This window comes from Cibotium barometz, chromosome 35 (assembly GCF_041138505.1).
Source record: "Cibotium barometz isolate CiBa-2024 chromosome 35, ASM4113850v1, whole genome shotgun sequence".
In the NCBI taxonomy this organism is placed as follows: Eukaryota; Viridiplantae; Streptophyta; class Polypodiopsida; order Cyatheales; family Cibotiaceae; genus Cibotium; species Cibotium barometz.
This window is the reverse complement of record NC_141080.1, coordinates 45,219,888-45,508,245: the sequence shown is the minus strand read 5'-3', so window position 1 is coordinate 45,508,245 and position 288,358 is coordinate 45,219,888. Positions and strand designations below refer to the sequence as shown.

Below are 288,358 nucleotides of genomic sequence, written 5' to 3'. Positions count from 1 at the left end.
GGAGGCCATAAGATCGGCCATATGCCATCACGAGCATCTCTGCACCTGCCTTGGTAGCAGAGTAGGGGTTAGTGGGGAGCAGCTGGGATGCCTCATGATTGCCCACAATGGCATCCGCCTCGGTTTCACCATAGACTTCATCAGTGCTAACATGGATGAAGCGTCGGATGTTGCCAATGACCTTGCAAGCCTCTAACAGGACATGGGTACCATAGACATTGTTCTTGGTGAACTCAAAGCTGTTGCCAAAGGAGTTGTCCACATGGGTTTGGGCTGCGAAGTGCATGATGGTGTCAATGCCTTCAGTGATGAGAAGGTAATTCACCAGATCTGCACTGGTGATGTCGCCTTTGACGAATTTGAAGTTTTGGGATGGCTGGGATGGGATGAGGTTCTTGAGGTTGGAGCAGTAGTCGAGCTTGTCGAGAACCACAATTTTGTAGTGGGGATAGGTTCGTACCAGGCGGTTGGCGACATGGGAGGCTATGAAACCAGCTGCACCTGTGATTAGGATGTTCTTTGGGGTGTATGTGGTGGTGGAAGCCATGGAGCTCTGCAGCAAGATCAAAATGAAGGGTAGGTTTGCAGAAAAAACGTCAAAACGACCCTAAGTGGAACGCAAAGATGACCCAAATGATTGCAAGATAGTTGAAGAAGGGCCCAGATGAGTGATCTAAATGATGGAATGATAAGTCAGGGGAGAAGCAAAAGGACCCAAATGAGGGGCGAAGAGCTTCCTGCACACAAAGAAGCTCAAAGAGACCTACAGCAATAAGTAATCTCAAAGCTTATGCATTCGACAGTGGGAACTTATTGAAACCCCAAGGTCAGGAGCATTCAGATCTACCAAGAAATGGCGAGAAAAACGGTTTGGAATTGACGCAGCCGTGTAGAATGGGTGAAAATATTTAAAGCATGACTCATTGACTCCAAAACAAATGACACTTGAGTCTAAATTGTGAAGGGATTAAATTAATCGATTAATTAATCTAATGCCCTCACCTAAATGTTTTTTCTTTGGTTCATTAATTTGTCAGCACATGACTCATTGGCTCCAAAACAAATGACACTTTGAGTCTAAATTGTGAAAGGATTAAATTAATCGATTAATTAATCTAATGTTCTGGTGTACAGGGTACCAAAATGTTTTTTCTTGGGTTTATTAATTTGTCAGCGAAGTAACTATACAAGGTGACTTTGAAGGTGTTGTAAGGTGGAGACAACGATATGGTAAATAAGGTAATATTTTATAATTTTTTTTGCCAAGAATCTCGTATGATCTTTGTCAATTTCGTGCTATTTGACATGTGGCTTCTCTCCATGCTTCGAGAAAACTGTTTGCATGCTTTCTTATCCAGCGTTTTGGTCATTGTGCGCATGATGCTGCAAGGACTCTACACGTTGCTGTTGTGCATGTGCTAGTGGTAGTTTCCTTCCCGGGTGGTGATCCTTGAGTCCAAACAAGGAGGCTTTTGCCTAGGATTGGAGAAGAGTGATGAGGGGCAGGTGATACATACCATCCAGGTGGCCATGATCATAGCAAAGTGGGTCAGTTCTACAGAGGCAGCGGCGCGGGCTAGAGAGAGTAGAGGCACAACAACATGGTACAAGGAAGCTTGTGGGTGAGAGTGGTTGTGGAAAGTCTACGACGACAAGGGAAGGGGAGGGGAGGTGAGCACCCGAGTGAGGGCAGGTGAGTGCGAAGGGGCTACAAGGGGAGGCAAGCACCCAAGTGAGGGGCAGGTGAGTGCGAAGGGGTTGCAGGGTGAGGCAAGGGGAGGCCAGCACTGGTGTGAGGGGAGGCCACCGAGTCAGGCGAAGAGAGAGAGATAGGGGGGACACGCGGGGAGAGAGAGACGAGGAGGGGGTGTATTTTAATTATGTATTAATTAATGCCACATCAGTGGCATTAATTAAAACAACACGATAGTTGTGAATGTTCTGGTATGGTAGCAAGGATCAATTAACGCAGCTAATTAGTTAATATAATTTTGTGATATGGTAGCAAGGATTAATCAACGTGGCCTATTAATTAATCTATAATGTGGTAGCAGGGATTAAGTAGCCTAATTAATATGTTATGGTATGGTAACTAGGACGTATGCCAAGGTTTCCTTTGTATGACCCTAGAGAGTTTGGAAGGTTCCCGAACTTGTTCTCTCTACCAAGTGTAGAACATCAAACGGGCTTGGGCACTTTGAACTTCAAGTAATTTGACATTATTTAGGCTTATGCATCTCGAAAAAAGGGGGGAGGCGAGCACCTGTGTGGCGGTCTCTGCACACATACCTCTTTGTAAGGGGTTCCATTAGATGGGCACTAGAGATTGTGCGGGTTGTTAAGGTTGAGGAGTGGTGGCTTAGTCTGGTAAGTCTAATGGTTTCCTTTGCACCACTAATCGTGACACTGGAGTCCCTCCTCAGGTTTCCTTGGTACCAACACTACATCACAGGTGCCCTCACAAGGACCCTGCACCAACTCTCCCTAGTGCTCTAGGCACTCCGAATCTTGTGCTTAACCCCAAGGTCTATTCTTATAGTCTCATATGGTACAAGTGTGGATTTGACCTTGCTTATAAGGATTGTTCCAATAGAGTGACAATCGCCATGGTGGAAGAAGCATCATCCAGAGCCTAAGCATTCATACACTCTTCCTTAATGTTGCCATCACAAGGCTTAAAGCCATTACTAGGGTTGCAGCTAAGGGAACATCCCAAGGCTCCCAATAGGCACACTCCTACAACCCTTAAAAAAGGGAACATCCCAAGGCTCCCAATCGGCACACTGCTACAGCCCTTAAAAAAGGGACCCTATATATTATAAAAAGGGGGAAGATCTCCCCCACCTCTTCTAATGGATAGTGAGTCTCCCTTATTCATTTCCTCTTGACCCTAAATTTCATGGATATTTATAGATCCCCTAAGATACAAGTTGTGGAACAAAGATTTACTCTAGGACTAATTTACTCCACTCTTCTTCAGGATTTTTCCAAGTTGTGGCAATCTAGCATTCATACATCTGAGCTTTCTTTTGGAACCCATAGTGTTCTACTTCCAAGTTGTGGAAATCCATACTGTTCGTACTTCCGAGCTTACTTTTGGAATTTTCTTCTCCTTCTGAAGTCCTCCCCACTTCTGGAAAAACCCAAGGGCTTGTTTTTCTAGTGTATCTTTTTGGTGAAATTTGAAAATTTCCAATTGAATTTTGGTGTTACATTTATTTTTAAGGGAAGAAATCAAATATTAGCTATAGTCCCACTTTTGTCTACTTTTTTAGTGATAAATCTCAGCTACTTTTAAGCATCACTTTTGTCTACTTTTTAGTGATAAATCTCAGCTACTTTTAAGCATCACTTTTGTCTACTTTTAAGCATCACTTTTGTCTACTTTTTAGTGATAAATCTCAGCTACTTTTAAGCATCACTTTTGTCTACTTTTTAGTGATAAATCTCAGCTACTTTTAAGCATCACTTTTATTTTGGTTGATAAATCTCAGCTACTTTCAAGCATCACTTTTATTTTGGTTGATTAGGAAAAACATTTTTTAAATAGTATTGGCCTTCAAAAAGTGAGAAATAGTGGGCCTCGAACATGACAAGAAATACTTGACTGAGAGAATAAAAAAACGATCGATAACTTGCATACATTGCTACCTCAATATTGTAACTTGAAATTTCTCAAAAATCGGCTCCCATCTTTTTTCATAAGAATAGGATTGTGTCCTTAACATTTCATGCTAAGGATTGCATCCTTGGCATTTACAACTCTCTGTCCAATGAGATTCCTCTTCTAATAAGAAGGGGAGATCCATCATTATAGCAAGCACTAAGGCATTGTAAGGCCTCTGGAAAGAGCTATCTATTCTATGTAGTGATCAATTCTTATAGAGGCTTAGGCAAGATGAGAAAAAATATTGGTAAAGTACCATTGACTCATTTGTAAAGTTTCACTTTTAGAGGTAGTGTGGGTATTATCAACCTTCCCGAGAGGAGGGATGGGGTCTTTGGTAGCTTTGGAGGGTCTTTCATCAAAGCTAGCCAACCAAGAGTGGGTGCACAACTTGAGTTGCATGGATTCTATAGCTTCTTGCCTAACATCAATAAACTTAACATGAACATAATTAGTTATAGGGATGTTAGAAGAGAAGTTAGTTTTAGGGATGTTAGAAATAGGGGGTAGATCCCTTTCTCTCTTGTAACAATAACAAAACCCTCAATATAAGGTTGTACTTTTAAAAAGAGGGGGAGAAGTATAGCAAGATAAACCTTTCTTTCATTATTAATGAAAACCTCAGTATTGGTTGAACTTTTAGAAAGGGAGGAGCAATATTAGTGAGAGAAACCTTATTTTTATTAAAAATGATGTTTTTCCTAGGGTAATCCTTTAAGAAGAAATGGCCTTTGATTCCATGAAGAAAGCAAGGGTTAGGAAGGTTTAAATGGGGGGGGGAGGGCATCCCAAACTTGTGTCTATGATAATGTAATCTTGAAGAGGTTCTAAAAGGTTAATCTTAACAATGGAATTAGGGATGTAGTCTTAGGATGAGACCATAATTGCATCTAAATCCCAAATATCTACCCAATTGTTCACATAGAAGAGGAATTCAAGGGTAAAAGGGTAACCAAAAAAGCTAGAGTGATGGGTTAATTTCTAATGGACCATTGCCATCCAAGAGGACTTAGTGATGTGTGTGAACATACTAGGACTAGCCGGGACTAGCCGGGACACTTTTTTCCTCTTTAGGAGGTTTTTCCCCCATGATAGTATACTCTCATCTTGGGGTGTACTTATCATCTTTGTACCACACACATTCATTATCTATTTATCATCTCAGTGTGTGCTCCCTTGAGCCACTGTGTGTGTGTGTGTGTGTGTGTGTGTGTGCATGCGCACGCACGCGCATTTCTACAATCCTATTTCCAACATTTGGTATCAGAGCATATCTCCTCGCCCCTGTGCCCCTGTGCTGCTACCTACCCTTCACCCCGAGTCGCCTATCTTCTTGAATCAGATCAAGGATCCCTTCTGGGAGAACAAAGAGGACATGGAAGTAGTACTTTGTACTATAATTTTTTGATCAAATTTTTGTTTCGGGTGCGTTTGGGGGATGTTTGCGTGATTTTCAGTTCTACATTTTGGGGACCGAATTTGCACTGTTTTGTTGGATAAGGGAGAAGATGAGCTGCACACACACACACACACGCGCGCGCGCGCGCACGCAAAGTGACAGACAAGCTTAGAGAGCAAGAGAGACGAAGCTCGATGTTGGAAAGTACTCGATGATAATGATGAGAAATGATTGGAATACAAGAGTACTAATAGAAGCCCTAGCCCTAGGGTTGATGTGGCTAACACACAAGAGTGTGCTCACACGGGGAAAAAACCCTGCCACCATAGTATAGGGTAAAAAGTTCCCATGTGTAGGGTTGTTCACACCATAGACTTCCAAGATAATCAAGCTAACAAACCCCCTGAAGTGAGTGTGTTCACTGGGGAAAAAAACCCCTCCCAGCACAAGGTAAAAAGTTCCTGTGTGTAGGATTGTTCACACCATAGACTTTTAGGCTAATCAGGCTAACAAACCCCCCTGAAGTGAATGTGTACAGGGTGTAGCAAACTACTTTGGAAAGAGTTTTGGTAAGCCCATCTAATACATTAGCATGTGTAGGCACATAGGTCAAGGCAATCTCTCCTGCATGGAGCCTTTCCTAACATAAAAAACCCTCTTGAAGTGAATGGTGTGAATGTGTACATGGTGTAGTAGACTACTTTGGAAAGAGTTTTGGTAAGCCCATCTACTACATTAGCCTGTGTAGACACATAGGCCAAGGCAATCTCTCCTGCATGGAGCCTTTCCTAACATAACGATAATGCACTTGAATGTGCTGTGTCTGCATGATTGTATATGCGCTTTGACTATCAGTGAAAAAATGGTGATAGAAGACAATTGTCCAATACCAAGATTTTTTGATAGAATGGTGGTAGAAGACAAGTGTCCAATATCAAGATTTGCTGATAGACGACGGAGCCATACACATTCCACAATAGCTATGAATGTTGCGTACTCAGCTTCACAACCTGAAGTGGCTATTGTTGGAAACAGTTACCATTGTTGGACACCTTAGTGTTAGAACATCATGCCCAATAGCTATCAGTAGAGGCGGAAAGCCTAAAGAAAATGCATTTCTCCTTCATTGCGTGCCAATGCCAAAGCTGGGGCAATGCTAAAATTTGCTCAACTATGACACTCCATATTGAGTTTCCAGACAAGTACTACATATAGAATAAGGCATTCAACAGCTCACTGAGATAAAGGGCAACATCAAAAGCTCCATTGGAGGTAGTAGGACTCCCACCTCGATTGCTATGAACTAGATACTTAAAATTTGCAAAAGTCCAATGTCTAAACATCAAATACATGTAATGTCACGGGCAAATCGTCAAGGTTAATTTCTGCTAAATCTGTTGCTAAATCTGTTGAATCTCAATAGGAGAAGAAGGTTGAATGCATAAATGTAACCCAATGATCAGCTTCCAATGCATCAAGAAGTGAAGGTGGCTCCTCATGTAATGTGAAAGTAACAAGGGCGGAATTTGTAAAATAAGATGCATGACCGAGGTAGTGCACTGTCAAAATGGGAGATCATAATGGCTACATCGTCTTCGAGTAATGCATCACCATGGCATTAGAGGCAACTCGCTATTACCAAGAGATCACAATGGCTGCATCGTCTTCAAGCAACACATCACCATGGCATTAGAGCAATATGGGAAAGTTGGGCTGCTGAATTTGACTGAATGGCAGAGCAACAATAGAGGAGTAATTTGGAGCCAAAATAGGCTCAACTGAGTTAGCAAGAAACAGATAATGTGAGCATTGTGAACAACAGCAAGAGATAAGCTGTCAAGGTTCACTAAATGCTAATACATCTGAAAAATAACCTTTGTCAATGGACAAGATGACAAGGTGGAATCAGCTATGGAGTGGTCTAATATAACAAATCTGACAAGTGGGGGCAGCAAGGCATACATCCAACCAGACCATGAGAGTATAAGGCAACCTCTCAGCATGATGACAATGTAAAAAGGATGCGTAATTCCTTACAGATTGATGTAAAGGAACCTTGAATTATGCATAGTGACAAGGCAACCAAGATGAAGATAATGTAACAGTCTGATTCCATTAGTATCTATGTCAAATGAGCTACAAAGGTGAGGCGACTCAAACAAGGAGCTGGTTCAACATAAGTAATACATCTCAACAAGTAAAACATCATTGCATATAGGTATGTCTCCAAGACATAGCACAACTTCGGAGGTCAATTGCATGAGTGACCACAAACATCACCATCAGTAATACACATCATGTGCCCCCCCTCAAATGCAATAAGCCATAGAGACAACTTTGCTCAACAACTTCTATAAAGCATTAATCAGTTGAGGATAGGTCATCACCTGGATCAATGTCAAGCATAGCACCAACTGACAATCCTGATTCAGAGTACGGATCATCTCTAGGATCAAGTCATGCATAATAGCATCATGTAATTCTGCATCAGATGAACCAATAACTGATAATCCGAAATGTGACCACAATAGCCCCTCTTTCGATCGGTCGGCAATGTTAGGAGTTTGTGTGGGAGGTGCATAGGTGGCAACTCTTGAACCAAAAATTGACATTGTAACCACATAAGAGAGGTGTAGTTAGGGTGACCAAGATGAGTGACGCATAACCAAATCAACAATCTGTAGAGGTGGAATCGACAGAATCTTTAGGACAGAATTTGCTAACATGGAGTCAGTAAGTCAGAAACTGATGTGGCATCAGTAGATCAATAAGTCAAAAGTTGACGTGGCATTAGCAGGTCCGAAGCTAACGTAGAGTCAGCATGTCTGATGATGTGGAGTCAATAGTTTCGAAGGTGACATGGCATCAACAAATTCGAAGCTGACATGGAGTCAACAGGTCTGATGCTAACATGGAGTCAGTAGTTTTGAAGCTCACGTTTTGTTAGCAGATCCGAAGTTAATGTGGAGTCAGTGGGTTTTACGTTGACGTGGAGTTAGTAGTTCCAAAGGTGGCATGTCGTCAGTAGATCCAAAGCTGATGTGGAGTTCGTAGGTCTGATGCTGACGTGGCGCTAGCAGATTGGAGTCATCATATGTGTAATCTAACTCTGTTGAAAGTAAACCCGGCCAGACAAGTAATCTCGACAAATTGTTGAATGCTAATAGTTGAATATTGAAAGGTGACTGTTGAATTTGAAGATGCAATCGAATGCTAATAGCTGAAGATTGAAAGGTGACTGCTGAATTTGAAGATGCAATCAAATGCTGAACTCTGATGGCTAAAAGATGAATGCGAAGCGCTAAAATTTGATTAATGATTGTGAAGCCACAATTAATTGCTTAACATTGATGGTGGCTGAAAGCTCAATGCTAAGTGCTGAAAGCTGATTGTTGAATGCTCAAGCCGAATGGCTAAAATGTGGAATCTTGAAGCCAAATGGCTGAAAGCTTGAAGCCAAATGGTTGAATGGTTGAAAGCCAAAGGGTTGAATGCGGGAGCTGGAGAGCTAAACACTGAATGCCATAAGCCAAGTGTCGAATGCTCAAAGTTGAAGCTGAAATGGCTGAATAGCTAAATACTGAAGCTGAATGCTTTGATGCAAAATGCCCAGATCAAAATGGATAAATGAGGAAAGCCAAATGCTAAACGATTGATCGGGCCTACCATGAGTTGAAAGCTGAAGGTTCAATTACTGACTCAGCAAAACCGATGTAAGTAGCTGAATGATCGGTCAATGATCAAGTACAACTGAAGCTGAAGCTGAATGCTAAATGTTTAAGTGCTAATTGAGAAAAGCCAAAGGATGATTTGCTGACCATGCCAAGATGACGGAAGCAGCTTAATGGCTAATCAGGTAGAATCGACGGACACAGAAGTCCAATCTCGAAAAGGAGTGTTGAATGGTTGACTAGGTAGAATCGATGGACTTAGAATTCCAATGACAGTTGAATGCTAGTATTCAGATAGTAGCAATAACAATAGAAATAAGAAAACTCGATGGATACCAAAATCCAATGCCAAAAGCTTCTGAAAGCTTGAACTGAGTGTAGTGCCAGTGTGTGGGGTTGGCTAGAATGTATGGCAGCATAAGGAAAAGTTGACCAATGTACAGAGGAGGCAAAAACCCTAGATCTTTGGAAAATGAGAAGTGTAAGAGCTTACCCAAGCTTGTGGTGGCGGCGGTGAAGATGAATGGATGTACGGTGGTGTAGATGTAAGACACCAGTAATGTACACCAAGCTTCTCACCTCTTCAGAGACTAATGTGGCAAGGAGCTAATGGCTTTGTTGCCAAGCTCTGAAAAGCCAACAGGTGGCCATGCCAAATGAGGAGAGCATCAAGGCCAACGGTAGGAAGTCAAGGTGGGAGGAGGCATGAATATCGATGGGGCAGGTGTGACAGACAAATGCGCACAGACTCAAAAACCAAGATACTAAAATCGAGGCTATAAACCTTTTCTTTGATACCAGTGTTGGATGAGGGAGAAGATGCTTTGCACACTCATACATACACACACGCACATATAGTGATAAAAAAGCTTAGAGAGCGAGAGAGACGAAGCTCAATAAGTACTCAATGATAATGATAAGAAATGAATGGAATACAAGGGTACTAATAGAAGCCCTAGTCCTAGGGTTGATGTGGCTAACACACAAGAGTGTGTTCACACACAATAAAAAACCCTAGCCAGGGTAAAAAGTGTGTGGCTGTTCACACTAAGGACTTCTAGGCTAACCAGGCTAACATGTTCTTCATCGGATTTTGGAGTAGTATTGTCAGATCTACTATAGACGGGTGTGCAGATACACGAGAAAGCGTGAACAGAAACTCACCACACCGGATCTTGTCTACGAGCTACACTCTAGTGACATCGATCTCTACATCTTACGAGTAAGATTTCTACTCACTTTACTCTGCATTTCTTTTATACACCTTATAGGTATGCATTGTCAACAACCTTATTATAGCAGCCACCTTGGCTACATTAAAGGAGTACTTAACACTTTGTGGGTTGTGTGATTACTTGCTTGGGTATTATCAAAAATGGTAGACAGTGATGTGTTTTGGATGTTACCGTGTGAAGGAAAATCTTGACAGGACTGACTACCCATTATGGTCCTATATGATGCGCCATGTATTGGTAGCTAAAGGGCTATGGAATGTTATGGTTGATACTGAGAAATGTCCTAGTTCCTCTAATGAAGATGTTGTAGAAGGCACATCTACGATAGCATATCTCCTATGTAAGAACAAACAAAGTGGGATGGAAGAGATGTGCAGGAACATGTGTTGCTTGATTTGTCACTCAAGAGGAGTATCATTCCTGACATTCGGTCATTGCACTTGCATCATTGTACTAGGTACGTAATGCAGCACGTGTTTCTTATCTATGCAAGCAATTAGAGTCAAAGCATATGAATGAGGGAGACTCCATGGACAGTTTTCTTACAAAAATCAAGGATTTTAAGGAGCAATTGGCCAGTGTTGGATGAAGGATATCTTGACAGTTCATTGGTACCTACTGTCTTAAATGCATTGCCAAACTTATATTAAAGTTTTACTTCTACCATTAGACTCATGTTGATGAAAGGCAATCCAAATGCCTTGAAGTTTGAGGAGTCGGTTTCTATGCTCTTGCAAGAAGAGGAATCCAGGAAAAATAGATTTGTCATACGTACAAGAGATCAGGATTTTGCTTGCCAATCAACAAAGAGAAAAGTTAAATCCTTTCCTCAGGGGAGTTACAAGCCGAAATAAGTCATCGGGCAAGCTTGCAGACCTGGAAGGCGATAAGACAAAGAAAAAGGGAAAATGTAACTATTGCAGGAAACCTAGTCACTACATTAATGAGTGTAGGAAGCGGTTGGAGAAGGAGAAAAAGAAAGACTCATGTATGGTTGTAGGTTGATGCATCAGCATCTAATGCAGAAAACAAAGAATCTACAAACTATGCACATGATGATGGGGCTTTCATTGTGCAATGCAATGCATAAGGATGTACATGTTTGGTATTTTGACAGTGGTGCTAGTAAGCATATTACTTCTCATCATAGTTTGTTCTTATCACTTGAATTTACTCCATAGGGAAACACTATTACATGTCTAAACAACTCCTCAAATCATGTAAAAGGAGTTGGTAAAATTGTTCTCACTACTGCAAATGGTGGAACAATTGTGCTCTTAGATGTATTATATGTACCACGGTTCAAGAAGAACTTGTTATCCGTCTCTGCCATTACTAAGGCTTGCTTAGTGGTTCAATTTGTGGATGATAGATGTATTGTTCATGATCATAGTGATGGCAACACACAATTATTGCTTCTGGAACTTTTCCTCTCATGCCATTTTACAGGCTAGATGTATATGAAAGACCAAATCATGAGATGTATGTGCAGTCTCTGCCCACAAAGGTAATGGGTGATGCTAAGTGATGGCCTGCATGCTTTGGTCACTTAAACTTTAACAGTTTGCTACATTTGCATAAGCATGACATGGTGTCTAAGGTATCATATCTTTGTGAGGGCTATATTCTTAGAAAAATGCACCAGGCAGGTATCCACAAATTATAGCTTAGTGATGTATGTGGTCTTATAAGGACACCATCTATTGGAGGCTACCTCTATTTTGTCACATTCATTGATGATTATTCATCTTTGTGAGGGCTATATTCTTAGAAAAATGCACCAGGCAGGTATCCACAAATTATAGCTTAGTGATGTATGTGGTCTTATAAGGACACCATCTATTGGAGGCTACCTCTATTTTGTCACATTCATTGATGATTATTCATCTTTGTGAGGGCTATATTCTTAGAAAAAATACAGCAGGCAGCTATCCACAAATTATAGCTTATACATAATAGTGATGTATGTGGTCTTATAATAAGGACACCATCTATTGGAAGCTACCTCTATTTTGTCACATTCATTGATGATTATTCCAGACATACCTAGGTATATCCATTGAAACAAAAATCAGAGGTTTTTAAGTGCTTTAAGCACTTTGTTGCTATGGTTGAAAATGTTTCTAAATGTAAGATTAGTACCTTGCATATCGAGGGGGGGAGTTTATGTCTAAGGAGTTTCATGCATAAATGGTGGCTGGTGATCATGGGATAAAACACTGATTTACTATGCCCTATACACCTCAACAAAATAGTGTAGAACACAAAAATAGGTCTCTCATGGAGATGGCACGTTGTATGGTCAAAAGTCAAGAGTTACCTCATGGTTTCTAACTAGAAGTAGTCATGTATGCAACAAAAGTTCTGAGCAGGTGTCCTACAAGGCTTTGCATACAATTACGCCTTTTGAAGCTTGGAATGGTAGAAAGATCTATGCGGCTCAATTATGCATTTTTAGTTATCTTGCTTATGTACTTGTATGTAAGAAAATTCCTAGCGTACTTTCAGTATCTTAGCCACCATCAAGGCTATATTGATAATATGAGTGGAGGCCCTCTTGTACTCCTCTATTCTCTTAGATCTGTGAAATAGCTGCTACTACTGGCTCATTTGTGATTGCATCGATGGAGCTTTACCATCCAAGATGTGCTTCACCCATTTAGGATATGGCCCCTTATAAAGTGTGTAGGCCCTCTCCTCCACTTGATGCGATTGTTCTTCCAAACTAACAATTATCTTATTTACCTTAGGATCGTATAGTTGATAACTCTTTAACTCCAAATGTACCCTAAGAAGATACACATTTTGCTCTTAGAATCCCATTTGGTTATGGATGAGTCTGGAACATGCACATCCACACCCAAATTTTTTGAAATATATAAATGAGGGTTTCTTACATGAATAGGCTACTTGAGGTGTCATGCACTTCACTAACTTTGTGTAGCTCATGTTAAGGATATGAGCTATAGTGTTAACCCAAAAAGAATTCTGTAATCCTTTGCCTTTGAGCATACTCCACGCAATCTCTACCATGTGTGATTCTTACACTCTGCAACACTGTTTTGTTGTGGAGTATGAGCAATTGCCAAATCTCTCTTGATTCTATGATCCTTGTAGAAGGCATTAAATTCATTTGATGCGAATTCTACTCCTCAATTTGTTTAAAACTTCTTCAGACTCTTTCCTATCTCATTCTCTATCAAGTTATGCCACATTGTGAACTTTCCAAAAACTTCAGCCTTATCCCAAAAAAAATACACCCACATCTTCCTAGTCAAGTCATCGAGATCAGTAATAAGAAGTAGGAAGAACCACCCAATGATGGTTGGCATTTTACCATAGAGATATACATGTACAAGGTCTAAAGAAGCCTTTGCATGATTCTTGCGTTCTTGTGGAAATGCATGTCAATGTTGCTTGCCCATCATACAATCTTCCACACATATGACATCTTTGAAAAAGCTAGTATATGTACCACAATCCCAAACCTTTGTATATATTTCAAGACTATAAAGCTTAGTGCCCAAATCTCTTATGTCATAGCTTGCTTGTCCCCACATTAGCTCGAGCTATAAAAGTTGATAGCTCATACAATTTGTTGCACCAAACTCCTTTCCCAACGACATTGCTACTGGCGTCTGTCATGACTACACCAGCCTTATTGAAGAGAACCTTCAAGTCATAATCAGCTATGGCTTCCAATAGAGGTAATATATTCCTCTTGATATGTGAAACATAAAGGACATCAGATAACTTGTTAGTATCACCATTTCTAGAAACAAAAGAAATGGTACCTCAATCCATGGCTGAGCATTTGGCATTGTTTCTGACAATTACTAGGATGGACTTGTTGAAATATAGTGCCCACGTCATGTCATTTATGGGGGACATGTATGTGAAAGCAAGGTAGATGGAGCTTACGATGTTATGAAATTGGAATGGATGAAGGATAGGGTTATTAGGAGATTTGAATGGATGAATTTAAAAGGGATTCAATGGTCAAAAAGTAGGCACATGGAAAGTGCAAGGGTGCACAAGGCATGTGGGCATTTATGAACACATGAATAGCACAAGGGTGCATGGAGCATGTGGATAAGAGCTATAAATGGATGTATCAAACTCATTCTCTTAATGCAAAAATGTGAGTATGTGATTAGCACTAATTCATATCTTGTTTATCTTCATTAGTGTCAACATTATGCTCTAAGTATGTCTTCTTCCATCTTTCGTCCACCATAGAGCTCTTACCTTCTTTGGTTATGCAGTCATATTCTCTTCAAATACACTTTAATTAACATGGTATCAGAACCAATATCATCCCTTTCATCTCATTATCATTCCACAATATCATAATTACAAGATTAAATCCCTAATTAGCTCATCTTAACCATAAAAACTTGTGGCAGAAAACCACCCTATGGTGGAGGGAACAAAAGTCATGTATCTACTCATGCAAAAGGAACTTTGGGGAGTAGTAAATGGATATGAGCTTGAGGAAGGGAACAATGATGAAGTCAAAGAATGGATAAAAGAGGATAGAAAAGCCATGGCCATCATTAGACTAAGTCTTGGGGATAATATTATTCACCACATTAGCAACAAAGAGCATGCCAAAGAAGCTTAGGATGAGCTAGAGAAAGTATTTGAAGCTAGGGCAAAGAATTCAGAAATAAATATGAAAATATAGTTTTATGGGCTCGATATGTAGTTCAAAGACTCATTTGTGGAGCATGTAGGTAAGATGAAGAACATTATGATACAGCTTGTATAGGTATCAAGGCACCCATGGATGAGAAAGATGTAATTATGGTCCTAATCAAGAGCATGCCTCAACAGTTTTCTTTGATGGTGGTAACAACTTTTATTAATCTTCCAAATCTTACTCTTGAAAGTGTTGAATCCTCCTTGTTTAAAGAAGATAAGAAACTACAAGTACAAACAAGCAGTAGGGAAACTATATTCTTTAACAAATCCAATATTAAATGTAACCATTATGGAAGGATGGGGCATGTAATAGCCCAATGTCATCACATCAAAACAAGCCCAAGCTTGTATGTGATGAATGTGGCAAGGTAGGCCACCTTGAGAAGAACTGCTGGTCAAAGGAGAAGAAACAAAGAAACTTGATGGCGGAAGCAACTCATGAGGATGCTCCACAAGAACACCTTTTCTAGGTGAAATGATGTATGTAATATCATGTCTTATGTTGATGTCAACCTTGGCATTGGGCAACCCATGGTGGTGAAGATGTGCCCATATGTATGTGGATGTGATGATGTCTATGTTCATGTCCATAATGTCATGTCATATTGATGTAATCACCTCTAGCCACCAATGATGTAATCACCTCTAGCCACCAATGATGTAGTCTAAGTGAGGTATGTGTGTGTCTCCATTAACGGGGGGCAAATGTCATGTCTATGTATGTCACATTACCTTCTTGGGATGAGACTCGTTTGGGCACCAAGGGGGGTTGTTGAAATATGGTGCCCGTCATGTCATGTATGGGGCACATATATGTGAAAACAAGGTAGATGGAGCTTAGGATGTCATGTATGGGGCACATATATGTGAAAACAAGGTAGATGGAGCTTAGGATGTCATGAAATTGGAATGGATGAAGGATAAGGTTATTATGAGATGTGAATGGATGAATGTAAAAGGGAGTCAGGTCAAAAAGTAGGCACATGGAAAGTGCAAGGGTGCACAAGGCATGTGGGTATTTATAAACACATGGATGGCACAAGGGTGCATGGAGAATGTGGATGAAAGCTATAAATTGATGTATCAAACTCATTCTCTTAATGCAAAAATGTGAGTATATGATTAGCCCTAATTCATATCTTATTTATCTTCATTAGTGTCAACATTATGTATGTCTTGTTCCATCTTTCATCCACCATAGCTCTTACCTTCTTTGGTTATGCACTCATATTCTCTTCAAATCCAATTCAATTAACATGAATTCTCCATAGGCTTAATGGAGGTATACCAACCCTTTTTACTGGTCATATGTTAGGACTCGAGATGCTCCACTATCAATGATCCATGAACAATCGAGATTTTGAGGAGTGTTCAGCTTTTGCACATATTTCTTCTATTTGCCACCACAAACAACTCCATTTCTGCCTTCTTTTCATTTGCTTTCTTTAGTCTACATTCTTTGACCATGTGACCAGGCTTGTCTCGCAACACTTTGCCTTATATTTCTTCTTCCTTTTAGAAGCATTGGGGTTATTTCCTATTGCCTTTTTTGCATTTGCAGAGAGCGTTGCGTCGCTACCATTTCTAGCTTTAAAATGTATCTTCTCCTCCACTAACATTGCACCGAACTCCTCAAAAGTAAGAGACGGGTTGTGCACTTGTGTGTTCAACAAGGTCACCAAACTATCATACTTTGGGGGTAACACTTTGATGTATCTTTGTGCCAATTTTCAGTGGTCTTAGTGATCTCCACCGCCACCATCTGATCTTGTAGATTCTTTATCCACGATATGAACTACTCTATTGCTTCTTCATCAAAATGCCTTTTTGCTGCCAGTTTATTCTCAAGGTTTTGAATCCTTGTCTAATTCATCGTCCCATACTGGTTCTTTAGAAATTGCCACGCTTAAGAAGTTGTGATAGTATGCTGAATCAGGGTCATCACCAAATCATTGATGCTAGTAATGATGGCACATATAGTGTATCTACATTCCTTCGTCTCTTCGCCAAATTAGTGATGCTAGTAATGATGGCACATATAGCGTATCTACATTTCTTTGTCTTTACGCCAAATTGAGAACATGATCTGGCAGTATGGTATGTAGTGGATTTGATGGATCTAGAGTAGGACCCGACTTTGCATCAAGCCTTTTTTGGTGGTGGTTTCCCACAACTCATATGAATCAAAAATAGACATAATATTGAACTTCCAAAGAATGGACATAATCTTGAACTTCTAAAGAGTGTAATTGGTCCCATCCAACTTTCCATCACTAAAAGGTGGAGGGTAGGCACAATAGCTATGTTATTTATAGGTTGGGCCATCTCTCCAAATCTACCTTCAAATAGCAAACTACCAAAAACAAGCTTTGCCTAGAGCCTATGCTCTGATACCATGTAAGAATACATAGTAGGCAACAAAAGCTGGATCAACACAATACACAGCATTGAATGTGGAGAGTAAACAATATTACTGCTTGCAAAAAGTTGATTACAAATTGAGGTGTTTGCCCACCCGTGTGCTCCGAGTAAGGAGCTTTGATGGCAATCTAGATAGACTCTGGAATGAAGGATGTTTTGCTTACAAGAGTGCATAAACACAATGAACTCAATGATTATGGAGTTCCTAAATCCTCCCATATATAGTACCTCATATGGTAGGTTGATCGTTGGACCCTACCCACCATGACCACATGCATCTAACAGGATATATGTACTTTGAAGTATGAACTATGAATTATGAACTCCTTGTTGCAACCCGAGACAAGTGTGTCCTCGGTTCGCTCTCCAATGCCCACATAATGTGGTCACTTAGTCTGCACAAGCATGCATCATCCTACTTGGCAGAGTGCCATAAATCATCTCCTTATCATCATCTAGCCACCACCATCCACCATCCAGTGTCTAAACTAAGAACTGCCCTAGGTGCTCACAATACAACATCTACTCCTCATAAAGGGGGCCTTACAAAATAGAGCACAGCCATCACTCATAGAAACATCATGAGGGTGGAGCATTACTTTTTCAACACAATGGTATTCGTACCCCTTTGTAGTTGGGTGGTAACTCCAAGAAGATGAATCTTCTATAATACCCTACGTGCCCCTTTTTGTATGTCCAACAGTATTCTATGTCTATTCAAAGACAATTAGCTGTGTATACAAGGGTCAAGCATATAAGAATATGAATCTTCTATAATACTCTACATGTCCCCCATGAATCTCTGCACCCCTTTGTAGTTTGATGGTGGGGGTGGCGGTAACTAAGATCACAAAAGGATCTTGTTCTCATCTATGAAGATGCCATTCTTATAGAGATAATGTGTCCAAGAATGGTCACACCATGTTGAACCTAAAATTTGCATTTGAGTGGGATTTCAATGAGATATAATAGAGTTTCTATCTCTCAAAGACTCACCTGAGATGAGCAAGATGCTCTTTCCACTTTGAGCACACGTAATGATTTCTCCAAGATCTTCCTAAGGAGATCCTTGAAGATTGCACACATCAAGCATTAGAAGGTGGTGGGGGAATTAGTTAAGCCAAATGGCATGATGTGATAAGCATATGTATCCCACTCTATATGCGAATTGTTGAAAATAATAAGAGATATTGGGTAAATGTTGGGAGCAAGGTGGAATGCTATGTGGCCCTTTGAATTGAATGTATGAGTTGCATAAGCTATAGACCATGGCTCAAAGGCTCAAAGGAAGCCCAATGGTGGTTACCTTAAAAAATCTACACGACCTAACCTTTACTAGGGCATAGAATAGCAGCCTTAATTGAAGAGGAGAAAAGATGCAACGTCAAAGCGGGTGGATCTTCATCATCACATTATGAGTAGAAAGCATACTTCAAAAAGGATCGAGAGCCATAATGAAGTGAAACTTTTGTGATAAACTTGGCCACATAGAGAAAGAAATTTGGACCAAAAAGAAGACTCAAGTTAGCACTCAAACAAACATAATGATTAAAGAAGAACTAAATGAAGGGGCTTGTCAAGAAGGATGCCAATCATCAAAGCATCTCTTCTTATTGGAAGAGGGTACCAAAAATAAGACTCAAGATAGCACTCAAACAAACATAATTATTAAAGAAGAACTAAATGAAGGGGCTTCCCAAGAAGGATGCCAATCATCAAACCATCTCTTTCAATTGGAAGAGGGCATGTCTCCCACCTTATGTTTAACCCACTCATTGTATTCCTACCCTAAAACTTCAATCCCTAAGCCAACATTGTACCCTTTGAGGTACTTGTGATCGACCACTCTAGCAAATGACTGAGTACAGATCCAGTGTATGCACGGTGATAGTAGTTTATCACTTGAGGGGGTGTTGAAAATAGCAAGTGATATTGGGTAAATGTTAGGAGAAAGGGGGAGTGCTATGCTACTCTACATTAATTGTATGAGTTGCATAAGTCATTAGTTCAAAGGCTCAAAGGAAGCCCAAATGTGAACGTATAAGTGGAATGTCCAGCCCAAATGGAGGCCAAAAGGAGGTGTGCCTAGAACAAGGTGGGAAACAATCCCGAGTGAGTGCTCACCTTTAGGGAGAGATGTTGCTCAAATCTAGGTAGGATTAAGGGATCGATTATTTCAAATCAGGAGCCACAATTAGTGGCTAAAGGAGATGTACTCAAGACTATATAAAGGCACTCTTTCTAATGGATTATCATGTGTGCTTTTTACTAAACCTCTTGTCTTATCATTATGCTCTAGTTTTGTCATTAGTTTTAATCTCTTTCTTGCATTTCTATTATGTCAAGCTGGTCCATTTTTGCACATTGTAATCCTCTCTAGGCATGAACTTCAACTCAAATATTGTTTATTGTTATTTTATGCTATATGTTGTCTTGTACTCTCATCAGTTGGATCAATTGACACTTGGTTGTAGCCTGAGAAGCCATCCAAGAATCTATAAGCTTTTTCTCTCTAACAACTCTTTCCAATATCGGGTACATGTAAGGCAAGGGATATAATTTTTTTGAGGTTTACACACACTCTAAACTTTTCATTCTCCTTAAGAATGATCACTATCAGAGAACAACCACTTGGTGTGCTCAATCTCATACACAAATCCCATGTCGATGAGTTTGTCTAACTTGTCTTTGACCATTTGTCATACTTGTTGGGATTCATGTGGTAGACTCTCTATTTGGATGGTTTTGTGCCTTCATGTAGAGGAATGGTGTGTGTTTCACCACTTCTGAGGGAATTCCCTTCATTTCTATGTATTTCTAGGTGAAAACATCATGCAATGTATTGAGCAAGGCTATAATTCTCCTTCTTGCTTAGGGGTGAGATCTTTGGCAAGGCTATGATTCTCCTTCTTGCTTAGAGGTGAAGTCTTTGGCAAGGCTACAATTCTCCTTCTTTCTCAAGATTGAGGTCTTGGCAAATAATGGCTAAAGTTATTTTCCAGGACCACTGAGATCAACTTCTTTAACCTCAGGGTGAGTTCTTTAGGAAGCATGAGCTATTTGCCTAGGTTGACTCTTTGAGCCTTCTCGTTAAGTGTCCTCAACCAATGTTATAGGACCTATAGTACTTGGTAACTTAGCTTAGATGATCTTATTTTTAAGGCTCAACGAGATCTTTGAGTCTAGATTCCTTATCTACCTTAGCTTTGACTTGATTGAGCTTGTGTCTCTAGAGCAGCTCGATAGAGCTTGGTCTGCTCGGAGCTCGTGGGATCTTTGAAACCTTTATTAGCCACTATCTTGGCCTGAAGGTTGATCTTATTTAGATCTGCCTTCCACTATTTGGAGTAGGTTTCATGAGAATTCACAAACTTAACATAGCAAAGCCTCCCACTGTCTGGGAGTACATTTTATGAGAATCCATAGCCTTAACCTAGCGAAGCCTCGTCTCCATGGGTAGAAGATCGTCTCCATGGTGGGGAGAAGATACTTCTTAGGTTTTCTATTTTGTTTTATCCTTCTTGTTATGGTTGGGTGACTGTGCAATGCAAATGTTGATCCTTACATGGAGGAGTCCTCACTTAATGAATCACTAGCTACCCCTGGTTCAATTTCATTGTTTTCTCCCAAAAGGGATGCTGCATTAACCATGAATAGGGAAGTAGTTTCCATCCCGTCTAGTCTTGCAACCCTTATTCCATGCTTTTGTGGAAGTGTGTCCATGGTTGCCAAAACATGAACCCAATCCTTATAGTTGTCAGGCTTTTGTATGGCCTTACAAGGATCATGGTGCATGATCCTCTTTGAAAATCCATCACCACAAATGAGTGGTGGAGACTTACTCCAAAGATCTTAATATTTGCATCCTAATGGTTTGATTGCTCGTCAGCATGCTTGTCGATGCTTGTGCCTGTGAGCGGTGGGCTTCCCTAATAGTAATCCTTGGTGATTATTCTAACACCAACACCACCATCCAAGATCATAGACCATCGTTCCTTTATAAATGACATGTAACATGGTATTCATTTCATCACTTTCATAGTAGTGGCCCAACTTGTTCATGGGCACTTTTGGCTATTCTTTGGTTTTGGGTATGGAGGGAGAGTGCTCAATATGTCATTGCTCGTCCTCCTTGTCTTCAGGTTCAAGTTCAATTATGTGGGCTCTTAGAGGTTCAAGTTCAATTATGTGGGCTCTTAGATAGTGTGCATGATGAGTGGTGTGGAGACTTACTCCAAAGATCTTAATATTTGCATCCTAATGGTTTGATTGCTCGTCGGCATGCTTGTCGCTCGACGCTTGTGCCTATGAGCGATGGGCTTCCCTAATAGTAATCCTTGGTGATTATTCTAACACGAACACCACCATCCAAGATCACAGAGACCATCGTTCCTTTATAAATGACATGTAACATGGTATTCATTTCATCACTTTCATAGTAGTGGCCCAACTTGTTCATGGGCACTTTTGGCTATTCTTTGGTTTTGGGTATGGAGGGAGAGTGCTCAATATGTCATTGCTCATCCTCCTTGTCTTCAGGTTCAAGTTCAATTATGTGGGCTCTTAGATAGTTGGATAAGTCTCTCCAAAGTTGAGACTAATCTTAGACTTTTGAGGACAAGAAGGAGGCTTACTATGTCCTATGGGTGATATTTTCACTCACTTAGTTTGCAATCACTTGGAGGTGGGCTAGGACCTGCTAACATGTCCTTCTAACATGTAAGATTGTGCACTGATCCTTCCCTAGGAGACTGTGCCTTTGAAGGGGACAAAATAAAGTCATCTTGCCAATCACCTTAGAGAAAATATTGTGATGACTATGATGACCCATGGAAGGCCAACTTTTGCTTCCCATTGAGTCCTCCCACATTGCAACTAGCAATGTAGGGCATGGTTGAATTAGCTCAAGAGGCACAAGCTCTGAGGGCTAACTCTTTTTACATCTAATTGCACACATTCAGTCAAGGCCTTTGCTACACTTAGAACACTCATAGTCTTCATCATGATTGGATTTGGAATAGCGTTAAGGATATGCTCAGGTGGCGAGTGTGGTTCTGTTCAACCACATGCTCAAGAATAGGCTCTAATTCAGCTTGTACCTTCCTTACAAACTCTTGGGCTTGTTTTATGTGCTCTTTCTCCAATATAGGGTTAGGGTACTACTCTTTTTGTTTCTTTGGATAATAGCATGGGTTTTTTCTCTTTAGGAAGAGATGGTTTGAGCAGGAGGGAATCAACATTGTTTTCTCCAAGGATGTAGCTTTTGAAGCTCTTGTCCAAAGAACTTTTTATAGTCACGATGTTGTTGTCCTTTTATAGTCATTACATTACGGGTCTTCTAGTTCTAGTTCATTATCCTTTTTAGGGGCTAGTACAACCTTTGGGGCTTACACCTTCAGACTGTTTAGCTGCTTTCTTTAATGTTGAAGCTTGAGCTTCTGCTTGTTGTGGATGTTCCCTTGGTTGTTGTCCTTATCTCTTGTCTTGGAGCTTTGTGAGATGACCTTAAGGGGGGACTAGATGAATAAGTCATCCTTGTATTACACTCAACAAATTAAGGCTTATTGAAGTGGTTACTGATACTTCTGCCAATCCTTTTATCAGCATGGTCCAATCCCCACTTATAACATGTGCCTCCATAAGGAATGACATTGGGATTGGAGACAAGATTTGGAGTTCTACAGGATCCTTTGTGAGGACACTCCATAGTATACGGTGTGGGCCTTTGCATTGAAATCAATTCGGTGCAGAATCCTTGTGAGTGAAAAGATGCAGAGGGGAGGAGAGAGCCTCATCTCTTGCAAGAGTACACACACTCACACAAACCTTAGAAGAGAACACACAAGGTGAGAGGCTAAAAATTCTTCTTATTCTTCACACAACAAAAGAGGTCTACAAAGAAGATAAAGTGACTAACACATATAATAGAGTATATATAAGCGGTCCATAATGTGAACACGCTAAGAGGAGTAGGTAGATGTGGACTAGTTGGTGTAGTCCAGCTGTAGAATCTCTGGCGAAGATATGTCGGTGCGCTAGCTACCAAACCCACCAAAGTGATGTAAATGTCGAACGGTCATGCATGCTCCTCTCATGAGTGTCAACTCATGTTGATCTTGACATCTCAACACTCCCCCTCGAGCTTAACTCCATCTCATGAACTCCAAGCATATCTCGAAATCTACGGAGCTTCTCAGCTCTCCCAAGGCCTTCGTGAATCAACAAAGAAAAATACAAAAATGGCAAATTCGATTAAGATGTAAGCGAATCCAAGCTCAAGGTTGCTCATGTTATCGAATGAAAATTTCAAAAGCTTGCATGGTAATAAGTAGAGACACAAAATTATGCATGTCAAGAAATTTGATGGCACATGGACATCCACAAAAATGGAGCAATTGAATGTATCAATTATTATTAGCACATATTTCAAGGTTCATCTATTGTGGATGTTGATGTTTATGATGCTTAAAAAAATTTCTTAAATTGTGTGCATCCATTGTTGTTGACAATGAATCTGCTTTGAGATATGATCATTGTTAACCACTCTGGTTAACATCATTTTTCAAGCGTGGTTATGCTTCTTGTAATCTACCATTTTGTAACCGCACTAAGCGCTTATTGATAAAAAGATATATGGGATGACCGAGCTTATGGCTTGTGTAATTCCGATCATAGTGAACTAGATGTACATAGAGCTAGGAAGCCAATTTTGGACCCCCAATTGTAAATGGGTGGCCGTCCATTGTAAAAAGTGAGCTCATGTATATAAATGATTTTATGGAATATGAAAGGAGACAATCCCATTTGTCTCAATTGAGTCTTACTCTCTCTCTCTCTCTCTCTCTCTCTCTCTCTCTCTCTCTCACACACACACACACACACACACACACACACACACACACACATTCTCTTGAGCTTATGGTTACATTCTTGTGTGTGAATGCTTGCTTGCTTGATTGTTGTGTATGCATGGAGTGGATGGTGTTAGTCTAGCTTCTCTTCTCCTCTCCCTTCTCTTGTCTTTCTCTCAAGATCCCTCTTGCATGCACATTGGCATTGAGTGGAGGTAGAGATTTCCATAGCTCCCTTCTTCTTTTCTCATTATCTAGCTTGTGGATCTCCACTTGGGTGACATAAGTGGTGGTGGAGTGAGCCCCTAGCGACCTCACATAGGGGAGTTAACCCTCATTAGGGTTGGCTAAATGCAAGTCTCCGAATCAACCCTTACATGGCTTCATTCTCTTCTTCTCTCCCTCTCTTGCAAAGTAGTATTCTTTGGTTAACATCTTTGGCATTGTTGCTGTGGGGAAAAGCATTTAGCTTAGGGTCCTCCACACATTTCACTTGCTAGAGCCTTCATATTGCCCAGTTGGAGTGCAAATCCACACGGTTGTTGCATGTTGTATGTGTTTGTTTGCTTGTTTGTTGATTTTGGTCACTCTTACCATAGAGCAATGGAGATCAATGGAGCATTAGAGTGTTGAAGTCTTCATCGGATGTAGGAGACACAAGTACATGCTTGATCTTTCCTCTTGAGATTCATGCGATTTTTGATTTTGTTCACATTTGTTAAGTTTGTACAATTAGCTTAATCTTCTAATTAATCTCAATTAATTAGGTTTTCTTAGGCATTCTAGGCATTATTAGGTAGCTAAGGACTAGCTCTAGCCTCCTACAAAAACAAAAACTTAAAAAAACATCTGGGAAGCACTAGAATCATCAGAAATCTGAGGAGGAGAGTAGGCAAAATTTTCACTTTGGAAGGGTTTTTGAGAAGCATATGGCCATACCCTTCTCAGTGCCATGGCCGTGGCAACTTTGCCACATCCGTTCCTTTCTCCAGAGCAAATCTTTTCATATCTCCAGCATTAAATTGGGTAAAGGGCACTTAAAAAGGAATAATCTGCATTAATTAAGCATAAAGAGCATTAAACAAGGGGTACAACTGTACTGTTAGGGAATCTCAGTAGGGGGCTGATAGCACTTGCACCATTAAAAATCTCTCTAAACTAGAAGCGTATATCCGTACCATTTAAATTGTACGCCTGTACCATCTGGAGCATATGGCCATTTCTTCCCTGAAGCCATGTTCGTATAGCAACTTTTCCATGCTTGTTTCTTCTTCCCTGCCACCACAGCAAGCGTATGCCTGTGTCAACTTTGCCATGCCCATACCATCTGCTCTGCCATGCCCGTTCCTTCTGCTCTGCCATGCCCGTACTATTTAAAGTGTATGCTCATTCCTTCATTTTTCACAAGTGCACATCCATTCCTTCTTGTAGTCATGTTCGTGTCTTCCGGGAAGTGTATGCTAGTGTCATCTCAGCTACGCTCTTTCCTTCTGAACGGTACGCCTGTGTCCTTATCAAAGCATATGCTCATACCATCTTGAAAGCGTACGATCATACCATTCCCAAAAAAAAAAGAAAAATAGACTGTTCACACAGGGGGGTCCAACACTACTATTCCACACATTCATGCACCTACACTTGTAAAAATTGGTGCGAAACCATCCTCTATTCAATGATATAAACTTTGTTGATGCTCCCTCACTCATAAGATCAGACCCATCGATCAACACATCTTGGAGCCAAACGGTGCTAGTCTTTGACAGCACCAGTGAGAGTGAAGATCATCCCAGCACCACAGGACGAGTTACTCCTGACATAGAGACAGGAGGACTAGAGGCTCAGTGCATGGAAAGACTAACCCATTCACAAAGAACCTTACTTCTAGGCTCCAGAATTTTATCCTGGGAAGAAACATATAGTCAAACGAGCCACATCCCAGGGAGAGAGGTATGGAAAACCAACTTGAAAGAGATCCCACACCGCCTCCTCTAGACCCTCGAGCGGAGATAGGGCAAAGTGAAAGTAACCAAACCCAGACTCATCCACTTGTTTGGAGGGCCATGCTCATCTCAGGGATGACCAATTCATACCAAGCCCAGAGACCAATGCTACACCCAGGATAAGAACCAGCTCTCTAAGGGCCTGAGACGTCCTATCAGAGAGAAAGGGCCTACCCGGCCCTGTCATATCAGTCTGGGGCACCAATATACCAACAATACCCACCTCCGGGAAGGAGCATACCCAGGGTACCATATGGGGCCATATGAGGCACAACCCAATCCTCCCATGAGACAAGGACCCCCGATGGTCTACTATCCACCTGGCTCAGCTCCTCCACCTATTGTTCCCCAGCTAGCACCTGCTCTCCAACCATGGCAGGGCTAACCCCTGAAATTTTAGGGATAGCCATGGAAATAGGGAAGGGGTAGCTGTCAGCATCATGCCCCCAAAACCAACTCAGTATGCACAAGGGCCTAGAAAAGAGCGAAACAAACCCACTAACATCTCTAAACTGATCACTAAGTTCGATAGGACTAGAGGCCCCATACCGCACTTAGAGATGTTTAATCAAATATGCGAAGCCTTCGGCCATGTGGATGACCAAGTCAAGGTGAGTGCCTTTGGCCTCACCCTAGATGGCAAAGCAGGCCAATGGTTTAAGTCCTTAAAGACAGAAGGTAAGGTCACCTTCGAAGCCTTGAAAGAGGCCTTCAAGGTTGGATACTCCCGTCAAGGAACCAGATGGAGTCCCGTTGAGTAGTTCACAATGTCAAACAAAAGGATGGTGAAACCATCCTGGATTACATCAACAGGGTAAGATATCTCCACTCCCATTGTAGTGCTAGAGATAAGTTCTCCAACGAAAGGCTAATTGGGAGATTTTTGGAAGGCATAGATGATGTAGCCTTACATAATTATTTCTATGCCTTGGCCCATACCTCCTTCGAGCAATGTTGCAGGAGTGCTATAGACTTTGAGGATAAATTCAAGGGAACGCGTTCCGTAGAACTTCACAAGGTACATCTAAAGCCTCATTCAAAACAACCAGCACTAGATTTGAGGGATAAGCAAGGAGTCCACCTCAGGACAACAGGTCAAATAGCTGGCCGCTGCATTAATAATGCAGCAAATGACCCAACACTGGACAACCGGCCAAGCCCATGATCGAGTTGGTCAACCCAAAGAGGGAGCTAGTGTGGTGCCCAATTTGTCGATCTAACCATATTTGCACGGAGTATCCACATTTGTGACCCCATCCTACCCTCTACTACACATACTGCCAAAGATGGGGCACTCATAAAATCACAAATTGTTATCAGTAATAAAGGGTTGCTCAAGCCTGAGCCTTGCCTCAAGCCTTGTCAGGCAAACCCAAGGAAACTGCTGGCCTTGCTAGCACCTGCACTTCACAATGCACCTCAACCAGGCTAGGAAGTGGCCCAAAGAGGAATCCTTAGGGTACCATAGATGCCCCAATACTCCCACCTTAACCCCTATTACCAACAACCACGAGTCACACCTGTTCGTCAGCTAACCCTGACAGAAATTTTTAAAAAGGGGACGAGGGGGAAGTTGCTGAAGGACCCACTTACGAGCCTCTTAAGCGAAACAATCCACCCTCCCAGATTCTAAGCCGCTATGTGATGGAGGGCCACCAAATGTTCCTTATATATTTAGCTGCCCCAACTCCATGGGGACAAGACATGAGTACTATGGCTAAACGACCACCCATGCAATGTTACCATTGTGCAGGACCTCACTAAGTAGTTGAGTGTCCAATTAAAAAAGGGATGGCAAGTACATCCGTAGGCGCTTCGGCACTAACCCCTTTATGCATTGGGTGTGGGATAGACCACATGTATAAGGATTGTCCCCATTGAGAGCAGGGACATCATGAAAAGCTCGTGAAGCTAATCCTAGCATCAACATTAACTTGCTGAGTGTAAGAGATAGCCTTTTCAAGTTAAATAAATAAATAAATAAATGTATATATACACACACACAAAACCCACATACACACGCATGCTAAAATATATACATATAAATACATAAATAAATAAATAAATAAATACACACACACAAAACCCCCTAAATGCACGCATACTCTCTCTCTCTGTCTCTAAACACACATACACACACCCTTTCTCTTTTAGACACACACACACACACACACACACACACACACACAGTCTCTCTCTCATACACACCCTCTGTCCCTCCGTCCCTCCGTCCCTCCCTCTCTCTCTCTCTCTCTCACACACACACACTCTCTCTCTCTCTCTCTCTCTCTCTCTCTCTCTCTCTCTCTCTCTCTCTCTCTCGCAGAGAACCCTTTTTGACACTCTTTAACATTTAGAATGCCCAATCAATATTTATCTTTGAAAGAGATGGATCAGAGAATGTGGAGTGAAGCATTTTTCAGGTGTGCTAAAGTAGAGGTTTTTGACTTCTTTTGGAGCATCTTCAAACTCTTCATCGTCCCTCCGTCCCTCCGTCCCTCCGTCCCTCTCTCTCTCTCTCTCTCTCACACACACACACACACACACACACACTCTCTCTCTCTCTCTCTCTCTCTCTCTCTCTCTCTCTCTCTCTCTCTCTCTCTCTCTCTCTTGCAGAGAACCCTTTTTGACACTCTTTAACATTTAGAATTCCCAATCAATATTTATCTCTGAAAGAGATGGATCAGAGAATGTGGAGTGAAGCATTTTTCAGGTGTGCTAAAGTAGAGGTTTTTGACTTCTTTTGGAGCATCTTCAAACTCTTCATCTTCATTTTTAGCCACCACCAAGTTGGCATGATTCTTCTCTTGTTCCTTTGCCATTATTTTGAAGCGATAGTCTTTTGTGTGACCTAGCTTCTTGTTAGAAGGTACACTTGACAACTTTCCCTTTGTTCCTTCCCCTTTGTTTTGTGAAGAAACCCTTCTCTAAGTCAATGTTTTTAGAAAATTGATCTTGAAGTCATCTATTCTCATCAATGAGGATAGCCATCATGTTTTAATACGCTCTCTAGATACAAGAAGTTTGGATAGCACTTCTTTGAACCTTTCAATCTCTTCTAGCTTGGAGAAGAGTATTGACTTTTTGTCATCTTTGCCACCAACATTGGCTTTTAAGGCACCTAGTTGTTGCAAGAGGTGATCTTGAAGATAATGGTGCTCTTTTATTTTGATACTGTAGTATTTTTGTTTGAGAAAGACTTTAGAATTGTTAATTTTATTCCCCAATAGATTCTCAAACTTATCCCATAGCTCCTTTGATGTTTTATTAAAGTTGAGGTGATGTATATAAGATTGTTTGCCAATCCAAGAACTATATGTGCCAAAGATCTATCGTTATTATCATTTTAGGCTTGCATGATTGGCAATGTAAAGTAGCACATTCATGTTTTTCCTCTACTCCTTTGATGACATTCTAGAGCGCGTCCCGTATAGTAATAATCTAATCTTTGTTTTTGCCATGTGGGGAAGTTGTTCTTGCTCAATCTTCTACGGTGTCATCTCTGTTTGACTCCATCGTGTTTTATTTTAAAAAAGTGATGAAATAATAACTTCAATTAGATGAAATTTACCTCCTACTTGATTATGTAAGGGGAGGTGCTATGAAGAGCAAGACTGAACACAAAATAGTAGCCAAACCCTTTTTCCTTTTTTTCAAACTTTTCTTCATTCTTCCCTTTCTTGATTTTTCTTTGCTCTAAATATTTTCATTGTCATATTCACATATATATATATATATATATATATATATATATATATATATCACACACACACACACACACACACACATGTTTCATCACTTAATCACTTATGACCTACTTAATCTCAACTTTGCTTGTTTAATTGATTTCCACAAATCTTTTTATTTTTCTTAGTTATCTTCTTCCCTCTAACTACACTTCATCCTTACTAGCCATGCTCTAGGCCTCTCTTTGATCTCTAGGTGTACGAACCTATTGAACTCATCACACTCACCTTCTTAGTTCCCTCATTAGTCTTATTATTAACATTTCCTAACTTTAATATCCAACCCCTAACCACCAAAATTCTTTGCCCTACTTTTAGTTTCACTTTCTCTTATTTTCTTCATAGTCATTTTAACCCACTTACACAAACATGTGTCACTTTTCACTTTGTAAAACCCACTCTAATCATTTCCTCAAAGGCCTTCAAAACTGCACCCATAACTTATATCCTTTATTCTCTTAATCCTTAGTTTTCCAAAACCAAGTACACACACCTCCAATCTAAACCCCACAATGGGCACCCTATTTCATTCTTCAACCAATAGATTTTCATGTTTTTCCTCAAAGGAAACATGTTCCTCTTCATTGCATATAATTGTAATATGAGAGCATGATTCACAATATAATAAGATACATGATGAGAACCTGCTATGTCCTATTGGACAAAGGAGTAGCTAATTTTCTATTCGGCAAGGTTTGCACCAGCCATTTTGGCAAACTCTTAGATGCCTATATGGCTATCTTTCCTCATCCATTGGATCATCCACAATCGCATGGCATTCTATAAAGGTAGGAGTGTATTAAAGATATCATGTGAGTATACATTATGTTATTTTTTTACATAAAAGCATGGGTTGATTTTTCTTCATTTTTTATTTTTCATTTTTTCATAAAAGCATGTGTCATTTTTGAGGATCGAGTCGTACTCATCCTGCATGGCCTGCATCCCATGATCATTTTAATGTGCTTCCTCAAAGAAAGGGAAACAAGTTCCTCTCATTGCATATAATTACAATGAGAGCATGATCCACAATATAATAAGATGCATGTTGAGAACCTGCGCATGTTCTACTAGGCAAAGGAGTAGCTAATTTTCTATCCCGCAAGGTTTGCACTAGCCATTTTGGCATACTCTTAGTCACATGTATAACTGCCCTTTCCTCATCCAATGCATTATTCAAAATTGCCTCATCTCGATAGTCATTTTGGCATACTCTTAGTCACATGTATGACTGCCCTTTTCTCATCCAATGCATTATTCAAAATTGCATCATCTCGATAGTCTGATCTATGAACTAAAGTTCGAGTTTATTTTCAATTGGTATGGGCTGATTTGCAGCACCTTGTTGAGCATTCATTTGCTCCACATTTGGCTTCCTGGCATTGTACAAAGGTAGGAGTATATCAAAATGTCATGTGAGCATACATTTTGTTGTTTTTTTGCATAAAAGTGTGGGTTGAACTGAGTTCTCAACAAACACATCTCTCCTTATCATCCAGCTTGTTGTGTTGTTGCTAAGGCATAAGAACATAATCAAGACAACCAAAAACATGAAAATGAGCCACAGATGGCTTACTATCATTGCAAGCTTCATAAGGGGTAATTGTTTGCAAGCTTCATAAGGGGTAATTGTTTGCAAGGCATTGGTGGACCATATGTTTAGTACATAAGTATTGAAATATCAAGTGATGTGAGGTAAATGGTTGGAGTGAACGGGAGTGGTATGTGACCCTCAAATATTTGTAAGAGTTGCATAAGTCATAGAATATGGTTTAAAGGATCAAAGGGAGTCCAAAGTTTGAGAAATTTATGGAATGGCCAACCCACGTAGAGGCCAAAAGTAAGCACCTAGAAGAAGTGGGAAATGATGGCAAATGGGTGCTCACTTTAAGGGGAGAGATGGTGCTCAAATCTAAAAAAAGATTAGAAAATGCTTAATCAAGCTTATGAACCATGATTAATGTGGCTAATGAGGATATCCTCAAGTCTATAAAAAAAACACTCTATCTAATGGATCAAACATTTGACCTTTTGAGCTAAACCTCTTGCCTTGTCATTATCTTATCATTAGTGTTAATCTCTTTCTTGATTTCTAGTATGCTAAGATGATGAGCATAATTCAATTCTACACACCCAAATGAACTCTAGATGCAAATCTCAAGTATAAGTGGTATGCATAACCACCTACAACCAAAAACCATTAGGCAAATCTTGGCCTTTAACCATGTAACGTGGCATCTCCGTGGGAGATTTGTCCTTTCTCTCGGCCACACCATTTTGTTGAGGTCTGTAGGGCACTAAGCATTGATGTTTTTTGCCTCTTTCAGCCATATATGCAGCATGAAACATCTTTGACATATACTCCCCTCCTTGATGTGTGCGAAGGGTACCAACTTTACATATAGACACATTTTCAACCATAGAAACAAAGTGTCTAAAGCATGTAAAAACCTTTGACTTTGCTTTCAACGGCGGATACACCTAGGTGTGCTTGGAGTAGTCATCAATTAAAGTTCATAAAGTAGAGATATCTCCCAATGAATGTTGTCCCCTCCATTAGGAAAATTTGGACTTAAAAAAGAGCCCTCTAAGAAAAGCCATGTCATCACTTTTCTAGAAAATAGAGGCCATGGTGAACCCTATGTATCTTTCTCTATATGTGACATACCATTGGAAATCTCTTGAAAAGTAGATTCTAAATCTCTGACAAATTTGGAGTTAATATGCTCAGGTTATCCCTTTTGCACCAAAAGGTTGAAATTTTTAACCTTTTAGTGAAAAAGGGATAACTTGAGCGTATCAACTCCAAATTTGTCCGAAAGTGGTAGATTTTGAATTTACTTTTCAAGGGCTTTCCAACTGTATCACATGTGGGAATCAACCTTTTAGTGGGGAAGGAATAACTTGAGCGTATCAACTCCAAATTTATCCAAGGTGATAGATTTAGAATCTACTTTTCAAGGGCTTTCCAATGGTATGTCACATGTAAGGGTTTTGACATAAGATACATAAGGTTCACCATGGCCCCATTTTTTTAAAGAAATGTGATGATATAGCTCTTCTTAGAGGGCTCTTTTTGAGTCCAAATTTTTCCTAATGATAGGGCCATATACATCACTATGTATAAGCTATAATTTTTGGATAGTCCTTACTGATCCATCTTTTGAGAAAGATTCCCATTACATCTTTTCCAAAATATATCTCACATTAATGTTTTTCAAGGGCCTCAAGATTAAGCAACTTTGACACCATCTCTTGCCTTTTAAAACATAACAAACTACCAAAATTTAAGTGATCAAAGTGAGCATGGCATAGCTCCACGTTACTCATAGCATGTGTGACAGTAACTGAATAAGCATTATGTGCCAATCTCTCATGTATGTCCAACTTTTAATACTTGGGCACAAATAAAACTTCTGAGAGAGATTATCCCACCATTTATAGCAATAAGAACCACTTTACAAACTCCTTTCAATGGATATGAGGAGTTGTTTGCACATGTGATCGTGTCTCCTTGAGGAGAAAACTCGAGGAAGGAAAACAAATCACAGTGAGAAGTAATGTGCTTGTCAACACCACTATCAAAATAGCATACATGATGATATTCTCCTCCTTAAGGAGCAAACTTAACAAAGGAAAACAAATCATAGTGAGAAGTAATGTGCTTTTTAGCACCACTATCAAAATACCATACATGATGATATGTTACTCATATGTATACATCATGGATAAAAGGGTCATTATTGTAGTACACAATGAATGCCCAATCATCTTGTATATAGTTCGTTGACTCCTTTTCAACACTTGGTGCTAAAAAGGACTGATGGATCCAGTACAGCTATGCCACACTCTTTCTTCTTTTCCTTCTCCAACCTTTTTTTTTTTGCATTCATTGATATAATGGCCTCGCTTCCAATAAAAGTTATATTTTTCTTTCTACTCAAGATTATCACCGCTGTTCTCCACATTCTTTCTAGAAGACGGTTGATGCCTTTGTCTTATAGCTGCCCTAGAAAAGGTTTCGTATTTACCTTTTTAACTAGTAGCGAATGCTTGGTCTCTCGGAGAGGTAGCAACTCACACATAGATTCAACAAGCAAGGAGAAATAGAGAGAATCACGACACTCAAAGTAGATTAATAAAAATGAGTGATGTACAAGTGAAGTTACATGATAAGGTCACACACACACACACACACATGAGTATACATACACTCGAGGAAAAAAACCTTCCAAGGAGGAAAAAGTGCCTGGCTCATTATTAGCCTATGTCCACACAACACTACCATATAAATGGCTACAACTTTAGGATTTTCTTGAAAATATGTTATATTTTCATAGTATTTAAAACCCGTTATTGTTCTTTGAAATAAAGTATGTCATTGCATAAAGTAAATTTATGTCATATTAGAAATGTAAGCTAGATCTAAAGAGTGTTTAAAACCCATTATTGTTCTTTGAAATAAAGTATACGTCATTGCATAAAGTAAATTTGTGTCATATTGTAAATGTAAGCTGGATAAAAAGAGTTTTGTATGTTTTTTTGCATGTGTAAAATGTTCTTTTGACGAAGGTTATTTTGTCATTGCCAACAATCACAATATTGGCCATTGTTGGTATCGTGTTAATCTCACCATCATTGATAACTTTCCACACATAGTGTGTGTGTTGTGTACTTTAGCATATGCATGTAATATATCTTAAGCTTATATGGTTGGTGAATTCATGTATCAATTTGCTATCTTTACATTGGACTTAAATAAACTTTATGTCATGAAAGCTTTACTAGAATATCCAAACATTAACCCTTTTGATAAAACTGTGAAATGCGTATGATATAATGTGCAACTTTCAACTTATTCGCACCAAAGTTCCATAGCAAATTATAATATAAGCTTTCTTTATCTTGATCATGCAAAATGATGACAAAAAAATAATTTTACACTTCAAGGTATACTTTTAAATAAGGAAAGTTTAATGGAAGGGGATTTGGAATATGTTTTCATAAATAATCAATCATCACAAACCATCTTTTGGAGTTGAATATGAGACCCAATCTGTGCTCTTATCAATAAGACACATGCACACACACTCTCTCACACAAGTATCAACTTGGGCCAGTTAAGCTAGAATTTAAGCTATAGTAAATGGTGGATGAAATGATTTTTGAGAAAACTAAGAGGATATTCACACATACCTAGAATACAGCTAAAAATTAAAAATCCTATGATTTTACACATATACTTGACAAAATGTTTGACACCCCTAATATAAAGAAACATTTGCAAATTTAAAGTATGTAACTATAAAAGGCCACAATCATATTGGATCACACCACCTTTGTGAGAAGATCATCATGCTTTAACTTAAAATAGAAGATTAAACCTAATCAATGAGGATTGCCCTAACTTTTCAAACAAATCCTTGTTGTACTTTTGTAATAAACTATTTAATGTTTTTCATTTTATTGCTTACTAACATTAACAAGAAACTAAATATTAATAGTGGTGTTGTTTTCACTAAATAGAAATAAAATATATTCTTTTTACTTCAATGCACACCCACTTTAGAATAATTCCAATTGATTTTGGTATCATGTAAATAATAAATTTTGTCCACAAAATTACAAAGGATAGAAAAGGCTATGTATAGGATTACAATAGAACAATTAAAAACATATTGCATGGAAAACATTAAGGAGGCTATAATCCATCACACAAGGGAAGATAAATTGTTATCCAATTTTCTCTTCATCATCTTATTATCATATTATCATCAATAAGTGTCTTAAGAAGTCCCCCCCTCTCCTTCCCCTTCCCCACCCCTCGCCCTCTCTCTCTCTCTCTCTCTCTCTCTCTCTCCATATATATATAGTTTATGTAGCTATTTTGTTTGCATAGCTTTCTTCTTTTCCATGGTTCATTATTCATCATGGATACTTTGCACTATATTTGGTCTCACAAACCCTTGAGGTCTTTTGTAGACATTACTATAACTTTCTTTCTCTCTTTCTCTCTCTCTCTCTCTCTCTCTCTCTCTCTCTCTCTCTCTCTATATATATATATATATATATATATATATATATATATATATATATATGGTCTTACAAACCCTTGAGGTCTTTTGTAGACATTACTATAACTTTCTTTCTCTTTCTCTCTCTCTCTCTCTCTCTCTCTCTCTCTCTATATATATATATATATATATATATATATATATATATATATATATGTATTTATGTATGTATGTATGTATGTATGTGTACATGTATATGTGTGTTTGTGTGTTTGTGTGTGTGTGTGTGGGGGGGGGGGGGTGGGTGTACGATAGCCACTTCTCTTGATAAGAGAGGGTTTACTTTTCAGTATAATATGCACTCGGATTATCGTGCAAGATTGGATCACTTGTACCTCTCGCATACAGATCATGTTGACACTTTTCCATGTCGTGTGTGGATTGATTACTCTTTGAACCTTTCAGATCATGCGCCAGTTTGGTTGGGCTTGTACTTTGATATGCCTGTTGATGCTATTGATGCCTTATAGGTGACGCCTTATAGGCTGAAATGTATGAGAACAAAGACATTGCATGGTATCATTTTGTTGCCCATATGCAAATGATTATCAATGAATATGACAAATGGCATTTGGGGGATGAAAGACAATGTATATATCAACTAAAGAATATGCTGCATTTTTTGGAGGAGGCTAGTCATTCTCGCATGCTATCTCAGCAACAAGAGGAGGATCGTATTGTCTATGTAAAACATGCATTGGCTCTCAATGATCATTGAAAATTGCAAAAATGGCAAGTTAGATCATGCTAAAAACCCCTTTTGGATAAGGGTTATCCATCCAAAGCTTTCTTTGAAAGCTTGCATGCTTCCCGACAAAAACAATGTATATCTAGAGTGATGAAAGAAGATGGCAATTCGACATAGGACATATACCACCTTGAGCATGAATGTGTTCTGCATTTTCAGCATATTTTTGCAACACCGCCCTAGATGACTCCTAATATTCATAGGGCTAGGCATGAACTTATGTCTCGTGTTTCTAACATTGTGGATACGGATGAAGCAACTGATTTGGAGTCCATGTTTTCAAATGTGGAACTAAATAGGGCACTAAAGTTGCTTGGTAAATCGAAGACTCCAAGATGGGATGGATTAACTATGGAGTTCTTTTTGTAGTTTTGATCTATCTTGAAGAATCACTTTTGCGAGGCTTGGAATTCGAGCATCATGCCTTATGCTTGGCAGGAGGGGCTAAAAAGATTGGTGCGAAAAAAGGATTTGTATCAAAAACTTTGTGATTGGCGCCCTATTACCTTGATGCTAATGATCTATAAATTGATCACTAAGATGATCAGTAGTAGTTGACTCAAAAAGATTTTGAGTAGGGTTATTCATCCATCGCAATATGGTTTTGTGTCTTGTAGACAAATAACAGATAACATTGCTAATGTCTATGTTGGCATAGAGTATGCCAAATATACCAAGCAGGATGTGCTCTTATTGTAGGTTGGTATTACAAAGGCTTTTGATATAATCCAATGGGATTACATTGCAGAAGTTATGGCAAAGTTGGGTTTCGGTCCAAAAATGCTGAACATAATTTACTAGCTGTATCGAGATAACATTGCCATATGCATTTTGGGAAAAGGCTTATCCTCTCGATGGGTTTTTGGTAGATCTATTCGACAAGGCTGCCCTCTTTGTGCCTTTCTCTATTCTATTGCTACTCATCCTTTCTTGACATATATGGATAAGCTCACTGAGGTTGACAGATTACATGGGCACCGTCTCCCTAATGGTTGGCATTTGGTTGCTTAGGCATATGCTAATGACTCTTTTTTCCTCAGAATATGCAATCGGATCTGTAACACCTCATGAATGCTTTGCATATATTTGGATTGGTAGCATGTCTTTTTATCAATTTTAAAAAATCAAAACTGTTCCCTCTTAATGAAGTACAATGGCACAACATTCTATGGCCTAAGCAAATCATATCACCTACACATGTTAGACACTTCATGTTAGACACACTTCATGTTAGATTGAGAATAGTTCAATCGATTTTGATGGCATACATTCAATTTTTTCTCCCTCTTTTGGCATAGTCTAAAAACCAAATCTCTTCTTTTATGACAAAATGCATTGAGATATTTTGGCAAAATTCTCATTATAAGAAGGCCTTGCAACTCCTTACGTATGAGTTGATATGCTCGTTGAAAATGCATGGAGGGCTTAACATTCTGAATATCCATTATCATGTTTTAGCATGCAAAGCTACTTTGCTTTTGACTTTTATTGTGCAGCCCAACATTAGCAACCTTGGATGCTTATGACTGCAACTCTTTGCTTTTATGTGAATACAAATGCTTTGGCAAATGGCACCTAACTTGCTGGGAACTTTATCTGGTTGTGTGGAGGGTACGATTGCTCGATGCCCTTATGTCTCTTGTCTCCTTGCAAACTGGAAGCTTGTTTTGTAATATATTCAGTGTTCGAGTAGACCTCCTAAGATTGGAAATACTTTGAGACAAGAAAATATCTTTTGGGGCCGTGCATTCCCTACTCCTTTAGCTCCCGTTTCCCTCGGTGAGCTTACTTTCTTTCTATACAAGGCATTCCGATTTGCCAAGATGTTGTTGATACTGAAGAAAATGTTGTCCTTTCCTTGAGCTCAAAGCCATTGGCAGTTGGATATGCACTACTACAGACCTTTATGCCGCATGTCATAGGAATAATTGCATCCTTTTACTCCTCTTACAGTTATCCGGGATGGCGAAAGAATGGAGGATTGGATTTTACAAAGGGAAAATCCTTGACCTTATCCTAGATTCTCTTTCCCTTAGGTTTTGGCTACTTTGATCTATAGGCCAATTATTCCTTCGCCTTGGTTTGTCAATCGAGTGGATAAGATTTGGCTCCTCACTAAGACAACCCATTGGTGGAAACAAAATCTAAAGAGAATTTGGCATAGTAAAGTGCCACTCAAATCTAGATTGTTTTTATGGTGATGCTTGTTGGGAGCTCTCAATTGGACAACTTCTTGAAAAATGACACATAGTTGCACTAAAATGGCCTTCTTGCTGTTGCATAAAGGAAACAATGATGCATCTTCTTTGGTCTTGTCTCTGTAAACCAAAAGTTTCCTTTGCCAATTCACATTTTCTTCGACTCAGATTTCCAAGGTATTCCTTCTCTAAATTTTTTGGCTCTTTGGCAAGTGGGCTTCTACATTGGATCATGCACAACCCTTTCTAATATGGACAAGATATTGGGCTTTGTGGATAATATGGCATGCAAGAAATTAGTTGGTTTTTCATTCCGTAAGGATTGCATGCTATCCCTACAATCCTTGCGTCTGTCTTTGACTCCATCCACTTGGATTAGATTGATGATGGCCAGTTGGCCTTTTTTTTTCCAGTGCTTTTACCTTATGTGATTGCTCTTTAATAAGTTTTCCTCTTTTTTGAGGACTGCTTTATTAATACAGAGAAGCAATAGAATATAGCCTTTTACATAAAAAAAGTGTACATATACACACATACACATACACATACATATATACATACATACATACATATATATATATATATGTGTGTGTGTGTGTGTGTGTGTACATTTATATGTATGTGTATGTATATCACGTCATTTGGGACACATAAAATCTTGGCTTTACTCTTGTAAAAGGGTCTCACTTCTACCTAGAAGAAGGCGCCTATTTCCCATGCATTTAGGAGACCACCAATGTTGACTTGATGAGAGATTCTAGGAGAGCATCTAGAGAGAATGTAGTAGATGATTGAGTAAGGTCTTGACATCATTCATGACACATTTCATGCCTTGTACTCAATCTATTTAAGAGGCACATTATCATGAATGATACATGCCTAATTACTCCTCCATTGTTGTGATTAAGCTAATCCTAATGCTAATTATATGTGTATAGTACTCTTGATTTACTCATAATCTCTTTTCATTATGTTCAACCATGAGCTTTCTTGTTGTGTATGAGCCTCCATGATTTATCAACATTTGGTATCAAAGCCTTCTTGTCACTTTTCGAAGCTTCATCATTAGCTAATTAATCTCCTATATTAATCACAATTAAGTACTAATCAAGTCTTAGCTCTCTTTTCCCATTGAATCAAACCCATTTGTAGTGAAGCAGTGATTTCTCACTCCACAAGGCACCATTAGCCAAGCTATCAAGTGGAGATTCTTCTGACTCACAAGCACACACACAACTTGGAGGAATTGAAAAAGTCAAAGAATCGTCGACAAGAGCTACTGCAACAATCGCCAACATTTTTGGAAAAACACTAATATCAAAAGGAAGAAGGCATTAAAACCTAATTGGAGCTAGATCCGTGGATAATTCAACATAATAAACACGCTCATGGCATCATATTTAAGCAAAAATGTAACCAATTTGCGGTTTCTTGAGTTTGCAAACTTCAAATAGCTACCTTGGTAATTTCAAGATTAGAAAGTGGTTAAAGCACCTAATCACATGGTTATTTCTTTCATATTGAAGCTAACGCATTACTATTCATGCTTCTCAAAGGATTTGAGCTCCCTATAAGTCTATCTTGCTCGAATCATCACTCCAAGGTTTCTCTATTTTCTAGTTCATAACAGTAAGTCAATCTCATTAATCAAGGCCTAATCAATGCTAATCTCAATGTTTTGGTACAATTAATGGTTCCATCCTACCATTAGGAAGTTGATGCAAGCTCCTATAAACTCATTGTATTTTCCCCTTGTTTTGGTGTATCAATTGCTCACTCCAAAAATTAATCTTTTCCATCACCTAATCAGAATGCCCATTATTATGTGATAATTAACCAAAGAAGGAAAAGATTAGGCCGAAGAAGGGCCTCATTACTAGTATTATGATAAAGCCATGAATTTCTTTGAATTCCTATATACTCACATGTACTAGTATAGTCAAGGAAATTAAGCTCATTGCATTTATATTTGTATCAACCATTAAACATTGCTTGAGAGAGTCTTCTCAATAAGACCTTGCTATCCATCATCATGGCTACTTTAATACACATTAAAAGGTTTAATGGGATAGGCTTTCATACATGGCAAGTAAGGGTAAAATTCATTCTCATGAAAAAGAGATTATGAGCTATTGCAAATGGAAAAGAGGAAAAACCAAAGACAAGGGAGGCATAGATTACATGGTAAGCTAAAACTGAGAAGGTTTTTGCCATCATTGCTTTAGGACTTAGTGATAATTACAGTCATTATATCTTAGATGCAAGTCTTCTTTCAAGACATGGGAGACTATGGAAAAATTATTTGGGGCAAAAGGAAGCATTCAAAAATTAGTCAAAAAATTCAAATTTTCAAACTTGAAATGAAAGTATCTGACTTACTTCCAACTCATCTAAATCACATGAGGAGTCTATTGTCCTAACTAACAGCTCTCGGAGCACCAATAGATGATGAAGATGTAGTAGTTGTCTTATTAAAAAGTATGCCTGATGAAGAGTATGGACACTTGGTCTCTACTCTAACAAGTCTTCTGAAACCAAATTTAGAGGACATTGAAGCTGTACTCCTTGAGGAGTACAAGAAGAAGCAAGAGAAGACTAGTGCCTCGATTGGTGTCTATGAAAGAGCAAGAACAAGTTCTCCATCAACAAAAAACTTCATCAACAAGGAGAGCTTCACCAACTCAAAGGCAAAGAAGTCTTGTGGATTTTGTGATAAAGATAACCATATTGAGGAGAATTGTTTCTTAAAAAAAAAGGCTCAGAAGGGGTACCTTGTAACTCAAGAAGAGGAAGGGCATCAAGAAGTGCTCTCCGAGGAGGCCAACTGTATTGAAGCAGATTGGGCTTTTTGAGTAGCCTAAGGGGTTTTCCCCCACCATGTTGAAATCTCACCTTACAAAACATACCTATCTAACCTTGAAGCTTTGTAAACATCATTAGGTTCACTCACATGACTATCTAGCATTGTTATCATAACCAGTAAGACCCATGAGCATGGCATTGTAAACATAACCAATAAGTCTAATGAGCTCTACAAGTGTCATCATAGCTAGGGACAATGTAGCATTGTAAACATAACCAATAAGTCTAATGAGCCATGTAAGTGTCATCATCGCTAGGGGAGATGTAGCATTGTCATGAATAATTGGTTGAGGGAGGATTTGTTGGGATATGCACCCAATATTCATGCCCATATTCTAAGGTCATTTGCGACACAAAATCTTAGCTTTACTCTTGTAAAATAGCCTCATTTCTACCTAGAAGAAGGTGCCTATTTCTCATTAGACCACTAAGGTTGACTTTAATGAGAGATTCTAGGAGAACATCTCGAGAGAATGTAGGAGATTATTGAGGAGCACCTTGACATCATCCATGACACATTCAACCTATTTAAGAGGCACATTATCATGAATGATACACGCATGATTACTCCTCCATTGATGTTGTGATTATGCTAATCCTAATGCTAATTATGTGTATTTGACATAGTGCTCTTGATTTACTTAGAATCTCTTTTCATTATGCTCAACCATGAGATTTACTCAGAATCTCTTTTCATTATGTTCAACCATGAGCTTTCTTGTTCAGCATAGTGCTCTTGATTTACTCATAATCTCTTTCCATTATGTTCAACCATGGGCTTTCTTGTTGTTTATGAGGCTCCATGATTTATCAACGACAAGATATCTTACACATCTTCCAATCAATTGCCGTAGAAGTACCTTGGTCTATCCATAGCCTTGTCAATAGACATCTCAAAAAGGGCAACAATTTCAACTACCCCTCATCTTCACCAAAAAGGATGTATTGGACACTCATCCTAGAAGCTTGGCCTTGTAGACTCTTCGACATTGAGGGGAAAGGGGTTGAGTTGTCATTATCATTCTATAAGCACAATCCATGCACATACACAATCATTCATCTCCATTAATCACCCATCTAGACAATCCATGCACACATACACAATCATTCATCTCAGTTAATCACCCAAGGCCACAATTCATCACATGAAACCCAATTTATTAGGTATGTTCCAAGACATCCTTCTTAGCACAAGACATCTCAAAGCATTGAAAGTGTCATGAATTAAAAAGCACAACATTGAAAGCATGAATTTCGAAAAAGCACAAAGAGCTTCACGACTATCTCTTCAACAACAGACACATCGGAGGAATCAAGGTGCTTCTACAAACAACACTTAGGAAAGTACATATTTGGAGCTTTCATCAAAGCATTTATCATCATTTCTTAAAATTGAGGGTACATACATGACATTAACATGTTGCTATAGCTTTCTATAGCATCATTTCAAAATCCTAATTTCAAAAACCCTAATTTTTGGAAAACCTTGATTTATCTGTTAAAAGGGTAGACATTGACTTAGACATTACAAGAGCTAATCAGAACCCCTTCTCATATCATGGCCTCCCATCTATTCATTGAAAAATTTGATGAGAATAATTTTCATACTTGGTAGACTAAACTGAAATTTAGTCTCATGAGAGAGGCTTTATGGCTTTTCGTTGAGGGGGAGGACAAGATGTCTGAAGCAAAAGATGAAGCCCAAAGAGCTTGGAAACTCTAGGATCAAAAAGTCTTTGGCCTCATAGCCCTAGGCCTGTCCGACAACTTCATACACCATGTTGCTGATCTCCCGACTTCGAAAGAAGCCTATGAGATGCTCGATAAGCTCTTTGGAACACATGGAAAGAACTCTAAGGTCTCTTTGCAAATGGAGTTCTATGGCCTAATGATGTAATCACATGAGAACTTCAACGCTCATCTGAACAAGATGAAATCCCTAATGAACTAACTTGTTGCACTTAAAGCCAAGGTGCATGAAGACATGGCGATAGCTGTTCTTACCAAATCAATGTCAATGCCTGAAGATCCCTATGGAAACCTCATCACCACACTCAAAAATCTCCCAAACCTCACCCTAGAAGGAGTCATCACCTCCAAAGAAGAAGAAGAGAAGAAGTTCAAGAATAAGGCAATAGAGACAGCTCCTTCACAAAGAACTTCAAAGGTATGAAATGTTCCCTTTGTGGTAGGAACAATCATATAAAAAAAGACTGCTATTCAAAGAAGCAATGCAAATATTGTGGGAAAAACGACTACAATGAAAAGTATACTATCATAAAAAAGCAGATGCCAACATCATTGAGGAGAAAAGAGCTTTCCACAGAGGAAGCAAATTACTACCATGATGATTGGGCCTTTTAGTTATGTGTTGTGTTCAGTTGTGTTTTGTGAGTGACCTGATCCCATGTGTACTCTACCCTCGGCATGAGAAACTAGGCCATAAGCCTAAGATTTATCCCTGACACATTATGAGGTAATCCCATGAGGGGGAATCATTGGGAATCAAGGTCTTACCTGTGTGAACCCACTCCTAGAGTGAGGAAGTATGTGTGTGTGTGAACCAGGGGTATCAAAAAATACCTAGATATTTGGGTGTAAGTGACATAAGCAATGATGTCATAGGCAACCTTTGTAACCTATAAAGGTACTTGTACTTTCATTGAAATTATCAAAGCAAGGATCACATCAATTGAGTCATGCACTTTGTCCCTCTCTTGAGCATTGTTACATCTTCTCTCTCTCCCCAGTTCGTCTCTCTCTCTCTCTCTCTCTCCCTCTCATGGAGTTTCATCCTCTCTCTCTATATGGCTCTATATTGGAGTCGGAGCTGAGCCGATGGGCAGAGAGGCATGGTCATCGAGTACATGGATAGGCTGGCTTTAGGAGAGGATTTACTACCTTGGATCACATACTGACACTTTGGGCACTTATTGAAGAGGGCAGGGCACAGAAGAGAAGGATATATTGCTGCTTTGTGGACTTCCGCAAAGCCTTCGATACCATACCACGTGCCAGGCTTATGCACAGATTGCATGACATTGAGGTACCCGAGGATATGCAGTGGGGGATATATGCTTTGTATGAGTCTGTGAGACAGGCAGAGTCCAAGCTCCAGGCGGACTATGTGATAGGGTGACCAGCACCATAGGGGTGAAGCAGGGATGCCTGCTATCGCCCACCCTCTTTGGACTGTACATTGATGCGGTCTCTGATTATGTAGACAGGTTGGGAGGCCCAGGGGCATGCCTGGCAGGGGTGTTGATACCCATCTTGTTATATGCTGATGATATTGTTCTAATCTCAGACTCTCCGGAGGGATTACAGAGACACCTGGATGCATTATAGGCTTTCTGTGCAGATAGAGATTTGACAGTGAACCTTGGGAAAACCAAGGTTATGGTGTTTAACACCACACAGGCATGGGTGACGAGATCAGAGCCCTCAGTTCACTTTTCGAGGGGAGCCGGTTGAGTATGTCAGGTCATATGTCTACTTGGGAGTTACTTTCACAGGACCGCGTTTCTCTCTAAAGGAGGCAGTAGTAGCAGCTAGATTAGCTCGAGGGCACTTGAGAGGCAGTGTGCACACATACAATTTTAGGAGCCACGCACCAAACTGTGGCTATTTGATACGCTTGTCACACCGACCCTCCTGTACGGAGCTCCAATTTGGGGGCCAGCATACATCACAGATCTCAGAGAGGGACAGATGAGGGATGGAGGCAAATGGAGAGACCACTGATTATGATGATTGCCCGCATGATTCGGAGCAAATCATCAGTACCACATGAGATTGTTCGGGCTGAGCTGGATGCCACACCAGTAGTAACCAAGGCCCTATTCCAAGCAGTTACCTTTTTACAGCGGCTATGGGAGCTCCCTCAGCAGAGGTACTCCCAATTGGCATTGACCTCATCCATACAGTTGGCAGAGGATGGAGATACTCATTGCTGGTACGCTCAGATGAGATCATGGTTTGACCTACATGGTTTGCAGATAGAGGCACTACCACCCTTTCAGTATAGTCTGGATTGTCCATTTTTGGATCTCACCCGCTCAGAGCAAAACCGCGTGATTAGGATAGATATCATCAGAGTGGACACAGAGAGGACATGGACTAGCCCCCTTGAGCCCTTAGGCACGAAAATGGCTCATTACAAGAGCCATTTTCTACACCTCTCACCAGATGATTTTATCACCCGCCTGGCGTACATAGATGTACACCTATCACATGGGATACGTTGTGCCATTGGACAGATCCGGACCTCATCACACCATTTGCGGATTGAGACAGGGTGATATGTGCATCAGATCTTGGATGATCGCATTTGTCACCTATGTTACCAGGAGGTAGAGACAGAGGAACACTACATTTGCCGATGTACAGTCTATTATGAGATCCGAGGGAGATATCACTGCCTCTTCTGAGAGGGTTTTGGGCCGTTACGCAGGGTCATGGAGTTTGAGGATCAGAGATGCCTGGGATTGTTTCTACTTGAGCTCAGGAGACACAGAGAGACCCTCTTGGTAGACAGGAGGCCGAGCCATGATGCACCCCGAGGACCCTGACAGATTTCTTCGGCACCAGCACCAGCAACCCAGCCCACACACCTCTTGATACCTCCTCCATTGGGCCATTAGGGCACCGACCACGCTCCCAGGGAGTCACCACTAATAGAGCAGTTATCTTATGTCGTGCTCGTCGGCCACGCCCACCAGGATTCCGACCACGACATCCTCACCATCGCCAGATCAGAGCCATTATTGCTCGGCATCGGAGGCGCCTACCTCGCTTCTACGACCTTTCCATTCTAGACAGCCCCATGGCGGAGATACTTGATCTAAGGAGAGGGCAACACTTCAACTGATCAGCATACATGGATCTACTTGATATACATTTTTTAGTATTTTCCAGTATTTTCTACTCAGTATCATCTCAAAGTCTTATAGTTGTGTTCTTATAGCTGTAGGACAATCAGTTTATTGTACTTTTTAGTCTCATTTAGTTGTTCTCTTTGATGAGACACCAACTTCAGATGTACTCTTAGTTTTGGTCTCATAGGCCATTATGGCCTCTTAGAGACGTTAATATATCATTTCATTTCTCTCTCTCTCTCTCTCTCTCTCTCTCTCTGGTTGTAACTTTGGTCTCATAGGTCACTTTGGCCTTTTGAAGGCGTTAATATAACATTTCATAGGTCTCATAGGTCACTTTGGCCTTTTGAAGGCGTTAATATAACATTTCATTTCATTTCTCTCTCTCTCATGGAGTTTCATCCTCCTTAGCCTGGAGTGCAACTGCAGGAAACCTTCAAGAACATGATTAAAGAGAACATTTTCATCCTTCACAATATCCAAAATTACTGGTCGAGTGCCATGCAAGCTCCCTTATTTTAGAAAACTAAACAAAAAAAATTCGACCAACTTGAAATAATCTCATCTATACCACACGTGCAGTTTTGTGTCGGCTCTGTCAATATGATATCTGCTCAATCATAGAAGGTGAGGGTCAATCTGATTCCTCCTGCTCTGGTATCCACAAGGGATCGTAAAACTGAAGTTGCAATGTCCAGACAGTAGAAAAAGTTAGATTGCCTGGTGTGCTAAGAGATTTTCATATTTCATAAGCATGCAGGCATGGAAAGAAGAGTGAATTATAGCAACTCAAAACAACATAGCATTGGCTTACTATCTGCTTGGTAGCTTTTGGTTCCTCCAACTCTTCCACTTTTATGTGGATCCTCCTTGACCACTTGTACCAAATCCAGCCAAAGACAGCACCCATAAGAGCACCAACCACTGTGAAGGTTGTAACCAAAGAAATCTTGGCTACATCTGCACCACAAGGTTTCTGTTATTAGTACACAGACATCTCCTCTTCCCAAAATTCTTTCCTTAATATCTAATCCCAACTCGCTGTCAAAGAATGGCATTTTCAGCCCTTCTAAGGTTATCCTTGTGGAGCATTGGAGGTTCAAATCTTGCGCTTGCGGGGTGTCGCTTGTGTGGTTGGGGATGCTGGGTTTATCCCACAAGTGATTGGCATATAAATAGCCTTGGGGATCCCTAATCACCTTCATTCCCTGGGCCTGGTCCTTTTGAAAAGGGGGAGAAGGAGAGGGGAAGGAGGGGGGGGGGGGGTGTTGGTGAGGTGGGGAGAGAAGCAGGCTGATGGGATTCAGGACCTGGTCGGCGGCACCAGCTCCCCATGCTTACTCAGATGCAGAGACCTCCTGTGTTGAGCTGCCCACTGAATCGTGTAGTGAGCTGGCCTGCTTGGTTTTCCAGGATGGAGGATTAAGGCAGCCTCTCAATCTTACTGAATGAAGAGCAAATTAAGGAGCTTTCATTCCTTCGGATAAAACATTTTTATATCACATAAAATTAAGAAATCAGAGACATCAATGATATTTAGCAATGTTTTAAAAAACTGCTACCCAATGGAAGTAAAGCACTCTTAGCCATCCCTCTTGTCTAGTACCCACCCGAGACTTTCGAGCTGCCCTCACCATAGAGCTACAGCTGCTACCTGATTTTGGCTCATTCCAAACTCATTCCGTTTATGCTGAGTCTATCCTTTTTTCCTTGTGTCCTAAACTCTAAGCTATAAGCTTTAAGCCCTGTTATTTAAGTACTTCTCTGTTGCATTGCACTTTCAGCTCATGTATTCTACACACACAGTAGAGAAACTGCCCAAGCAAGTTAACATCAAAAAGCACACAAGCGAATCGCCAACATAAGTCCTAGATGTGTTGTTTGTGGAAACATCCCTAGATAATTTGAGCCATTAAGAAGTCCAGGAATCTGACGTTTGAATTAATTCTAGTAAAATAATTCACTTTATCAATCTGCACAATCCTCTGACTAGTGCCCCTTAGATGCTACATAAGTACCCCTCTCTAATCCTCCATGAGGCTTTAAACCTCTTCCAATATAACAGAGAGTTTCCCAGCCATCCCACTGAATATGCATAGCTGCCCTAAGAGGTCTACCATACTCATCCAAGATCAAGTCACTCTACATAATGGGCTGTCTGTTAGCCTCCTCAGCTGACTGCAGAGGTATGCGAATCAACAACGTCCTCATGCAATCCCAAGCCCGTTTTAGGGATCTAACCAAAGGGGAGGATGGGGGATGGTGCAGTGCCTCCGAGAAGATACAGCATAGACTGCATATCCAGTCACCTCCCCTAACGAGAGTACACCTTGTAACCTGCTCTTTGAGAAAGTCCTTCCATGGCTCAGTGACAGGAAGAAATCCTCTGACAATCATCTTACAAAGTAACACCTTACACTGTACCTCTGGATCTATGATGTTCAATCCCCCCTCTTGTGTGGGTAGGATAATCGTTTCCCAAGCAACTCTAGCCCTGGTGTGTACTGTGCTGTCTTTGAAATATGTGATATGAACACTTTGCAGTCGTGAGGGTCCAGAGTTAGGCATGAGTTAGATTCTAATTGCAGTTGACAAAGCAACTCTCTATGTAGCAATGGTCAAAAAGCTTGGTGCAAGGTGAGATCCAGTTTCCTACAAACCAGGGGAGATTCAAACAATATGGCATGTGAAATGACCACATTTAGTCAAAGATAGCCGTCCTTGGTTATGTGCTAAAAACAATGTGAAGGCCCTCCCTTAATTCTTTCAAGTAGTTTTGAACTATACTATAGAATGCAAAACATTCTTTTTCTGTTTGTGGGAAAGTATGCACACACACTGAAGATTTCAACTCACAGCACTTACCTGGTTTCCTGTACTTCAATTCAGAAGGCACAATGAAAATCTTCGCCGTGGCAAACAAAGGAACACTTAAATCACTTGAACAGTTCCCATAGCAGCCATAGTTGCCTTGGTCATTAACTGTAATCTGAAGTGTATCTCGAAAGTTCCTTTCCTGAAAGGAAGAAACATGCACATGTTAAGATTCTAGACCGGTGCCAATGGCCTTTAGCCTGAGTGGTTTTGCCGCTGGGCCTGCTAAACTCCAGGTCCCAGGTTCAACCTTGGCACATTAGCCTACAAGAAAACTCACAAAAAGAAGATACTAGACTGGTAATAAACCCATTGCTACTTCAATGGAAGAAATCACTTTCTTGTGGGAGCATTGAATTACAATACCTTCACAGGACCTATACTATACGTAAGTGTCCGAAGAGCAGAGTTGGCATCGGGTATGGAAGCATGAAACTTGATTCCTTGTCCGTTCATTTCAACTGTGCTGTTCACATCTACTATCTTGTCGAGATGTTTCCATTCATTGGAGCCTTGCCTACTCGCAGCTGTTACTGCTGGTAAGCTTGACAGAACGACTGCAAGTGTGCCTGAATTGACTTCAAGAGTAATCTCAGCCTCTAGCACTTCGTTGTCATCTACAAAATTTAAAGATTTTGTTAGGTGAAATCCTTTCCAATGTGATAATGACCTTTCCACTATAAATGGCAAAGCTAAAAAGATTGAAAACTTTTTGGGTTACCTCTTTTATCATATTGATCAAAATCCCCCACGGATATATTGTTTAGTTTGATCTCCACCAGTCTTTGAGATACTTCAATGGGATTGACATAAAAGTACTGGGGACCAATAACATAAGGAGGATTATTAACCGCTTTGATTGTTATATTCACCGTTCGGATATCACCAGCTCCTTTTTGGTCCACTACTGAGCAGATTAGAATATCATCTCCATTGTAATAATTTATTCTGCATGTCACATGCCTTCTCATTCCCCTCTCTCTCTCTCTCTCTCTCTCTCTCTCACACACACACACACACACACACACACGCACACACACACACATTTTTTAAAAGTGAAACCACTGCCTCATTAATAAAAGTAATGTTACATTCATAGTGAGACAGCTAAAACTCAAATCAGAAACAGTGGGAAAACACCTCGAACTGCAGAAAAGAGAGCTCTCCAAGATCAAAAGAATCTCTAAGAGATTGGTGAAGTGATCTATGGAAGAAGGAAAAAGGGTCAACATGAACAAAAGAAAAAAACAGCTGATTCCGGACATGGTAGATAGTCTATAGTGCCCAGAATCTCGTCCAATCCAGAGGTGACATCATCTCCTACATGAGGCTGGATTAATGTGTCTATGTGCCAAAAGAATCCCCACCAGAAAAACACCCATAATACACCTCCATAGAGACAATCGTTGCTTCAAGGGCAATTTGCTCCTCCATAATACATATCCATCCCAATGCCGTTTTCCACCAAGGCAAGGATTTAGACATCGTCCATAGATGATTCGCATGCTCATGAACCCAAGGGCGGGGGCAAAAAGAGCTTGTACACCCTAGAAACTGTGAGCTAAAAAGGAAGGGGTATATATCTAGGGAGCTGCCTGTCAAAAAGCCAGTCTTTGAGTCGGCCTTCTTCTTGAAGCACATGCACTGGTTGCAATGGTTGCATCATCTCCATAATGACCCTTCAAATCGACCTATGATGCAATCCCAAATGACAATATTTGACTGCTTGAGGGAACAAAAAAACCATACCATGCTCATCAATAACATCCTATATGTGGCGCAGTCCAAGGACGGAAAGGTTATAGGCCGGCCTTGGCAGGGATAATGCAAGAGGCACTTCAAACACCCTACTCCAATGAATGCTCTCCGGGCCAACCCCACCAATGTAGGAGACCAATCTTGAACGGAGCATTAGCATAAGGAGAACCCATGAATTTTCCATTGAAGTGTCCAAAAACTATATCATCATAATGGGTGACCCAAAGTCCATATGCTTCTGTACACATGGAGACACACATATTGCCCAACATGTGAGCCCATGGCTTGCTTTGTGCCAAAGATCAGGTAGAAGCATCACCTTCCTCATGAGGACATGATAATGGATATTGAGAATATTAAGTCCACCATGCATCTTTAGGCAAGCAAACCAATTCTTGCTTCATCAGACAAAGGGCTTTTCTATTCGCTTTTGTTTTCCACACGCATTCCAGGTATAGTAATAGGAAACGCCGTTCCCGGTGGTCTGGAACGGCGGAACGGTGTTTCCTATGCACAAGGAACATTGGAACATAGAGAAAGTGCACAAGGAACATTTTTTTTTTGTTATCTTGGAGAAAGTGCTGTTTGAAGGTACTTTAGTACCTTACCTAGTATATTAGGTACCTTTGGTACCTCAAAGATACCTTAACACAATATTAGCGGCCGTTGCATTCCCAACTGTCACATGAAACGGCCGTTCCAGAAACGGCAACAACCGTTTTGACTAATGCATTTTGGGCTGATGTGGGCCATCTTAATGTCGTTGTGAAGCCCATCATTCACATGTGAAGGATTGCGGACAACAAGCAACCTTGCATTGGCAAGGTTTATGAGGGCATGGACAAGATGATAGAGCACATTAGAGAGGCGGAGGGAAGGTAAAGAGGAGTTGAGAGCACTTTCCCAAACTCGATGGGATAACTATCATTCACCCTTGCATGCAGCTAGTTTTGCACTAGATCCAGAGTTTCAAGGGTGCAACCAAGAGACTGATGAGGAGGTCGTAGATGGCTGGGAGAAAGTATTGGGAAAATTGGTGCCAAATTCTTCCCAAAGGAGGTCTATCAAAGATCAATTATCAATTTAAAGAAGCAAGCAAGGAAGATTTGGTTCAGCAGATGCAAAGAGAGACAAATGCAGTGTGGATGCTGCTTTATGGTGTGGGAGGATTATGGAGCAGGGAATCCTGAGCTTCAGCATCTTGCCATTCGTAATTTGAGCCAAGGAGCTAGTTCCTCTCCTATTGAGCAATCGTGGAGTGTATTTATTTAGCCACATTGCCTCAAAGAAGCGGAACTGCCTTGCTACACAAAGAACTGGTGATTTGGTTTATGTCTGCAAATTTGTGACTACTTAGTCAGCTCTATAGTCCATAGGCAGAGGGTTTCGTTGATGCCCACCCTTCTTCAGATTCAAATAATGATGTAGTGCATATGGACATGGACCATAATGATGAGATTGGAAGCTCTTCTAGAGCAGTTGATGATGATTTAGTTGCTAATCTTGACATTTGATATGTTGTACTCCATCTTTTAGTTTTTTGTCATTTGACATTTGGGATTTGTTCATGCGCATTTTATCTTTGTAGCTTCTGCGCATTGCATCTCTCTTTGTCTTGTTTGAAGTTTCACTAGTTGCTTGTGGAATCTGGATATATTTTTCTGGAGTACTCAAGAGTCAAGTCTCATGATCAATCACAATAACTATGTATAATGTATGGGTCTCATGATCAATCACAATAACTATGTATAATGTATGGGTCTCAAGAGTCAAGCCTTGTGCTATGAACTCCCACTAGTCACAAGCTTGTACACCAGAAGCATGAGAGAGATGGGACGCCCATCCGGTAAACCTTCACAAAGCTGTTTTTTGGGGCAGCAATTTAAGTAAGCCTTCTTTGCACGAATATGGCAACTGTCTAATAGACGACCAATAATTAACCATTAAGAGGAGGATGGGCTGTTTTAGAACATCCCAAAATGTGTGAAAGAACACTGTAAGCCCATCCCATCGTGGGGACTTTCATTTACCTAGATTTTTGAGAGCATCATCTAGTTCTTCCTCAATAAAAGATGCATCCATACTAGCTGCCTCATGTGGTGTGACTATAGGCTGAACATACTACAAGAGTTCTTGACATGCATGAATACTTCCTCATAAGGGGGCTAGCAAACATGTCTGCAAAATAGTGATGACAAATATCGGCAAGTTGTGCTTTATTACATGTCCAAGTTCCATCAGATAGTTTCACTCTTGCAATAGAGTGTTTTTGTATGGATGTGTGCAGATTTTTAAAAGATGATTTGAAAGAACAGCCTTTGTCCAAAAGCGGCTTTGTTGAGCTCGAGTTTGCCACTTGTTCAACTTGCAAGCATCAATTTAGTCAAGACAATATTTGGCCTGTGCCATATTCTGGTCCTCATTAACTGTCAAAGGTTGCAATTGGCTAATTTCACTGTATTCTTGCAGGGCTGATTTTGCATGAGCCACCCACATCCTAGTTTCTCCCATATACCATCTACCACAATCCTGAATGACAGCCTGCATGCGCATCACAAAACCATACCAAGCAACATCCATATCCTCTCTCATGTGAAGCATAAGAGGATGGGTAGTACCATCTATAAAAAGTGAGCATGCGATAAATAACATCAGAGCATGCCTCGTGACGAGCAAGTCGGTAGGTAGAGAAGATGAGGTCGAAGATGAGCATGCCCCTTCTTGCTTGCTGTTTTGTTTATGCATACTGCTGTTTTTTCACCTCTCTCGTATGTAACCAAACCTGCTCACACGCATCCAGCACCTATGAGGATAGGGAGGCATTTGTGAGGAGAGAGCACAAGATCAAACTCAACCTGGTAGCATACACGCCCCAAAGGATGAATATCAATGATCTTTCCAGGCTCACCTACAAAAGGTCCCTGAGCTGCTGTCCGCTGCACACACGAAAAGGGGGCCGGGGTAGTGCGCAGAGGCAAGGAGGCAGAGGGCGATGGCGATGGAGGGCACATGCGCACACGAAGGGAGCTCCAACAGTTCAACTTGCTTCAGCATTTCTGGTGTTGAGTCCCTCTTGTTTTTAAGGAGTTCCAAAGGTTCACACTTTATGTCATTTTGCAAAAAACGAAAGCAAGTCCCTCTTGTTTTTAAGGATTTCTAAAGCTCCACACTTTGTCATTTTGCAATAAACCGAAGGGCAAAGCAAGTCACATTCATTCCAAAGGGTAGTTAAGAATACGAGAATGATGTTCTTCCATCTTCATTAGTTTGTAGCAATAAATTATATGGTAATGAGGTACAGTTCCACGACATTTCTCTCAACATTCTATTTAACTTGGGAACAGACAGTTCTAAAGGTTACCCTTGGTACACAAAAGCTCGTAATGCTTTGTTAACTGAGTTCACGACTCCAGAGAAGCTGAGTGTGTAATTGCCTCCATCAAACTTTGATTTGCCTCCTTTTACATCTTCCCAATTTTGTGACATTTGAGCTGAAGGATATAAATATCCATGTTGTACTTTTAGCTCCACCATGACAATTGCCGATGGATCTGAGTAGCTTAATTCAATTGCTTGCAAGGAGCTGTAAAGTGAAGTCAAATTTTGAACTTAGGTATTCATGGAGTCCAGAGGAGGATCATGCACAAAGATCAAGCCAGTTAATGGATTTGCAGAGAAGCAATGAGAGATATTCCCATTTTTTTACTTGGGACTATTTCCATGTAAAGGCCTTCCCTTGAACATTTAATGCAGTTACTTGTTGATTAGAAACGGTACCTGCCATCAAAAGCTCCTGTACCTGAGCGCTGCGTGCACCTGCGGCCTTTTCTGCCCGCCCCTCTCCTCTCCTGCTGCCCTCTCTGCCACTTTGCTGCCCCAGCCTCTGCTGCCCCTGCTTCTCTTCACTGCTGCCCCAGCTGCTCACGCTTCCCTGCTGCCTGCATTGCCCTTTCCACTGCTGCTCATGCTGCCCATCCTCCTCTTTTCCCACCTGTCCTCTGCATTCGCTTCCCCTGCTGCCTGCCGTTTCCTTCTTGCCTTCCGTGCTTCTCTCTCTCCTCCCCTGCTGCTTGCCCCGCTACCTGCCCTTTCCTTCTTGCCTTCCCTGATGTTTCTTCCAAGTGGACTTTGTTGATACTGAGGAAGTAGTCTCAGAAATACTTAAAGCCCATTCCCGTTGGCCCTGAGGAAGATGTTCTTCCTACGCTACACCAGCTATTTCGACTCTGTTGAAGAAAACTGGAACCGCTTTCCTCTTTCCCTCAGATTCCCAGGTGTTCCACACCAATGCTGGAGGCCATTGGGTAAGTTTTTGGGCTGGTCCTAGAGGTGCCCCTTATGCCTGCCGTGCCCACCTCTACCGCCTAGGTGGTCACTGCCTCAGTAGACACTGTCCCGATGGGTATGTGCTTGCTCGCGAGTGACAATGACCTTATTGAGGACTTTGTGTTGGAGATTGCAGGTAGACCTGACCACTGCCGGGTTTGTCACCACTAGGGGCACTTTGCCTGGGATTGCCCTATTAAAGCTATGGGTCATACTACATAGGAAACAGTGCGAATGGGCTTCTAAGGGACACCATTTGAGGCTCCGTCTCAGCCAGTGTTCCACCAGGAGTAGCAAGTCATCTCTCCTGGCCACGCTCATGGTGAGAACGCTGGGACACAGAATCATGCATCACCCACACACAATGTATTGCAGAATGATGATGTATTGCGTTAGAGATATGAGGCTTCTGAGTCATCTTCACAGAAGGACGATACAACAGGCCAGAATGACTGTCTTCCTTGTTGGGGTTGGATAGTAGGGTGTCCATGGCATGGGGGATCATGTAAATGCACAACAAGACACATCGCCCTCTAATGAGGCTTTGCAGGATGTACAGCATGATGTATCTAATCAGGATGCCTTGTAAGGCACTCATGTATTGTGCACGTATGCAGAGATTGTGCAGAATCATTACCCCCTCCTTCAACATTATGAGAGGCAAGCACAAACACCAGCGAAGTGTTTGCTTAGGTCCGGGGTCAAGACCACATATATATCAAGCAAGCATCCAAAAATATCTTCTCTACACATCGAATGAAACGCCTGAAGGGAGTGAGCTCGCGCTGCTGAACCTCTGTCGCCTCCTTCCTTGCCCCCGCCTCATGGTAAGTATCTAGGGGAGGATGCCCTCTCCCCTGCTTTTTTCATTATTTTTTGGGATGACATTGGAGCTGAGATCACATGGGCTCTCCAAGAGATGTGGGACACAGGTTCTATGCCTTCTTCTCTCACTGAGGGACTTATCTATCTTATCCCTAAGAGTGGAGATAAGACATTGATTGGCCATTGGAGACCTATCACCTTACTCGAGACTGCATATAAGATTCTTGCTAATGTAGTGAGCATTAGATTGCAACCAATTTTGCAAGATGTCATTCATGATACTCAGAATGGATTCTTACACGGAAGGAGCATCTTTGATAACATCTTCTCGTTTTGGGAGGCCGTGGAATGGGCCAAAGCGAGTAATCAGCCCTTAGCCATTCTGCTCTTGGAATTTTAGAAGGCCTATGATAGAGTGGACTGGGACTTCCTTGAGGGTACTCTTAGCCATATGGGTTTCTCTTAGAGATGGATCAAGGGAGTTTCATGCATGTATCGTGATGCCCACAGTAGTGTGCTCACTTGTCGTGATAGAGGTGATCTCTTTGCTTAGTAGGCAAGGTTTCCCTTTAGCCCCATTATTATATATAATAGTTGTAGAGGCCATGAGCATCTTCCTCTGCTCCACTGCTGGTATTTCTAGATTGAGGTTGCCTCTTCGTAGTCAAGAGGATTTGGTTGACTCTGAGTTAGCTGATGACACGGCCATGTTCTTGGAGGCCTCACACATATGCTTATGTTCCTTCTGGGTAGCAATGGAAGAGTTTTGTTTGGCAGTAGGGGCACTCTTTAATTGGCACAAATCTGTTGGCTTTTGGATTAGTGACTCACTGAGTGTTGCTTGGGGTGCAGAGCTTGGGTTTACTTGGATCAGTAGAGGATGCACTGCTAGATATTTGGGATGCCAGGTTGGGGTTGGTATTTCTCCTGCACCGCAGTTTGGTACTATACTTATGAGCATCCGGAAAAAGCTTCTTCATTGGAGCTCAAAGAGATTAGATTTAGCCTCTAGAGCTTTGGTGGCTGATCAAGTATTGCTTGCCTCAGCTTGGTTTATTACCTCTTGTTGGTGCTTCTCTCAAGCATGCATTGTGCGGAGATTGATCTGCAATTTCTTTTGGTCGGGTTTGGATGGCACCACAGACACTCGTGCCAAGGTATCTGGGCTCACAATTATTCAGCCCAGACGAGAGGGGGAGTTGAATATTATTGATCCGCATGTTCAGTGCAGAGTGTTGCTCTGTAAACTTGTGGTCAAAGGTTTCCTACCAGGCACTGAGCCTTGGAAGGACTTTTTCTTGTCTCAGATTTTTGGATAAACACCTCGTGTTGGGAGTGATTGGCTGGCCAGCACACGGTTTTTGTTCACAGAGGTTGATATCAGGACACCATCTTCTCCTCTTATTGCAACCATTGTCAAAGCATGGGACCATTTTTACGACAAAGGCTTCCTAGCTCTTTGCGTGAGGATGACCGACAACCTATTACGTGGAACGAGTTCATCAGGGATGAGGCCGGTTAGCCACATGGTGCATCTCGTTACATGCAGTGGTCAGGATGGGAGAGATGTGCATACACAGTTCTCGCATAGAAGACCTTTAAGAGTCTTCCGGTGGATCGGAGAGCTGCATCCATTCAGCATCTAAGGGGCTCTCGCATATGTATTGATCATATTGATGCAGCTATTCCGCATGAGTGGCTCTCTGGGACCATTCATGGAGTCTATCAATTAGAGTTGGTTGGGATTCTTTTCGAGGACAGGCATACCTTTGCAGGTCATTGCTCTCCCAAGCCAAGATGCTACAAATTGCATCATCTATTCGATCATGCTTGGAGGGAGATTGAGGAGATGTAGCATAGAGGGGATCATCCCAGATACTAGGCTTAGTCCAGTGACGATTGTTGGGCGTTCGGGGAAGCATTGGTTCATTCATCCTTCTCCTCAGATAGTGACTCACGGCTCTTGGTGTTTGTGCCTATATGGTGGCAGTCCTATCCGATATCTTCAGTGGGATCCACGAGAGTGGTAGTGGATTGATGCCTTCGATCCATTGAAAAGCCTTCCCTTGTTTCACGGTCTGGAACGCCAAGCTTCTCTTCACTCGACAGATACATAGAATCCCTATTCTCAAGCCTCATTGGGAGCTATGATATCTCTCCAGTGATACAACGCAGATATTGGCATAGGCTTCGGCATTCGTACAAAAGGAGCCAGATCTCTCATTTCTTTTGGTTATTTTTATATGGTGGTCTCCCCACCAATCAGTGGAGATCGGTTTTCACCTACCTACCCAAGATGTGCGGAAGATTCTGAGACTATACAACATTGTTTATGGGGATGCAACACTGCACAGTATATTTGGGGTTCTATAGCCCAACTTATGGGCAGATTTAGTAGCCGCGCCATGTGTGTCTTGGGGGGCAGTTGCTTGGCTCTCCCAGTTTGGCCCGCAACTTTTCTATGAGGGCAATGGTACAAACTCTGCTATTTTTATTCGTAGAGGTATTGCCCAGCATGGTTTATTGCAAGATGTCCCTCACTTTGATTATACACCCCCAAGACAGAGGATTGACACCAATTGGGAGATTGTTGCTAGCATTACAGCATGGCAGATCTCGAGAGCTAGATGCACGGAGGCTATTGAGGGTGTCCAAACTTTTGGGTCTCAGTGCATTAGTACTATATGGGGTTATATCATCCATACTCTCATGGCTACTTGGGCTCGTATTCATGGGTCCTCTCTTTCTGCACAGGCAAAGCGTGTTGAATTTATGCGGGAGTGGGACCATGGCATTTTCTTTTCCTCTAGTCCCACAGGTCTCTCATGGCATCATGATGCATCTCAGTGATGCTATTCTATTCTAGTTATAGCCGTGATTGTTGTATGTTTTTTCATACCTAATAGAAGTCTCTTTCCTGGAAAAAAAAACCACATCTATACCAGGAGGATTGTCTCATAGAATGTGTAGGGCCTTGGAGGGCTTCCCACTCACAGTAGAAGCGCCTCATGAAGGACCAGCTCCATCCTCCTATTATTGGTGGAACTATGGATTTACTCTTGTTACAGGAACACAAATTGGATAGGCACCAACTCGTAAAACTGGTAAAGATTCATTCGAGATTCACTAATTAATTGGTCCTTGGCAGATGGGACCACAAGAGGTGAATGCAGTTCTGTTGCAGCGTCACTCATGTCTCATGTTATTGCATATGGTGTTATCATTTCTGCTAGAGCGCAGTGGAGTATGGTCATGCACCAAGGTTAGAAATTGTGCATCTTGAATATTCATGCACCTAATGTGAGAGGTGAGAAGGTGGCGTTTTGGGAAACCACCATAGACCACCTTCCGTAGGTAGATCATTGGATAGTTACCCCCTTTTGGCAGTCGTCTCCTACTTGCCTCCCCGCCATCTCATACATGACCCCCTTTCATACTTTCAATTGCCCCTTTGCACCTCCTACTTGCCCCCTTAGATTCTACTACTCGCCCCGCCACCTACAGCTCGCCATCTTCTCTTCACGCTCGGCACGTCCACTTGCTAGCTTCACGCTAAACGCCACTGTCCCGAGCTCATGCCTGTCTTTCTCCATGGCCATTTTTCATACTTGTCAACTCCCTCCACATGGAAACTTTCATACTCACCGAACCAAGCCACTTTTTTCATACTCGCCTCCCCTGATTTCTCATGCTCGCCTCCTCTACTCAGCCACCCTAGCCAGGCACCCTGCTTGCCCCCACCACCCCCCAAGAGAACCCAACCTAGTCATACTCACCCGTTTTATCATCGCCATGGTCCCCCATGCTACTTTCCATAATCCCCTAGCCAAGCTTCATACTCGCTTTCCCGCCACATACTTTTTTTAAATCTTGGCCCACTTGCTCTGTATCTTCCTCGCCCCCTTGCTATGTAATACTCGCTTCGCTTCCGATTCCTGACTCCCCGCTCTACAAGTGCTTTCCATTCATCTCCAAGCACTCTTGTTCCGTACCACCATTCCATGACCAAGTTTTTACACCGTTGTGGAGCGTCCACGCCCTACACAAGCGGCCCCGACCACCTAGGTGCATCCTTCTACAACCGTACCTGCAACGACCACTCCGACCACCATTCCATCAGGACCTGGCTTCATGGTACAAGTGTCGCCTTCCACATCTGCTACTATGCCAGTGGTGGCCCACAGGTGAATATCCACCCACTTCTTCAGATTACTTTAAAGCTTCATCAATTAGAAAATAGGAGGAGAATGCAATGCTAATGATGGTTAAGTACTTAGATTATGAAGCATAAACAATCTCATCCATACACATACACAATGCTATTGTGATGAGTGAATAGATGCACTAAGCAAATGAAGGACTAAACATCATGAATAGGAATCATAAACAATGAGTAAAAAGATTACCTTAATGCAAGAGAAGATAGCCTTATGCCCACAAAGAATCCACCAAGTATATTGCCAACAAATAGTAACGTGGACTAAGCAATTACAAAGGCTCCTCTCATGACTTCACAATGAGTGTAGAGACCTCTTTATATAGGACTCCTAGAGGTAAGCGCTTAAGCTCCCTAGGATGTCTCCACCTTCCCTTGATTGTCTCACTTGACTCCACAATCAGGGGTGCTACCTACCATGCTTACACTGGTTAACCATGGTAATTGGAGACCTTATGACCTTAGAACTTCTATCCCTAAGGTGCACATAACATTTATCCACTAAGGACTAATACTAAAGGATGCTAGAGCACTAAAACCTCAACACCCTCTCTTGATCTACATTCATACCATCAAGAGGGTTACAATGACTGTCACACAGACTCTATGAAATGTAAGTAGCTCAAAGCTTTAGAAAAGTGTATCAGTGGCCACATTAGCCTCATGATGATTGCTCCCAGGTTGCTTGTCTTCTTTCTTCTTGTTCTCCTCATCCGGCTTCTTCTTGAAACACACTTTGGCTTCATGTTCCTTCTTCTTGCAATAATAGCAAGGCCTGAGTAACTTCTTCTCATCCATGATGAGAGCCAATTCCACTTGTATCTGTGATGTGGTCTTCAAGGATCAAGGATGAGGCAACTTATGCTAGGCTCATGTTCGTTTGGTTGGCGAAAGCAGACACACATTGCTCATACACATTAGGCATACTGGCAGGTAAGATAAAGACTGCTTCCACTTCATCAATGGTAATCCCAACTCCCTTGAGCTGATCTATTAAACTCCTAACATTGTTCACATGGTTAGCCCCTGCTCCTTGTCATCCATTTCAAGCCTGTATAGTTTCTTTCGAAGGAACATCCTTGTTGCTGCATTGACTTGGCCAAATATGGATCTGAGACGAGTCCAATGCTTCATGAGATCTTTTGGAGGAGATCACTCAATGAATCTGGTTATCTGCTAACCCACATAGGATAAATGATAATGCCTTTGAGTCGTTGCTCGTCCACTTAGTAAACCTGCCAGGATCCTTGGAAGGCATACATGAGATTGAGAGAGGGAAGAGCTTTGTATCATTCACATAGCCTTCTGTCACATAGAGGTTGTCACAAAGTTTCTCTACTCTCACTCTCTTGTACTGAAATAAGAGAATGATACAAAGCTCTTTCCTCTCTCAATCTCATGTATGCCATTCACACAAGTATGAGGAGAATGCCTATGCACCACATAAGGATGTTCACAAAGGTAATAATACTCACTAAGATGATAATAGTGCTCGCAACAATGGATGTGACTATACCTACTAAAAGTGTGAGCTTGATTAAATGCTTCAAATCATAGAAACATGGGACGGGGAACGGGACGGGGACGGGGCAAAAGGCCGTCCTGGGGACGGTGAAAAAAACGGCAATCTGAAAACGATTGTTTTTTTGCAATTTTTTTTAACACACTTGTTTTACACTTAGAAACCAAGACATTAAGGACAAAATTGCAACAAAAAGAGGAGAAATGCATAGTCGTATTAGCAAAAAACTATAATGGGGCGCCGATGGCGTGATAAACAAAAGTGAGTGTACAATCTAAACAAAAATGCCAAATGGCATAATGAAAGGCCCAAGGAGGGTGTCCACTCAAGGCAAAATGACTAAGTGCCAAGATACAAGATTGCTAGCAAAAAAGTGGGGCAAGAGTCGAGACTCGAGACTCTAGACTCAAGAGACTAGGCAAGAGGCTGAAAAGGGTGAAGATCAATCGTGACCTCCTCAGTGAAGTCCTCCATAGGCTGGTCCTCAAGTGGAGGGGGAGGGGGAGGTGGGGGGGACAATGCCTCGGGCACAACCTCAAGCTCCTCTAAAATCTCGGCCCTCTGCTGATCAGAGAGATGTGGGTCCTGCTGTGCCTGCTCCCATTCGATGAAAGGATCTGCCTTCTTTGTCAAGCCCTTGCAAAGCATTCGCAAGTTGGCACTAACAAATACCAAATCATTTGCACGCTGTACACCAAGGCGGTTCCTCTTCTTAGAGGCAATGTGGCTATAAACTGACCAAAGTTGCTCTAGGCAACTGCTATTGCAAGCCTGCGAGAGTACGCGCGCAGCAAATTCCTGCAACTTTGGAGTTTCCGCACCATAATCCTCCCACCAAAGTGCAGACCCTATCTTGAAGCGGTCTGCCTGTGCATCTGCCAAACCAAAAGCCCCCCGCTTCTCTCTATAAATCTGCAATTGGTCCTTGATTGTGCGGCGATCCTCCTCACTAGTGTAAAGGCGATCCAAGGTTTGTCGAAGGCCTTTGCTCACCTCTTTGTCCTTGTGTTGCCCTAAAAGGAGCAACCAAGCAAGCTAAAGTTGGAGACTTCTTTCAAGGCCATCGTCAACACTTGAAGTTCTGTTTTGAAGCTCAAGATCAACATCAAGTCCAATTGAGTACAACATTGAATGTTAAGGTATCATTTATTGGTTTTTTTTTTTTTTCTGAGTGAATATAGTGTAAAAGTTCACCCTGTCGGAGGCTTCCATTGCATCTTTGTGGGCATCTTCTCCAAGACCTTTGGAGTGGCTTTTATAGCCCAGCTTAGGGGAACTCGGTGCAACCCAACATCTGCAGAATGGTTCTGTCACCTGTCGCCTAGAACCTGAAAGATGGTTCAAGCCTCTATTGAGCAGAGAAGAAAGTTACTTTTGGAGGCTTTCTATGGCTCCAATCTACAACGCATTCGGCAGAATTCCTTAGGGCTTTTGTAATCCTGACTGTGGCGACTTGGCTCAACAAAAGATCTAACCAGAAACACTAGCTATGTTCGCATATTGGAGCATTCTATGCAAACGCGGTCTGTTGTGCCTTCTACAGATAACCAGGTGCTAATTAGAGCAATAATAACCCACAAATCATGTGGTAATCAGCGTAATCTCTAGTACCTTCCTCTAGCGCAGCTAATGGCCAACCTGTCCCACTAAATCAGCGCACAATTAGTAGAGAAATTGGCCTCCACTTAGGTCCCTACTTTCCTCCTCCATTTTAGGAGGAAAAGTTCAATTTTTTAAAATTTATCTTGGTGATTGAATGTTTATATGGTCTAAGGTTCAAGCACATTTGTTGTGATTATCCTTGGTATATTCACATCCAACTTGCACATCACATTAAGAGTGTATGTCTTTGTGACAACATCATTTTGTAACATGCTCTCAGTCTATAAAGAGCACACCACATCATTCTGAGTGAAGAGAGTAAAATCATGCCTAGGTTCATTCACACTCCAACCAAGGCACAACGCAAGGCACCCAAAGTTTCTCATAAAATTAAAAAGGCAAAGACACTACCCCACTACTACCATCTCGCACATACCTTAAATTCTAAGAACTTATGTGTACTCAAATGCATCTATTTGGGGAAGGTAAATTCTGACTTCGTAGTGTGGTTATCATTTTGTGTGAACTTGGATAGAGTCTCTATTTGTTGAACCTCTCTGTGTGACAGATCATACCATTATACAAGGATCCTGTTATACTGATAAAGGATCTCACTTATCACTATGTGTGATGATATAGTGTTGCATTATGTCTAGTTCATCAAGTCATCACTATGGACACTTCTTAGAGAATTCTGAGAAGTTTCATGGTTCAATATACCATACATGGAGTATCAAGATGCAAATGAGATTAGTAGATCGGGAACTCTGGGCCATAGTCAATGGCATAGAGAGAAAGCCTTCCAAGGATCCTGATAGTATCACTAAGTGGACGAGCAATGACTCAAAGGCATTATCATTTATCATCTGTGGGTTAGCAGATAACTAGATTCATCAAGTGAGCTCCTCCAAGAGCTCTCATGAAGCATGGACTTGTCTCAGATCCATATTTGGCCAGGTCAATGCAGCAACAAGGATGTTTCTTCGAAAGAAACTATACAAGCTTCAAATGGATGACAAGGAGACAATGGCTAACCATGTGAAGAATGTCAGGAGTTTAATAGATCAGCTCAATGGAGCTGGGGTTACCATTGGTGAAGAGGAAGTAGTCTTTATCTTACTTGCGAGTATGCCTGATGTCTATGAGCAATGTGTGTCTGCTCTAGCCAACCAAACCAACATAACCCTGGCATAAGTTGCCTCATCCTTGATCCTTGAAGAAACCAAGATGGAAGCCAAGAAGACTTCCAAGGAGTCCACATCATAGGTACAAGTGGAATTGGCTCTCATCATGGATGAGAAGAAGAAGTTTCTCAGGACTTGCTATTAATGCAATAAGGAGAGACATGAAGTAAAAGTGCGTTTCAAGAAGAAGTGGGATGAGTTTAATAGATCAGCTCAGTGGAGCTGGGGTTACCATTGATGAAGAGGAAGCAATCTTTATCTTACTTGCCGGTATGCCTGATGTCCATGAGCAATGTGTGTTTGCTCTAGCCAACCAAACCAACATGACCCTCGCATAAGTTGCCTCATCCTTGATCCTTGAAAAAACCAATATGGAAGCCAAGAAGACTTCCAAGGAGTCCACATCATAGGTACAAGAGGAATTGGCTCTCATCATGAATGAGAAGAAGAAGAAGAAGTTTCTCAGGACTTGCTATTACTGCAAGAAGAAGGAACATGAAGCCAAAGTGTGTTTCAAGAAGAAGCAGGATGAGGAGAACAAGAAGAAAGAAGACAAGCAACCTGGGAACAGTCATCATGAGGCCAATGTGCCCACTGATACACTTTTCTAAAGCGTTGAGCTACTTACATTTCTTGGAGTCTGTGTGACATTCATTATAACCCTCTTGACTACACACCCTGCGTGGTATGGATGTAGATCAAGAGAGGGTGTTGAGATTTTAGTGATCTAGCATCCATTAGTATTAGTCCTTAGTGGATAAATGTTATGTGCACCTTAGGGATAGAAGTTCTAAAGTTATAAGGTCTCCAATTACCATGGTTAACCAGTGTAGGCATAGTAGGTAGCACCCCTGATTGTGGAGTCACCTTATGGTGAGTCTAGTGAGACAATCACGGGAAGGTGGAAACATCCTAGAGAGCTTAAGCGCTTACCTCTAGGAATCCTATATAAAGAGATCTCTACACTCATTGTGAAGTGATGAGAGAAGCCTTTGTAATTGCTTAGTCCAAGTTACCATTTGTTGGCAATATACTTGGTGGATCCTTTGTGGGCATAAGGCTATCTTCTCTTGCATTAAGGTAATCTTTTTATTCATTGTTTATGATTCCTATTCATGATGTTTAGTCCTTCAGATCTTTAGTTTCTTATTATTACCATTGTATATACCATCTTTTCATGATGTCACTATTTTATCATTGTACCCATCATCTTTCATGATCTATTAAGTTCACAGTTTTTTTTGTCTTCCTCATTATGGATGGTGAGCACTCTAATGGTGGGCAACTGGTAGCCACACAAAGGGTGCCCACACCGTACTGGTCGGGCCGGACCATCTCAGGGTGTCACACTCGGTCACCGTCACACTGCCATAGTAGATTGCCCCAATACTACAGGAACCATCACGAAGCAGTGGGTGGGCTATCTAGACACAGAAGCGCACCACAAACAGATACATGGGAGGTGCACGCACCGGCATCGAAGGCACCACACTGACACTCCAACGGGCATCTACCAGAGATAGGAGATTCTACCGAAGGTCTGTCACTACATTGGCGTCTACCATAGATAAGAGATGCCACTGACTGCACCACATCTTGCAGGAATCATTTAAATGGCGCCTCTGCTCATCCTTGGGACATCCTTCATACCTCGAGTGTTGTAGTCACTCGACTATTTTAGCCTGTGTCTGGGTGCACATGGTACATTGAAGGGCATGTAGCGGTGTCTTGGAGTAATACAAGTGTTCTAGTATTCTAGTCATTATTGTCAATCTTGTCATTGTGTTATGCTCCATTCTAATCTGTCTACTCATGTGTGCGTTGCATTGTGAGCATTGAAGACTCTCGACATATTGTCCAAAGGAGAACCACCACTTTATTGTGCTGGGCAACCAACCCTGCTATAGTTTCTTTACTTATGCTATGCAAAACACCAGACATCTTCTCTTGGAACGCATTCAAAGCGTCTCTACTCTTAGACCTCATTAGGAGGCTTATGGTGTCACACTTGACATTGAGAAGGCTTTTTGGAGGAGGTTCTCGCATTCGTACAACAAGACACAGATATCCTCCTTCCTCTACTTTTGGTAATCTCGCCACCAAATTGTGGAGATCGGTTGTCTATGTTAGCCTAACATGCCCAAGATGTGCAGAAGCTTAAGAGACAGTCTCAAGGATGGTTCAACATATGCAATAGGGTTGTGTTGCATGTGCTACTCTCTCTCTCACCACCTAGCTGTCATCTCTACTACATATGGCCGCCACCCGCAGCTTCCCCCATCATACACACAATGCACACACAGATAGATATGGGAGCATGCCCCAGAATCGGTGGTATGATGATGAGTGCAAAGAGCTATATAGACACCTCCGTGCCCAGAGAGCATTGGGGACCATTACATAGAGACAGGCGAGCCGACAGATGAGGATCCTCACACGCCGTAAGAGGCGTGCATATGAGAAGGCACAGTACTGGGATATATACCACCTACTCATGAGCAGAGATGCAGCCACTGCATGGCGCAGGATGAGAGAGCCTCACCCTCGTACCCCGATTGAGGATCCACACACATGGCACACATATGCAAAGAGCCTCTACCATATCCCTCAGCATCCGCCCATACCACAGCCACAAAAATCTGTCCGCCAGTTACAGCATGGGAGATCGGCTGACCACACAGGTATACAGAGTGAGCATCTTATTTATGCAACTGACACACTGGGACCCTTTGCTGCTCACCTCTTTAATAGGGCACTAGTGGAGGGCCTACCAGCTGAGTGGACTATGCACACCATCGTGCCTCTCCACAAAGTGGGAGACATGCTAGACCCCAGCAACTAGAGGACTATCATGATTGGTCATACATTGGCCAAACTTTATGGCACAATGCTCGAGGCAGAGTTGAAAAAAAGAAAAAACAAAAACACATATATACAAAGAGAACCTCTTTCTCGGTTCCACCCCGGATAGCAGAGACCGTCGGCAGGTCCCACGCACACCTGAGGGGCAGGAGTGGTAGACCCTCACAAGTGGAGCTGCACGGCCCCTACACCAAATACAATATAACACTTCAAAGGGAAACCATGGTGAGCATTTATCCCCTGATCCCTAGTGGTAGAGGATAACCCGGAATAGGATCAGGATACCTACCTGGCGGACTCAACATCACACCCCTAATGGAACGAGAGTAGGGACCGCTTGGGGGGTTGTTGGGGGGTTCAACATGATTGAGGCTCTAAAGGAATGTAGCGGCAGCAATATAAACGCCAGTCACTCGAGCTCGGGGATCCACATGGGAGGAATTGTCTTGGGGTAAAGCTTATTGATCGCATGTATGGACTTTTATTTATGGACACTAACTCTATTTTATATATCGGATATTAGAGATCAACTCTAAATTTCCATCTATTTGAGATCCCAAAGTGTGCCTAAAAGGCATAAAAAACTACAAAATCACGCCGGGTGTGCATAAGTAGTACACACCTTCTCGCAGCTTCCTTCAATTTTTTAAAAAACTATTAATAATAAATCCCACCATTTAATCATGCCATTACCTTCCAATCATGTATGGAACTCCTTCAAAACACAAAAGTATATATGGATAGCTCGTGAACTTTGGAACTTCATATACATCTGCATAGCCAACATACGAGCAACTACTTGACACAAGACTCAAAAATAATATAAATTATGAACAGCCGATGTGTATCTTTTTCCAAGTGGGTACATATTTCTTCTGTAAATGTTTTATATTTCTTTATATGTATATATGTATATTTTATATATTTCATATAAAGATATATTTTATATTGATTTCATGTGTATATGAACCACGAATGATACCTTTTTCCAATTGGGTGCACACACCCAATTGAATTGATGTCAAGGTGGAGCCTATAAGGTATGTTAACCCTTATTTTTGGCATTTTATAAAAACTCAGCATGTGAAATTTCTTTAAGACTTAGAACATGGGTGAAGACGTCCTGAAACATATAATGAGATAGTGAGAGTCTCTCGCCGCTACAAGTAACAAAGAATCCCTCCCAAGAACCCTCTTTCAAGGATCGGAACGTCCCTCTCTTGTTTTATTGTATATGGGTTTGTCAACCATGTTAAAGTCGCCTCTAGTAGTCTACAAGCGAATATGCTGGCTAATCTGTTGATGAAAAAGAACAATTTCTTGGGTCAATGTAGGTGCATGAAAATTAAGGAAGCCAACCTTTATTTCACCAATCCAAAGAAGAATTTGAGGTCAATGCCCAAGCCAACAAGCCACCTAGAATTAATACAAGCCCCTTGAGGTCTGCCAACCATGACCGCCGCAATAGATTGCGGCTAGTGGCTCACCTCCTAGACAAAGTTTATGTCGAGAACCTCCCCCAAGCTTAAGGTGTAGACTGCCCCGTGTCAACCCTACCACGACAATAGACCTTGCAATTGTAGCTTGTCCAATTGCCCGGTGTCCAGCCGACCAGTGTCTAGCAAACAAGTGCTGGCCATCCAGCTGACAACTGCCAGCCGCATGACAACTTACAAGTGGCACCACAAGCTACTGAATCATTGATGGAAGTACCTACCTACCACCAACCTCTTCACAGCTACGTGCGGTCCACGGCATTTACTAGGTCTGTCTCTTACCTTGGAGGACCGCCACTTGCAAACCATTAGCAAGTGATTGGCACGTCCCTAATATTCACAATCATGGTAGGTTGCACCACAATCACACCCACGTTCAATGGTGGGCACTCTATAGGCCAAGTGGTGCACGTACTCACCGTGGTTGGGCCACTTGTATAAATGAGCAAACTTGGGATTGCCAAGGGAGGAATCAGTTTACAGAATGCAATTGTTCTTATTCTTGATTGTTTCTGTATTGTGTGTCTCTTTCCTTCAAGTGTGTTGTCTGCCCACCTCGTATGCCCCCACCCCGCACACGGCTTGTCCTCAGCTACAGATGTGGTGAATATGGTCACTACTACCAAAGCAAATGCCCCTTGCTTAAGAAGCACCACCTTGCCGCTACTGCCCAAGCTCCAAGGATCACTGTACTCGGGACTACACCACACAGAGGGCCAAAACTTCTACTTTTCCATCCACAGACATCACTTTTCCAACGACACACCTTGTCTCAGTGGCAGAAGGAGCACACCCCTTGTCACCACATCCAGTCCCCATCACTTCCCCTCCTTCCTTGGGAGTCTCCCTATGACCACCCACTCCAATTGTCAGTGACTGACCCCCCACCTGCACAGTGATCACTTGTGCCCAAAAGAAGGCTCTAGGCGCCACTTCAAGTGAGGATCTTCAGACTACACCACACAGGAGATTGCTAAACATCCCGGCTCACCATAAGCACCATCACCTGTCCCAAAGTCATCAACACACTCCCTTCTTCAAGGCTGCCATGCATTTCTACAAGCATACCAGGATCTTCAGACTACACCATGGCAGATTGCTATACATCCCGGCTCACCATCAGCACCGTCACCTGTCCCAAAGTCATCAATATTGTGGAGCATGCATTTCTACAAGCATACAAGGATCTTCAGACCACCACCACAGGAGACTGCTATACATCCCAGCTCACCACCAGCACCGGCACCTATCCCAAAGTCATCAACACCCTCAATCCACTCCCTTCTTCAAGGCTGCCGACTGGGTGTGCCCCTTCATAATCTCCTTCACTGGAGCGCCGAGGTCTGTTAACAACTTGCAGCACTCCTCACTCAATGGGAGGACAAAGTCCACCAGCTCCTCTAATAAGTGGTAGGTGACTAGGGGCACTTGCATGGGGATAGTCCCATTCACTGCCACTCTCACAAACTACCAAGAGCCCCTGCCTACATCAATGGCACGTCACTTTCCGGTGCAATCATAAACGGCACAGGAGTGGCATCAACTTGATGCCTGTGTTCAGCTCACTCCTCTGGGTCTAGTAGACGGAGAACCAGTGAAGATGGATGGTGATCAATTTGTTCCTGACTTTGTGGTCATCTGCCTTCCAGAGGTTCAAGGAGCATACTCCCTGTTAATTGGCCACCCGTGGCTATGCCATGTGGGTGTGTTGCAAGATTGGGTATCCAATAGATTGTGGATCCCCGAGGCTAATGGGCCACATGAGATGAAGCTAGTAGGAAGAACGGATCAAGGAATGCATGGTGGCAAAATCACTCCCATAGTGCGCTCACAGCAACCAGCCTCGATGAAGAGGAAGGCATCATGCCTTACACAGAGGATGCCGAATTGCTGGTGATAACGGGCATCTCTGCTTCACCCCTATTGTGCTGGTCACCATATCGGATAGTCCGCCTGGAGCTCCGACTCTACCTATCACAGACTCATACAAAGCATATATCCCGCACTGCATATCCTCAAGTACCTCAATGTCCGCATAGTAAAAAAGGTGTTGCTAGCCGGTCTAGCTCCTAGTGGAGGGGGGGTGGAGGGCTGTCCTGGTGCATCGTATAGCTCTCTAGCATAAGCATGCCATGCCTCAGGTGGAGTACTCGGAGTACCAGGCTGTCTGTCCTGAAACATCTTCCATGCCCTCTTGCTGTCCATCTCCAAGAAGAGTTGGTAGATCTCCTCCTCTAACTTAGCCAGGTAGGCTCGTTTCTTCCTTCCCACAAGGCGCCGAAAGATCATCCTGGCCTGTCTATGTGTGAGAGTCCCAATGGCAATCTCACGATGTAGTTGTGCCAGTGTCTCACGACACTCATCATCATACCAACTGTTTTGTGGGGCAGTGTTGCGCACGCAGGTTTTGGGGGGGGGGGGGGATCATAGTGCAGGGAAACGCATATGAGGCAGATGCATGTAGTACACCTGTCAATCCTCTCGTAATCTCGTCCAAAGGGCTATGCGGGTCTAAAGCAAACAAGCCATCAGATACTACATCTTGGTAAACCCCAACTGTCGCACGTGTAAACCGATATCTCAGGTACCTAGGTAGATGTTGAGATATCGAGCTCATCTAGTGAGGCGGTGGACACAGATGACCCGCCTAGGGGATAGGCCCCACACTTACACCACTGGCATGGTTGGTGAGATCATGGGTGATATGCGGCCAGTGGGATGACAGGCTGTGTGACAGCCATTCTAGAGACTGGCATAGTTATAGCACCAGCTGATTTTAGTTGGGTTCACACTATAGAGAACCCTAGTATGTATTTGGTTGAGTACCTCTTCATATTGTGTGTACTCTTATCTTTGTATATGGTGTGTTGAGGGTTGAGTAATGAAGAAGAAGATTTTCAGCCTCTCACCTTGTGTGTTCTCTTTTAGGGTTTTGTGAGTGTGTGTGCTTGCAAGAGCTCAAGCTCGCTTCTCCCCTGCATCTTTTCAGATGAGTGGCTGGCCCATCTCTCGGGGATCTACCTACTATTGTGAAACTCAAGTATGCATGATTGGTTGCTATGCCAATGGGCCAACTAGAAATCATGAAATCCCACACATCAGGTATCAATGAAGGAGATCCCATCAAGTAGTCCACTGTGCTCACTCCCCCTTTAGAGTTCCAGCATGTGAGAGCATCTGATCCCTGCCATTTGGATAGGCCACTGTATATGACCAGCCCATGTGCACTCCTGAGTGTGAAAAAATTCCTACCATAATTTGTAATCTCCCCCTCATCATGTGCTGATCTCTGCAACCCTACATCCTCTGCCATGATCTCCCGGTACATAGCCTCATGAGTATCGTACAGCTCTATTTGCTCTGTGCAGGTACGTACATTAAAGTCTCCCATGCTGGCAAACCTCATGATATCATCATATAGTGGCGTATAGGGAAACTCTCCTGATGGTGCAAACCTAGAGTTGGCTTGGGGAAAGTAGCATACCGCCACATATAGCTCGCGGAGCATACTCGGTTCCACATGTACCTCGCATCTGCACCTCTATGTACCACATGTATTTTGTCACGAAGCTCCTCCCTGAAAAGTATTGCCACCTCTGGTACCTCCCACTGCGCGTGGCTGAGGGTGGAACACTATTTCGCATCTATAACCCCGCACGTCCGGAAGCCTCTTGTTTGTGCACTGATGGGTCTCCATACATAGCAATATCACTGTGTCTGAAAGTATCCTCAAAGTATCCTGCATCTATTCTAAGGGCTCCATTGCAATTCCACACCATGAATCGCAAGGTCTCATAGGCCGCACACCGTCAAGCGGGCCTCCTATCCGTAATGATGACTCGGCCATCTCTGTATACCACCCCATTTCCCCTCTTTCCTTGCCTCAAGCACACGCGGCATGTGTTCCTTCCGGTGTGCTATCTGTGCCGATGTAAGGTCCTCATCCAAATAAATCTTTTCCCTCTTAAGGGCCATCCTTTTGGAGAGGAAGGACTTCTTCTCCAAGTCAGCAAACCTGAAGATCAATATCTTCACCCTGGTTTCATCTCTGCCTACTCGCAATGCTCCAACAATGGGTACATCACTGGCTCCAATTTTTGTTGCAAGAGCTTTTGCATCCTCTTGGGCATTCCTCTTGTCTTCCCAACCAACTACGTGTACATGTAAGGCACGTGCTCGTCTCTTGGCTTCCTCTTCCAATGTAGCATTCATAAACTCTAGTTTATTGGCAGGTGTATCCTTCTGCTCTTTACTACTTCAATCCATGGGCTTACTTCCTCAATTTGTTTCCTTGTGGCACTGGCAATTTAAGCCCATGAATGCATTTCCTTCTCATCTGCAACCACTTTTGCCTTACGTGATTCCAAAGTGTTTTCCATTTTTGTGACGTCTTTTTCATGGTCAGCCATACATGTCTTCAAGGTGCCTTCGTACGATGCAACCGTTGTGCCAATCTCCCGGAGCACGTCATCCTTTCATTTCTGCATCTCTTTTTTCATTTCCGTGTGCATCAAAGCTTGGGCTAATTCCATCTCAACCCATACTTGGGCTTGCATTTCTCCCTTGAATTGGGCATATATCTCTTCCTTAGGCATTTCGTATATCACTTTCTTTTGGGCATGCATTTGCTCAGTCCATTCCTTTTCAAGCTCCTGTCGCATGGTGCTCATCTTTGTCCTTATGTGCAGCTGTATCTCCTCATAAAGTGCCTCATCTCGTCGGGCCATCTTTGCAAGCCTTCATGAGCCAAGGGACATGATCCCTTCCCGCAGTCTTCTACAGTAGGGATTTGGTGCCTTCATGGGTGTGTGAAAGATGGTTTCACCATCCTGTTCTCCCTCTCAGGATTGAGACATGTTTTCAATCTAAGTGTGTCTGTTGCCGATCAAGTAGACCAAAACGCAGAAGCGCGCTAGGGCTACGCCTGAGGCGATGGCTATGGTGTGCTGCGCACCGACAACAGAGGTGGAAGGGAGGCGGAAACAACCACCTGCGCACAGTTGGGCAAGAGGGGGGAGGCCCGCGAGGGGGGGGGGCAGGGCAAGAGGGGCTGCGCACAGTTGGGGAACAAAGAGAGAAATGAAATGATTATATTAACGTCTCTAAGAGGCCATAGTGGCCTATGAGACCAAAACTGAGAGTACATCTGAAGTTGGTGTCTCATCAAAGAGAACAACTAAATGAGACTAAAAGGTACAATAAAGTGATTGTGCTACAGTTATAAGAACAGAACTGTAAGACTCCGAGATGATACTAAGTAGAAAATACTGGAAAATACTGAAAAATGTATATCAGGTAGACCCATGTATGCTGATCAATTGAAGTGTTACCCTCTCCTTTGATCAAGTATCTCCGTCATGGGGCTGTCTAGAATGGAGCGGTCGTAGGAGGGAGGTAGGCGCCTCTGATGCCGAGCAATAATGGCTCTGATCTGGCGATGGTGAGGATGCCGTGGTCGGGATCCTGGTGGGCGTGGCCGACGAGCACGACATAAGATAACTGCTCTATCAGTGGTGACTCCCTAGGAGCATGGTCGGCGCCCTGATGGCCCAATGGAGGAGGTATCAAGAGGTGTGTGGGCTGGGTTGCTGGTGCTGGTGCGTGCCAAAGAAATCTGTCAGGGTCCTCTGTCTAGGTACATCATGGCTAGGCCTCCTGTCCGCCAAGAGGGTCTCTCTGTGTCTCCTGAGCTCAAGTAGAAACAATCCCACGCATCTCTGATCCTTGGCCCAAAACCCTCTCGGAAGAGGCAGTGATATCTCCCTCGGATCTCATAATAGACTGTACATCAGCAAATGTAGTGTTCCTCTGTCTCTACCTCCTGGTAGCATAGCTGACAAATGCGGTCATCCAAGATTTGATGCACATATCGCCCTCTCTCAATCTACAGCTGGTGTGATGAGGTCCGGATCTGTCCAATGGCAAACGTATCCCATGTGATAGGTGTACATTCATGTACGCCAGGCGGGTGAAAAAATCATCCGGTGAGAGGTGCAGAAAATGGCTCTTGTAATGAGCCATTTTCGTGCCCAAGGGCTCAAGGGGGCTCCTCTCTGTGTCCACTCTGATGATATCCATCCTGATCACGCGGTTTTGCTCTGAGCGGGTGAGATCCAAAAATGGACAATCCAGAGTGTACTGAAAGGGTGGTAGTGCCTCTATCAACAAACCATGTAGGTCAAACCATGATCTCATCTAAACGTACCAACAATGAGTACCTCCATCCTCTGCCAACTATATGGATGAGGTCAATGCCAATCGGGAGTACCTCTGCTGAGGGAGCTCCCATAGCCGTTATGAAAAGGTAACTACCTGGAATAGGGCCTCGGTTACTACTGGTGGGGCACCCAGCTCAGCCCCAACAATCCCATGTGGTACTGATGATTTGCTCTGAATCATGCGGGCAATCATCATCATCACTGGTCTCTCAATTTGCCTCCATCCCTCATCTGTCCCTCTCTGAGATATGTGATGTATACTGGGCCCCCAAATTGGAGCTCCGTACAGGAGGGTCGGTGTGACAAGCGTATCAAATAGCCACAATTTGGTGCGTGGCTCCTGTAATTGTATGTGTGCACACTGCCTCTCAAGTGCCCCCAAGGCTACATGCCCTCGAGCTAATCTAGCTGCTGCTGTTGCCTCCTTCAAGGAGAAACGCGGTCTTGTGAAAGTAACTCCCAAGTAGACATATGACCTGACGTACTCTACCGGCTCCCCTCGGAAAGTGAACTCAGGCTTTGATCTCGTCACCCATGCCTGTGTGGTGTTAAACACCATAACCTTGGTTTTCCCAAGGTTCACTGTCAGATCTCTATCCGCACAGAAAGCCTGTAATGCATCCAAGTGTCTCTGTAATCCCTCCGGAGAGTCTAAGGTTAGAACAATATCATCAGAATATAACAAGATGGGAAAAAAACCCATGCTGGCAAACCTCATGATATCATCATATAGTGGTATATAGGACGACTCTCCTGATGGTGCAAACCTGGAGTGGGCTAGGGGAAAGTAGCATTCCGCCATATATAGCTTGCGAAGCCCCCCTCTGCATATTCAGACCCACATGTACCTCGCATCTGCATCTCTATGTACCACATGTATTTTGTCACGAAGCTCCTCCCTGTAAAGTATTGCCACTCCTCCAGATCCTCTGGTACCTCCCACTGTGTGTGGCTGAGGGCGGAAAATTGATTCCCATCTATAACTCCCGACGTCAGGAAGCCTCTTGTTTGTGCACTGATGGGTCTCCGTATACATTTCATGTCTACTAAAGACCCAATGGATATGCAGGCTAAGTTTCTCATTTCATGCTAACGAGCCTTTTTGGCACAAATGGGTGGTAGATGCAACAAGCACTTCTTCTCAGCACATGGGCGTACCCATAGTAGAGAATGTGTGAGATACTTGTACGACTCAAAGGGAAAGATTAGGACTGAGCCAGATACAATGACGAGTATTTCATCAGAATTTTAGGGAGTATTGCTTTCCACAAAGGCCCCCCTTTGCATAGAGATGTTGCACAAGAGAAAGTTTGGGAGTGCATGCCCGGACTCATCACAAATGATATGTGTATCTCATTGGATGAGCTGAACTGAGCATGCATTGCAGGCTCTTCAAACTGGAAATGCTCAGGGGAGATGGTCTCTCCCCATCCTTTTTTATACAGTTTTGGGACCACATTGGGGATGAGATCATTGTTGCTTTACAAGCAATGTGGGATACAGGTACGCCCCCCTTTCTCATGGAGGTTCTTATCCACCTTATCCCAAAAGGTGGGAATAAGACCAACATCAAGCAGTGGAAACCCATCACTTTACTTGATGTTGGCCTTATCCACCTTATCCCAAAATGGGGACATAAGACCAACATCAAGAAGTGGAAGCCCATCGTTTTACTTAGATCTACATATAAAATCTTACCTAAGGCATTGAGTATGCAGTTACCGGTTCTTCAAAGGGTTATTCATGACACACGCAATGGTTTCCTCCAAGGAAGGAGTATATATGATAACATCTTCTCATTTTGGGAAGCTGTAGAGCGGCTAAATCTAGCCAGCAACCCCTTGTCATCCTCTTACTGCACTTTCAAAAAGCATATGATAGAGTTGATTGGGACTTCTTGTTGGAAGGCACGATGGCGAGTATGGGGTTTTCATGGGACCTGATCAAAGGGGTCTCATGCTTGTATAGGGAGGCCCATAGCACAATTTTAGCATGCAAGGGACGTGGTGAGTGCTTTCAGATTTCCTGCTTGGTGCGGCACAGATTCCCCCAAGCTCCCTTACTATAACTCAAAGTAGTGGAGGCTATGAGCAGGTCCATTCGGGCTACCCCAGGAATCTCAGGCCTCAAATTGCCTCTACGAACATAGGAAGAGTTATTGGACTTGGAGCCAGCAGATGATACCATTATGTTTTTGGAAGCCTCACATGCATGTCTTTGTGCCTTCCAGACAGCCTTGGAGGCGCTTTGTTTGGCAGCAGGAGCTGCCATCAATTGGCACAAGTCAGTTGGATTTCGGATCAGTGATTCTCTGCAGGCAACACGGTGTTTTAATGTGGGGTTCACTTGGATTGAAGGAGAGATACTTAGGCTGCAAGGTTGGCAACTTGGATTCAAAGAGAGATATCATGGCTGCCAGGTTGGCATTGACATCTCCCTAACACAATACTTTGCGCATGTGCTCATAAACATTAAAAGAAAACTTCAGCATTGGAGTAGGAAGAAGCTTATAAACTCTAGTTTTGTCGTCTCTTGAACAGCTAACACTTTGCACATAGAGGCATTTCCTTTGGGAGCTAGTCCAACAATGTGGATATTGCCACAAGCGATGGAGAGTACCAAAACTAGACATACAAGACCCCTTAATTCGAAGAGCACCAATTCGCATGAAGAGGCAAACCGGGAGCCTCAAATGGCAGCAGATTATCAAAGAGGTTCTCAGAAAGGTCGTGAACACAGTTGCTGGTAATAGTTTCTGAAGAAGTGTGTTTATTTTTGCAAAATGAAGTATACCTGGAATTACAGTGACAGAGAAAGGGCTGCTGTGTATATCCTTCCCTTGGCTCTGTATGGATATGACATAGAAACCTGTTTGCGATAGAACATATGTTCCTTTGTAGTGACCGCTCGAAGTCCACGTAAATGGAATTGTTGTGTCAATACTTTCACCAGAAATTCTCATATAAAAAACTGAATAGTTCCCATTTTCACCTACATTGTCCGTGGCTAGGTTCTGAAATCTGTCTCGTGCCTCAAGAGTAATGTTTTGTGGATAATCAGCCACAGCTCTGAATAATCCCTCTCCATATGCAATACAAGAGGAAACATCAATAGGACCTGCATTTAGAAACACACAAAATCATTACCTTCCTGTTTGCTAAAAAAGGATGTCATGAAAACTCGACCCAATACAATCAAAACTCGACCCAATACAATCAGATAGACCTGGTGCTTCAGGAGATAATACAATCAGAAAATGTTCGTTGCAGCAGACATAGGACTGATGATCACAAGGTTCCGGCAAGTGGCACATGGTGCACTGTCTAAGGTTAACCACGTAAGGAACAAGGAGAACAAACAGTGGTGTTGCATGGGTGATTAGGAGAAATCTCAACCCAAGGGTTGGTGTTATCAAAGAGAATACGCATAAGAGGTAAATTTGGCTTCGTTCATTTTCTTATCCCTCACAAAGGCTCATTTTCATGATAGGCTTGAGTCTTGACCAAGATAACCCCTTTATGGAACTAGAAAAAGACACTATAGAACTCAGATGCAAGAGAAATGTATTGGTTGGTTTTCAGAGGCATGAATGCATGCACTGCTACTCTACAACTGAAATTACATGCATCAGCCTTGCCACGGAAGCCTACATAGATGTGGGCATCCCATAATGCTCACTAGAAGAGAAATAGGAAACATTGGTTCATTTGTCAGCAGGCATCCCATGCCGCATTGCCAAATAAAATGTCCAAGATCCACCAGTCAGTCATATCGCTTGTCCGTTTGACTATTTCAACCTTTAAATCCTTGCAAGCCAGCTGCTTGAGTATTCGAAGACCTTCTCCAATGTTTTCTGTTGCTAAAGAGAGAGGAGAGAAAGTTTGAGTGAGCTGCCCATACTTGGGCATTCAAGCCTTGGAGTAGATCATTCTTCAATGTTGTTACATGTTTTCAAGCTAAGACCTCATGTTTCAACTGAATAAAACCTCTCCACAAAGAAGGCAGCCGGAATCGTTAGGCAATGACCAAACCAGCCTGGTTAAGCTCTTTGGGATTGACATGGAAATGCAAACTTAGCGGACGGGCAGACCAAAACAACAAGCCACCACTGGGGCAAGTGGGTTTTCAACCTGCACATAGCATTATTGACCATCTAGTAACTTTGAAGTGCTCAAGAAAAAGAATGGACTCAAAAGTGACAGATTATGTTACAGCTTTGTAGACTTCAAAGCTCTTGACTTGAGTCCACAAGATAGCTTCTGGAAAAGGATGAATAAACGTCAATTAATGCTCACCACAGCATGCATATATCAATGTACCTTTGGCAAAACGATCATTAAATCTTAAATATTATTAGCATTGATACTGGCATGAAACATGGCTGCCCTCTCACACCTACTCTATTTAAACTGTCCATTGACAAACTTGAAACCATGGTGCTTGTCTGTCCTAAACAAGAGAATATATCTGGGCCATGGATTCTTCCTTTTTATGCTACCATAGTGTCACCATTTGGCCACCCAATTGGTCCACCCGTGCTTTCTTATCATGTATGTACATTGGACTGGTGTCCATGGCAATTGTTTTTGCCGGGGATTGATGCCACTCATGTGTTATTGTGGACTTGACTTTCCGTTGGGACTTGTGCCTCCGTGTACATCCCTAGAAATCCTTGGTGGATTGGTGTTCCATTGGGTCTGGTACCTCGTGTACTTGCTTGGAGCACGTCTATTTTGGTATACTCGCATGAACGGGGATTGTCCATACCAATGCTGCATTGCATAGCATCTTTATGTGCTTGCTTGCAATTGAGATTGCATGCTGTTTTCATGCTTGCTTGACCAATGTGTAAGGGGACGCCCGCCAACGAACCGTGCGTGTGAAACTGTTTGCTGACATGGTTATGTGGCATGTGACAGGTGGTAAGTATTGGTCATAAACTTGGCCTTAGGAGTTAGTACTAATTTATAAGTGAGTGTATACACACTTCATTAAGTTTTGGGCGACCAAAACTCACTTATAAATTATGACCAACCCGGTGTTCACACGCACTGATGTCCCGAGCTGGACATAACCCAATGTCCACCGCCCAGACCTTATCCCCTTTGTACAAAGGGAGTAACCAGCCATGTGTCCACTCTAGCTTGCTCCACAAAGCACCTGCCTGCCACCTACACTGGACAACTCACCACCTCTCTCCTCCTACTCTCTAGAGATTGGCGCCTCCTTCATGAGGGCTGTTGGGCTGCATTTACTGCACATTCTGCTTCCCAACCCCATTTCCAAGCTTGCTAAGGTGATTTTCAAGCTTCCAAGAGTGTTTCCGGATGCTAGTCACGCTCCTCCACACTCCCAATGACTGAAATTCAGAAAAACAGCTCTCTTTATTGCTGTAATTTCTGATCTTTTTGTTGAAAACCCTAATTTCAGCCCTGCTTTCTCAAGTTGAACCATAGGGGAAGCTTTCCCAAGGTTCTCTTCATCCTCTTGAAGACTTTTGTCGCCAGGAAATGCGACAAATCGAAGATCTCAACACTCCAAGGACCTCCATCGCGAAGACTTCCGCTGTCATGAACTCTACTTGCAATTGGTAAGCTTTAATGCTTAAATATGGAAGCAAGTAGCAGGAGGGAGGAACCGGATTACAAGATCACATACCCTGTGTAGTGTTCTCTTGTCCTACGTGCTCTCTTGCAGATTCTTGCTACCATGTGTTTGTGGAACAATAGAGAGCAGATGGTAGGGAACATGGGCACTTGAGAGGGTAGTGTGGATTGCAAGTCTACATCCACAACCACTTGTTTGCAATATTGTATTCATATGCATTGGTATGGAAATCTGGTCAAAAATGCCCATGACACTATGTACTTGATTCTACCAAGATCAATATAATTTATTTGAGGGAGGGGTCGGCCGTTCCGGCTCATTGTGTGTCTCTTGTCAATTCAGCAATTTACTTCTTGTATTTGAGCAAGTGTCCATCAAATCTTAGTGTATTTAAGTGTATTGATTAGCATTGTGTTCAACCAAGTTACATTGGTATCAGAGCATACGGTTCTCTTTCACTTCTATCGTGAGAGACGATCACCGTGAACACTAGCTATCTCTACACTTAGAACATTATGGACAGCCATACAATGAATGTTGGAGATGCTAACACAAGAGACAGGGACAATGAAATGCATGCTTCCAATGCTTTACAGAATAAGCAAACTCATATGGTGCACAATAGGGAACATGAATATGTGGGACAGCCATCCCGTGGCAAAGAGAAGATGCAGGAAGAAGAGTCCATAGTCTTGAGGGCTAAACTTACTCGTATGCAGGCTCTTCTCCATGCACAAGAAGAAGAAATGAATCTCTACCCCCGTGAGGATCCATTGGTACATGACCGTTTGAAGGCCAAGAAATCTGAATCTTATATGGATCATGTAATGGCAATGATTGCTCAAGAGTTGCACATGCAACCGAGGGATGCAGCACGTGCATACTTGGCTCGTACCGCGGATGCCTATGCAGAAAAGGCAACCATCCCACATGTCTTGCAATCCCCACAGGTGTCCGAACAAGAACTTATGTCTAAGAGGATGAATCTCCATGCTATGGGAGAGGAACAATTAGTGACTTCACGCCATGCAGGAATACCTTATGTAGCCCGTGAAGGATACAATGTTTATGGCAGTGGTCAAAATGTATGTCAAATGCCATTGCCGGCTGAAGATGTGCATACACAACACATGCAACATGGGCTACAATTTTCTGTTGGTGGAGGTATTCCGCGTATCTCTCATGCCACTCATGCCTTCGAGTGTGCTCGTGAGGGAGAAGCTATGGCTTAAAATGTATCAATGCATGTTGAGAGACCAGCCATGCCTCATGCTTACAGGGAACATGTATCTATGCCGTATGCATCACCTTTTCGTCCTAAAATGATGCTAGTCACAGGGGCTGTCCCAATGGACAAACATGGGGGAAAACATGTTGAGATGCAGGCACATGCATCGAAGTCTCGTGACTTTAAAGCCGGAGACAAATCTGTGATGTTTGACACACATCATGGGCAATATGATGCATCAAAGGCACTTGCTTTTATTGCCCAGTTTGATATTGCTTTCAGTGATGAGGATTTCACTCAAAAATCCATGATCCGACATGTAAGCATGTTCATGAAAGGCACTACTGCCCATTAGTGGCTCACTGAGAAGCTCTCACCGAATCCTGTTAGATAATGGCAAGAGTTCAAGGAGAGGTTTATGTTCAATTCTCGCCTCCCAATGCATTGAATGAGATAACAATGAAGTGGGATTGGGTGAAGCAAAATGAGGGGGAATCGGTAAATGCATATGTACAAAAGTTTTGGAAAGTGCTTTTGGAGGTGTCTCCGTTTATGCATGTCACTGAGGCAGAAAGGAAGAGAAGGTTTTAATCGGGATTGGAACCCGTGTACAAAGCGAGACTACAAATGTATCCTCGTCATACCTTACACCAACTAATCGTAGCCGCCACCGCCACCGAGCAATTGAAACTCAAATTGAGTCGATCCAATAAGACTAAACCCTCATTTCAAGGCAAAGAGAGGGCTGTCCAAAACCTGCAAAACAGCCACCTAAAAAGGACCAAAACCAAGATAAAAATGGTCCAAAGGCTGAAAATAACACTACCAAGAAGCGTCCCTTCAAACTGAGAGACTATGGTCTCACTCCGAAGCAGAAAAAGCAATATATGAGGGAGGGGAAATGCTTTATTTGTGGTAGTACCGAGCATATTGCAAAGGCATGCCCAAACAAGAAGCAGCGTGATAATGAAAATGCATCAAAACCTAATGTGCATATGGTTCCGGATGTGCAACGCAACACTTCACATGATAGCAAAGACAAGGTTGTATGTGAAGCTTGGGGACAGCTCAAGGATCAGCCCGCTTTGTTCATGTTTGATGATTGTGTATCTGAAAATTTCATATCCACATGGATGGCAGCTACTTTGAATATTGAAGTGCAGGACATGGGTCCTCAAATTGAAGCAGGGACTGCCTTTGTTGGTAGAGAAGTGCAGGTCCTGCCTATATTTGGCAAGTTGCGCATACACATTCAAGGGTATGTGGATCATGAGGATTTTCTTGTGGCGCCTTTGAATGGTTGTGATGTATTGCTTGGCAAGCATGGGCATACACGTATTGATTCATGCAAGGCTTACAAGACTAACCGGATCACCTCCATGCATAAAGGCCGAGAGCACGTAATTGATGCTGGTGAAGAGGGTGATACCATTCCCCTTGTATCTCATGTTCAAATTAAGAAAGTAATGAAAAAGAGTGTTTTTGCGTACTTAATTTTTGTACAAGATCACGTTGAGGAAAATAATGTACATGTAAACACTCTTAGTAATGATAGGCTCAAATTTTTGCAAGAGCACAATGATTGTTTTGCTGATGAGTTACCAAATGAGTTGCCACCTGTACGACCGGAAGATCATCGCATTGATCTTGTGCCGGGTAGCTCAAAACCTAATAGGCCAGCCTATCATGTAAGTGCATCCCAAAAGAGGAGATCATGAAGCAAGTGAATGAGCTTCTTGAGAAGGGTTTGGTTTAGCCAAGCTCTTACCCATATTGTTCACCCGTTCTCTTGGTTCAAAAGAAGGATGGATCCTTTCGTATGTGTGTGGATCATAGAACTTTGAATAAACTTACCATCAAGAATCGGTTTCCGATTCCACGCATAGATGACATCCTTGACAAGTTGGATGCATCGGCATGCTTTACCCGAATTGATCTCAAGAGTGGGTATCATCAAGTGCGTGTAGTGCCTAAGAATGTACACAAAACTGCTTTCAGGACAGCATTTGGACTTTATGAGTATCTTGTTATGCCTTTTGGTCTTACAAATGCCCTGGCTACATTCATTAGAATGATGGATCGCATATTCCGTGGGTAAAGGAAATTTACAGGTGTCTTCTTTGATGACATCGTAGTCTTCTCGAAGACCAAAGAAAAGCATAGAGCTCATTTGGCCATTGTTTTTGAAGAACTCCGTAAGCATAAACTCTTCATAAATGCAAAGAAGAGTGAGTTCTTCTTGTCAGAGATAGATTATCTTGAGCATATTGTGTCCAAAGATGGAGTCCGGATGGATCCTGCAAAGATTGATGCAATTCGGAATTGGCCCGAATTGAGTTCGGTGCAGAAGATCCGTAGTTTTCTTGGATTATGCTCTTACTACTACCGCAGGTTCATTCGGCACTTTGCATGGATTGCTTCTCCTTTGCATGATTTGACAAAGAAGAAGGCTGTGTTCAAATGGACTAATGTAGAGAGAGATGCATTCCTCAAATTGAAAGATGCAACTACTCATGGTCCAGTGTTGATCATTCCGGATTTGCAAAAGCCTTTTTATGTGCCGTGGCTTATGAGAGCTGTAGATTGCATGATACAGAGCTATCTCTTGGCATTTTTAAGAAAGAGCTCTTGGCTGTAATTCATGCACTTACTATATGGAAACATTACCTTCTTGGGTCTGATTTGGAAAGATATGGGATGACAGGGTGTAAGCCAATGAGTATACCTTTGGAGTAGAATCTGAAGCTGTAGGCTGAAATGGTTATGTGGCATGTGACAGGTGGTAAGTATTGGTCATAAACTTGGCCTTAGGAGTTAGCACTAATTTATAAGTGAGTGTGTACACACTTCATTAAGTTTTGGGCGACCAAAACTCACTTATAAATTATGACCAGCCCGGTGTTCACACACTGATGTCCCGAGCTGGACATAACCCAATGTCCACTGCCCAGACCTTATCCCCTTTGTACAAAGGGAGTAACCAGCCATGTGTCCACTCTAGCTTGCTCCACAAAGCACCTACCTGCCACCTACACTGGACAACTCACCACCTCTCTCCTCCTCCTCTCTCTAGAGATTGGCGCCTCCTTCATGAGGACTGTTGGGCTGCATTTTCTGCACATTCTCCTTCCCAACCCCATTTCCAAGCTTGCTAAGGTGATTTTCAAGCTTCCAAGAGTGTTTCCGGATGCTAATCACTCTCCTACACACTCCCAATGACTGAAATTCAGCAAAACAGCTCTCTTTATTGCTGTAATTTCTGATCTTTTTGCTGAAAACCCTAATTTCAGCCCTGCTTTCTCAAGTTGAACCATAGGGGAAGCTTTCCCAAGGTTCCCTACATCCTCTTCAAGACTTTTGTCGTGAAGAAATGCGACAAATCAAAGATCTCAACACTCCAAGGACTTCCATAGCGAAGACTTCCGTTGTCATCGACTCTACTTGCAATTGGTAAGCTTTAATGCTTAAATACGGAAGCAAGTAGCAGGAGGGAGGAACCGGATTACAAGATCACATACCCTGTGTAGTGTTCTCTTGTCCTACGTGCTCTCTTGCAGATTGTTGCTACCATGTGTTGGTGGAACAATAGAGAGCAGATGGTAGGGAACATGGGCACTTGAGAGGGTAGTGTGGATTGCAAGTTTACATCAACCACCACTTGTTTGCAATACTGTATTCATATGCATTGGTATGGAAATCTGGTCAGAAATGCCCATGACATTATGTACTTGATTATCCCAAGATCAATATACTTTATTTGAGAGAGGGGTCGGCCGTTCCGGCTCATTCTGTGTCTCTTGTCAATTCAGCAATTTACTTCTTGTATTTGAGCAAGTGTATATCAAATCCTAGTGTATATATCGATTAGCATTGTGTTCAACCACGTTACATAGTGTGTGTGGAGGATTTCCAGAAAGTAATCCACGGCGTGTAGGCAAGTTGATAGTTAATTGAACCCTTGAGCACAAGGTCTCCAGTTCAATCCCAGCATGCTGCAGCAGCTCGATGGAAACCTCCTTATGTAAGGGCTGTATTCTGCCTGTGAGCAGGTGTAGCACACTCTGTCCCCTAACCATCAAAATAGGGGTTGAAGCTCCAAGGCTAGTAGCAATTCTAACTGATTGGCAGGATCTTAACTTGAGAGGGAAGGATGCCGTGAAAGTAATGGCTGTCCTAGAACAGTTTTGTATGCGCAATGGGTCTATGGTCAGCATGTAGCAGACAAAACCAAGCTCATATAAACTTTTGTTTCTGAAAGGGAGACTTCTATTAAGTATGAAAAAATTTACAAAATGGAGATTTCACACCAAGCAAGGTGGAGATCTCAACCAATCACACCCTGTGCTGCCAATAGGGTTCCGAATGAGAGGATGTGAAAAAGATAGCAATGTTCCACTCTCATAATCTGGACGTGCTTCCTCTCCGCAGCCCTCGAAGATCCCTGGATTCTGGCCCAAGTAGCCATAATGGTGTGAATAATATCAATCCAAATCCTGCAAAGACACTAAGAAACAAGAACGGGAGTACCCTCAATGGCCTCAGTGCATCTAGCCTTCCAAATATTCCAGGCTGAGATGCTAGCAATAATCTCCCAAGAGCTATCTAACCTCTGTGCCGGAGGGACAAAGTGTGAAAGTGGCAAATCTTGAAGACAACATTTAATAACATCTTTTCTTTTTGGGAAGCTGTTGAGTGGGCAAAATCTAGTCAGCAGCCTCTTGCCATTCTTTTGCTTGATTTTGAAAAAGCTTATGACAGAGTGGATTGGGATTTTTAGGGCACTATGGCACACATGGGGTTTTCCCAAAACTCGATCAGAGGGGTGTCCTGCCTATACACGGAGGCTCATAGCACTGTTTTAGCTTGTGGGGGGCGCGGCGACCGTTTTCAGATTTCCTGTTTAGTGAGGCAGGGCTGTCCCCCTGCCCCTTTACTGTACCTTATTGTAGCTGAGGCTATGAGCAGGTTTCTTCGGGCTGCCCCTCGTGTTGTGGGTCTCAGGCTGCCTTCATGCACGGAGGAAGAGTTTTTGGACGGTGTTGTTCCTTGAGGCTTCACATGCTTGTTTATGTGCTTTCCGGACAGGCTTGGAGGCCTTTTGTTTGGCAGCAGGAGCTACTATCAATTGGCATAAGTCAGTTGGTTTTTGGATCAGTGATTCTCCTCTTGTAGATTGGGGTACAGATGTTGGTTTTACTTGGATTGAGAGAGGATGCTCTACTAGATACCTTGGTTGTCAGGTGTGATATGCAGCGGAAGTCTTTGTATTGGTTGATCCTGTCACACAATATGCTCACACCGTCTTCTGTATCCTGAGTTTCGTGAGTTTAGCAATCCATTTCATTTACTTCAAACTTTAAAGAGATGAGAGAGAGAGATAGGAGAACTGTACAAATGCTGCACTTCTGATGATGAGCCATCTTGTCACCATGCACTTAGTGCAGAGTGCATGTGACATTCCCTCCTGATTAGCTTGGCGGCAGGTTCATGGCTTCCAAGTAGTCCGCCAATAACTGGGGGTACTCCTGGAAGAACTCCTCGTCGAGCCATACGGCTTCGTGGGTGCCTCGATCTCGAAATTTCGTATAGAACTGACGAATCCGTCGACCGGAACCATGCTTCCATCGATGAAGAAGGATCTGCTCAGGCTCGATAACTTCTGCCTCGTCTACCACGTCTGGCTGCTGTTCATCTGAAACATCAAACACTTCTGGACCAACATATGGTTTTAGCCAAGAAACATGGAAAACATCATGCATTGTCCAACTGGCAGGCAACTTTAACTTCATTGAGACATCACTTATCTTCTTAACTATTGGAAAAGGGCCAAAACTACGGAATGAAAGCTTGGGACAACGTTTGCCCACTTGTTTCAATCTCTGCTTCATGATACGCAAATAGACCCAATCCCCTTCCTTGAAGTGGACATCTCGTCTAGATTTATTTGCCTGTCTGCTATATGCTTCCTGAGCTTTGGTCAAGCGGTCCTTAACTGACTCAATGATCTCGGAAAATGCTTCCGTGGTTTTATTAGCCTCTAAAGATGGAGACACCATTCTCGTCAAAAGAGAAGAAAAACGGCGACCAAAGGCTGCTTCATATGGAGTCCGTCCGACACTGGATGAATGCGTGTCGTTCAAGATAGCTTGGACCAACGGAAGATAGTGCTCCCATTTGGACTGCTAGTCATGACAGTATGACTTGAGGACATCAAAGGCCAACTGATTATAAATTTCTGTCTGGCCATCTGTCTGGGGATGGAATGCACTAGACAACTGCAACTTAGTTCCAAAGTTTTCAAATAATGCTCTTCAGAAATGCGAGGTAAACTTGGAATCTCTGTCTGATGTTATGGTACTAGGCAAACCACAAATTGGATACCAATGCTTGAGAAACAGACGGGCTACGTCCTCGGCTGTGGCCGTATACTTGCATGGGATGAGCATGCAGAACTTACTAAAGCGATCCACAATGGTAAAACACTGAGTGTTACGGGATCCAGTGGATGCTGGTAGAGGCCCTACAAAGTCCATAGATATGTCGATAAAAGGTCCGTCGGGGATAGGCAAAGGTTGAAGTAAACCTGCCTTCTTTGAATGGGGAACCTTGACTTTTTGACAAATCTTACAGGCTTGTACATGTGCATAGACATCACGCCTCATCTTTGGCCAATAAAAGGACCGTTCTAATTTCTCAAGGGTACTGTTGATACCCCTATGTCCTCCATTTAAGGAGTCATGGGCATCGTGGAGAAGACCAGAACGCTTTTCTCGAGTAACACAGAGACAGTTCTTGTAGAACAACCAACCGTTCTGTACTGAATAGTGGCCAGGCTCGGAAGTGAGGGCCAAACTATACTGAGTACCAAACTCAGGGGAGTCGACATATTGGTCTTTCATACTATCCAAGTCCTTCCCCGTGATTTCGAGAATGGTAGCTTCTTGGACTGCCTGGATGCTGGACTTTCGACTGAGAGCATCTGCTACTGGGTTATGCTTACCAGGGATGTATTCAATCATACCTCCAAACTGTTGGAAGATTTGACTCCACCTAGCCTGTCGATCACTCCACTGGGCACTTGGCATAGTCTGAAGCCACTTAAGTGCTTGGTGGTCTGTTTTCACTGTGAAAGCCTGTCCATAAAGAAAAGGCTTCCAATGTTTGAGCGCTGTGATCACACCCAAAAGCTCTTTGTCATATACCAAATAATTCTTTTCGGCGACATCCAACTTTCTACTGTAAAAAGCCACGGGTCTATTGTCCTGCTGGAGGACTGCACCTATGGCTACATTGCTGGCATCGGTGATGACCTCGAAAGGTTCGTCCCATGATGCTAACTTTAATACAGGTGCTTCTGAGGCAGCTTTCTGGAGTGCACGGAATGCATCAAGTGCCTTACCTGTAACTGAGACTTTCTGCTTGCGAGTCTTCACCCCCTTGAGCAAGTCGGTAAGAGGTGCTGCAAGGTTGGAAAACTGATGCACATGGGTACTATAGGCCTGACAAAGACCTACGAATGAACGGATTTCTTGGGCGGTCTTAGGAATATCCCAATCTAAGATCTCTTGAACCTTTGAGGGGTCCAGTCTAATCCCATCGGAACCGATGCTGTAGCCCAAATACTGAACTTCCTTAACACCAAAGATAGACTTTTTGGCGTTTATGTAGAGCTGATTATCTCGCAAAAGTTGCAAGACTTTCTCCACATCTTTCTCATGCTGCTCCGCAGTGGCTGAGAAGACTAGAATGTCATCAAGGAATATGAAGACACACTTCCCAATGTGGACTACGAAAATCCTAGACATCATCTTATTGAACGTTGCGGGTGCATTTGTAAGCCCAAAAGGCATGACTACGAACTCATAGTGACCACGCTCTGTCCTGAAAGCTGTTTTTGGAATGTCAGCTTCAAAAATGCGGACCTGATGGTAACCACTCTTGAGGTCGATCTTAGTGAAAAACTTAGCACCGTCTAAACGCTCCAAAATGTACTCTATCCTGGGCATAGGAAACTTATTCTTGATAGTGAGTTTGTTTAATGCCCTGTAGTCTACACAAAGGCGTGCAGACTTGTCCTTCTTTTGGACAAATAGGATAGGTGCAGCAAATGGGGAGGAAGAAGGCCGAATGAATCCGGCTCGGAGAAGCTCAGATAAGTGCTTTTCCAACTCGCCCTCTAAAGTCTTGGAAAGACGATAGGGAAACCTGCTAGGAGGATCTGAGCCAGGGACCAAATCAATGTGATGGTCCTCAAGGCGAGAGGGCGGGAGACTGGGCGGGAGATCGTCCCTAAGCATAATGTCCTGGTGTCTGGACAGGAGGTCTGCTAACTGAGGGACTGAAGATGTAATGGATGCTACTAATGAGGGAGGGTCTGCTTGAGCACGAATATAAAGCAGTGCTCCTTCTGCTCCCTTGCGGATAGCTCGTCGGGCCTGGAGATGCGAAATCAGTGGAATGCCAAGAATGCTTCTATCCCCACGAATCATGACAGGCTCAGGAAAACCTTTACAAATAGTAAAAGTGTCCTGCCCCCAATCGGGAATAGGCTCATACTGACGGAACCACTGAATTCCTAAGATCATGTCACACCCTAACAGAGGGGAGACGATGAAATCTCGTTGAAATGAGGCCTTCTGAACTTCAAAGGCAAACTGCTGTGCCTTCTGGGAAATGTGGGTGCGAAGACCAGGTGTAAACCCGTCCACATCCAGATGATATGGGACTAAAGTGCAGTTCAATTTATTAGCCAACTGGGGAGAGATGGCGTCTTCAGAACTACCCATATCGAAAAGGACTACAAACTGTCGGCCCTGGGCAGAGCCATAAGCTCGGATAAGGCTCTTCTGAGCAGCATCGCTCTCACCCTCCTGCTTAGCATCAAATACCACGGATGGTATAGGATGCATGGAAGGTAAAAGTTGAACTGCATTTGAGGTAGTAAGCGGGGCTGGAGGAGCTCGGGAGGCTGTGGCAACTGTGGCAGAAGGAGCTTTGGCAGCTTGTGCCGCTTGCCATTTGTGGCAATCCTTCTTACCATGCCCTATAATATGACAGAAAAAACATCTATTTTCTGATTGATACTTCTTTTGCTCCTCTGGAGGAAGATAACCTCCAGTAATGCCTGCTTTGGCCTTTTCATCACGGGTTTTCTTAGGTTCTTTATCCTTCTTACCCCCTGAACTGGAGCTATTACTGCTGTCCTTCTTCGCATCTTTAGAAGATGCGTTACCTTTCCCTGACTGTGCAGCTGATTGCTGCTGCTGGGGTTTGGTACTGGACTGAGATGTCTGCTTGGGCTTGCCCCCGTTGAGCTTCATTTCTTCATTCTGAGCGAGAGTCAGAGCCCGGTCATATGTACTTGGTTCAAAGTTACGAACTGTGAACCGAATGTTGGAGTCCAATCCACGAATGAATTGCTCCATCTTGGCCTGCTCAGATAACCCTAACTGCTGTGCTAAAGTAATAACCTTACCGGAAAACTGAAGCACTGGGGAACCGTTCTGTCTGAGTCCATAGAACTCGTCTTTCAGACCGGTCATGTACTGGGGCGGGAGAAATCTGGTCTTCAGGTCATGGACAAAGATGTCCCAGTCAAAGGCTGTGACACCTGTGGCCTGGTCTGTATGAATACTAGACCAATGCTGCCACCAAGTGACTGCCTCACCAGTGAGATGGGGAGCCGCTAAGTGGACTTTGTCTTGTGGGTCTGTGATCCTAGCTAATGGAAAATGAGCATTAAATTGATGAACAAATTGATTAACTGAAGAATGATCACACTTACCATCATACTTGCTGAAATTCGGTTGACTGCGAATGATGGTGGTTGAAGCTGCTGCGGGATGCTGGCTGGTGACACCTATGACTGGGGAGACTGAGGAGAGCTGCTGATACCTCGAGTGTATGGCCTCCTTTTCCCGTTGGTGTTCGAGTAACATACGTTCTCGATCAAGCTCACGTTGGTGTTCCCGAGCGGCGAGTTTAGCCTGACGCCGGTCTTCGTCGATCCTGCGTTGGGCTTCCTCATAGTCCCGTCTTTCTTCTTTTTCTCTTCTCCTTCGGGCCTCGTCCTCTCTCCTTTGTTGTTCCATCTGAAAGAAGAGGGAGATGTAGTCGGGTGCTGCTGGAGGTGTAGAAGGACGTGCTGCTGCTGCCTCCAAGAGTTGGAGACGCTCCATGAGTAGCTGGTTCTGAGCTCTAAGAAGAGCTATGGTGTCGGCTGTAGGCGGAAGAGCAAGGTCTCCTTCGGGGGAGACGTCTTCCGGCTGATGAGTACTCTCTCCTGTAGACATGATGCTGAAGTCGGTGGTCGTGCCGGAACGCAATCTAACCATCCGAGGATGCCCCCACGCTAGGATACGGTGTGTGTGGACTATCTGAATCTGATACCAATGTGATATGCAGCGGAAGTCTTTGTATTGGTTGATCCTGTCACACAATATGCTCACACCGTCTTCTGTATCCTGAGTTTCGTGAGTTTAGCAATCCATTTCATTTACTTCAAACTTTAAAGAGATGAGAGAGAGAGATAGGAGAACTGTACAAATGCTGCACTTCTGATGATGAGCCATCTTGTCACCATGCACTTAGTGCAGAGTGCATGTGACATCAGGTGGGCATTGACATCTCCCCTACACAACGGTTTGCTCCAGTGCTCTTAAGCATTAAAAGCAAACTTCATCATTGGAGTAGGAGGAAGCTCGACTTGGCCTCTAGAGCTTTGGTGGTTAACCAAGTTTTGCTAGCCACGACTTGGTTTATCGCTTCATGCTAGATTTTTCATAAGGGCTGCATTGGCCAGCTTTGTCGCCTTATTCGGAACTTTCTTTGGTCAGGGCTAGATGGAAATGCACGCACCAGGGCCAGAGTTGCTTGGGAAACCATTATCAGGCCTAAGCAGGAAGGGGGATTGAATATCATTGACCCTGAGGTGCAATGTAAGGCTTTGCTTTGTAAGCTTGTTGTTAGGGGCTTTCTTCCAGGCACTGAGCCGTGGTAGGACTTTCTCATGCAGCAGATCACGAAGTGTGTCCCTGTTCGCGGAGGTAACTGGGCTCTGAGCTCACGCTTTATTTTTTCGGATGCAGTTCACCGCTCCCCTTCATCCCCCCTGGTTAGGTCCCTCCTACAGGCCTGGGACTGCCTGAGGAGTTTTTTGGTACACATCCCCCCGCGTTCAGTGGAGGAAGCTAACCGGCAGCCCATTTTGTGGAATGATTTGATCTTAGATGTGCATGGTAGACCTCTTGGGGCAGCTATGCATGTTCTTTGGGCTCGCTGGGAGACCCTGTGCCCCACAGTGTTGGCTTGGAAGAGGTTTCAGAGCCTCACCGAGGTGCAAAAATTGGATTTCACGCAGCATTTGAGAGACTCTAGCCGGAGGATTGCACAGATTGATGCAGCCATTCCCAACCACTGGATTACTAGATCTTTCTTGGATGGCCGTCAGCATTCTTGGTTTGGGGTTTTTTTTGGGACAGGTGTTCCTCTTCACGTTATGGGTCTCCCCTTGCCTAGGGAGGATGATGTACCAGTCTTTTTTTCTGTACAGAATGGATGGCAGCTGGAGAGATGTGACGTAGAGGACCTTATTGAGGGCCCCCAGATTTGTCCATCCAGAGTTGTTGGCAGGTTAGGGAAGCACATCTTTGTTGACCCCCCCATCCCCAAGGATGATCACAGAGAGTGTTAGCCTTTGGTTGTATGGTGGATGCCCTATCAGACATTTGCATTGGGACCCCGGTGAGTGGGAGTGGAAGGATGCTTATAACCCTTTGAAAAGCATGCCTTTTTTCAGTTTTACGGTACGGAATGCCAGACATCTTATCTTGGGACACAATCAGAGTGTCCCTACTCTTAGACCCCATTGGGAATCTTGTGGCATTTCGACTGACATTCAGAGGGTGTTTTGGCGGAGATTGTGGCATTCTTATAGGAAGCCACAAATTTCCTCCTTTATCTGGGTTTCTCTTCATGGTGGTCTGGCCACCAATCAGTGGAGGTCTATTACCGGTGCTTGCCCGACATGCCCTAGATATGCAGGAGTTTCGGAGTCAGTTTACCATTGTTTATGGGAATGCAGGGAAGCACTGAGGGTTTGGTCTACGATTGCACACCTCTTTGGTAGGATTAAGAGGGATACTATCATTTCTTTTGGTTCTATCATTTGGTTGACACAATCTGGGCCTCAGCTCAGGTTCGAAGGGACTGACAGGAGCTTGGCCATTATGGTTAGGCAAGGAGTTGCTCGGCAGTGTTGACATATAAACTTGACCGAGCCTCTCCCCATTGTTCTCTACCACCCTCAAATCATATATGTGTGATGCCTAAAAAAACGTGCATTAGGAATTTGGGAACACGTAATCAGGCTCTCAGATCATGTTTGTCTCCCAAGAAGCACACTTCTGGTACATTAGTCACACCTATAGTAATTTATGGAGTGGAAGTGTGGGAGGATGGAGAGGGGCGGGTGAGGTGGGTGGAGGTTGTGCATAGTATCTTAGCATTTTCTTGGATGGATGTTGAAAAAAAATCAAAAGTAAATTCTAACAAATTCTTCAAAGTCAAACAACAAACTCCTCCTCCTTAAGTAGGGGAGCCTACCTAGCCAAGTCCTCAAAATGCCAAGACTAGTTGAATACAGTCAAACTCCAGCATGCATGTAGCACGGCAGGTTGCCCTGCACACTACATGGTGGCTTTTTTTTGGACAGTATGTCCAGAGTCCTTGATGCTCACCGTGCAACACAAAAAATACTACGCAACGGAACATAACACAAGGAGAGACGAGATTGTGGAAGGAACAAAAACACTTGCACTACTCAGAGAACACTGATACATATCCTTCACTCTACTGTGCACACTCAACAGAGGTCACAGTGAAGAGGACAACACATCTCCAGCTGATGATAGAACAAGGGGTACAAACCAGGTACAAAGTGGTATCAAGGATGGGCATGAGGATGTCCTCCAAGTGAGATAGGGCGTCCGGATAAGGATGTCGTCCAAGATGGGTCAAGGGCCATATATGCATGAGGTCGAGTCGGTGCCATCTCCTATCTTTGGTGGATGCCTTGGGTGGCAGCGTAGCCTTTGGTGGAATCTCCTATCTCTAGAGATGCAGTGGAGTGTCAGTCGGTGCCGTCAGTGCCATTGGAGCCTTCAATGCACCTCCTTGTGTTTGTTGTGGTGGTGCATCTCCACTTGATGATTCCAATGCTTGGTGCCTCCGTTGATTCACTGCCACAAAGTCACATTGCGGTGGACAGTCCACCATGTGGGCATCTTGGTGGACAGTCCATGTGGGCACCCTTGGTGGCTACAAGTCGCCCACGACTAGGAGTGCTCACAGTCCTTGGTGAGGAAGATAAAAGTAAGTTGCCTTGAGGTTGCATTATGCAAAGATGCAGGTATGCACTAATTACATTATGCCGATATACGGATTACAATGATGAAAAGAGTGCGGAGCACTGATTACATTATGCTGTGTACAATGATGAAAAGAGTGCAGACAAAAATAACATCATAAAAAGATGGTATATACAACTGAAAATGGCCATCATGAAATCGTGTATCTAAATACTGCCAAAAGAAGTGCTAGGTGTGCCAGAAAAAGTGCTAGCACCAATTGATGAAGAAGAAGAAGATTGTATTATCATCCACTGGGGGCCAAATATGACCCATGGGACCAACAAACTAGTACAAGACAAAAAAAAAAAAAGTCGCCTTCTGTTACTATGAAGGGTAAAACTGGCAAGCTAGTGTGTGGCATAATGTGACTCAAGCTCCTCTCTATGTTTGAAGAGTCGGGTGATGAATGCCCCCAAAACAGTGGGTGTGGCTGTAAGCAATACTTGTGGCAGCTGTGTGTGGCCTTCAAGGAGTTTGCTAAAACCGCCTCCAATATGTGTATATCGAGGACAAACCATGACCATATGTTCTTCTCTCTCCATGGCCTTCATGTCACAAAATTTGCAGATTCTTTCCTGCCTTGGCACCTACTGCCATGCTCCTCTTTCAATCTCGAGCTTGCGTGATCTTATCTGAAGTCATGCGATATTCCTGCGTGCATGGGGTGGCATTGGTGTGCTTATGCATGCTTTCAGTGTTGTCCTCTGCGGAAGATAGCATCACTTTTATGATTCTTTTGTGGCCTCTTGCTTGCCTGCCAAGGATTCTTGTGAAATCTATCATCATTCATACGTTTGATCTTGATTATGTATCGGAAAACCCTCTTCATTGCGTGACATTCAATTGGTTAACAGGCTGTCTCTAGGAGTAGTATTGAGTAAGGCATTGTAGCTTTGACACCCAGATGTCTTCTTAGGAAGGACTTTTGCATTTTCTCAATATCATCCCAAGTTGATTGTGAGATGCTTCCACCCCATACTTCGACCCCGTACAATACTGTTTGCAGCACATATGCATCAAATAACATTCGGCGTATGTGCCATCTTCTTGTATCACTGTGGCTGCAATATTTGCTCCACCTTGTATCAATTCTCCGTTGTATGCATTGGCACCATCTATAGTTGGCAGGTATGTTGATGCCAAAGTATTTGAAAGATGACACCATCTCTATTGGCTGCCCATTGTACACGATGCATGGGAGGGTGTTTGGTTGCTGTGTTTTGACCACCATTAGCTTAGTTTTGCTCACATTTACAGTCAGGCCGCTTTCCATACAAAAAGTATGTAGAGGGCGGACTCGGTAGCTTGGGCTCGTAAAGAGACCAGCTCCCAATTCTACTGCTCCACAAGATCACGTAATCCGACCACCTCGTCAATGCTGTGGGAAGATGAAAAGCAGAGGTGGGTGAGCTCGGACTCTATATCCTACAGGCGTTTCTCTAATGTGGAGACCTAAGCTTGGAAACTGCGGATGGTATTCGCAGCGTGGCGGGTGCGATCCCACTAACCGCAGCAATCACTAGATAGCTCAAAGATATAGTCGGTGAGATATGCCGAGTAGATGCGAAGATCCGCCGAGAGGTTGTCGAGACCCCGAACGATACGACGAGCTTGACGAGGGTGTGGTACTGAGAGCTACTCTGCGAGTCAGAAAATCAGAGGCGTGGAAGATCTCCCACAGAAATGTCTGGAGCACTATAGGAGAATGGGGAATCAGGAAGCTCGATGTGCTCCGTGTCCTCCTCCTGATCGACACGGAATATCACCTCATGTGGGGCTCTGAGAGTGGGAGCACGCAGGGATGGCCCTCCAGAGGCAATCGTAGAGGTGTCGGCAAGGATGGTGGCAGTCACCATCGAGGATGTCGCCTAAGCAGCTAAAGGAGCAGGAGATGCTGAGAAGGGGGAATCTCCAATGTAGAAGATGGTGTGGTGGAAAGGGTGGAAACACCTGCGGTTGAAGATGGGATGGTGGAGAGGGTGGAAACAGCTACTGGTGAAGATGGGATGGTGGAGAGGATGGAAGAAACTACTACTGGTGAAGATAAAGAGAAAAAGCCGAGGCAGAGGGTGGTGTTCAGCAGAATAAGGTAGGGCTGTTTATAGTGAGGTTAGGTGGAATGGGTGGCGGAGCAGGGGAACAGTGTGGCAACGAGCAGATGGAAGGAGATCACACGGCACTCTAGGCAGGATGCGGGATGCAGAAGAGGTGGACAAATGAGGTTGGCATGGCCGGGGAGAGGGAAGAGGCATGGGTGGCTGCTGTAGAAGATATGTGAGAAAGTAAGCAGAAGACCAAGTGAAGGAAGTGGTGTCGGGCCTGCTGAGTTGGGTACAAAAACGGCAGCAACAAGGTGGAGGGACTCATATAACAAATGATGGAATGGAAAAGCGTGACGAGTGCATAAACAGTAGAGGGCCTCCGTGTGATGGATGGAGAAGAAATGGCAGTGCCACAGTAGGGGTTTCACGAACTAGAAAAAAATAGTGAAATAAAACATAGAGGTGGATATTGAAGGAGCTAGGGAGTGAACAAGCAAGGCAATGGTGGCAACAGAAAGCTCAACTGGGGACATCCAGGATGCGAGCGTCAGAGCGGCGATAAAAAACCGAATGTTCGGAAGGCCCAAGGAGTAGTGCAATGTAAGCGGAGATGAGGCATTGCCCATTAGGCAGTAATGGAAAGGTACTGAGGAACGAGGCGCAGAGGGACGCATCAAGGTTAGGCAAGGGTGGGAAAGAAGTGAGACCCTGCAAACGCAAAGTGGCTAGCTGGGTGGACGTAAATAAGTGGGTAAACGCTGGGAGTTGGAATGGATGGGGATCAATGAAGTTGATGGTGAAAGGGGTGGTACGGGATGGAGTGGAAGAAGGTGGTAAGGTTGGGTGAAAATGGGAGAAGAAGAGGGAAGTTGGACAGGTGGTGGAGAAGAACAGGGAGGACGGAGCTGTTGGTGGCGTACATGTGGTGGATGGAGTGGGCTCGAAAGGGGCGGTACAGCCTCCTCATCCAAGGGCAAATACTCACTGGCAGAAGAACTCGATGAAGAGGAGGAATCTGACAAAATTAAAGAGGGGGTGGAAAAAATTGCCTCGGGGGCCACGGTAGAGGTAGGAAGCGGAGACTGTGGTGCAGAACTGGTGGAGGCGACCACAGAAATGTACCAGGATTCGCCACCACTGTAGAGTTTCCATCGATGGGATTCTCCACCGCTGTAGAGGTTCTATCGATGCCCATAACAGATGCTGACGCAAAAGCTTGGGCCGTGGAAGGGACGTGACGCAGGGCTGGAGGAAGCCAGCGATGGAGTAATGGAAGTCTCCGGTTGGCGAGGTAAATCGTCAGCCATGACTTCAAAAGAGAAAGGATGGGTAAACAAGGCAGAGGAGGAAATGAAGGACTCTGGGAATTTATATATATATATATATATATAATTATCATTATCATTATTATTATTAGCTTCCTTTTTTTGGGAAGATTGGCAACAAGGAAGAGGAGTCTGTTGACTCGGGCAGGGAGGAGCACATGGAATACACTAAGGGCGGGTAAAGTGAGGCAAAGAAGAGGCAAGGGAAAGCAGGGAGGGTTGAGGCGAGAATAAGGAAAGGGGAGCCGGTGAGGTTAAGCGACAAGAAGGGGCTGGGAAGAAAACCGTGGAGAGGCTGAAGCGGAGAAGCGATGGGGGAAAGGGCATGCCAGGAGGTATAGGGATGGAATAGGATGTGCTACGAGGAGCAAGGTGGTTGGGGGTAAGCCGCGAGGGAGAGAGGGGAGTCGAGGGGGAGGGGGAAGAGGTTTTCTTCAAAAGAGGTGAGGGTAGTTGAGGGCGAGCGAGGAGAGGCTGCCCGCGAAGGAGGGGGTGAGGGTAGTCAAGGGGAAGTGGGGAGAGGTTAACGCAAAGGAGGGCGTGAGGGTAGTCGAGGGGGAGGAGGGAGAGGCTGCCACGAAGGAGGGGGTGAGGGTAGTCGAGGGGGAGGGAGCAGAGGCTGCACCGAAGGAGGGGGTGAGGGTGAGGGGCCGCGAAAAGGGGGGGGGGGGGGGGGGGGTCCGTTGGAGAGGGGATGCCGACGAGGGGCAGATGTCTATGAAATAGGTGAGAGGGTGGAGGGTGTGCCGCTAGGGTGGAGAGATATAGAAGAGTCCACGAACGGGGAAGGGGGGGGCGATTTACTCGCGAGAAGCAAGGGGAGGTCGGAGGGTTATTGCTGCCGACATGCAAAAAGAAAGGGGTGAGGTTATGCCATAGAAGGGCACAGGGGTGGTGAGTTAGTTGCACGAAGAAGCCAATCGAGGCAGTGGTGGAAAGGGGTCGTGAGGGATAGGTGGATTGGGTGGTTTCAAGTTTGCGAGTGGGGGGAAGGAGAGCCGCGAAAGGGGTGAGGGGTAAGCGGTGTCCGTGACGTAAGGGAATTGAGATGGAATGAAGCCAAGACGTCTACCAAGGGGTGATGGGTGAGAGGCTTTGAGGACGTCCGAGAAGGAAAAAGGATGTCCGCAAGGGTTGATGGGTGAGGGCCATGAGGATGTCCGCCAAAGCACCAAGAGGGGGAGGGAAGAGTATTTCCAACAGAAGGGGATAAGGGAAGAGTATTTCCAACAGAAGGGGATGAGGACGTTTGTGAGGGGTGATGGGTGAGAGAGGACCGTGAGGGGTGATGGGTGAGAGAGGACCGTGAGGATGTCCACCGAGAGGGAGAGATCGCCAAGAGGGGAAGGGAAGAGTACGTCTGCCAGTAGGGGATGAGGACGTCCGTGAGGGGTGATGGGTGAGAGAGGGCCGTGAGCAGTGTTGCAATGAAACCCGTTTCATTCCATGTGAATGAAACGAAACGTTTCATAAATGTTTCATAGGAAAGAAACGTGTTTCTTTCATGATGCTTGGGAAACCTACGTTTTTTCAACGTATCCTATCCAGAGAGCACGTTTTTCGGAAAAAAAAACGTCTACAGGCGACTGGGAAATTGATTGAAGGAGCTCCTACCTTGCACAAATCAGCTCCTCCCGCACTTCCGAGGTTCCGTGCCTGCCAACTCTCAAGTTGGTTGTGCTGATTTGTGCTTTTTTTCTTCGATTTTCTAAAACACACAGATTTTGAAATTTGGGGGTTTTCATGCCAGGGTGCCAATCCAACCTGCTTTTGTCAAGATGCCTCGCAGTAAGGATGCCATGTGGGCCCATGTCACTCCCCTATCTAAATTTGGTGGTTCAGGCACACAAAAGTGGAAATGCAATTTTTGCGGGATTTGCTCAGGAGGGTCCATAATCCGTGTTAAGGCCCATTTCACAGGTTTAACCGGGGAAGGCATTGGTGCATGCAAACTTGTGCCTGCAAACATCAAAGCTAAGCTACAAGAATGGAAAAGACAGCAACTGACAGGACGCGGTTGTGGGCCTACGCTTGAGGATATTGGGGTTAGTGAGGATACATGTGAGGCATCAAAGAGAACACGGTTGGGTTCAAAGGAAGATGCACAGAGCCAAGAAGGATTTGGGGATGCTGGTAGTTCCACTCCCACGGCAACACGAACCCCTTTGCCCGCAACACCCAAAGACTCTCTAAATAGAGCAAGCATTCAAGCAAGCATGCAAAAGCAAGCAATTAGAGATGCAACTAGGGAACTCACTACGCTTTTCATCCAATGTGCTTTGTCTTTTCACATTGTGCGCACACCACAATGGAAAAAGGTCATGAGGGCAATCAGCGGCATTGCATGTGAGTGGGAGGGACCCTCCTACGAGACCTTGCGCACTAAAGAGCTCAGAAGAGAGCAACGAACAGTGGAGGAGGAGATGGAGCCATTAAAAGCCAGTTGCAGCAAGTATGGTTGCACATTGTTATGTGACGGGTGGTCAGATATACGCAAGAGGAATGTGTACAATATTTTGGTGTCCTCTTGCAAGGGCACTATGTTTTGCGTGCTTTTGGGACAGCGATGACGAGAGCATTTATATGGTCACACCTCCGCGAGGCTATCACGGAGATAGGCCCACAAAACATAGGGCAAGTGGTCACAGATAATGGTAGCAACTGTGTCTCTATGGGACGGATGCTAGAGGATGAGTGTCCACATATTGTATGGACTCCATGTGCATCCCATAGCCTAGACTTGCTCATTGAAGATCTTGCCAACATCAGGTGGATTGCCAACATCTTTGACACTGCGCTTGGTGAAGTTTGTTACCAAGAGGCCCAAGGTCTTGGCAATGTTTCGTGTCAATAGTGACCTTGAGCTTTTGAAGCCCACACAAACCAGGTTTGCATATATGTTCATTGTGGTTGAGAGGGTAGTGAGAGTCCGACAGGGACTCATGTGCACAGTGGTTAGTCGAGAGTGGATGAGGTGGGAGGACCATGAGCACCCGAAGGCAGTTGCTTTTGCACGCAGAGTGATGCAAGAACATTGGTGGAAGGAGGCAGAGAGTTTATTGAGAGCGCTCTTCAACCATTCTATAGTGTTCTTCGCATCACTGACATGGAGGGCAGCACTCTTGGACTCTTGTACGAGTTCATGGACCAGATTAGAGAGGCTCTTAACCGATGCACTCTCTTGACAGATGAGAGGTACTGAACCTCCAACTAGTTGCCTTCTTGTTGTAACTTGTAAGTTGTATCGTACTATGATCTATCGTAGCCTGTAGGAGTGAGCTAATAGCTTTGATCATTCATGGCTAATTTTCAGTATTGAGGACATTCGACGGGTTTGGAATGACCGGTGGGATTGGTTCCATAGACCAATTCACACGGTTGCCCACATATTGCACCCTCTCTGGCAAAGTGAGGCCCAGTATATTAATGAAGAGTTCGAAGATGGATGTCACGACCCTGTGTTTTTCTCTGGACAAGATGCAGGTGTGCACGGGGACATGGTGGACAGTGTGAATGGCATCAGGTTTGAGTCAAAAAGGAAGCCCATGTGTGGACAACCCCAAGTGTGAAGGGGGGCAAAGAGATTTTAACTTAAAAGGTTTCAAAGACCTTTAAGAATTATTATAAAGCCCTTCGTGAAAGAAAACGTGGCCCATATGCTATTTTGGGGCCACGTGTGCTTTTTGGGAAAAAGAGGGGCTGGCAGGCAAAAGGGGCGCCTATCTCTTGAGGAAGCATGTGCTTTTTGGGAGAAGTGGGCTGCAAGGAAGCATGGGGATGAACAGCACGTAGGCTTTCTCTCTCTCTTGCTAAGGGTCGACTGCAGCAAACACACATGTTTTTCTCTTGGAAAGGGTGGGCGGCTGGACTGCAGCTACACGCAGGAGATTTGGTTCATGGGAAAGCTGGCGACTGGTTGGGCTGCACGCTGAGGACACACAAGCTTTTCCCTCTTTGCCACAGGCTTGTGTACTGGTCGGGCAGCACACAGTCTCTCTCTCTTTCGATTAAAGAAGGCTGGCGGGCTGAGCTATTAAGGCACAGAAGCTACAGGCGCCAGTGAATAGTTCCTTAGGCATGCTTTTTGGAGATTAAAGGGCTGGCTGCTGTGCTGTGCTACAGAACAGAGACACAGGCCTCCTTTCTCTCTCTCTCTTTAGCTCTTGGAGGACAAGTTGGCTGCTGTGTGGCTGAATATTCAGGCGCCAGCAGGTTCTTTCTTTTCTCTCTCCTTTGCTTTTGGCAAGAAGATGGTTGTCAGTTGGGAAGTGTGAGTTGTGAGAAGGGAACACAAGGCTGGACAGCAGGTTCTCTCACAAGTATTCTCCCTTTTCCGGCTGCAAGACAAGAGGACAAGACAATTCGGGGCTTTTCCTCGTGTCTTTCTCTCTCTTGTGGAAAGCGACATAACGACTGTAAGTCTCTTTTTCTTTGTGAGCAAGTGGGACTGCAGGTGATGTCTTTCGGAGTCTCTCTTTTCACTGGCTCAAGACTGTTCCAGAGTGGTTCTCTCTAGCCCTTTGTGAGAGGAAGGGTTTGGCAGTTCAGAGGGTGGAAACAGGACTGTTTATGGGCTGTTTTTGTTTGGTTGCAAATTCAGCTATGTGCTTGGGTCTTTGGCTGCAAGTACAAGGTTATTTGGTAGTGTTTCTTGGCATGGGAGTGATGCAAGCTCGCATGGCTGCGTGCTCATGGAGCAGATTGTTTTCTCCCTGCTAGAAAGGAACAGTGGGACCTACAGTTATGGGCATCTCTATGTTGCCAGATGTTTCATGAGGGAACAGGTAACTAGATGTATGGAAACAGGACAGAAGTTTCAAAGGGAAACGGGCCTAAGGGTTTCATGTGGAAACAAGTCGTAGGTTTTCTCGAAGAGACATGTTTTTGGGTTTCTCCAGGAGATAGGTCACATGCAGGCAGAAGGTACAGGAATGGACACATGTTTGGTACAGCCTTGCTACTGATTGGACAGGGGACAGGGAATCCATGACAGAGATGGATATACCCTTGGAAGGTAGAGAGGGTTTGTACAGGTGTGTCAACTGTATGGTATGCTGTGCTGTGATACGAGTACTCTTTTGAGAGACAGTTTGGGAGTTTGTGTTGTGATGCAGAAGCACTGGATGTGTCAGGGTGTGATGCTGTTCATAGTGTGAGAGGCTATGGATGGTTGTGGCAACCTTGATCATGGGAGAAAGCTTCTGTATGCAGACTCAATGTGAGAGAGTCTTTCGATGTGAACAATGGCTGGACTTGTTTGTGGATGCCGAGTGGACAAGAAGCCAGATGCGGGTTCTTTGCAGGCTTCAAGGGTTCTACTGTGACGGCTGTGTTTCCAGCCTTATATTGTAATCAAAGCTCTTATAATCAATTAAAGAAATACCGCAAGGGGCGCCACTGCGATTTGGGGCCAATCGGTGTCCGTGTACTGTTTGCAGGAGCACTCTAGCTCCCCCTGTTTGTTTTCCTTTTCTAGGTCCTCAATGGTGTTGAAGTGTTTTATGTGCGAGTGTTTGTTTCACCGCCCTTTTGCTTTCTGAAGGCCGGTTTTCATGGTTCCGTTGCCGGGACACATCGTCGACTTTCTCAAGGAGGCGAGTCCGTGGTTGCTTTGGTTGGGACAATCGCCAACTTTCCTAAGGGGGCGAGCTCGTGGTTGTCTCATGAGAGTCACATCAAAAGCTTCAACATGAGGAAAGTGAAGAGGAAGTGCAGGACACAGTACAGGATTTTGTGTCTTTGCCTATATGAGCTGAAGAGCAAGAGCTGAAGATGAAGTTCAGGAGAAAAGACACTAAGGACAATAAGCAGTTGAAGTGTTATGGTGCAGGAGATGCGTTGAAGGCTATGGCTTTCGACAGTTTGTCACCGGTGGTATCTTCATAGAGGCTTCATGGGTTCGGAAGACAGTTTCTTTCTATGTTTAGCAGTGGTGATCTACTATGCTTCATCGAGGACTTGTGCTTACCACTTGGGTGGAGTGCAAGCAGGTTTTGGGTGCATGAGGATGTATTAGACGAGGCTCAGATGGAGGTGGAGGAACTTGACGAGGTTCTTATTCCTGAGCATATACTGGCACATAAGGAAAGAAAGGTACAGGATAAAGTTTCCCGTTGCTATCTTGTGAAGTTCAAGAGCTGTTCACTGATGGATACGAAGTGGATGGAGGAGGTTCATTGATGGATGCGAAGTGGATGGAGGAGGGTGACTTAGCAGATTCACCTCAGGAGTTGCAGCTTTATCTTGATGCCTATGAGTTGGAGTCGACTCTTGTTACGGCTCATTCAGGTTCAGCAGAGCATCGGTCTGGAGCATTGCCTGATGCTCATGAGGGGGGTAGCACCTCCGCTCCCTTGTTACAGACAGGCTCATTTGTCATCTAGGAGTCGCTTGGTGACATCTTTGTATTCACCCGAAGGTACTGAGGCTGACAGTACATCTGCTTATGGGACTTCTATGATCTTGTGTTCTAGACACATGAGATGATGGTTGAGTATGGTTCACAGTCGCGCGCACCTGGAACTCTAACTGCAACTATGGATAACTCTATGGAGGGCATAAGTCTTGCGAGCAGTCCTAGAGTTGGTTTGGTTCATGGATATATGGATCGAACTCTGTTTGTGCATGTATGCATTCACTTTGTGAGGTAGAGGTATTTTTGTATTCTGGTGCCATTGGATCCAGGTATCATTGAGAATACATTGGGAAATACTCTGCATTGTGTCATGTGCTGCATGTATGTTGGTATGATACATCAAGTGCTTTATTATGTTCATGGATGCACCATTGGGTGTAACTCCTGCGGGATGGCCATGAGACATATGTGGAAAGTACTTAGTGGATGTAGTGTTTGGATGCATTGAGTGCTTGCATATGCTCATGTTGTACCATCAGTCGTGGGTCCTGCGGGATGCCCATGGGCGTAAGGCTTGCGAGCAGCCCTTAGACTGTTACTTTGGAGTAGGTAGAGCATTTTGAGGAGCATATTGTTTGCGAATGCATATATGTGTCATTGCATATGTGTGCCATATGTAGAATGATGCATGGTTTTGTTTTTGGCTAACACCGTTAACGTGTTTCCATTTGGTTTTAGACTTTTGCTGTAGGTTCTGAAGGAACAAGCAAGAGAACAGTGTGGCTTATTGTGCAGGATGATTGTTTTTATCACCCAGATGCATTGGAAGGCCATTGTTTTTGCCATACGGGGTGTCTTCGCTCATAAGATGCTTTACTGTGCCATTGAGTGCAATCGAGGACGCTTGCCATTTTTCAAGAGGGGGGTATGTCACGACCCTGTGTTTTTCTCTGGACAAGATGCAGGTGTGCACGGGGACATGGTGGACAGTGTGAATGGCATCAGGTTTGAGTCAAAAAGGAAGCCCATGTGTGGACAACCCCAAGTGTGAAGGGGGGCAAAGAGATTTTAACTTAAAAGGTTTCAAAGACCTGTAAGAATTATTATAAAGCCCTTCGTGAAAGAAAACGTGGCCCATATGCTATTTTGGGGCCATGTGTGCTTTTTGGGCAAAAGAGGGGCTGGCAGGCAAAAGGGGCGCCTATCTCTTGAGGAAGCATGTGCTTTTTGGGAGAAGTGGGCTGCAAGGAAGCATGGGGATGAACAGCACATAGGCTTTCTCTGTCTCTTGCTAAGGGTCGACTGCAGCAAACACACGTGTTTTTCTCTTGGAAAAGGTGGGCGGCTGGACTGCAGCTACACGCAGGAGATTTGGTTCATGGGAAAGCTGGCGACTGGTTGGGCTGCACGCTGAGGACACACAAGCTTTTCCCTCTTTGCCACAGGCTTGTGTACTGGTCGGGCAGCACACAGTCTCTCTCTCTTTCGATTTAGGAAGGCTGGCGGGCTGAGCTATTAAGGCACAGAAGCTACAGGCGCCAGTGAATAGTTCCTTAGGCATGCTTTTTGGAGATTAAAGGGCTGGCTGCTGTGCTGTGCTACAGAACAGAGACACAGGCCTCCTTTCTCTCTCTCTCTTTAGCTCTTGGAGGACAAGTTGGCTGCTGTGTGGCTGAATATTCAGGCGCCAGCAGGTTCTTTCTTTTCTCTCTCCTTTGCTTTTGGCAAGAAGATGGTTGTCAGTTGGGAAGTGTGAGTTGTGAGAAGGGAACACAAGGCTGGACAGCAGGTTCTCTCACAAGTATTCTCCCTCTTCCGGCTGCAAGACAAGAGGACAAGACAATTCGGGGCTTTTCCTCGTGTCTTTCTCTCTCTTGTGGAAAGCGACATAACGACTGTAAGTCTCTTTTTCTTTGTGAGCAAGTGGGACTGCAGGTGATGTCTTTCGGAGTCTCTCTTTTCACTGGCTCAAGACTGTTCCAGAGTGGTTCTCTCTAGCCCTTTGTGAGAGGAAGGGTTTGGCAGTTCAGAGGGTGGAAACAGGACTGTTTATGGGCTGTTTTTGTTTGGTTGCAAATTCAGCTATGTGCTTGGGTCTTTGGCTGCAAGTACAAGGTTATTTGGTAGTGTTTCTTGGCATGGGAGTGATGCAAGCTCGCATGGCTGCGTGCTCATGGAGCAGATTGTTTTCTTCCTGCTAGAAAGGAACAGTGGGACCTACAGTTATGGGCATCTCTATGTTGCCAGATGTTTCATGAGGGAACAGGTAACTAGATGTATGGAAACAGGACAGAAGTTTCAAAGGGAAACGGGCCTAAGGGTTTCATGTGGAAACAAGTCGTAGGTTTTCTCGAAGAGACATGTTTTTGGGTTTCTCCAGGAGATAGGTCACATGCAGGCAGAAGGTACAGGAATGGACACATGTTTGGTACAGCCTTGCTACTGATTGGACAGGGGACAGGGAATCCATGACAGAGATGGATATACCCTTGGAAGGTAGAGAGGGTTTGTACAGGTGTGTCAACTGTATGGTATGCTGTGCTGTGATACGAGTACTCTTTTGAGAGACAGTTTGGGAGTTTGTGTTGTGATGCAGAAGCACTGGATGTGTCAGGGTGTGATGCTGTTCATAGTGTGAGAGGCTATGGATGGTTGTGGCAGCCTTGATCATGGGAGAAAGCTTCTGTATGCAGACTCAATGTGAGAGAGTCTTTCGATGTGAACAATGGCTGGACTTGTTTGTGGATGCCGAGTGGACAAGAAGCCAGATGCGGGTTCTTTGCAGGCTTCAAGGGTTCTACTGTGACGGCTGTGTTTCCAGCCTTATATTGTAATCAAAGCTCTTATAATCAATTAAAGAAATACCGCAAGGGGCGCCACTGCGATTTGGGGCCAATCGGTGTCCGTGTACTGTTTGCAGGAGCACTCTAGCTCCCCCTGTTTGTTTTCCTTTTCTAGGTCCTCAATGGTGTTGAAGTGTTTTATGTGTGAGTGTTTGTTTATGTCACAAATCCCTATATTCTAGGGACATGCGGATGCGTGTCAGGCCTAGAAACATGCGGATGCATGTATGTATTATACCTGGGCATGTGTATGGATCATATGAGTGGATGCATATGAGTCCAAGGACATGGCAGGACATTTGTGGACTTTCGGGCGGTGCCCGTGTGGATTCCGGCCATGCACACATGGTGTGTTATGATGGCAGGCGGAATATTTTCAAGTACAAGAATGATGATAGGTGGTTCTCCAAGTTTACATGTGCACAATGCATAAATGATGCATGCCATAACTTTATTTTACTTTGTGTGACATTGTCTTGCTGCCTGGACAATGCTTGTTATTTTGGCTTGTGAAGTCCGAGGGACCGGGGACGCCCGGGCACCTTGTGGACACGTGTGTGCACTCCTGCTTGGGCCTAAAACTGTGGGCTTATGGGTTTTGCAGGTGGTAAGTGCGTCCACACTCAATTTACAGCTTATTTCATTTACTACTAAAGTTTATTGGTTTGCAGGTCCACACTCATTAATAAGTGGCCGGACAACTTATAATGCGTTCGCATTTGGTTGGACCAAAATTAATGAAGTCCGGACAGCTTATGGCCATTTCCCATTTGGTTGGACCTAAACTTATACAAACAGGACAAATGGAGCACTATGGGCTGGACACCTACCTGGACACCTTATGGGGACACTTGTCAGCCTGTATGTGTACCCACCAAGCACCATAGGTGGCACTGGAGAAAGGCGCCTCCTTCAAGAGACCATTTGGGCTGTTTTATTCATAACTCAACACATTGGAGAGCTGGTTGAAGCTTTTGGAGTTGCTACAGGGCTGGTTGCTTGCTTCCCGGACTCACACAAGCTTGGATAATGATCCCCACACTCTTCTAAAGGGCTGGTTAGTAAATTTCAGACCTGTATTTTCTGGTTATTGCGAGTTTTGGGCTGGTTACAGGTGTCCAAAGTCAACTTGGACAATACAGGACAGCTCTAGGGACCTCCACAGGGCTATAGGACCCTTTACAGGTGGATTTCTCGCGATGGAAAGTTGCTGTTTTGGACTGGTTATTGCATAAAACAGGCCGGACAGCAATGGAATATGTGAGCATGGATGTGTCTCAAGGATTCCTGGTGTAACAGGTGTTTAGGGCAAGCATTGGGAACACTTGCTCGCGGAGAACACAGGTTTCTGGATCAGTTTCTCGCGTGGAAACAGGGCCTAAAGATCCATTTACATCCTGTGCAGGGCGGAGTACCTGTGAGGATTGTGATACTCTTGTGCAGGGCGGATGTACCTGTGAAGAGGCTCGTGCAGGGCGGATGTACCTGTGTGTAGGGCGGATGTACCTACAGATTCTCTTGTTTGAGATGTATTCATACATGATGTATCTGGAAGAATCAGGTGCAGGCTGGTGGTGAATCCCCAGGCACCCATAATCTTGTACTTTGCAGACTCTTTTGGTAATATAACCTAAAGGGGGGGGGGGTCAGCCTATCATCGGCCCCTTTATGTGGTGTACTGTCATTTTCAGCTTTGTGGTTGTAATGCTCAAGTGTTAAGTGCTCAGAATCTTGTTCACATTTATACGATTCCAATACACGCGTCCGCCTCCCGTTACAGTTTCACCGCCCTTTTGCTTTCTGAAGGCCGGTTTACAATGGATGGCAAGATTACATTCAGAAATGGACAGAAGGAGACGTGGAGCTCACGAGACGCTTGGAGGATGAGCGGCTAGTGTATCAGAATGCCAACCACGCATTTGGTAGACAGACTACATGCATGCGAGAGAGACAGCTTCAGCCAGTCTCATGGTGGGAGAAGTATGGGGTTAGTAGCCCTCACTTGGTGAGTACAACTCTAAAAGACAAGTCTCTTATTTACATAATACATTGATCAATGATGATTATACATAGACTTTAGTACCCTAGGGCCTGTACTTACAAAGTTTTTGTACTTTACTGGCAAAAACGCCTCGCCATTCGAGTCCTCTCACAGGATTGCAGTTCGGGTCCTGCTAAGAGGAACTGGACCACATGGGCCCTCTTCCATACAAAGAAGAGGAGCAGGTTGTCTACTGCTCAGTTGGAGCGGTTGGTGTATGGCCATTGCAATCTCCGCCTAATTGAGCAGTTGGGCAAGCCGATAGAGCCTCGTCAGGTCAATGTCGAAAAAATCGACATTGAGAAGATGAAAGATGTCCCAGAGATTCCTCACGAGGAGCGCGACATATATGCTATGTTGTATGAGGAGTTGATGGCACCTGATCATGGCACACGAGCATCTACAGTAGCATTATCAGGAGGTGCTAGTACTAGTGCAACAGCTGAGACGAGTGCGGCAGTTGAGCCAGCATCATCCTCTTCTGAGGGTGACATTGAGTCTACCGAGGAGAGTACTGATGAGGACATCGAGGATGTTGAGGATTGAGTGCCCAGTTGGCAGTGCCCACACTCCATAATGAGGACTCTAGTCTTTGAGTGCTATCAAGCTCCTCTAGTTTACTATTTGTCATCATTCATGCATGATTGCATCTTTCATGCTTCAGCATGCTTTACTTTGTGTATTTGAGACTTCGGTTTACTTTTTTTGTATCAGCTCAGGATTCAAACTTTTTGTGATCACTTTGAGTGCCATTATTGAGTAGTTGCCATTATTGATGATGAAATCCAAATCTTGATTCTTGATGTTGCCAATTTATTTATGCCAATTGGTCAGTGACTCAGTTGGGTGCCCACTGTAACTGGGTCAACCAGATTCTTTAGTTTTAGCTTGTAAACATGTTTTAATGTGTAAATGATGCATGTTTAATATTGTTTTGCAGGGAAGGCAACATATTTTTAACATATTATAAACCTGTATATAAATTTTGAGGCTTGTATCCCCCCTTTTTGTATGAAACGTTTTTGAAACTTCTGGAAAATGAATGAAATGTTTCTGAAACACGTTTCAGGAAACGCCTGGCAACTATGGCCGAATGGATGCCTGCAAAGAGAGAGATAGCATGAAGACGGGAAGGAAAGATTGTGTCTGCCAGGAGGGGGTGAGGATGTCCGTGAGGGGTGAAGTGGCGAGGATATCCGTGGGGGAGTTGGTGAGAAGGATGTGTTGGGTAGGAGGGCAGCTAGCTTGCACACACACTCACACACACAACCTCAAGCACAGAGAAACGTGAGAGTGTTGGAAAAGATGTACTCAATAATGATATAAAATGAAAGTACAAGTGAGTACTAAAAAGCCTAGGGCTAAGTGCCCAACACACATAAGTGTGTTCACACGGGGAAAAAACCTATCCAGTCGCAGGGAAAAAGTGCCCGTGAGTAAGCTGGGTTCACACCTGAACTAGCCGGGAGTGGACATGACCAACGAAACCCCCTCAAGTGAACGGTGTGAACGGGTAGCAGGGTGATATAGCTGTGAATGCTGCCCTACACTATACTCCACAGTAATAGTGATCAAGAGAGATCACGATGGCAAAGATGAACTGCAGTGCCAATGGGAAAAGCAAGCACTGTATGACGGGGAAAAGGAGAATCCCCAATGTCATAATCCTAATGCTAGAGCACAGTAGTACATAAACGCATCACCTTAAATGCATGGCAAAGATCATGTGGACATCAACTACATCAAATCAAGAGGCATCGCATAACACCCCCCTGAAGGCAAGCATCCAAATGCCAAGCTGAACTGCATGTAATCCACATCAATGACAACAAGAGAGCAAAGCATAGCTCTGTAACTGCACCAGTGATAAGCATAAGAAGTGGTAGCAGATATACGCATGTGTAAAGGCAACAGGATCCAGAAGTCATGCCTGTGAGACATGCAATGTAAGCTGCAAGATAGAAACTCATCAATGGAGGATCCGATGAGGAAAAAATCAGCAATGGTAGGGCTGATAAAAGTAAAAATTCAACAATGGGAAAAGCTGAAAATCGGGAGAAAAAGTAGGGGCTCGAGGCGGGCACCAGCCAATGCTATGAGAGGATGGGTAAACTCTCAGCGATGCCATGATCAGTGGCATGTATGGCAAGTGTAAAGATGCATAATCCCACAATGAATAATATACATTGGACATGTCAAAACCATGAGGGCAAGCCAACACTGGCCAAGTGTGTAAAAGGCATTCCCAGTAAACATCACATGTGAGAAAGTGACAATGTCAACACTATAGAAACAATCCCGTTGCAAGGGAAAACAACATAACAGGCATCTCCAGTAGACATCACATAAGAGAAAGCATCTAGCATAGACAAGCATAAGGTTCAACAACTATAAGTGACCATGAGGCATCACCAACTGCATGTGGGCAAGTAAGATCCCCCCCTGAAATGCATCTGCTAGACAATGCATACCACGAAGTACTGACTATAGTGCATAGTCATCAAAAGCAACGGCATCAAAAAACATCTCTGCAGGTGATGAAGATGTAAGGGTCAAGGTTGATACATGTGTAGCCAAATTGGCCTAATCTCCACCTGTGAAAGAAGATGCTAGCTTCTTCTTTTTTTCACTCTCAATACGCTTCCCGCATTCCTCTATGTGGTGCCCTGTTTTCCTGCAATAATTACAACGCTTTTTCTTTTCAGGCTTGTCCTCTGTCTTGGGAGCATCCAATGGGCTAGGTTTAGGCCCAAATCGATTCCCATGAAAGGGTGCAGCCATTGCTGACTCAGGAGACATCATGTTGTTCTTGTTGAAACAAGATTTCTCTTCACTGAGCAAGAGAGTCACAAGGTTGTCAAAAGTGACCGCATTAGGTGCATTGGTAGTCAAGAACCGTAGAGTGGTGCCACATGTCTGATAAGAGTCAGGCTATTTCCAAAACTATCTGAACAAGATACCCATCTGTCAAGACCTCATCAATGTTAATGAGCTGCTCTCGTAGGTCCTTCACATGCGTAAGGTATTGATCGATAGTATCACCTTCAAGCATGCGGTCAGTCTCAAGCTTGCCCCGAAGGTAAGCTACACGAGCCTCATTGTGACCTGAATACAATGTCACCAAGGTATCCCAAGCACCCTTTGCAATGGTGCAGGAACGAATGTGCGGAATGATATGCTCGCGGCATGAAAGAGCAATCAACTCGTGGGCCTAAGCATCCCAAGTACGCTGCTGCTAAGTAGGAGGAGGGACGAGGAAGTGGACCTACGGGAGGGTGAGCAGGAATCACTTCACCTTCCGCTGGAGGAGGTGCAAGAGGACGCTCCTCAGTGCCATCCACATATAGCCATACAATCTTGGCAACCAATACATGACGCATCATATAAGCCCACATAGAGTAGTTATCCCCATTGAGCTTGTCCTCTTGAGATAGCATTCCAAAGAGGTCATTATTACTATTGGCCATGATAACACAACAAATCTGTCACAAGTCACCACGAGTAGGCAATGCCCAGCAAAACCGTAAGAATGCGGGAGATAAATAGCAAGATAATCAATGGACTGAAAGGGAACTCCACCACGACAAATACATATGCATGTCCCAAATCTGCAAGTGTACTGCACGATGATGCAAATCTGTCAAAGTGTCCAAAACGGCATACATATACTGCAGCAAACCACAAATGTATACATGTGCCATGAAAAACACGATCAGCTGATACCTGTAAAAGCTGCAAGTGCTCAAATCCTTGCAAAATCAAAGGCAAATTGATCGAATGCTACAAACATGGGCTCAATGTAGAAAAGCCCCAATTTTTAGGCAACCAATTAGACCAAAACTAAACCGGATCTGCACCTGTAAATTTACTAAAGCAATTGTCACCTGTACCAAATACTGGAATGCCCAAAAAATCGGGGAAAATGCCCCAATGCCAAGTAAATGTGCCTGTAACACCCAAAATGCCTGCAAATAGTGCCAATTTCTGCAAAATCCCCAAATTTCTAGTGCAATTATGCACCAAATCTGCTGAAATCAATGCCAATGTGTGCCAATGTTGCAATTGCAGGCTCAATGGTGAAAACCCCCAAAATTAATGCAACTAATTTGCTAATTTTCTAGCAATTTCTGAATTTTTGAAAAAATTGCAAAAAAATCAATAAAAATTTATTGAACTTGCAGTGGGCGCCTTCAAGCGCACTAGGTTGGCGCAAAGCAAGGCTCAACGTGAGAATTCGGGCACCACTGGAATACGAAGGTAGTTGCCAAGCGCTGCCTTGCTGGCTGGCTTCGAAATCTGAAGGCAAACAGTGGGGCAAGGGCAGTAGGTCGACGCAGGTACAAACGGGCAATCAACAGGCGGCGGTGTCGGCTATACGGTGTAGCTGGTACAGTCGGGCGAAGCAAGGGCAATACAACGGCGCAAGGAGAACAGGGCAGCGCAGAACGAACTAGGCGGCGCAGGGGCAGCGAGTACAGTCGGCACAAGGTACAGGGTGGTGCTGGGCAGAGGACAGGCGGCACCAGATCTGGGGCAAGGCAACGCAGATTTGGGGCGGGACAGGGCGGTGCAAATCTGGGGCAGGGTGAAGTAGATCTGGGGCGGCGCCGGTACAATCGACGGGCAGGGCGACGACAGCGGCAGCGGTGCAAGTATAGTCGGTGGCAGCTCTGGTACAGGGCGGCCCTGCGCACGTACAGCGGCAGATCTGTACGTAGCAGAGAGAGAGTACGGGCAGATCTGTACGCAGCAGAGAGTACACACAGATCTAGAGAGAGTGCACGAGCAAGAGAGAAAAGGTGCGTGTCTAAAGTGTGCAATAGGCTGAAGCAAAAAGCTGAAGGGTAGCAAGGGGCAAACCCTAACCCTAGCAGCACCCTGCTCTGATACCAATGTTGGGTAGGAGGGCAACAAGCCTGCACACACACACACACACACACACACACACGACGAAACGTGAGAGTGCTGGAAAAGATGTACTCAATAATGATATAAAATGAAAGTAAAAGTGAATACTAAAAAGCCTAGGGCTAAGTGCCCAACACACATTAAGTGTGTTCACACGGGGGAAAAACCTGTGTCCAGTCACAGGGAAAAAGTGCCCGTGAGTAAGCTGGGTTCACACCTGAACTAGCCGAGAGTGGACGTGACCAACAGGATGTCCACCAGGAAAGATGACGTGGCAAGGATGTCCGTGGGGGTAGTTGGTGAAGAGGATGTCCACCAGGAAAGGTGAAGTGGCAAGGATGTCCGCTAGTGAGGATGTCCCTGGCCAGGATGTACGGTGACGAGGATGTCCCGTGACGAGGTTGTCCCATGGCGAGGACGAAAGGGTGAGACAAGGAGAAGGCGGTAGAGCTCGGTGATTAGTTGATTGCGCCACGGGGTGGAAGTGGACCGCCCGGATGACCTCCCAAAATTGGAGCAGGTTGTCCTCACGGATGGGGAAAGGAGCAGTTGGTGTATGAGTGGGGGAATGAGGGTTGATGGACGAACCAAAGGGGTTTGTGAGTGAACCGGTTTTCTTTTTCTTTTTCTTTTTTGGAAGAAGGGGTTGAGCTATGGGGAAGAAAAGGCTGCAAGCTATGGGGAAGAAAAGGCTGCAAGGGGGATGGCGGGGTGATAAGCTTTGACCCTGGAGCCATTGACTAGGGGAAGAAGTAGATCGTCCAAGGTGCCGAGTTGCACGGCTCCGTGAGGAAGAATTTGGTGAATGAAGTATGGTCCTTCCCAAGCCGGGACGAGCTTCTTTGTCCGTTTCAAATAACCGGCTTGGTACACCCAGACCAGTTGGCCGTCCTAAAACTGGGGCCTCCTGAGAGAGCGGTCATGCCATGCTTTCCTTCTGTTTTGTTCCACCTCCAAAGCCTGGCTGGTCAAGGCCCGTGTTTCGTCCAGCATGGTTAGGCGGAGCACTGATGCACTGTGGGTGGTGTCCTCCTAGCAGAAGGTTCCTACCCCAGACAACACACGAGCAGGCTCCTAAACTCTCGGGGGAGGATGGATAACACACTATGGTGTGCTAGATTGGATGCCTCATATACCCTTTAAGGATTAGCTTGTTAATGAAGCATTTATCATGTGGGGGGAACAGTTATTGACTTTTTGGGAAAGGTAAACTGAGAACTACCACTAAACTTTGCACATGAGCCTCACAAACAAACTCTAATTTGCAGAAAATAGTCGTAGGGCACCGTACTTTGACAAAGCCCTGCCACTATATGCAATCCCAGACAGTTGGTGCCAACAGATTCATCTTTCATCATTTGCAATGACAAACAAAGCGATGGTATGGAAGCACTGAGTTCAAGAGCACACGCACAGTATGCTCCATAGTGGTGGAGGAGATTTCCCAGCTTTTACTAGTATTCACAAACACTTCCCTCACACGGTGGTGTTCAATCACAGTCTAAATCTTAATGTATTAATATATCAAATTCTGTATTCATAGGGCACGGGCACATTATTTACTTTGTGAATAACCAAGCTTAAAACCAAAAAGCATATACCAGGAGTCACAGTAAATCGATAAGGATTGTTTTTTATTGGGGTGCCAAAAAGGTTAACCAATAAAACATAAGCTCCTGACACAGAGATTTCAAATGCAGCTGTAAATGTTCCATTCCCATGATCTTCAAACGAGTAATTGAGAGACTTGTCTGACACTCTTGGTTTTACATCCAGCGCAAAATTGAGTTTAAAATGTGGAATAAAGTATTCTCCATTTGTATCACGAGATAGGATGAGCACTGTTACTTTCTCTCCGGCTGAGGTTACCACAGGATGTAGTTCTGCAACACAGTTTTCAGGTCGGATACCCCCTGTGTATTTCAAATACATCAGAAATACATGACCTTGTATCATCAGCATTTTTTTTGCATATATTTGTCTTAAAAAAACTTAAAGCATTTGCAAAATCGTCTTCTTCACCTACTGAATCTAGTATAATGTACAACACTTGTTAGGATCACATACCTGGAAACCCCAATAGGGTTTATGATAACCCACATCAAATCCAATATCGATGACTGGATAGATTATGGCTAGCGACTCTCCTCCCAGCCATAGTCTCTCTTCTGAAACCACCCCCCGAGACCGAGGCCGTGAGTCAACCAGGCCCTGATAGCATGCCCTAGCATTCCATACCACCACACCGCCGCTTTCAGCTGCCCTTGGCACTAAGGTCTCCAGTCTTGGTAGACACCTCCACGACCAGAATTCCTAAAAATAACCATAAGTGAGCCCAAACACGCTTATATAATAATTGCCAGGCTGTTATTGGCCCCCTCCTTTAATTATAAAGCTTTTAGCCATTAGAAGCCTCTAGTTCACTTCGTATGGACTCTAGGCAAATGCACACCTCTGACCTCATCCTTGCTAGCCTTAGCCTCCTACGCGAGTCCTATCAATGCCTATGCCCAGCTAAGCCCTAACCCTAACCCTTGGTTGGCATATCCACTCAACTGGACGAAACACGTTTTTATGTTACTATGCCCCAAACTAAAGATGACATTTCTTACTAGTAGTCACTAGCTGACTCTGAGCTACAAAGTTGTCGGTGCCTCCCATTTGCACTGTTACAAAAACTAGGGTACACGCCTATACGGTCATGAGTGAACCGAATCTAACCCATACATTAGTACTAAATCGTACCAACTTTCTTGCATAGACCTTTGCATCATACCCACTAATCATACAACCTATCAATAGCTCTTTCTCAAAGCCATGCTGCTTATACCATGTGATACATGCATCAACGGGGGAGGAAAGTTCTCTAGCACAACCCAATATCCAAGAAAGCAACAGGTGTACATGGGACATGATCTCACTCCAACACAGGTGGAACACCGGCGTGAGCCGATGGTGACTGTTCATGAGGCCCACAGATCAGGCAAGTGGGCTATCTACAGAGATGGTAGGGTCATTATCACTGAGCGCCGTCCCAAATAGGGACGCGGGGTCTATGAGACCAAACACCTGAGGTTGGCAGTATGGAACTGCAATGGCATGTTGTGGTCAAATCCAGGAGGCTTGAGCGAGATTCTCACAGGTAGGGATGTCATTTTTTATACAAAGACTCATCAGAGCCCTGAGAGGGGCTTACCATACATAGCCGGGTATGAGTGGGAGTCAGCTTTCCGAGGCAAGACCTGCACATCAGGAGCAGTCCGGAAGGACGAGGATGCACGGTATCTTTGGGTGCAGCTACAGCTTAGCAGTGTAACAGAGTCATCCACATTGTTGTGTGTTATTTTGCACCACGCCACTCCCCTTATGCCGCACAGCATGGCCAGACACCGTACTTACCATTATATGGGGATATCATGGAGTTCTCACAGCTGGGGGAAGTCCTGCTCGGGGATTTCAACGCCAGGCCAGGAAGTCAACAGGTCCCACTACTCAATCTAGACGACCCTATCAGACTACAAGAGCTGGACATCACTGACACAGGGCTGCAGCGATCATCACAGGACCGTGAGGAGGTCACAATGTATGGGAGATATTTCTTAGAGCTGGGAGCTGCACATGGTCTTGTTATCTATAACAGGATGTCCCGATGGCCCTCCTCCAGCGCCCTCACCTCCTTCCCTCACTCAGGAGGTACTAGCACCGTTGACTACCTTATGGGATCTCCGGCTTTGGCACACCTTCTACCCGACTTCTCCATCCCGCCACCCCCTTTTGAAGCTCACCATGCCTACCTCTCTTTCACTCTTACCTGCACACCACCCGTCCCCCCACCACCACCCCCCATCTCACATTACACGCACATCCTTTTTGATCACAAGCTTGACCTTGTTTACTCCAACCACAACTACCGCCAACTCTAGGATGTGGAACCTTACTGTCCCCCTATCCACCCTCACAGCACATCTCACCACTATACTCCACACATTTGCTACCACTTTCATCTTTGCACACGGCAGTCTACCGCTAGGCCACCTTGTGGTTCCATGCCCCTGACCTGTTGGTATGATGACGAATGCCAAGCCACACGCTCCCATCTTAAGTATGAGGTACGGATTGGGCAAATCACGAAGCGCCAAGCGCAACGGATTTCTCAATGGCTCACCCAACGCAAGAAACATGAGTTCTATGCTCGGAAAGAGGATGACTTATACCGACTTTTCTTAGGGCCGAACTGCAAAGAGGCCTGGAGGAAACTCCGAGAACATCGCCCTCCCAAACCTATCACTTGCCCGGACACATGGCACTCCTATGCACGCTCCCTCTATCATATCCCCCATTAGCCACCCACACCCCCACCACCAGATCCCTGTCCCACCACCTCCACCTTCTTCACAAAGGGCATGGTCTTTAAGGCCATTCGTAGACTACGCAATGGGTGAGCCCAGGATCATGAGGGACTCACTGCCAAGTACATCTCGCATGCCGATGATACCTTGGCGCCCCTACTAGCCTACATGTTCAATAGAGCCCTTTGTGAAGGATTTCCACGCTCTTGGTCCACCAGCACCATCACCCCCATCCTCAAAGCCGGAGATCCACTTGATCCTAATAATTAAAGGACGATCATGATTGGCCACACATTGGCCAAACTCTACGGATCAGTGCTAGAGGTGGAGCTCAGTTCATTTGCAGAGAGCCAGGGATGCAGAGCCTCAGGACAGGCTCGCTTTCGGAGGAGCTACTCTACCCTTGACCACATCTTCACCCTCCGCGCCATCATCGAGGAGGGTAGGGCACGACAGTGAAACAGGGCTGCCCTCTTATCACCCACTCTTTTCGGCCTCTACATTGATGAGATATCGAGCTTCATTGATGGATTAGGCGGGGCTGGTCCCACACTGGCAGGCATATTGATCCCCATATTACTTTATGCAGATGACATCGTCGTCCTCTCAAACTCAGCCGAAGGGCTTCAAAGACAGTTGGATACCTTGCATGACTTTTGCACTCAGCGGGACCTCTCTGTTAACCTTCGTAAAACCAAGGTAATGGTCTTCAATACCTCTTGCCCCTTCACATCCAGATTGTGCTTCACATATAGAGGGGATCCTGCAGAGATTGTCTCATCCTATGTCTACCTTGGTGTCACTTTCAATGGCCCACGCGTTACCATGGTTCCCACACCACATGCCAGAGTGACGCGGGCATATGCAGCCTTCAGCTTACTTGAGCGGCAGTGCTTCTAGACACATTTCCAAGAGCCCAGGATGAAGGGCTGGTTTGCGGATAGAGGGACTACCACCCTTTCAGTACAGTCTAGATTGTCCATTTTTGGATCTCACCCGCTCAGAGCAAAACCGCGTGATCAGGATGGATATCATCAGAGTGGACACAGAGAGGACATGGACTAGCCCCCTTGAGCCCTTGGGCACGAAAATGGCTCATTACAAGAGCCGTTTTCTACACCTCTTAGCGGATGATTTTATCACCCGCCCGGCGTACATGGATGTACACCTATCACATGGGATACGTTGTGCCATTGGACAGATCCGGACCTCATCACACCAGCTACGGATTGAGACAGGGCGATATGTGCATCAGATCTTGGATGACCGCATTTGTCAGCTATGCTACCAGGAGGTAGAGACAGAGGAACACTACATTTGCCAATGTACAGTCTATTATGAGATCCGAGGGAGATATCACTGCCTCTTCTGAGAGGGTTTTGGGCCGTTACGCAAGGTCATGGAGTTTGAGGATCAAAGATGCCTGGGATTGTTTCTACTTGAGCTCAGGAGACACAGAGAGACCCTCTTGGCAGACAGGAGGCCGAGCCATGATGTACCTAGACAAAGGACCCTGACAGATTTCTTCGGCACCGGCACCAGCACCAGCAACCCAGCCCACACACCTCCTCATACCTCCTCCATTGGGCCATCAGGGCGCCGACCACACTCCCAGGGAGTCATCACTAATAGAGCAGTTATCTTATGTCGTGCTCGTCGGCCACGCCCACTAGGATCCCGACCACGGCATCCTCAACATCGCCAGATCCGAGCCATTATTGCTCGGCATCGGAGGCGCCTACCTCGCTTCTATGACCTCTCCATTCTAGACAACCCCATGGCGGAGATACTTGATCTAAGGAGAGGGCAACACTTCAACTGATCAGCATACATGGATCTACCTGATATACATTTTTCATTATTTTCCAGTATTTTCTACTCAGTATCATCTCGGAGTCTTACAGTTCTGTTCTTATAACTGTAGGACAATCAATTCATTGTACTTTTTAGTCTCATTTAGTTGTTCTCTTTGATGAGACACCGGCTTCAGATGTACTCTCAATTTTGGTCTCATAGGCCATTATGGCCTCTTAGAGACGTTAATATATCATTTCATTTCTCTCTTTTTCTTCTAGAGCTCCATAGACACAAGGAGTCCTTAGTGAGATCCAGATCAGCTCTACTTTCTCAAGGACCAGCAGAGAGAGCTCGCACCAACTTCTTTCATACCAGCACTCCGAGGGCCGATCCACCCATCATACCCAGACCACAGGCTAGTGTAGGAGCTCAGTCGAGAGGTGTGACACTTGATAGAGCCACTGAGTTATGCAGAGCTCGACGCCCTAGACCCCATGGCCCTCGCCCACGGCCACGCCACCACAGGAAGATCCAGGCCATCATCTCCCATCATCGCAGGACCTTCTCGCGCCAGCTCAATTGTACCACCTTGAGCACCATGTCACAGCGTCCCATGAGGGATGTATTAGGGTGATATGTGAGCTCTCTGCTCATGTACCTAGATCAGATTTTAGAGTTCTAGATTTTTTTTGTGATCTTTCTTTATTACTATTTTGTACCCAGGATGATGTACCTCATGGATATGATGTAACCTTTTGGTCTCATAGGTCATTTTGGCCTTTTAAAGATGTTAATACAACTCTCTCTCTCTCTCTCTCTCTCTCTCTCTCTCTCTCTACACGAAGACGATCTAGGAACATGCCCCAGAACAGCTGGTATGATGAGGAGTGCAGAGAGATGAGGATCAGATTACAGAGAGAGGTGCTCATGGGTGTTACCACTCATAGACAGTCACGGATTACCTTCCGGCGCCTAGTGCGACGGAAGAAGAGAGCTTATCTTGCTCAGTTAGAGAGGGATTTGTATCAGTTATTTACGAGTCAGGACTCAGGCGAGGCATGGAGACTATTCCATGAGCATTCACCATCACCAGCCATTACCTCCACAGAGATTTGGGGTGAGTATGCAGCATCTCTGTACACAGCACCAGGACAGCCACCCCTGCCAGACCCATCGGAGCCATGCCCAAAGACGTGTGCTTTCTTTACTGCTGCTGAGATGGTAAGGAAAACTATTTCGTTTCAGTTAATTTTTCCATGGCTCAATATATCCATGGTATCATTGTATCACTTTTGCCCTCATAGACCCTTGGGGTCTTTTGTAGATGTTAATATTACTTTCTTTTACTCCTTTTTTTAAAGAACGAGATTGCACAACGCAAGATGAGAGAACAATAAGCAGAACTTGTTTTTGTTCACGTTAATGGTACAAAAGTTTAGCTCAATGCTTCCTTATAAAGTTGCTCATGAATGCTTACATTAAGAGCATAAACGATGGGCAACCTACGTCCCAATGTGCTAAAATATCAGCTCACATTGACCCCATTTTTACCTGGGCAGTAGAGAATTAATTTAGGTTTCTTTGCTTCTAAATATTAATCAAATCCGAGCCACCAAAGCTCTGGAGGCTAAAGAAGAAAGAAAGAAATACGGCTGAACTGAGTATGCTTGCGCTGCTGCCCCGCTACCCCCCCTTCTTCTCCCGCTTCAGCCCCTTCTGCTCCCGCTGCTCCCCTTTCTTTGCTCCTACCCTTTCTTCTACTCCCGCTGCCCCCCCTTCTTCTCCCGCCTCTTCCCCTTCTGCTCCCACTGCCCCCTGTTCTGCTCCCAATTTTGCCTTTCCCATCTCTGCCCCTCCTGCTCCCGCTACCCCCCTTCTGCTCCCACCCTTGCTGCCCCCGCCTACATTCGCCATGCTGCACCCGCTTGTCCCCTACCTCCATCCCCACCTCCTCTCCTGCCCTGCTTCCGACCCCTGCCTCTTTCTCCCCCCACCGCCCCTTTCCTTCAGCAACAATCTTTTATTTGGATTCGAGTCGGCTGCCCACTGTTGATTGCCTCTATGGCTTCTTCCACATCCAATCTTTTGTCACCCCCACAGGCCGGGACAATCATTAATTTTTCACAAGACGAGCTCACCTCTCTTCAGCATGACATTGACATTGAGGTCCAGACCACCCTTGTTGCGAGGGTTTATGGCTGCCACCCCTCTCGTTCGCAGGCCCGTGAACAGCTTCTAGCAGCTTTCCCTTCGAAGCTGATTGTGCACTTCCAAGATACTCGTTTGCTTGGTCGAGGCTTCTTCCAGGTGGACTTTCATTCTCCAGAAGCTACTTTCTCATGTTTCTGCTGGCAGCCCCTTTGCTCTTGGCCCTAGAAAGATTTCCTTCTTTCAATACCACGCTGGCTTTGATACAGTGGCGGAGGATCAGTGCCTTACCCCGGTCTCACTACGGTTCCCTGCTCTTCCTCGGTCTTATTGGAAGCTAAAAGCTTCCATAGGGGCATCCTTTGGCCAAGTTCTAGAGGTACCGTCCCTTCCGGTCTCTCCCGCGTCAGCTTTAGTTGTTGTTACGCCACCTCTGATGGTGTGCCCAGGTCCTTGATGGTGTGCCCAGGTCCTTGTGCCTGTTCCTAATCCATCGATTACTAACCCTTTAAACGCACCTCTAGTGGAGCACCCCAACCCTTATGCAGCTCTTGCCTTACAAGATTTTGATCCTTCTTTGGAGGATGACACTCTGCAGGCACAGGATTTGGATCCCTCATACGAGGATGCTGCATTACAGTTACAGGATGCTTGCACCCTTGAGGATAATGTTGCGCATTTGTATTGTCATGATATCTCTCCAATTTTGAGGACCACCCATGAGTTTTCCTCGGAGTGGGAACGAGAGGTATGGTTTACATGATCAAATTTTCCCTCCCTTACCTATGCGAGACGTACTTCCATCTCTAAAGGGGGTCCTTCGCCGACCATGTGGTCTGGTCGTTCCTACTCTGAGTCCTTATGAGAATTGTCTCATGGAACATTCAGGGTCTTGGGGGTTTTTTCCATGTCGACGGAAACAAATTGTCAAAACTCAGCTTCATTGTGCAGTTACAAGTGCACCTATGGATGTATTGCTCTTGCAAGAGCATAAACTGCATGCTAGCCAGTGTGGGAGATCACGCAAGCTTCTCTCAGGACACAGCTTTTGGTCACCAACTATTGGTACCAAAGGTGGTGTGAGTATCTCTATTTCAGCTTTAATCTTCCCTTGCATCATTGGACATGCTGTCATTTTGTCTGCGAGAGCGCACTGGATCCTTGTTATGCAGGGTATTACACGCATTGGTATTCTCAACCTCTATGCTCCTAACCATAGAGGTGAGAGGATTGTCTTTTGGAAATCTCTCACTACAGTGATGCCTCTTGCCGACCATTGGATTACAGTGATGCCTCTTACTAAGGGGCTTATCTATCTTATCCCTAAGAGTGGGGATAAGACAATGATTGGCCAATAGAGACCTATCACCTTACTTGGGACTACATATCAGATTCTTACTAAGGCAGTGAGCATCAAATTGCAGCCAATTTTGCAAGATGTCTCATGATACTCAAAATAGATTTACATGGAAGGAGCATCTTTGATAACATTTTCTCGTTTTGGGAGGCCGTGGAATGGGCCAAAGCAAGCAATCAGCTCTCAGCTATTATGCTCTTGGATTTTGAGAAGGCCTATGATAGAGTGGATTGGCACTTCCTTGAGGGTACTCTTAACCATATGGGTTTCTCTCAGAGATGGATCAAGCAAGTTGCATGCATGTATCGTGATGCCCACACAATAGCGTGCTCGCTTGCGGTGATAGAGGAGAGCGGTTTCAGATTTCTCGCTCAGTACGGGAGGGTGGCCCTTTAGCCCCATTATAATATATCATAGTTGCAGAGGCCATGAGCATCTTCCTCCACTCCACTGCTGGTATTTTTGGATTGAGGTTTCCTCTTCGTAGTCAAGAGGAGCTAGTTGTCTCTGAGTTAGCTGATGACACAGCCATGTTCTTGGATGCCTCACACATATGCTTATGTTCCTTCCGGGTAGCACTAGAAGAGTTTTGTTTGGCAACAAGTGCACTCATTAATTGGAACAAATCTGTTGGTTTTTGGATTATTGACTCACCGAGAGTTGCTTGGCGTGCAAAGCTTGGTTTTACTTGAATCAGTAGAGGATGCACTGCTAGATATTTGGGATGTCGGGTTGGGGTTGATATTTCTCTTGCACAGCAGTTTGCTCCGGTACTTATGAGTATTCACAAGAAGTTTCTTCATTGGAGCTCCAGGAGATTAGATTTAGCCTCCAGAGCTTTGGTGGCTTATCAGGTATTGTTTGCCTCATCTTGGTTTATTGCCTCTTGTTGGTGCTTATCTCGTGCATGCATTGGTCAATTGTGGAGATTGATCCGCAATTTTCTTTGGTCGGGTTTGGATGGCACCACAGACACTCGTGCTTGGGTAGCTTGGCTTACACTTATTCAGCCAAGACGAGGGGGGGGGGGGGGGGGGGGGGGCTGAATATTATTCATCCGGATGTTCAGTGCAGGACGTTGCTCTGCAAACTTGTGGTCAGAAGTTTCCTATCAGGCGCAGTGAGCCTTGGAAGGATTTTTCCTTGTCTCAGATTTCCGGATGTACACCCCATGTTGGGAGAGATTGGCTGCCCAGCACACAGTTTTTATTCACAGAGGCTGATATCAAGGCACCATCTTCCCCTCTTATTGCAGCCATTGTCAGAGCATGGAGAATCATGAGACCATTTTTGCAACAAAGGCTTCCTAGGTCTTGGGATGAGGCTTACCGACAACCTATTATGTGGAACGAGTTCATCAGGGATGAGGCCGGTCGGTCACTTGGTGCATCTCATTACATGCAATGCTCAGGAAGACCTTTAAAAGTGCATACACAGTTCTTGCTTGGAAGACCTTTAAAAGTCTTCCACAGGATAGGAGAGCTGCATCCATTCAGCATCTTAGGGGCTCTCGCATACGTATTGATCAGATTGATGCAGCTATTCCGCATGAGTGGCTTTCTGGGACCTTTCATATAGACTATCATCCAAGTCTGCTGGGAGTCGTTTCGAGGATAGGCATACCTCTACAGTTCATTGCTCTCTTGGGCCAGGAGGCTACAAATTGCATCGTTTATTCCATCATGCCTGGAGGGAGATTGAGGAGATATAGCATGGAGGGAATCATCCCAGATACTAGGCTTAGTCCAGCGAGGATTGTTGGTCTTTCGGGGAAGCATTGGTTCTTTGACCCTTCTCCTCACACAGTCACGCATGGCTCTTGGTGTTTGTGGCTCTGTGGTGGCAATCCTATCAGATATCGTGAGCGGGATCCAAGAGAGTGGGAGTGGATTGATGCCTTTGATCCATTGAAAAGCCTTCCCTTTTTCAATTTCACGGTCTGGAATGCCAGGCTTCTCCTCACTCGACAGATGCATAGGATCCCTACTCTCAGGCCTCATTGGGAGAGTTATGACATCTCTCCAGCAATACAGTGCAGATATTGGCATAGGCTTTGGCATTCATACAGAGGGAGTCAGATCTCTCATTTCTTTTGGTTATTTTTACATAGTGGTCTTCCCACCAATCAGAGAGGAGATCAGTTTTCGATGTAGCACCTACTTGCTCGAGACATGCGACAAAATCTGAGACTGTACAGAATTGTTTATGGGGATGCAGCACTACATAGGAGATTTGGGATTCTATAGCCCAACTTATGGGAAATTGAGTGGCTGCGCCATGCATATGACTTGGGGGGCAGTTGCTTGTTGGCTATCGCAATCCGGTCCGCAGCTTTTTTATGAGGAAAGTGATACACACTTTTCTATTTTCATTCGTAGAGGTACTGCATAGCATGGTTTATTGGAGGATGTCCCTCACTCTGATTATACACCCCCCAGACAGAGGATTGACACCAGTTGGGACATTGTTGCCACTATTACAGCATGGCAGATCTGGAGAGCTAGATGCACGGAGGCTATTGAGGATGTCTAGATCTTTGGGTCTTAGTGCATTAGTACTATATGGGTTGATATCATTCATACTCTCATGGCTACTTGGGCTCGTCTTCAGGGGTCCTCTCGATCCGCATAGGCAAAGCGCGTTATATTTATGCAAGAGTGGGACCATGGAATTTTCTTTTCCTCTAGTCCCACAGGTCTCTCATGGCATCATGATGCTCCTCAGTGGTTGCAATCACAGTACATATTGGGGTGATTCTATTCTATTCCAGCTCATAGCTGTGATTGTTGTATGCCTTTTTCATACTTAATAGAAGTCTCTCTTGAAAAATATATATATATATATATATAAATCAAATCCAAGGGTTCAAAACTGTGGTACTTACGCAAGCTATTTAGAGACACAATAATGGTAAAGTGAACAAGATAATGAAGGTCTACAATCGGATTTATCAATTCACAATTGTAAGGCCCTTGCACCCATTCTAACCCAACTTTTCAACTGAGCTATTTGCAGGGGCTTCCCCACAAATTGGATAAGAAGAATGCCATCATACACATTCACATTGCATGGGACTCACTAACTTTAAAGACTACGGGACTCAGGTTGCAATCTCATGCGGAATCATATGGTATACTTCAGTGACCATAGGTGTTGAAGCCGAGCAAGTTTTCAGCGAGACCACTCCACACTCAACCATTCCTTGACACTCATGGCAATCATCGAGAAGGTGAAACGCAAAAGAGCGAACTCCAGTGTTCCTTTGAGGATACTCGTAAAGCCTTTGATACAGTTCCACGTGCCAGACTAGTCAGTAAAGATGGATGGGAATGGAGGATGAGGTCATTTGGGCTACATTCAAACTCTACAAAAGGTTCCTTGGCCCAATGACACAGTCAAGCCTGTTAGAGCCAGTAATTAGCATGATCCAAGTGAAAGCTGCTCTTTCTCCCCACACTATTCAAGCTTCATAAAGTGAGGTGACAGTTCTCATCCATACCCTCAAGGCAATAGTCTCTTCTATTTATATGATGTTGCACTGCATCCATAGACAGCAGAAAGGTTGCAGAAGCATTGCATTCCTTTACAAGAAAAGAGACTTGGAAAGACCAAGATCTAAATCTTCTAGATATGGGGCGCTGCAAGGTCACTTTCATATTTGACACCTTTAAGAAGAATTGGGTATACGGGAAGATGACCATGCCACCGTATCTGACAGTAGGAACCCTGGTTACTAAGTTAAAACAAATCACTTTCCTTGGGACTGCTTTGCAAAGCTTGATCAGCTTGAGACTGCTGCCTCTCTTGCAGAGGATCGCATCCATGCCACTCTGGATGGTTCTATGCAAGAGAGATCACACAAAGGCATTTATGCTCACTCTAATAGATAACTAATCCTTTAAAGTTAACTTCCTCATGGTGTCAAAGAGGCATTTCCAAACAATAGAAGGTGCGATAACCCAACACTGATACTTACAAGTATCACTTGTGATAAGTACGTTGAATGGACTTCCGTTGAAGTGCTTGTAGCCGTACTTTGCAGAAATCTCATATAATCCTGGTTGTTGCACCTTATATGAAGCTCTATATTGGCCCACGTCAGTATAAACAAAATTCTGAACTGATGTATTGGCCTGAGGTGATATAGAAATATTTAAAAGGTTTTCTTTCACACTGCTGGGATTGCCATACGAATCAAACAAATAAGCCAAAATGCTATTGAAAATATCCACGGTCACCAGGAGCGACAATCCAAACCCTGTTACTTCAGATTGGGACAAGTTCACTGAGCCTGTAAACCATTAGAAAACCCTCATTACATGCCCAAGAATCAAACTGCACGTGCTTCAGAATGAAAAAATCAAGGTAGCTTCTCAACAAGGATCCTTGGCCCAATAGCTATTGAAAATATCCACAGTGACCAGGTGCGACAATCCAAACCCTGTTACTTCAGATTGGGACAAGTTCACTGAGCCTGTAAACCATCAGAAAACCCTAATTACATGCCCAAGAATCAAACTGTAAGTGCTTCAGAATGAAAAAATCAAGATAGTTTCTCAGCGAGGATCCTTGCCCCAATAGCTATCGCACTTCACTGCCCACAAGACATGGGCTCAAACGCCGACACCATACCCATGGTTTCTCGGTGGGTCCTTCCCCCAATAGCTATCACACTTCACTGTCCATGACACAACATGGGCTCAAACGCGGACACCATACCCATACACACATACATGTACAGACACAAAAACACGTGTGTGTGTGTGTGTGTGTGTGTGTGTGTGTGTGTGTGTGTGGTTATAGAGAGAGAAGAGAGAGAGGCAACCTGCTTGATTGCTTGCCTACAACCTGCTCGACTCTGCTCACCTGCGATCTGCTCGACTGCTCGCCTGCAACCAGCTCATCTGCTCGCCTGCGACCTGCTCGACTCTGTTTGCCTGCGCCTACGACCTACACGTCTTGCGACTTGCTTCTTGCGACCTGCGTGTCTTCTTCTTCAGACCTGTGACTTCTGTCCTGCACGTCTACTTCTTGCAACCCTTTGATTTTTGCCTTTCATTTCTCTTCTCTGTACATCCCCTTCTGAGAGTGTGAGTGTGTGTGTGTGTGTGTGTGTGTGTGTGTGAGAGAGAGAGAGGGTCTGTGTACAATGAAGCTCAGAATGGAATCCTATGCGCAGAAGCTTCTTGGTGGTTCCTCTGAAGTTCTCCATGTTTATGGTAGATCTAAGAAGATGAAAGCTTCAGGTGTCTCAACATCAGACCTTAGCAATCATTCCTATGATGATTCAGCTGTGCAGCATTTTGCAAACACTTTACACGAAGGTTTCTCAAAGATTAGCGTGCATGGGCAGATAATCCGCTACCATCTTTCATAGTCAATATTCCTAGCAAGGCTTTGATTGCTCCAGTTCTAGATTTGGCCGAGAAGGCGTTTGTTTTGTTCTTCCCGGGTCGTATACCAGCTGCGCCTGATGTTGGTTCATGGCTCAAAGCTATGTTACAGGGTAATTATGTGCGTGGATGCTACATAGTTGATCGTGGGTTTTACGAGGTCATCTTCACTCAACCATAGTACAAGCAGATGCTTCTTGAAAAATCAACTCTTTTTTTGGGTGGCCGATTGGTGCATGTGTAGCCATGGTCACCTACGAAGGACTAACGTCTTATTCCCCATAAATGTCCAGTATGGGTGGAGGTGCCAGACATCCCGCTTTACTATGAACCGGCTCTGCCTTATGTTGGTCAGAACTTGGGGAAGGTGGTTTGTCCACTGAGAGCTTCGAGAAATGCACATCGTTTCTGCGTTCTATGGAACATTGATGTGCCAACGCCACCCAGTGTCACCATCAATGTTGACATGAATGGCATGGTTCCACAACAGGCTCATTTTACCCTCAAATGGGGGAGATTTGTTGGTTCTTGTTTCTCTTGTGGGAAATTTGGTCATGTGCAATCTAAATGTCCTAGAGGACTGTTCCCCGCACCGGTCAATGTTGTATCTCCTTCAGGAAAGCCTGTTGTTGCTATTGTCAACAATGTTCAACCACCAAAAGTGCTAAAGCCCTCTAAAGTGCAACTTGTCCATGGTCAGGACAAGGGCAAAGCCAAGGTGAATAATGCACCATCAGTGTCCAAGGATAAAGATAAGGAAGCTCAAGAATTGAATGCCTCGTAAACACCTAAAAAAGTCATTAAACCTCGACCAGTAGTCCAAAGGAATTGGACTGAAAATGTTTCTAAAAATGGGTCAGACAATTCTGCCTCTTTCTCGGATGTGGTTAGAGGAGTTGCTAGTATAGGCAAAATGTGGACAGCTGTATTGCATGGGCAATCAATTCACATGTATGATGGTATTGATGCTGATGCTCCTGCCAATCGGTTTTCCCTAAATGAGATGCAAAATGATGCCCCTACAGAATTGTCCCGCCCTCGTGAAGAGGGATTGGTAGATGTTCAGATGGCCACCTGATTTTCATGCTTGTTTTCATCAACATCTCTGCTGTAAATATGTATATACCAATCAAGTGTGTTTCCTATAGTGTGTGTGGTCTTTGTGACGCCAATAAATGGAGGCTTGTTTGGGATTATGTGAATAAAACCAAACTGCATATCGTTTGTCTTCAAGAGCACAATCAGATTGCTTTTGCTGGTAGACAAGGTTTCTTTGCAGGCTACCATATATTCTATGCTGGACAAGGTTTGTTTTCGAATGTTGTTATGCTACTGAGACATGAGCTGCAGGCAATTATGGCCTTCAATGATCCCGTTGGTAGATGGTTGGTCATACAATGTATGCTAAATGGTGAGATTTACGAACTTACATCCTTATACGCCTCGCAAAACTCTATGAAACGGGCAATCATGTGGAGGTCACTGGTTGCTTATCCGTGGATTGCAAACGCCTTTTTGTGTGGGGACTTCAATAATTCTCCGGCCTTTGGTGATAGCATTTCTCACCATATGCACATGACTGCTACTGAAAGACATGATTGGGCAAATGCAATGGCCTTCATGAATGCCAGCAAGTTGCAACTTGTGGAAGTACCTAATGCCTCGGTCTTCTGGCTTTACATATAAGCATAATGCATTCGATTACTCGGCTAGATTAGACTGATGGTATATGCTTAATGCCACTCAATTTGATGCTTTCACCTGTAACATGTCCATTGATTCTCTCTCCTTACCTTTGTTGCTGGAGTTTTCCTCCCAGCTGTTATCCATTAGGAGCTCCTAGTACCGTACTTTTCCTCATAGTTGTTTCAGTTTCAGTTAGTTGTTTAGTTGTTTTTAGCTTTCCTTACACAGACATTGTATCAGATCCACCAATTGTTGTAACCTTTTTGGTCTCATAGGTCATTTTGGCCTTCTGAAGACGTTAATATATCATTTCATTTCATTTCTCCGTCTATCGGATCACTATCCATTGTGTATGAATATGTATTTTGGAATGAATGTTAATGATCGGCCACTGCCATGCAAAAGACTCTTGCTAGTGAATAATGCTTATCTTTCGCATGATGATTTCAGTTGTATGTTTGTTGCAACGATTGAGCCTTTACAAATGCATGATATGGTAGATAGTGATATGGCATGGCGACGTTTGGTCACCTGCATGCAGTATATCATGAGAGATTATGGATGTCATTTTATGAGTGTACAAAGACAATTAGTGGCTGATGCACAGCACACTTTGCAAGTTTTATCAGTAGGGAGTCATACTCGAGGGCTTGCTCCTCATGAGATTGATACCTTGACAAGAGATCAACTTTTTATTCAAAGGAAATTGCTTAAATGGCAAGTTCGAGCTAGACAAAAGTCTCTAATGGATAAAGGTTGATGTTCCAAGGCCTTTTTCAAAAGCCTTCACACTTCACCACGAAGAATGCATTCTCTCCATAGGCTGAAGAAATCTGATGGTCATTGGACTCAAGACTCTCTTGAACTACAAAATGAAGTCCATAATCACTTTCAAGGCCTCTTTGCTACGCCCAGTTCACCAAATCAGCCCAAGTCATGGATGCTCAAAATGCCATGCTTGATCTTGTTAATCCAATTAAGACTACTTGCCAAGCACAACAAATGGAGTTTTCTTTTACCATGGAGGAATTGGATTTTGCACTGCGTTCTCTCGGTAAATGGAAATCTCCAGGCTGGGATGGTCTCAATGTGGAATTCTTTGTGGCTTATTGGGATCTCTTAAAAAATCAACTGTTATTTATGATCAATCGGTCTTGGGCTACTGGCCCTCTCCCTTCATGCTGGAAGGAAGGCCTGCTACGTCTGTTGCCTAAGAAGCAATTATGTGACCGCTTATTAGACTGCCACCCGATCACACTCATGCCTATGATCTACAAATTGGTAGCCAAAATGATTGTGAACTGCATCAAAGATGTTCTTTGTGATGGTTTGCATCCGAGGGAATATGGCTTTGTGCCACGCCGACAAATCATGGATAACATTGCAAATGCTTATGTGGGTATTGAGTATGCTAAATATACAAACCAAGATATGCTTATCATGCAAATTGATATTGAAAAGGCTTTTGATACAATCCATTGGGATTTTGTAGCCTTGGTCATGGAAAGGATGGGGTTTGGCAATGAAATGAAGAATGTCATATCTACTAGCTTTATGAGGATGGCGAAGCACAGTGCATCATCGAGAATGGTCTATCTATGCCCTGGAAGATGGGTTGTTCTGTTAGACAGGGCTGTCCACTTAGTGCTCTTCTTTATGCTATTGCAACGCACCCAATGCTATTATACATAGGTTTTACCGACCACAACCCAACTCTTGGACGCCCGCTCGCTGAAGCTCCCCGCCTCACCCTGCTCTGCGCACCCTCGCTCCCCCCCCCTCCTCGCGCCTGTTTTTCCTTCCGCCCCCCGCTTGCTTCCCTCTGCTCGCTGCTGCGCCCCCCCTCTCCTTCCTCACTGCTGCGCCGCCCCCCCCTCCTTCCTCGCCGCTGCGCCCCCCTCTTCGCCATTTCGCCACCCCCCCCCCCGCTGCCGCCTGTTCGCCATCACCCCCCCGCTGCCGCCTGTTCCCCCCCGCTGCCGCCTGTTCGCCATCCCCCCCCCGCTGCCGCCTGTTCGTCATCCCCCCCCCCGCTGCCGCCTGGTCGCCCCCCCGCCTCTCCGCCTGCTCTCGCCGCCTCCATTCAGCAGCGCCCCGCCTCCCTCCTTCTCGCATTGTCGCCGCCCCCCCCCCCCCCTCTGGGCCTCTCCTCTTTTCGCCGCCCCCCCCTTCCCTCTTTTGTCGTGCTGCTCTTCACCCCTTGGGGGTTTTTGTTTTTTTTCCTCTTCGTCTTCCGTCCTTCCGCCTCTTGGTGTGCAGCCCGCTTCTTGCAGGTTTTCCGCTTTCGCCTCGCCTCCGCTTGAGCTTCAGACTCTGATGGAGACTCCTCCCGCCTCGTCTCAGAGGGACTCTTCCGCAGCCCCCTCGCCCGCCACCGAGGTCCTCCCCATCAGGCTTTCTCTTTCGCCGGAAGAGGAAGCGAGCCTCACCGCAGAGGTGGAACGCCTTCAGGCTCACTCCACCATCTGCCGTATAGTCGGCACTCGCCCCAGCAGAGGGGAGATCAGGGATCTACTTCAGGCTCGCCTTCTTGCAGATGTGGGCAAGATCCTTGATGTACAGCTCTTGGGCCCGGGACATTATCAGATCGAGTTCGAGGCCGCCCAGAGCGTTGCCAAGGTCCTTGCCATGAGTCCTCTGGATATCAGGGGTGCTCGGGCTTTCTTCAGGCCTTGGCAGCATGGATTTGACCCAGCTGCGGCGGAGCAGGGAGAGCGCCTCTTCCATATTACAGTTTGTTTCCCTGGTCTCCGCCGGGAGTATCTTCCGCTCCTCTCCAGGCTCGGAGCACTGGTGGGCTCGGTTCTTGAGACGGGCCCCTCAGCAGCTTCAGTGGTGGCCAGAGCAGCTGGGCTACCTTCGGTCAGAGTGTTAGTATCTGACATCTCCTCCCTTCCTAAGGTCATTCAGCTACCTAGGATAGGGGGGGGGGTGGATAGATCAGAGAGTGGAGTTCTCGGGGCTCCCGAACCAGTGCTTCATTTGCAGGCAGGTCAGTCATTTGGCCAAGGCCTGCCCTCGCAGGAGACCTCGGCCCTCACCACAGCAGCAGGCCACGGATGGCCCGCCCACAGATTCGGCTCGGCAGGCTGCCTCAGGGACACCTGCTCAGGCCACAGAGACCTCGGAGTGGCAGCCTGGACAGGGGCGCCGTCGAGGGAGACAGCCACAGCAGCACGCCCAGGTACCGCTGCAGCAGCAGCCACAGTCCCAGCCTCACTGGGTTCCCGTGAGGAACAGATTTGCTCCCCTTCAGGAGGAGACCCCTGCAGCGACCGAGGACCAGGAGATGCCAGCTCCCCCTCCTTCACCTCCCCCACACCCATCCCCTCCCACCGCCTCGCTTCCACCATCGCCTCCTCCCGCCCCCGCTCCGGTCTCGGCAGCGGCTCCCTCTCCTCCTCCCTCGCCTCCCCCTCCTCCCCCTCCGCCCGCCTCGCCTTCCCGGGAGGTCCTGGCAGCTCCCTGGCGCTCACCTGCAGTCCGGAGGGCGCTGAGCACTGACCTCGCTCGAGCATCACAGAGGAGACCTATGCCGATTAGGGCCTCACGGATTTCATCTATTCGTAGTCGGCTGAGTCGCCTCGGCATTCGACAGCGCTCGGCGGCGTTTGATTATACCTTCACACGGCTTTTTGGAGCAGAGGGCCCCCATGAGCCAGCACCCATCCGAGTGCATGTAGTGATACCTCCGGCCCGCGGGGAGGAGGCACTAGACTCAGCAGTGGCCTTCTCGTTCCCTCTATGTGGACCTTGTGACCGGGAGTGGACTCTAGAGCTCGCTCTCAGCACGTTGAAGACTCAGGCAGTTGAGTTTTCTCATCACATGAGCGATTTGGAGGTTACAGATGTGCTAGGCCGACTTTGGGAGTTGGCTCATTTTGTCTTGGATCCCGGGGGTGTGGATACATCCGGGATTCGGCATTTGGTCGTGCGCATAGTTGCAGATTTGGCGCGCGACCCAGGATATGTGAGCATTCACGAGGTTACTATGTCAGAGCAGGAGGCAGTCGCCATGGGTCACAGCCACTGGCGCCTGATCCGGGATTCTTGCAGTACACCGGGTGGGCAGACTCGCAGCCGTTCGGATGGGGACTACTCTCCATCCAAGCCGCTTGCGAAGGCCCGCCGTACGGCTGAGACAGCATCCACCTCAGTAGGACATCCATGAGGATCATCTCATGGAATGTACAGGGCCTTGGCGGAGCACACTTTATACGCTATCGAGGCTGCTTGAGGCAGGAGCTACAGAGATGTCTGGTTGGTGGCAGCATTGACATTCTGATGATGCAGGAGCACCACTTGGGTGAGAGCAGGATCCGGAGATATGGTTCGGTGATGCCTGGTAGATGGGACACTTTCTGGTCTGCAGGGTTTGGTCCGTTGGGTGGACAGGGAGGAGTATGCATGGTTATTGCAGATGCATGGCGGCAGGCCATTGTGGACCGAGGGATCATTGTGCCTGGTAGAGCACAGTATGTCATTCTGAGGATGCATGATGAGCTATTGGGTGTGCTCAACATCTATGCGCCCAATCATGCTAGTGCCAGAGCAGAGTTCTGGACTCAGGTTACAGATGCATTGCCAGAGGCCGCACATTGGTGTGTTGGGGGAGACTTCAACATGCTTGAGGACCCGGCAGATAGGGCGGGAGGCAGTCATGTTACAGTGCACGGCACGGAGCTTGCAGCTTGGGACCGGTTTTGTATGACACTGAGGATCACTGATGCATGGCAGCATGGGGCTTTCTCCCGGTCTCAGGACAGTCTTAGTTTCTCTCGGTCGGATCGCCGGCAGGGAGGGACTAATCTATCTCGGATTGATCGCTTTTATGTGGGCGATTGGTTGGGGGAGCGAGGGGGCTCCGTCGGCATTCTTGCTGGCACCTCATTTTCAGATCATGCGCCAGTTATACTGACTTTGGAGGAGGGGACACGGGAGCCCAGCTTGCAGTTGAGGATCCCAGAGAGGGTACTTGCAGACCCCAGTCTCGCTGAGGACATTGAGAGGATCTGGCATGATAGTCAGTGCTCTGACCAGGATGCAGCGGGCCAGTGTGCCCAGGGACTCATTGATCTTAGCTCTTTTCTACACGCTGCAGCTTTGACACGACTGGGAGAGATTCGCGAGCGGGAGCAACGGCTGAGACGCAGCCTTGCTTCGCTACAGCGCCTTCAGGAGCAGCAGCCTGCATGTGAGTGGGTGGCGTCCCAGCTGAGCCAGGCACGCCAGGAGGTTAGAGAGGCAGAGGAGCAGAGACATGAGTTTTACTATCGTCGTCAGGCCTCTCAATGGACGCAGCTTGGTGATAGAGTGACTGGGGAGTTTTTTGAGATCACTGGACCCCGTCATGCGCGAGCAGGGGTTCGCCAGCTTGCTAGACCGGATGGATCGATAGCTACTGAGCTCGGGGAGATCAGAGCCATTGCCACTGCTTTTTATCGTGACTTGCTTTCAGCGGAGCCAGCCACTGAGGATCGAGATGTATGCAGACAGACTGTGTGGGCCCATGTGCAGAGGAGGGTCACAGACCATATGCGCACAGTTCTAGGTGCGCCTCTGTCAGAGATTGAGCTTGCCGAGGCCTTGAGGGTCCTGCCGCGACATAGTTGCCCAGGGGAGGACGGACTGACGCCGGCCTTTTTTATGCGCTATTGGGACCTTTTGGGGCCAGGCCTCCGCAGGGGCTTTCAGCATGTTTTGGACACTGGGGTGATGCCGCAGAGCTTTTCAGAGGGCTTGATCTATCTTATCCCCAAGGGGGAGGGAGTATCGGATGACATTCGGCATTGGAGGCCTATTACGATCCTCAATACTGTTTACAAGGTCTTGGCAAAGGCCTTGAGTTTGAGGATCCAGCCCTTCCTGGGGGAGTTGATTCATGCTACTCAGACAGGATTTGTCAAGGAGCGCAGTATCCTTGACAACATCTTTACTTTCTGGGAGGCGACGGCCCGAGCTAGGTTTCTTGGCGAGGACTTGGTCGTGATGCTTCTCGATTTTGAGAAGGCATACGATAGAGTTGATTGGGGATTCTTAGAGGGCACTATGCTACGCCTGGGCTTTGAGCCAGGATGGATCAGAGGGGTGGCAGCTTTGTATTCCACAGCTCGCAGCCAGGTGCTGATTGCAGGAGGTCGGGGGTCGAGTTTTGAGCTGACCAGATCAGTCCGTCAGGGGTGTCCTCTCGCCCCTTTCCTTTTTCTCTTCTTTGCGGAGGCTATGAGTATGTATTTGACGGCAGAGGAGGTTGGTTTGAGAGGACTTCAGCTCCCAGTCCGGGGGGAGGATTTGCTTGATGCTGAGTTTGCAGACGACACGGGCTTATTTTTGCATGGCCAAGAGGCCAATCTTATTCGGGCAGAGCAGTCGCTCCAGGTTTTTAGTGCAGCTTCGGGAGCATTGATCAATTGGCGCAAGACAGTGGCCTTTTGGATCAGTAGTGCTCCCACTCCGGCATGGAGTCCGGACCCCGGTTTTAGATGGATTCCTCCGGCACAGCAGTGCGGTATTTGGGATGCCAGATTGGCCTCGATTTGTCACCTGAGCAGCAGATTGCCCCGCTTCTTCTGAGCATTCGGAAGAAGCTATTGTATTGGAGTACAGCTCGACTATCCTTGGCTGGGAGGGTGGTGGTGGCAAATCAGGTGCTGTTAGCGACTATGTGGTACATTACGTCTTGCTGGATTTTTTCGAGCTCTTGCATCAGCCAGGTACAGAGGCTGATCAGGAACTTTCTGTGGTCTGGGCGGGACGGTCAGCCAGCTCGGGCAAAGGTTGCATGGGCAGTTATTACACTCCCGCTGGCTCAGGGCGGTTTGGGCATTATAGATCCAGTCGATCAGAGTAGAGCCTTATTGGGGAAGCTTATTGTTCGGGGGTTGCTTCCAGGCGCTGAGCCTTGGAAAGAGCTCCTCTTGCAGCGATTGCAGGCCCGGGCGCCTCCTGCAGGGGGTACTTGGGCACCAGAGATTCGCTGGATATTCATAGAGATGAGGAGGACAGGCCTCAGTAGAGGATGGGAGGACAGATTTGCTTTGAGTATCCTGAGAGCTTGGGAGCTGCTGAGACCGGGGCTCTCTCAGCGGCCTCCGTCTTGTGTTGAGGAGCGGGCCAGGCAGCCGCTCATCTGGAGCCCAGCGGTTCGTACAGAGCAGGGTCATATGCTGGGTTCTCGGCCTCGTCTAGCCTGGGGACCTTTAGCGGCAGGCCCAGCTCGTAGTTTTGGAGACTGGCAGGCTTTCTGCAGTCTACCAGAGGAGACCCAGGTGGAGAGGCTGAGTCACTTCAGAGGGGGGTTGATTATGAGGGATGATATTCAGGAGGCACTTTCAGAGGAGTGGTTCACACCTCTCGAGCCAGTGGCCCCACGGTGGATGGGTGCCTTCACACAGTTGGAGATCCTGATTGCTGTCAGAGCTAGCACTGAGGATGGCAGATGCCTCTATTATGAGATTCAGGATGAGGGCCGACTCCAGAGAGTGGAGGTGGAGTCGCCTTTGGTTGCAGAGTGCACCTTTCAGAGGATTCGGGTAGTGGCTGCCGCTTCTCGGAAGTGGCATATTGACCCCGACCCTGCTGACGTGCTCCCGGATTGGCGTATATGGGCATATGCAGCGCGCCCCTTGGCCCGGCTACAGTGGGACCCCGGAGAGTACGAGTGGCATGATCCTTATGCATCCCTTGAGGCCACAGAGATCACATTTTTCCAGTATACTGTTCGGCTGGGACGGCATATTTTGACGGCGAGGAGGACGGTTTCTCCAGCGGCAGCGGGGCATTGGCGATTGCAGGGACTATCACAGGAGTTCCTGGAGGATTTCTGGGCTCGACTCTGGGCTAGTCGACAGGCCCGCAGGATCTCGGCTTTTCAGTGGCTGGTCGCCCACAGGGGCTCAGCAGTTGGCACTTGGCTTGTTTATAGCGGTCTTCCGGCGGCCTGCGTCCGATGCGGCCACCCTATGGAGACACAGAGACATTGCCTTTGGGACTGCCCTCAGGCACAGCAGATTTGGCTGCGGATGCTGCGTATTCTAGCCCCCCTCTCTCCAGAGGGTATGTTTACGTGGGGTGCCGCTGCTTGGTCGACTTTGTCAGGGCCTGCTATGGGCTATGAGATGGAGCAGGGCAGTCAGGCCATCAGATTTATTAGGGGCCAGCCTCGCCTGGTTCCGGCACCGGATTTCTCGTCCGACAGCTGGACACAGGAGAGGGATTTACGATGGGAGCTCCTCAGCAGCCTCACCATCTGGTTCACCTGGAGGGCCCGGTGCTTCACGGCCTTTGAGGGGAGATTAGAGCCACCAGCAGAGACTGTTCGGGGGATTTGGCAGGAGTTGATCCACACCCTGCGAGGACAGTACGACCGCATCCGGGGAGACTCGGATGAGGCGATTTTACGGCGCCAGGCCTTTCATACCACTTGGCGCTGCGGCCCGTTCTACACCCTACACACGGGATCCCCCCGTTGGCACTACAGGCCACCTGTTTGGCTCTTCCCCCCCCCCATTGTATGATTTAGCCGCTCAGTCCTTTAGACTGATGCTTGTATTTTGCAGCACCTAGGGAGAGTCTCCCGGGCTGCCATGATGTATTCACTGCTCTTCTCTCTGTTAGGAGCAGGAGAGATCTCTTTTGTAGCCCTACGGGCGTTTTTTTACATAACTAATGAAAGGATCTTTTCTCGGAAAAAAAAAATGCTATTATACATAGATAAGCTGGTAGAGAATGGCATGGCATCACCATACCTGGAGGAAGAGATTTTGTCAGTCAAGCGTATGTCGATGAATCCTTCCCCAAAAACACACCAACATATCTTCAAAATATCATAAATGCCTTGCATCTATATGGATTGGCTGTTGGCCTTTTTGTGAATTTTCAGAAATCCAAGCTCTTGCCCCTGAACTACTATGACCGGCATAGTGTTCTATGGCCACGACAGATTTTCCCACCCACAGAAATTGTAAGACACTTGGGATATCCTATTGGTTGGCATGTTTCCCTTAAGCAAGAAAAGCAATGGGTGCTCTAGAAACTCAAACAGAAACTCGACTACTGGAAGCTATCTACGTGGCCCTTGCATGTGCATCTGAGAATTATACAATGCATTCTCATTGCGTATGTTCAGTTTCACTTGCCATTATTGCCTTGGACAAAATCAGATTTCGATGTGTTCATGTCAAAGGCCTTAGATTGTCTTTGGCGCACAAGTATGGATCGAAAACCTCTCCGACTTCTCAAAAAGGAATTGGTTTGCACTCCAAAGATGCATGGTCGACTCAACATACTTGATATTCATCTGCATCTCATTTCACGAAAAAGCACCCTTATATTGGAATTTCTACGTCAATGACAACCTTGGGCCATCATACTTTCTCACTTAGTGACAGTCATGCAAACCAAAGCTTTTGGGCATTGGTCTATTTCTTATAAAGAGATAGTTTTTGGAAAGTTAAGAGGACGAATCCCAGGTTGCCCATATGTAACCGGGTTGATTCAAGATTGGCAAGTAATTCTGGAACACCTACATTGGAATGGGCGGCAGCAATCACTCGGCAATTCCTTGCACCTCGAGAACATTCATTGGAGCAGGGTGTTTCAAGAGCCTATGGCTGCTGTAGAGCCTCGCAAATCTTATTTCCTTCATGCACATGGATTGTACAGCATAGATGATGTGGTTGATATGCATGGCATGCTACTTTCCTTCCCTGAAGTGAGGCAACGACTTGGATTGGGTATGCATCATAGACAGATTTGGAATACACAGGTGGAATTGCTTGCCCCATTAGAGCTTTTCCTCCTCTTGAAACCCAAGAGAGACTAGATGATTGGTCATTTGTTCCAGGGAGGCCTCAACTCCGCCCTTTTCCTATGCCTTTGCTTTCTGCTGCGAAAGCATATCACTTGTTACAGCCCCCCCATATTCAACAACATGGCAATCGCTTATGGCATCTAAATAAGCCTCAAAGGTGGTGGTGTGCTGTGCTCTCACGTATTTGGAAAAGTAATCTCCCTCTTAAGCAAAAGGTCTTTCTATGGAGCCGGAACCAATTCATGTTCGGACAACATATGTCACACACCTCCTCCTTCAAGCTCTATTTGCGACAGACACGATACTGTTGTTATGCAAGCCAGAATGTTGATTTGCAAACTTTCTCACTTTTCTTTGATTGTTTCTGAGGAACTTTAGTATGGGTCCTTTTGGGACTCGCCTTTGTACAATGCATATTCCTTCGTGGGTTTTCACCTCATACTGAGGTTTCCCACTAGTAACATATCATTACTATAAAAAAAGTGTGTGTGAATGTATATTCTCTTCTTTTTTAATGAGACAGTGGTTTCACTATATATATAAAAAGTGTGTGTGTGTGTGTGTGTGTGTGTGTGTGTGTGTAAGTGTGTCTCTATATGTGTGAGAAGTCTACCTGCGCAGCGCCGCTTGCTTTCAGCCACCCTTTGCTGCTTCTGCAGTGCCGGTAACCGTGCCCCCCTTCTTAGCTTTTGCAACGCGGGTTATCCTATGTCCTTCGCAGCTTCTGCAACGACAGGTGCTAATCACCCTTTGCTGCAAAGTTTCTCCAGCGCCGCCTACTTGAAACTTGCCGCCTTCTCTCGCTCTTCTCCACGCTTTCCTTCGTTGTTTATAGCTCCTCGCGTTATATCTCCTGTGATACTTCTTTTTTCTTTCGAGTGTGATTGCACGTGTGTGTGTGTGTGTGTGTGTGCGCGCGCGCGCGCGCGTGTGTGCGCCCGCTTTTTTGGTCTTTCTTCCTCTTTTTGTACTTCCTCCCCACCCCCCCCCCTCCCCCCTCCTTTTTTTTTCCTTTCTGCTCTACCTCCCTCTCTTCTTGTATCTTTTGCCAATGTTTCTCCTGCCTCTTCATTCATGGCCCAATCTATAGCTACTTACCATAGATGGGAATTGTCTGTTGATCCCAAACGCAGACAATTGCATTCTGATTCGCATCCTTTTCATTGTAAAAATCCCGAACTGTAGTAATTTTGCAACACTCTTCAAGAAGGCTTTCCTGATATCCGACAAGCATGGGATGCACCTGTGCCGGATTTTTGTTTCAAAATCCTTGGTCATGTGCTCTTCGATCCTGTAACGAGACTATCTCAGAAAGCGATAATTCTTTTTTTACCTTGGTAAAATGTCAACTGAAGCAGATGTTGGTCAATGGATAAAAGCCATGCTTGGCGGATGTATTGTGGAAGGGGTTTACTCTGCGGCAAGGGGTTTTTATGAGGTAATTCTCATTGAATCAAATCATAAACAAATGTTGCTGGAAAATTCACCTTTGTTCTTTAGACAACAGATGCATGTTTACCCTCGGTCGCCTACCAGGGACTATCAAAATTTTACTAAACAAAGGTGCTATGTATGGGTGGAAGTGGTGAATCTTCCGGTTTATATACACCTTGCATTGCCTTTTTTGGCTGAATCGCTGGGTAAGGTTGTATGCCCTCCCGGATCTTTTGGCAGTGTAAACAGATTTTATATCCTTTGGGATACAGATAAACAAACCCTTGATAGGGTAGCAATGGATGTTGAAATGGAAGGGATCCCGACACAAGAAGTTTTCTTCAAGCTTAAATGGGTAAAATTTTGCAAGTTCTTGCTTACTTCTAAAAAGTTTGGACATATGAAATCAAAATGTCCATCGATTTTATTGCGGTTGTTTGTTGCGGCCATGCCTTCTCCTCAAATTGTTCCTATGCCATCAGTACAAACTCAAAAGAGGAAGAATGTAAATCATTCACAGCATGCAAGTTTGGATAAAGGAAAAGCAAAAGTTGCCTCGACAGGCTCTCATGCAATGAATGTGAAAGATAAAGACAAATCTGATTATGATGCATGACAGGCTCCCAAAATAATAATGTCCCTAGATAGAGACCTTGCTCTCTCGTAACCCCCGTGCCTAGCACTTCAGGCTAGTACCAGATCCAAAATCCAAATCTAATGAATTCAAGTCCAATGAATCCAAGTTCAAATCCCAATCCGGATACAAGTCCAGATCCAAGTCGAGTTGCTAATCCAGATCCAAGTCCAAATCCAAGTAAACAAGGTACACAACAAACAAGCCACCATGATAAAGCCTACGGAGACCAACTGAACGTCTTGTTGCCCAATACAACAACTGTCGATACTGGCGGCATTTTAAAGTGGCGATGGTGGTGTTGTCGGGTAGCACACAAGTTCTCCGATGGCAGCACAGTTGGCAGTTTTGTTGGTGGCAACCGAACGACTGTAGGCTCGTCCTGGCTCACAGATGCTGAACAGTAACTAGTAAGTGGAGTAGGCGGCACACGATAGGTAGTGGCGGGCACAAATGCGCGGCAACATGCACTAGTAGTTCAAGTGGCTAAACGGCTGCGCAGCTAGGTGCAAACGCACGCGGTGCTGATGTTGGTGCACAGGTAGCGCTGGTAGTGCTTAGGGGCTAGTGGCACAATCCAACAATAGATGATGGTGTTGGCAAGCGCCTGGAACAGGCAAGCAGCGTCAGTAGCAGCCGGCAAAAGGCAACGCTACTATAGGCGGTTCTAAACAGCAGCATAGCAATGCTGGCTGCATGCTAGTGCTGACGTTGGCGCATTGGAAACCGGTGGTGGCGGCTGATAGCAGCAACGCCGATGGGTGATTCAGGCGGTGGGCAGATCTTGGCCGGCGGCGCACTCTGCTAATGATGCCAACAATGATGGTTCTCCTACCTCCATGTCCAAGTTGATAAAGTAGATGATGACGAGCGCCACTCTTCAACAATGATGAGAAGAGAGAAACTCATGCTTCTTTTATGCCTTCGGGAAGCCTTGCTTTTTGCCAAAAAGCTTAGCCAAGCTTTTGCTTTTCATTTTTCACTTGGCTTTCCATTTTTTCTTTTAATAATAAAATACTTATTCATATAAGACCAACTTTAATTTAAGTTCTTGTGCTTTGCTTTTCTAGCTTCAGGGCCTGCTTTTTGGCCTAGGGCTGTTTTTTGAAAAAGCGGCTTTTAGCGTTTTGGTCCGGCTCAGTCTCCTCTTGCCACCGGTGCTCTTGAATCGCAATCAACCTAGTTCGACTTTCTGCTTTTCTTTAGAGATTCTCAACATCTCCAGCAAGGTCAGCTGTTGTGTCATCTACAAACTCTTAAGTCCAACAGCTCCTCCTGCTTGCAGAGGGGTAGGCGCAATCCCTGAAGTCCGGTCTCTTGGGCAGAGAGAAAACTACTCATGGCCTTGGCGACAACTAGGAAGAGGTACGGTGCCAGAGGACAGCAATGTCCAGCCAAGCAGATAAGGGGAATCTGTCGCATCAAGCACCCTGAATGAGAACCTAGCTGTGTGATGCTAAGTTAAGTCTTGAGACTCCACAAATCCACTCCATGGGGAGTCCCATCCAGCTCATTGTGCCCTCCAGAAAGCTCCAATCCACCCTGTCATAAGCTTCCTCAAAGTCTAGGAGTAGCACAATGAGTCCTGTTGCCGCATCCTGGCTGAAGCTGTCGCCTCCCGAAAGGTAAAGATGTTGTCCAAAATGCTCCGATCCTGAACAAAACCAATTTGAGTGTCGTGGATCAAGTCTGGGAGAGAAGGCTGAAGTCGCTTGCTGATGGCCCTGGCCAAGATCTTATAGGCTATCCCTAGGAGGGTGATGGGTCTCCACTCCTGGATCTCCAATCTATCACCACCCTCCTTGGGAATCAAATGTATCAAGCCCTCTCAGATCCTCTCTGGCATGGTACCTATGAGCATAATCTCATTGAAGGCAACGCAAAGGCCACCTTCCATGAGGTCCCAATGGGGAAGAAAGAAAGAGACAGGAAGCTTGTCCATCCCCGAGCATTTGCCTCTGGGTAGTGCCGCCTCCGCCAGCTCCTTTCAAGTGAAAGGAGTCAATAAGAAAGACCGAAGGGAGGGGGGAACCACCTCTCTCACGTGCCGCCAGACTCTCTCGCGTGGGTCCATCACTTGAGGGGATAATGGGGCACTAGTGAGAAGAGATCGCAAGAATTCCGTGGTGGTAATGGGTCTCACATGTGGGGGATCATAAACAATAGCTCCATCCTGGCCACGAAGCCTGCGAATACCATCTCCCTCCTGTGGGGGCCAGATATCTCAAAGGAATCTCCTGTAACTCTGTCACCGGCCTCAGTCCAGAATGAAGCCCTGGCATGGTATCTTAACTCCACCCTCCTCTCCTCAATGGACTGAATCTCCGTGCGGGCGGCAGCAAGCCGACTCTCTATCCACGTGCTGTCTGGGAAACTCTCCTGAAGACGCTGTAAAGAGGCTAGGCCCCTCCTCAGACTCCTCTCTTGGTCCCGAAATCCCTCCAATCTACTCTGGGCTGCCTCCTGTAAGAAAACATTGATCTCCTCTAGGCCACCACACCCCTTCTCATATGGGATAAATCACACACGCTACAACCTGCTTTCACACCACCACTCCATTACAATGGGCATCCGACCCCTCTACCAGTGCACTGGGTGTTAAGAGTACACCGTCCTGGTCAAAAAACATGAATACGAGCACATAATTCCCATACATGTGTATAACCATGAACCACCACAATCCAAAACAAGAATTCACCATCTCGATGAATCACCATGAATACAAAGCATCAACTACTCACACATGTGCATACCACCTAAGCTTCCGCTAACCCAATTACAAAGCAACCATAAACATATGAGAAGGTGGAGTCAGGCTTGCATCACCACACACCAAACCATATCCTCCCTAGTGCACCAAGCGCGGGTCGAAGCCTCCGCCCCCTTGGCTCCGACTCAATTGCACCACACACCGAGTGGCACCTACAACCTTCTCATACGTAGATGTTTGACTCTGGAGTTAAAGTCCAACCATACAACCGACAATGCCATACACATGAGTAAAGAGGCTACAAAATGTGAGCATGGAGCACACCCTGCATGATGAGAATGTGGTGTCATCCAAAAGACATCCAATAATTATGTGCTCCCCACCACTGAATCAACAATGGCAGGTGTGTAGCAAAACCATTCAATAGCTGGCTTATGCTACTGGAATGAAAATGGAGAAGCAATCCCAACTTGCCACCCAAGACACCACTGTTGTAGTTGACTTATATTTCTTAACCGTGATAAGGCCTGTTGTAAGATAGGAGATGACACCCTTCTGAAGTTCACCTGCACTTTGTGTATCGACAACGGCTGGTGCCTAGGTAGCCATCGGAGTAGCATCAACACCATATGAGTGGAGCAGGTGCTATATAAGCCGCATTTCCTACATTGAGAGAGGCGGAGGGTGCCCACATTTTTGGGTCTCGGTGTATTAGCACTATATGGGGTGATATCATCCATACTCTCATGGCTACTTGGGCTCATATTCAGGGGTCCTCTCGTTCCACGCAGGCAAAGCGCATTGTATTTATGCGGAAGTGGGACCATGGCATTTTCTTTTCCTCTAGTCCCAGAGGTCTCTCATGGCATCATGATGCTCCTTGGTGGTTGAAATCACCTTACATATTGGGGTGATTCTATTCTATTCCGGCTTATAGTCGTGATTGTTGTATGCTTTTTTTCATACTTAATAGAAGTCTTTCCTGGAAAAAAAAAAAAAAGAAAGGGTAGCAAAGCTGAGCAAGGGAAGGAACTACTGCATTAAGAGGACTGAGGGGAGCAGGGGGAAGGAACGAGGAGCTACATAGCAGGCTGAGGGCGAGGCGATAAGTGGGAGGAAGGTGGTAGGGATGAAGGAGGCCATGGTGCCCAAGGTGGCAAACGGCACTGAGATGGCATGATAAGTGATAGGGTGGTGGTAAGAAGATAGCCGAGATAGAAGATAAGCCACAGGCCAAAGCTAAGTGACATGCAAGAAAAGGGTCGGTGTGGAAGACGAAGTTCAAATTTTTGCCACACCACCATGTTGTGCGCCTGATTTGTGGGGACGGTGTGACCATTTGGCAGAGAGCGCCAATGCGACAGAGAGCCAAGCCTTATGACGGACAACAGTGAACTGTCAAGCACTGATATTTGAGCTGTTGTGTGGCTAAAGCTACCAGAATTAGCATGCGTGATGGGATGGGAAACAGCCCTGTGATGATAGCACTTGTTGACATCCATTTGGTAGCATCGACAGAGGCTGCAAGAGGGCGGCCAGGAGAAGAAGGCGACGGAGAGTTGATAGGTAGCACGTCGACGGTCAGGGAGACACATGAAGTGGGAAAGATCGAGTAAGTGGAAAGGTGGCCCGCCGTGTGAAGGGGCGCCCATTGAACCTTCGATGAAGGTGGACCGTTTTGGAAGAGCGCATGCCAGCCACTCCCCGCGATCAAAGAGTACCACAGCAGCCTTCGAGCACTACTCGCCTAGCCAGTCGGCAAGTTCAAGTGTTGTAGAGAGTAAGAGGCAATGATGGAGGAACCAAGCCGATGAAGAAGCTAGAGGCTGCTGGCAAGCACTTGAGCTAGCTAAGTGATATAAGCAATGTAAGCAAAGAATTGAGGGGAAGAAAAAAGAATAGGGGAGCTGTGGGGAGAGGGAGCGATGGAAGCTCGACCCCGGTCCCGTCGGGCGTGCCAAATTCTACTACATCTATACCAGGTTTGATTGCCTAAGGTCTAACAGACTGAACTGAAAGCAAACAAGCTAAATGAATAACACTTACGTACACAAGAACTCCATTGCACTAGAACCAAGTGATGATGTTTCCATTAGGAAAACCCTCTTTTATACAACTTTTGAAGCCATTCACACCCCTTCGCATATGGGATAACTCACACACGCTACAACCTGTTTTCACACAACCACTCCATTACACTGGGCATCCAACCCCTCTACAATTATGTGTCCTCCAATGATCTCAAAGGTCCAACCGATAATATACATGGTTGATCTTCTTGGTAACCTCAAAAGGTCCATATACAATCATTCCCTGAATTTCACAATCCAAAGATAAAATCCATAGCAATACTCTCCCATAGAACATTCACTAGGTGCAATAATCCTCCTTGCTTGTGTCGATCAAACTTGACCTTCTGACAACCTAAACATTCTAGAACATATAGCTTAATGTCCTTTCTGTTAGGCCAATAGAAGTAGCTTCCTAGAAACTTGCGTTGTAGTCACTTTTGGCCTTAAAATCCCTTGTCTCACATAAACGGGTTTGAGTCATAAGAAAATCCTTTTTGATGACATAAGAATTGTAAGCCCAACAAATGTGCAGTGACAAATTCAACCACGTGTCCAAGAGATATAAATAGAGAGAGAGAGGGGGGGAGAGAGAAATGGGAATAGGGGTTTCACACAGTACACCATGTTGAGCTGGGAACACGCCCAAGCCCCTTTTTAGGAGTTTATTTCAGGAACAATCCATGGGGTCTTCCAAGCCAGGACCATTACAACAAATGAATACAATGTCAAACAAGCGAGCCGATGTCGAGGTCGGGTTGAAGTCGGTGTCGAGGCACAAGATCTCTGATACCTGAGCTCTCCCGCTAGGGAGACCCACAAGAGTCTTACACCGGGCTAGTACCAATATCCAATATCTGAATCAAGCCTTTCTTGCTCACAAACATCTCACAAGGAACTCGAGGAAGAGATGTTGAGAGTGGTGCTCGGCTGTCCAAGGTTCTTTCACCAAAAGGAAAGTGGCGGCGGTACTTCAATTCGTGGCAGCCCTCCAAAGAAGGCAGACAGGTGGTACAGGCGATGCTATTAGAGGTGAGAGGCGGCAACGTAGGAGCACACGACGGCGAAAAATTGGCGAACAGGTGGCGGAAATGCCTGCTCTAGGGGGCGGCGGCGCCGATAGCGGTAGGGGCTCTGGGGTGGTGGAAACACCGCCTGAAGCGGCTCTCTCTCAGCCGGCGAATGTGGGTTGTAGGCGGCAGTGGCGGTTCTGCGACGGTGGAGGAGGGTGGCGCTAGGAGATAGGGGAAAAGATGATGATGATAATCTCCAAGGTGGCTCTTCTTCAAAATCTTTTCAAGTTCTTTTATGGATCTCCAAGAGGGTGCAAGCTTCTTATATACTTGACGGGGGTGCCTGCTTTTGCCATGCTTTGCTTTTGCTTTTCCTCTTTTAAATATTATTAATAATAGCCAAAGTTCTTGATTTGTGACTTTCCAGCTTCAAGGCCTTGCTTTTTGGCCCTGGAGCTGCTTTTTAGAAAAGCAGCTTCTAGCTTTTTGATCAAGTTCGATGTCCTCTTTCCAATGGTGCCCTCAGCTCTCGGTCAACATAGTTTGACTTTTTGCTTTTGACCAAGACTAGTGCTTTTTCATGTGCCAATCAAAGGATCCCTATTCCCATGTGTCCATCAACCTGTCCAAGTGTCCGGGCATGAGTTCCATCATGTTAGAAGAGCTTGGAGGGCCAAATAGTTACATTCCCTCCCTCTTATATCATAGTTGTCCTCAATTCTGGGGTGCAAATATTTCATGTGATCGTGGTACTAGCCCCATTTGGTGCTCTTGTGCATCTAGTCTTTCCTCATATATGTGGTGCCTTCTGCTCATCTAGCAACATCTTTATGCCTTTTCTTTGACCGATGTCCTTGTTTTTTATGGTACATGTTCTTCATAACCTTTCACATGTGTTAGATATAATAAATGTATACACACCTTCTACAAAAACTAGACACAAGCTAGTCAACACACAAGTATGCATCATTCACGTCTACTGGATATTCCAAGTACTGGTCAGGTAGTTTGTAGCACAGTGGACTATCCCATGCCATAAATCCAAACATTGTCATACATCAAAAATAGCACACAAAGTCAAAGATATTCAAACATACATTAGTATGCAATGCACAAGTAATGATCCTCCTGATCATGTCTGGTTTCATCAAAACCGTGCTGAGCAGTCTAGCCACTAGGATCGCTCAGACTATCCTCAAGGCATCTGGTCACTAGGACCGCCCGAGCATTCTTCCATAGTCATCTCAACCATCTGGTCACATTGACCGCCCGACTATGAGATCCAATACAATCATCTGGGCCATCTGGTCGAAATGACCACCCGACTGCGAAATCCAATACAGTCATGTGGGCCATCTGGTCGCAGTGACCAACTAACTGTGAAATCCAATACAGTCATGTGGGCCATCTAGTCGCAATGACCGCATGACTGCGAAGTCCAATATATCTGGCATCGTATGGGTCATCTGGCATCGTTGCCTCCCATATACAAATCTAGTTTGGCCATCGTTGCCTCGCATATACAAACCTTGCTCCTTGGGCTTTCGTGCATCATTGCCACCCAAACTAGAGCATGTCCAAATAACCATTATAAGCAAGGTAATGATCAATTCCAGTCAAATAAATATATACAATGAAGAGGGCTAGAGGTACAATCCCTCCCTCTTAAATCTTTCTTGATGACAAAAAAAAGTCACAAAAATATGTTCCGATACAATCCTAGAGATCCTCATCTAAGACTCTCACAAGCCACAACATGGCCCTCATGGTACAAGACTGCTCCAATGCAATCTTCTTTTGACGAACTTCCTTGCATGATGTCAATCTGATGATCTTTTGGTCTCTTTAGCATCTTGCTCTAGCAGGTTGGGACAATTTGCAGCCAAGTGTCCCTTCTTTCCACATTGGAAACACTTCCCTTCTTTGGCATATTCCTCGAGTTGCTTAAGGGACAATCTTCTTCGAAAGAGTGGGGGTTTGACCCCACGCCCATTCTTCTTCTCTTGAGACTCGGTTCTTGATGGGGATCGGTCTTTAGACTGCTTCCTTTGAGATGGATCCCGATTTTGTCTTGCCGTCCATCCAAGGCATGTACAACGCCTCGGCTTGCAAAGCTTTGTCTTCAGCTTCTTCCAATGTTTTCGGTCCCGCCATGTAAACTGCTTGCATCAGCTTAGGTTGCAATCCATTCACAAACTTTTGCATCTCCATTAGTGGTGGAATGGGAGTATATGAAGTTAACTTCAAAGAAACTGCTGAAAAATTGTTAAGGTAAGATGCCACATTTCCACCAACTTTCTGCTTTACCTCATTCCATTCCTTCTGCACATCAGCTTCAAAGTTTGCCGGTAGAAACTTCTTGTTGAACAAGGTCTTGAAGTCGATCCACGTCTTCGGCGCGGTCCCTTCTTGTACTACTTTTAGCCACCAATTTAAGGTGGCATTCTTCAAATGCATACGAACCATGCGAAGTTTTGACTTTTCGGAGTAGTCATCACCTCCAAAAGCAGCATCAAATTGCTTTACAAAGGATAAAGCTTTTAGGGTATCCCGCTTTCCATAAAAGGCATCAACCTTGACGCTCTTCTCTCCCGGCTTGAAGTCCATTTTGCCGGTTGAGGAAGGCTCCTTTGCCTTCCTTTCTTTTACCCCTCTGCCATGCTTCAGGTGCACAGATCAATTGGCACAAGTCGTGTGGTTTTTGGGTAGGCTCAGCACCCACCCCGACTTGGCGACCAGTTGAGGCTTTCCACTGGATCCCGAGGGGCACTCTAGTCCGATACCTCGGTTGCCAGGTTGGCATTGATATCTCTCCCGAGCAGCAACTCGCTCCGCTTCTTTTGAGTATTCGGAAGAAGCTTTTATACTGGAGCTCAGCGAGGCTATCCCTAGCAGGCAGAGTGGTGGTCGTGAACCAGCTACTGCTTGCCACCATGTGGTACATTACCTCATGATGGGCCTTTTCTCGGGCTTGTATTAGCCAGGTACAGCGTTTGATCCGGAACTTCTTGTGGGCCAGAAGTGATGGGAGGCCAAGGTGACATGGAGGGTGATCATTCAGCCATGTAGCAGAGGGAGGCTTGGCCTCATTGATTCAACTATACAGAGCCATGCCCTACTGGGCAAGTTGATTGTCAAAGGACTCCTACCCAATGGTGAGCCTTGGAAGGATTTCCTCTTGGCCCGGATTTCAGCCCGCACTCCGAGCCTTGGAGGCCCGTGGCCGCAGTGTACTAGATGGATCTTCACATAGATGCGAGCCCGTGATTTTAGTCCTGCCTTTGAGAACAGATTCGCAGCCGACTACTTCGTGCTTGGGATCATTTCAGGCTAGCCCTCAGACAGATATTTCCAGTGGCCTCAGAGGAGCAGCTTCAGCAGCCTTTAATATGGAACCCCCTGATCCGTTTACCCACTGGCCACATGCTAGGGGCCCGACCACACATATCCTGGGGCGCCTTGAGCATGGGACCAGCCAGGTCTCTTGGAGATTGGGTTGCACACATGCAATTACCTCAGGAGGAGCAAGAGAGAGGCCTAACAAGGATCCGGGGTAGAGACAGACTCAGCCTTGACATTGACTCGGCTATTCCTCCGGAGTGGCTGACTCCTATCCCAGACCCGACCCCCCCAATATGGCTAGGCGAGTTCACCAGACACGATATCCTCGTGGCGGTCCATGGAGGAGATGAGGACAGTGGTCTCCTCACTTTTTCTATTCGATTACACGGGAGATTAGAGAGATCAGAGCACCCCTTCGAGGATTTCAGATGCTACACCCTACAGAAGTGAGGGTGATTGCTTTTCGGGCACAAACATGGCACATAGATCCAACACCTGCCAAGGTGGCCATTAAGAGATATTCTGGCGGTTATGGATTTGGGAGTGCCGACCTCTCACACAGTTGCAGTGGGAACCTAGAGAGTGGACATAGCATGATCCCACTGATTCGGTGGAGACTCTGGATGCCCCTTTCTTTGCATATACAGCGCGGCTCGGCCGCAGGATCCAAATGCCAGAGATAGATGGCACACTGGCAGCAGCAGCACACTAGCAGTCTCAGGGCCTATCACAGCGCTTCCTTTCAAATTTCTCGAAGAGGCTTTAGGACACCTTTCAGCCGAGGAAGATCGCTCTCTTCCTTTGGCTGACGACACACAGCAGTCTAGCGGTGGGTACTTGGCTGCCAGTCGGAGGTCGGTCAGCAAATTGCCCGAAGTGCGGCCACCCCAAGGAGTCTCAGTGACAATGCCTTTGGGATTTCCCGAAGGCTCAGAGCAGCGGCTTCTCGGCATCTTCGCTATGGACAAGCCATCGACCCGGATCATCACTTGGGGAGCTGTCGCTTGGGCCACTGGGGCTAGAGTGGTCAGGACTTACGACGAGAATGGGGGAGGACTTGCCCTTGAGGTCTCCCACCATCGTATTGCAGTAGTACTAGTCACAGCCCCACCGGCAGGTATCTGGCAACCAGGCTCATGCCAGCGATGGGAGATTTGCAATAGCATAGCAACCTGGCACATCTGGCGTGCTAGATGTAGCAAGGCCATCGATAGCACATAGATCCAACACTTGCCAAGGTGGCCATGGAGAGATTCTGGCGGTTATGGATTTGGGAGTGCCGACCTCTCACACGGTTGCAGTGGGACCCTGGAGAGTGGACATAGCATGATCCCACAAATCGGGTGGAGACTCTAGATGCCCCTTTCTTTGCATATACAGCGCGACTCCGCAGCAGGATCCAGATGCCGGAGATAGATGGCACACTGGCAGCAGCAGCACACTAGCAATCTCAGGGCCTATCACAGCGCTTCCTTTCAAATTTCTGGAAGAGGCTTTAGGACACCTTTCAGCCAAGGAAGATCACTCTCTTCCTTTGGCTGACGACACACAGCAGTCTAGCGGTGGGTACTTGGCTGCCAGTCGGAGGTCGGTCAGCAAATTGCCCGAAGTGCGGCCACCCCAAGGAGTCTCAATGACAATGCCTTTGGGATTTCCCGAAGGCTCAGAAGATTTGGCAGCGGCTTCTCGGCATCTTCGCTATGGACAGGGCATCGACCCGCATCATCACTTGGCGAGCTATTGCTTGGGCCACTGGGGCTAGAGTGGTCAGGACTTACGAGGATGGGGGAGGACTTGCCCTTCAGGTCTCCCACCATCGTATCGCAGTAGTACTAGTCACAGCCCCACCGGCATGTATCTCGCAACCAGGCTCATGCCAGCGATGGGAGATTTGCAGTCGCATAGAAGCCTGGCACATCTAGCGTGCTAGATGTAGCAAGGCCATCGATAGCACATAGATCCAACACCTGCCAAGGTGGCCATGGAGAGATTCTAGCGGTTATGGATTTGGGAGTGCTGACCTCTCACACGGTTGCAGTGGGACCCTGGAGAGTGGACATAGCATTATCCCACAGATCAGGTGGAGACTCTCGATGCCCCTTTCTTTGCATATACAGCGCAGCTCGGCCGCAGGATCCAGATGCCGGAGATAGATGGCACACTGGCAGCAGCAGCACACTAGCAGTCTCAGGGCCTATCACAGCGCTTCCTTTCAAATTTCTGGAAGAGGCTTTAGGACAGCTTTCAGCCGAGGAAGATCACTCTCTTCCTTTGGCTGACGACACACAGCAGTCTGGCGGTGGGTACTTGGCTGCCAGTCGGAGGTTGGTCAGCAAAATTGCCCAAAGTGCGGCCATCCCAAGGAGTCTCAGTGACAATGCCTTTGGGATTGGACCTTCAGGTCTCTCACCATCGTATTGCAGTAGTACTAGTCACAGCCCCATCGGCAGGTATCTGGCAACCACGCTCATGCTAGCGATGGGAGATTTGCAGTAGCATAGCAGCCTGGCAAATCTGGCGTGCTAGATGTAGCAAGGCCATCGAGGGTACCCATACTCCGCCGGCTGAGACCATCGGGAGCATATGGCTTGACATCATTCGCACCCTCCACGGTCGGTGGGGGAAGTTGCAGGGAGGTTCTAACCGCATGCGGAAGCGGCAAGAAGCCTTCTTGAGACTTTGGAGGCCTAGTCCTTTCCTCACAGATAGAGGCGGTGACCCCATTTGGCATTACAAACCACCCGTGTGGTTGTTTCCTCCCTCTCCCCCAATATGAGATAGCCTTCTCCTCATAGAGCGGCCAGCTGGAGGAGAAGCATCTCTTTCCCTTTTCATCACTTGTTTCCCGCCCTTATATGTGGCGAGTTTGTATTTAGCCCTTCGTGGTTGTACTTAGCCCTTTGCAGCGGTTTTTTCTTTAACTAATTGAAGGATCTTTTTCTCAAAAAGAAAAAAAAAAGTTACAATGCTTCAAAGGATTCTGTTTTGACTTTGGTCTACAAAGATCCCACGGCTTTCTTTATCAAAACATGCAATGGTCTAGCATCCACTGCAATCCTCTTGATGAACTTCTTGACATGATGTCATTCTGATGATCCTCCAGTCTCTTTGGCTTCTTGCTCTAGCAGGTTGGGACGATTTGCAGGAAAGTGTCGCTTCTTTCCACATTGGAAACACTTCTCTTCTTTGGCATATTCCTCAAGTTGCTTGAAGGACAATCTTCTTCGAAAGAGTGGAGGTTTGTCCTCACTCATATACTTCTTCTCTTGGGGCTCCAGTCGGTTGCTGTAGGGCTGGTCGGATGCTGGCCGAATGGAGGTCTAACCTGGCCGACCCAATCACTTAAGGCTCAAAGGGCTGGTCAACTACTTGTCAAGGGTTTGGATACCCTTTGCAAGGCTAGCCCACCTTGGGCTGCATTCGAGGATGGCCCCTTCTATGTGAGATGATCCTAACAATGCCTAATAATGCATCTAGGCTATGGCTAACAACTACCTGCTCCTGTATGATGAATTCTCAATGGGTTTAGAGGACTGACAATTGACTGACCTCTAAGGCTCAGAGACTGACCTACGTAGCTCGCGCGCCTGACTGTCCCTGAGGTCTCACAATGGGGTCACAGCATATGACAAATATTCCTAAAAAAGGTGCTACTTCTATACAAATGCTACACGAATGATCATTCCAGTGCAAGGTGCATGTGACATTCCCTCCAGCTTAACTTGGCGGCAGGTTCAAGGCTTTCAAGCAGTCTGCCAACAACTGGGGGTACTCCTGAAAAGAACTCTTCATCGCCAAACTCCTTCATCGGTTCGACGGTCTTTAAACTTCATGAAAATTATCGTATTCTTCGACCGATACCATGCTTCCATCTGTGGAGGAGAATTTGCTCTAGCTCTATGACTTCAGCTTCGTCTATCATATCTGGTTATTGCTCTTCTGATATATCCTGCAATGCTAGACCTACACATGGCTTCAATCAAGAAACATGAAACACATTGTGCATAGTCCAACTTTCTGGCAATTTTAACTTTAAAGAGACATCACTTAACTTTTGAACGGCTGGAAATGGGCCGAAACTTCATAATGATAGTTTGGAACAACGCTTGCCCACTTGCTTTAGCTGTTGTTTCATGATGCAGAGATATACCCAATCCCCTTCCTTGAAGTTGACATCTCGCCTAGATTTGTTGGCTTTCCGGGTATATGCTTCCTGAGCTTTGGCAAGGCACTCCTTAACTCACTATATACTTTAGCAATATTATCCATAATTTGTCTTCTTGTTGTGGATGCAAACCATGGAAAAGTAGACCACCAATACAATTTGCAAGCATTTTAGACACACACATACACACATGCACACACACACACATATATATGTGTCAGTGTGTACATACATACATACATACATACATACATACATACATACATATATATATATATATATATATATATATAAGTCCAGGCCCCAGGGTGCCTCTAGGAGGTCGAGGAGGTGCATCAGGGAATGGCTAGTCGTGTGGGGTGGATATGGGCACATGTACCTCTCTGGATCAGTGGCTGGTGGTGCCATCCTTTATTGTTGAAGAAGCTATGAATGGGTCGCTGAATATATACAAACAATGTACATACAAACATATTTATTTATTTTTTTTTTAATTTATACTTATATATTTATTTATTGCTGCTATGGGCAAGAAGCCCCAGATCAGCTTGCTACTTAGAAATTTCCATTTGCATTTAGAATAAAGAAAGCTTGGGAGGACGAAAACCTGCAATCACTGTGACTTCAAAGGGGCTTCCTGGTATTGAGAGCTGAGTTGTTGGAGTCTGTCCAATAATCTTTAGAGAGTATATTTGAGCTACTGCTGTGCTATAGCTAATGACAAAAACACCAGAATCATTCCTAGAGACTTGTGATGCTGATGTGATATTGGGAGTGAAAAAAACAGATATTGTGGAATTGCCTCCACGATTGACATTGTTATAATCATCGTATGGTATAATGACGAAACTCAAAGGTTGTCCAGCATATCCTCCTCGCAAACCAGAACCAAAAGCCTTGCACTTTGGCAATGAAACAGGTCCTACACAAACATCATCCGAAAACAAAAGCCCACTTCAGCTGTGGGGGATCACGCACACGCATTACCCTATTAAGAGAGGGTTACTTACCGATAATGCACTCCATCATGCATGTTTGCCATCTGGAAGCATATGACTGACCTTGTGCTGAGAAGCCATTGTTCTGCCTACCATGTTACCTGGAACTGTGATGCTAGGGAAGAACGAAGTAGGTTTTGAGCCACACTCCACTTGATAATTCATTGATACAAATCGCATCCCAGCTATACCCCCTTCTCAAGACACTGGTGTCTAATCTCTCTTCCAATGTACCTTTCAGTAAAGTTTCCAAGATCCGATCATGAAGTGCCATATTCATATCTCTGCAGCCTTATAGATCTTGCAGTGTGATTTAGCTGTGCATTGCTGTCTCCATTTCTTCTTGCAGCTTCAGCAGCACAACCTTCCTTTCTTTTCTTTTCTTTTTTATCTTTCTTCTTTCCCAAAAAAAGATCTTTCTACTAGTTAAAAAGAAAAGTCCACCCGAGGGGGACTACAACCCTCATCAAGGGTCAATAGTTCTACAAATCCATCCCACTAATTTGCGGACTCCTGAATGTCTTATCGAGGTATAATAAAGTTAAAGTTGCATGCAATCCCGCAACAACATCCGGCACACAAACAGTGTAACCTCGGAAGAATAAATCAACCTGAGAAATCAACTGATATCAACATCAATGATACATCTTCTGAGAACAGATCTAAGGAAATAAATAATCTAGGTCAAGATTAGGCTCCATAATGCTCAAAAGAAGTCTCTACTAAGCAGGGGGAAGAGCTAGGCTTGCAAATGGTTCGATTTGACTCAAGAATTTGCTAAGCAGCTTTTCAGATTGTATGGTCTGCATTGTGACATAGTGAGTAACAAGGACTCCATCTAGTAGCTAGTTTTCCAAAGTTTGGAGACTAGTCCCAATTTGAGTTTCTCTGTTCATCCTCTGTCTGGTGGGCAAACAGAAAGGGCGAATTAGATTTTGGAGGATATGCTTCGTATGTCTCTACGCAATGATTTGATTGAGAGAGGTATATCCCGATGGTCGAGTTTGCCCATGATAGTACTAAGCATTTGGCTAATGGTTACAATCCGTTTATGCTCATGTACAGATATCAACCTGATACCCTTGTGGTGTGGACATCTATACACATAATTCCAAGTGTTTCTACAATGATCTGAGCACCAGTAAGCCATATAATAGCTGCACTGGCAGGTGATACATAAGGATATGTGGAGCAGGCAGATCTTGGCCACCACCACACTTACATGTGTGGGTACTAACCCTTTTTCTTAAATTTGCAGGAATGGTTTTAAGGACTCCTTTCTTGATTATTTTTTTTTAAGGTATTTGCTCCTGAATCCAAGGGTCAGTATTTGAATATTTTGGCACAAAAGAACATGAATAATCACATGCAAAAAACTCTAGCAACACAAAACATGCCTTTAGACCAAAAATTTATAACATCTTAACTTCAGAAAGAATTCAAAACAAATCTTCCAGTTTCAAACGAATAATGGTACACTTTTCTTTCTTGAACACAAAAATACTGAGCATTGTAGGTTACCTGCATGAACATATTTCTGCCCTTCATACAAAAGCACAGACATAAGCCTTACAAGTAAAGTATATTCCGCAGCTACATAGGTTTCATAGGTAACTACAAATGTACCAGGGTATCCTTGGACAAGAGATGTATTGACTGCCAAAGCTAGAGAGTTTTTACTGAAAATAGTGACATTAAGAAGGCTTATATCAGATAAGATAGGGTTCCCAACTCGATCTCGTGCTTTTATCAAAAAGCTAGAAAAATCACCAGCATTAGAGTCATTTAGACCATTCCCTGTAAATGTGCTCTTTTCTCTATCAGGCAACCCTATCAAAAAAAGGGGGAAAAAAAAGAAAAAAACCAATCAAGTTCCTTTATGTTTGTGGTGGACACCAGAAAAAGACAAAGCGCGGAGGGAGGAGTTGGGGAGGGGGGGGGGGGGGGGGGGAGGATTTGTTTTTACTAACATCTAACAAAAGACCGCAATGGAAAATGAGCCAATAGTAGTTCATCCATATACATTCCAGCTGCACAGTAGAGCCAGCCGACCTTGGAGTTGAGTTACTAGAGAGAGCGAGCAGAGGAAGGAGAAGGAGAAGAGGAAGAAGGAGAAGCCTGAATTGGGGGAAAGGAGAAGAATTTGTGGCAAAGGGGAGTTCCCAAGGCGGAAGGGGGAAAGGAACCCCTTCGTGAACAAGGGCGAAATCAAGGAGGTGAGGAGAGAGAGAGAGACATCATGGAATGGAAAATAAAATAGAAAGAAAACATAAACATAGCTATCTCATTGGGGTGATACAAACTGTCCATGGAAACTCATCATGGAATATTAAGAACATAGAAAGAGAGAGAAAGAAAGAAAGAAAGAAAGCTGTATTAACGTCTACTAGAGGCCGAACTCATCCTATGACACAAATCAATGTACAACTGTCAATGTCTTCTGGATGTACAGAAAAAAAAAGGACAAAATGAACATCAAATAAACTATGAAAGTACTGAGCTAGTGGGGGGGTGTGATGGATGGAGCACTACTGCTAGAGGCTCAGTATGCAACCTATATGCGTAGGGTATACAAGAATGCAATGCAGATCTTTCTAGCTCCAACCAGTACCATAATGGGGGTGTAATATGTGATACATAGGCGATGGCAAGGCAAAAATACCTCGGAGCATGATCTCCGGGTGTGAGTCTAAGTGAGCTAGCCGCTCCTGGATATGGTGCTGATGTCGAGCCCGTATCTCTGTGATCTCCCTCTGATGTAGTCTAGGAGTCTGGTAGCCTGGAGCTTTCGGTCTCCATCTGGCTCGGACATCCGCGGGGCGCATTGAAGTGTAACCCCCTCTTGTGTCAGGGTAGGCACTTGGATAGATCTCTAGAAGAAATCAGTGAGCTGGAGCTGTCGCCCACCTCTCCCTGCGGTATGAGTCCGTATCAATGTCTCTCTGTGGCGCTATGTCTCTAACAAGAACTAGCCAAATTTGCGTTGGTCTGCGGACTCCATGATCTCGCGGAGTGAGGGATGTCCACTGAAGATGGTGGTGTATCTCTCTCTAATGACACTATATGCTCTGCATCTGCATACATAATGTTCCTCACTCTCAACCTCCTCCTGGCATAGTCTACATATCCTCTCTCCTCTGGGGATCCGTGCTGCCCTACCTACCTCAATCTCAAGCTGGTGTGATGACACTCTGAGCTGGCCAATCGCCACTTGGGCACTGTGAGGCATGTACACATCCATGTATCCAGGTCTATGTATGAATCCATTCCGCTGAGATACGCATAAACTGATCTGTGTAGTGTAGCATCTTCAGTGGTAGAGGCTGCTGACTGGGTGTAATCCAAGTCTCTTGAGTGTATCGCTGCCATAAATCCTGCCGAAGGACTCTGTTCCTCTCACTGTGAGAGAGTTGGATGTGTGGTGCATGTATATCATACTGGAAAGGTGGCAGGTGATCTATGTTGAGACCATGCTAAGTGAGCCACTGTATCATCTGTGAATACCATGATCTCCTATCTCCACTCTCTACGAGCTGCCTGCATGCCTCAAAAGCTCTATGTGAGAGTCGATCTGATGGCATATCTCTGATCCTCTGTATGAAGCAGATCGTCTGGAAGAGGGCCTCTACTAGCATAGGAGGTGCAGCAAACTCCGTCCGGACAATGTCATGTGAGACGGAGGGTTTGTTGCGGATCATCCGTGAGAGCAATCTAAGGCCTCTCTATCTGAGACCATGTGGAGGTGGCGAGCCCAGGTGCCCATTCTGTTGCAGCATACATCAAAGCAAGGGTGACTAGTGTGTCAAACAACCACCCCACTTGTCTCTGTAGCATGGCCAGAGCTACATACCCTCGTGTGAGTCTATCCCTGGCTGCCTGTGCGATAGTAAATCTTACTGGCGGAGTCGTAAATGTAATCCCCAGGTACACATATGAGTCTACCACCTCTACCTATCCTCCTGCTAGTGTGAAGATGGCCTCTCGTCGAACCGGCCCTGAGGTGTGGAAAATCATGGCCTTGATGGGGTCTAGCATGTCTCCCGCTTTGTGGAGAGGCAAGATGGTGTGCATAGTCCACTCAGCTGGTAGGCCCTCCACTAGTGCCCTATTAAAGAGGTGAGCAACAAAGGGTCCCAGTGTGTCAGCTGCATAAATAGGATGCTCACTCTGTATACCTGTGTGGTCAGCCGATCTCCCATGCTGTAACCGGCGGACAGCTCTCTCTACCATCGAGGCGGTAAAGAAAGTAGAGGTGGGGGACTCCTATGGTTATGGTATGGGCGGCTGCTGAGGGATATGGTAGAGGCTCTTTGCATATGTGTGCCATGTGTGTGGATCCTCAATCGGGGTACGAGGGCGAGGCTCTCTCATCCTGCGCCATGCAGTGGCTACATCTCTGCTCATGAGTAGGTGGTATATATCCCAGTACTGTGCTTCCTCATATGCACGCCTCTTACGGCGTATGAGGGTCCTCATCTGCCGGCTCGCCTGTCTCTGTGTAATGGTCCCGAGTGCTCTCTGCGCACGGAGGTGTCTATATAGCTCTCTGCACTCATCATCATATCACCAATTCTGGGGCATGCTCCCAGATCTATCTGTGTGTGCAATGTGTGTATGATGGGGGAAGCTGCGGGTGGCGGCCGTATGTAGTAGAGATGACAGTTGGGTGGTGAGTGTCTAGAGGTGATAGGGGATCCATCTGGAATAGCCCGTCATATACATGATGCTCATATATGTCTGCCAAGTCATGGGTGAAGTAGAAAGTTGTATGCGATGCCTGTGTGGGCTGTGTGGGTGCTGGTGTGGAGCTCGCCAGTGACAATAAGAAGTACGTGTGATCCGCACCAATAGGACAGGGGGGGATGGTGAAAGATGTCACTGCCTATGTGGTGTCCATGGACCCCATGATGTGGTCCACTGTGCTACCCCCCTGATCGTGGAAAGCATGTCAGTACTCCTAAATCCTACCATCCTAATATAAATAACGAGATGGTGTCGCACTCCCAGCTCAAGTAAGTGATGACCATATCTAGTGTTATCCGGCCCCATGTCCTCTGACACCCTACAAGCTCCCGTGTCCTCCACCTCTAGTGCGTGCATCACCTCGGGTTGCTCGAAATCATAAATGTCACACTGTCGGCTTTGTGTCCGTGCATTGAAGTCCCCCATAAGGAGGACTTCCCCCAAGTTGGAGTAGTGTATGATCTCATATGAAAGGGCTGCATACGGTGACTCTCCCAATGGCCCTGTGTCCTCCTCCTCCCCTCTACTCTCCTCCTCTGCTGTCATGGCATATCTCGATCCTCTAGGAGAGAAGTAGCATAGAGCAATGTATAACACCCTGTCTGCTGAGAGCTGCAGTCTACTCCACATGTATCTAGCCTCCTGGTCACGTGCTACCACCTATAGGCACTCCTGTAGCTCTTGCTTGAAGAGTACCGCTATACCTCCAGATCCTCTCGATGTGCTCTGCCATGTGGTCCCCCTGTATGTAAACTCCCACTGATAGCCCTCTACTTTGGGTAGCCCCCTCTCTGGGCTCTGGTGCGTCTCTGTAAGTAGTATGATGTCCCGTCCATCCATGACCTCCTCCATCCTCCCAGGATGTGTCCAAAGTGCTCCATTGCAGTACCAAACTGCTATGTGTATTTGTGAATCTGGATCCTCCATAACCGATGTCCCATAGGCCACCTGGTGCTAATCGGTGGCCTTGCCATCGATGATGACACGGCCATCGCGATAGAATGCTCTCTTGCCCTATTTTAGGGCCTGTAGGACTCTCGGCATGCATGTTTTCCTGTGTTCTATCTGCATCCTTGTAAGGTCGTCATCCAAATAGATGGGATCTCCCTGTAATCCTCGTAGAATCACCCTCTTCCTCATGAAGGTGACTCTCTCCGTCTCTCCTGCAAACTGTAGGATGAGGGCTCGCTTGCGTGTTGAGTCTTTCCCAGCTCTCCATGCTTTGGTGAAGGGGAGAGGGTCCTCTTCCATATAGCCGAGCTTCATGCATAGAAGCTGTCCATCTTTCTCGGGAGTGGAGTCGGGTGTCTCGGCTATACCTGTGACTCGAATGTTGAGGCGGCGGGCATGCCTCATCTTCTCATCCTCAATGGTGGGGTATTGCCTATAGTAGTCTTCCCCTGCATAAAAGGTATGCAATGGTATCAGGTCTGAGCCTTGGAAGGATTTTTCTTGTCTCAGATTTCCAGATGTACACCCCATGTTGGGAGAGATTGGTTGCCCAACACACGGTTTTTGTTCACAGAGGGTGATATTAGGGCACCATCTTCTCCTCTTATTGCAGCCATTGTCAGAGCATGGAGAATCATGAGACCATTTTTGCAAGAAAGGCTTCCTAGGTCTTTGGATGAGGCTGACCGACAACCTATTATGTGGAACGAGTTCATCACGGATGAGGCCGGTCGGCCACTTGGTGCATCTCCTTACATGCAGTGGTCAGGATGGGAGAGATGTGCATACACAGTTTTTGCTTGGAAGACCTTTAAGAGTCTTCTGGAGGATCGAAAAGCTGCATCCATTCAGCATCTTAGGGGCTCTCGCATACGTATTGATCAAATTGTTGCAGCTATTCCGCATGAGTGGCTTTCTAGGACCTTTCATATAGACTATCATCCAAGTTTGCTGGGAGTCATTTCGAGGATAGGCATACCTCTACAGTTCATTGCTCTCCTGGGCCAGGAGACTACAAATTGCATCGTTTATTCCATCATGCCTAGAGGGAGATTGAGGAGATGTAGCATGGAGGGGATCATCCCAGATACTAGGCTTAGTCTAGTGAGGATTGTTGGTCATTCGGGGAAGCATTGGTTCATTGACCCTTCTCCTCAGATAGTGACTCATGGCTCTTGGTGTTTGTGGCTATATGGTGGTAGTCCTATCAGATATCTTCAGTGGGATCCAGGAGAGTGGGAGTGGATTGATGCTTTCGATCCATTGAAAAGCCTTCCCTTTGTTTCACGGTCCGGAATGCCAGGCTTCTCCTCACTCGACAGATGCATAGGATCCCTACTCACAGGCCTCATTGGGAGAGTTATGATATCTCTCCAGTGATACAGTGGAGATATTGGCATAGGCTTTGGCATTCATACAAAAGGAGCCAGATCTCTCATTTCTTTTGGTTATTTTTACATGGTGGTCTCCCCACCAATCGGTGGAGATCGGTTTTCAGTGCAACACCTACTTGCCCTAGATGTGCGGCAGACTTAGGGACTGCACAGCATTGTTTGGGTGTTATTTATGAGTTCAAAATAGAGATAATTTGATCAACATGTTTAGTGATATATACAATGAAATGAAATAAAATCCTACATACTAAACTTCGAATGTAATAGTCACCAAAAGCAAACTAGAGGTTTTAGGTGTGAGGAGCGGTAGAGCCATTTTGCCTTGTAGATGAGGGTCCACTAGCAGCTGCACTCTGACTCTAGCTGGGATTGGAAACAGGTGTGGCCATGAGGCCCCCAAAACCAAACTGCAAAGTCTGTCGCACGACCTGAAACTGAGCGGCCTGCTCCCTAAGAGAGGGAAGCTGTGCAAGATCCATCCACCGTAGCAAGGTGTGACCTAGCAAACTGAAGCTCCATCTCCAGCGTGGCAACATGATGCTGGGATGCGGTAAGAGAAGATCGGAGAGTGGTAACTTCTGCATGAAGTTGCGTAATAGTAGTAGTAGCCTGTGTCATCTCCTCATGAAGCCGGGTCACTTCCTGAGAGCATAGTTGCTGGATGGTGGTTGGTGCGGCGCAGCTCTCCATGTAACCCGGACCATTCCTCTGATAGTAGGATGAAATAATTTGTGATGTACTCAAAGTAGATGCGTGCCTCAAGGGACACACTGTCGAAGTTGCGCAGCAGCGGGCACAGGCAGCACGCGGAAGATCCAAGATGTGCGGAAGCCTGGTGAAGGGTAGCACATCCCAAAAGGGATCAGGAGTAGCGTCTGTGAAAGGAGATTCTTGGGGATCCCGAGATGTGGAGGATGCTCCAGAATCCGAAGAAGATGCCAATGGTGAGGATGGAGATGAAGATGGTGGGTGTGAAGCAAGGCCGAGAGAGGTATTCATCCCAATAGGTGCAAGAGAAGCATCACTGACCTGTGGGCTCAATTGAAGGGTGTGCTCCAAGTCAAGAAGGAATAGAAGAGGAAAAGAGTCCTATGCTGAAGTGATGGGTGCAGGACCAGTAGGTGGGGAGAGTGGTGAGGTAGTGAGACCGGCAAAAGTCAATGTAGTGAGATTGGCAAGTAGATAAGCCGCATTCCTCTCTTGAGGTGAAACCATTGGTGTGGTCACCCAAAATGCATAGATGGTGGATGAAGCTGTGGATGAACTGAATGGGGCAAAGGTTACCAAGATACTTGTGGACGAAGGGGCATATCGGTGACATTGGCGAGGACGCTGGGGCTGGTCTCTATGGACATGCGCATGAGCTCGCTGGCACCGAGCAGGTGGGGGCGGAAGGGGCACAGGATGAATGCTTAATACTTGGTGCAGAATATAAGTTAAGAAGCGGACACTAGGCCAAGCAAAGTTGGAGATGGATGGAAGCTGGTGACGGGCACGGAATCTACGGCATCTATTGCAAATTGCCTCGTAGATGAAGTGGCCAAAGGGGTATGGTCTGGCCATGCATAAGCAGTAGAAGGCCTCTGTGGCAAAGGAAGAAGTAAGTGGGCGAGGGTGTGTGGGTAAGTCGCGGAATAGAAAGAAGTAATGAAAAAGGGCGAAGAGGGACAAGTGGCGAGGAGAAGCTCTATCACCTGTAATAAGAGAAAGAGTAGAGGCGGTCAATTCAATGGCAGGAATGCCAATGATGAGGATGTTGGACTGGCACCTATGAACGGAAGGGTTAGGGGGGCCAACCATATCGGAAATAGCTATGGCAAAGAGACGACGAGTGAGGTTATTGGCAAGATCAAAGTGAGGGAAATTGCAGATGAGAGAGGTGCACAAGGTGGGAATCGGCAGGAGGAAGTTGGATGGTAGCCCATCAGGCCGAGTGTGGTGAGCTCAGAGGGGGGGAAGAGGGAATGGAGAGGGGGAATGGGTTAGGCTCATGGAAGTTAATATAAAAAGTGTATTGATTAGAGTTGCGGTAGGGGGCGATTTGGAAAGGGGTGATGAGAATATTGGAAGGAGGGGGGGTAGCCTGTGGCAAGTGGTTTGGTGGTTCAGGTTCCTCATCCGATGGCACATAGGTTGGGTCGTTCATGTCAGACCCAAGTGAGTAGGGGGAGCCGTCAGGGGTGGTGGTGGAAGGAGAGGATAAATCAATGTTATCCACCGGAACGTCGTCATCCGTGGCAATGGCAATGAGGTTCTCTGCCCTCGGCCATGTGTAGCGGAAGAGGTAGACATGTTCCGGTTCTAGGTGAGGCTGTAGTGGACGGCCCTGGGTTGGCCCAGTCCGAAGAGGGTGGTGAAGTGCAGATTTCAGGCCGGAGCTGCAAGGTATCCACATTTGAAACTGGTGGAGATGTCAAACCAAGAGGGAGTGTGGTAGTGACAAGGCGTTGAAATGTGGCTGGTGTGTTGCACAAGCCGAATGGCATCTTATTCTAGAAGTATGTGCCCCATTGTGTAACAAAGGTTGTTTTAGCCCCGTCAGCCGAATGGATTGCCACTTGGTTGTAGCCACTAAACCCATCCATGAAGTTGTAGACATTGTGACCGGCCACATCCTCCAAAACCCAGCCCATGAAAGGGAGAGGAAACCCATCTTTGATGGTGGCTTTATTGAGAGAACGGAAATCAACACCTACCTGAATCTTATTTGTTTTCTTTTTGGGCGTGATGACCATTGAAGAGAGCCACTCTAAGTGTTCCGCTGGAGACATTATTTTGGCAGATTCCATTTTTTCCAACTCCACTTTGATTGCCTCTACATATTTTGGATTGAGCTTGTAAGCGCGGCCCCTTAACTCGCTTGGTACCCTCTTGGAGGGAAATGGTGAGAACCCCAATGTCTGTTGGCACACCATCTGTAACTTGGTTGAACACAATGCTAATCAATACACTTAAATACACTAAGATTTGATGGACACTTGCTCAAATACAAATTGCTGAATTGACAAGAGACACACAATGAGCCGGAACGGTCGACCCCTCCCTCAAATGAAGTATATTGATCTTGGGAGAATCAAGTACATAGTGTCATGGGCATTTCTGACCAGATTTCCATACCAATGCATATGAATACAGTATTGCAAACAAGTGGTTGTCGATGTAGACTTGCAATCCACACTACTCTCTCAAGTGCCCATGTTCCCTACCATCTACTCTCTATTGTTCCACCAACACACGGTAGCAACAATCTACAAGAGAGCACGTAGGACAAGAGAACACTACACACGGTATGTGATCTTGTAATCCGGTTCCTCCCTCCTGCTACTTGCTTCCATATTTAAGCATAAAAGCTTACCAAATGCAAGTAGAGTCGATGACAGCAGAAGTCTTCGCGATAGAAGTCCTTGGAGTGTTGAGATCTTCGATTTGTCACATTTCTTCGCGACAAAAATCTTCAAGAAGATGAAGGGAACCTTGGGAAAGCTTCCCCTATGGTTCAACTTGAGAAAGGAGGGCTGAAATTAGGGTTTTCAGCAAAAAGACAAGAAATTACAGCAATAAAGAGAGCTGTTTTGCTGAATTTCAGTCATTGGGAGTGTGTAGGAGAGTGATTAGCATCCGGAAACACCTTGGAAGCTTGAAAATCACCTTAGCAAGCTTGGAAAGGGAGTTGGGAAGGAGAATGTGCAGAAAATGCAGCCCAACAGCCCTCATGAAGGAGGTGCCAATCTCTAAAGAGAGGAGGAGGAGAGAGGTGGTGAGTTGTCCTGTGTAGGTGGCAGGCAGGTGCTTTGTGGAGCAAGCTAGAGTGGACATATGGTTGGTTAGTCCCTTTGTACAAAGGGGATAAGGTCTAGGCGGTGGACATTGGGTTATGTCCACCTCGGGACATCAGTGTGTGTGAACACCGGGCTGGTCATAATTTATAAGTGAGTTTTGGTCGCCCAAAACTTAATGAAGTGTGTACACACTCACTTATAAATTAGTGCTAACTCCTAGGGCCAAGTTTATGACCAATACTTACCACCTATCACATGCCACATAACCATGTCAGCAGACAGTTTCACACGCACGGTTCGCGGGCGGGCACCCCCTTACCCAGAACTACACATTGGTCAAGCAAGCATGAAGACAGCACGCAATTTCAATTGCAAGCAAGCACATAAAGATGCTATGCAATGCAGCATTGGTATGGACAATCCCCGTTCATGAGACTATACCAAAATAGACGTGCTCCAGGCAAGTACACAAGGTACCAGACCCAATGGAACACCAATTCCACCAAGCATTTCCGGGCATGTACACGGAGGCACAAGTCCCAACGGAAAGCCAAGTCCACAGTATCACATGAGTGGCATCAATCCCCAACATAAACAACTGCCATGGCCACCAGTCCACTGTACATACATGATAAGAAAGCACGGGTGGACCAATTGGATGGCCAAATGGAGACATCCCCCCCGGCTTCTAAACAGTTGTCCGCAACTGAAAAGCATCCAAATATGTCTGAAGCACATGCGGGCAATCTCTGAAGAACTCTTCATCTACCCATTTAGCATCAATGGGAAGATAGTTCTTAAACTTCACAAGGTAATGCCTCACAACTTTGCCTGCAGAAGCTTGCGTTCCTTGTGATACACAATCTGCTCTGACTGCAAGATCTCCTCAAGCTCATCCACTTCTGGTGGATTCTCAATGACCGTCTCACTGGGCTCCGGCCCTACATACTTGCGACTCACACGAAAAGCATTGTGTATGTGCCAATGACTAGGTAATGCCAATCTGAAAGCCACTTCATTGATCTTCTCGATCACTCGAAAAGGCCCATAGTACCTGGTTGCAAGCTTAGGATATGCACCCTCTTTGCTAGGCCTCTTTGCAAGTCTTGCTTTCTCAAATTTCAGCAATACCCAATCATTCTTTTTAACATCCAATTGCCTTCTATGCTTGTCACCAGCCTTTTTATGCTTGTCTTGTGACCTTGCAATGGCTGTCCGCACCTGAGCAAAAGCAACTTTCCAAGTCTCTTGCATACTCATCAGCTGCAAATATCTCACCTTTGTGCGAAGGATTGGTGGCAAAACCACCTTACCATAAACAATCTCAAATGGGGCCTTTCCCCCGTAGATGCATGCACCGTGTTGTTGTATGCAAATTCCACAAGCGGTAAGTACTTCTCCCAAGAAGACTTCTGATCCGCCACATAACATTTCAAGACATCCAACACGGCTGAATTTGCAGCCTCACTTTGCCCATCCGTTTAAGGATAATAAGCTGATGAGAAGTCCAATTTGGTGCCCATATTATCAAATAAGGCCCGCCAGCGGCCAAAAGAGACTTGTAGTCCTAGGATCTCTATCCCCCACAATGGACTTCGGCATTCCATGATGCTTGAACACTTGTGCAAGATATATTTTAACCATATGCCCAGCTTTGATGATCTTTTTGACCGGCAAGAAGTGAGCTTGCTTGCTAAACCTGTCCACAATTGTCCAAATTGCATCATTACCCTGTTGGGTCCGTGGCAAGTCCATAATGAAATCCATTGTAATACTTTCCCATGGCTGCGTGGGAATAGGCAATGGCTGAAGCAAACCTGGTGCTTTTTGCCTATCAAATTTCACCTTTTGACAGGTGATACATGCACGTACATGTGCCTCTATGTCCTTCCGCATACCTGGCCAAAAGAAATACCGCTCAATCATGTGCGTAGTAGGCATTATGCCTCTATGACCAGCATATGGAGGAGCATGGCACTCATCCAAAACCTTTTGCCTCATGTCTAACACCACATAGGCAATTATCTTTCATGAGATAACCCTCTTTAATCACATATGAGGCATGTGCATGACCAGCCATCAAATCAGTCCAAATAGTGGCAAAATCAGCATCCGTATAATGCAAATCACGCATGGTAGACAAGTCCCCATGAGAGGCAACCGAGATAGCTGCTACATACGGCTTTCGTAACAATGCATCAGCCACTACATTCTTCTTTCCCGGGGTGTGCAAGATTTGAAAATGAAACATAGAGAGGAAATTGGCCATCCTCATATGCTCTGACAGCTTAGTTTGGGTAAGAAAATACCTCAAACTTTGGTGATCTGTCTTCACAGTGAAATCAGCCCCAAGAAGGTAATATTTCCATATAGTAAGTGCATGAATTACAGCCAAGAGCTCTTTCTCATAAATGCCAAGAGATAGCTCTGCATCATGCAATCCACGGCTCTCATAAGCCACGGCATGTCCCTCTTCATTAAGGACAGCTCCTATGCAATTTCCAGATGCATCACATTCCACACAAAAAGGCATTTGCAAATCCAGAATGATCAACACTGGACCATGAGTAGTTTCATCTTTCAAATTGAGGAATGCATCCCTCTCTGCATTAGTCCATTTGAACACGGCCTTCTTCTTTATCAAATCATGCAAAGGAGAAGCAATCCATGCAAAGTGCCGAATGAACCTGCGGTAGTAAGAGCATAATCCAAGAAAACTACGGATCTCATGCACCGAACTCAATTCGGGCCAATTCCAAATTGCATCAATCTTTGCAGGATCCATCCGCACTCCATCTTTGGACACTATCTCTGACAAGAAAAACTCACTCTTCTTTGCATTTATGAAGAGTTTATGCTTACGGAGTTCTTCAAAAACAATGGCCAAATGAGCTCTATGCTCTTCTTCGGTCTTCGAGAAGACTAGGATGTCATCAAAGAAGACACCTGTAAATTTCCTGTACCCACGAAATATGCAATCCATCATTCTATTGAATGTAGCCGGGGCATTTGTAAGACCAAAAGGCATAACAAGATACTCATAAAGCCCAAATGTTGTCTTGAAAGCAGTTTTGTGTACATCCTCAGGGACTACACGCACTTGATGATACCCACTCTTGAGATCGATTCGGCTAAAGCATGCCGATCCATCCAACTTGTCAAGGATGTCATCTATGCGTGGAATTGGAAACCGATTCTTGATGGTAAGCTTATTCAAAGCTCTATAATCCACACACATACGAAAGGATCCATCCTTCTTTTGAACCAAGAGGATAGGTGAACAATATGGGGAAGAGCTTGGCTGAACCAAACCCTTCTCAAGAAGCTCATTCACCTCCTTCATGATCTCCTCTTTTTGGGATGCACTTACACGATAGGCTGGCCTATTAGGTGGTGAGCTACCTGGCACGAGATCAATGCGATGATGTTCCGGTTGTACAGGTGGCAACTCATTTGGTAACTCATCAGCAAAACAATCATTGTGCTCTTGCAAAAATTTCAGCCTATCATTACTAAGAGTGTTTACATGTACATTATTTTCCTCAACATGATCTCGCACAAAAATCAAGTACGCAAAAACACTCTTTTTCATTACTTTCTTGATTTGTACATGAGATACAAGGGGAATGGTATCACCCTCTTCACCAGCATCAATTACATGCTCTCAGCCTTTATGCATGAAGATGATCCTGTTGGTCTTGTAAGCCTTGCACGGATCAATACGTGTATGCCAAGGCTTTCCAAGCAATACATCACAACCATTCAAAGGTGCCACAAGAAAATCCTCATGATCCACATACCTTGAATATGTATGCGCAACTTGCCAAAAAAAGGCATGAACTGCACTTCTCTACCAACAAAGGCAGCCCCTGCTTCAATTTGAGGACCCATGTCCTCCATTTCAATACCCAAAGCAGCTGCCATCTGTGTGGATATTTAAATTTTCATATGCACAATCATCAAACATGAACAAAGCGGGCTGATCCTTGAGCTATCCCCAAGCTTTACATACAACCCTGTCTTTGCTATCATGTGAAGTGTTTGCCCTACATATCCGGAACCATATGCACATTAGGCTTTGATGCATTTGCATTGTCACGCTTCTTCTTGTTTGGGCATGCCTTTGCAATATGCTCGGTGCTACTACAAGTAAAGCATTTCTCCTCACTCATATATTACTTTTTCTGCTCCGAAGTGAGACCATAGTCTCTCAGTTTGAAGGGACGCTTCTTGGTAGTGTTGTTTTCAGCCTTTGGACCATTTTTATCTTGGTTTTGGTCCTTTTTAGGTGGCTGTCCATCATTTTGCAGGTTTTGGATAGCCCTCTCTTTGCCTTGAAATGAGGGTTTAGCCTTATTGGATCAACTCAAATTTGAGTTCCAATTGCTCGGTGGCGGTGGGGGCTGCGATTAGTTGGTGCAAGGTATGACCAAGATACATTTGTAGTCCCGCTTTATACACGGGTTGCAATCCCGATTGAAACCTTCTCTTCCTTTCCGCCTCGGTGACATGCATAAATGGAGACATCTCCAAAAGCACTTTCCAAAACTTTTGTACATATGCATTTACCGATTCCCCCTCATTTTGCTTCACCCAATCCCACTTCATTGTTATCTCATTCAATGCATTGGGAGGCAAGAATTGAGCATAGAACCTCTCCTTTAACTCTTCCCATGATCTAACAAGATTCGGTGAGAGCTTCTCCGTGAGCCACCAATAGCACATAAAGATGCTATGCAATGCAGCATTGGTATGGACAATCCCCGTTCATGAGACTATACCAAAATAGACGCGCTCCAGGCAAGTACACGAGGTACCAGACCCAATGGAACACCAATTCCACCAAGCATTTCCGGGCATTTACACGGAAGCACAAGTCCCAATGGAAAGCCAAGTCCACAGTATCACATGAGTGGCATCAATCCCCAACATAAACAACTACCATGGACACCAGTCCAATGTACATACATGATAAGAAAGCACGGGTGGACCAATTGGGTGGCCAAATGGTGACCCCATCTAGATCTTTGTAGGTCCAGGTGAACACATCTTTGAAGGAATGAAAAAAAGAGGTGGCTTGGTCCAAGAGGGTGGGGTGATCCCACACCCATGATGCTAGCAGGATGGGATGAGAATCTTCTAAAGTGCCAAGATTATATTCCCTAACTAGATCTTGGCACGTTGTAATGGGGAGAGGTTCACTTGTATCGGCAGCTTTGTAGAGGGCAGTTGGGTCATGAGCAGGGTGTGGTCAAGTGGAAAATCCCCATACTACTTTTTCCAGGAAGTTGGGAGCTCCTCAGGATGGATGACAGACTCCATGAGGGAATCATCAGTTTGTTGTCGGTGTGGGCGAGTGGGATGGAAAGTAGCACTATCGGCCTTGGTGGGTTGGGTGGCAGGTGGTTGAGTAAACTTCTTGCTCCAACGCCGGTCTGTAATGGGCTCTCCCAAGCCAACCACTTCAAATTGTTTTGATGGTTCCAAGGAAGAAGGAAGGTCTGAGAATTCCACCATGTAGCATGTGAGCTCCTGGGCAGCTTCCAAGCAGTCCAATAACTCAGAGTCCTCACCATAAGGTACTATACCTTCTTCGGGTTCAATGAGGGTTGGGATGGATAATGTGGATGTGATTGTGATCCCTTGAACGCCTTGGTCTGGTCCCTCCTCAAACTTGAATTCTGTGGAGCCCTACTGTTGAGGAAGGTATAACTTATCTCTCCCCCAATCATGCAGCACACCGGCACCTCTTAACCAAGGTCTGCCAATGAGTAAGGAGTAAGCACCTTTAACAGTTGGAAGCCTGATAACCACAAAATCAAGTAAGAAGGTAGTATCCTGAATTTGTACTGCGACTCGTTCCACCAACCCAAGGGGTTGCACTTCACGCTCGTCCGCCATGTGGACACAAAAGTTGGCCGGCGAGTGATCTGAAGTTCCACTACTATTGCACCAGAGATAGAGGTGTACCACAGTGAGCCGAGGACTCCGGTAATCTCGGAGAGAGGTACTGGATGAACCAACTCCCATGCACCTTGCGATCTACTTACCTTTGTCTTGCCTTTGCCCACCACTATGAGATTCTACTGAGGCTTCTTGTTCCATTTGGTGGAGAAGTGATCCCAATTGCTGTCTAGCAATATGGCTGATGCCCAGCAATTGGCACATGGACACCCCAACTTGGGTTTTTTGAAGGAGAGTCCTCATGGAGAAAGCTGATGTAGTGGTGCCGGGCAAAAGTGGGACTCTTGGTGCAGGTGTATCTACCATTGGGGAACCCTCTTGTAACTCTTTGAAGGCTTCCAAAAATCCGTGATCCACCAAGATATGATGAATAGGCGAAGAGGTTTCTTCTTGTTCTTCGACTAATGGTTCTATGCTCCCCATGGCCTTGGATTGAGCACGGGTGACAACTGCAGTGTGGTGAGGTGCTGAGTTGGTGTTGAGGAGAGTGGTGAAGGGGTTATACCCAAGGAAGAAGATGGGATGGGGAGCGTGTGTGGTGCTTCATTTGCTACTGAGATTAGATGGGCAGCAGGTGGGGTTGGAAACATGAAGTCGGTGGAGGTTAATGCCCTCTTCTTGTGTCTTTTGAAGCTTCAACGCTTCCAGCTCCCTTTTGAGGATAGCCACTGGATCTTCCAGAGTGAGGTTACAGCACTTGAGGTTGAGCCTTCAAACATTTGCCTAGCATTTTCTAGCTGGGAAGCTAGCTCTTGAAACTCCAGCAAGGTAGTCGCCGGCTTACTCTCCCGGATCTTTTGTTGGGTGGTCCGAGGCAAGGCTCGTAACACCCATAGTCGCACCATGAAATCACCAGGGTAGGCCAGCAGACGGGCCACCAACACTGTGGTTCTTGTCATGAGTTCAGATATTGTCTCTCCAAGACGTAATTGTAGAGTTCCCAGTCCTTGGAGAATGCGGTCCTCATAGTTGCCCGGCCTAAAGGTTTGGACAAAGGTGTCCCTCAAAGTGGCCGAGTCTGCAAAATGATCAGCTGGGAATTGGCTGAGCCATTTATCTGCAGAACTTTCAAGTGTGAATGGAAAGAAAGCCACATAGGCATCTTCCTTGTCCAAGCCTCTTCTCCTGCACATAGAGAGGAAACGTCGCACATGGTCATCTACTTCTTCTGAAGCAGAGCCTTTGAAGATGGGAAGTCTTACATTTACCAAGCCCAACACTGTGGAGAGAGGTTTCAGTTGGGGTTTCCCTTGGTTGTTGCCCGGGTTGTTACCTTGGTCACCTTGGTTGTTGCCAAGATGAGGGTTACCAAGGTTTGCAGTAGGGAGGACTCTTGATTGGACTGGCCGTACAGAGAACGTGTATTGTGCATGCAGACACTATACTGTCATGGACTCAACAAGAACTCCTGAAACAGTAGAGTTCCCCAACAGGATCGCCAAATTTTTAGTGTACTTGTAGCACACCTCTTTGCCCGGGCACACCTAAGACAGTGTACACCACAGTGAACACAGGTCCCCTCTAGGACAGTATGCCCTCAGGAGTCGAAATGTGTTAGTGACAAGGCGTTGAAAGATGGCATTCAGCTTGTGCAACACACCGGCCACATTTCAACGCCTTGTCACTTCACCATCAAGTGGCCCTGCCATCACTGCGGAGCGTGGTGTTCATCAAGTGAGCACAAGAGACAAGTGGTGCATCGTTGTAGTGTCAGTGCAAGTGGTGTAAGTGGTGCGCTGGCCCAGGTGTCAATGCAATGAGCTGGACCCGTCCAAGGTAGCTGGCACTTTTGTCCAATCCAAAAGTGAAGGACCAAGGTGGCCGCAAGAATGGGCAGCCAGGGTGGCATCTGTATGCCACCTTGGACCGGACAAAAGTGCTAGCTACCTTGGACCAGTCCAGCTCATTGCATTGACACCTTGGCCAGCGCACCACTTGCACTGACACTACAACGATGCACCACTTGTCTCTTTTGCTCGCTTGATGAACACCACGCTCCGCACTGATGGTTGGCAGGGCCACTTGATGGTCACCCTTGGACTAGTCCAAAGGCCAAGCAACATTGTACAAAGGGACATGGGATTGTGTGATGGGGATCATTCTAGCAATACTAGTCTCGTCTATTTTCATGTTTTGGTGTTCTCGCCACTCTCACTGCTCTTGCTCATCTATGTTCTTGTTCATTTGTGTTCTTGCTCATATCTGTGTGTTCTTTGTGCTAGCGAGCTATGTGTGCGCCCCTTAGCTCACGTCTCTCCTAGCTTGTGACAACTCCTGAGGGCATACTGTCCTAGAGAGGACCCTGTGTTCACTGTGGTGTACACTGTCTTAGGCGTGCTCGGGCAAAGAGGTGTGCTACAAATTGGACACAAAATTGAGTATGAGCTCATCGACCTTGAGTCTGATGGACAAACATAGCATGTGAATCAAACCTTGGAGGACATGCTGCATGCATATGTCTCTGTGAGATAGTTTGATTGGGAAGAGTATCTTAGTTAGTAGAGTTTGCTTACAATAGTGCTAAGCATTCTACTACTAAGATGAGCCCCTATATGCTGATATATATATATATACCTAGATGAAACCAGGAACATGCCCAAATTCACCTTTTAGGAACGTGCATGTTATATACTCATGGTAGTCAACCCACAAGACTATATAACTATCAACTCCATTATGCATAGTATGGACTAGATACTACGACATCCCCACTAACGCCATCAGTGCCCAATAGTGGGTGTAGAACTCTGTATCAAGATATGCTCTCTCTCTCTCTCTCTCTCTCTCTCTCTCTCTCTCTCTCTCACACACACACACACATAAGAGCATATATTCACACAAAGGCCTTCGTATTGAGTTTCTCGTTATCAACCTAGAGCCACGTGGATGATTGACTTAGAGAAAGTCCGAGTTGGGGCTACGGTTGACTTCTTGAAACAACAACAAGAGATGTTGCAGTTTGCAAGAGAGCATAAAGGGTGTGCATGATAAAGCGCAATTTTATGCTAACCAAAAGTGATGAACTAGAATCGTGGAAGAAGGCCGATGGGTTTACTTGAGAATCCCAAAAGACGCTTAGGTAAATACAGACTTGAAAAGTTTTTCTACCTCTGAAGCATCACCTACTTATAAACAAGCTTACATTCCTAGTACCATGGAGTCTTAAGGGTGAAATTACAGTTCAACATTTTCTCCTAGTCAGAACACTACCTCTCGGCTCCTATAGTTGGGTCCATATAGCTGGTCTTTATAAACAAATGGCATCAGAGAGACTAAGCCAATGCCTCAGGTCACACACACATCGTCGGTGGACCAAACCTTCTAACTCTGGACGGACTTCATTCCTTCATATGAGTGGCCTCCTGATTAGTGCATCGTCGGTGGACCAAACCTTGCCATGAGTTGCCACAGAAAATTTCTCTTGAACTCTGGACGGACTTCATTCCTTCATATGAGTGGCCTCCTGATTAGTGTATCCAGACTCCATCATAATGGCTAAAAATAGCCTGAGTCTATGCCTTTGTTCTTATACTTCATGAAACTTGACAAAGAAATGCAATACAAAACGAGTCTAACAAATCACTAGAAGGACAGACAAATGTACCCAAGGATGGCTTCTCCTCAATAGAAGGACAGAAAAATGTACACACATGATGGTTCTTTACACGCATTTCCCTGCCCAGTATGGATAACAGGCAACCTGATAACATGCAGGGGCTGGCTCAGCAGTACTGCCCTTCCTATCCCAAAGTTTGCCCACCCATCATGAGCTGATGCATAAAGCAACACAACTCATGGAAACTGAGATGAGTAGCGCTTATTACTAACCTGTTACATAAGAAAATGAAAAAGGAGATCCCAGTATGTTCATTGAAACATTTCCAACTTGGAGCAAGTAATCTCCAGCCTCTTGTAAGGAGAATGTTAGCCTCCGCTTCTCAACAGTTGAATTAGTAAGTGATACAATAAGCATGTCACGCACAATAATAGGTGTGGGACTCCCTGTCTTGTAGACTTGTGCCGAAAAATTACAACTACATGGATGTGTAGTATTCCTTGAAACTTCATTTCCGAACATATCTCTAGGCGTGATCATAAATTCCGCCATGTTATTAACTTCAAAAGTGCTCCTATCATTTTGCCATCCTCCAAGAGAATTGAGTGTTGAAACGGTTCCTACAAATTAAGTTTCAACATAATACAAAGACTATCAGCAGTCATCAAGCAAGTTAATGAGATGTGCCCAAAACATTAAATCCTGTAGCCTAGGTTATACATTAAAGAATGGCTGTAAAAGGTAGTCCCTAACCTGACTCAATATATACTTGAAAAGGGCTTCCGGGAATGGGATATGTGGCATTGAGTACCCCTGCTAAAATCGTTATGGAATAGGGAGTCAAGGGAGCTTTTGTAATCCGGTACTTCATCCTTACCGAGAGGTTGGTTCTAGATATATCATGTGAGGCTAACATGTTAGGTGAAAATGTGATCAACACCTTAGCTTCTCCATTTGGATTTGAATTGTTAAGAGCATCATAAAAGGAAATTACAAATTCAAGGTAGCTTCCAGCTACACCTCTTCCTATCCCAGAGCCCAAAACTTTCGTGTTTGGCAAATACAAAGGTCCTGATACATTGTCATAAAACATTTTGTTAATGCCCAAGCTACATCACAAACGAAGATAAAACATAGAGACAAAAGAATTACTAAAAAATGAATGCATTTTTAGAGTTCTGGTATTTTAAACACTCGAGGGCAAGCCCGTGCACACACTGTTGTGTGCAAAAGACCTGGGGGACTATATTTTGCACTACTGAAATTTGAAAATTCAAAAGTAGGTTTGGAGAATTTAAGATTTTGTGTAGTTTAAGTTATACATACCTTCAAAAAAAAAAAAAAATCCACCCATGAAGCCATTTGGCTAGAATTCTTCCTCGACTATCCACAGTTATTGGCAGACTACCTCAAAGCCATGAACTTGCCACCAAGCTAAGCTGGAGGGAATGTCACGTGCACCCATGCATTGTGGTACACGGTGACAAAATGGCTCATCAACAGTGCAAGAATCATGTACAGATGTAGTACCTTCTTAGGATATTTTGTCGTATGCCGTGACCCCTTTGTGAGCCCCAGTCCGGGACATGTCACGCACAAGCTACATAGGTCAGTCTCCAAGCCATAGAGGTCTATCAGGTCAGTCCTCTTAACCCACTTTGGAGAATTCAACACGTGATCATTATGTAGGTGCATGTAGATGTCAGCCTTAGGAGTATAAGTCATTAAAAGCATTAGTTGCACTCATATAGCACGGGCCAGCCCTAAGGCCAGCCCCAAGGATGGGGCAGCCTTGGAAGGGGTAGGTAATACCCCTAGCCACCCCCTATGCACCAATCGGCTGCCCTTATGGGCCTGGGCAGCAGTCGGCCAGCAGCCAGAACCAGCCCACGCTTTTCAGCATTAAATGCTGATTAATACAGGTCATGGTAGAAATAAACAAGCTGACAGCCTTCTGACAACCGACCAGCATACCCTTGGACATATAAAAGGTGCCTCAGCCCTCAGTTCATAAATCATCAAAAATCAAATCAAGACTCAAGCAAAACAGTCCAGCATGTGTGCTTAGGCCTCCCGCCCTTGCATACTGCTCAACATTCTTGTGCTTTCAGCCCAAGGTAAAGGAAGCTCAGCCTCTTCAAAAGTTCTCGGCACACCAACCCTCAGTCTCAGGCCGGTGTATCCTCTTCGAAGATAGCTTCACAATCGCCTACAGCTAATGCACAGTTCTGCCCAGTGTTTGGTCACTTTGTCCTTGCGTTTGGCAGTCAATCAGTCAGTTTGTCCGCTCAGTCTTGTGGACACAGTTCAAATTGTATTCAGTTCTCCAAAGGCTCACTAAACTCAGGTTTAAAGAAGGCCTTGTTGTTTCACACGGTCCTAGCTTGGCGTATGCTACATTGGTATCAAAGCTTGGGACATGATTCAATCAAGCAACCTAGGGTGAGAGCATCCTGTGGACGGTAAAGCTGAGATCGAGAAAAACCACTCGCCCACCCATCATGGCATCAAGCTCCGAAGACATCACTAAAGAAGAAGAACCATTCGAAGAAACGCTTCCGCAAAAAGAAGACAAAGACAACCAAAAGTTAAAGGAGCAGATAAGGCAACACCAGATTCAACTAGAAAGAGTCCAAATGAAAAAAAAACTCGTAGAATTACAAGCAACCTTGGCCCAGCAAGAGACACCCAAAGAACAAAGTTCCTCGATGGAACAGTGGAAGAGCAAGACCGTTGTGAGAAGCATTTTGGTGATGTATGCATGAGGGATCAAAGAAAAGTCCATAGTAGGTGTGAATATGAGAAGAAGTAGCTATAGGTAGTCTTTGAATCCTACTAGTCTGGTGCTTGATGGTAGTTGATTGAGTGCATGTAGAGAGTGATGAGAATGAGCTATGGTTGAGGATGTCCATGATAATGGTACATGGTCATATGCATCTGACACTGTAACTCGCGGTGAGTGCCCGGGGGACTAGGGCCTTTGACACACTTGTTGATACCATCAATGCATATTAAAACATTTAAACATGGCCACAGCCTTAACATATATCCATCATCACTTTGCATGAAACATAAAAGCTAGACAAAACATCCACAAATGCTGAAAATGGAGCTTGCACGTGTGACACCGCATAGCTGCTCGAATGGGCCGACCCCCCCACCTCCCCCCCCTTAGAGTATTTTATTACCCAAGGAGAATAAAATCATGTACAAGCTTTAAGGGCCTTACTCTCCCCACGAGAGATGCCGGATTATCCATATACAAATGCCATAACACAGCCCAACACGAGGCAACCAAGCCAGAACACAGGCTGTAGAAATGCTGAACCAACAATATAATCCATATACCTCCGTGTAGGTACTGATTCTTTCCCAAAAACCACGGGTCTTCATGCAATAGAGTTGGTACAGCAAGTACAACTCTCCATTCAGCCGGTACAGCAGGTACAATGGCTGGTACAGTAGGTACAGTGGCTGGTACAACCAGTGCAGTGGCTAGTATAGTAGGTACAGCAGGTACGAATGCTGTTACAGCAGGTACAATGGCTGGTACAGCAAGTACAAAAGCTGATACAGTCGGTACAATGGCTGGTACAGCAAGTACAACAAGTACAAGGACTGATACAGCCAGTACAGTGGTTGGTACAGCAAGTACAAGGACTGGTACAACAAGTACAATGGCTAGAAATCATAATAAATGATTAGATACCCTTGCCTTCAATATTTCTTCGCAATGGAAGCCTCCAAAACAATCCCCACAACAACTTGTATTCTTCATGGACAGCCTTCAAGAGAGAGAGAGAGAGAAAGAGAGTAGCCATCATTACGGCAGCCTGTAACGGTGGTAGAGGCTAGTGTGCAGTCAGAGAGCCTTTATAAATGAAGAGAGAGGGCTCCATTTTATAGATTTGGGCCTCCCATGAGCTAAAATGGCAAGAGAAGGCTACAATGACAAGTGGAGAGCCACACAATAGCTGGAGTGACAAGTGTGAGACCACTTGTCTCACTTTGATCCACTTTCTGACAAGTGTGAGGCCACTTGTCTCACTTTGATCCACTTTCTTTGCCACAAGTCATAATCTAAGAGATGGGTTCTCCCATAATCTTTACCTCTAAAAATATCCCAACTAGTAGACATTCTGTCATAGGCACTTTGCCAACTCTTGGTATCTGCTCAATTCTAGATGTAATGACACGAACAGAATTTCCATCGGAGTCAGGCCAAAAATAGCAACTCTCATAAATTTTAGGAGTGTGGTCCTTTGTATTCTAGGATAATCCCCCATTCCCAAAGCTTGTACTTTCCAAATATGGAGTCCACCAGACCCCTTTCATACTGGGAAATGTCGAGGCTGGTGACAGACACCCACATGGAAACCTGTTCACATGGCAACAGAGGTCTATTGGGGATACGAGTCTAAGAGAAGATGGCTATGAATGGTCATAGGATGGTCATGATGTGAAGATATTAGGAGATGTATGAATGCATGTAAGATAAGTGTTAGGAATGTCCCATAGTTGATCATGTACATAATGATGTTGCACGGCCATGTATGTCCAATATCCATGTATAGGTGCTAATCCACTTGGCATTAGGAGGATGTACCACCAGCCGGGGAACAGCCCAAAAGAAGTGTTAGTTAGGAAAGGTAGTTTTTGAGTTGCCAATTCGGGAATGCATGGTTCTCAGCAGGAGGAAGTAGAGGGGGAAAAAAAACGACGAGGAGCAGCAAGGGATTGAAAATTGGAGAGTACCATCAAACTAGAACAGAAGTGAATTGAAGAGGGGTTATTTGTATCAAAAGATGTGAGAGAAATTGCAGGAGAATTTGAATAATTGGGCCAAGGGGTACTTTAAGCCAGAGCAGAGTAGACTGTATAGGTGAAGGACTACATGAATTGGAGGGTCTGAGCACTTATAGGACTGCCTCTGTTGGAACTTGGCTCTTCCCCAAGGTTCCCTGGTGGTTGAAGCTGGTGTCAGCTGTGGGCTGAGAGATTCTTGCTGAGAATGCATCACAGAGAGCTTCCTCTTCCTCACTTGATTCAATCTGTTCAACATTAAAAGCATAACTTTTGTCATCGTTTTTGTCTTTCCTCTAAGGGTTCAATTGAGGAAAAATTGTTGTTGATCTGTCAGTAACAAAGTACAACTTGGTTGTTTAGAACACCTTGTATTTGAGGTATTAATGTTTGAGCGGGTAGTGTCTACTGTGAACTCTGAATGTTGGGTTTGTGTGTATAATGATCAAAGGGAGTGAATACTTGATTATACAGGTTTAATTTAAGGGCTTAAATGGGTTTCAGAGATTAAGCAGGGATTGCTAGCATGATTTGGATCCCTGAATTGTACAAATCGTTTGAGAGAGATCATCAATGAATAGGTGGTTCTTGACTGGGTGGTCTTAGGTTTGAGTTGGATAGAATCAATTGGGGGACATAGCAACAAATAGGTCTTGTGTGTTAAATGTTTTGGATCCAAGTGTCATAAGGAACATAGAAGGTGGACTTCTCTGAGCTGCCAGGAAGGGAGCTAACTTGGGACAGATTTGATGCAGAGAGGACTGCGTACAGGATCAGAGATTGTCCAGTTGGGGAACAATTAGTCTTGGTTGTTCTGAGACTGGAAAGGAGAGAGGAACTACAACTCCTGGGAGACAAGTGAGGAACACTTGACTGGATCAACCATCTCAGCAACATAACACTTTGGATCTGAGTAGGGGGATGGTATAGGATGAAAGGTGATCAAGGAATGGACGATTAGGATGGTGTTCTTCTGCGGATTGAAGAGGGTGAGAGCCTAGGGGTTGAAAGGATCAGTGAGGGGTAGGTGCTTGGATCTAACACCGCAGGAGGATAACCCTAGATGTTTTGGATATGTTTTGATTAACAAGGACTCATGGGAGATCATTAGGATTGGCAGGTGCTTTGGAGTTGATGATCTGGAATCCCCCAGTTCTGGTCTCAATATATCTTACACTTGGGTGGTGTCTAGTGGTGTTATAGAGGCCATCACTCAGAGCTCTCACACCGTGAAGCAAGACTAGCCGAACAGCTGGCAGAGAAAGCCAAACGCAAGGCTAAAGAGGAGCGACTACGGGCAAAGCTCGAAGCGAAGGCGAACCATGAGCGACAGGCCCCAGAAGACACAGTTCCAACAGACACTCCGGATTCTAGTAAATTCTTTCCACCCTTCTCAGTCCTCCACAACCCCAGCCACAGCCTCAACAACAGTTATCCATGCCTCACCGAACTTCACCAAGTACCACGGCAAGTGCGACCATTCAGTTGTGACCCAATTCATTCACCAGTTTGTTGCCCATTTTCCACTCTCCAAGATCACAAACACCCAAGATAAAGTCCATCTAGCGGCCCCACACCTCACAGATTCTTCCACTGGCTTACCAGACTATGATTGGGACACCTTCATGTCCGATCTGAAGACCAAGTTTCTACCTCTGCAATACATGACAAATCTTGAAGAACCCTAAAAGGTTCCCTTGTGCTCACCTACTCCAACAAAGTGATCACATCAGCTCAACAAATGGGGAAGTCCAAGGAGGAGAAATTTAAGCAGCTCATTGGGGGATTGGATCCAAACATTCGGTTCCCTGTTCGAAATTTTGAACCCCAGACTTATGATAGGGCTTTGACTCTTGCGCATAACCATGAGATGATGCTCAATGGAGGCAAGCCCAAGACCGCTCCAGTCAACCCCAAACCTCGGCAAGCAGACGCAGACCACCCAACAGAACCAGGCATCTAACCAACGGTCAAGTAAGGGGACTCCCAACAACAAAGACCAAAAGAAGAAGGGGAAGAATAGCTCTTCTACTCGGAAGGAGCGATAAGATGGACCTAAGAAGACCCCTAAAGAAAAGATCAAGGAGGGCCTTACCAAAGGATTCTTACAGTCAGATGAGGAGCGGTACTTCAAAGAGAACCATTGTTTTTTCTGCCACCACACAGGACATGCAAAGAAGGATTGTACCAAATGGCAAGCGGAAGAAGGCAAACAACCAGCCCTACAATGGCTACCACCGTAGCTATACCACCCCCTCCACCCCTGCCCTCAACCACCAATGTTATTCAACTCTTGCCCGCTTTGAATGCGGTACCCACAGTGGTATTCATTGATAAGCAGAAGGGTGGAGTTGAGGAGCTTCAGAAAGGTCTTATCACAGCTTATGGCACAACGAAGGGGCAACAATTTGTTGTTATCTTCGACATCGGCAGAGATGCCATCTCTCTGCAGATGGCAACCAAGATGAAATGTGCCCTAGTGCCTTATCATTTGGACGTAGACGGGTTCACTCCTGGCCTACGTACCCATATCACCCAGAAAGCTCAACAGTCTGCCTTCACAATCCAGAGGCTCAGTTTTAGAGAGATTTCACTATCTCACCCCTCCTCGCATGTGACATGGTCCTTGAGATTCAGTGGTTCTGCTAGTATGCACCCATTCCTGATTGGAGGTAGGACACCTTCACGATCGTTGAAGGTTCGCCTGAGCCTGCTATCACGATCGTTGAAGGTTTGCCTGAGCCTGAGCCTGCTATCATTCGGGAGGATCGAGGGTATTCCGCTCATTTCCCACATCCAGGCCAGGCCAGTAGAGCTATTAGAAAGGGAGCTGAGTGTGCAATGATCTATGTCCGCCCACAGCAAATATCGGCATCCACCACGACTCCATTAGAACCACAGATGACAGGACTCCTCCAACGATTTCAGGACATCATGTTGAGGGATGATCTTCCACCCAAACCCTCACCTCTCGTCCTGAAGACCATTGTATCGATTTGGTACCTAGAGCTAAGCAACCCAATAAGTTTCCGTATCGTCTTTCCAAGGCGTTGGAAGCTCAATTGGAGACGCAACTAGCGTAGTTGCTTAGGTCTAGTTTCATCAAGCCTTCATCATCTCCATTTGTTGCATTGATTCTTTTTGTGCAGAAGAAAGATAAGACCGCACATCTCTATGTGGATTAGCGACCTTGAACAAGTTGACAATCAAGAACAAGTTTCCCATGCCAAGGATAGAGTACATTCTTGAAAGACTCAACGGTGCTAAGTACTTCACCAAGATTGACCACAAAAGTGGCTATCATCTAGTCAGAATCTTCGAAGCCGATATCCCAAAGACGGCCTTTCGAACAGACCGAGATTATTACGAGTTGGTGATCGTGCCTTTTGGTTCGACCAGTGCACCGGCAACATTCAACAAGATGATGTCTCGAGTCTTCGCCGTACTCATCGGTATACGTCTATTCAATTTTTTGGATGACATTCTTATTTTTCTACCACTACACAACAACACGAGAAGGATGTGTAGAAGGTCTTGCATATTTTGCAAGACAACGAACTCAATGCAAAGAAGAGCATTTTTGGAGTTCAGGAAGTCCAGTACTTGGGCTACGCGACCCATTTCGACGGAATTCGCCTTGACTCTCAGAAGATAAAGGCAATCCTCGATTGGCACGTTCCAAAGATAGCCCAAGAGATACGATCCTTCGTGGGCCTTTGCCAAGCATATAGCTCGCATATGGATTGGTTTTCTAACCTTGCAGCACCATTGACAGATTTTCTCAAGGGGGTGAAAACTAGAAGACAAAAGGTTTCAGTCACATGTAAGGCTTTAGAGGCATTCTTTGCTCTGCAAAAGGCGGCTTCCGAAGCACCAGTCCTTAAACTCACATCATGAGATGATGCCTTCGAGGTGATCACCGATGCCAGTAATCTCGCCATTGGAGCAATTTTGCAACAAGAAGGAAGTCCCGTGGCGTAAGTTGAATGATACAAAAAATTATTATTATGTATATGACAAAGAGTTACTAGGGGTTATCACAGCCTTGAAACAGTGGAAACCTTTTCTTTATGGAAGGGAATTTACTATGAAGACAAACCACCAGGCCTTGAAGTGCTGCTGACTTCTAATGATTTATGGATGAATGATGACTTGATGAATAACTAAATAAAGACTGAATGTTTATATATGTCCCTGAGGTGCTGGTTGGCCAACTGACCTGCTGTCGGCCAATATTGGACATGGAATATTCACAGAAAAAGGCATTCAATGATGTGCTTTGCTCTCTGCCTTGCCCACACCTGGCTGACCTTTACTGATGCTAAACCGCCTACTGCCTAAGTCTCTCTGCTGGCTGCCGACACAAGTTTGTTGGCTGCCAACAGAGGTCCCAAGCCCTCTTGGTGATGAAGATGATATGCTGGTGCAGATGATGATGATGATGATGATGATGATGATGATGATGATGATGCGATGAAGACAATCCTGATGATGATGATTCTAATGCTAAGCAGGATCTTCTTGTGTATATAGAGCAGAGTTACACGCCTACATCTCTCTCTCTCTTGTGCTGTTTTTCTGCCTGCGTTTTTTGCTCGTGTTCCCAGATTTGGTCATCATCTCCGCTGCTTATTCTGACATGGTATCAGAGCCTAGGCTCTAGATAGGTCTTGGGATTTGTGTGAGCAAGAGGGGGACTGTTTTGTGGCTGATTGGTGGACTGTTTTGGGCTGATCGGGAAGAGGAGAAGCAAGAGGAAGGCGGGCTGATTTGCTGGACAGCCACTTTGCAGGTTTTAGTTCTTCTTTGTTCCCACCCACCCACCCTTTTCAGAGTGCATCCCCGCAATGGCAGATCTGTTTGAGATGGCCGAGAGACATGTGAAGATCCCGACACTCCCCACGTTCCCGGTGGACCGTCAGTTGGACGGGAGCAACTACGGCATATGGAAGGTGGTGATGATGGAATCCGTTCTGGAGTCTTACGACCTCGCCGATTTCGTCGTTGTTGGTGTTCCACGGCCGGAAGTAGAGGAAGGGGAGTTACCGTCAACCCGAAAGGACCGGGAGGCCCAGACACAGATGTGGGATCGTGTCAACGCCAGGGTCCGTTCGTTTATTTTCCTCAACTACACACCACAGGTAATCAATCATGTAAAGCATATGACGCTGGCCAGAGGTATATGGCAGCATTTGGCCTCACTTTACAACAGGGTATCGCCCATGAAGAGGATTTCCTTGGAAGTACAGATGCGGGTTATGAGCCCTGCAAAGTCGTCGACGATGCGGGAGCATATTAACAAGCTGCAGGCTCTTCAGCAGGAAGTTCTTCAGGCTGGGAAGGAGATATCGTCAGAGGACATGGCCATCACGTTGCTGTCACATTTGCCCTCTTCGTACTCAGCATTTTACTCCTCTTTGATTACCAGTGGCAGGCTCAGCACCATCACGTGGGAGGAGCTTGTGCCCACGGTCCTGGACCAGGAGGAACGATTCACGAACCCTCCTCAGGGTGGAGGTTCATAGGCCTTAACTGGCCAACAGTCGAAAGGCCGTAACTCGGGCAAAGGGAAGGCTTCATCGGAGAAGTCTTCTGAGAAGAAGTCCGACGCTGACCGTGAGAAACTGAAGGCAGAGAGGACCTGTAATGATTGTGGCGAGAAAGGCCACTATTGGAGGCAGTGTCCCAAGCGGAAGACCGAGAAGGGTGAAGATTCCTCAGTAGCAATCATGAAGACTCCGGCTTTTGTGCACCTGGAGGTGATGGACACCGATGCTTCATTTTCTTCAGGCATGGAGGAGATTGGAGGACTCTCCGCAACGGATACTCGGGAGTGGATTCTCGATAGTGGTGCTTCCAGGCACATGACTCCTTCCCGTTCCGGTTTACAGGATCTCTGCAGGCTTTCTGGTCACATTCTTACTGGTGATACATCCACTATCCCAGTTCACAGTGAGGGCAGGATGGAGATAGTTCCCGATGGCAGAGGGGGGAAGCATTCCTCCCAGGTGTTGTATGTTCCGGCACTTGGTTTTCATCTGTTGTCAGTGCATCAGGTTTGCAAGACTGGCATACGGGTGGAGTTTGATGAGCATTTTGTTGCTCTCCGGGATAAAGCAACAGGCCAAGTGGTTTGGGAAGGCGGAGTGGAGAATGGAGTTTACAGGCTTTCAGCACTCTCTCTCCCAGGTCCTCAGGTTTGTGATGAGTGGCAGTCTGGTAATGGCCACTTAAGTGTGGATACGCTGCAGGTGCGGGCTTTCCGAGACCAGGTGGTGGATAGCTTGCCAGTAGATGGCAGCAGTTGGCAGGAACTTTCCAGTACTGATGTTGGTGGTTCTTGTGTTCGTGAGTCAGAGGAAACTGAACAGGTCACTTATGCTCTAATGTCTCGTAGTGTTCGGGACATAGAACTTCCAGTAGTTGAGGATGTTCTTTCCACGGGGACCTTTCGGAAAGCCAGGCAGGTGGCAGGTGCTCACTTGCAGAAGGAGGTGGTTTCACCAGGCTTTGTGGTTCCAGATTCAGAGGGGGTGGTTGATAGGTTTCATCAGGTTTCCAGGACTTGTTTGTGCACCGTAACAGGTGTTGATCCTTGTGAGCAGTGTGATGTCTCTGTGACTCAGAAGCTGTATGGTTCATTGATCTGGTTGATGGACACCAGATTGGACGGGAGCTTCCTGATGAGACGGTTGAGCTCATGGTTGCAGATGTCTCTTTGGGAGGCAGGATTGCGTTTCCTGTGGTTTCTGCGGCATGCGAAGGATCATGGACTCTTGTACACAGAGGGGGGATTGTTGGATGGAGTCCGACTCCACGGTTGGAGTGACTCGGTTTGGGGAGGAGATTCGGACACAAGGGGATCTACTTAAGGCCCAGGAGCAGTTTTATGGAGCAGGAGGAGGTTACATTGCAGGTTTGGGCTTCCACTGGAGGAACCCATGGTCATCCAGAGGCACTTTGTTCGTGAACAGATCGTTGCTGATGACATCTTGCTAGAGTTCTGTTCGACGGAGGATAGTACGGTGGACCTCTTCACGAAGTCGCTCTCTCAGGATTTGCTCAGGCGGCACCCCAGCTCCCAGTGGTTGGTTACACAGCCAGGAGCTGAGAGGGGGTGTTAGAAGTCATCTCCTGTCTAGATTTATACACCACGGCCTTTGTTGTGGGTGTGCCCGCCCTTATCAGGTGTTTTATCATTTTTCCTCACTCCCCGCATTTTTCCCCTATTTTTTTCCATTTTTCTGAGGCTTGGGAGGGCTGCCAGATGATGCCAGGAGCACCCCAGTGCTGGCCGACTGGATGTTCATCAGTCGTGGGCTTCAGGGCTACTGGCCGACTGGTTTTCATCAGTCGTGGGCATCTGTATGCTGGCCGACTGCATTTATGCAGTCGTGGGACCTTTTCATCAGTCGTGGGCACTCTTTCTGCTGGCCGACTGCCCTCTATGGGATGTATATATAGGACCCCAGCCCCCATACCTTATTTGTATCATATTCGGGATCTTCTTGTGTATATAGAGCAGAGTTACACGCCTACATCTCTCTCTCTCTTGTGTTGTTTTTCTGCCTGCGTTTTTTGCTCTTGTGTTCCCAGATTTGGTCATCATCTCCGCTGCATATTCTGACAGGGGGGAGGGGGGGGGGGGGGGGGAGCTTTCAGTGGGTAATTTGGGACCCCATTTGGTGTCATCTTGAATACATCTTTCAGATTCATGTATGCTGTTTAAAGGATTGCTAAAGGCTCACTGAACTCGCGTTTAAAGAAGGCCTCTTTGTTTCACACGGTCCTAGCTGGTGTATGCTAAATGAAGGCACACGGGTGAATACGGGAGACGACCCGGTGCGCGATAAAGTAAGGGAGGTAGAGGCTAATGGAACAAGTGCACAGTGCTACCACTAGTCCGGGGTAGGATAGAACCACTAGTCCAAGGTAGGGACAGAATACAAAATTAAGAGAGGAGAGGGAGGGCACCATAAAAACACTGATTTTTGCGATGAAATAGATCTCCAAAATGCGCCGCCAAGGGAGCAGAGGAGAAAAAAACGCAAGTTCAAAACTCTTCTTGATGACCCGTGGAAGCACAAGATCTCTGATACCATGTGAGAATATGTGAATGTGAAGCAGAAGCAAATTGAGATCACACGAGAGAGTAGACAGCCAAGAGAGATCCAACACTTGAGCTAGAGACTGAAATATTGAATGTATTGAATGAATAAACTAAGGTACAATGGCCATGTATACATCTCATGTAGAGCAGTTGGCCAGTAGCACTAGAGCACAAATGTCCACAACAGATAAAAATGCCTAAAATAAGCCTACGAAATATGTGAAAAAATCCCTTAAAATATCATATAAATATCTGGGTAAAAAGGGGATAAAATGGAGTAAAAGAGAGATGGAGATGCCATTGCCATGTCCAACATTCTTGGGGGAAGGAGAAGGGGGGGGCGGGGGGGGGGGGGGGGGGGGGGGAAGGGGGCGGTGAAGAAGCCTGGATGAGCTAGTTAATAGGAAAAGCCTGGTGATGGATGGCAACTTGGGGACTGGAGAGATGAGAGAGGTCATGCTTATTTTAGCCTTCAGTATAAGGAGACCTTAGCTAGACTTGATAGAGTGTATTTTGGTGACCAGGCATCCAACATTCCTCACACTTGGGAATGGGAAGACCTTAGTTAGAACAAAGAGGCCTTCCCAAAAGGTTGCTGATGGTTAACAACTCGTTGTTAAAGGATCAGATTTTTGTAGAGCTCACAGATAAAGCCATCCAGAAACTAGAAAGGAGGGAAGGATGGCAGAAGCAATGGACTGCTTTTGCTTGGGATATGCAAGATGTGATAGACATGTTGGAAAAAAAAGGGCTGAGGAGAGAAGAGGGAAGCAACAGGAAGTGAGGTTGAGCTGAGACTTGTTAACGAGGAAACAACTGGAGGGAGTCTTAAATAAGGAAGACTGTCTCAAGTTAGAGGAATGCAAAAGGAAGATGGAGATCTGGGAATCTAATGATGCTTAGAGAGAAAGGATTATTTCCAGGAAACTGGCTTTATCAGCTTCACATTGCCCCTCTAAATTCTTCTTTAGATCCCTAATAGACAAGCAAGTGAGAGATTCTATTGGTCTTGTGAAAGATCAAGATGGGGCCATTCAAGTGATAGAAGGTGTCACGACCCTGTGTTTTTCTCTGGACAATATGCAGGTGTGCACGGGGACATGGTGGACAGTGTGAATGGCATCAGGTGGGAGTGAAAATGGAAGGCCATGTGTGGGAAAACCCCAAGTGTGAAGGGGGCAAAGAGACTTTAATTAAAAAGGTTTTATAACCTTTGGTGGCTAAAAATTAATGTCATAAAGGTTTTCAAACCTTTGGAGGCCTCTAGGTAATATTTAGAGGCTATTCTACTTTTGGGAAAAAGTGCGCCTCTTTCTCTCTCTGGCTTTTGGGGAGAGGTCGTAGAAGTTGGTTGTGTGGAGGAGAAGAGAAAACAGGCTGGTTGGCTGCGTGGAGGGTAGCGGTACCGTACAATAGCTGTGAAAAGGCTTGTACAGATTGGTACGGGTGCTGCAGGTTCAGGCGCCTACTGTGCAGATGCAGATCTGTACGAACAGGTACATGCAGGCGGATAAGGACAGTTCTGTCCAGCAGGTACAGGCGGGTCTGAGCAGCTGAATCGCTTTGGCTTGTTGGAAAGGGCAGCAGGCAGGCTGTGCTTCAGAAGTTGTAGGCGCAGTTGAATATCTCCACCGGCATGCTTTTGGGAGAGTAACGGGCTGGCTGCTGTGCTGTGCTTCAGAACAGAGACACACGCCTTCCTTCTCTCTCTCTCTCTAGCTCTTGGAAGATGCGCTTCTTCCCCTCCCTTGCTTGCTATGAAACGCCCAATAGCACTGGTGCTTTTTGGAGGGGGCGTGTCTTTGCAGAAGACAGGGGGCTGGTTTCTCTGGACATAAAGGTGGACAGAGGCTAGTTTTTCATGAACATAGACATCATGATGATGGTGTTCAACTGATGGAACTTTCAGCTTCTCTATGCTTTGGTTCGGGACTGTTTTGGGACTGTTTATGGGCTGTTTTTGTTTGGCTGCAAATTCAGCTATGTGCTTGGGTTTTTGGCTGCGAGTACAGGTCAATTGGTTATGTTTCTTGGCATGGGAGTGATGCAAGCTCGCATGGCTGCGTGCTCATGGAGCAAATTGTTTTCTTCCTGCTAGAAAGGAACAGTGGGACCTACAGTTATGGGCATCTCTATGTTGCCAGATGTTTCATGAGGGAACAGGTAACTTGATGTATGCTGTTGTTGGCACTGTTGTTGAATGGTGCTATGAATGGTTCTGTATGGAAACAGGACAGAAGTTTCAAAGGGAAACAGGCCTAAGGGTTTCATGTGGAAACAGGTCGTAGGTTTCTCGAGGAAACATGTTTTTGGGTTTCTCCAAGAGATAGGTCACATGCAGGCAGAAGGTACCGGAATGGACACATGTTTGGTACAGCCTTGCTACTAATTGGACAGGGGACAGGGAATCCATGACAGAGATGGATTTACCCTTGGAAGGTAGAGAGGGTTGGTACAGGTGTGTCGACTGTATGGTATGCTGTGCTGTGATACGAGTTCTCTTTTGAGAGACAGTTTGGGAGTCTGTGTTGTGACGCAGAAGCACTGGATGTGTCAGGGTGTGATGCTGTTCATAGTGTGAGAGGCTATGGATGGTTGTGGCAGCCTTGATCATGGGAGAAAGCTTCTGTATGCAGACTCAATGTGAGAGAGTTTTTCGATGTGAACAATGGCTGAACTTGTTTGTGGATGCCGAGTGGACAAGAAGCCATGATGCAGGTTCTTTGCAGGCTTCAAGGGTTCTACTGTGACGGCTGAGTTCCCAGCCTTATTTTGTAATCAAAGCTCTTTTAATCAATTAAAGAAATACCGCAAGGGGCGCCACTGCGATTTGGGGCCAATCGGTGTCCGTGCACTATTTGCAGGAGCACTCTAGCTCCCCCTGTTTGTTTTCCTTTTCTAGGTCCTCAATGGTGTTGGAGTGTTTTATGTGCAAATGTTTGTTTTCACCGCCCTTTGCTTTCTGAAGGCCGGTTTACAGAAGGGGTAGCCTAAAGGGTGTCCTCTGACCAAGCTAGAGACCAATTGAACAAGAGGAATGTCTGGCTGCTTTGAAATTAATGGGAAAAGACAAAACCCCAAGGTGGGATGGGGCCAAGGCTTTTAGAGAAGGGGAACTGGATAAGGGAATCAAAGATGGGATCATTAAGCTGATTCCTAAGCAACCTGCATGTAACTCTTTTGGTCATTGGAAACCCATCACCTTGCCCAATGTTATATATAAAAGCTTGGCCAAGGTTATTGCCATCAAAATCTCTCCTCTTCCTCTTCTTCTTCTTCTTCACGACTATGTGAGTAAGAGAGAGTTTGGTTTCATAAAGGGTAGATCTATTTATGACAATATTATAAATGTTATGGTTGGGAAGGAATTGGCTGCAGAGCAGAAGTGTATCATGATACAACTCAACCTTGAAAAGGCCTTATAAAGTTCACTGGTCCTTTGTTAGCAAGGTGATGCAGAAGTTGGGATTTGGGAGACTGGTTTCTCAATGTGTTCACATTAGGAAGACATGCTTGCTCTCAACTTATGATCAATGGATCCCTCGTTGGTTGGTTCCCACTAATGAGATCTATGAGGAAAGGTTTCCCTCTTGCTCCTTTGCTGTTTTTTGTGGCCACTCACCCTCTGATCCTTGCCTTAGGGAAGGCAGCTCAAGTTGGAACAATTACTGGGCTAAAAAAGTGGGAGAGCATGGTCACCTGGTTATTCAATGCTTTGCAGATGACCCTCTGCTTTTCCTTAAGGCTGACAGTAGAGATTCCAAGGTAACTTACAGCTTGATCACCCTATGTGGTGGTCACATTTGTTCAAATCCTGTCTAGCTGAAGTTGACAAAAAAACTGCTAGAAGATTTAACAATAAAGACATTTCTCATCTAAAGGACTCGTGGAATTTTAGAGTGGCAGTCTCGAGGGATCTTGAACAAATTAAAGAGGAGTATAGCGTGAGTAATAGGAATTCGAGTCTAATAAGAATGGTTCTGACAAGGTTGGAAAGGGCCCAGGTGTCTACTTCCTTTAATGGTGAGCAGGTGCGGAGACAAAAATGGGATACTCTTTGGGGCTTGCAAATCCCACTCAAGTATATTGTGTTCTTGTGGAAATGTATGATGGGTGTCTGCCTACTAATGAGAAACTATGCGGTAGAAGATGGTGGGATAAAGATGCCCCAGATGCTTGATTGCAAAGGGAAACATATAGCACTTACTTAGGGAATGCCCTGCACTAAGAGAGGTATGGACCAAAAAGAACAGATGTATTTCTCAGGTGATTAAATCCAGAGTATCCTGGTCTCACTGGGTTTTAGGAGGCAAGAAGGTTGGCCCTGCTGAGGAGTCTCAAACTCTTTTTGGTATAATGAGGTTCACAATGTTGTGGAAGTATGGTGCTCACGGAATGACCTCGTGTATGGGGAAAGAGGGAAACAGTGATGCTAACTGGTTACTGATGTTGTGCAAAGTTGCTTGTCAATCATGTGTATACTAATAGGAAAAATGATATTGGTTATCAGGCATTATTAGCAGGTTTGACAAGAGCTAGATGAAGAGTGTTCATGCACCAGATTCTAACTGTTGATGTTTGCAGGGCTTTGGTTCATTGATGTGGATGAGAAAGCTATGCATGATGACTGGCTCATGGCCTTGGGGGTGGAGCCTGATGGAAAACTGCTAATCACATTCAAGTGTAAGAAATGGAAATATGCTGAGCACACTTCACTGGGTATTAGTGTTATAGATATGGTCAAAGCTGGTAAGGACTTGGGTGTGGCCATGGACTGGGCTTCTCCTTCTTTGGGAGACAATTTTGTGCAGAATATCTCATCTGATGACTAGTGTGTTGCTGAAAGTCTGGAAAGCCTGTAGATGGTCCCTTCCCTTTTTTTGTTAGCTATCTTGTATGGTTTGTTGTAATTTATAAGGAAGAGAGTCTCTTCCTGGGCTATGTAAATGCCAATGCAAGCTCTTTGTTAAGAGATGACTGATAACATAATATAAATATATAGTTATTTTTATTTTTATTTTAAAGAATGACCATATTAACATCTGCGGAAGTCTGAAGGGCCTATGAGACCAAAAATGATACATATGATCCATGAGTAACCTGGATGTCAAAAACACATGAAAATGGGAAAAGTCAGCCAAAGAAACAAGGCCCGCATACTATGTGAGACTTGTATATACAATGAAATTACCCTATGTCACCCTCCACATGCATGGTGTATACAGCATCAATGTCAACCTCATGTGGCAGTATATCTTCTCTATGGAACCAAAATGACCCAGATCTGGAGCTGGTGGGTAGAGGGTTTGACTCTCTGGGAGCAAGAGCATCTGGCTCTTACTGTGCTCTCTCTCATGACTCCAAGCCTACCTGGTGCCAAGGGATGGCAAGGTTGGATATGGCACCCATAGCCTGTCTCCTCTCCATGCTGCTGTTGGGGTTGTCGCAGTCATCTGGTGAGGGCCAAATAAATCTGTAACAGAGGTCTGAGTAGTCTCATACTGATCCTGCCTCCCTGAGTGTGCCCTCATCAATGCCTCTCACTGACAACAAAGCTCCAGAAGGGATAGACCCAGACATCCGTGATCCCTAAAAGTGCATCAGCCGTGAGAGGGAACCAAACATGCATAGTTTGCATATCCTCTCCTTCCGGAGGATGCCTTCAGTTCTCTCTGACTCAATCTGAAGGCGGTGAGAAGGCACCCTCAGTAAACCAATGGCAATTCTCATAGCATGAGATATGTCTCTAGAGATTCGAGTTTCTCGATGAACCCATCCTCCATAACCCTCAAAAAAGTGCTCTGTAGAGCTAGAGTTTCATGGGGAGCTCTAGGGGCGTCCACCATGTCTGATTCATGTGGAGTCGGGTAACGTCCAGTCTGATAATGCAATTAATCTCTTTCCACAAGAGATCCAAGGAAGGGGATCCATACTGTGTACACAAAGGGGGGGAAGCAATCCATCTGGAGGCCATGCATATCAAACCATGTAGTAACCTGCGAGTACCAAGACCTGCTACGCCCATCCTGTGCAAGCTGTCTGGAGGACTTTAATGATAACCTCAAGACGTGGTCTCAGTCCAAAGTGTATAAGTGAGATATGTAGGTGAAAGTCTGAAATATTGCATCAAGAGCCAATGGTAAGAAAGAGAGAGATGTTTGTTAACAATACCATTGATTAGCAGTTCTTCAGTATCTCGAGTAGAAACAGAGAGAAAGATCAATAAGCACGGCATAACTTTCAAACATGAAGTACCTGGGAGAACAGTCTTGTATAAAGCAGGGCCTGAATTCAAAGTGATACCTCGCCACCTTATTGCCACAGCATACTGCCCAGCAACCTTTGCAATGAAAGACACGTTGAAAAAGCCTTTCATACTGGGGTTGGATGTTATGTTTTTAGGTAACTCTGATGGATCTCCAAACCTTAATATTGATACCGCAATTGAGGTGTTAGATGCCCCAGTAGGATTCCTGTGATTGTCACGTAACTGGACCGAAAAAATTGAAACATCTCCAGCTGTCGAATTATCTAGCCCCTTGCCATCAATAATAGTCATAGATGGGTCAACATCTCCTGCCATAAAGTACAACATAACACATAAATAGACACATATCATACTGTAATATGGTGCCGAGGGGAGATTCACGAAAATGCACCAAGGCCATGGTATGCAATGTCCCTTATGCAGCATAGAGAGCATGACCTGCAAAGGCGCCTATGTGAAATCCCTTCTTTTCATACTTGGTGCAACTAGGACAACAAATCCCGACTCACACCAACAGTCACATTCCATGCAGACAGTAGTACTGACTATAGATGCCGTGATAGACCAGACCTTCCCATAACTAGGAGATGCCTTTGAAGCCATTTCCACCCAATTTCCACCCAGAAGGTCACACTTTCCCTATGGCTGACAGTGCATTGTGGCCTTGTCATGGGATCTTGGATAGTCACAATGGGTAGAACAACAACATGCCGTAGGTACATGGCAGCATGGAAACCTCGCAGCACTACTTTTGAAACTACCCAGCAGCCCCATAGGTATGGCACCAGGTGCCACATTTTATCACAAAGGACCACTACCCAGCACCCTTTTTAGTGCATGGGGAGCAGTAGCATGGCCCATCGAGTCAGGCCTCACTCTACACTACAAGGAGGATGGCATTGCCATGGCACTACACCTGGACCTACCATGGTTCATATTCCCAAGGCTTGATGGATGTGATTGTTGGTGGGGAACTACCTGGTGCCACACTTCGGGACTCTAGAAGATGTTGAACACCTCACAGCTTGGCATGTCTCACGGGGCACACAAGATGACTCTAGAGAAGACTCCCACCCACCAAATGGAATCCATTAATACCATCTGGACCAATCTTTTCACACCCTCTGCAGCACACCCAGTATCTGTGGAAACGGAAAGCTTTTCCCTGCATCCAGCCTGAATCCCTTCTTGTCCGAGGGTGCACATATCCACAGGCCCCTAGTATGGATATTTGCCCACCCTCTAACATGCAATCTCCCTCCTAAAGAGGCCAGCCATGCAGGAAGCCTCTTTGTTCACCTTCATGCCTCAACAGAGTTCTTATCAGTTTTATCTTATTTATTGTCTTTATACACCTTATTCTGAAGCTTTAAGGAAGAGAGGAAGCAGAACAACAAATAAATATTCTGTTATGGTTACCTGCAATGTAATAAAATTGAAAAGGAGATCCTGCCAAATGATCCACCCCCTTGCCAATGGCCAAAACATACTGACCCACATGGTTTAAGGAAAATGAAATCACAAAACTTTGAGACGCATTTTGTATGTGGTCAATTCGCATGTCTGGAGTTGACAAAGAAATGCCGGAACTTTCATACACTCGTATAGAAACATTGTAAATACTTATATCAGTCTCATTCAGAATGTTCCCCGCTAAATCTTTCAGTGTCAGATAAAACCTGGCTACTCCAGGTGGCTGGAATTCATTGATATCATCCTCCCACTCACCTAAACTGTGTCTTAGAGAAAGTGGGCCTGCACAAGCCGTTTAATAGTTAATAGAAAACAATCAACTAAACTAAACATGGACATCTTAGATTCTGATTTGCCTGTGTCCTAAAAACAAGCAGAAACTCAACCTGAAAGGAAACAGGTCTGTAGCCTGTGGTAGGAAATGAGGGCTCCCATGGCAAAAACCCAAGTTCGAAACTCTCCCCTACGTACACCTGTGGTGTGTACTATAACTATGACTGCGCACACATGCGTGCGCGCGTGTGAGTGCGAATGCGCACACCCATGCGCGTATGTGGGTGCATGTGCACACATGCTTGTGTGTGTACACCCATGCATGAACGCTTGCATGTCCCCTGCACGCACATTGTGTGGGTAGATCAGTGTTCCAATGAAATGCGTTTCATTCCATGTGAATGAAACGAAACGTTTCATAGGAAAGAAACGCGTTTCTTTCATGATGCCTGGGAAACCTACGTTTTTTCAACGTATTCTATCTAGAGAGCACGTTTTTCGAAAAAACGTCTATAGGTGACTGGGAAATTGATTGAAGGAGCTCCTGCTTTGCACAAATCAGCTCCTACCAGCTCCTCCCGCACTTCTGAGGTTCCATGCCCGCCAACTCTCAGGTTGGTTGTGCTGATTTGTGCTTTTTTTATTCGATTTTGTTAAAAAAAACACAGATTTTGAAATTTGGGGGTTTTCATGCCAGGGTGCCAATCCAGCCCTACTTTTGTCAAGATGCCTCGCAGTAAGGATGCCATGTGGGCCCATGTCACTCCCCTATCTACATATGCTGGTTCAGGCACACAAAAGTGGAAATGCAATTTTTGCGGGATTTGCTCAGGAGGGTCCATAATCCGTGTTAAGGCCCATTTCACAGGTTTAACCGGGGAAGGCATTGGTGCATGCAAACTTGTGCCTGCAAACATCAAAGCTGAACTACAAGAATGGAAAAGACAGCAACTGACAGGATGCAGCTGTGGGCCTGTGCTTGAGGATATTGGGGCTAGTGAGGATACATGTGAGGCATCAAAGAGAAACGGGTGGTCAGATATACGCAAGAGGAATGTGTACAATATTTTGGTGTCCTCTTGCAAGGGCACTATGTTTTTGCTTGCCATTGATGCATCTATGCCTGGGACAGTGGTGACAGGAGCATTTATATGATCACACCTCCGCGAGGCTATCATGAAGACAGGCCCACAAAACATAGTGCAAGTGGTCACAGATAATGGTAGCAACTGTGTCTCTATGGGATGGATGCTAGAGGATGAGTTTCCACAGATTGTATGGACTCCATGTGCATCCCATAGCCTAGACTTGCTCATTGAAGATCCTGCCAAGATTAGGTGGATTGCTGACATCTTTGACACTGCGCGTAGCTTGGTGAAGTTTGTCACCAAGAGGCCCAAGGTCTTGGCAATGTTTCGTGCCAATAGTGACCTTGAGCTTTTGAAGCCCTCACAAACCAGGTTTGCATATATGTTCATTGTGGTTGAGAGGGTAGTGAAAGTCCGACAGGGACTCATGCGCACAGTGGTTAGTCAAGAGTGGATGAGCTGGGAGGACCATGAGCACCCGCAGGCAGTTGCTTTTGCACGTAGAGTGATGCAAGAAGATTGGTGGAAGGAGGCAGAGGCTTTATTGCGAGCTCTTCAACCATTCTATAGTGTTCTTCGCATCACTGACATGGAGGGCAGCACTCTTGGGCTCTTGTACGAGTTCATGGACCAGATTGGAGAGGCTCTTAACCAATGCACTCTCTTGACAGATGAGAGGTACTGAACTTCCAACTAGTTGCCTTCTTGTTGTAACTTGTAAGTTGTATCGTACTATGATCTATCGTAGCCTGTAGGAGTGAGCTAATAGCTTTGATCATTCATGGCTAATTTTCAGTGTTGAGGACATTCGACGGGTTTGGAATGACCGGTGGGATTGGTTCCATAGACCAATCCACACGGTTGCCCACATATTGCACCCTCTCTGGCGTAGTGAGGCCCAATATATTAATGAAGAGTTTGAAGATGGATGGCAAGATTACATTCAGAAATGGACAGAAGGAGACGTGGAGCTCATGAGACGCTTGGAGGATGAGCGACTAGTGTATCGGAATGCCAGCCACGCATTTGGTAGACAGACTGCATGCATGCGAGAGAGACAGCTTCAGCCAGTCTCATGGTGGGAGAAGTATGGGGTTAGTAGCCCTCACTTGGTGAGTACAACTCTAAAAGACAAGTCTCTTATTTACATAATACATTGATCAATGATGATTATACTTAGACTTTAGTACCTGGGACCTGTACTCACAAAGTTTCTGTACTTTAATGGCAAAAACGCCTCGCCATTCGAGTCCTCTCACAGGATTGCAGTTCGGGTCCTGCTGAGAGGAACTGGAGCACATGGGCCCTCTTCCACACAAAGAAGAGGAGCAGGTTGTCTACTGCTCAGTTGGAGCGGTTGGTGTATTGCCATTGCAATCTCCGCCTAATTGAGCAGTCGGGCAATCCGATAGAGCCTCGTCAGGTCAATGTCGAAAAAATCGACATTGAGAAGATGAAAGATGTCCCAGAGATTCCTCACGAGGAGCGCGACATATATGCTATGTTGTATGAGGAGTTGATGGCACCTACTCATAGCACACGGGCATCTACAATAGCATTATCAGGAGGTGCTAGTACTAGTGCAGCAGCTGAGACGAGTGCGGCAGTTGAGCCAGCATCATCCTCTTCTGAGGGTGACATTGAGTCTACCGAGGAGAGTAGTGATGAGGACATCGAGGATGTTGAGGATTGAGTGCCCAGTTGGCAGTGCCCACACTCCATATTGAGGACTCTAGTCTTTGAGTGCTATCAAGCTCCTCTAGTTTACTATTTGTCATCATTCATGCATGATTGCATCTTTCAGGCTTCAGCATGCTTTACTTTGTGTATTTCAGACTTCAGTTTACTTTTTTTGTATCAGCTCAGGATTCAAACTTTTTGTGATCACTTTGAGTGCCATTATTGAGTAGTTGCCATTATTGATGATGAAATCCAGATCTTGATTCTTGATGTTACCAATTTATTTATGCCAATTGGTCAGTGACTCAATTGGGTGCCCACTACTGTAACTGTAACTGTAACTGGGTCACCCAGATTCTTTAGTTTTAGCTTGTAAACATGTTTTAATGTGTAAATGATGCATGTTTAATATTGTTTTGCAGGGAAGGCAACATATTTTTAACATATTATAAACCTGTATATAAATTTTGAGGCCTGTACCCCCCCTTTTTGTATGAAACGTTTTTGAAACTTCTGGAAAATGAATGAAACGTTTATGAAACACGTCTCATGAAACGCCTGGCAACCATGGGGTAGATGTGGGTGTACGTGTGCATTGCATGCATGTGTGCATGCACATGCACACGTGTGGAGGATGGTGGTTAGTTTTGGGGGGGGGGGGGGAGGAGTATCAAAAAATAACTTCTTTTGAAGAAGCTCCAACTTTATCTTTTCTTGTCACAATGTGTCTTCAAATTTCAAAACCTCAAAGACGTGAGAGACGAGCAGGGTATAGACCACAAGATCTCTTCAAGACACAGAGTGCGTGCAGTCTCAAATAGTCTCAAATACATAGAGCTCATTAAACTGATTGAGGCATAAGTAAGACCCAAATCAACAGAGGCACTAGTGTGACTTATCAGACCAACATCAATCTTAAATAAGTTCTGCTATAATCAGAAGTATCCAATAAAAAAATTGCAATCCAATTTTTCACCTGGATCCACAGTAAAGAACATTGGTGAATTAGATATATTCCCATCAGCTGTTCCCACTTGTAAAAAAAACTGCCCTAAAAGTTTTGGCCAGAAAGCAATCAACCAGCACCCTTTGATGTCATCCGGCACAATACTTATATTTAAATCCTGTCCAGACTCCTTCGTGGGCAAAGCGGCCGGGATTAATTGTACAAAAAACTCATTTTCCTCATTTTTCCTATTTGTGGCATTTATTGTATTATTAAAAGAATCCCTCGTCCACATGAACAAAGAAGCCATAATCCCTGCTTTCAGTGCACTTGTATTCCTCTCCCAAAAAGCATATGAATTAGCCAAAGAAATAGGACCTGTTTTTCCAAAATGATGATTATCAGTTTTATATATAAATATATGTGTTATATATATATAAGCAGTATTTTCTAAATAGTGTTTATATATATATATAAGCAGTATTTAGAAAATATTGATAGCTATAAACTTGATAAGAAATACATTGAATAAATATCGATTCAACAATAGTATTTGAGCAATATTATAAAAAAGTGTAAAGATTCATTTTCTTGCTAAGTTATGATACCAAAATAATCTTGTTCTCTTACCAGGAATCACTGCAAATGAAAAAGGTGATGAAGGCAGGCTTCGCGTGCCATCTCCAACAAACAACGAAAAGTGCCCTATTACTTTCGGATCCAACTTGATGTAATGGTATCCAACATCTGGTTTTGCCACCTGAGACACCTTGATTGTGGTCTCCTCATCATTAAGAGAGGTGTCAATGACCTCCGTTGTATAAGTCACACTTTGATTGAATACACCAGTTGCATGACTGATATTGTTGCCAAAAGCATCCATCTGCAAGATTCTCAACGTTGCTGTACTCCCTGCTTTGAAGGTATTTGTGCCATCCTCCCACTCAGCTAAACAATCCGGTATAGACAGTGAGGCTGTCATAAAAAAGGCACATGGAAGCGCACATCAATACGACAACGTTTAAGCATTCCACAACATAAAAGCATCACCACAGATAGAGAAGGATGCCAAATGCATGTGTCATGCTAAGACTGCTCCTTAGGGTTAGGGTTTAGCATAAGAATCAGCCCATCCTAATCTATAAAAGGACCAAAAAGGCTATCACTATGAGTTAGGGTGCCCAAAAGAACCAACGATAGTCTGCCCACCAAGGTGGTCTGGCCCACAAAGTGTGGATGCAATCAATGCAAACCACATATCATGAACTGATACAAAATAAACAGAAAGGTCCTCAATAGCCCTGTGTTTTGGAAGGCGTTAATTTAAGAAATATAAATGCATAATAATATTTATTTCTTTATTAATATATTTTTCTAATAAAATTTGAAATTTAAACAATTTGTAAAAATATAGTTTATATATAATTTACTAATAAATATTTTATTAATTATTAATCAGCTTATTAATGAAAAACTAATTATGGATATTTCTTCGTTTATCTGTATTAATAAAGGAAACGATTATTAACATATAAATCTTTAAATTATTTCATGATAAGGCAGTACTTATTGCATTAGCATATCTTACTGCTCCTGCTTCACACATTATTTTTTAGAGCGGACTCTTAGCAAAAGTGTACGGCTTAGACCCACCTTTTACAAAGGCACCCAATTGCAACAAAAAACGATGGGGAACTCTTACCTGCCGAGACTGAGAAAGGAATTGGTGAGTTTGAGATGAATTCTTTCATGGTTCCTACTGTCAAGTAAAAACTACCAGCCGCTTTGGTAATCAATTTGATCAACATGTAGCCCTCCTCTGACCCGCGCTTCACGCTTATAGGTATGTTTGAGGTCTTCATTCCAGAGCTTGTTTGAACACCAACAATAAAGGGGAATGAAGTATTAAATTCATTGCCGTATTTGTCGGTTACAATTACATTCAGTACAGCTGTCATTCCTGCTTCAAATTGATTTACATTATCAAGCCATTGGCCTTTGCAGGCAGGTACTGATATAGGACCTGTATCCTCATCCTCCAAAATAATGGCAAAAAGTAATCCATAAGAACTACTTTTGGTGATCTCAAAACTCTCTTTAGCCTAACAACCATTGCCATTGAGCTTAAATCTAGATAAACAAGTATATACCTGCGTTGACGGAGAAAAGAAATGGAGAATCGTTTATAGCTCTCATGCCTTTCCCAATTCGCAGATAATAATTCCCTGCTAGAGTAGGATTGAAACGTATAGTCTGAATTCCTGTTACAAAATCTACCGAATTGGCCACTTTCAAGAAAATAGCCCCCCCCCACTGTCTTACAATAGTAACATTGAGATTTACGGTATCACTTCTTCCATTCTCCAGACCTACAATGTTACCATCTGAATCTCTCTGGGTCACAAAAAACTTGGCTTCATCACCTGCACCAAATTCTTGGGTGTCCTTCCAGGCACCTGTGCATGATGACACATTGATTGGACCTGAGACAAAAGATTTCTCAGACTGTTTTAAGGTTAAGTTGTGACCAATACTAAGAAATGTTCAATGTTTACAAGCACCATCCCTCTGGCAAGCTTTTATAATATTTACCAGGAAGAACTTTGAAAAGGAATGGTGATCCACTTATTTGTTCCTGAGGGCTGCCCACATAGATATAAAATTCACCAGCTAATGTTGGGGTAAATGAGATCGATTGGACTCCATCATCTTCCAGTTTGACATAAAACTGCAAAGGCACATTGACTCCAGATGCCCGTGTGGTTACCCTTATGACAAAGCTGAATGGTTTGCCACCATAGGCATTACCACTTGAATCCTTTTGTGAGACTTTAAGAGTTGCTGTATTGCTTGCTGTAAACGGGCTGAAAGAACCAGGCCAAAGTGCAGTGCAACTCTTTATTGAGATAGGACCTGCACACGTCATAAGGTTACAAAATATTTCTGCACCCAAAATTCTATTTGCTTTTAAGGTCCATCAACAGTTAGTTGCACATTCAGACTTGCAAAGAAAGATTGCCAACATGCAGCTCATGGGCTTCTTCACCTGCTATGACAACAAAAGGAAATGGCGAGCCTCGAATATTAGCAGCACCATTCCCAACCTGTAGCCAGAATTTGCCTGCTTTGGTGGGGTACCAATAAGCATAACCAGTACCATCACGGGATTTGTCGCATTCATACTTAACAACTTCAGATGCTATTGCTACTCTGGCTTTCCGGTCGCTTGTCACATATCCAGTGAACTCAAAACAGTCCACTTCTAAAACAGTATTACTTGACACGGGGTTACCGTAAGCATCTTTTTGAGTGACTTTTAGCATGGCTTTCTCCCCAATACTAAATGAGTTTGTTACAGACGTCCAATCCGCAGTGGTTAATGACACCGAAACCGTTCCTGTACCCGTGATCTTGTGATGTTAGCTCTTTGTAGATGCTTTGCAGAGAAGAGAAAGTTCAGGTCTTAAACGCTTTGACCCCTCTAAGGTTTGATATAGTTGATGCACTTTTGTATACACTAAAGCCAAGATTAGAATTTGAAGAGTGATGCAGAACGGGGCTTACCTGCCAGAAGAGTTGTCCATACAATGCTTTCCATGATAGGGCCCCCAGCAGACAAGATGTAAGTGTAAAATGGTTGTAAGCTTGCTTGAGAGTTGGAGTACCAGCAATATCCCTTATATACACCCCAAGAAAAAGACGTGGAATCAACCTTACATGTCGCAACCTCTATCGGCTCAGTAACTTGGTTCATGATGCCATCAAGCTTCAATAACTTTGGATGTCCACTGTTTCGCGCCAAAAAAACAGGTTCGGTATTTTGGTAAACCTTGCATGTACTACATGTCGCACATTCAGCTGCATAGCTGTAATCGCAAAATGCGTTCTCGAGCCGATTACACCTTGGATGCTTTCCACAGTCACAGTCAGTGGTGAAAGCAACCATTTCAAAATATAGCTTCTGTCCTTCAGTGACCACCATCGCACCATTGATCTCATCCTGCCACTTGAACTTTGTGCACCAGATGCTCGGTCCCTGGTTTGAGTAAAGGACCATGTTACCGCAGCCTGCCCAGAACAGACGCACGTACATGCGCAGTCGCGCGCAAGGCGAGTGAACATTACCATTCAAAGGGTATTAAAAAACAGGTCTATTTAGCTGATATCATCACTTGTAAGTATACATACTTGTAAAATGAATATTTAACATACATTTCCGCCCACCGGCATTGTGGTGGGTTGGTTAAGGGAGAATGCCAGGAACATAGAGGTCCTGGGTTCAATCCCTTCCCACCACCACCACACCCGTGAGGTGCAAAGCCTAGATGGAATTTCCTTCAATACCCTCTCCTGCAATGCAACACTTTCAGGCTAAACACATGAAAAGAAAAAAAAAAGTCACGTACATTAGAAGCTGATAAAGGATACACATCCTCTGAGCTTTTCTATGGTTAAAGCAAGGGCTAACAAGCTCTAAATAGCAATAATATGGAGATGGTAGAGATCATGCTTACAAGGTAATGGTAGAAAACTCATTCCAAACAGCCATGGAATAAGCCATGGTATACGGAGGGTTTGCCATAGCAAAGCAATTCTGCATGCAAGCCCGGAAGCATTTTCACATGGCATTGGGTTGACTTCAGTTTATGATTTGCTTAAGAACTCACGACTCCATGGATAAGGCTAGCTTCTCTCCTGTAATTTTGCCAAATGATCGCCCTTCGTCGTTATGTTTTGCTCTTGGCCAAGAATTCATCCACCAAAGGCTATGGCTTCTCTTCCGGCAGGTTCTGTCAGGCGGCAAAAAGCCTCCAACCGCATGCCTGCCAATGAGGCCCTCCTAGACGAGCTTTCTCAAGTGGTAACTAGAGAGCGCTTTGATCTCTCCAAACGCTGGTATGTCCACCACAGGAGATTGATATGGAGGAAGCATGAGATCATCCTCGCCTTGTACTTGCTCCCCTGCAAACGTCTTCCATTAGGTTCTGCGTGCAGTTGCTTGCCTGCGCTGGTGAGTGGCGCTCTTTCGTGAACCTTCAATTTCTTTTAAGTTGCATTTTGAGTTAGCACTAGTGGGCCCATCCCGTGTTGGTGTCGTGGGGTTAAAATGGAGTTCGAGAGTCCCACGTTGTTTGTGTGCTCGAATCTTCCCTGTCCGGGGTTAGAATGGAGTTCGAGAGTCCCCAGGTTGTGTGCGCAAATCTCCCATGTCCGAGCGATGGCGCTTGTGTGTATGGGTGATATCATGTTTATTTTCTACTTTCCAACTAAGATCCCCACCCAAAAAAAAAAAACCCAATAGTGGTATCTACCAAAATTCCAATGATTGTTGCATAATATATTCATGTTACAAAACTTCCACTTGAGAAAAACTTTGGAATTATCGATCCCCATACATCTTTGGCTGGCTTGTCCACGTTAGGATGAATGACGCTGTCAGCAGCTAGCCGATGTGTGTGAGTGCCATGTCGTTCTTATCCTACCAAACTTGCATTGCTAGGTGTGCCTTTTCTTCTGTTGGATTGTCTACCAAGCCTTTGACCACATTCCAAACCCCATCATGCATCAGCAGAATTCTGATCTTGGTTTGCCATATACAGAAGTTGGCTCCAAAGAACCTCTCAAAAGTGGTGTTGCTTCTGATCATATCCATGGTGTTTGTAGGGAGTGTTTGATGTTTCTTCCCCAAATTTGGAAAAGGCCCAAATTTTCATCATTGTCAAAGCTTCAATTGGGCTAATTTTGCCTCAATTTTGGAAAGGCCCCAATTCTTCGGGTTGTTTGCAGGCTTCAATATGTAGAGGACTAAAATTAAAAAAGGCCCCAAATTTTTTATGCATGTAGAGGGCAGACTTGGTGGAGCGACAGTGGCGACTTCCGAGGAACCTGCATAAACTGACTCACCAACCCAACAACATAGCTCAAATCTGGCCTGGTGATCGTCATGTAGATCAAGCTTCCTACTATGCGCATATACATAGTAGGATCCTCCAAAATCTCTCCTGAATCTGCACTCAACTTGCCATTCTGATCCAATGGCACTGAGATAGGCTTACAGCTTGTCATACCATACTTGGACAACATGTCCAAGCCATACTGTCTCTGCAGTAATCCAATACCATGTGGTGACCTAATCACCTCAATGCCCAAGAAATATCTGAGCTCCCCCAAATCCTTCATCTCAAACTTCTGTCTAAGCAAGATCTTTACATTAAAGATCTCTGCATCATGGTCCCCCGTAATGATCAGGTCATCTACATAGATGACAACAAGCACAACCCCTCTATCACTCTGTCTCACATACTGCGAGAAATCTGCATTGGCTACATGAAAGCCAATAGTGACAAGATATTCAGAAATCTTGTCAGACCATGCTCTTGGTGCTTGTTTTAAGCCATACAAGGCTTTCTTCAACCTACAAACATGCTCGAGGTGACTCACATCCTCATAACCAGGTGGCTGCAACATAACCAGGTGGCTACAACATATACACCTCTTCTTGCAAATCCCCATGCAACAATGCATTCTTTACATCCATCTGATGTAAAGACCATTGCTTTGACCTTAGCCACTGCTATCACAACTCTCACTATTGCCATCTTGGCAACTGGGCTGAAAGTTTCCTCATAATCAATGCCATATGTATGCACATATCCTTTGGCTACCAATCTAGCCTTGTACCTGCTTATGCTTCCATCACTATTATGTTTTACTTTGTACACCCACTTGCATCCAATGGCTTTCTTGCCTTCAAGCAATTGCACTAAATCCCAAGTCTCATTTCCATATAGTGCATCCATCTCCTCATCCATAGCTTTCTCCCAACACACATTTCCAACAGCCTCATCAATGCATGTGGGCTCTACAACCTGCACAACTTTTGCCATGTATGCATAGTGATGTGCCACATAACCATCATAGGTAAACCTCTACACAGGATTCTTCACTCTCCCAGATCTTGGCAGCTTTGCATTCATGGCTTCCATAGCCTTCTTTACACCAGGTGTTCTCATAGCTGGTATCCCAAGATCCTCATCAAGGCTTATCTATGAGCCACTAGACTCTCCATCAACATGAGAATGCCCTACAGAAATGTCAAGCATACTAAGGGGCTGAACCACTTTCTCTTTGCCTTTATGTGATATACTAATCACATTTGCAGGAGTAGTATTATGATGCAGCCTGCCACTGCAGCCTCCCATAGACATGGTCTTCATAGTAGGACCCCATACATCTGAATGCACAACATCTAGTGCATTTCTGCTAAGATTTCTGTCACGTGGACATACATGCTTTGTTTGCTTTCCAAATTGGCATGCTTCACATATTTTCACATACCTTCAACTTTAAACTTTGGCAGCCCTGTCACAATTCCTTTAGTCTGCATAGACTTCATTCTCTACACATTCACATGTCCAATTCTTTTATGCCAAATGTCTGTGTCTGCAACAATTCCTGAACCATTTGCAACCATCGCAGCACTCACTTCAGGCATGTTTACATTCAATGTAAACATTCTACCCACATTGTTGCCTTTTGCAACCAACCTGCAAGTCTTCAACATAACAACCATCAGGGTTAAACCGAACCTGCAAACCCTGCTCAATCATCTGACCAACTGAAACCAGATTCTTTGTTATATTCAGAACATGAAGTACATCTGTAAGGTACTTCACCTGCATAGACAATGGCACATTTCCAGCATGGGCAATTGGATGAGCAGTGTCATCCATTGTTTCCACAAAACTTGGTCTTTCAAGGTTTTTCACCTCCTTGAACCACTCCCCATGACTCGTCATGTGGTTCGAAGCACTTGAATCAACATACCATACATCATCTTTATATGCTGCTTCAACATTTTCAGACATGGCATTAACGACATGCTACATAACAAACAACCTTTCATTATCCTCATTGTTTCTACTCGAGGATGCATAGTTGTTTTGCTGCAATTTCCCATTTTGCATGTCAGCTTGCTTCTTATGACAATCTGCCCTGCACATGTCCCAGGCTTACCACAATAAAAGCATCCACGTGTATCATTATACTACCTTTGCCAATTTCCACGACCTCTTTGACACCCCCTGCCTCTGAATTGGCCTCTTCCACCTGCGTGTTGTTGTTGTTGTGAATTTTGGAACTGTTGTTGTTGTTGCTGCACTGGCCATAATTCTGATTACTTGTTCGGCCACCTCCTTGGCCGCGTCCACGGCCTCCTTTACCTCGTCCTCTTCCTGAACTTGTGTAGAAGGCTTGTTGCTCCCGAAACTGTTTTTGTTTTGTGAAGACTATTGGTCTTCACCAAGCTCTTCTCTTCTATAATCGTCAACATAGACACCAAATATGTGAAATTGGGAATGTTTTCCCGAGTCTGAATAGACGTCTTGAACGCCTTGTATTGTGGCCCGAGACCACGTAGACAGACTTCCACCTTATCATCATCATCTACTAAAACGCCAATAGATGCAAGGGATTCCATAATACCCTTGATCTTCAATGCAAAGTCATTCACAGACATACTCTTTTTCTCCACAGTATGAAGTTCATTCTTCAAGTGTATCTTTCGTGCCTTGGTATTCGTTTCATAGAGATTTACTAAGGTGTTCCATGCCTCCTTGGGGGACTTGGCATCCTGTATGTGCCCAATCATGATGTCTTGTATACTGATAGAGAGCCGATACATAACTTTTCTGGCTGCTTGGTTCCAATCCTTGAACTCTTTCACATCTGCAGCAGTCGGATTGATCTCTGGTATCTCTAGTGCCTCTTCATGCTCACCTTCTATGTAGTCCCAGTAACCCTTTCCAACCTGAATCTCCAAGCATGGAAGTTATTCTTGTCAAGCTTCTCATCAGCAACAATCTGGTTTATGCCGTCATTTGACATCTTGCCAGTCACACAAATTTACCAGAAACAGCACTCTAGTTTGTCCTACACAAACTGCTGTATTTTTTGCAGTGGTACTGTACTACACTCAAATGTCACAACCAGTGACCTCAATGTGCATACATACACCCAATAGCAACTGTTGATCTCCTTGCAACACACACAATGTCTGCACAACCAATCTGTCTTCTTGCAATTCTTAAAATAGAGTTCAATAGAATCGACGACTTACCCGCGGTGCTCGTAATCGCCTGCTTTTTGAAAAACGGAGGTCCTAACGCACCCGAAATGCGTTTTTGGCTCGAAAAATACAAGATCAGTACAGTTGCCCTCCTATAGTTTCACTCCTGCGAAGAAAGCTCCTCAATCAAAGATCATTTGCCAGTGCCTCCTGTAGAGCTCTCGACAAGGGTGTAGTCACCAACACAAATAGGGAAGAGTAGATGAAGCTTTTACCCTTGTACCGCTTCCTATGCTTCTCTTGCTTGCAGCTCAAGCCCTTAGCATGAACCAGGCTCTGATACCATGAAAAGATGCATGGGAGAAGAGAGCTTGAGCTCTTGCAAGCACACACAGTCACAAAACCCTAAGAAGAACACACAAGGTGAGAGGCTAAAAATCTTCTTCTTCTTCACACAACACTCAACACACCATATTCAAAGATAAGAATACACACAATATAAAAAGGTACTCAACAAAATACATACTAGGGTTCTCTATAGTGTGAACCTAACTGAATGAGCTAGCGCTATAACTATGCTAGTCTCTAGAATGGCTATCACAGAGCCTGTCATCCCACTGGCCGCATATCACCCATGATCTCACCAACCATGCCAGTGGTTGAAGTGTGGGGCCTATCCCCCAGGCGGGTCATCAGTGTCCATCGCCTCACTAGATGAGCTCGATATCTCAACAATCAGCATCTGTGTACCCATGTAGCTGTATCTCTATGCTTGCTTCATAGAAAAGTCCACAATAAACTGTGGACTTTATGTACCTAAGAATCTATCTAGCCACATCCAATTGTGGCTTCTTGGAGGCCTACATAAATTGACTTACAAGTCTAACAACATAGCTCAAATCTGGCCTAGTAATGGTCATGTAAATCAAACTACCCACTATGCGCTTGTACATAGTGGGGTCCTCTAAAACTCACCTATATCTATAGAAAGCTTTGGGTTCTACTCCAGTGGCACTGAAATAGGCTTAGAGCCTGTTATACCACACTTGGACAACAAGTCTAAGTCATACGGCCTTTGTAACAACAAAATTCCATAAGGTGATCTCACCACCTCTATATCCAAGAAATACCACAACTCACCCAAATCCTTCATCTCAAACTTGTGCTTCAAAAACTTTACGGCATCATGTATTTTAACATCACTATCACCAATGATAATCAAGTTATCCACATAAATGACTAACAGCATGATCCTTCTATTTGTCTTTTTCACATAAAGTGAAAAAACTATACATTGGATATCTGAAATCCAATGGTAATAAGATACTCCTTGATCTTTTTTGACCATACTCTAGGTTCCTGATTCAAGCCATACAAGGCTTTGTGTAACTTGCACACAAAATCTAGGTGTACATCATTCTCATAACCTTATGTGTATACTTCTTCTTGGAAATCACTATCATGCAAGAAAGCATTCTTTATATCCAGCTGATGTAATGACCAACCCTTTGTTGCAACCATAGCAATGACAACTCTCACGGTTGTGATTCTCACAACCGAGCTGTGCTGAATATCTCCTCATAGTAGTCAATGCCATAGGTTTGTGCATAGCCCTTGGCAAAACCAATCTTGCGTTATACCTTCTCATTGATCCATCTGAGTTATGCTTGACCTTATTCACCCACTTACATCCAATTGCCTTCTTTTTATTAGGTTAAGACACTAACTCCCATGTTGTATTTATATCCAATGCTGCCATCTCCTCATATTGCATAGCCCTTGGCAAAACCTATCCTGCCTTATACCTTCTCATTGATCCATTTGAGTTATGCTTGACCTTATACAACCACTTACATCCAATTGCCTTCTTTTTCTTAGGCAAAAGCACTAACTCACATGTTATATTTACATCCAATGTTGCCATCTCCTCATATGTGGTATCTTTCCATTTTTTATTTCCAAGTGCCTACTCAAAACAAGTAGGCTCCAACTCCTGTATTGCTTTAACCATGTAAGCATAATGATGGGCTATATACCCATCATATCTTAACCTATTAATAGGTTATCTAATCCTCATAGACCTGTGTACATCTAGATCATTGTTAGATGTCCTAAAAACAACCCTGGTTCTCCTTACACTAGGAGTAACCACTAATGGAATGTGCCAAGCTTCTCATCAAGGCTCTTCTTAGAGCCACTAGAGTCACCATCCACATATGAGTGATTTGCAAATGAGGCACAAAATGTTGATCTATCTGTATGATGCATCTTTACCTACATCCTCAACCTGCATGTTTACCTACATCCTCAACCTGCCTGACAATGGATTAACACTAGATCCACTGTTGGAGGACTCTCCACCAGGTCCACTAAGCACCTATGAAAGAAATATTGAATAGAACATAAACATGCACAGTGTAGAAAGAAAACGTACCTCTGCACAAGCTCGCAAGAGGCTGCATTACATTAGGGTAACATCATTACTTCTTACATCTACATCTTCTGTTGTCTTTATTGGTGCATATACTGGCTGCTTATCTCATCAAAGAGAACATCTCTGCTTACTCACGTCTCATAAGTGGTAGGGTTATAACATCTATAATATTTTATGCTCCAAATCATAACTGATGAAGATGCATTTCTCTACCTTTGGATCTAACTTTTTTCTTACTTCATTATTAGCAATCCTTTTCCATGTGACCTAGTTTTCCATACTCTATGCTATTTTATTTCTTTACCAACCACCTCGGCCTCTCTGGTTTCCCGCGTCTCTAGAGTGGCCTCTTCCACTTGTATGAGATTGATTTTCTTGTTATTATTGCTGCTGTTAGTTTTGATTTCCAAACTAACCACCACCACCTCATCCTTTAGATGACAACCTACCTCTACCTCTAATTGTATCTGAGTAGAAGGCTTGTTTGTTTGTATTTTCAAAGGATGAACCTCTCCCAATATTTATCTCTTCATAAATAAGGAGAGCAATCAATTCTTGAAAATTTTAAAAAAATCTCTTAAACTCCAATGGAAGTCTAAAATTGATTGTATTCTTTTCCAAGACCATTCAAGGTCATGGATAACATATCATCATCACATATTATCATCATCTATTGGTGATCCAATAGACCCAAGGGCATCTACAAGCCCTTTAATCTTTATTGAGTAATCATTTATACTCTGTTTTCCTTTGATCACATTATGTAGCTCTTGCTTTAGCTGCACTTCCAAGCTTGGGTGTTTGTGTTGTATATCTTCACCAAGATGTCCCAAGCCATAGGTGTTTTTGCATCATGTATATGCACAATCATAGAATCTGTCACACTGATAACAATAGACAACCAATATAACACCTAACTCTTTTATGTCATGCTGAGGGGTGGGATTTTCTCTGGCTCCTTTTCATTAACTATGATAAACTCCTAATATCATTTCCCCATAAGAAAATTGGTCATCCTAAACTTCCATGCTTGGAAGTTATTCTTGTCTAGCGTCTTACTCACAAATTATGATAAACTATCAGACATCTTTACTTGTAGTAACTTATGAAACAATGCTTGCATTTACAAATCTACAATCGGTGGTACTGTAAACCTATTGTAACTATATGTGAACTAGTCACATGAACATACAACACCTATAACACTTAGATTCTCTACATAAAGTATCCTCTAGAACCAAACTTTTGTTATAACTTTGCACCAAACTAGAAATTGGGCATAAAGACTCCAAATCGACATTTCACAAAGTGCTTACGAAAAACTTATAAAACTAAAACAAGACACACTGCAATGCGTAAAAACATAGTTAACATAGTTAACTACACATAATAAGGTCTTCTTTTTTCACCTAGGAGGATGCCTCAATCTAAGATAATAACTTCCCTATCTGCCCGTAGCTCTCACAACTACCAAAGGTGTTGCTCCAAAATTAAAGAGGAAAAGAAATAAAAATGCCCTTACTACCCATATACCACTTCTTTACGTACCTTGTTCTTTCCTCCTCAGCTCTCACACAAGCTTGAGCTCTGATACCATAAAGAGAATGTAGGAGAGAGGGAGGGCTTGAGTTCGTGCAAGTAAACACACACACAAGAGAGATGGATGGCTGATTTTCTTCTATCTTCTTGTCTTCTCTACAACCATTAACATAAAGAGATAAGAGTACATACTATAAGGGAAAGTACTCTCCTACTATAACATACAGTGGTTGGTCTCCATAGTGTGAACTTGACTATATAAGTTGGCGCTATAACTATGCCATACTCTAGTAATCCAAATTTGGCTGTTACACATGTGCACTTAGGCATATCAACCATGATCCACCAACCATGCAAGTGGTATAAGTGTGGAGGCTATCACCCAGGCAGGTCATCAATGTCTGCAACACTGCTTGAGCTCAATATCTCAACAGCGTCAACATCGATGATCTCACTCCTTGAGGAATATAATTTCAAATGTCAAATAACCTCACCAAACAAACTAGAATCCTCATCATTGACATTCAAGTCCAACATAGCTAAACCCTCATCTATTGAGACCTCTCTGCTCATCATTGACATTCAAGTCTAATATAGTTAAACCCTCATTTACCTCTCTGCTATGACAACCTTGAAATCATTCAAACCCGATCTCATCTACTGAAACCTCTTTGTTGTGAAAACCTTGAAATTATCCAAACCCAATCTCTCTCTAGGCGCTAGAATCCAACAACAATCAAAGTCTAAATAATAATGGGTGCCCAAATATGCTATATGAGAACAATCCTAAGAAACCATCAGTAAGAGCTAACATGTGTGGTGAAATGGGAATTCTTAGCCTAGGGATACTTTAAAGGTGCCCATGTATTTGGCTACCTAAATCTCAAGCTCATAATTCATTCAATAAGTCCAACCACCACATCAAGAAAAGATAACCAATTATTAAAACTAAACCTTGGAGATGGGTGTTGTTAGCTTTGATGGAAGCGAAGCTACAAACACTCACTTACTCAATGTTCACACAGATTAAAGAGAGAGAGTGTGTGTAAAAGTCTAGTTCACTTAGAGTAATAGCTCAATGTACAATACAAAGTAGAAAAATGAACAGCAACCCTAAACTAAGGATGAGGTTGCTTGTATACTAACTGGCCCTGAGGTGATCGTTCACACCTAGATGGCCATGGGGGCAAACCCAGTGGGACAAAAGTTCCCATGGCATAAGTATATGCCCTCATAGTATAATACTACCAAATATCTAACAAACCCCTCTGTAGTACAAAAGTGCCCATGGCATAAGTACATGACCTCACAGTTTAGTACTACCAAATATCTAGCAAACCCCCTATAGTATAAAAGTGCACATGGCATAAGTACATGACGTCATAGTGTATTACTTCCAAATATCTAACAAACTCTCCTGTAGTACAAATGTGAGGTTTACAAACATTGAAAATTAGTCTCTGAAAGGGAAGAATCCCAAAGCTTTATAGAAGGCCTCAAGATTTTCACGTGATATGGATTCAGTGAAAAGATTTGCCACATTATCATGTGTATTATAATAGAATAGATTGATCTTTCCTACATGAAGTCTCTCTCTGATAATGCACTTCAATGTGCTTAATCCTAGCATCAAATATAGGATTCTTAGCAATTGTCATTGTGCTATACAGTAAGAATAGGAGTAGGGGTGTCTAAAGGGACATAAAGATCCTTCGTTAATCTTCTCAACCATACACATTCAACTGTCACAAATGATGTTGCCTATATTCAGCTTCAAAGGACGTGGTTGGTTACCACAATTTATTGTTTCTTTCTTAGCTAAGATATGCACAAAGTGCCAAGAAAGAAACAAGTTTTAGATATGGACTATTGTGTATCGTAATCGCTTGCCCAATCCGAATCACTGAAGGCCTATAACAGTTGTAAATCAACCCCTTGGCATAAAACAATCCAAGATCTTGAGTACCTTGGGCAATGCATGAACTTTGAAATTTGTCACACCATTCTAGATGTTTGGCCATTAGTGCCTTGGCAATGTATGAACTTTGAAAGTTGTGACACACCATACTAGATGTCTGGCCATGAGTTACACATATAGATTAGGCATCCAACAACTTAATCATAAATGGTTATGTCGAATGGTTCATCGGCATCCTGCAGACTAAGTTTTATACCGAGTTCCATTGGTGTAGAAATCGATTTGCAACTTTCTACATTAAACCTCTTGAGAAATGCCTTGATGTTCTTTAACTACTTAATGATTATATCATCATCTTGCTGTATAAATTACATACCCAAATACTAGTGCAAAAGACCAAGATCTGACATCTCAAAATTTGATGTAAGATCAGCCGTGAAGCTGTAAACGAAATCCTTATCTACATAGAGAATAACAATAAGTAAATCTTGCTTGTACTTTTTCACATAAAAAGTTCTTTCCGTATGACTATTTTGAAATCCCTGTCAAATACGCATGATTTTTTTTAATACCAAGCATACCTTTTGTTCTTAACCAGGTTGGGCATAACCAGCTAGTTGACTTATATAAACTTCTTCCTGTAAGTCACCATTCAAAAATAATGTTCTAATGTCGATTTGGTGCACTTTTCATCCATGATAGGATGCTAAAGCGATAACAAAATAGATAGTGGTCATACGAAAAGTGGCAGCAAAAGTTTCATCATAATCAATCCCATTCTGTTGAGCATAACCTTTTGTAACAAGTATGCCTTAAATATGTTATGTCAATAGATTCATTTGCCTTTCTCTTGACTTTGAAAACCCACTTAGTACCAATATCTTTCTTTGCCAAGTGGTAGATCTACTAAATCCAAAGCACCAATTTTTTGAACGGAATGAATTTCATCTTGCATGGATGTCACCCAATTTGGATCTTCTTGAGCCTCTTTAAAAGACTCGAGTTCACCTACATCATGTAGAGAACTAAGAAATACAAATTTAGCAATATATGCTAAAGAGGTGGTTCAAGCACCAGATGTAGTTCTATTCTTCAAAGAAGCATACAATTTGCTATCCTGTAAGGTGCTTCTAACCCATTTAGGCATAACCCTAGGTTCATGTATTACTGATCTTTCAACATTTAGTGCATCTTCCAGCTGATCTAAAGTTGATGCATCAATTTCTTAACCATTCCCTCTTGCATTAAACAAGGATCAGTGGGCAAAATCTATTAAGAATAAAGAGATACTGACACATGCAATAAACCATTAATCGTCTTGAGAATTTGCATAGGCATGCCTATTGAATCCATCAATGCATAGATATAATCCTCTGTAAAAATATCTATACTAAAAACAATAATCTTCTTAGTGAGAGGATTGTAGAGATGATAACCTTTACTTTTGGCACTGTATCTGATAAAAATGCATTGCTTTCATCTAAAACTTGTGTGGAAGCTGCCGACCTCTAATCATGCATCTAACCATCTCCATGAGAGATCGGTTGAATCTATTAGCAACATCATTTTGATGATATTGGGGTTGAATCTATTAGCAACATCATTTTGATGATAAAGGGGTTGTACACTGATGCTTAATGCTTTTAGTGCCACAAAAATCTTTGAATGCATTGGATATATACGTCCCCCCTCTATCTGAATAAAGAGTTTGAATTTTAAACCTAGTTTCATTTTCAACCATAGCACCAAAGTGTTGAAAATGAGAAAATACCTCTAATTTAGCTTTCATAGAGTAAGACCAGCTAAATTTATTATAATCATCAATGAATGTTACAAAAGATATATTTTCTCCCAACAAAGAAGTAGTCCTCACTAGACCACACACATCAATGTGTATAAATTTTTGATCAGCTTGATTTGATGTGCATTCTTTAATAAAGGTTAGCAACAAGCAAGTTTATCTTGGTGGTGGATCAAGGTGAGGAAGATCCTCTAACATCCCATGTTATTTTGCAAAAGCATTAAACCACCAATAGAAGTGTGGCCATACCTAGCATGCCACAACTGGGTATCTTCCATTGCATTAGAAGTGTTTGCCCATCAGACAAGCAACATTGCATTTGTTATATATGTCCAATTTGTGCAAATTGCCTATCGTTTTAATGATCCAGTAAAAGCACAATTTGTTTATCTTATTTTGTGTCATGGTGGATAATGCATTTATCATCTACAAATTCAGCATTGTCCCTCTTACTAGAGTGGGCATAGAAAGCATATTTTTGTGAATACTTGGAACAAAGAGTACTTTTTTAAAGAAAAAGATCCTCAACACTAATAGTATTGAGAACAATCTCACCAATACCTTTGATAGGATAAGAGGCATTATTGATGCACATAACAATGTGGCCAATTTGTGCATTATCCAAATTCTTGATGTGCTTAGAAACACCACTATTAAGAAACCAACTGTCAGCAAGAGACAATTGCATTGAGACATGCATCCTCTTTAAGGTTACAATTACAAATAGCCATAAGTGAGTAGTCAGCAAGAGACAATTGCATTGAGACATGCATCCTCTTTAAGGTTACAATTACAAATAGCCATAAGTGAGTAGTCAGCAAGAGACAATTGCATTGAGAAACCAACTGTCAGCAAGAGACAATTGCATTGAGACATGCATCCTCTTTAAGGTTACAATCACAAATAGCCATAAGTGAGTAGTCAGCAAGAGACAATTGCATTGAGACATGCATCCTCTTTAAGGTTACAATTACAAATAGCCATAAGTGAGTAATCTTGATGGACAATAACATTAGATGAGTTCTCTTTCTTAGAACTCTTATTATCAGAGGTAGAAGTGCTGGAACCCTTATTCTTTTTATTTTCTTTGTTTTGAAGTTTAAAGCAATTTTCAATGGCACGGTTGGAGGAAGAGTTGTTGGAACCCTTATTTGATTCATTCTTCTTCTTTCTTTATTCTGATATTTAAAGCAGTTTTCAATTGCACGGTCGGGCTTTTTGCAATACTATGGCAAAAGTAAACTTCTTTGGCTATTCACAATCACCCTTAGCCTTAGAAGTTTTATTAGAATTGTTCTTGCACTAAAATTTCTTACCCTTATCCTTGGTTGCTAAAGCTTGATCACTACCAGAACTTTTAGAAACATTCTTTCTAGACTATTCCTCTTATAATAGCAAGCTTATAGACCTATGGTATGTAAGAGGGGTTGCATTGCCTCTCAATGAAAGACGGAAGGAAGTATTGAAACGCAGATAAGATTTAGGTAAAGAATTAAGGGTGATGTTAATCATATTATTTTCACGAATAACTTCATCAATATTGAGAAGTTATTCTATTAAGTCCTGTAGTTTTGTTAAAAGTTCATTCATGGACCCCTTTTCTTCCATATTCATTGTCAAGTTACCTTCTCATATAGGCAATCCTTGTATAATTTTTAGCATGATACATAGCTTCAAGAGTGTTCCAAGAAAGCATGGATGTTCTACTGCTGACAAGGCAATCAATGCCAAAGCTTGAGCATTGTGAGAATCCTATCTTCTTTGGTCAGCAATAATTTGAGAAAGTTGTTGTTGGATCTATTGGCCTTAACCCCTTTGAGAAGTAGTAGGAGAAATTATGCTAGGGGGGTCGTCACTACCACAATGACATGACCCCCATAAGCCCTTTAATAAGGACATTTCTAACCATAAGACTCCATAAGGACTAATTCAACCCATGTAATTTATTCTCTTTAGAAAGTATACCAAACAAATCATTTAGAGAGTTATTGATCATACTTTATTGCTAGAGAATTGAAGAAGGAAAGATGCTGGGATAAAACTTCAATTAAAGTTAGTTATTGCTATTGAACTCATTGGAGAGCAATTGAAAAATATAAGTTGAATCATTAATTTGAGGCTTTGATCGAATGATTGGGATAAAGAATCAGACCGTGAGAGGAATCTCTGCAGTAGAAATGATTGGACTCTTGGATCATTGATTGGAAAAGGTGAAATTGGACGATTATAGAAATGAATGATTGAAGAGGTACAATTAGGCGATTAGAAAAAATCATGGATCAGATGATTAGAAAATCATCGATTGGAAGATAAAAAAATCAACGATCGAATGATTGAAAAAGTTGAATTGGACTCTCAGCATCATGTATATGTAGGAGTATAGCATCCGAGATACATATAGAAAGGTAATGCAAAACTTTGTATGCTCTTTCTGACCATTGCTTATGAGCTATAACCTGTTGCTGTGTAGGTTGTCAGGGTAGTTTTGGCTCTGGCTCTGCACCTGTAATAAGATTCCAAAAACCTTTTCCCTTCAGAAAACTTTTAATCCTGTACTTCCATGCCTGGAAGTTCTTCCTATCCAAATTTTCACCCACAATTTGTACTGGATTGTCTGACATATTTGCTCAATGCAAATGCACCTTCTGCATACGTCCAAATCTATAAATGAGCCTTCATTTACGAGATTAGAAAATCTAAGTGATTTCTCTATGTAGCACTTGGTGAACTAGTGTAATCAGATGATTGGAAAAACTAGTGTAATCAGATGATTGGAAAAACTTACAAATGATTGGATTGCAGATCAAACGAAATGACTAAAGAGGTCGACAATTGAGGTTGTCGATTATTTAAGCTAATGATTGTAAAAGCCAAACGATTAAACTATTTACGATTGCTCAGAGATTAACAACAATTGCTTAGGTCGGCAATTGGAAAATCATAGGACGATTGTAGATTTTATCTACCACACGTTGCACTGTGGTGAAGTGGCGATACTGCTACAGCTTTTTTGACAGACATACAAATTGAAGTGAGCCACTTAACAAATGGAGCCATCTAATGTTGTCGCTTGTTTGAGCTGCACTGCCTACATGATTGGACTATAGCTATAGAGCACATTGTAGTCCAACTGAGCTCAACACTACAGAGAAATGAAATCTATAGGAGAGAAAAAGTTGTGTAGCGTTCTTTAATGGAAGATTCAATGAACCAATTGAAACAAGCTATTGAAATATTGAACACAAGCTATGGAAGCTTGCACACAGTATAGAGAAAATAAAAAATTAAAGCTATGTGTTAGCTTTGATGGAGCAAAGTTGCAAACACTGACTTACTCAATGTTCACATATTAAAGAGAATACGAGAGAGAGAGAGAGAGAGAGAGAGAGAGAGAGAGAGAGAGAGAGAGAGAGAGAGAGAGAGAGAGAGAGAGAGAGAGAGAGTGTAGAAGGCTAATACACTTGGAGAAATAGCTCAAGGTACAATGAAGTTAAAAAATGAACATTAATCCTAAACCAAGGATGCATAAGTACATGACCTCACAATGTAGTAATATCCAACATGTGTCAACTTTCTTCAAGCTCAAGGTTTCTACCAAGGGAACCAACAAAACTTGGATATTCAAACAAGAATGAAAGCTATACAAAGTTTTCAATAAAATTATACAAGTGCTAGTCTAAGAAAACATAAGTAGCTAGATTTTAAACAAGGATGAAAGCCATATGAAGTTGTCAATGAAATTATACTAGTGTCAATGAAATTATACTAGTGTCAGTGTAGGAAAACGTAAGCAGCTAGCTTTTAAAAATAAACCCTATTTGAGATCCACGAGACCATTTGCTCAAAAAAGATAAGTTACTACAAAAACCTCTCAATGAAATTATATAAGTGCCAATCCTAGAAAACATAACTAGCTTTTAAAAATAAACCCTACTTGAGATCCATAAGACTACTTGCTCAAAAAAGGCAAGTTACCTTAAAAATCTCTCAACTATGGGGTAAAACATGTAAAAAACACTTGCTCCAAGAAGGTAAAGAGCCCATTATAGAAACACAAGAAGGTAAAGAGCCCATTATAGAAACACAAGAATCCGTGACCCAAGAAAGGTATGGTAACACAATAACCTATATGGGACCATCCTCTATATCATAATAAAATGAGTTAGTGGGTGAAATTCTCAACTCTACAAGAAGGGAAATGCAAAAATTAACATGGGAAAACCACAAGAAAATGGTAAAAAAGCCATAAACACAAGATTCCCCCAAAATAACAAGTAAAATATAGTGGAGAAATGGACATAAGTGCAAAAGGTACCAATCTTTAAGAATAATAGTGGAGAAATGGACATAAGTGCAAAAGGTACCAATCTTTAAGAATAATAGTGAATGTGGACCCCATCTAAGTAAATTCAACATGTGTACAACAAGTACCAATCTATAAGGATGATACTAAATGGAACCTATCTAAGTAAATTTCAATATGTGTATGCATGAACCTTGCACAAGCAACATGTATGCATGAACAACCTTGCACAAACAACATGTATGCATGAACCTTGCACAAGCAGCATGTATGAGGACCTACTATATCTCAAAAAAGCAAAAACCATGACCCAAAATTTTCATGTCTAAAAGTGTGTTTTCTTGTACAACATACAAATATAATGGTATGTGGACCATATCAAATGGTCCAATGTATGTGTCCAATTGTATGTGTTTGAGCTTCATTAAATGGTCCAAGCTAAATGGGATGACATATAATTTCAATTGTCCAACATATGAATTAAAAGGTTTGGTATATAACATATCAATGATACACGAATAAATAAAAAATCAAATAATTGATTTGCATCTTCTTAAATTGATACATCATACAATTTTAACTTATACATATATGACTGGTAAGTCGATGCACAACTATCGTTCCATTTATATGAGTACAACTAGAAAAAGGCATGTCTCATCTCATTCTATAGAGTATGCTTCACAATTATAACAAAAGTATCATTATATTTCTAGCTTTATCTCATCTCATTCCATTTATATGAGTACAACTATAAAAAGGCATGTCCCATCTTATTTTCTAGCATATGCTTCACAATTGTCACAAAACTCTCATTAAATTTCTAGCTTTGTCTCATCTCATTATATAGTGTATGATTTTACACAATTATAACAAAACTCTCATTAAATTTCTAGCTTTGTCTCATCTCATTCTATAGTGTATGATTTTACACAATTATAACAAAACTCACATAAAATTTCTAGCTTCAAAATTCAATAGCTCTCACAAATCCTATTTGTGCCTCCTATTTGTGCATCCTATTCACTCACAATTTACTTAAAAATTATACTTTTGTAAAAACAATTTGGGAAGATACTTTTGGATATGTTAACCCCACATATTTCAACCATAATTTTACATGAATCACCTGCTAATTAGATGCTTCTCATCATCACAACATTCTTTCTCTTGCATCATGTCATCCACATCATATGAATATTGATCTATCTTTAATCAAAGTTTAAAGACCTATAGATGCTTCTCGTCATCACAACATTCTTTCTCTTGCATCATATCATCCACATCATATTAACATTGGTCTATTTTTAATCAAAGTTTAAACACCTATTACTCCTTGATTAGAAACCTTGCCTAAGAGCTTCATGTGAATCTGTGAATCAAATTTTTTTTCACTTTTTTCTATTACTTGAGTATCCTATGAATTATATCCAATCACATAAGCTTTAATTTTGATATTAGCCTCTCTAGATTTTTCTGTGTGTTAGTGGTAGCATTTACCTCCCTTGTTGAAACATGAAATGTGAATTATATCTAGATCACATTAGCTTTAACTTTGATACTAGCATTTTCTCCTATGAATTATATCCAAATCACATAAGGTTTAATTTTGATATTAGTCTCTCTAGATTTTTTTGTGTCAGTGGTAGAATTTACCTTGTCCCTTGTTGAAATGTGAACTATATCCAAATCACATAATATTTAACTTTGATATTCTAGATTTTTCTATGTGTGTTCTATGGTAGGATTTACCTTCTCCCTTTTAAAAATGTGTCATGGGGTGCTTGGTCAATAAGTTGATAATGCAACTTCTCATTATGGATGCAACTAGCCTGTCGCCCAAATCCTCACTCTCCCTCATCACATTGGAGAGTTGTATAGCCAATGGTGTGTGTAGCTCTGCCTGATCTGCCTTGATGGAGGCAAGACAAGATCACAATACTCAATGCAGAAGGAGAAGAAACTCATGCAAGAGAGAACCCTAGTTCATTCACATCCAAGCAAGCTTCCATCTAGCTGAGAAGTAGTCATGCGTATTCTATTACAAGTTCATTCTCATCCAGCAAGCTCCTATCTAGCTAAGTATAAAACAACAAAATACATATAAGAGAAGTAGAGGGGAGAGGGAGAAGAGAGCTCACATATGTTCTATGCTAGAAAATTATTTGCTAATAGAAAATCGTGTTCTATTTTGTAAGGCCCCTTTTCTAGCATAGAACATATGAGTTGTGGGAAACCACCTGCCCTCCACCTTTTGGTGATGGTGGGAAGTTGGATGGGACAAATTACACTCTCTTATAGTTCAAGATTAGGTCATTCTTGATTTCTATGAAATGTGGAAAATTACAAGTGGGGTTGATTCAATGCCAGGTCCTACTCCAAAGCTAGTAGATCCACTATAGACCATACTGCTAGATCTTATTCTCACTCTCACATGGAGGCAGAGGAATATAGATACACTATATGTTATCGTCATCAGAGCATCAATGATTCGGCGATGACCCTAATTCAATATACACCACAACTTTTAAAGCATGGAAAGTTCTAAAGAACCAATATGAGAGTAGCAATCAAACAAGGATTAAAAACCTTGAGAATTAGCTTGCAGAGTAGAAAGGCATTCTGATGGAGAAGCAGCACAACAATTCATATTGTGAAGAATCTACAAGATCAGATGGCAGTGGTGGAGATCACTAACACCAGTGAAAGAACTGGCATGAGTGTTGCCTCCCAAGTAGGATCGTACGGTGACCTCTCTGAACATGCAAATGCATAACTCACCTCTTACCTTTGAGGAGTTTATCGCAATGCTGATGGAGGAGGAGATGTGTTTCAAAGACAAAGATGGTAAATGGCGTGGCATTCTCCATAAATGTAAAGAACAAAGGCAAGGGGAAGGGTTCCAGTAACCCCAATTCTTTTGAAAAGAAGAATAAATCTAAAGCAAGTGTTTCTATTAGACAAGCATGGTCGTGTGGTTAAAACATGTAGATTGAAGGAAGCAAATGAGAAGAGAGGAACTTTGAAGCCTTGGAAAGAGTCCGAAATAGTGTTGAAGAGGAATTGGAGCTATTTCTGGAAATAAAAGAAATTTATACAAAAGCAAAACATTCCTCAGCATCCAATAGTTCATGGATCATTGGACAGTGGAGCATCCTGACATATGACTAGTCAAAAGGATTGGTGTACCTCCCTCAAGCATGTGGGGGAGTCCATCTTGGTGTACGGTGGGGAAGAACACTAAATGCCCCAACCATGGGTTCAGGTACCAATTCTTTTATTTCTAGCAATGGTGATTCTAAGAAGTTGTTTAATATCCTTTATATGCCAAACATCAAGAGGCTTGTGTCCATAGATGATACCATGACTTGAAGGTTCTCTTCAATAAGGCTAGTGTGATCATCAAGCTATGGCATGAGAGATTTGGGTACTTGAGCTTTGTAGTCTTAAAGAGATGCAAAGGTCTAGAATTGTGGCACATCTACCAGCATTTTTAAAGATGTTAGATGTGTGTGACGCTTATATGATGGGAAAGCAAGAATCGGGCAAAGGCTCCTCTCTAGAGCTTGTCCATGCAACTAGTACATGCAAATCTCTGTGTGTGGTAAAATGCTAACCACTGCATTGGGTGGTTCTTTCTTGTTAACTGATCATCATCAATGACTTTAGTAGGAAGATGTGGGTGTATTTTCTTTGAGATAAGACTGAAGCTTTGGAAAGTTCAAAATATGACATAACTTGGTAGAGAATGAGACAAAAAGAGGTTGAAGAAGTTTCCAATCAGATAGAGGAGAGAAATCACATCAAGTGAGTTTAATGCCTACTGTAAGGAGCATGATATCTTTTTGGGTTGAGGTAGTTAACACTATAATGCATATTCTTAATAGGAGTTACACAAAGGCAGTGAAAGGCATGACACCTCAAGAAGCTTATTTAGGTAAGAAACCATTAGTTTTAGATTTCATGATATTTGATTGTGATTGTTTTGTGCATGTTCTAGAAACAAGTGTGGGATTCTAAGAGCAGAGAGTGTATCTTCTTAGGGTACAATATAGAGTCAAAGGTTTATCAACTATATGACTTGGAGATAAAGAAGATAATTATCTAAGCCAGATGTGGTTTTTGAGGAACAACCTCATTAGCAGGTGGAGTAGAGGGCTCCATCCACACTATCCTTCAATGAAGACCAGTGATAATACCAAATTTGTAAGAGGTGGATTCATCAGATGATGAAGAAGAGAAGCCTACAACACCTCATAAGGGGCCATATCCTAAATGGGTAAAGAAGCTCTTGGATGGGAAAACTCTATTGGAAGAGCTAGATATTTGTAGACCTAAGAGAATAAAGGAGCAAAAGAGGGCCTTTGCTCACATTATTGTCAATATGGCCTTGATGGGGCTGAGATAATGAAATGGCATAAGGCAGCCAGCTTAGAGGAAGTATTAGTAGATCCAAAGTGGATGGGGGCACCGGAGTCAGAGTTTGTCTCAATTTTGAGAAACCACACTTGGGATCTTTTGGACCATGAAAACTAAAGGTTATTAGCACCAAGTGGGTTTGGAAGGCCAAGTACAAGTTTGACACTACATTGGGCAAGCCTTCTGTGGTGGTGGGCCAAGGGTTTTGCATAGGTTGAATTGTTTGTGTGTGATAATCAAAGTTACATGGCTATCACCAAGAACTCATAATTTCATGCTTACATGAAGCACATTGAGACATAATATCATTATGTGTGTGAGCTAATGATGGATGGAGAGGTGGAGCTTGTCTATGTCAATGATAGAGAATTGTGTAGACATTTTCACAAAGGCTCTAAGGAGAGATTTTATGCTGTCATCTTCATCGACTAGGCACTTTAGACCAAAGAGGTAGTTCACCTCTATACGGAACATTGAAGGGGGGTGTTTGAAAAGCATTTTCTCAATGCTTCACCCTTGTGTTATTTCTATGGGTGACGAATGTGATCTATTTTGTAAGGCCCCCTTTATGAGGAGTAGCCATTATGGTGAGCACCTGGGCACCTAGTAGTTCCCAGTTTATGAGGAGTATCTGTTGTGAGCACCTAGGCACTCGACAATTCCCAATTTAGACACTAGATAGCAGCAGTGATGAGCAGCCAAGTGTGGCTAAATGGTTAGGAGAAGGCTTATGTAGACTTGGCACTCTGCCAAGTAAGATGCATGCTTATGCAAGTGATGTGACCACATTTGTGTGGCTAGATGGTTAGGAAACAGCTTATGTAGACTTGGCACTCTGCCAAGTAGGATGCATGCTCGTGCGCAGGCTATGTGACCGCATTAGTGAGTGATGAACAACAAACCAAGGACACATTGTTCTCATATAGGGCACGCTTGAGGGTCTAGATGGTCTCACATGGTCATGGGATTTACACAAAATCCTTACAATTTTGGTTGTAGTCTAATATGGTCCTAGTCAAATGATGTGGTCGATTGGTCATTTTAGACCAAGTTGTGGGTTGGCACGTCTATGCCAAACCTGGGTATATATATACTAAATTGGTAGCATTAGTTCATCATCGAGCTCGTTGTGTTTAAGAACTCTTATAATCAAGACATCCTCCATCTAGATTCTGTTTAGATTGCCATCAAAAAGCTCCTTACCCAAAGCACATGGGTGAGCGTCACATCGGTTTGCAATAAAGTTTTTGCAACAAGAAGTAATATTGTTTACTCGGAGCACACATAGATGCCACATTAGTTTGTAATCAAGTTTTTGCAAGCAGTAATATTGTTTTCTCTCCATTTCTTTCTATACAATTCAGTGCCTTTTATTGTGTTGATATAGCTTCTGAAAAGATGCATGCGACGAGAAGAGAGCTTGAGCTCTTGCAAGCACACACACACTCACAAAACCCTAAAAGAAGAGAACACACAAGGTGAGAGGCTAAAAATCTTCTTCTTCTTTACTCAACACTCAACACACCATATACAAAGATAAGAGTACACACGATATGAAAAGATACTCAACCATACTAGGGTTCTCTATAGTGTGAACCCAACTAAATGAGCTGGCACTATAACTATGTCAGTCTCTAGAATGGCTGTCACATAGCCTGTCATCCCACTAGCCACATATCACCCATGATCTCACCAACCATGCAAGTGGTGTAAGTGTGGGGCCTATCCCCCAGGCGGGTCATTAGTGTCCACTACCTCACGAGATGAGCTCGATATCTCAACACTCCCCCTCGAGCTCAACTCCATCTCATGTACACCAAGCGAAGCCCTGAATCTCTAGAGCTTCTCTGTACCCAATGCTTTGGTGAAGATGTCAGCGGCCTGATCCTGTGTGTGCTGACATAAACAAGGTCAATGTCTCCTGCCAAAACCTTCTCTCTGACAAAATGGTAGTGGACCTTTATATGCTTTATGCGAGCATGAAAAACTGGGTTCTTGGCCAACTGTATACTACTAATGTTGTCACAGAAAATGACAACTTGTCTATCCACTAATAGATCCAAATTTGCAAGTAGCTTTCTCAACCAAGCTACCTCACATGCTGCCATAGCAGCACCTCTGTACTCGACCTCTGTACTAGATAGAGCAACCGTAGGCTGCTTCTTACTGCTCCAAGTCACAACAGCACTCCCCAAAGAAAACATGAAGCCACTAGTAGATCTTCTATTTGAGATACTACGAGCCCAATCAGCATCTGTGTTCCCATGTACACATATTTTTGTCCCAGTTTCATAAAATAGTCCACAATGCAAAGTAGACCTCACATACCTCAGTATGCATCTCAATGCATCCAAATGTGGCTTCCGAGGAACCTGCATAAACTGACTCACCAACCCAACAGCATAGCTCAAATTTGGCCTGGTGATCGTCGTCATGTAGATCAAGCTTCCTACTATGCACCTATACATAGTAGGATCCTCCAAAATCTCTCCTAAATCTGCACTCAACTTGCCATTATGATCCAATGGCACTGAGATAGGCTTACAGTCTATCATACCATACTTGGACATGTTCAAGCCATATTGTCTCTACAGTAATCAAATACCATGTGGTGACCTAATCACCTCAATGCCCAAGAAATATATGAGCTCCCCCAGATCCTTCATCTCAAACTTCTGTCTAAGCAAGATCTTTACATCAAAGATCTCTGCATCATGGTCCCCTGTAATGATCAAGTCATCTACATAGATGACAACAAGCACAACCCCTCTATCATCACTGTCTCACATACAGCGAGAAATCTGCATTGGCTACATGAAAGCTAATAAAGATAAAATATTTAGAAATCTTGTCAGACCATGCTCTTGGTGCTTGTTTTAAGCCATACAAGGCTTTCTTCAACCTCCTGCAAACATGCTCAGGGTGACTCACATCCTCATAACTAGGCTGCTGCAACATATACACCTCTTCCTGCAAATCCCCATGCAAGAATGCATTCTTTACATCCATTTGATGTAAGTCTAGACTATTGCTTTGACACAGCCACTGCTATCACAACTCTGATTGCTGCCATCTTGGAAACTGAGTTAAAAGTTTCCTCATAATCAATGCCATATGTCTGCGCATATCCTTTGGCTATCAATCTAGCCTTGTACATGCTTATGCTTCCATCACTATTATGTTTTACTTTGTACACCCACTTGCATCCAACTCTTTTCTTGCCTTCAGGCAATTGCACTAAATCCCAAGTCTCATTTCTATATAGCCCATCCATCTCCTCATCTATAGCTTTCTCCCAACACACATTTCCAATAGCCTCATCAATGCATGTGGGCTCTATAACCTACTGCAAGACTTTTGCCATGTATGCATAGTGATGTGCATCATAACCATCATAGGTACACACAGGATTCTTCACTCTCTCAAATCTTCGCAGCTTTGCATTCATGGCTTCCATAGCCTTCTTTACATAGCCTTCATGGCTTCCATAGCCTTCTTTACACCAGGTGTTCTCATAGAGCTAGTATCCCAAGATCCTCATCAAGGCTCATCTCTGAGCCACTAGACTCTCCATCAACATGAGAATGCCCTGCAGAAATGGTCAGGCATACTAGGGGGCTCAACCACTTTCTCTTTGCCTTTATGTGATGTACTAATCACATTTGTAGGACTGGTATTATGATGCAACCTGCCACTCCATGGTCTATCAACAACTGAACCACTAGATGAGGACTCTCCTGGTCCACTCAAAGATTGTGATTGTTGACTTGCATTCTGTGTGCAACCACATTTTCACTCACATCAGCCCCATTAGCTTCTTTTTCAACAGCAGCATACGAGCTGCTCATCTCATCAAAAACAACATCCCTGCTTACCCTCAACTCACGTGTAGCAGGGTTATAACACCTGTATCCCTTTTGCTCAAGGGAATACCCAATAAACACCGATTTTCAACTTTTGGATCCAGCTTAGTTCTTAGCTCATCTGGCACATGCACATATCCAATGCATCCAAAGACTTTCAAATGAGACAAATCAGGTTTTCTGCTAGTAAACCTCTCCTTTGGAGTTACATCATGTATGGCTGCACAGTTGGAGTCTTGTTCATGATGTAAACTGCTGTAGAAACAGCCTCAGTCCAATAGCTATGCGGCATATTCTTCTCTCCCATCAATACTCGTGCAATCTCAGCAATGTGCCTGTTTTTCCGCTCAGCAACTCCATTTTGCTACGGAGTGTATCTGCATGTAAACTGTCTCTGAATACCATTCTTCTTCAAAAATTCAGAGAACTCATTGGAGAAGTACTTTCTCCCTCCATCTGGCCTTAGGCACTTTACATATTTCCCTGTTTGCTTTTCAACCATAACTCTAAAATTCTGAAAACGAGTGAACACCTCACCCTTCTCCTTCATGAAGTAGACCCACACTTTCTTTGTGTGTTTTGTGGTCTTCACCCAAGCTCTTCTCTTCTATAATCAACATAGACACCAAATCTGTGAAATTGGGAATGTTTTCCCGAGTCTGAATAGACGTCTTGAACACCTTGTATTGTGGCCCGAGACCACGTAGATAACTTCCACCTTATCATCATCATCTACTGAAATGCCAATAGATGCAAGGGATTCCACAATGCCCTTGATCTTCAATGCATAGTCATTCACAGACATACTCTTTTTCTCCACAGTATGAAGTTCATTCTTCAATTGTATCTTTCGTGCCTTGGTATTCGTTTCATAGAGTTTTACCAAGGTGTCCCATGCCTCCTTGGGAGACTTGGCATCCTGTATGTGCCCAATCATGGTGTCTTATATACTAATAGAGCCAATACATAACTTTTCTGGCTCTCCTTGGTTCCAATCCTTGAACTCTTTCACATCTGCAGTAGTCGGATTGATCTCCGATATCTCCGATGCCTCTTCATGCTCACCTTCTATGTAGTCCCAGTAACCCTTTCCCATCAGGAAATTTATCAGCTTGGACCTCCAAGCATGGAAGTTGTTCTTATCAAGCTTCTCAATCAGCAACAATCTAGTTTATGCCTTCATTTGACATCTTGCCAGATACACAAATTTACCAAAAACTGCACTCTGGTTTGTCCTGCACGAACTGCTGTATTTTCTGTTAGCAGTACTGTACTACACTCAAATGTCACAACCAGTGACCTCAATGTGCATACATACACCCAATGGTAACTGTTTGACCTCCTTGCATCACACACAATGTCTACACAACCAATCTGTCTTCCTGCAGTTCTTAAAACAGAGTTCTACAGAGAATCGATGACTTACCCGCAGTGCTCGAAATCGCCTGCTTTTTGAAAAACGGAGGTCGTAACGTGCCCAAAACGCGTTTTTGATCCGATAGGACAGTATAGTTGCACTATAGCTTTACTCCCGTGAAGAAAGCTCCTCAATCAGAGATCGTTTGTCGATGCCTCCCCTGTAGAGCTCTTGAGACAAGGGTGTAGTCGCCAACACAAATAGGGAAGAGTAGATGAAGCTCTTACCCTCATACCGCTTCCTGTGCTTCTCTTGCTTGCACCTCAGTCCTTAGCATGAACTAGGCTCTGATACCATGAAAAGATGCAGGGGAGAAGAGAGCTTGAGCTCTTGCAAGCACACACACTCACTCACAAAACCTTAAAAGAGAACATACAAGGTGAGAGGCTGAAAATCTTCTTCTTCTTTACTCAACACTTAACACACCATATACAAAGATAAGAGTACACACGATATGAAAAGGTACTCAACCAAATACATACTAGGATTCTCTATAGTGTGAACCCAACTAAATGAGCTGGCACTATAACTATGCCAGTCTATACATACTAGGGTTCTCTATAGTGTGAACCCAACTAAATGAGCTGGCGTTATAACTATGCCAGTCTCTAGAATGGCTGTCACATAGCCTGTCATCCCACTGGCCGCATATCACCCATGATCTCACCAACCATGACAGTGGTGTAAGTGTGGGGCCTATCCCCCGGTCGTCACTGTGTCCACCACCTCACGAGATGAGCTCGATATCTCAACAGCTTCTACTATTGTGTATTCTTACATTCTATTGCAAAAGGGGAATAACTATCAATTGCTTAATGTTAAAATTGTTAGTGTTCACACTTGGGTGGTAATTTATTTTCTAGCCTAAAGCAAGTATTAATATACATGAAGTCCATGACTTCCCCTATTTGGAATTAAGCACAAGTTAAGGTTGCTTTATATGTTCCATGGTTTCCCTACAAAAGATAAGCTTTATTATAAAAAGATAGCACAACACCTCATAAAAGTGTGAGGCCTTCTTAATCGAAGTGGTTAAATACCCCCCTTCCTAAAGGTGGTCACATACTAAACCAGACATGTTGAATATTCTGTTGGTCATCTCATGGAAGGATATTTACAATAGCAATTTGCGTAATATGAAGTGATCAAAGGATTTATGCTTGGCTCAATCATTTTACGGCACCTTCTCAAGTGTGGGGATAATCAATTAGAAGTGGCAAGGGGTGATAATGCTAGATGCACTTTGGCGTAATACAGAAGTTTTTTATCCTTAGCTATCACATCTTTGTTTAAGTCTTTTAGGCTTGTCAAAATAAGGAAAGTTATAAAATGGGTCATTTTTCTTAAGCTGTAGAAATTTCCTCCATGATCACCATCTCTTGATGGGCATGAACATGGGGTTGGTGATGTAGGGGGCAGCAACGTATTCCTCCCACATTTTTAGATTCAATAGCCATTATGATTGTAGGCCCATGTATTCTTGTGGCTTGTGGTACCAACAAGGGTCAGGTACTCCAAGCCACCTCTAGTGTTGCTTTTAGTGTGCTTGGGGTGTTCTACCTTCCACTCAACATATATAACTTTAACATGTACTTATTTACAAGCTCGACTTTTGTTACATGTGTCTATATAGTCTCCAAGTAATTACCCTGGGACATAAGGTCCTAAGAGTTAGGTGGATAGTAGGTTAATTAAATGTTCATGGACTACCTTTCCATTGTCTTTAGACTCTACATGCTCATCATCATTCACCGTGAGCTTCTCCTCAATGAGATTAATTTGGCCCTTCTTCAAGTGCTTCTAACACCAAGGGGTGGTTGATCTTGCTAATTAACTGGTTGTGGGATGTAAACTTCTTCACTAGGTTGAAAGAGGGTGGGGCTTGTGATTTGGTGGGGGCTATTAAAGGGGCTTCGGGGTGGATATTTGAGGGGAGAGAAAAGAGGAGGTAGTGGGGACTAAAGTGGGGGGTGAGCTCAAAGGAGGTGGGGATGAGCTCAAAGGAGGTAGTGGGGACTAAGTGGGGGGTGAGCTGAAAGGAGGTGGGGATGGTGGTGAGGGTGTGTCTTTGTTTTGCTGCCACCAGAAGAATGTGGGGGAGAGGGTGAGCTTGAGCTCCTTTTCAAGCAAACTTCTTCTCACACGAGAAGAATGTATGGGAGAGGGTGAGCTTGAGCTCCTTACAAGCAAACTTCTTCACACACACATGCGTAGACAAGTACGCAAGAGAGATGGATGGTTGAATTTTCATGTATCTTCTTTCTTCTCTTCTTTCTTCTATACAACCATAACATAAATATAAGAGTATTTCGAGCCTTTCGACCACTCAATGGGACTTTTCTCTCATGCCTCACGGATCCTAAACTCCAATCCAAACCCAATATACCATGGGAAACGTGCAATGCATTAGTGAGGCAACTCTCACTTGCCTCTACTCGTTTCCTTGAATCAGGGACTCCTCATGGTAGCTATGTCAATGGAAGCACGCCAAAGTAGCTCAACAAAGCCACCACCATCACGCCTCAAGGGTAGCCACTTATCTCTCTCACTCCCTCCCGTACACACACACACACTCACACAAGCATTGAAGGCAAGAGCGATAGGCAAGGTTTGAGAAAAAATAGAGCACTATCTTCACTTGAGAGCATACAAGAATGAGGATTTAGAGTTACAACAAAGCCACCACCATCACGCCTCAAGGGTAGCCACTTATCTCTCTCCCTCCCTCCCGTACACACACACACACTCACACAAGCATTGAAGGCAAGAGAGATAGGCAAGGTTTGAGAAAAAATAGAGCACTATCTTCACTTGAGAGCATACGAGAATGAGGATTTAGAGTTACAATTTGACCTTTATCCTTGGCTCATAGTGTTCACACTTGGCCGGCCAATGCTAAAAATGAGGTCCTAGTGCATTTAAGATTGCCTACACTAGCGCAAACACCTTGTCCTAGTAGCTAGTAACTACACTAGTGCAAACACCTTGTCCTAGCTCGTAACTACAACCTTATTATCCCATGGCGCGCCTTTCATATAGAAGCAACAATCACAAATGTAAAATAATCCATTACAAGATAACTATCAATTCTCTAATGCCTAGGGCAATGAATGTCGAAATATGTGGTGGCCAACCATGGTGTCATAGAAGTCTTCAACAGTACTTAGCATGCCCCCCTTCCTGAAGTAGATTCCGTCCTCGAAACATGTGGTTGAGGAAGGTTTGAGGTCACGGGAGGAAAGCAATGCGAGGCTTTGGATGATCTGCTTGGCAACAATAATAACAAGTAAGATGTTCTTTGAGTAACAAGTAGAAGTTAACAAGGAAATAGCTGAACAAGCAGTTATGAAATCGGGGATAAGACTGGTTAAGCTTCCCAAAGATGCTACAAAGATGAAGATTAATGCGAATCTAACTTGGAAATAGTTACAATTCTACGATTTATGAATTGAGTTCAAAAAATATGCCTATGGTTATGACCACAATCTTTAACACAATGACGCACATACAAACCATCTAAAGATATATGTTAGCTTTGGAAGTAAAACTACTTGTTATTAGACGATTACTTCTATAACAAGTTTTTTTTTTCTTCTTCTTCTTCTTCTTCTTCTTCTTCTTCTTTTTTTTGCTTCTTTTGTGAAATGAACAGTGTGATAAACTACCACCTCGTGGAGACTAAAGCAATGGCTCAATGACTTTCGCTAAGGATATCAAGAACTGCTAAGAGCCTCCAATGACGATGGTTTTTTAGTGAAGCAAAGACCGCCCTATGAGAAATCAAGGCATCAATCCTATAGTACCATTGTTAGTTTTCCCAAAGACCCACCAATATTCCACATGGCGATGGCTATCTTCTTGGTCATGTTTTTTTATTATTTTTATTTTTTTATTTTTGTGTTTTTTTATATTGTAACCATCTTTTTCACTCACACATTATCTAGAGAGCTAAAATATATCTAAAGATGGTTTGATAAATGTAAAATGGACTACTTGGTATACTTTATCTTTAGATACAGAATTGTAAGACTAGGACGATTTAAAGAAAAGATGCTAGCATTAATATTCATCTTGGAAGGTACTACGAGAAATGCAAACCAGTCACATGAAATGCAATTATACTCTTTAAGGGAACAATGGAAGTATATAATTACAAAAGAGAGATGTATGAAGAGCCAGTTTTGATTACACATGTTTAATTTGAAGCTCATGGAATCATTGCTTATCCTTTTGCTCTTGATCTTGGTGAAGGAATTTGTTGCTACTTGTCTATTTTTGTAGAAGACTTTGTTGTTGCATCATGATATACAGGTAAAAATAATTAAGAAAATCTCTCCACATGTTGATTGGCCAAGACTATGAAGTACATGCTTGCTTGTCATTGATTAGTGCTCTTTGCTCTTATTGTTTTTTTTAACTTTTTTTTTTGTATTTTGCGATTATGAAAGAAATAAATAATGTTTAAGCTGTGTACAAAGTATTAATGCTATACATGTTGGGTCATCACCTTTAGTTTTTCTTTTACTCACTTTGGTGTAAGCTTGATGTAACCATCATTTCCAAATGTTATGTTGAGAAGGCCTAGATGATGGTACACATGTGAGTGCTTTAGAAGTGTTTACATCTAATTGTAAAGGTGGCAATGTGCTTTCATAAGAGTGAATTTGGCTTAGGTACTCTTCATGACGTATTGGTATGGCTATTTCTTGAGGGGATTCTGCACTGAAGAGTTGTAGTTTAGTAGCATGAGTTGATGCTCGGATGGGTGAAGAAGCCTCTTGGAAAGGGGGTCTATGCATTTTTGATGTTGTTGACTCCCCCCTTCCTGAGTTATGTTGTACCCTCAAAATCATTTTAGATAGCCAAGTTTGGAGAGGTGGGGATGTTGTAGACACATCCATAAGTGCCTTGCCCTTGTTTACTCTCAGTGCAGCGATTGCTACTGGTGGTGGAGTTGTCACAATCTCTCTTTGGATAGGTTTCCTCTTCTAAGTGTGCTTTGGACATTGGAGCACATTGGTCATGGTCATTGATGAAGAAACTTTGATGTACTTGGGTTAGGGTAAGAAGGTAGTTTACTTTTGCCTAGGGACCAAATCCAAGAATTTCCTTTATAATAGCCTTGTGCTTGTAAAAGCTCTTTTTGGATCCACTGAGGAGTAATTTGTAGCCTTGCTCTCCTCCAGTTGTTGCTTTTGTTCCACCTACTTCTCGTAAGCTTTGGTTTTGGTGGAGAGGAGTCAATGGTTGGACAAACTATTGAAACTTCTTTGGAAGTATACTCCCAAGTAGATTCATATGTGGACTCTATAGAACGTTTTGGTTTTCATTTATGAGCTCTTTGATTCTTCTTTTTTGGAGTAGTCGATGGAGAAGTTGAGGGTGGACAATGGTGTAGAGGGGTTTGAGAAACTAGCTTCAAATTCATTTGATGGCAATCCTTGAGAGCTAGCGACTTCACTGAAGGTTGCATAAAGACCAAAGTTGTTCTACCATATGTTCAATCTCTTTTGCAGAGTCACTTTTACCTTTTGCACTTGTCAACCAATTGTAACCAAGCACTTTTATGGCATCGGGTTTTCCTAGTTGGCACCAAGAAGCAAAAGAGATTAAGTTGTGCATGGGAAACTCACTCTCCTTGGCTGCCATAGCCACATTGGTAGTGAGCATCTTGTTGCCATCCCCCTCATGTGGAGGCATAATTGAAGCTTGTTTTGCTAGAAAACTTGGTGATGGCATGATAGAAGTAGCATATGATTGTCTTTGAGGTAATGTTCCCACCAATCTCAGCACCCCAGTTTCTACCTTATCCTTGAGCTTGTGGCCTAGGCACATTTGTATGTAGGCAGTGTCGCTCATTCTGAACTACCTTAGCAATGCAATTGGTAACTTCTTGAAGATGCTCAACTTGTTTCATGGTACCAAATATAGCTTGCACAATTTCTTGCTAAAGGATTTCATAGATTTGGTGCGTGGACAAGTCCCTAAGTAGTTGGGTTTCAATGTTGTATTCCCAATATACACTTTTGGGTATGCCATTCGTCCATGTGCTAAGATATCCTCTAGAAGATGGAGCAACAGTTGTCGAGTTCTTTGGAGCCTTTGAGGCAGGTTGTATTGGAACTGCTCAAGTAATGGCCACTAACAGTTCTATTTGTTCATTGTGTGCCTCTTCTTGAGATTCTAGATTCATTACAGAGTTTGGCACTATGACATGCGTTTGTTTTTCAAGTGCTACTTTTGAGGGTTGTGTAGACTGGGTGTTCTGTGACTCTTGATTTGTAAAGTCTAATGTGATTTAGCTTTGTTCAACTAGTTGGGGTGCTGAATCCACTAGGGATAGGGTGGAGTTGGTTGGTGTAGTTTCTTGAGCAGGCATAAGGCATGTCAATCGTTGTGCTGCTCACTTTGTACTATGCTCATGAGGTAATTGGCAACCTCTGGCAAGTTCTCAGTACAACCTTTGTCGAAGGCACTAATAAATAACAAGATTTCTTACCAATTAGTACTATATCGCTACTGGGTAGCCAAATCCATAAGGATTTGTTTCTCAATATTGTACTGCTAGTCTTAGGCCTTGAGCAATCCATTTGTCCAGGTGCTTAAGGGTCCTCTAGAAGTTGGGCTAGCATTGCAGGACATGGTTGAAGGGCTAACCTCTAGTTGAGTTTGTGTTGGTGATGTAGGGTTGGCCTGGGAGGGTTGAACTACTAGCCTTTGTTGAGCACGAATCTCAATTTCCTCTTTCATTCCATTAATATCTCACCACATGGCTGCTATTGTTTCAACTTCCTCTTTGGTTTGGCTATCAGGCATAAGTTTTTGGTTAGGGGTGGTTTTCAAGCTAGCGTCACTATACTACCTAGTGTGCTAGTAGCAATGCTTAGTCGACTTAGGTCTTGGGCTTCATCTTAAGAACCACACAAGGATATGGTGTCACCTAGTGCTAGCCTAAGGTTTTCTTGTATGCTCGTGACCATCACCTCTACGAATGTAGAATTCATCGTCGTTAGCTCACTAGAGCTTTCAGGTTGTGTTGTTGGGGAAGTTTCACCCATTAAAAGCCTTTGATATCTATTCTAATGGTTAGTGCGATCAATTCTAGGCTTTTCTGGGTGCTTGAGAGTGACGGGGTTAAGCCACAAATGTTTTATGTGAGCATAGGAAACTTGGCCAATGTAAGGGCTGAAAATTGAAACCTTCAAAAACCCTTCAAGAGAAGATCATTTAAAAATTGGGTTAATAGACCACTAACCTTCTTTTTGGATGCACATTCATCAATGAAAGGCATGTGGATCATTTGGGTGCCTATTTCGAAAGGTTTTTGAAAGTTTTTTAGTGCTTTTTTGGGTGATTATTAGAACATAAAGTGTTTATACTTTGAAAACTCATGTGCAGATTGTCACATCTTCTATTCTTAACGTATTGCACTGTGCTCTCTCTTGATTTAGGCCCATATCTCTCATTTGGGTTACTAGTGAAGGCCAATAATATAAAAATAAATTCAATTTGATCCTTCGAAGAAGCACATGCATGGGATAAGTTATCCAGCTGGCAGCCATGGAGCTTGGCAGCAGTTGCAAGCGTAATAGCAAAGGGTCTAGGCCCTAGGGGTTAGCAAGCGTCTCTCTCTCTCTCTCTCTCTCTCAATTTCTATCTCCCTTTATTTTATTTTTATTTTTCCTATGGTTTTCTTTCTCTCTCTTTTGTTTTTGTTTTTTTTTTTCTTGCGCTTTTTATTTATTTATTTTCTCTCGCGCTCACTTCACCGCCGGCCGCCGACCTTTTTTTTCTTTCTTTCTTTCTTTTTTGGTCGGGGCTCAAAAGGCTAGGCTCTCCTCCTTCGTAACACGGCCCGCAAATCTAGACAAATTTGAGCACCTCTAGAGATGGCGGGGGCAAGAGCTGGCGTGGCTGGCGGGGCCCTCGCCGCCGGGGCCAGTTGGGGTGAGCACCCCTCTTGTCTAAGTCCCACGCTTTTTAAAAAAGCGTGGAGCATGGGATCTACGGCTGGGAAGTGGGGTGGGCTTTTCACGGGAATCTGGGCCGTCCAAAGTACGAAACTAGGCCAAAAATATTGAACTCGGGCATCGGGCTGATGTGGAAGATTTTTGCACGCGTGGCAAGTGAGGTGTGTGACATGGATGTATGCGTGGCTGCAGGGACACGAGGGGGGCACAAGGCAAATGATTGCGCTAAATTTGAATTACATGTGCATCTCTCTCTCTCTCTCTCTCTCTCTCTCTCACACACACACACACACACACACACACACACATTCACATACACTGTACACCTTATCGATTGGTCTTGCTCTCTTGCAAAATTTTAGTGTATTTGAAATCAGCTGATAGCTCATGCATCCACAGAGAGAGAGGTGAAAAGGATCTAGGAATACTCCATGGCATCTACATATCTTCAATAAAAGAGAGAGAGGAGGGGTGCAGCCGGCTATAGAAGTAGAATCTCCAATCTGCCACCACCAAGCTAGGAAGAGGGACGTGTATTCAATCTGGTAAGGTTCTTTAACGCTCTATCTCTCCAATCTATTTTCTTGTTTTCATGACATTGTTTTATTGTTTTCCTATTGATTAAGAAGGAGCTTGAAGGGAAAAAAATGTTATCCGTAGCTTGTGTTAGCTTGCAAATCAAGAGCCAATCACTAAGTGCTTGATAAAGCACAATGCAATACATTTTATCATTGAGGCTTTTTTAATAATGTCTTGTATCCCTGACTTCGTAATGACCTTGCTGCATGGTGCCATAACTTCTTTTTTGATGATGCATTGCTTCATGAAGTCCTCCACACCCAATTCAAGCCTCTTATGTTTTGAGTAAGCCCGACAATGCATTCCTTTTGCCATAATTTGATCCACAAAAAACCCATTGCATGATGAAGTCTTCAGTGGATACTTCATGTTGTCAAAGCTTTATTCAATCCAATGGAAGCTTGTATACAAAGCTTCAATATCCAAAACTAAAGCTCATTGCGTTCTTTCATTCTCTTATGTCTACACATTTGTCGTCGAGGTGATAAAGGTGCAACACGAGGAGGAGATGATTGTGCTAGAAGTAGTCCAATGGAGGAGGGAGAGAAGGAGGGCATACACAATGTGCTAGAAGCTTTGAATTTAAATCCAAATCCATGTGGAGAGAGCAACCCTCAAGGGTACCTCACTTCTATGAACTTTGAGCTACTATATGACAAATTACCATCTTGTGCATATGATGCAAGAATCCACCCTTCCATATCAACACAACCATCCCCTCATAGATAGCCATCCCCTTCCATATCAACACATGATGTTGTTATGGTTGGTGTAATTCCAACTACATATGGGGAGCTTCTAGGCCTTTTTCAGCTTAGTTATTCCATAATGACTCAAATATGAAGCTCTATTACTTTGTGCCTGTCTAGATGGACATGCCATCTTCTATTAGGAGTTACATGCAAGTTGGGCTTTTTATGGCTGGAAGGTATGGGGAGGAGGGGCAGCCCTTGCTTCTATTGTATGGGCTGGTTATGAAGGCAGCTGTGGGTACCAATTTACCACTCGAGCTATTCTATTTGCAAGGTTCTCTATGTCCATAAGCCATCAATTTACCACTAGAGCTGAATTAAATCTAATGGCCCTATTTTGGATTGATGGACAGATGAAACATAGGAGCTCATCATAGAGGACTTGATCATGAATTGGATTCAAGATCTAAATGAGGTAAGTTGTGTGTGTGTATGTGTTTGTGTGTGTGTGTGTGTGTGTGTGTGTGTGTGTGTTTTAATGAATTGGGTTTTTTTGTAGGTTGTACAATATCAACTTGCCAACGGGTGAAACCAATGCATGCAAGGTCCCCATCCCCAATCTCAATGAGGTATGCATGGTCAAAAGCTAGATTTTTTGGGATAGTACAAGCATTGTTTTCCACATCAACAAAAGAATGGTAATGAGGAGTTGCTTTTCGTAGGTTGATTGGGACACAGCAAATGCTACGAATGAATTTGAAATGGAGGCTTTCTCAGAGGATGCAATGTGTGGCGATACATCGAGTGATGACATTGATCAAGATGATTTCATTCAAGATGAGGAAGAACATCTATGTCCCATAGCTTGTGACATCATGGATGATGCTCAACAAAGCCCATGCCCCAAATCAAGGGATACCTTGGACCCATATTTATATGTCTCAAGTACATTTTTCTCCTTTGACAAGCAAAGCTACAGTTTAATGAAATCGGATCTTCAAGGGGAAATCAATGTGACACTCGATACCTTAAAGACACATGATTGTCGAGGTTTGCTTAATTTGAAAAGGTGGAAGAGGATGAAGGAGGGTTTGTGTGTTGCTCCTATCCATGATGGCGGTCAATACATCTGCTTGAAATTAGCACCCAACCTAAAGATCGCAGCCATTGAAGATTGGGAATGCATCATACAAGCATCTCATCTCCTTCGAGATCGTGCAATACACCAAGGCGAGAAAGACACTATAAATTCAATCAAGACACAATGGTGCACAGATATTCAAAGCCATGGAATTCCAATAAGCTATATCAAAGATTGGATCGTTCTTTGTGGATGCCAGTTGCATGAAAGACATCAGCAAGATGTTCATAAGGTGCGTGCAAGTGAGAAAGAACACAAAAAACCCTCTTTGATTATAGTCACAGATCAGCCTCATGTTCAAGAATGTTTGGTTGACATCATGATTCAGCACAAGGTAAGACTAGTGTCACTTCGGTCCAAGCACAATGGGCCACATAAGCGGGTGGAAGAGTTTGCTTGCCATCGAGGGGGAAAGCCTTCTCGAAGTGGTGGTAAAAAGCGAAGATTGCGAAAATCAAAGCGGTGTGGCTGCCCCTTTAAGGTGGTATTGGAGTATGCAAATGACTCTGATAAGGTTAACATTCTCCTACACAATGTCCATGAAGGGCATGTTCCGGGGTCTAGGGATGATCTTTATTATTTGCCTATTCACCCGCGTGTGATAGCATGCTGCATGGATGACTTATTTGACGTCGGAACATGTCGTCATGTAGCTAAGATGTCAAAATCAAAAGAGCGATTCCATATGGAGAGCTCCTCTCCCCTTGATTGTGTGGTTTTTCGCTTCTTTATGATTCCCAAGGAGGTACAGATGATCGCCTACCAAATGCACACTCAAGGTAACATGCTATACATTGATTGTTTGTTTGCATGTCATGGGGCAATATGATTTAGTCAGCTGTCCTTGTTGATGCAGGGAAAAATTCAGATGATGCTTGGGAGGCAATGTACATGGAAGCACTCCGTTTGAAGGAGCAAAACAAGGTAGCCCACAAAATGGAGGTTATGCAATTCTTTTATGCCTTTTCGTATGGTAGAATTTAGCACCTATGTGACCATTTTCTTATTTTAGGTGATCTATGTTCAACCCTATAATCCAAATGCTATCGATGAATACAAAAGACCATTCATCCTTATCATTCAAGATGCGTGGATGTTGGAGATGGCAATGCGTTTCTCTCCCCATAATGCTTGGGCTGTGGATAGCACATTTAAGACGAATGTTTTTGGTCTACCTCTCTATGCAGCTGTGTTGCCCAACCAAAACGGTGTCGGTATTCCAATTTGGCTAATGATGTGCACAAGTGACGTTGCCACTAATCAAGAGAGCATAGCTTTAGAGCTTACCTTCAAGTTGATCTTCTCAAGAATGTCTCAAACCCGCCCTACTGCCATTGTAATCGACAAATGCCCAATAGAGCTACAAGCCATTCAGAAGGTGGTTAATGCAGATTCTTGTTGCTGGTTTGAAGATAACCAAGGACAACGTCAACAAATCGCCGCGCATGTCTTACTATGTTGGTTTCATGCCAAGAAAGCATGGGTGGAAAACCTTTTGCCACAGGTCTTCTCATACCCTTGTCTATTATGAGTGACAACTAGAGTGCTGGACATGGTTCTGAGTTGTTTTGCTACTTTGCAGGTTTCAAAAGACAAGCAAAATGATGTTTATAATCAGCTATCAAACCTCATGCAAGCAGATTCTGAACAGGCATTTGAAGGAAGATTCCAAGTGTTCTTGCAGCAGTACTCATCACATGTGAATGTATGCCGCTATGTTTCTAATGGTTGGTGTGGGCAGACATGTGTGTGGCGGACACGTTGGCCCAAGTTTGGTCGTCTTTTTCCACATGGAAACGTCGACACAACAAACCTAGTGGAGAGGTTATGGCAGTACATCAAGTACACCCTCTTGGATGCAAAAATCAATAGATCGATATTGGTCCTCTTGCATGCTCTCGTAGGCGACTCTCAGACAGGCACACACATGGGGGGTACTTTACTAGAGTTTTTCAAACAAAAACAAGAGTTAGGTAAATTGCCATTTTTCTTTATGCCATAGTATTTCAGTGGTAGGATTTGCTGCTCTGAATGGATTCTTGTTTTCTTCTCAGCCGATTCTGGACGCTTTAGTATCCAAGGTTCAAGCAAGAGTCACACTGCAAGACTCGCAGGAGGCGAGAGCATCCTTACAAGGTACAAAGATGATTCAACAACGTTGGAAGTGATTGATGAATCAACAATGCTTTTCAAGATCCAAAGCATGTCTAAGCCCACACGATGGTACCATGTAAGCATGCAATGTAGCTACTGTGATTGTCCGGATTGGACATCCAACTGCAAACATCTATATGGGATTCGATTGATATTACAGCATCATTTTCCAAGTCTGTATGCTATTTTGCCTATTGTTGACAATGCACGTTCTTTGGGGCAGCTGCAACATAATGTTGATGTTGGATAAAATGATGAGGGTACCCCATGGCTGAATTTAGAATGGCAAGATCTTGACATTGGTGAGAATGACCAAGGAATAGGGCTCAACATTGAGCATGGGCAGCATAAAGTAGCAACTAATATTGATGAACAACTAGATCTTTGCATTCAGGACTTCAAAAATATTTTGCAGGGTCTCGAGGAGAGTCTCTCTACATGCGACTCCACACGAAAGGAGTTGATCTTTCAACGGTTGAGGGTTTCAAAAGAGAGTCTTCTTGCATTGGTGGTTCCAAAGGAGGTAGACTTACCTTTGCGAGGCTCCATTCGCCAAATCCAAGCTCATGTGACTCTTACTCGGCTTGGTCATGGTAAGAAACATGAAGGAAGTACTGTTGCTCTTGAGGAGGGGACAACCCCATTACAGCCAACAAAGCGTAATTTCACGGGTACGCTAAGACGTAAGCATCAGCATGGAAGGAGTCGAGTGAGGTTTGAAAAGAGGAATCGTATATTTTGCCCCCATTGCTACAGCAAGACCTTGATGATTGATCCTTTGCAAACACACTCTTGCCATACATGTCATGCATTACTCCCCTTGTCAAGGAGACATGCCCCAGTCGGTTCTGAAGTTGATCTTCTCAACAAAGTTTTCAACTTATGTGATGATTCATCTGTTCAGAATGGAGTGATTATATCTTGTGCATATGGTTTGCACGAAGATGATGAGAGACACTTCAACTTATGCCTCAACAACGGGATTGTGCTTGAAAAGATCCATGCATCTCAACATAGGATCATGCTTGTGTACAGTGGTTGATCGGTAGTACTATCATTGTTGTTGAGAAGACATGTCACAACCAATCAACTAAGATATTTTTTGAAGATTTAAATGCTTCTCTTGTCATGGAAGTACTCTTTATAATGAGATGGTTTCATTTCTCATGCATTGAAATCCATGAGTAAAACTTGAAATTGTCTCTTTTATGTCTATAATTTTTTGTCGCGTTTCAAGAATGCAATCAAACTTGTAACCTTTTTTTGTAGTATATAATAGAGTTTTAGTGTTGCTTGGAATGTCATGTGTTATGGAATGTTTGATTGGAAGGCTCTTGAAGTGTAGAGAAGCTCAAATAAGGTAAGCATATTTTGTTCACTACAAGCTCAACTCTGGTCATTTTTCACGTCCGAGGGTAGCTTTAATGTAGGATTGATGGTAATAAGAGGTCACAAACAACTCCCATCAGTTTTCATAGAGGTTTGAGCATGTCCTATTTTGGTAGCATGCCCAAAACTGGAAATTTCAGGTTTCCCAAATAGGCAGTTTTTGCCAAAGTATAGAGTTTATGCAAAGCAAGAGGTACAAGCAAGCATTGGGGATGCTAGATCATGAAAGAAAGTTGTGGTTTAGTAGCATGCATAAAAAATGCTGATTTGGAAACATTTATGCCTTGTTTAAGTGGATGCATAAACGGCATGTAAGCCGGTTTGACACGTGTGTTGGTGTGGGAAATATATGCCTTGTATTGGTCAAAACACAAGAGTTGAAATCGACTTGGAAATGCATGAGCATTAGTGTTATGTCCGTGTTGGAAATATTATGATATTTGGCTATAGCTATACATCAAAGCTATGTTGGATTAGTAAATGCATGTGTTGCACACTGATTTGGTACAATAAGGGATTTCCAGCTATCTAGTACAATAAAAAAAGCACGCTCTAAACATTCTTCATGATATGAGCGGCATCATCAAGCATTCAAGGTTTTTTGTTGGTCTCTTAGGTATAATGCTAAAGGCTCGTAGTTGAAGCTTGTGGTTTTACATTTTCTATTAAAATTTTGCAGAATGGAATTGGGAAAAACAACCTTACTGCTCACTCGTGTTGGGAAGCTTCTAATCTCAGAGTATGTGTGAAGCTAGAGTATGTGTGAAGCTTAGGTGCTACGCACACACACACACACACATGGATACTTGAATAGGCACCCATTTATGAGCATACATATTACAACTTGTATTTATTTATTTATAGACGTGTATGTATGTATACATGTGTGTGTGTATGTGTGTGTGTGTGAGATAGTCACATGGCACGAGCAAATCAACGCTTCAAGACTAAATAATTGGGCAAATTTGGAAATGACTAAATACATTAAATATGCAAAGAGAGTGGCCTTTGCACCAGAGGGCAATAATCCTACTGCCAAAACATTGACAAGCATAATAAAAACCTAGATTGTACACACTTTACTAAGGATAGAGGTAGACATTCAATGCATCCATAAGAGGATGAACCCATTGTCCAAAACAATATTTAAAAGAGGCAGCAAGGTATAATTAATCATTTGATCGTAGAATGTCATTACAAAAGTAGAATGTCATTACAAAAGTGGGCAAGATATAATTGTTTTAGAATGTAATTACAGCAGATATTGAAAAATGGAGAATTTAATCCCAAAATACTCGCAAAATGCTGCACTAAAACTGTATTGATGGCCCAAAAAACTGAAATTGCTTCAAAACTGAACTGCTCCAAAACTGAACTGATGGCTGCCCAAAAAACTGAACTGATGGCTGCCCAAAAAACTGAGTATGGCTGCCAAGCGTCAAATGTAGTGTGCCGCCTCAAAAGTATGTTTCGCCGATCCAAAAAGTGCCGATGCATTGCACCAAACATGCTTCTTCAGGGTTCACCTAAGCATTTCATGCACCATTGGTGTAGCTCCGTCCTTAGCTTGCACACCTCTTCGTGCTGGAACCAATCCTTTGTAAGCTGCAAACAAATGCCAACAAGCCAAGGATATAACATTGAGCTTCCAATACCTTACCCAATCAAGCCATGCTAAGCTCATTGGACTTACCCATGTCTTGCCTATGCCATCTTGCAGTATGCCGGCAATGAGATACCTCACAAATGTCATCACATAGAAGCCACAATCTGTGCCGTTGGGCTGCTTTGGTACCTGTTCCAAAATTACATATAGGATGTAGACAACAAAAAATCATGCACAAATAGCATATGGACACATAATTCAACATTGATATACCAACGAAACAACTAAGAAAACTAGCCTCCACCTCAACAATCTTTAGGTCTAGCTCTTTTGCAGGATCATAAAGAGCACATTGGACAACTGAATCAGCCACATGCGGCGCCAAGCACTTAAGAGCGCTGCATAAAATACAAAGCTTAGATTGTGTTATGCTTTGTGAGAGAATATGTGACCTACATATTCACAAAGACACTAGTTTTGTACGTATACCTGTATAAGCTTTCCAAACACTCCTTTGGGTCTGTAAGTCCCAAAGAGTCCAAGTACAACAGATAGTTTTTCTTCCCCCGTAAACGAAGCACCCTTTTGTCCTTGTTGACATAAAGCACGAAGTTCCATTGCCATATGCACACCAGCAAAAGTGAAAAGCAGACTGCTAAATGCAATAAATAAATAAAAATCAGCTGATTACTATTCCGTTGCCATGTGCACACCTGCAAATAATAGGAAAGAAACACAACTCAAGTTTGGACATGTCGATGCCAGCAAAGAAACCCGAAAGGTGTGTGACACGGAGCTCCAACGTCATGGAATACCACATGGAGTCAACGAACAACACCTTCTCAAGAACGGTGCATGGCAACATATTCTCCATCCATCTGTGCATGAAAGGGGGCAAATAAACGCTCATCCATACAACATGACATAGAACACATGACAAGTCTATCAAACTTACATTCCAAATAGATTCATAGTTCTAGTTGATGCCTCATCAACAAAGATTGCCTTCAAAAGTGGCTCATCTATTGCTGCATACAGCTTATACCTCGTGGAATTGAACTCAATCTCAACCCCTGAATTCAACCTGCAATGGAAATCCCAATATCAAAAGAGAAAATAAAAAACAAATGCTGATCTTACAATACAACAAGGGCACACAAAACTGCCAATTAGTTGTGACCCACTAACCTAGATCTTGCAACATTACGTTTTGCTATTCGTAGCCATCCTTCCCCTTTCTTTACCACGGCAACATGCGAGTTAGAGATCTCAAATGTGAGCTTGATATTGTTGCTCGCCTCAGACAAAGTTGGAGAAGATATATTAATTGGCACCGTGGTATTGTGATTTTGCATTGCACGAGAAGATCGAGAAGATCTAACAGGCAACTTCTTCCTTGTAGCTCCACATGCCTACAAAAAGAAAAGAAAAGAGACCTTACGAAGACTTTAATGTTGCACCCATGCAATCTCAAGAAAGCATATAACACATAGTAGAGTAGAGTTCATTATATTTATGTCTATCTACCTTGTCTACCTCCAAACCTTCTTGCATTGGTTTGCTAATCTTCATAAATTGAAATGACCAGTCAAGTGCCTCGTCCACTGTGCTTCCTTTTAGATCATCCATCTACAACGAATGACAAGGCAACATAAATAATATCATAAATAGACTAAAGAAATAGCTCTAAACAAAAGAGAGAAAAAGGAGCACTTACTAGCTTCTTGATACCCATAATCTTTTCCATGTCTACATGTTGCGCAACATTCTCACCAATTTTCAAATCCTACAAACAAGATTGTATAATTACGCAATGCATGATATGGAATGTAAACCGTGATAGTGAACTTAGGCCATATCAATGTAAACCATCACCACTAAGCATGCATGACAATATACCAAAAAGAGAGCAAAGAAATAGTACAAACAAAGATAGTGATAAAGAGCAACACTTACCGTCTTGGTGCTGGCCTTTGAACCCATCCCTCCTTTTGTAAGCTTTTGCTCATCGTCACTCTCAATCTTTTTCTCCCCATCATTTTGACCATGGTGCTCATCGTCACTCTCAAACTTTTGCTCCCGGTGCTCATCGTCACTCTCAAGATTTTGCTCCCCATCATTCTGACCATGATGCTCCTCGTCACTCTCAAGATTTTGCATCTCTTCTTGCTGGTCAAGGTCATCCATAACAATGTGTAACCATGCAGGTAAAGGTTTGACCTACACACATATCTAGTAGCTAAGCCAGTGTACTTATTATATATAACACACACACACATACGACATACAAAACACACACATATGACATGTACGTATAACACATTCATACACACACCTTAAAACAACACCCATGATTTTGCAAACTATAGTAATCAAGACCAAGACACTAAACTAGGGCAGATTTAGTAAACTATGACCATGTCTAGACATCAAGACCGGGACACTAAACTAAGGCAGTTTTGGTAAAAACTATGGTCATGCCATATTTTGCTAAACCATGACATGACATGACACACATTGCATATGCACACATACTCATATGCATGCACACACATGCATATGATATGACATAGAAGTAAGATCTTGTGTAAATATGTTTGTGTATGCATGTATGTGTGTGTGTGTGTTCTCGAGACTCATTTGATTATACACAAGGATGTACACACATATGCATATACACACATACTCATATGCATGCACACACATACATATTCATTTGCATGCACACACATGCATGCACACAAGCATAGTCACTCACAAGGGAACGAGAATGTGAACTTGTTTTGAGAAGAGAGGACTATTTGGAACGAGAACATGAAGCTTAAATCAAATGGAATGGGACGTTATTTGCATGAGTGCAATGCATCCACTTGACAATGGACACTCACTCACATGCATGCGCACATGCATTTACATTTACTCACACACATACCCATGCACACACCTTAAAAGTACAAGCACACATATGACATATACATACAACACATATATGGCATATACGTATAACACATACACACACATGCACACACATACATGCCTTCAAAGAATACCTATAATTTGCAACTATGGCCACGTCTAGTAATCAAGACCGAAACACTGAACTAAGGCAGTTCTGGTAAACTATGGTCATGCTACATCCATGTTTTAAATAAAGGTCAATGGTACTAAACAATGGTAATGTCTATTAACAAGGGCATGTGTGTGTGTGTGTTCTTGAGGCTCATTTGATTACACACAAGCATAGTCACAAGGGAAGGAGGAGAACAGGAACGGTTCAGAGAAGAGAGAACTATTTGGAACAGAAACATGAAGCTTAAATATAAGAGAATGGGATGTGATTAACATGTGTGCAATGCATGCACACACACTTGATAATGGCAATTTCAAATTACCCAAGGATGCAAAACAAACACATGCTTTGTAGACATACATGGCCTAATCAAAACCACGTATGTTTGAGAGGCTTATTTGAATTAAAAAGATTATGCAATGCAATAGCATATCGGCTCGAACATGTTGTAAAATCATATGCTCCAATGCGTTGCAACATGCATCAGAACTGGAAGGTGAAAATTCTCATTTTTTGCAAGCCTTACTAAATGTAAGAAATGCAAGAAGTACATGGCATGCACGGATGGGAAATTACACACATACTCCAAAGTCATAATATGTACAACAAACACATATGGCATGTACGTATAACACACACACATATACATGCATGCACACACTTGACACACACAACATATACATATAGCACACATAGATGGCATATACACACATGCCTCAAAAGGACAACCATGATTTTGCAACTAGGGTGATGTCTAGTAATCAAGACCGGGACAATGAACTAAGGCAGTTTTGGTAAACTATGGTCATGCTATAGACATGCCTTAAATATAGGTCAATGATGCTTGTCTACAAAATTTGTTTTTACCTTAGTTTAATGTTAAGTCATCCTAACTCAACAAGATGCATCAAGATTCAACTGCATGTGACTATATGCTTTACATATGTGTAGCACACACATGATCCAAAACAAAAGACTAAACAATCATGATATTTATGAAAACAAGAGACTATAAACTTCTTTTCGGAGCATGTAGACTTACTTTTGTATGTCCATGAGCTGCGATTCGACTCTCAATTTTGGCCAAGCGATTTGCAGCCGTCGACATGTAGGATGTCATCGCGTCTTTCACCCACGAAGCAATGTAGTCCTCCTTTGTGCCTGTCCTAAACACCTCTTCAAGATCGTTCCATGCTTGCTCCACTTTCAAAGTCTGCGCATGCTCATATGTCAGCCGATTCCTCTCAAATTTTCTATCCTTGTCATGAAATCTTTTTTCTGCTTGTCTTTTCCAACTGCTTGCATTAGGATGAGGGAATATGCGGCTTGGGCGAGATGCCATTTGCTTGTTGGTTGGACGACCAATAACACGCTTAGGGATTTTAACTTGTAAGCCATGCTTTTTTCGGAGGTGCTCCTCCATCCGAACCCTCTTTTCAATGAAGGCTTCGCTCGTCGGACATACATTGCTTGCACGACATTGACGAACGAGCCTCCCATCTGGGAGTTTAACTTCCACATATGGTAGGGGGATGCTTGATATTGCCTCTTTTCCATGCGGAGCTTGGACTACATCTACCGGCGGCTCCAAATTTTCATGCACATTTGATGCAGCCATACCCATTCTAACCTCCAACTTTTTTCGTGGCCTTTTGTTAAGGCTATCAGGGGCAGCCCCTTCTTCAAATGTTCCACCTAAATTTGGTGATTTGGGCAGAGTCGAGGCTTGCTTCTCCAATTTTGGATCCAACCCATCGTCGTCTCTACCCTTGCTGCTTCCTTGCCCTGCAACGACCTTCTTTCCCAGCTTGCAATCTTGTTGTGCAAGAGCCTTCTTGCCCTTGCCCTGTTGGTTTCTAGGTGCCATTCCCAAAAAACCCTGCTCTGCTGCACCTTACAAATCTCTATGAAGAGCCACTCTCCAATTGCAAGCCAACCTTAGTGCAAAAAATCAGCTTTGAATCTAGCCTGTATAAATATGATCCTGGCCCAGTTCACAACCGTGGATCCCATGCTCCACGCTTTTTTAAAAAGCGTGGGACTTAGTCAAGAGGAAGGGCAGCAACATAACTAAAGCATTAGAGTCACCATCTGCATGCATGCACATGAAAAAGACACAAGCGAAGATATGCCATCTGAGCAGCTAAGCATATGCACCTTCATCAATCTATGCAGCCGACCCTCAAACATCGATGAATTGTATTTTTCTTGGAAACTAAGCATTCAAGATGAAAACCCAAATCCAAGCAAACTGGAAAGAAAATGGGAAAATAGACTCACCTTCCATGGCTTGCATGTTCGCAATATCAAGATGATGTAAGAGAGACAAAGCACATTGACATACACAGGGACCTTGCTGTACCCTCCATCTTCCAATCACTCCTTAATTACATAATGCGGAGCTTGCTTGCATTCGTGTATCTCCATACTAGTCCCACGCTTTCTGCCTGTACATGAAAACACCTTCCAATGCAAGCTGTGCTTCTTAAGAAGATCCAGTAGAGCCAGCTATGGCAGAAGTTTTGTATCTTTGGTGGCAGCTCCTCTGCGTAAAGAGGATGGAGCCGGGCCGGGAAAGAACAAGAACCAAATGAAGCAGGAGAGATGGTTTTGGGGGGGCAGGGGGGGAGAGAGAGACGGCTAACAGAGAGAGAGAGAGAGAGAGAGAGAGCTAACAGAGGGAAGGGGGAGAGAGAGAGAGAGAGAGAGATGCAACCGTGCTGGTTTTAGGATTAGGGTCTGCCGCGTCAGGTCCGCCAGATGCCAGAGTGAGAAGGACAAGAAGAGCCACGCACGCAAAAATCTTCCACAACAGCCCGATGCCCGAGTTCAATATTTTTGGCCTAGTTTCGTACTTTGGACGGCCCAGATTCCCGTGAAAAGCCCACCCCACTTCCCAGCCGTAGATCCCATGCTCCGCGCTTTTTTAAAAAGCGTGGGACTTAGACAAGAGGGTGAGCACCCGTGGCGTATGGAGGTGGGCCATGATGCTTGGAGCGGAGCAAATGATTGCAGGTGGACTACACGTGGGGCCTCATGCTTGGAGTATGGCGTTTTTTTTTTCCACACAGCCGAGGCTAGAATTTGACGGTTGCAATAACGCACCTTCACAAAGGCGGTCAAAACCTTCACAAGAAGGGTGAAAACACAAATTACCTTGAAAGGAAGGGTTTTGGGGAAATTTAGTTATATTCCCTTCCAATCTTTTCATAAAGAAAAGCAAGTTAAAGAAAAGCCCTTCAAAAGAAACAATAGGGACTCCCTTCAAATTCTAGGCCGTTGACGTCATTGTCTATAGTGCCTATGAAGGTTGGCAAGCATGGAGCCTTAAAGGTATCTCCACCTTACCCACATCTCATAAGCAAATGTGCCAGGCATGGAGCAGTGAACAACCATCATGGAGAATACGTTTTTTTTAATTAAAATATTTAGAGAGAGGGAGCCCACTCTCAATTATATATATATATATATATATATATATATTGAAGGGCTTGTAATCAAGATCCAAGCATCCGCTAAGAGTGATTAGCACTAATCCCTCTACTAAAAAAAAGAACCAAAATTTTTCAATGCAAAACCTTCTTTGATCCACACACACAAATGCAACTTGACTACATTGTAGTGGTGTTTTTTCCCCCTAATTCCACCGTTTAGGGACTCGACTGAGTGATTTTTCTTCACTTTTTATGCCAAAAACCAGAATTTGGCATTACAAAATCCTCTTCAATCCACCCCTCAAAATCAAGCAATAATTTGATGGATTTGTGCATATATGTATGTAATTAGGGTAATTGGCATGCTTCAAACACAATGGTGGGGTTTGTTTCATCAAAATCCCATGATTTTGTGCTCAATTGACCAATTTATTTTTTAATTTTCTTGAAAAAGATTGTAAAATTAAATAAAAATTAGTAAAATTGACTAAACAAACTTGAAATTGCAAGGGTTAAGAGTAACAAGAAGTGATTAGAAACATGAAATTGATGCAAAACACATGATTTTGGGGGATTTTTGTTAAGTTTTCCACTCATTCTTTTCTAGTTAGTAACCCAAATCAAGCATGCAAGCAATGAAAGGATGCTTGGCAAGAGATTGGTGTCCTAGCACAATGGAACCATTTATATTGTGCCTTTTGGCCACTCAATGGGACTCTTCTCTCAGGCCTCGGGGAGCCTGAACTCTCACCCAAACCCAATATGCAGAGGGAAACATGCAATGCATTAGTGAGGCAACTCTCACTTACTGCTACTTGTTTGCTTGAATTGGGGACTCCTCGTGGTAGCTACGTCAATGGAAGCACGTGGAAGTAGCTCAACAAAGCCGCCACCACCACGCCTCAAGTGTAGCCACGGCTCTCTCTCACTCCCTCCCTCACACACACTCTCACACAAGCATTGAAGACAAGAGATAGGCAAGGTTTGAGAGAAGAATAGAGCACTATCTTCACTTGAGAGCATACAAGAATGAGGATTTAGAGTTACAATTTGACCTTTATCCTTGGCTCATAGTGTTCACACTTGGCTGGCCAATGTTAAAAATGAGGTCCCAGTGCATCCAATATTGCCTACACTCGTGCAAACACCTTGTCCTAGCTAGTAACTATAACCTTATTATGGCACGCCTTTCATATATAAACAACTCATACATGTAAAATAATCCATTACAAGAGAAATATGAATTCTCTAGTACCTAGGCCAATGAATGTCAAAATATGTGGTGGATCACTGCGGTGTCATAAAAGTCTTCGACAACACTTAGCATAGTATAAGAGTATATACTATACCCTAATATCATTTTAAAAGTGTTATTTAAAGTCTCCTTCTCCAAAATTTTAGTAGACTCTCTCTTTTAGTAAAATCAAAGACTCTCTCTCTCTCTCTCTCTCTCTATCTCTCTCTCTCGCTCGCTCTCTCTCTCTCTCTCTCTTTTAGTAGACTCTCTCTTTTAGTAAAATCAAAGAGTCTCTCTCTCTCTCTTTCTCTCTCTCTCTCTCTCTCTCTCCTCTCTCTCTCTCTCTCTCTCTCTCTCTCTCTCTCTCTCTCTCTCTCTCTCTCTCTCTCTCTCTCTCACACACACACACACTCACACTCACATGAACACACACAATGTGTGTGAGATCTCTCTCTCTCTCTCTCTCTCTCTCTCTCTCTCTCTCTCTCTCTCTCTCTCTCTCTCTCTCACACACACACACACACACACACACACACACACACACACACACAAATGTGTGTGTGAGAGATCTCTCTCCCAACATTTGGGAAAGTGGTATCTCACCTTATTACCCAGCCTGTTGGATTTTAGAAAGACGATGCATGCAAAATAATTTTAGCTAATAGAGATAAATGGTAAAATAGTTTAATTTTGGAAAAATGTATGCCTTTATTACTAGATTTGTCAGTATAATGAGAAGCTGATGGGAAATGTGTACATTATTGGGGGTTAACCGACACAACAAGATGGACGTGTGTGCCGATCAGGGTGGATTCGATAATGCTTAGATGCCCAATGTGCAGGATCACCAACAGACAGATGATGCAATCCTACATGCACACACGTGCATACAGAAGTACACTTATGGACTATTGAAAGTAACTAAGTAGATACAGTGAAAGAAGATTACACAGTTAAAGAAGATGCAATATTATTTGTGAGACAAGATTATAAGAGAATTGATGTACATTATTGTATTGGAATACACTATGGAGTGAGTGAGTGAGTATATACATCTCTCTATTAGTTGAATGACTCATTGGTTAGCTATTTGCTCTTTTACTAGCTAACTCTCTAAGTATGAAGTTCACTACTCGCTACTCTATCACTAAGTCTACACATGTCACTTATACATTCATGTCTTCTATCAATTACATCCAAGATCTTAACAATTGATGATTACAAAGTATTATACAAAGTAGTGGGTGCATGGGCAACTATGTTTGGACATGTGGGTAGACTAGCATTGTCAGAGTCCAGTAAGGGGTGGCCAACCACCTTCATAAGGTCCGGCAACACTTTGGGTAAGGGTGGATCCCACCACGGCACACCCGATGGTTCATAGAGGTGGGCTAGGGTTTTAATAAAGGTAATAATAAGCAAAGTCTTCCTTTGATAGAGCTGATTTGCGAGAGCTCTCCAATGGTTTTTGGGTACCTATTGGGTGCCTCTTAGTGTACGATGATAGAACTGCTTTAGTGGATCTCTTTAGTGGTTTTCTAGGAAGGGTGCCTCTTTCTATAGTGAATGTGGAGGGTATGCCTTTCCCCCTTGTTTAGTTTTGTTGATATGTTAGATATCCGTAACGCCACTACGGGCGTTACCACGAGAGGGGACGGCCTCTGACTCAGCCATAGAGGGGACGGCCTCTGACTCAGCCATAGAGGAAGAATGAGGATTGCCCCTCATCCCCCAGGCTATATAGTGGGTGGCCTGCCGTCCACACTAGCCTGGCCGCCCATGACTCCGCATGGAGTCCTCTCCCACTGAACCCCGGATATGGCCATCCGGTCTGCCGTTGGTCACACAGGCATTACAGCCTACGTGACATTACTCCCCCCTTAAGAAGAGTTTTCGTCCTCGAAAACAAACTGGGGAAACCTTTTGGAAATTGCACTACGGTGTTCCCAGGTAGCTACCTCCTCATCCCTATCTGTCCATTTAACAAGTACCTCCTGGTACACTTTATGTCGGGTTTGTCTATCACGATACTGTAAAATCTTTTCAGGTTCATGTGGTATCTTTGGTGGCTCTATCAAGTCCACCAAAATCTCTGGAGAAACTGCGTTCTCTAACCCGTGAACTGATTTCTTCAGTTTACTGACATGGAAGACAGGATGGACTTGAGAACTCTCCGGTAACTCAAGTTTATATGCTACGTCCCCAATCTTCTTAAGGATTTTAAAAGGACCACAATATCTCGGAGAAAGTTTATTACACTTTCCCGTTTTCATGGTTTCTGACTGCGCAGGAACCTTGAGGAATACAAAGTCACCTTCTGCAAAGGTCACCTTTCTTCGTCCTTTATCATCATAAGTTTTAGCGCGATCCTGGGCGCTACGATCGAATGCTCTCACGTGCGGCTCTGAGCATATCATTCATATCTTCAAGGAAATCCTTGATAGATTGAATCTTCTCCTTTTCTAGGCCTACAGCCATAGGAGATCTCGGCTGGAATCCATACATTAACATGAATGGTGTAAATCCAGTCGCCGCTGAGTGTTTGGAGCTGTTATAGGCAAACTCCAATAAGGGCAAGTACTCTTCCCAATTAGATTGCTTCTTACTAACATAAGAACACAACATATCCTCTAGAATTTGGTTAACTCTTTCAGTTTGACCATCAAACTCTGGATGATCTGCCGTACTCATACTCAGAGTAGTATCCAACTTTTTGAAGATTTCCCTCCAAAAATGACTGTTGAACTTTCTATCTCTATCCGACACTATATCTGCGAGCAGGCCATATAGCTTGTAGAGATGTTCAATAAAGAGTTTTGCCAACTCTGGCGTTTTAACAGTTTTCTTCGTGGCAATAAACTTTGCCATTTTAGTTAACTTGTCCACTACCACCCACACCGAGTCATTCCCTCGCGACTCGTCTTGGGTAAACCGGTAATGAAATCCATGGAAATGCTTTCCCATTTCCCTTGAGGAATCTCCAGCGGATGGAGTAGTCCTCCAACCTTAAGACGTTCATGTTTATTGACCTGGCACTTATTGCATTTCAGCACATAAGTCTGGACGTCCTTAAACAAACTAGGCCAATAAAACTGTCTTTTTACTAGTGCATAGGTCTTGTGAATCCCAGGATGACCCGCACTTGGACTATCATGACTTTCTTTAAGAATATGGGCCCGAAAGTCACCAATAGTTGGTACAGATATTCTACCCTTGTAGAGTAAGTACCCGTTCGTCAATGGAGTAATTAGCATATTTCTCCCCCCGACGAAGTTTATCATTCCCCTTTGAAGCCGTGGCAGTCAAAGGTGATGAAGGGCCTACGTCAGAACTCTCCGGCTCCAAACTATACCCAGAAGACACGGCTAGTCTCTCCGGACTAACTCTCGCTTCCCTTCCCGTTGCACCTTCGGCCAGTCTCTCCGGACTAGTAATACGTGCCAACGAGGGAGGTGGTCGCGTCTGTGAAGAAGTGCGTACGCGTACAGCACGCCAGACCTCTGTAAAAGATGGATCGTGCTCACATAAACCACGTAGGGACTCCAAGAAATCATTCTTGAAGATTGTGAAACTAAGTTCATTAATCTGTGGCATGCGACTAAGTGCATCTGCCACCACGTTATACTTACCTTTCTGGGAATGTATCTGAAGGTCATTTTGACTTGAAAGCCATTTCAGACTTTCATGGTCCGTCCGGACCTCAAAAGTGGCACCATATAAATAGTGTCTCCACTTTTTCAGTGCATGAACTATCACTAGTAACTCTCGCTCGTAAGCCGAGTAGTTACGTTACGCACGATCTAACTTTTTACTCTCAAATAAAATTGGGCGTCCCCTTTGCATTAGTACGGCCCTAATGGCCTCATTACTAGCGTCTGTTTCCAAAACAAACGGCTCATTTGGATCCACAATAGTCAAAACAGGTACAGCTGCTACGGTCACCTTGAGCTTATCAAAGCTTTTCTGCTGGGCGTCCCCCCAACTAATGTTTTTAGTTTTTGACCGTAAACTGGTCAGTCAACGGGACTGCGATCTTCGCGTAGTCCTTCATATACTGTCGGTAAAACCCCGACATGCCAAGAAAAATCTGCAGTTCCTCGAGATTCTTCGGCGCTGGCCATTTAAGAATAGCCTCTACTTTTTGTGGCTCCATCCGCGTACCATCGGCGGATATAATATGGCCAAGATAGTGAATTTCTGTTTCAAAAAATTCACATTTGCTCTTCTTCGCAAATAGTTTGTGCTCTCGCAACAACTCGAATACTAGACGCAAATGCTCTATGTGTTCTTTCTGTGTCTTACTGTACACAAGAATATCATCTAGGAAAACTACTACGAATTTTCCCAGATATGGCATAAAATACTGTCCATTAGCGTCATAAACGTCGCTGGAGCATTGGTTAGCCCAAATGGCATAACCAAAAACTCAAAATGCCCGAAACGGGTCCGAAATGCTGTCTTCGCAACATCTTCTGCTTTTATTCTAACCTGATGATACCCAGATCTCAGGTCTATTTTTGTGAAGTATCTTGATCCATAGAGTTGATCAAACAACTCATCCATGCGTGGCATCGGATACTTGTTCTTAATCGTTATCTGATTAAGAGCCCTATAGTCTATGCACATCCGCATAGATCCATCTTTCTTCTTTACCAGAAGAATAGGCGATGCCCACGGACTTGAACTAGGCCAAATAAAGCCTTTGTTCAAATATTTCGTCAATTGTTTTTCCACCTCCTGTGCCTCGGAGTGGCTTAATCTATAAGCAGGTTTGCTTATAGGTTTTGATCCTGGCATAACTTCGATGCCTTGGTCTACTTCTCTAGATGGTGGTAAACCATCTGGTAAATCATCAGGAAAAACATCCTGAAATTCCTCTAATAAATTCGTTAAAGTATCTACGTACTTTTTCTTTAATGTCTCATTCACCTTGGATTTTTTCTTGTTTGAATCACATGCATGCCAAACAGGGTTTTCAAACAGTGGGTCTCGTCCAAGGTTATTTTGTTTTTCTTGTTTGTCTACGTAAACATCATTTATCGTTTCATCTACGGAAACAGAATTCAAAAGAGGGTAACAAGCATATACCTCTGCTATCTGGTCTCTGCGGACCGCTGTACACAGCTCCATGGAGGAAATAAGTGGTGTGGCAGGGACAGTACGGTCGCCCTGCAGGGTGATGACTCTACCTCCGTGCTCAAAACATAGCGTATTATGTAAGTAATTCCGAGCTAGACTAGGGCCCAAGCCATACAGCCACTCCCTGCCTAGATAGATGTCTGCTCTGGCTAAGTGCATGACCTGAAAGTCAAGCAGAGCCTCATAGTAATGCATAGATAATGGGACCCCCAATACTACGGTATTCCATACCGTTTTGTCATATGCATTGGCTAGGCCAACAGTATACTCATGATCACTCCGGGTCTCAGTCAATCCCAACTTCTTGACTAACGAGTAGTTCAAGAAGTTGTGGCTAGCTCCATCATCAATAAAAACTGTGACTCTACGGCACCATGTCATGCGGACCTACAGTAGGCTGCCACATCGCTGGTGTCACTGAACAAGCGTGATGCTCATCACAATGACACACTGTCACCTCTCTGAACTCTGCGGAACTGAGAGGGAGTCTCTGCACTGTATGCAACTGCCTAGAAGATTTACCATCTTTTTTGGGCTCGTTGCCACTCGTGCTGGCTTTAGGCTTTGGACACTCAGCCTTCGTGTGTCCTACTTCATTGCAATTAAAGCAGCGATTTTTCTTTCGCGCTTTAATATATTGCTCTTTCTTTTGGTTTTCGGTGTCTCTTTTCTTTCTGGATGGTCGCGGTTTCTTAGACCAATGACCACCCTGTCCTTCCTGGTCCGTCCTATCCCCTTGTTTCTCATTGCGGAACCCTTTTCTTTTGAGGCCTGACCTCCTCTTTTCACTACCGTCGGCCCTGCTAGAACCACCACACGCACTACGGCGCTTGATGTCATCGAATATCTGTGCATATTGAATTGCCTCTGCTAAGTCTTTAGGCTGTAGGGGTTCTACGTACTCAAGGTAATCATCTTTGAGGCCTCTTAAAGCCTCGCAATGTCTGGAATGCATCGATTTCCTTTAGCTTGAGTACTATCTCCCTGTAGTTTGAGATGTACTGAGTTAGGGATTTGTTCTCCATCGAGCACTTGTCCCATAACTCCCAGCTTCTCTCTGCCTCATTAATAGGCAAAAATTCTTTTCGAAACATCATTTCAAATTCCGTCCAAGTGGCAGGGCGAGTTGTCAAACTCATCCACCACTTGTACGCTTTGCCGGTTAATGAGATTAAAGTTACAGTTTTCTTTCCTCCCAACTCTACGCAGAGTTATTTGGCTCTTCGCCCCCCACGCTAATGGTCCTGGGCTTTTCGCCCTGGGCTTGCTTCGCCCCACACACACGCATTTCAGTTTATTTCGTGGGGTTGGACTGCGCCCCCCACCTCTACACACAGGTTTCAAATCCTTTCACAGCCTTTCAACGCAGAGTTTTTCGCAGCCATTCAACGCAGAAAACAAAAAAAACAAACAAAAATTTTGCTTACCTGCGATGCTGCTTCCTGTGTGTGACGGGGAGAGAGAGTGAGAGAGAGAGAGAGAGAAAGAGTTCTTCCCTTCAAAAATCTTGGCCCCCCTCCCTCCACACATTCCCTTGTGGAGATAAGGGTGAGAAGATTGTGGATGAAAACCATCGAGTGGGCTCCGATCCCCCGTTCGCGCGCGGACTCTCATGATCCCCTCGAACCACGCTCTGATACCAGTGTTAGATATCCGTAACGCCACTACGGGCGTTACCACGAGAGGGGACGGCCTCTGGCTCACCACCCAGCCATAGAGGAAGAATGAGGATTGCCCCTCATCCCCCAGGCTATATAGTGTGTGGCCCGCCGTCCACACTAGCCTGGCCGCCCATGACTCCGCATGGGCGTCCTCTCCCACTGAACCCCGGATATGGCCATCTGCCCCGTCGGTCACAGGCATTACAGCTTACGTGACATGATATCTTTGGTGGTAGGTTTTTTGTTGGATTTCAATGCTCCACCCTCATATTGTATTGTCCAGACATTATCTAACTTATGTTTAAACATCCCCCATTATAAGGAGTAGCCATGGTTGAGTAGTGCGCACACCCAATGTCCTTGTATTCATACACAAAAAGGTAGCCTAAGAGGTCAAATGGTTTAGAGATGACCTAGATTAGATTTGGCACACTACTAAAAGGCTACATGCTACACTGGATTGCTATCTCATAATGGTCTACACATGGAGTAGGTAGTCTTTACTCTAAGACACCCTTCCTTGACATCATGGGGCCGAATGGGGCCCAATATGAGCTTAGATCATCATGGGAGGTGGGACACTGATATGTAGTAGTATGTAGTACATCTTTATGGGTCAAGCTTACATTGCAGACAGTGGCACCAATTATGTTTGCAGACCTACGCGGTTATGTCGTGGTCGTCCCCACGTATATACAAGCTTTTAAACATACATGGCCAGCCTCTTCTCCACATATTTTATCAATCATCACTGTGAGTTTACTCCCTAGCTTCTACTAGCATACAGCCTCCATCTTGGCACTTCTAGATCAGCCATCAAAGCTCCCAGAGAAACACATGGGGGCATGGGTCTAAGAGGTGTGGGGCTTCGCCATCTATTGTATCACTTTTATAACACAATATTCTTCTCTATCTCTGTTATTATGCAATTTGAATTAAAATTATGTGATATGAAAGATCCTACTTCTTGTGAGTGTTCTCTTGTACACCGCAAGTTATATCCTCTTATAGTTTCTTCTACCTTTTCCTTACCCTTAGATAGGGTTGTAGGGGGTGTTTGTGAATCTTTGGGGGGAAATCCTCCAATGTTATTTTGTTGCTTAGTGTTTAAAAGGTAGAGAGGGTTGAGGATTTTGGTAGCTAAGTTGGGTAACGAGATTTGTGTGTTTCCCTCAAAATAACCTTGGTGGTTTGCATGGCCTCCGAAACCCACCATCTCTTTAGAGTAAGGCTTACCTATGTGACATTATTCTTTAGATGAGACAAGAAGGTTGGGTAACGAGATTTGTGTGTTTCCCTCAAAATAACCTTGGTGGTTTGCATGGCCTCCGAAACCCACCATCTCTTTAGAGTAAGGCTTACCTATGTGACATTATTCTTTAGATGAGACAAGAAGGTTGGGCTATTGTCTTAGGTAGCCATAGGTATGAGTTTCCTTCATAGAACTTCTATGCATGTAGGAGATCAGCCTTGACCCACCACATATGTCATGGAGATTTTAGCCTCTTCTAAGAAGATATTTTCTTCTTCTTGATAGGTGCAGTGATGGGTCCAACTTTAGGCTCTTCCAAGAAGATATTTTATTCTTCCTAGTAGGGGCAATGATGGATCCAATGTATGGGATTCTCTTAGGAATCCATATATTGTCATTTCCTTTGTAATACCCCTTGTGCTTTGGAGTACACACCTGGGCACCCACATCTTTGATGATATGCTCTAATGGTTTGAGGTCTAGTGGTGGTTTGCTTAAGAAGAGCTTCTATTGTGAGTTGCTAGTTGGGTTAATAGTGTTAGTAGTTGGCAAGAGTACTTTCTCATGGGGGTGGCAAAAGTTGAGGCTGACACCTATTTTGGAGAGGCTTTTAAAGCAACAAGGTTACTTACCTTGGACTTTTGTTGAAGCATAGGTCTTTTTTTATTGTCATGGTTGTTTTGGTGAGGTTTCCTTTTGCACTCTAAGCTAGGAAGGGTTTTATCGTAGAAGCGATGTCATCCTTTTCCTTTTGAGTTAAGGATTCGGGCTCTTCATCTATCTATTGGTGACGGAATGGCATGCCAAGAATAATATCCATGGAATGCAATGGTGCAATCAAGAAATTATGATGCTCTTTATATGTCCCTATCTGAATTTGAAGACTTTCAACTTCATGTGTGTAAAAACGAGTTCCTTGAAATGAATATTTGACCTTATATATGGAAGGAGAGGTGTGCAATTATAATTTTTTAACAAGCTTTTCAAAAATGAAATCATGCGAGCTTCCATTTTCATGCAAAACACAAACTTGACTACCATTGATGGATCCTTTTATGCATAATAATGAATGAAAAGATTAAGGAATACGTAGAGGGCCAGTTGATTCTTGATTAAACTCATCATGAAGAGTGGGTTGTAGAAAACACTCCTTGATTGTGTCTTGGAAATCAACCCAAGTGATTGGTTTGTCGATAGCATGACACAATAAATTCCCTAATAAATATGCCTTATCCACTATGTGATTAGTAGCACATTTGATCTTATCCTTTTTTGAGAAACTTTCATTTGCAAAATAGTCATCAAACTAGCTTCACCATGAAAGAATAGAGCGGCCATCATTGTACCATCAAACTTTGCAAAAGTAAAAGAGCAACAACTTATCTTGGATTCCTTGTGTGCGTGTTGAGTATCAAAAGATGCTTTGAGAATTTTGGCAATGCAATCATCCTCTTGAGAATCCTCAGCTAGAATGTGCTTCTCACACTCCAATAAGGATTCTACATGCATGCATCGTTGTTGCTCTTCTTCCAATTGAGCTTAGATTAAAGAAAGTTTTTGATCGAGTGTCAGCTTAGGAAGTGGAGAGTTGGTGAAGCCATGAATGTTGTCGATATGCAAATCATCATCACTTGAAGAAGGATTCATTGGGAATTTTGATGAAATTGGAGATTTTTTATCTCATTTTGCAAAATGTAAATCACAATCGGGTCGATCAAAAAATGACGTCGTGCCAAATGTAGGTAGAAGTTCACCTTGCTTTTTTGTATAGGCCCAAGAAGAAAGATAATACCATCACGACCAAGTTGCTTATGTCTGTTGTTTGACTACCATAAAATAAACATTGTAGGCGTTGTAGAGGATGCACAAGGGTTCACTAAATGTTGGAATTGATAATGGTGGAGAGGTTGGCACTCTCACATGAATACTGATTGTGAGCTTTTCAAACAACTTTGCACATGAACTAAGCTCAAAATTGATGGAGTAAAAAACATTTGGGATTTTTTTGGATTTCTATGATATTTTATGGGATTTTTATTATATTTTTAGGGATTTTTTGGGAAATATTTTTTAGAAAATAGATAATAAGGTTGGAAAAAATCTTTAAAATATGGATAAAATTTGAAACTCTCAAGGGAGCTACAAAAGTTTTCAGCATGAAATTTAGAAAAATAAATAAAAATAATTGTTATGGACTTTTTAAAGCTTAAAAGCTTGTGTTTTGCAATCTTCAAAACCATGGGTTTTTACAAAAAAGAATTTATGGAGAAGAAGGGAGTCTATTTGGAGTCACCTACAACCGTTGATTGTCGGAGAGGGTGAAATTGAATGTTTGGTCATGTTTGAGTGGATTTGAAACCTCCTATGCTTGCAAAACACATCTATGATGCCTGATTAAGAAGAGGATTAGTATAGAGACATATGGTTTTGGATTTTTTAGTGGATTTGTGAAACCATGAATGGTTTTCCACCTCCTAAGGGCCTTTGGACAATAATCAATGTATAAAATTACCTCTAGCTTTCAAGACTTGATTAAAACCTTTGATTTGGCCTTTCTCCCTTTCTTCAATTCCTTCACATCCTTGTTCACTAGTCCATCGCTTCAAGATTTGGACTTATCGTTGGCTCTGATTAGCATTGTTACAAGAGGGTTATGGTCCTCTTACACAAAAATAATTAAAATAATCCCCATCTCTCTCTCTCTCTCTCTCTCTCTCTCTCTCTCTCTCTCTCTCTCTCTCTCTCTCTCTCTCTCTCTCTCTCTCTCTCATTGCTTGTTCAAAATCATAGCATAAAAATATATCCAACTTGCTAGAATACACAAAGAAGAAGAACATGCATGGCACCAAAATGGGTTGAATTTTCCCCACTTGGTTGATGGCTCACGCTTTCAAGAAAGTGTATTTAGATATCTTTTTGCATTACTTGTGAGCCAATAATAGTTTTTTACACTCCACTTTAAGCCTTGCTCTTAAAAATAAAAAAGTGTAAGCTTTTATGCATAAACCTTGTTATAACTTTAAATAAATTGGTATATGAAGGTACTAAGGGTAAAAAAACCATATGAACAAATGCGTTTGGCCGCCATTTGGCTACAAAATAATGATGGCTATAAATCTAAAATAATAATGGCCATAAATATGCTACAAAAATCTAATGTCGCATAAATATAATATGCACACATGTGCAAATCTCATCGAGTCAGCCCTGCCCCACCACTGATCTGCTATCAAAAACACTAAATTTTTCATAAAGACCTAAGCTGTTTATAAACAAGATCTCGATAAATATAAGGGACATTGCCCAAATTAGATAGCCTTCTTATGGTCATATCCTTGAAAGAGGCATCGATATCAAATCAATTTAGTAGTAATTGTTGATGGGAGACTAGAGATGGAAACCTTTTATATGACTCAAAGGTTGATGTGATGAAACATTTGAAGATAATGCTGAAAATAGATCCCTAATCTCTAATCTCGGGTCTAATCTCAATCCACTCTAAGGGAAAATGGACAAAGGATCTTGTGATCTAGATAAGGAAAAAACTCTAGTTGTTAAGTATTCTAAGGAAAGGAGATGTGGATATGCTGTTAAGCAAGATTTGACCTTTTATGAAAATGGAAAATGTAAAATCTACTTGTAATGGTTTTGTAATGTTTGATAAAAGACTGATTGATCCAAATACCTAGAAAGCAGTGGTTACTTTTGTTATGAAAATGAAAATTATTGAAATGGTATTTTTGTCATTTATCATGGATATTTATTTTTGATTATTTGCCGCATGGTAAAGGTATTGGTTGTACCGTGCTAGGTAGATAATCACTAAATATAATATTTGGCATAACTCTTCAAGGATCGGGACTACTCTTCAAGGATCAAAACTCTAACCATTCCCATATCTATTTAACTGACCAATCAAACTCAACTATACATTCTTAGCCCTTTTCTTTCATTACTTTCCACAAGGGATTAGTGACAAATTTCCTTATGCATTGGATTGAGGGGAACACAAGGTTTGTTCCTTCCTAAAGGCTTCTTATAACCATAATGATAAGAATAGAAAATGCTTAGAGGAAAGATAGAAGCTAAACTTGTCTCTTTGTTAGCTACATCATCTTCTACCATCGTCGATCCACGAATTTGCTAAGATCGTAGCTCGCTTGTATAACCTCATAAAGGTTGACTCAAAATCGCTTATACAAATCGCAAATTCTTCGAACGAAGAAGGCAATTCAAAGGGATGCACTAGGAAATGTTTAGAAGTTTGGACACTATTTGGGAACTTTTTCCATTTTTATATGAACCACTAGGCTCTATTGCATCTCATCAACAAACTGGTGATTCAAAGCTGCCAATTAATGTCAAAGAATTTAATTTCAAGATTATCACTAAACTTGCAAGAAACTTGGCAAGACTCACTTCAAGGATGAATGGTAGGATATCATATCCTACTTGACTACTGGGACTTTCTTGAGGGGGAAAAAAGGCTGTTGTGCTGAAACCCCAATGCTATAGCTTTATAAGTGCTCTTTGCTACATATGAGAACCTAATTGTGATGTAATGGCATTACTATGAGAAAGATGCACACATCCAAGGATCCTTGACAATAGTTGTTGAGTTTTGTGCACTCAAGTTGGAATAAGGGCCAGCTATATATAAGTGAATTTTTCATGACGAAAACACACTATTGAGTCTTCTTGCTTTGTACTTGCTCTTGTGTATGGTGTGAGAGGAAGTTGATATTGGTGCATGTTCCTTTGTAATTGCTATGTGGCTTGTAAGCATGATAATGGTGATGAGACTCAAGGAGGTGAAGCTACAAAAGTAATGCTTGTTACTTTACCATTGCTTCTCCTTGTAAGCTTTCTTTTCCCTTTACCATTTCTCTATGTGTGATGTTGAGAAGTAGATAAGGGATGAGTGGAGAAGGTTTAAGGAGAGAAAAATTATGTATTTGTTAACACAATTTTTTGTGTGTGGAAGAACTAGCTACCGTTTAGGCTCATATTTGGCTTGCTCTTTGAATGAATTTGGATAAGATTTGAAGCATTTCATCTATAATAACAAAGGTTAATTTGTCCATGAGATGTTAACCTACATGATGTGCTAGCATTATCTAAATCACTCTCATGGTCACTTGCCATACATGCAACATTTTATCTTCTTTTATTTGTAGCTATAGGCTTAGCATTAGAACCTGTCGTGTGCACTAGGTTTTTCTCTTTTCCAATGCCATTGCTTAGAAGTGCAACTTTCAATGTATGTGTATAAGCGTCTTTGTTGTTAGTGCACCTTTGTGAACAAAGGACATAACTATACACATCAAAAATATAAAGTTTTCTTTAGGGTACTTAAGGGAGATGATGTGGCACTTAGAAGGGTTAAGTTGGTGAGGTGAGTGGTGTAGTGAGAAAGACAATAGGAGAAGTGGCATTTGGATGCACAACAACCAAACATTATTTGTATAGTTTTTTCATGTGTAGAAGCTTCTAAGACTCGGCTTTTCACTGTTTTGGGAATTTCTCATGAGGACTCCTTTCTTTGTTCTTGCATAAAATGATGTAGTTTTTGGAAGTACAATGTTTACACGTAGTTGTACACACAAGATACAAGATATCTTCAACTTCTTACAATCTGAAATTAAGAACATAATAAATTATTATTATCGATTCTAGTTTTGAAAATTGTCTTCTCTTAATCTATATGAATGTAAAAATTTCATAGGATCGATGTTGATTTTTCCAATTGCTTTCTATCAATCTATGTGACATCGAGATTAATGTTGCTTTACCAATGACATCCTCTCTTTTTTCAAAAGACCATTTGTACTTATCTAATCTCTCAAAATAAGAAACAGGAAACAATATCATTTGACGTTAGATTAAGCCAATTACATTCTCTTTACTTATGGTTTTGTACTATCATGTTGTACATATGATTATAAACACAGCCCTAGGACGGCCTTATGACCAAGTGACACATCATGAATCAGGAGGGATCTATGGTTGGAAAGAGGTGTCGTGATCGGGATTTGATTAACACCATTGGATTCCCAAGTGAACTACGAGTGAACTGTGGGTAAACTTGGGGGTAAACTAGGGGTGAACTTGCGAGGTGAACTAGGGTAAACTAGGGAGACCTTTTCCGACAAGAAAGCGAACTAGGGAAACATTTTCTGGTAAGAAAGTGAACTAGGGACCAAAATATCAAGATTTAAATTTAAAAACACTCTCCACAACCTGCTGGAAAGTATAGCATAGTGGTTAGATGTTGAAAGCTTGAGCGGATGGTTTCAAAGTTGAATCCTCTTTTGCATTGAGCTTATCCCCTAGTTCACTTGCCCGACGGGAATCCGATGCAGAGAAGATTGTGCTCCCATGGAGTGATGCCATGCAAAAGGCCAAAGTCGAGGGGTTTATAAAAATGCACTGGCCGGGAATCGAACCCGGGTCTGTACCGTGGCAGGGTACTATTCTACCACTAGACCACCAGTGCTCGATGAATATAGTGTGAGAATTTAATTATATGATGCGGACACTATAAGATATCTATCTGTACCAACACTTGCAGCGGCCGACGTTTGAACCTTCGACACCATGATCTCTCGCAGGATGAGACGGCGTGTCTAGTCCTCTCAAGATGGTTCTCTTTGAAAGCTCCTTATGTGCAGATTCTTTACATAGGTCAGCGATGGCATCTCAATGCAGACCCTGTCCATGGCCATTCCGGCGACCTCATGAGTAAAGCATCTTGGATACCATCCTCACTTCTTAGAGGTTGTACAGGGCTCACAAATACGATAAGCTCGCTTAAACCCAAGGCGCTTCTCAAAACATTGTTTACATTTTGCTCAACAAATCACAAAACTTGCACATTCCTCAAAATTGAGTAAAATTTGAAATTTACAGGTAAAAAATGCTAATGTTGCAGCAGGTCCAGTTTGCAGGATTTTGCGAACACTTTATCAAAAGTGAGTAAAATTAAAATTTACAGGTGAAAAATTTGGAGGACCTCCAAATTTTTTCAAGTTTTAGTTATACTCCAATAAAAATAGAAGAAAATGATGGTCCGAAATTATCATTTCCTCTTCGAAACAAGGAAATGAATGTCCCAAAAATATCATTTCCTCTTTACAAAAGGATTCAGCCTTTCAGGTAAGGTTCTGTAAAAATAGTTTCCGAAACACTTATAATATAATACCTTCATCCCCATCATCGCATCAGGCCCGTGGTCCAGGCCCGCAACATGACAATCTGAGCCATTCAAACTGCATCAGGCCTGCGGTCCGGGCCCACAACATGACAATCTGAGCCATTCAACCTGACACGGATCCTAGTGAGAGCTGATGGAATTCCGAAAAGGCTTCGTCATGCCTGCTTTTCAGCATTTAGGCCATCAAATACATGCAAATTTTGAAAATACCCATCACTTTTGAAGGGCAGCAATGCCCGTCAAAAGGAACCCTTTGGTGGAAATTCAACCTCACTCTGTTCACCAATGAAGCTCATCTAGCCTCGTTTCCTCTTCTCCACTGAGCTCATCATACTTGTCGGGAGCTCAAGAATCGAGTCTTCCATCAAAACCTCTCCTAAAGTGACTTGTCACCCATGGTCATTTTCTCCTCGACATTATGAATTTTAGAAGAGTAAACTGTTTGGCTTGAAAGCCATGGTTGTGTAATTACAATTGGCATGTGTGTTGGTGCGTGCATGTAGGGGGGGAGGGGGTTTTGTGCGTGCGCTATTTTGTGCCTTCCGTCTGGAATGGAAGGCACCAAGCTTTGGTCACCTGCCTGCCATGAGTAGGCCCACACCAATCTTGTTCTCACCTAAAGTGGGGGTGTGCGCTGTTTTGTGCCTTCCATTTGGAACAGAAGGCACCAAGCTTTGGTCACCTGCCTGCCATGAGTAGGCCCACACCATTCTTGTTCTCACCTGAAGTATAAGCATCCAAAAAAACTGTAACGATATAGACTCACGTCTTGGATCTCTCTCCATGGGTTGAAATTTTAAGTATTATCACCATCTCCTACTTCCTTCTATGTATTAATCCATCTGCCTCCCCAATCAGCCTTATTAAGTCTATCACCTACTTTCTTATATGTATTAATCAAGACATCCTCCCAATCAGCGAGGAACCATCCCTTGCCTCCGGCTACCTGCCCTACACTAGCGGTTGCATCTGCACCGTAAACACCAGGATTGAATAACTGAAAAATATACTACAATTACATTCTGTCACTTCCTCTAAGACCTTATAAGACCACCTGTTAAAATCTTGTAAGGACATTAAACCATTAAATGGAGGAGTTAGCCATCTGCATATCAATGGACAACATGCATAGTTCACATGTACTACAGCGTGAGGGCCCAGAGTTTCACCCAAGCTCTTATGAAATAGCACATCTCCTAGCTGTGCATTGACAATGCACACATTTCCATGCTCTCTGTCCCAGCTTTAACAAGAGCATATCAGAAATATAGAAAGAACCAAGGAAGCCCAGAGAGATCACTACAAATCCTACACTAAACTAACAGTTCTCAGAATCTAGTTAGCAGTTGAGAACCTATACAATACAGCACATGCGACCACAAACTGCGAGTAGCCCACTCCACTTGTTACGCACCCAATAATTCACAACAAGCTAAACTAGCACATATCCTAGCTGACCTTATGCTACACCCTTTTCCATGCTCTCTGTTCTGTTAGAAACCCATGAACGCATGTCAGAAATCCAAATAGACAAAAGAAACCCCCGTGAGACACTTCCAATTCTTAAAAAGTGAAGAGCATGCAAACTAACACAATCTCTGCAATGCTATCAGAATATCGCTACAAATCATACACAACACTAAGAACCTAATTAGCAGTTGAGAATCTGACAATAAAGCACATGAGACCACAAACTGAAGTAACCCACTCCGCTTCTTCACACCCCAAACTAAGGGTCCTTACAGACAATCCACCTTTGAATAATTTGTCTGACCCTTCTGGCCACAAGCACGCTTAGTGATCCAAACTTCAACACGCCCATGCAAAACCTATGCAAACCATGTGAAATCAACAAAAGCAACGGTTGCGGCAAAGACTTGACCCATTGGATTGCAAAAATGAACTATTCTGCTGAAGTGGAGTACAAGAAAACATCATATGTCCCTATCTCATCAAAATTCCAAGATGCACTTGCTGTTACTAAACTCATTTGCCAGCTAGAACATCCAGGGCTTTCCACATCTTTGAACAGCAGCACTGCCAAATTAGCGCTTCTTGGAGACACCAACAGTTCTACCACGCCTGCCTGTGGTTTTCGTGTGTTGACCACGAACACGCAAGCCCCAGTAATGGCGCAGACCCCGATGATTCCTGCATAATCACAAGCTAGTTTAATTACCAAACAGATTTCTATGTTCTAATAGTTACCATGAATCTAGACAATTCTGCACAGTTTGCCCTACTCAGAAACTATAGCACTAACATAAAGCCTCAAATCCTCACGGTTTTCTAAAGGGGACACAGAACTGAATCCTGACTATGGTACATACAAACAAAGAAACAATACCTACCCTACCTTGAGACAGGCAACCATGTTGAATCTCCTGATTTTTTGGATTTCGTGGACCTCTAAAGTAGTGGTGGGGACAAAGCGTAGAGTCTCCATACAGATAAAAGGAGGCTTCACCCAAGCCTTGTCAATAAATAAGATGCATACAGTGCAGAATGTACAAATTTCAGATGGACGAACTCTAAGCAAAAGCGGTCATTCCAATCCTTTTTCTCTGCCAGTGTGAAGCACAGAAAAAACACAAATGTGCATACTACCTGATCTTCTTGAGTCGCTCAAGATCATCTCTGAGCTTCATATCCAGAGCATTAGACACAACCTGGGAGTAACGGCCATCCTTGTAATCCTTCTTTCTATTCAGAAACCAGTCAGGAATCTTAAACTGCCGAGGGTTTGCAACGATGAACATGAGATTCTCCAGCTCTTGGGCCGAAAGCTCGCCAGCTCTGCAAACAAACAAACCGACAGCAAATAAAACACAACATCAGTTTCAACTTTACACATTTGCATTTGACTTAAAGAGGCTTCACATAGATGGAGGTTGTCCGTGCCACCAAAGTCCAGACACAGTAGTGAGACGTTGCAGCGTGTGAGCGGTCAGAATTGTGAAGCCACCCTTAGAGCAAGGGCACATCAATTAAAAACAGGCAGATGAACTTGAGATCCACAGCCTCACAAGAAAGGCAAAGTAGGGCCTGACCTCTTGTTCATGTCCACATCTGCCTTCTTGCAAATGAGATTTGCAAAACGCCGACCAATACCCTTGATGGATGTTAGGGCAAACATGATCTTCTGGCGGCCATCGACATTGGTATTCAGAACACGCAGAATGTGCTGAAAGTCTTCATTCGCAACAAGCGACTGCCAAGGTTCAAAAGACACTGCATCAGAGCCTGGCCTACTCACCTATGCTGCTGAGCATGTTAGGGCACACAGACAAGAAACCCTAGTTTTACGAAAAAAATAATAGTTGTGTTTCACCTAAACGAGATAAACCTAATATGTTCACCTAGATCTTCCATACTGCACAAGGCTCTTCTTGGAGGCATTTAATATGTTGCAGAAAAAAGCGAGACAGCAAACCCTAATCTGTGTAAATTCGATCCCTAATCTGTGTAAACCCGCTCCCTAATCAGAATCATAATCAGAAAAGACATGCTGCTACACACATAACAGTGCGTACATTCGCGGCTAAACAAACCCAAAATTGCATGCTATATAAACCCTCACCTGCCCAGATTTTCAGCCGAAATCAGAACAGGAAACCTTAATAAGCTTGGATAAGGCAGACAGAGAGCTTACCATCTTGAATCGCGCCAGTTCACTTCGAGGAGGGAGACAAACAACCCTAAGTCCCGGCACTAAGGAGCCCATTTCAACGTTTGTCCGCTCTGGTTTAAATCAAGTCGGGTGAAGGGCGGCCGCCCACGAGCCTGCCCCGTCTTAGAAAAAACCATAGAAAATTCCTTTAGATTTGGAATTTTAATAAAAGAAACCCCCTCGTAGCAATATTGATGAGAAGAAGCAGATCGTGAAGGCACAAAAATAAAATGAGAGGAGAAGAACTCTCTATGCTAGATTTATTGATGGACCAAAATTTGATAAACTACTGAAATCCGAAGAAGACAACCTTTGATGGTGATTCTTATAGCCATTTACATGGTAGTGATGTGTGGACTTAGGCTAATAATGGCCGGGGTACTTTTTCCTTCTTTATGAGTTTTTTTCCTCAAGCATATGTACACACTCTTATGAGTGTGTATACTTTATCATGTCACTTCACTCGTACTTCACTCATTCTCATCATATGCTTCCATTTATCTCTTCTTGCTTGCTGCATCTACTTGTGTGTTGCTACTTTGATCTCCACTCTAACAATTGGTATCACTTGGCTCTCACCCCTTATCATCTTCCCCTGGAGTTGCTCTTTTCATTGTCTCAGATTGAGCTATCCTCTAGCGTTTCGAAGCATTTCGAGCTCGCTCGTAGGCTATAAGGTTTCACAAGCATCCTAAAGGAGTGTTAGTTCGAACTATTTTTGTTCGATTTTGGGTATTCTTCACAATAGAAGAAGCATTTGGTGTGCAGAAAGATCCATCATCATCTTCGAGCTTAGCTTCAACAGCATCATCAACATTATCATTGATCTTTACATTCCTGCTAAGTATCATTTCCACACTCCACTTTGCAATTTTTCATACACTTTATAGATATCAATGATCTACTAGCAGCCATATCGATTTACAATCTGACAATGATGTATTTAGTATGCTTTCTGCTAATAAGGATAAGATTGACGAGACCAACTACCTATTGTGGTCCTATATGATGCACCCTGTATTGCTCACACCAAAGGGGCTTTGGAATGTTGTTATTAACATTGAGGCATGCCCTATCATACCATAGTACAGGTACTTTGGATGGTGATCCGAGGAGTTTTGATATAATTGTGGCATCCACCTCCACACCTCCCTCAACATAACAAGCCAGGTGGGATAGTAGGGATGGACAGACACATGCATTACTGGTACTTTTAGTGAAAAGGAGCATTATTCCTCAATGTAAAACTGTGAAGTATGCTTGGGATGTGTTTGATGTGCTTTACCAAGTGTGTAACGAGGCACGAGTGGCCTACTTACGTAAGCAGTTAGAGTCCAAGCATATAGATGAGGAAGATTTAATGTCACAAGGATTAAAGATCTCAGGGAGCAACTAGCATGTATTGATGAGGCCTATCTGGACAGTGCTTTAGTGTCTATTATTCTCATAACTTGTCTGGGCTCATTTGTCCGGGCTCATACCAGGTTTTTGCATCTATACTTCGGCTCATAATTAAGGGTAATCCCAATGTCCTTGCTTTTGATGAGAATGTTGCAATTCTCTTGCAAAAAGTGTAATCTCGACAAAACCAAACTAGTAGTGTGGGAGATTAGGCATTTGCTGCAGTTAAAAAGGTAAAGGCTTCTCAGGGTGGCTATAAGCCAACGGTAGAATTAGCATGTCTTCTAGAAAGGATGCTGAGAAGAGGGGTGATAAGCCTAAGAACAAAGGTAAACGCAACTACTATCGGTAGCCATGTCATTACATCAATGCTTAAAAAGCTAGAGAAGGAGAAGAAGAAAGAGTCAGGTATGCATCAATACCAAGGGCTGAAAAGACAGAGTCAACAAACTATGCATAGGATGATTGGGCATTCATTGTGCAGTGTAGTTATAATCCTTTTATCCATGACATAAGCATGTTAATGAGACAAATCAGCATGTTTGGTACTTTGATAGTGGTGCTAGCACATTACTTCTTAGCATGACTTATTTTCCTCACTTGAGTTTGCTCCTCAAGGAGGAATAGTCACATGTGCAAATAGCTTCTCATATCTCAATAAAAGGAGTTGGTACAGTTATTCTCAGTGTTGTAAATGGTGGAATAATCACTCTCAGAAGTCTTATTCGTGCTAGGCATGAAAAAGAACTTGTCATTCTCTACCATTGCTAGGGCAAACCTAGTATTCAGATTTGTTAATGACAGCAGGTGTATAGCTCATGAGACCAGAGTGATGGAGACATCACTATGGTATTCGGTCCTCTAAGCCATGGGCTTTACAGGTATGAGACATTGGCACAAAATTCTTATTCAGTTATTACCACATGTATAGCTATGAGTGACGCAAAGCAATGGCATGCTTGCTTTGGTCATTTGAATTTTGGCACTTTGTTACGCCTTAAAAAACAAGAAATGGTGTTAGAGTTGCCAAAGCTTGAGGCCCCTATCACACATATATGTGGGGTGCATTTTAGGCAAGATGCAATGGGTGTCATTCTCGAAAGATGGATCAGTTAGAATGTCCTAAAATTACAGCTTATATATTGTGACGTATGTGGCTCCATGAGGACACCATGGATCGGGGGATATCTCTACTTTGTGACTTTTATTAATGACTACTTTAGGCACACATGATTGTATCCGTTGAAGGTAAAGTTAAGGTTTTTTTACGTGCTTTAGACACTGTTTCTATGGCAAAAAATGTGTGTACATGTAAAGTTGGCACCCTTTGTACAGATTGAGGGGGAGAGAATATGTTGAAAGAGTTTCAAGTATATATGGCTGAAAGAGGCATAAAACATTAATGCGCGGTACCTTACACGCCTCAACAAAATGGTGTGGCTGAGAGGAAGAGTATAAATCTCTCATGGGATAGTTGCCCCACGAAGGCCTTGCAAACAATTACCCCTTATGAAGCTTGGGATGGCAGGAAGCCCTCTATACATAAGGGATTTTAGTGAGCACATACATATTGGAGATGGGCCTAGACAGAGGCTTAGGGACATTTGCACATAGGGCATATGGGGGCCTTGGGACTATAAAAGGCATTAGCCCTAAGATATTGTGCCTTTTTGACATATTACCATTTTAGTCATCTTCTTGCCTAGAGCAAGCCTTCATTGGCGAGCTCTCCCTCGTGAGAGAAGCTATGTGTGTATTCCATTATGAGTGCAAACCTTTCTTGCATTGGTATCAAAGCTCTTAGCTTAGATCTTAACACTTTGATCATGGATTAATTAGTACTTAATCATTTTTAAAATTGATTTATACACAGCTTTCAGATTTGCTAATTTATTGATTTGAGAAGATTAGCAATGAAATTTGTGTGTGTCGTTTTCAATCATTGTTTTTCAGAAACCCAAATCCATTTTATTGCTTGAATTTCTTGATCTTCTTTATCTTGATTTCTTGAAATTTTCATGATTTTCAAAATTAGGGTTTATAGAAATTTTAGGAATCAATTTTGAGTGATTTCTTGCATTGTATTGCTTAGGGAGTATACTTTTTTCAAAGATTAATTATTAGAGCCCTTATTTCTTCATGATTGAAACCCTAGATTATCAAATATTTGAGTTCTTGAAGGAATAGAAGAATGTTGATGTGCAAAATCTTGGTGTAGTTTCAAGAAAGTGTGTAGAATACAATTTGTTGTGTAGTTTCAAGTGCACAGTTAAAGATTCAAGTGCAAAGTTGATGAACAACGAAGATTTATTTTAAGATCATTGCAAAATCAAAGATTCAAGTGTAGAGAGCAAGATTTGTGCAAAGATTCATAGTATTTGTCAATCTTATACATTTTTTGCATCTCTTTGTTGTTTGTTACAGTTCTTGTTGATTTCTTGCAACAAAACAATTGAAATACCAAGAAATGGTTGAAATGCCATGAAATGTTTGCAAAGAAAGATTAAAATACAATGGTTTGTGAAGATTATCTTGATATTAAATTGTTTACATCTTAATCAAGTGGACTAGTAGTAATCTTTAAAGATTACTGTTAATCTTGTGGAAGTTTAAGCAAACAAGTTCATAGAAGTGTTGTCTTCATAAGGCAAGTGTAGTTTTGGAAAAGATTAAGTGTGCAGATTGCAACTTATACAAAAAACATTGAAAATTAAAAAAAATGAAGCAAAAGGCAAGTTGAAATCAAGTTTAGGCTTAACAACTAATTAGCAAGTTCAACCCTGCTAGGGATCGAACCTAGTCTATAGGTGTAGGCTTGTGTGCACGATACACCATAGGGTTCCTTACCTGCATCCACATTGAGGACATGGGAATCTAGCACAGACACCGGATATTTGTAGGCTAGTTTCCACATTCAATTCATAGAGGAATTTACATCCTTATAATCATGGGGAGACAGGCACCACAAATGCTTACATGATTCTTATCAGTACAGTCTTAAAAGACAAGGATGGCAAGACAAGGATAGTGATGTGCATGAGTCGGATCATGTAGGCATGACCTCGAGGGTAGTGATAGCAGCAAGCATGATGAGGGTTAATACACCTATGTCCATCTATTTCCCTAGAGATCATAGTGATGCATTAGCTAATTGAGAAGGACGATTAGTGGTTTATGAGCATTTGATCAGCGATACATCCGTTGTTGCACATGTGATTAGCGATACCTCACAGGACACTTATGAGCAGGCATTTTGATAGGAGCCACCACGAGGAGCATACTCTTAAGTTTCTTATTTTAGACATGTCAGGCTACTCTTCTGGGGTTTCTTCATGTAGAGGTATTCACAAGATGGTTACTACCACTACTCCTAGTTCTCATAGATCTAGTAGCAGCGTTCATGTAGACGTAGTTCATATATTCGAGCAACCATGCATTGTTTATGAGGGTAGTGATGATTTTTCTAAGGTTAGGCCTCGTAGGAGAGGTAGGATTATACATATGGACCTAGAGAGCTTTGTATTTGATTTAGACATTTTCCTAGATCCAATGATTAGAGAGGTTGACGTATCTTGGGATATATTTTATACATGGACACCATTGATGGACACAAACCATACTCATGATGATGACTTTAGAGATTTCGAGGATGACACGGTCAATGATTTGGTGGATGATGCCATTTTTCATCTCATGTGTGGATACACTATCAGTGTTCAGTGATGATGATGCTTATGGTGATCCTATTGATCATGCTTTTGCTTTGGAGGACCATACATATGAGGATTTCACGCATCAGGGAATGTTGCATATTTTGGATCATGCTGCCTATACACACATTGATGCAGTGGATCATGCCTCAAATTAAAATGTATTTTTTACAGGATACAGCTCATAAAGTAAAGGGTATAGACTCTACCGTCTAGCCACAAAACAAATTTTGGTGAGTAGAGATGTCTTTGTTGTGTGTTGAGAACTTAGTTCAACCCATGCTTTTATGCAAAAAACAACAAAATGTATGCTCATAAGACATCTTTGATACACTCCTATCTTTGTACAATGCCAGGTAGCCATATGAAGGTGCTGCAAATCAGCCCATATCGCCTAAAAATTAGCTCAAATTTCAGCCCATAGATCAGTTTATTGATGAGGTAATTATGGATGATGTAGTGGATGAGGAAAGGGCAGCCATACATGCGTTCCAAGAGTATGCCAAAATGGTTCGTGTGCACACATTGTGGGAGAACAAATTAGCTGCTTCTATACCTAGCAAGATGACACATGCAGGTTCTCATTATGCATCTTATTCTTTTGTGGGGATCGTACTCTCCTTATTACTAGTATATGAAAAGATGCAGGGGAGAAGAGAGCTTGAGCTCTTGCAAGCACACACACACTCACAAAACCCTAAAAGAGAACACACAAGGTGAGAGGCTAAAAATCTTCTTCTTCTTCACACAACACTCAACACACCATATACAAAGATAAGAGTACACACAATATGAAAAGGTACTCAACCAAATACATACTAGGGTTCTCTATAGTGTGAACCCAACTAAATGAGCTGGCGCTATAACTATGCCAGTCTCTAGTATGGCTGTCACACAGCCTGTCATCCCATTGGCCGCATATCACCCATGATCTTACCAACCATGCCAGTGGTGTAAGTGTGGGTCCTATCCCCCAGGCGGGTCATCAGTGTCCACCGCCTCACTAGATGAGCTTGATATCTCAACACTCCCCCTCGAGCTCAACTCCATCTCATGTACACCAAGTGAAGCCCTGAATCTGCGGAGCTTCTCTGTACCCAATGCTTTGGTGAAGATGTTAGCGACCTAATCCTGTGTGCTGACATAAACAAGGTCAACGTCTCCTGCCAAAACCTTCTCTCTGATAAAATGGCAGTGGACCTCTATATGCTTCGTGCGAGCATGAAAAACTGGGTTCCTGGCCAACTGTATACTGCTAATGTTGTCACAGAAAATGACAACTTGTCTATCCACCACTGATAGACCCAAATCTACCAAGTAGCTTTCTCAACCAAGCTACCTCACATGCTGCCATAGCAGCACCTCTGTACTCGGCCTATGTACTGGATAGGAGCAACCGTAGGCTGCTTCTAGCTGCTCCAAGTCACAGTAGCACTCCCCAAAGAAAACATGAAGCCACTAGTAGATCTTCTATCTGAGATACTACCAGCCCAATCAGCATCTGTGTACCCATGTACACATATCTCTGTCCCAGTTTCATAAAATAGTCCACAATGCAAAGTAGACCTCACATACCTCAGTATGCGTCTCAATGCATCCAAATGCGGCTTCCGAGGAACCTGCATAAACTGACTCACCAACCTAACAGCATAGCTCAAATCTGGCCCGGTGATCATCATGTAGATCAAGCTTCCTACTATGCGCCTATACATAGTAGGATCCTCCAAAATCTCTCCTGAATCTGCACTCAACTTGCCATTCTGATCTAATGGCACTGAGATAGGCTTATAGTCTGTCATACCATACTTGGACAACATGTCCAAGCCATACAATCTCTGCAGTAATCCAATACCATGTGGTGACCTAATCACCTCAATGCCCAAGAAATATATGAGCTCCCCCATATCCTTCATCTCGAACTTCTATCTAAGTAAGATCTTTACATCAAAGATCTCTACATCATGGTCCCCCGTAGTGATCAGGTCATAGATGACAACAAGCACAACCCCTCTATCTCTGTGTCTCACATACAGCGAGAAATTTGCATTGGCTACATGAAAGCCAATAGTGACAAGATATTCAAAAATCTTGTCAGACCATGCTCTTGGTGCTTGTTTTAAGCCATACAGGGCTTTCTTCAACCTCCTGCAAACATGCTCGGGGTGACTCACATCCTCATAACCAGGTGGCTGCAACATATACACCTCTTCCTACAAATCCCCATGCAAGAATGCATTCTTTACATCCATATGATGTAAAGACCATTTCTTTGACGCAGCCACTGCTATCACAACTCTCACTGTTGCTCATAATCAATGCCATATGTCTGCGCATATCCTTTGGCTACCAATCTAGCCTTGTACCTGCTTATGCTTCCATCAGTGTTATGTTTTACTTTGTACACCCACTTGCATCCAATGGCTTTCTTGCCTTCATTAGGCAATTGCACTAAATCCCAAGTCTCATTTTCATATAGTGCATCCATCTCCTCATCCATAGCTTTCTCCCAACACCTATTTCCAACAGCCTCATCACTACATGTGGTGGGCTCTATAACCTATATAACTTTTTCCATGTATGCATAGTGATGTGCCACATAACCATCATAGGTAAACCTCTGTACAAGATTCTTCACTCTCCTAGATCTTCACAACTTTGTATTCATGGCTTCCATAGCCTTCTTTACACCAGGTGTTCTCATAGCTGGTATCCCAAGATCCTCATCAAGGCTCATCTCTGAGCCACTAGACTCTCCATCAACATGAGAATGCCCTGCAGAAATATCAGGCATACTAAGGGGCTCAACCACTTTCTCTTTGCCTTTATGTGATGTACTAATCACATTTGCAGGACTGGTATTATGATGCAACCTGCCACTCCATGGTCTATCAACTGAACCACTAGATGAGGACTCTCCTGGTCCACTCAAAGACTGTGATTGCTGACTTGCATTTTGTGCAACCACATTTCCACTCACATCGGCCCCAACAGCTTCTTTTTCAGTAGCATACTAGCTGATCATCTCATAAAAAACAACATCCCTGCTTACCCTCAACTCACGTGTAGTAGCAGGGTTATAACACCTGTATCCCTTTTTGCTCAAGGGAATACCCAATAAACACACATTTTTCAGCTTTTGGATCCAGCTTAGTTCTTAGCTCATCTGGCACATGCACATATGCAATGCATCCAAAGACTTTCATATGAGACAAATCAGGTTTTCTACCAGTAAACCTCTCCTTTGGAGTTACATCATGTATGGCTAGTTGGAGTCCTGTTCTCATGATGTAAACTGTTGTAGAAATAGCCTCAACCCAATAGCTATGCGGCATATTCTTCTCTCTCATAAATGCTCGCGCAATCTCAGCAATGTGCCTGTTTTTGCACTCATCAGCAACTCCATTTTGCTACGGAGTGTATCTGCATGTAAACTATCTCTGAATACCATTCTTCTTCAAAAATTCAGAGAACTCATTGGAGAAGTACTCTCCCCCTCCATCTGACCTTAGGCACTTTACATGTTTTCCTGTTTGCTTTTCAACCATAACTCTGAAATTCTGAAAATGAGTGAACACCTCACTCTTCTCCTTCCTGAAGTATACCCACACTTTCCTTGTGTGGTCATCAATAAATGTCACATAATACTTGTAGCCTCCCATAGACATGGTCTTCGTAGGACCCCATACATCTGAATGCACAACATCTAGTGCATTTTTGCTCTCGAAATCGCCTGCTTTTTGAAAAACGGAGGTCCTAACGTGCCCGAAACGCGTTTTCGGCTCAAAAAATTTGTCCGATATAGAATCGATAGGACAGTATAGTTGCCCTATAGCTTTACTCCTGCAAAGAAAGCTCCTCAATTAGAGATCGTTTGCCGGTGCCTCCCGTAGAGCTCCCGACAAGGGTGTAGTCGCCAACACAAATAGGGAAGAGTAGATGAAGCTCTTATCCTCGTACCACTTTCTATGCTTCTCTTGCTTGCAGCTCAGCCCTTAGCATGAACCAGGCTCTGATACCATGAAAAGATGTAGGGGAGAAGAGAGCTTGATCTCTTGCAAGCACACACACACTCACAAAACCCTAAAAGAGAACACATAAGGTGAGAGGCTGAAAATCTTCTTCTTCTTCACACAACACTCAACACACCATATACAAAGATAAGAGTACACACAATATGAAAAGGTACTCAACCAAATACATACTAGGGTTCTCTATAGTGTGAACCCAACTAAATGAGCTGGCGCTATAACTATGCCAGTCTCTAGAATGGTTGTCACATAGCCTGTCATCCCACTGGCCGCATATCACCCATGATCTCACCAACCATGCCAGTGGTGTAAGTGTGGGGCATATCCCCCAGGCGGGTCATCAATGTCCACCGCTTGTTGAGAGATAGGCTCGATATCTCAACAGTATATGTGATAAAGAGGAACCCGTTTCCTTTGAGGAAGCATATGAAAATGATCATTGGATGCAGGCCATCCAAGATAAGTACAAATCAATCCTCAAAAATGACACTTGGTATTAAGCAGATTTACCTTGGATGCAGGTTATACAGGATAAGTACGACTTAATCCTAAAAAATGGCACTTGGTATTAAGCAAATTTACCTTACGATAAAAAGTCCATTAATATGGAGTGGGTTTATAAGCTGAAGCATAAAGCTGATGGTACCATTGATCACTACAAGGCAAGGCTTGCAAAGGGTTATGCTCAAGAGAAGGGCATAGATTATGATGAGACCTTTGCACCCATGTCTCGTATGACTAGTATTAGGTGTATTATTGCATTGGCAATGCATCATGGTTAGAATTTACATTAGTTGGATATCAAGACTACCTTCTTAAATAGTGACTTACATATCAAAAGGTTTATGTTGTGAAGGGGTAAGAATCTAAAGTATGCAGGTTAAGAAAAACTTTATATAGCCTTAAGCAGGCTCCCATAGCATGGTATGAGAAGATAAATGCATACTTGGTTGCAAATGGTTCTTGCAATAGTCCAACTCAGAGTACCCTCTATGTAAAGGGGAGCAAAGAATATTTTTTGATCATCGTTTTAAATGTTGAATTGTTCATAGGCCCTAATGAGGAGAAGATTTCAGCTTTCAAGGTTGAATTACATGTTTAATTTGAGATAACAAATTTGGGCTTGTTGCATTATTATGTGGGCATGTAGTTTATGCAGCGTGATGATGGTATTGTAATGTAGCAGACAAAGTACATACTTACATGGTTTGGTCTTGAAAACTATAAACTAATTACTACACCAATAGAGACAAGTGCTAAGCTAAGTCTCCTAGGATGTAGGTGAACCATTTGTTGATACATCACTTTATCAGTAGGCTATTGGATGGCTCATCTATCTATGTAATATGAGGCTAGACATGCAATTTGGGGTCTCCCAGTTGAGAAGTTTTATGCATAGTCCCGGAAGTAAGCATTGGCAGGCTGCCACAAGCGAGTATTCAGATACTTACAAGGCACTCGGTCCCTTGGCTTATTCTATGCTAAGGGGGGAGGATGCTTTCAGTGATTCCAATTGGGCTAGATGTTATGACATGCGAGTGTCCACTAGTGGCTTTTGCTTTCACCTTGGTGATTCATGTATATCATGGCTCATGAAGTAGCAGCCTAACAATGGCCACTTCAGGCTATGAAGCTGAGTATATGGTAGCTTTTATAGTGAAGCTGAGTACACGGTAGCTTTTACAGCGAAGCTGAGTACACGATAGCGTTTAGAGTGAATGTGGAGTGTGTATGGATCAGATGTGTTTTAGTAGATCTTAGTATTGAGCAGCAGTTTCCCACCTTCATCTTCACTAATAGCCAAAGTGCATTAGCCACATTGGTGCAAGGAACCTAGTGTTTCATGCTTGCACAAAGCACATTGAGGTGCATTATCATTATGTCATGGAGAGGCTCATTTTGTAGGAGAGAATAGCCTGGCTTATGTCTCTACACATGTCTCTACACACGACAATGTGGCGGATATGTTCGCGAAGGCTCTCTCATGAGAGAAGTTTGAGGCTTTTTGCTATTGGAAGAAAAGGACCCGTGAATAAATAACAAAATAAAAATTAATATGTCATTGTAAAATTTATGCATAACATAAGACTGGGTCCAATTTTCCCCCACACAAGAGTGAGCCCATGCTTCCTCTTGGTGTATTTTAATCATGTTGCTTGAAATAACTTGTGGGGGGCTCAAAATAACATCCACTTTTACAAAGATACGGTGTTCAATAAAAATAGCTTGCTTTATTAAACATACAAGCTAAACTAGTCAAAATAAGTATAAACCTCAAACCATATAAATATGTACATTATTTGTAAAATTAAATATGCATAAGGGAGCTTTCACATGTCCTAATGAATATATATGCTATGACAATAAATATGGACGTTGCCCAAAATGGAATAAATAGCATGCATGTTGCACAAAATCAAATAATATTCCCTAGACACCCAAAGTCCTTCATGACCACCACTAGCTTGCCTCCATTATCCAACCCAAGGATCTGCACTTATATCAACTATGCTAATCAATTAACAAATTAATTGATTAAAAATGCATATAACCATATGAAACTCAATAAATCAAGACGATGTAACCTATACTCTCATGCATGTACAGAATCATTTATGTACATGTAAAGTAGGCTACAATTACTTGGATTTAGAAAGAAATCACAATCTAAACCCATGTAGGAGAATTCATAAATAATAAGAAACACAAAAAATATTGAATTCTATGAATTTACCTCTCAATTGTAGCAAAATAAAAAATTATCATGGACAAGTATAAAGATAAAATGCAATCAAGGATGGATAGGCAACGAGGGCATGATCAGGGAGCCATTGAGCATCTTCAATGGGGTGGCCTTTACACTTCACTTAATATATATGATAAATATTTACTCTTCTTATTGTTGTCATCTACTCATGGTCTAAAATAATTTTAGGTTCTATGATCTTAGAATCTTCGTCTAACAATGGAGGGTCATCATAGATTGGATATGTGGGAAAAGGGCCTCTAAATGGTCTCAATAGACTAATGTGAAAAGATTTATGAATATGTCAATGGCATGGTATATCTAACTGGAAAGCATTATCATTAATCTTTGTGAGAATCTTAAATGGGCTATAAAATCTAGGAGCTAATTTAAATATTGGGTGTTTCTTTACACTTTTCAATCGAGTTTCAATCTTCTCTTTTCTATACAAAGCCAAACATATCAGCTTCATGA

General features: G+C 43.7%; 4 protein-coding genes, 2 long non-coding RNA genes, 1 other non-coding gene and 1 pseudogene across 36 annotated transcripts in view; 2 read left to right on the top strand and 6 right to left on the bottom strand.

Annotated features, from left to right (window-relative positions):
* Positions 1-889, bottom strand: part of LOC147618508 (trifunctional UDP-glucose 4,6-dehydratase/UDP-4-keto-6-deoxy-D-glucose 3,5-epimerase/UDP-4-keto-L-rhamnose-reductase RHM1 pseudogene) — a 1,595-nt pseudogene extending 706 nt beyond the window's left edge. Inside the window, exon 1 of the transcript XR_015262128.1 lies at positions 1-889. This exon is cut by the window's left edge and continues 706 nt beyond it. The product of XR_015262128.1 is annotated as a trifunctional UDP-glucose 4,6-dehydratase/UDP-4-keto-6-deoxy-D-glucose 3,5-epimerase/UDP-4-keto-L-rhamnose-reductase RHM1 pseudogene (transcript).
* A 45,848-nt stretch (positions 890-46,737) lies between these two features.
* Positions 46,738-208,109, bottom strand: LOC147618507 (uncharacterized). Of its 28 annotated transcripts, XM_086774939.1 has the most exons (25): positions 207,546-208,104; positions 207,244-207,381; positions 206,596-207,099; positions 206,078-206,428; positions 205,624-205,944; positions 205,182-205,514; positions 204,734-205,054; positions 203,662-204,006; positions 203,062-203,409; positions 198,991-199,326; positions 197,559-197,879; positions 179,144-179,461; positions 178,663-179,010; positions 159,525-159,833; positions 157,613-157,927; positions 128,725-129,039; positions 116,699-117,010; positions 78,133-78,456; positions 68,319-68,397; positions 54,450-54,671; positions 50,052-50,278; positions 49,697-49,947; positions 49,322-49,472; positions 47,271-47,416; positions 46,738-47,135 (listed from the first exon to the last, which is right to left on the bottom strand). In XM_086774939.1, exons 3-25 carry the CDS (start codon positions 207,086-207,088, stop codon positions 47,091-47,093), a joined length of 6,531 nt encoding a protein of 2,176 aa, XP_086631065.1. In that variant the 5' UTR covers positions 207,089-207,099; positions 207,244-207,381; positions 207,546-208,104; the 3' UTR covers positions 46,738-47,090. The 28 variants fall into 28 exon arrangements, 25 of the variants coding, with proteins under 25 accessions (XP_086631065.1, XP_086631064.1, XP_086631063.1 ...); XM_086774938.1 differs by lacking the exon at positions 207,244-207,381 and having other exon boundaries at positions 204,734-204,991; positions 207,546-208,105; XM_086774937.1 differs by lacking the exon at positions 207,244-207,381.
* Positions 208,110-241,795: 33,686 nt separating this feature from the next.
* Positions 241,796-243,475, top strand: LOC147618506 (uncharacterized). The gene is made up of 3 exons (XR_015262158.1): positions 241,796-242,004; positions 242,162-242,307; positions 243,447-243,475. It is a non-coding gene; the product is annotated as an uncharacterized LOC147618506 (long non-coding RNA).
* A 28-nt stretch (positions 243,476-243,503) lies between these two features.
* On the top strand, positions 243,504-246,593 carry LOC147618505 (uncharacterized). The gene is made up of 7 exons (XM_086775258.1): positions 243,504-243,508; positions 243,593-243,662; positions 243,756-244,953; positions 245,031-245,098; positions 245,187-245,678; positions 245,757-246,147; positions 246,229-246,593. The coding sequence occupies exons 1-7, from the start codon at positions 243,504-243,506 to the stop codon at positions 246,576-246,578; spliced, it is 2,574 nt and encodes an 857-aa protein (XP_086631384.1). The 3' UTR covers positions 246,579-246,593.
* Positions 246,594-248,881: 2,288 nt separating this feature from the next.
* Positions 248,882-249,917, bottom strand: LOC147618504 (uncharacterized). Its single transcript, XR_015262157.1, has 4 exons — positions 249,813-249,917; positions 249,628-249,721; positions 249,411-249,512; positions 248,882-249,322 (listed from the first exon to the last, which is right to left on the bottom strand). It is a non-coding gene; the product is annotated as an uncharacterized LOC147618504 (long non-coding RNA).
* An 85-nt stretch (positions 249,918-250,002) lies between these two features.
* Positions 250,003-253,574, bottom strand: LOC147618503 (uncharacterized). The gene is made up of 7 exons (XM_086775257.1): positions 253,436-253,574; positions 251,280-251,492; positions 251,041-251,109; positions 250,851-250,952; positions 250,512-250,735; positions 250,279-250,407; positions 250,003-250,201 (listed from the first exon to the last, which is right to left on the bottom strand). The coding sequence occupies exons 1-7, from the start codon at positions 253,511-253,513 to the stop codon at positions 250,003-250,005; spliced, it is 1,014 nt and encodes a 337-aa protein (XP_086631383.1). The 5' UTR covers positions 253,514-253,574.
* Positions 253,575-271,541: 17,967 nt separating this feature from the next.
* TRNAG-GCC (transfer RNA glycine (anticodon GCC)) lies at positions 271,542-271,612 on the bottom strand. Its single transcript has one exon. It is a non-coding gene; the product is annotated as a tRNA-Gly (tRNA).
* A 2,581-nt stretch (positions 271,613-274,193) lies between these two features.
* On the bottom strand, positions 274,194-276,167 carry LOC147618501 (small ribosomal subunit protein uS13z/uS13y/uS13x-like). Of its 2 annotated transcripts, none has more exons than XM_086774934.1 (4): positions 275,982-276,167; positions 275,356-275,540; positions 274,937-275,125; positions 274,194-274,480 (listed from the first exon to the last, which is right to left on the bottom strand). In XM_086774934.1, exons 1-4 carry the CDS (start codon positions 276,051-276,053, stop codon positions 274,375-274,377), a joined length of 552 nt encoding a protein of 183 aa, XP_086631060.1. In that variant the 5' UTR covers positions 276,054-276,167; the 3' UTR covers positions 274,194-274,374. The 2 variants fall into 2 exon arrangements, with proteins under 2 accessions (XP_086631060.1, XP_086631061.1); XM_086774935.1 differs by having other exon boundaries at positions 275,380-275,540; positions 275,982-276,139.
* Between the last annotated feature and the right edge of the window lie 12,191 nt (positions 276,168-288,358).

Coding starts and splice junctions, on each gene's coding strand:
- LOC147618507 (XM_086774937.1), bottom strand. CDS start 207,660: ATGCCATGTGAAAATGCTTCCGGGCTTGCATGCAGAATTGCTTTGCTA. Junction 205,515..205,623: donor CCTTTTCAAAGTTCTTCCTG/GTAAATATTATA, acceptor CTTTTGTCTCAG/GTCCAATCAATGTGTCATCA. Junction 47,136..47,270: donor CAAAAGCTACCAAGCAGATA/GTAAGCCAATGC, acceptor TTGCAACTTCAG/TTTTACGATCCCTTGTGGAT.
- LOC147618505 (XM_086775258.1), top strand. Junction 244,954..245,030: donor CTACCAAATGCACACTCAAG/GTAACATGCTAT, acceptor TTGTTGATGCAG/GGAAAAATTCAGATGATGCT. Junction 246,148..246,228: donor CAAACAAAAACAAGAGTTAG/GTAAATTGCCAT, acceptor TTTTCTTCTCAG/CCGATTCTGGACGCTTTAGT.
- LOC147618503 (XM_086775257.1), bottom strand. CDS start 253,513: ATGACATCCTACATGTCGACGGCTGCAAATCGCTTGGCCAAAATTGAG. Junction 251,110..251,279: donor CAAAGGCCAGCACCAAGACG/GTAAGTGTTGCT, acceptor TCTTGTTTGTAG/GATTTGAAAATTGGTGAGAA. Junction 250,736..250,850: donor AAGGTTTGGAGGTAGACAAG/GTAGATAGACAT, acceptor TTCTTTTTGTAG/GCATGTGGAGCTACAAGGAA.
- LOC147618501 (XM_086774934.1), bottom strand. CDS start 276,053: ATGGGCTCCTTAGTGCCGGGACTTAGGGTTGTTTGTCTCCCTCCTCGA. Junction 275,541..275,981: donor AACTGGCGCGATTCAAGATG/GTAAGCTCTCTG, acceptor GAACCTTGGCAG/TCGCTTGTTGCGAATGAAGA. Junction 274,481..274,936: donor GAGCGACTCAAGAAGATCAG/GTAGTATGCACA, acceptor GTGATTATGCAG/GAATCATCGGGGTCTGCGCC.